Source organism: Daphnia pulex, chromosome 10, assembly GCF_021134715.1.
Source record: "Daphnia pulex isolate KAP4 chromosome 10, ASM2113471v1".
In the NCBI taxonomy this organism is placed as follows: Eukaryota; Metazoa; Arthropoda; class Branchiopoda; order Diplostraca; family Daphniidae; genus Daphnia; species Daphnia pulex.
This window is the reverse complement of record NC_060026.1, coordinates 15,773,549-16,017,341: the sequence shown is the minus strand read 5'-3', so window position 1 is coordinate 16,017,341 and position 243,793 is coordinate 15,773,549. Positions and strand designations below refer to the sequence as shown.

General features: G+C 40.4%; 54 protein-coding genes, 11 long non-coding RNA genes, 1 other non-coding gene and 1 pseudogene across 118 annotated transcripts in view; 36 read left to right on the top strand and 31 right to left on the bottom strand.

Moving 5' to 3' along the window:
* Positions 1-3,772: 3,772 nt before the first annotated feature.
* On the top strand, positions 3,773-8,722 carry LOC124205740 (trace amine-associated receptor 7a-like). Of its 3 annotated transcripts, none has more exons than XM_046603228.1 (3): positions 3,773-5,997; positions 6,387-7,262; positions 7,332-8,722. In XM_046603228.1, exon 3 carries the CDS (start codon positions 7,346-7,348, stop codon positions 8,429-8,431), a length of 1,086 nt encoding a protein of 361 aa, XP_046459184.1. In that variant the 5' UTR covers positions 3,773-5,997; positions 6,387-7,262; positions 7,332-7,345; the 3' UTR covers positions 8,432-8,722. The 3 variants fall into 3 exon arrangements, with proteins under 3 accessions (XP_046459184.1, XP_046459183.1, XP_046459185.1); XM_046603227.1 differs by having other exon boundaries at positions 3,774-5,997; positions 6,387-6,601; XM_046603229.1 differs by having other exon boundaries at positions 3,774-5,997; positions 6,387-8,722.
* Positions 8,723-9,111: 389 nt separating this feature from the next.
* Positions 9,112-11,360, top strand: LOC124205742 (adenosine 5'-monophosphoramidase HINT1-like). Of its 2 annotated transcripts, XR_006879457.1 has the most exons (5): positions 9,137-9,440; positions 9,500-9,572; positions 9,632-9,762; positions 10,500-11,043; positions 11,120-11,360. XR_006879457.1 is itself a non-coding variant. In XM_046603230.1 (3 exons), exons 1-3 carry the CDS (start codon positions 9,219-9,221, stop codon positions 9,721-9,723), a joined length of 387 nt encoding a protein of 128 aa, XP_046459186.1. In that variant the 5' UTR covers positions 9,112-9,218; the 3' UTR covers positions 9,724-9,794. The 2 variants fall into 2 exon arrangements, 1 of the variants encoding a protein (XP_046459186.1); XM_046603230.1 differs by lacking the exons at positions 10,500-11,043; positions 11,120-11,360 and having other exon boundaries at positions 9,112-9,440; positions 9,632-9,794.
* On the bottom strand, positions 10,491-13,995 carry LOC124205739. Its single transcript, XM_046603226.1, has 4 exons — positions 12,007-13,995; positions 11,134-11,942; positions 10,812-11,066; positions 10,491-10,734 (listed from the first exon to the last, which is right to left on the bottom strand). The coding sequence occupies exons 1-4, from the start codon at positions 12,725-12,727 to the stop codon at positions 10,507-10,509; spliced, it is 2,013 nt and encodes a 670-aa protein (XP_046459182.1). The 5' UTR covers positions 12,728-13,995; the 3' UTR covers positions 10,491-10,506.
* A 208-nt stretch (positions 13,996-14,203) lies between these two features.
* LOC124205743 lies at positions 14,204-15,526 on the bottom strand. Its single transcript, XR_006879458.1, has 3 exons — positions 15,434-15,526; positions 15,238-15,361; positions 14,204-14,350 (listed from the first exon to the last, which is right to left on the bottom strand). It is a non-coding gene; the product is annotated as an uncharacterized LOC124205743 (long non-coding RNA).
* A 2,539-nt stretch (positions 15,527-18,065) lies between these two features.
* LOC124205738 lies at positions 18,066-18,916 on the top strand. The gene is made up of 3 exons (XR_006879456.1): positions 18,066-18,555; positions 18,645-18,743; positions 18,841-18,916. It is a non-coding gene; the product is annotated as an uncharacterized LOC124205738 (long non-coding RNA).
* Positions 18,917-18,989: 73 nt separating this feature from the next.
* LOC124205737 lies at positions 18,990-19,633 on the top strand. The gene is made up of 3 exons (XR_006879455.1): positions 18,990-19,171; positions 19,291-19,379; positions 19,449-19,633. It is a non-coding gene; the product is annotated as an uncharacterized LOC124205737 (long non-coding RNA).
* Positions 19,634-20,040: 407 nt separating this feature from the next.
* Positions 20,041-22,269, bottom strand: LOC124205736. Its single transcript, XR_006879454.1, has 4 exons — positions 21,732-22,269; positions 21,424-21,648; positions 21,264-21,361; positions 20,041-20,432 (listed from the first exon to the last, which is right to left on the bottom strand). It is a non-coding gene; the product is annotated as an uncharacterized LOC124205736 (long non-coding RNA).
* Positions 22,270-22,708: 439 nt separating this feature from the next.
* LOC124205735 (protein Churchill-like) lies at positions 22,709-23,399 on the top strand. Its single transcript, XM_046603225.1, has 3 exons — positions 22,709-22,863; positions 22,925-23,057; positions 23,144-23,399. Exons 1-3 carry the CDS (start codon positions 22,825-22,827, stop codon positions 23,308-23,310), a joined length of 339 nt encoding a protein of 112 aa, XP_046459181.1. The 5' UTR covers positions 22,709-22,824; the 3' UTR covers positions 23,311-23,399.
* Positions 23,400-23,796: 397 nt separating this feature from the next.
* Positions 23,797-24,925, bottom strand: LOC124205734. The gene is made up of 3 exons (XM_046603224.1): positions 24,768-24,925; positions 24,530-24,695; positions 23,797-24,467 (listed from the first exon to the last, which is right to left on the bottom strand). The coding sequence occupies exons 1-3, from the start codon at positions 24,776-24,778 to the stop codon at positions 23,916-23,918; spliced, it is 729 nt and encodes a 242-aa protein (XP_046459180.1). The 5' UTR covers positions 24,779-24,925; the 3' UTR covers positions 23,797-23,915.
* A 1,246-nt stretch (positions 24,926-26,171) lies between these two features.
* Positions 26,172-31,734, bottom strand: LOC124205732 (1-phosphatidylinositol 4,5-bisphosphate phosphodiesterase gamma-1-like). Its single transcript, XM_046603221.1, has 19 exons — positions 31,590-31,734; positions 31,180-31,487; positions 30,921-31,076; positions 30,549-30,853; positions 30,157-30,485; positions 29,645-30,096; positions 29,202-29,583; positions 28,982-29,138; positions 28,741-28,922; positions 28,401-28,680; positions 28,124-28,327; positions 27,745-28,061; positions 27,325-27,677; positions 27,106-27,254; positions 26,913-27,045; positions 26,760-26,855; positions 26,654-26,697; positions 26,481-26,591; positions 26,172-26,398 (listed from the first exon to the last, which is right to left on the bottom strand). The coding sequence occupies exons 2-19, from the start codon at positions 31,400-31,402 to the stop codon at positions 26,207-26,209; spliced, it is 4,065 nt and encodes a 1,354-aa protein (XP_046459177.1). The 5' UTR covers positions 31,403-31,487; positions 31,590-31,734; the 3' UTR covers positions 26,172-26,206.
* Positions 31,735-32,209: 475 nt separating this feature from the next.
* Positions 32,210-33,702, top strand: LOC124205733 (longitudinals lacking protein, isoforms H/M/V-like). The gene is made up of 6 exons (XM_046603222.1): positions 32,210-32,350; positions 32,496-32,663; positions 32,729-33,037; positions 33,100-33,301; positions 33,364-33,482; positions 33,544-33,702. Exons 1-6 carry the CDS (start codon positions 32,210-32,212, stop codon positions 33,631-33,633), a joined length of 1,029 nt encoding a protein of 342 aa, XP_046459178.1. The 3' UTR covers positions 33,634-33,702.
* Positions 33,703-33,941: 239 nt separating this feature from the next.
* LOC124205731 (thymidine kinase, cytosolic-like) lies at positions 33,942-37,716 on the top strand. The gene is made up of 6 exons (XM_046603220.1): positions 33,942-34,096; positions 36,488-36,583; positions 36,644-36,796; positions 36,866-36,956; positions 37,017-37,135; positions 37,193-37,716. The coding sequence occupies exons 1-6, from the start codon at positions 34,043-34,045 to the stop codon at positions 37,442-37,444; spliced, it is 765 nt and encodes a 254-aa protein (XP_046459176.1). The 5' UTR covers positions 33,942-34,042; the 3' UTR covers positions 37,445-37,716.
* Positions 34,278-36,424, bottom strand: LOC124205730 (ankyrin repeat domain-containing protein 27-like). Its single transcript, XM_046603219.1, has 3 exons — positions 35,080-36,424; positions 34,936-35,020; positions 34,278-34,871 (listed from the first exon to the last, which is right to left on the bottom strand). Exons 1-3 carry the CDS (start codon positions 36,274-36,276, stop codon positions 34,405-34,407), a joined length of 1,749 nt encoding a protein of 582 aa, XP_046459175.1. The 5' UTR covers positions 36,277-36,424; the 3' UTR covers positions 34,278-34,404.
* Positions 37,717-38,152: 436 nt separating the features above from the next.
* LOC124205729 (protein Star-like) lies at positions 38,153-39,608 on the bottom strand. The gene is made up of 4 exons (XM_046603218.1): positions 39,224-39,608; positions 38,990-39,165; positions 38,521-38,931; positions 38,153-38,458 (listed from the first exon to the last, which is right to left on the bottom strand). The coding sequence occupies exons 1-4, from the start codon at positions 39,507-39,509 to the stop codon at positions 38,315-38,317; spliced, it is 1,017 nt and encodes a 338-aa protein (XP_046459174.1). The 5' UTR covers positions 39,510-39,608; the 3' UTR covers positions 38,153-38,314.
* A 1,439-nt stretch (positions 39,609-41,047) lies between these two features.
* On the top strand, positions 41,048-42,973 carry LOC124205727 (26S proteasome non-ATPase regulatory subunit 11-like). Its single transcript, XM_046603214.1, has 7 exons — positions 41,048-41,225; positions 41,288-41,532; positions 41,618-41,788; positions 41,852-42,135; positions 42,209-42,332; positions 42,393-42,518; positions 42,583-42,973. Exons 1-7 carry the CDS (start codon positions 41,168-41,170, stop codon positions 42,811-42,813), a joined length of 1,239 nt encoding a protein of 412 aa, XP_046459170.1. The 5' UTR covers positions 41,048-41,167; the 3' UTR covers positions 42,814-42,973.
* Positions 42,970-47,356, bottom strand: LOC124205726 (protein phosphatase 1 regulatory subunit 16A-like). Its single transcript, XM_046603213.1, is given in 15 exon segments — positions 42,970-43,620; positions 43,680-44,243; positions 44,404-44,596; positions 44,668-44,850; positions 44,853-44,878; positions 44,942-45,017; positions 45,091-45,273; positions 45,344-45,397; positions 45,460-45,536; positions 45,598-45,638; positions 45,725-45,870; positions 46,029-46,099; positions 46,177-46,220; positions 46,283-46,673; positions 47,101-47,356. Coding segments are annotated over 14 exon segments (2,007 nt in total). The 5' UTR covers positions 46,495-46,673; positions 47,101-47,356; the 3' UTR covers positions 42,970-43,483.
* A 334-nt stretch (positions 47,357-47,690) lies between these two features.
* Positions 47,691-49,998, bottom strand: LOC124205728 (trypsin-like). Of its 2 annotated transcripts, XM_046603216.1 has the most exons (9): positions 49,866-49,998; positions 49,485-49,795; positions 49,360-49,417; positions 49,211-49,281; positions 49,057-49,142; positions 48,853-48,985; positions 48,328-48,769; positions 48,112-48,248; positions 47,691-48,045 (listed from the first exon to the last, which is right to left on the bottom strand). In XM_046603216.1, exons 2-9 carry the CDS (start codon positions 49,503-49,505, stop codon positions 47,878-47,880), a joined length of 1,116 nt encoding a protein of 371 aa, XP_046459172.1. In that variant the 5' UTR covers positions 49,506-49,795; positions 49,866-49,998; the 3' UTR covers positions 47,691-47,877. The 2 variants fall into 2 exon arrangements, with proteins under 2 accessions (XP_046459172.1, XP_046459173.1); XM_046603217.1 differs by having other exon boundaries at positions 49,485-49,998.
* A 733-nt stretch (positions 49,999-50,731) lies between these two features.
* On the top strand, positions 50,732-55,594 carry LOC124205714 (platelet-derived growth factor receptor alpha-like). Of its 2 annotated transcripts, none has more exons than XM_046603195.1 (16): positions 50,732-50,885; positions 51,855-52,045; positions 52,100-52,256; positions 52,325-52,497; positions 52,556-52,709; positions 52,774-52,947; positions 53,011-53,190; positions 53,256-53,401; positions 53,462-53,603; positions 53,673-53,900; positions 53,980-54,124; positions 54,193-54,266; positions 54,329-54,447; positions 54,519-54,641; positions 54,703-54,832; positions 54,894-55,594. In XM_046603195.1, exons 2-16 carry the CDS (start codon positions 51,896-51,898, stop codon positions 55,385-55,387), a joined length of 2,589 nt encoding a protein of 862 aa, XP_046459151.1. In that variant the 5' UTR covers positions 50,732-50,885; positions 51,855-51,895; the 3' UTR covers positions 55,388-55,594. The 2 variants fall into 2 exon arrangements, with proteins under 2 accessions (XP_046459151.1, XP_046459152.1); XM_046603196.1 differs by lacking the exon at positions 50,732-50,885 and adding an exon at positions 51,442-51,542.
* Positions 55,595-55,843: 249 nt separating this feature from the next.
* Positions 55,844-60,699, top strand: LOC124205713 (platelet-derived growth factor receptor alpha-like). Its single transcript, XM_046603194.1, has 15 exons — positions 55,844-56,633; positions 56,708-56,864; positions 56,937-57,109; positions 57,176-57,329; positions 57,389-57,565; positions 57,627-57,806; positions 57,872-58,014; positions 58,080-58,224; positions 58,303-58,530; positions 58,615-58,759; positions 58,822-58,904; positions 58,978-59,141; positions 59,218-59,340; positions 59,408-59,537; positions 59,612-60,699. The coding sequence occupies exons 1-15, from the start codon at positions 56,364-56,366 to the stop codon at positions 59,998-60,000; spliced, it is 2,661 nt and encodes an 886-aa protein (XP_046459150.1). The 5' UTR covers positions 55,844-56,363; the 3' UTR covers positions 60,001-60,699.
* On the top strand, positions 60,588-64,611 carry LOC124205716 (vascular endothelial growth factor receptor 1-like). Of its 4 annotated transcripts, none has more exons than XM_046603199.1 (16): positions 60,588-60,738; positions 60,850-61,097; positions 61,186-61,357; positions 61,441-61,679; positions 61,745-61,898; positions 61,977-62,141; positions 62,242-62,397; positions 62,459-62,559; positions 62,632-62,773; positions 62,852-63,079; positions 63,151-63,301; positions 63,366-63,478; positions 63,588-63,694; positions 63,756-63,878; positions 63,946-64,075; positions 64,131-64,611. In XM_046603199.1, exons 2-16 carry the CDS (start codon positions 60,867-60,869, stop codon positions 64,472-64,474), a joined length of 2,556 nt encoding a protein of 851 aa, XP_046459155.1. In that variant the 5' UTR covers positions 60,588-60,738; positions 60,850-60,866; the 3' UTR covers positions 64,475-64,611. The 4 variants fall into 4 exon arrangements, with proteins under 4 accessions (XP_046459155.1, XP_046459153.1, XP_046459156.1 ...); XM_046603197.1 differs by having other exon boundaries at positions 63,573-63,694; XM_046603200.1 differs by having other exon boundaries at positions 60,590-60,738; positions 60,831-61,097.
* Positions 64,612-68,927: 4,316 nt separating this feature from the next.
* LOC124205717 (fibroblast growth factor receptor 1-like) lies at positions 68,928-71,724 on the top strand. Its single transcript, XM_046603201.1, has 10 exons — positions 68,928-69,187; positions 69,260-69,401; positions 69,463-69,690; positions 69,757-69,916; positions 69,979-70,103; positions 70,263-70,405; positions 70,476-70,598; positions 70,678-70,807; positions 70,884-71,365; positions 71,429-71,724. Exons 2-10 carry the CDS (start codon positions 69,314-69,316, stop codon positions 71,438-71,440), a joined length of 1,491 nt encoding a protein of 496 aa, XP_046459157.1. The 5' UTR covers positions 68,928-69,187; positions 69,260-69,313; the 3' UTR covers positions 71,441-71,724.
* A 5,630-nt stretch (positions 71,725-77,354) lies between these two features.
* On the top strand, positions 77,355-79,720 carry LOC124205718 (quinone oxidoreductase-like). Of its 4 annotated transcripts, XM_046603204.1 has the most exons (9): positions 77,446-77,513; positions 77,756-77,810; positions 78,047-78,145; positions 78,211-78,363; positions 78,543-78,703; positions 78,788-78,876; positions 78,979-79,193; positions 79,262-79,357; positions 79,433-79,720. In XM_046603204.1, the coding sequence occupies exons 3-9, from the start codon at positions 78,056-78,058 to the stop codon at positions 79,601-79,603; spliced, it is 975 nt and encodes a 324-aa protein (XP_046459160.1). In that variant the 5' UTR covers positions 77,446-77,513; positions 77,756-77,810; positions 78,047-78,055; the 3' UTR covers positions 79,604-79,720. The 4 variants fall into 4 exon arrangements, with proteins under 4 accessions (XP_046459159.1, XP_046459160.1, XP_046459161.1 ...); XM_046603203.1 differs by lacking the exon at positions 77,756-77,810 and having other exon boundaries at positions 77,355-77,513; XM_046603205.1 differs by having other exon boundaries at positions 77,460-77,513; positions 77,756-78,145.
* Positions 79,721-80,207: 487 nt separating this feature from the next.
* On the top strand, positions 80,208-81,738 carry LOC124205722. 2 transcript variants are annotated; one of them, XM_046603211.1, is made up of 6 exons: positions 80,208-80,326; positions 80,412-80,595; positions 80,670-80,828; positions 80,895-81,044; positions 81,102-81,233; positions 81,298-81,738. In XM_046603211.1, the coding sequence occupies exons 1-6, from the start codon at positions 80,316-80,318 to the stop codon at positions 81,574-81,576; spliced, it is 915 nt and encodes a 304-aa protein (XP_046459167.1). In that variant the 5' UTR covers positions 80,208-80,315; the 3' UTR covers positions 81,577-81,738. The 2 variants fall into 2 exon arrangements, with proteins under 2 accessions (XP_046459167.1, XP_046459166.1); XM_046603210.1 differs by having other exon boundaries at positions 80,889-81,044.
* A 267-nt stretch (positions 81,739-82,005) lies between these two features.
* On the top strand, positions 82,006-83,767 carry LOC124205721 (trypsin-like). The gene is made up of 8 exons (XM_046603209.1): positions 82,006-82,098; positions 82,177-82,222; positions 82,312-82,385; positions 82,456-82,541; positions 82,613-82,745; positions 82,878-83,151; positions 83,235-83,371; positions 83,453-83,767. Exons 1-8 carry the CDS (start codon positions 82,081-82,083, stop codon positions 83,630-83,632), a joined length of 948 nt encoding a protein of 315 aa, XP_046459165.1. The 5' UTR covers positions 82,006-82,080; the 3' UTR covers positions 83,633-83,767.
* Positions 83,768-84,383: 616 nt separating this feature from the next.
* LOC124205720 (trypsin Blo t 3-like) lies at positions 84,384-87,187 on the top strand. 3 transcript variants are annotated; one of them, XM_046603207.1, is made up of 10 exons: positions 84,384-84,621; positions 84,747-85,198; positions 85,346-85,442; positions 85,568-85,640; positions 85,710-85,777; positions 85,868-85,953; positions 86,033-86,165; positions 86,258-86,588; positions 86,660-86,796; positions 86,865-87,187. In XM_046603207.1, the coding sequence occupies exons 3-10, from the start codon at positions 85,425-85,427 to the stop codon at positions 87,015-87,017; spliced, it is 999 nt and encodes a 332-aa protein (XP_046459163.1). In that variant the 5' UTR covers positions 84,384-84,621; positions 84,747-85,198; positions 85,346-85,424; the 3' UTR covers positions 87,018-87,187. The 3 variants fall into 3 exon arrangements, with proteins under 3 accessions (XP_046459163.1, XP_046459162.1, XP_046459164.1); XM_046603206.1 differs by having other exon boundaries at positions 84,387-84,621; positions 84,747-85,442; XM_046603208.1 differs by lacking the exons at positions 84,384-84,621; positions 84,747-85,198 and having other exon boundaries at positions 85,713-85,777.
* A 189-nt stretch (positions 87,188-87,376) lies between these two features.
* On the top strand, positions 87,377-89,158 carry LOC124205723. Its single transcript, XR_006879451.1, has 4 exons — positions 87,377-87,791; positions 87,904-88,147; positions 88,222-88,994; positions 89,052-89,158. It is a non-coding gene; the product is annotated as an uncharacterized LOC124205723 (long non-coding RNA).
* A 74-nt stretch (positions 89,159-89,232) lies between these two features.
* Positions 89,233-90,960, top strand: LOC124205725. Of its 2 annotated transcripts, XR_006879453.1 has the most exons (4): positions 89,253-89,396; positions 89,458-89,809; positions 90,155-90,834; positions 90,945-90,960. It is a non-coding gene; the product is annotated as an uncharacterized LOC124205725 (long non-coding RNA). The 2 variants fall into 2 exon arrangements; XR_006879452.1 differs by lacking the exon at positions 90,945-90,960 and having other exon boundaries at positions 89,233-89,396; positions 90,155-90,920.
* A 3,658-nt stretch (positions 90,961-94,618) lies between these two features.
* Positions 94,619-96,304, top strand: LOC124205710 (sperm-associated antigen 7 homolog). The gene is made up of 7 exons (XM_046603192.1): positions 94,619-94,830; positions 94,917-95,125; positions 95,223-95,290; positions 95,372-95,460; positions 95,532-95,691; positions 95,750-95,849; positions 95,907-96,304. The coding sequence occupies exons 2-7, from the start codon at positions 95,047-95,049 to the stop codon at positions 96,050-96,052; spliced, it is 642 nt and encodes a 213-aa protein (XP_046459148.1). The 5' UTR covers positions 94,619-94,830; positions 94,917-95,046; the 3' UTR covers positions 96,053-96,304.
* On the bottom strand, positions 96,096-98,089 carry LOC124205708 (cyclin-dependent-like kinase 5). Its single transcript, XM_046603191.1, has 11 exons — positions 97,910-98,089; positions 97,712-97,785; positions 97,623-97,637; positions 97,491-97,553; positions 97,288-97,418; positions 97,138-97,225; positions 96,942-97,028; positions 96,793-96,877; positions 96,656-96,733; positions 96,462-96,595; positions 96,096-96,400 (listed from the first exon to the last, which is right to left on the bottom strand). The coding sequence occupies exons 1-11, from the start codon at positions 97,944-97,946 to the stop codon at positions 96,302-96,304; spliced, it is 891 nt and encodes a 296-aa protein (XP_046459147.1). The 5' UTR covers positions 97,947-98,089; the 3' UTR covers positions 96,096-96,301.
* Positions 98,090-98,146: 57 nt separating this feature from the next.
* Positions 98,147-116,393, top strand: LOC124205706 (E3 ubiquitin-protein ligase Rnf220-like). 3 transcript variants are annotated; one of them, XM_046603188.1, is made up of 16 exons: positions 98,147-98,826; positions 98,886-99,002; positions 99,071-99,232; positions 99,290-99,502; positions 99,639-100,431; positions 100,699-100,764; positions 102,313-102,451; positions 102,952-103,092; positions 103,288-104,035; positions 114,644-114,909; positions 114,984-115,232; positions 115,308-115,428; positions 115,491-115,637; positions 115,712-115,866; positions 115,929-116,003; positions 116,073-116,393. In XM_046603188.1, exons 8-16 carry the CDS (start codon positions 102,952-102,954, stop codon positions 116,142-116,144), a joined length of 1,974 nt encoding a protein of 657 aa, XP_046459144.1. In that variant the 5' UTR covers positions 98,147-98,826; positions 98,886-99,002; positions 99,071-99,232; positions 99,290-99,502; positions 99,639-100,431; positions 100,699-100,764; positions 102,313-102,451; the 3' UTR covers positions 116,145-116,393. The 3 variants fall into 3 exon arrangements, with proteins under 3 accessions (XP_046459144.1, XP_046459145.1, XP_046459143.1); XM_046603189.1 differs by lacking the exons at positions 98,147-98,826; positions 98,886-99,002; positions 99,071-99,232; positions 99,290-99,502; positions 99,639-100,431 and having other exon boundaries at positions 100,653-100,764; XM_046603187.1 differs by lacking the exons at positions 98,147-98,826; positions 98,886-99,002; positions 99,071-99,232; ... (1 more) ...; positions 99,639-100,431; positions 100,699-100,764 and having other exon boundaries at positions 102,445-103,092.
* Positions 100,454-102,265, bottom strand: LOC124205707 (AH receptor-interacting protein-like). The gene is made up of 8 exons (XM_046603190.1): positions 102,143-102,265; positions 101,919-102,080; positions 101,644-101,844; positions 101,399-101,585; positions 101,157-101,343; positions 100,959-101,101; positions 100,820-100,899; positions 100,454-100,755 (listed from the first exon to the last, which is right to left on the bottom strand). Exons 2-8 carry the CDS (start codon positions 101,994-101,996, stop codon positions 100,624-100,626), a joined length of 1,008 nt encoding a protein of 335 aa, XP_046459146.1. The 5' UTR covers positions 101,997-102,080; positions 102,143-102,265; the 3' UTR covers positions 100,454-100,623.
* Positions 116,394-116,430: 37 nt separating the features above from the next.
* LOC124205711 lies at positions 116,431-117,284 on the bottom strand. The gene is made up of 3 exons (XM_046603193.1): positions 117,044-117,284; positions 116,757-116,890; positions 116,431-116,691 (listed from the first exon to the last, which is right to left on the bottom strand). The coding sequence occupies exons 1-3, from the start codon at positions 117,227-117,229 to the stop codon at positions 116,541-116,543; spliced, it is 471 nt and encodes a 156-aa protein (XP_046459149.1). The 5' UTR covers positions 117,230-117,284; the 3' UTR covers positions 116,431-116,540.
* LOC124205712 lies at positions 117,224-119,017 on the top strand. Of its 5 annotated transcripts, none has more exons than XR_006879448.1 (6): positions 117,224-117,420; positions 117,688-117,867; positions 118,090-118,208; positions 118,296-118,387; positions 118,507-118,773; positions 118,836-119,017. It is a non-coding gene; the product is annotated as an uncharacterized LOC124205712 (long non-coding RNA). The 5 variants fall into 5 exon arrangements; XR_006879447.1 differs by adding an exon at positions 117,492-117,610 and having other exon boundaries at positions 117,392-117,420; positions 118,090-118,387; XR_006879445.1 differs by having other exon boundaries at positions 117,688-117,840; positions 118,090-118,387.
* A 774-nt stretch (positions 119,018-119,791) lies between these two features.
* On the bottom strand, positions 119,792-121,309 carry LOC124205704 (annotated as a pseudogene).
* Positions 121,310-121,435: 126 nt separating this feature from the next.
* LOC124205705 lies at positions 121,436-122,625 on the top strand. The gene is made up of 4 exons (XR_006879442.1): positions 121,436-121,483; positions 121,544-121,681; positions 121,910-122,053; positions 122,428-122,625. It is a non-coding gene; the product is annotated as an uncharacterized LOC124205705 (long non-coding RNA).
* Positions 122,626-123,393: 768 nt separating this feature from the next.
* Positions 123,394-125,335, bottom strand: LOC124205703. Of its 2 annotated transcripts, none has more exons than XR_006879440.1 (6): positions 124,983-125,335; positions 124,583-124,906; positions 124,424-124,514; positions 124,024-124,324; positions 123,638-123,904; positions 123,394-123,575 (listed from the first exon to the last, which is right to left on the bottom strand). It is a non-coding gene; the product is annotated as an uncharacterized LOC124205703 (long non-coding RNA). The 2 variants fall into 2 exon arrangements; XR_006879441.1 differs by having other exon boundaries at positions 124,024-124,321; positions 124,983-125,334.
* Positions 125,336-126,000: 665 nt separating this feature from the next.
* Positions 126,001-127,745, top strand: LOC124205689. Of its 2 annotated transcripts, none has more exons than XM_046603164.1 (4): positions 126,001-126,192; positions 126,250-126,480; positions 126,547-126,953; positions 127,057-127,745. In XM_046603164.1, exons 2-4 carry the CDS (start codon positions 126,250-126,252, stop codon positions 127,397-127,399), a joined length of 981 nt encoding a protein of 326 aa, XP_046459120.1. In that variant the 5' UTR covers positions 126,001-126,192; the 3' UTR covers positions 127,400-127,745. The 2 variants fall into 2 exon arrangements, with proteins under 2 accessions (XP_046459120.1, XP_046459119.1); XM_046603163.1 differs by having other exon boundaries at positions 126,126-126,192; positions 126,544-126,953.
* Positions 127,545-130,250, bottom strand: LOC124205694. Of its 2 annotated transcripts, XM_046603176.1 has the most exons (6): positions 129,448-130,250; positions 129,290-129,373; positions 129,181-129,216; positions 128,955-129,094; positions 128,455-128,888; positions 127,545-128,347 (listed from the first exon to the last, which is right to left on the bottom strand). In XM_046603176.1, exons 4-6 carry the CDS (start codon positions 129,084-129,086, stop codon positions 127,966-127,968), a joined length of 948 nt encoding a protein of 315 aa, XP_046459132.1. In that variant the 5' UTR covers positions 129,087-129,094; positions 129,181-129,216; positions 129,290-129,373; positions 129,448-130,250; the 3' UTR covers positions 127,545-127,965. The 2 variants fall into 2 exon arrangements, with proteins under 2 accessions (XP_046459132.1, XP_046459130.1); XM_046603174.1 differs by having other exon boundaries at positions 129,181-129,373.
* Positions 130,251-130,334: 84 nt separating this feature from the next.
* Positions 130,335-131,946, bottom strand: LOC124205701. Of its 2 annotated transcripts, XR_006879437.1 has the most exons (4): positions 131,580-131,946; positions 131,053-131,513; positions 130,807-130,946; positions 130,335-130,735 (listed from the first exon to the last, which is right to left on the bottom strand). It is a non-coding gene; the product is annotated as an uncharacterized LOC124205701 (long non-coding RNA). The 2 variants fall into 2 exon arrangements; XR_006879436.1 differs by having other exon boundaries at positions 130,347-130,735; positions 131,053-131,946.
* A 3,737-nt stretch (positions 131,947-135,683) lies between these two features.
* Positions 135,684-137,022, top strand: LOC124205700 (salivary glue protein Sgs-3-like). Its single transcript, XM_046603185.1, has 3 exons — positions 135,684-135,822; positions 135,915-135,993; positions 136,133-137,022. Exons 1-3 carry the CDS (start codon positions 135,802-135,804, stop codon positions 136,762-136,764), a joined length of 732 nt encoding a protein of 243 aa, XP_046459141.1. The 5' UTR covers positions 135,684-135,801; the 3' UTR covers positions 136,765-137,022.
* Positions 137,023-139,315: 2,293 nt separating this feature from the next.
* Positions 139,316-140,783, top strand: LOC124205698 (salivary glue protein Sgs-3-like). 3 transcript variants are annotated; one of them, XM_046603183.1, is made up of 5 exons: positions 139,316-139,432; positions 139,520-139,598; positions 139,732-139,820; positions 139,881-140,198; positions 140,229-140,783. In XM_046603183.1, the coding sequence occupies exons 1-5, from the start codon at positions 139,412-139,414 to the stop codon at positions 140,418-140,420; spliced, it is 699 nt and encodes a 232-aa protein (XP_046459139.1). In that variant the 5' UTR covers positions 139,316-139,411; the 3' UTR covers positions 140,421-140,783. The 3 variants fall into 3 exon arrangements, with proteins under 3 accessions (XP_046459139.1, XP_046459140.1, XP_046459138.1); XM_046603184.1 differs by having other exon boundaries at positions 139,732-140,198; positions 140,346-140,783; XM_046603182.1 differs by having other exon boundaries at positions 139,732-140,198.
* Positions 140,784-140,868: 85 nt separating this feature from the next.
* LOC124205690 lies at positions 140,869-147,700 on the bottom strand. 2 transcript variants are annotated; one of them, XM_046603166.1, is made up of 8 exons: positions 147,531-147,700; positions 144,119-144,338; positions 143,825-144,046; positions 143,361-143,752; positions 142,197-143,298; positions 141,940-142,134; positions 141,521-141,879; positions 140,869-141,452 (listed from the first exon to the last, which is right to left on the bottom strand). In XM_046603166.1, the coding sequence occupies exons 3-5, from the start codon at positions 144,044-144,046 to the stop codon at positions 142,938-142,940; spliced, it is 975 nt and encodes a 324-aa protein (XP_046459122.1). In that variant the 5' UTR covers positions 144,119-144,338; positions 147,531-147,700; the 3' UTR covers positions 140,869-141,452; positions 141,521-141,879; positions 141,940-142,134; positions 142,197-142,937. The 2 variants fall into 2 exon arrangements, with proteins under 2 accessions (XP_046459122.1, XP_046459121.1); XM_046603165.1 differs by lacking the exon at positions 147,531-147,700 and adding an exon at positions 146,084-146,222.
* On the top strand, positions 145,172-146,997 carry LOC124205688 (alpha-tocopherol transfer protein-like). Its single transcript, XM_046603162.1, has 8 exons — positions 145,172-145,341; positions 145,435-145,628; positions 145,701-145,860; positions 145,939-146,026; positions 146,092-146,262; positions 146,324-146,434; positions 146,497-146,602; positions 146,675-146,997. The coding sequence occupies exons 2-8, from the start codon at positions 145,472-145,474 to the stop codon at positions 146,824-146,826; spliced, it is 945 nt and encodes a 314-aa protein (XP_046459118.1). The 5' UTR covers positions 145,172-145,341; positions 145,435-145,471; the 3' UTR covers positions 146,827-146,997.
* Positions 147,100-152,475, top strand: LOC124205693 (retinaldehyde-binding protein 1-like). Of its 2 annotated transcripts, none has more exons than XM_046603172.1 (8): positions 147,100-147,127; positions 150,890-151,085; positions 151,150-151,309; positions 151,388-151,478; positions 151,559-151,729; positions 151,789-151,899; positions 151,969-152,074; positions 152,149-152,475. In XM_046603172.1, exons 2-8 carry the CDS (start codon positions 150,929-150,931, stop codon positions 152,298-152,300), a joined length of 948 nt encoding a protein of 315 aa, XP_046459128.1. In that variant the 5' UTR covers positions 147,100-147,127; positions 150,890-150,928; the 3' UTR covers positions 152,301-152,475. The 2 variants fall into 2 exon arrangements, with proteins under 2 accessions (XP_046459128.1, XP_046459129.1); XM_046603173.1 differs by lacking the exon at positions 147,100-147,127 and adding an exon at positions 150,340-150,764.
* LOC124205695 (retinol-binding protein pinta-like) lies at positions 147,272-159,129 on the top strand. Of its 3 annotated transcripts, XM_046603177.1 has the most exons (8): positions 157,389-157,500; positions 157,624-157,803; positions 157,880-158,039; positions 158,103-158,190; positions 158,272-158,442; positions 158,508-158,618; positions 158,690-158,795; positions 158,854-159,129. In XM_046603177.1, exons 2-8 carry the CDS (start codon positions 157,647-157,649, stop codon positions 159,003-159,005), a joined length of 945 nt encoding a protein of 314 aa, XP_046459133.1. In that variant the 5' UTR covers positions 157,389-157,500; positions 157,624-157,646; the 3' UTR covers positions 159,006-159,129. The 3 variants fall into 3 exon arrangements, with proteins under 3 accessions (XP_046459135.1, XP_046459133.1, XP_046459134.1); XM_046603179.1 differs by lacking the exons at positions 157,389-157,500; positions 157,624-157,803 and adding an exon at positions 147,272-147,443; XM_046603178.1 differs by lacking the exon at positions 157,389-157,500 and having other exon boundaries at positions 157,607-157,803.
* On the bottom strand, positions 148,177-152,291 carry LOC124205702. 2 transcript variants are annotated; one of them, XR_006879438.1, is made up of 4 exons: positions 152,154-152,291; positions 151,135-151,281; positions 148,368-148,447; positions 148,177-148,306 (listed from the first exon to the last, which is right to left on the bottom strand). It is a non-coding gene; the product is annotated as an uncharacterized LOC124205702 (long non-coding RNA). The 2 variants fall into 2 exon arrangements; XR_006879439.1 differs by lacking the exon at positions 148,368-148,447 and having other exon boundaries at positions 148,220-148,306.
* Positions 148,455-150,187, top strand: LOC124205697 (retinol-binding protein pinta-like). 2 transcript variants are annotated; one of them, XM_046603180.1, is made up of 8 exons: positions 148,455-148,546; positions 148,707-148,885; positions 148,986-149,145; positions 149,231-149,318; positions 149,383-149,553; positions 149,615-149,725; positions 149,796-149,901; positions 149,973-150,187. In XM_046603180.1, the coding sequence occupies exons 2-8, from the start codon at positions 148,729-148,731 to the stop codon at positions 150,122-150,124; spliced, it is 945 nt and encodes a 314-aa protein (XP_046459136.1). In that variant the 5' UTR covers positions 148,455-148,546; positions 148,707-148,728; the 3' UTR covers positions 150,125-150,187. The 2 variants fall into 2 exon arrangements, with proteins under 2 accessions (XP_046459136.1, XP_046459137.1); XM_046603181.1 differs by lacking the exon at positions 148,455-148,546 and having other exon boundaries at positions 148,806-148,885; positions 148,963-149,145.
* Positions 152,508-157,454, top strand: LOC124205691 (retinol-binding protein pinta-like). Of its 5 annotated transcripts, none has more exons than XM_046603169.1 (8): positions 152,508-152,590; positions 152,709-152,898; positions 154,171-154,330; positions 154,401-154,488; positions 154,551-154,721; positions 154,784-154,894; positions 156,833-156,938; positions 157,013-157,454. In XM_046603169.1, the coding sequence occupies exons 2-8, from the start codon at positions 152,742-152,744 to the stop codon at positions 157,162-157,164; spliced, it is 945 nt and encodes a 314-aa protein (XP_046459125.1). In that variant the 5' UTR covers positions 152,508-152,590; positions 152,709-152,741; the 3' UTR covers positions 157,165-157,454. The 5 variants fall into 5 exon arrangements, with proteins under 5 accessions (XP_046459125.1, XP_046459127.1, XP_046459124.1 ...); XM_046603171.1 differs by lacking the exon at positions 156,833-156,938 and adding an exon at positions 154,970-155,075; XM_046603168.1 differs by lacking the exons at positions 156,833-156,938; positions 157,013-157,454 and adding exons at positions 154,970-155,075; positions 155,149-155,430.
* Positions 159,130-160,889: 1,760 nt separating the features above from the next.
* Positions 160,890-162,438, bottom strand: LOC124205686. Its single transcript, XM_046603159.1, has 4 exons — positions 162,301-162,438; positions 162,004-162,234; positions 161,603-161,934; positions 160,890-161,438 (listed from the first exon to the last, which is right to left on the bottom strand). Exons 1-4 carry the CDS (start codon positions 162,421-162,423, stop codon positions 161,132-161,134), a joined length of 993 nt encoding a protein of 330 aa, XP_046459115.1. The 5' UTR covers positions 162,424-162,438; the 3' UTR covers positions 160,890-161,131.
* A 1,075-nt stretch (positions 162,439-163,513) lies between these two features.
* LOC124205687 lies at positions 163,514-164,920 on the bottom strand. The gene is made up of 4 exons (XM_046603160.1): positions 164,860-164,920; positions 164,519-164,794; positions 164,091-164,449; positions 163,514-163,988 (listed from the first exon to the last, which is right to left on the bottom strand). The coding sequence occupies exons 2-4, from the start codon at positions 164,783-164,785 to the stop codon at positions 163,631-163,633; spliced, it is 984 nt and encodes a 327-aa protein (XP_046459116.1). The 5' UTR covers positions 164,786-164,794; positions 164,860-164,920; the 3' UTR covers positions 163,514-163,630.
* A 400-nt stretch (positions 164,921-165,320) lies between these two features.
* On the bottom strand, positions 165,321-166,864 carry LOC124205684. Of its 2 annotated transcripts, none has more exons than XM_046603157.1 (4): positions 166,800-166,864; positions 166,501-166,698; positions 165,982-166,400; positions 165,321-165,880 (listed from the first exon to the last, which is right to left on the bottom strand). In XM_046603157.1, the coding sequence occupies exons 2-4, from the start codon at positions 166,696-166,698 to the stop codon at positions 165,562-165,564; spliced, it is 936 nt and encodes a 311-aa protein (XP_046459113.1). In that variant the 5' UTR covers positions 166,800-166,864; the 3' UTR covers positions 165,321-165,561. The 2 variants fall into 2 exon arrangements, with proteins under 2 accessions (XP_046459113.1, XP_046459114.1); XM_046603158.1 differs by having other exon boundaries at positions 165,325-165,880; positions 166,763-166,864.
* A 2,756-nt stretch (positions 166,865-169,620) lies between these two features.
* LOC124205683 lies at positions 169,621-171,024 on the bottom strand. The gene is made up of 4 exons (XM_046603156.1): positions 170,961-171,024; positions 170,638-170,856; positions 170,224-170,549; positions 169,621-170,149 (listed from the first exon to the last, which is right to left on the bottom strand). Exons 2-4 carry the CDS (start codon positions 170,854-170,856, stop codon positions 169,840-169,842), a joined length of 855 nt encoding a protein of 284 aa, XP_046459112.1. The 5' UTR covers positions 170,961-171,024; the 3' UTR covers positions 169,621-169,839.
* Positions 171,025-171,763: 739 nt separating this feature from the next.
* Positions 171,764-173,152, bottom strand: LOC124205682. The gene is made up of 4 exons (XM_046603155.1): positions 172,973-173,152; positions 172,708-172,893; positions 172,334-172,644; positions 171,764-172,259 (listed from the first exon to the last, which is right to left on the bottom strand). The coding sequence occupies exons 2-4, from the start codon at positions 172,885-172,887 to the stop codon at positions 171,959-171,961; spliced, it is 792 nt and encodes a 263-aa protein (XP_046459111.1). The 5' UTR covers positions 172,888-172,893; positions 172,973-173,152; the 3' UTR covers positions 171,764-171,958.
* Positions 173,153-174,002: 850 nt separating this feature from the next.
* Positions 174,003-175,727, bottom strand: LOC124205681. 3 transcript variants are annotated; one of them, XM_046603154.1, is made up of 5 exons: positions 175,610-175,727; positions 175,220-175,549; positions 175,045-175,154; positions 174,590-174,915; positions 174,003-174,522 (listed from the first exon to the last, which is right to left on the bottom strand). In XM_046603154.1, exons 3-5 carry the CDS (start codon positions 175,150-175,152, stop codon positions 174,228-174,230), a joined length of 729 nt encoding a protein of 242 aa, XP_046459110.1. In that variant the 5' UTR covers positions 175,153-175,154; positions 175,220-175,549; positions 175,610-175,727; the 3' UTR covers positions 174,003-174,227. The 3 variants fall into 3 exon arrangements, with proteins under 3 accessions (XP_046459110.1, XP_046459108.1, XP_046459109.1); XM_046603152.1 differs by having other exon boundaries at positions 174,976-175,154; positions 175,610-175,687; XM_046603153.1 differs by lacking the exons at positions 175,220-175,549; positions 175,610-175,727 and having other exon boundaries at positions 174,976-175,165.
* Positions 175,728-176,079: 352 nt separating this feature from the next.
* Positions 176,080-177,991, top strand: LOC124205680 (cell cycle control protein 50A-like). Its single transcript, XM_046603151.1, has 6 exons — positions 176,080-176,300; positions 176,378-176,515; positions 176,571-176,778; positions 176,839-176,961; positions 177,034-177,255; positions 177,366-177,991. Exons 1-6 carry the CDS (start codon positions 176,169-176,171, stop codon positions 177,704-177,706), a joined length of 1,164 nt encoding a protein of 387 aa, XP_046459107.1. The 5' UTR covers positions 176,080-176,168; the 3' UTR covers positions 177,707-177,991.
* Positions 177,992-178,807: 816 nt separating this feature from the next.
* Positions 178,808-180,109, bottom strand: LOC124205679 (probable methyltransferase-like protein 24). Its single transcript, XM_046603150.1, has 2 exons — positions 179,877-180,109; positions 178,808-179,809 (listed from the first exon to the last, which is right to left on the bottom strand). Exon 2 carries the CDS (start codon positions 179,772-179,774, stop codon positions 178,875-178,877), a length of 900 nt encoding a protein of 299 aa, XP_046459106.1. The 5' UTR covers positions 179,775-179,809; positions 179,877-180,109; the 3' UTR covers positions 178,808-178,874.
* A 540-nt stretch (positions 180,110-180,649) lies between these two features.
* On the bottom strand, positions 180,650-181,827 carry LOC124205676. Its single transcript, XM_046603145.1, has one exon. It carries the CDS (start codon positions 181,825-181,827, stop codon positions 180,673-180,675), a length of 1,155 nt encoding a protein of 384 aa, XP_046459101.1. The 3' UTR covers positions 180,650-180,672.
* An 11-nt stretch (positions 181,828-181,838) lies between these two features.
* Positions 181,839-185,078, bottom strand: LOC124205673. 2 transcript variants are annotated; one of them, XM_046603138.1, is made up of 9 exons: positions 184,747-185,071; positions 184,554-184,688; positions 184,024-184,486; positions 183,109-183,954; positions 182,919-183,046; positions 182,737-182,862; positions 182,529-182,677; positions 182,204-182,465; positions 181,839-182,144 (listed from the first exon to the last, which is right to left on the bottom strand). In XM_046603138.1, the coding sequence occupies exons 1-9, from the start codon at positions 185,036-185,038 to the stop codon at positions 181,978-181,980; spliced, it is 2,568 nt and encodes an 855-aa protein (XP_046459094.1). In that variant the 5' UTR covers positions 185,039-185,071; the 3' UTR covers positions 181,839-181,977. The 2 variants fall into 2 exon arrangements, with proteins under 2 accessions (XP_046459094.1, XP_046459093.1); XM_046603137.1 differs by having other exon boundaries at positions 183,109-184,486; positions 184,747-185,078.
* A 664-nt stretch (positions 185,079-185,742) lies between these two features.
* LOC124205674 (solute carrier family 12 member 8-like) lies at positions 185,743-189,925 on the top strand. Its single transcript, XM_046603139.1, has 13 exons — positions 185,743-186,279; positions 186,367-186,547; positions 186,632-186,777; positions 186,858-187,101; positions 187,316-187,447; positions 187,517-187,586; positions 187,661-187,761; positions 187,840-187,973; positions 188,041-188,240; positions 188,305-188,440; positions 188,506-188,712; positions 188,788-188,966; positions 189,031-189,925. Exons 1-13 carry the CDS (start codon positions 186,103-186,105, stop codon positions 189,215-189,217), a joined length of 2,094 nt encoding a protein of 697 aa, XP_046459095.1. The 5' UTR covers positions 185,743-186,102; the 3' UTR covers positions 189,218-189,925.
* On the top strand, positions 187,133-187,205 carry Trnav-cac. The gene has a single exon. It is a non-coding gene; the product is annotated as a tRNA-Val (tRNA).
* On the bottom strand, positions 189,525-191,291 carry LOC124205678. Of its 2 annotated transcripts, none has more exons than XM_046603147.1 (6): positions 191,170-191,291; positions 190,925-191,102; positions 190,735-190,854; positions 190,524-190,658; positions 190,388-190,435; positions 189,525-190,320 (listed from the first exon to the last, which is right to left on the bottom strand). In XM_046603147.1, the coding sequence occupies exons 1-6, from the start codon at positions 191,231-191,233 to the stop codon at positions 190,188-190,190; spliced, it is 678 nt and encodes a 225-aa protein (XP_046459103.1). In that variant the 5' UTR covers positions 191,234-191,291; the 3' UTR covers positions 189,525-190,187. The 2 variants fall into 2 exon arrangements, with proteins under 2 accessions (XP_046459103.1, XP_046459104.1); XM_046603148.1 differs by having other exon boundaries at positions 190,925-191,084.
* Positions 191,292-191,978: 687 nt separating this feature from the next.
* On the bottom strand, positions 191,979-193,711 carry LOC124205677 (peroxisome biogenesis factor 10-like). The gene is made up of 5 exons (XM_046603146.1): positions 193,108-193,711; positions 192,874-193,031; positions 192,567-192,818; positions 192,353-192,508; positions 191,979-192,281 (listed from the first exon to the last, which is right to left on the bottom strand). The coding sequence occupies exons 1-5, from the start codon at positions 193,220-193,222 to the stop codon at positions 192,060-192,062; spliced, it is 903 nt and encodes a 300-aa protein (XP_046459102.1). The 5' UTR covers positions 193,223-193,711; the 3' UTR covers positions 191,979-192,059.
* A 21,543-nt stretch (positions 193,712-215,254) lies between these two features.
* Positions 215,255-227,701, top strand: LOC124205675 (rab5 GDP/GTP exchange factor-like). Of its 4 annotated transcripts, XM_046603141.1 has the most exons (10): positions 215,255-219,579; positions 224,512-224,563; positions 224,776-224,988; positions 225,052-225,476; positions 225,533-225,760; positions 225,826-226,129; positions 226,202-226,259; positions 226,334-226,465; positions 226,527-226,637; positions 226,712-227,701. In XM_046603141.1, exons 3-10 carry the CDS (start codon positions 224,777-224,779, stop codon positions 227,195-227,197), a joined length of 1,956 nt encoding a protein of 651 aa, XP_046459097.1. In that variant the 5' UTR covers positions 215,255-219,579; positions 224,512-224,563; position 224,776; the 3' UTR covers positions 227,198-227,701. The 4 variants fall into 4 exon arrangements, with proteins under 4 accessions (XP_046459097.1, XP_046459100.1, XP_046459099.1 ...); XM_046603144.1 differs by lacking the exon at positions 215,255-219,579 and having other exon boundaries at positions 224,179-224,563; XM_046603143.1 differs by lacking the exons at positions 215,255-219,579; positions 224,512-224,563 and adding an exon at positions 224,574-224,711 and having other exon boundaries at positions 224,773-224,988.
* A 1,130-nt stretch (positions 227,702-228,831) lies between these two features.
* LOC124205671 (platelet-derived growth factor receptor alpha-like) lies at positions 228,832-232,549 on the bottom strand. The gene is made up of 15 exons (XM_046603136.1): positions 232,168-232,549; positions 231,948-232,104; positions 231,717-231,886; positions 231,480-231,633; positions 231,235-231,408; positions 230,988-231,167; positions 230,789-230,928; positions 230,578-230,719; positions 230,288-230,515; positions 230,074-230,221; positions 229,903-230,006; positions 229,680-229,843; positions 229,499-229,621; positions 229,294-229,423; positions 228,832-229,233 (listed from the first exon to the last, which is right to left on the bottom strand). Exons 1-15 carry the CDS (start codon positions 232,420-232,422, stop codon positions 228,851-228,853), a joined length of 2,652 nt encoding a protein of 883 aa, XP_046459092.1. The 5' UTR covers positions 232,423-232,549; the 3' UTR covers positions 228,832-228,850.
* Positions 232,550-235,236: 2,687 nt separating this feature from the next.
* LOC124203560 (vascular endothelial growth factor receptor 1-like) lies at positions 235,237-239,348 on the bottom strand. The gene is made up of 13 exons (XM_046600232.1): positions 238,878-239,348; positions 238,169-238,766; positions 237,928-238,101; positions 237,676-237,855; positions 237,466-237,608; positions 237,251-237,395; positions 236,953-237,180; positions 236,734-236,884; positions 236,541-236,668; positions 236,324-236,472; positions 236,128-236,250; positions 235,938-236,067; positions 235,237-235,871 (listed from the first exon to the last, which is right to left on the bottom strand). Exons 2-13 carry the CDS (start codon positions 238,251-238,253, stop codon positions 235,474-235,476), a joined length of 2,034 nt encoding a protein of 677 aa, XP_046456188.1. The 5' UTR covers positions 238,254-238,766; positions 238,878-239,348; the 3' UTR covers positions 235,237-235,473.
* A 1,533-nt stretch (positions 239,349-240,881) lies between these two features.
* On the top strand, positions 240,882-243,361 carry LOC124205669 (galactose-3-O-sulfotransferase 2-like). 5 transcript variants are annotated; one of them, XM_046603134.1, is made up of 5 exons: positions 240,895-241,600; positions 241,667-241,729; positions 241,795-242,682; positions 242,771-242,875; positions 243,313-243,361. In XM_046603134.1, exons 1-4 carry the CDS (start codon positions 241,461-241,463, stop codon positions 242,862-242,864), a joined length of 1,185 nt encoding a protein of 394 aa, XP_046459090.1. In that variant the 5' UTR covers positions 240,895-241,460; the 3' UTR covers positions 242,865-242,875; positions 243,313-243,361. The 5 variants fall into 5 exon arrangements, with proteins under 5 accessions (XP_046459091.1, XP_046459090.1, XP_046459089.1 ...); XM_046603133.1 differs by lacking the exon at positions 243,313-243,361 and adding an exon at positions 243,150-243,232; XM_046603132.1 differs by lacking the exon at positions 243,313-243,361 and having other exon boundaries at positions 240,896-241,383; positions 241,444-241,600; positions 242,771-242,889.
* LOC124205668 (galactosylceramide sulfotransferase-like) overlaps positions 243,237-243,793 on the top strand; it is a 1,957-nt gene continuing 1,400 nt past the window's right edge. Inside the window, exons 1-3 of one of the 4 annotated variants that reach the window (XM_046603129.1) lie at positions 243,237-243,371; positions 243,434-243,641; positions 243,720-243,793. The exon at positions 243,720-243,793 is cut by the window's right edge and continues 134 nt beyond it. In XM_046603129.1, coding sequence (XP_046459085.1) covers positions 243,500-243,641; positions 243,720-243,793 — 216 coding nt within the window. In that variant the 5' untranslated portion in view covers positions 243,237-243,371; positions 243,434-243,499. Of the gene's footprint in view, positions 243,372-243,433; positions 243,648-243,694 lie in introns of those variants that run through there. The other 3 variants (XM_046603126.1, XM_046603127.1, XM_046603130.1) reach the window with 3 other exon arrangements.

Below are 243,793 nucleotides of genomic sequence, written 5' to 3'. Positions count from 1 at the left end.
GCTCAGCTATTGTTATTGCTTTGTAATCAATACTACTCATTTCTGTCGTCTGGATTTCACTCAAGATTGAAGCTCTTATTATTATTATATTCATTGAATTTTCGACAACCAGTAAAAATGGGAACCGTTGAAGTTGGACTTGAAATTGTGTCATCCGCCCATCACGTTTGTGATGGATTTGTCATCTATATTTTAAAAAAATGCAAATATGTATATAGTCGGTCGATTTCAAATGCAACCGCATCATTTGTAACAGTTGGACCAACAGACACATTGTGTGCATCCTCCAATGTTCATATGTTATATATAGGGTTGTCATAGTTTATGCAAACATAATTTATAGTCGACGGTGGATATCTCAACTATATGTCAAATGCTATACCGTCATTATAGGGCTGGCCGCCTACATATATCAACGTCCCCCAATCAATCTAGTTATGCATATTTGAATGGGTCTTGATTGAAGTGCATTGGTGTATAGAATATAGACTGGGGATTGTTCTGGCCCAATTATATTTGAATGTTTGATCTTTTTACATCAAGTCTTTTCCGGTCTTTTCTCAATACAGATCCTGTAATGATCAAATGCGTTACGAGTGTAACGACCAAGGGGTCCCCTATGACTAATGCTTTGATTTTTGGAACTATATATGGAATATAATAGCTCTGACTGAAGTACAAAAAAGTTTGACAATCTTGTAACTGCCCAAAATCTCTGACTGTCGTACGAAAAAAACAAACAAACTAAACCACTGTAATATCTACAAATTATCAAGTCGGTGTATACCCTGTATAGGCAAAATAATCATTCCGTGATGCACTATCTATAGTTTTGTATTGATCTTTTTCATCCAGCTCATTGTCATGCTTGACAAAGCAGAAAATCTAATTCCAACAAGTTTCTCCGAAAATACCACCCCCACCCAAGTGGTAGCCTAACGTCAGTTCGTTGGAATATTTCATAACCCATTGCATATTTCCGCGAATAGAAAATTGAACAGTGCCAGACACGAGTCCATTTGGCGCTTACAAGCTTATTTGGTTGGGATCAATTAAACAGATTAGCGGTATACTTGATTGTCTTTGACTAAATTATTACATCGACCACCGGAACCATTTTTCATTCATTTCCTTTAGACTTTTCTCTAGCGCTGGTAAGAGATTCAAAATTTGGTTGCTAGGTGGCAGCAGTCTTCTCTGTCTGGATGAGAATTCCGCATTCCGAATTTCAACCTTTGAAAATATTAGACTAGTCACGAACAGAGACGGAACTTTGCTTCATAAATTCAAATGTAATAGAACTTATATAATCACGACATCATAAAACCTGATAAGACTCAATCACGTGAGGGCCACCAACAGCCTCATCAACTGGCACTTGGACATGTCGACGCCGGTCGATTTGGCCGGTCAAGGATGAGCCCTGCAGTGTTTTTTTTAAAATTCAATATTTGTTTTTGGAAATCTATATTCATTGCCGCAACCAGAGCTATAGTAGCCTATCCTATAGCTCTGGCCGCAACGCATGTTTGTGGATGGCTGAAATTTGAAACTTTTTCTTGTTATAGTTATCCTCCATGATGATTAGAGCACTAGGATAAGGATAGTGAATTGGTGGAAACTGCTAGAAATTATTAACGATGTGAAAAAAATCATTTATATTATGAAAAATATTAACGTTTTTGAAAACTCCTTTGAAAATAATGTAGTACCATTTTCAGTGATGTAGACCTGGCAACATTGTTACTTCATTTTTACTTGATAGGCAATTGACTGATTGTCTGAGATAAAAACGTCTCGTCATCCAAACACAAATTATTTGAAGACGCCGATTATTGATGGGTTTAGTAAATTTCAGAGGCACGTTGCTATTTTCCCGATAGTATTGAATTCGATTGTATTAATTGTACCGAACATCAAGGCTAAATTATTTCCATTTCCCAAATTTTCCAAAGAAATGTAAAACCCTGGCAGGAAACCATGGAGAAACAAGCACGCGCAGCAAGGGATCGGCCTTTATAAATAGCGACCCCCCACAGACCCAGACTCTCTGCTGTTGCTGTTCGGTTGGATCGAGTTCCCAAGTGGATCCAATTTCGTTGTATGAGGCGAGCTGGCTGTGGGCTCCAGTCTAAAACTCTAAGCGTTGGGCTCATTTGGCCGCCACCAGCCACGGGGAATGGACGTGTCGCCCCCAATTTTTCATTTTATCATTTTGACTGATTTTGATGTGAATCCGTTTTTCACATTAAAATCAGGCAAATGTGAATAATGGAAAATTGGGACGACAAAGTTATGTATAATTTTTTGGCACTGTGTGTTTATTTCAAGTTTCGATTTTGGGCGGGAAAACTAGAAATCGGGACAAAAGAAAAAGGGGCGGGTCTCACAGCGTCATGTGAAAATGCAGTGTTGAGAATGACGAAAAATTGATCACAACGATATCCAAAACGAATTAAATTTCAAATCATGTTCGATTTGCTGTTTAATCTATTTTTTTCTATCTGTCTCTCAGCTTCGATTGGGGTGGGTGGGAAAACTATATAGAAACGGGACAAAAGAAAAATGGCGGGTCTCACAGGGTTCGGCCCGAATTCCGCATGCGCGGACCACACCCAACCAACCACAGCGTCAGGGGGAGTTTCCCTTTTCCGTCTGAAATCGATTATTTAGGTTTCTTTTTAAAACGGCAACAGTGTATGGACCGACTGATAACTTTATTGAAATCGCCAATCAACATGCATAACAAATTGAAACTTGGTGTGTGTATTCAATAAGTGTAGTCGCATCCATTGAATAATTTTGGTAAAGAAATTCCCATCCCTAAATGAATGCCCAAAGGGCTTTCTGAAGAATTTTTAAGTGGGGAAATAAAATCTATAAAAAAAAGGGAGTGGAGGTGCTGGTTATGTGACGTCATATGAGAACGTCACGTAAACCCGTGAATTGGGTAAAATGGTTACTGTCGTCATACAAATACGAGAGTAAATTAAAATCTACTGAATCTCCAACCAGGGTTGATCGCCTTTTTTTCAAGTTCAGCGTCGACTGGAAAGTCACCGGAATATATTGATCAACGGGGCTCTTATTCTCGTTAACAAAAGTCCTCTCGATTCTATTTTTGTTCAAAAAAAGAGTAGAAGAAAACATCTTCCAAAATGATGAGATGAAAGTTTCGCCACTGCCCGCGAATGAGAAGAAATTAAATTCCCAGGTCGCGGGAATATCCCCGATGTCAAATTCATGGCATTACCTTCGTTCACCACCGTTAAATCGAACGGAATCTTAGTGTATTGTGTGGAAAAAATTGAGCCTCGTTTTACGTAGAAATAGATTGGCGCCGATGTCGTCGTATCCGATCCATTTCTGTTTGTCTGTAAACAAAAAGGTTTAGACTTTGATAAGGATTATAAAGTCACAGCACAGTAGATCGTTTCTAATTTTGTCGATCCTTTATCCAAAAAAGGAATCATATGTCCCGTTTGCTGCAGATCTGCACATGGGGTTGGCATTCGATCAATGTCAATTATTTCAATCGTTCGGGCTGTTTAATTCAAATTCATACATTTTGAAAATGAATTAGACCTCTCGGATCTCTTTTGAGTTTTTCTTATGCGATTTTTAGATCTTGACGTAATTTGAGAATTTACTACAAGAAAAAATAAAATTTCATTCAATTTATATATTAGGGGACGTTCACATAATACGTCACGGTTCGAGGGGGGGGGGGAGGGGGAAAAAATGTACGTCACTTGGCCTTCGCCACTGCCCTCTAGCAGGAAAATGTTTTATTTTACAAATCAAACTTCTTTTAAAAAAAAGGGGGGGGGGAGTCAAAAATGGGAAATAATTCATTCGTCTCTAATTCATTTGTGAATTAGAATTTTTTCAAAATCTTTTTCAGCGGAATCCCACATCCGTTACGCAACGGCCGTGCTTGGGGGAATCCTTTTTCCAATCACTTTTTCTTCAATACATTCTTCAACACATTCGAATACAAAAAATTCGGGTTGGTACGTTCAAGTTTATTTGACAATTCCCCAACCGTGCTCTTCGATTCTTAAAGAAAATGAGGCGGAATTAAATGTACTCTTTTAAGAGACTTGGTTGCCAGATAGTTGAATCGACATGAGATGATCTGACATGGTGAAATTGACGAGAAATCATCAAAGCGTTGAAGCTGGAGCGCTTGATTATCTTCAATAATTTTTTCGTTTTCGGCGATGAGACGCTGATCGGCTTTGAGGTGTAATTGGGTGATGCCATTTAGATCTTTGCGGGTGAAAATTGGGATATGGAAGACATTGACGTTCTATACGAAGTGCAGAAAACGAGCGTCATGCTCCGTGTATTCCGTGCAATACCGTCCGTATCAAGGGTAATCCTCTGCAAGGATATAGTTAAAGATGTTGGGGGCGTCCACTTTTGGGTGTTGACAAGGTGAAAAGTTGAGTGAAGTAGTTCCGATGGTTTGGTTGGAACTAGAGAACCCTCTAGTTCGAGGGGGCGCTTGAAGAACGGCTCCGCGGCGTCTTGGAAATTTATTAAATGAAAACACTTCGCAACTTTTCTGTTGTAGCTGTGTAAAATCTTGGAATTTTGGAGTAGGAATAACACGTATATCTGGGAAACTGGGGAAGTTCACTGGATGAGGCATGTTGTAAGACTGAGCGTAAAGCGGGGAATACGGAAGATTTAGTTGCATATAAAGTGTGATAAATTCTTTTGCTTTTTATTATTGGGGAGGAATGAGAGCTAGCGATGACAATCGATAGAAAGTCCATACAACTGGTCGAACAATGTTGGATCATCAAGTTACTGTCCACTTATGCGATAACCAGTTTGGCATTAAGTTCAACCGGATTGAAATTATTTAAATCGTTATGCGTATAACGCTTCCGAAATGTTTCAGACGGCAGCAACGAGAACTTGAATTAATTTAAAGGGTTATCGTCATTCAATGATGTAAAGATCAACATCAAAACAACGTCGTCATTTGAATGCAAATTAATGTTCCAGTTTGAACGAAACTTGACAGTTATTTTCATTTGCCAAGTTATCGTCGAGAACTGTTTGATTTCCACAGATTGCCATAGGCTGAACGCCGTCTACTAATCAATTTTGAGATTAGAACGGAGCTGGGACTGTGCGTGTAACTGGGAACGAACCTACGACCGAAAGGCGCGTAATACAACTTTAATCGTCAATTCGACGCCTTGCCGATCTGGCTGAACTGGTGTTATGTCATAACGATTTTCACTTGGTGTAGACATGCGAGAAAGGCGGAAAAGTTTGAAAAAAGAAACTAAACTTGCTGTGAACAAACAACAATTATGCCGGTCTACGTGAGCGGATTACTTTTCTTTTCCTGGGCACTTCCGGGCGACAAAGGAAAATAATTCCATCATTTTTTCCGGTCCTTCCTCATGGCTATATACCAAGACGTGGGTATTAGTTTTACAAGTAGAAAAAAAAAGTACAGTAGAATTAAGAAGTAAGTTAGAATTACATGGTTTCTTCGTGTCCCTGGTACTCACATGTGTGAGTTCCCAGTTAGAGATTAACCACAATCGTTTCATTTGTATTTTAAAATTTCAAGATTTGGCGCGTATAAGTGTCAATCTTCAATTAGTGACGTCATGCAAGAGCAGACGTGAAATTCGGACGTTTGGCTTTTGTTTCAATCTTTCAAAAGGGCTGGTCATGAAATTTGCATTTCTCTAGAATCAGAGCTGGCACGTCTAAAGAATATATTATGTAGGCTAAATTAAGAGCACACTTCAGAAAAGTAATAAAGAAAATGATTTTGCTGTCCACCTGTTATTACCCATATGACACTGACGACCTTCAAAAACAATTGGTCATGCAGGACGAACGTTATCGGCCATTTAACCATTTTCATCAATCTAGAATGTGTCCTTAATCTTATTGTGATTTTCAATCTATCCAGTCCATCGTCAAATGGAGGACAAAGCACAGGTTGATGTTATTCATGAGGTATGTTGATATTTGATAAAAAATATTTATCGCTTTATTTACTGTTTATTTGTTATCTTGGCTGCTAATATGATGTCAGACAATGGCCACCATTCTAATTCGTAAACTGTTGATGTTACTGATTGAACTAAACTGCTAAAATGAAGTATCCAAGAATGAGGTGCAGTATGTTATGATTGCATGAACTAGAATGCCATACTCTATAGTTTCCAACGACTGAATGCAATATCATGCTTTTGAACTAAACTTTTATTGTCATCAACATTCTACATTGTTAAAATGATGTCCTTCATTTTTTATCTGAATTCTGGTGTATAGTTTTAACTGGAAATTGAAAGATAGTTCAGCTAAATGTACCTAGTAACCTTTGTTGCATTTTGTTATCTTAGGACTGAATATCAGAATTTGATGGAGCTGGAAACAATGGATTGGTTGGAGAAGACAGATGTCCTTGTGGAGAAGATGACAGATATTGGCTATCATAGACGTGCTGGACGAAGGACTTTTACACCAGACGAACCCCCCGCCTACGGCTGCATCAAATAGGCCTAATCCGATCTGGTAACAGCCGGAATACGGATTTTACGTATTTTCATTGGACAAGGTAAAATGCCCTTTGGTTCCTCTAGAAAGAATTCCCCCATTTATTATATCTACCTGAAAACAGATAATTTAACATTTGATATTTGATATCTTTCCATATTGTCGTCGTGATCCGTAAATGCCATCGCCATGCAACTGCCACGAAATGTTTAAAATCATTTATGGTTACGTCTAGTTACAGCCAATAACTCAAGATGGCTGCAAAAGGGTTTATCGTTTGAATTCCTAAAAAACCTACCAAACATCAAAACGTTAAATTGCCAATTTTAAGTAAAGTAGCCAGACGTTTGTAAAGAAAAATTGGCGGCGCAGTTAATTAACGCCCTAGATATACTACTACTTTTCATGCCGACGTTTTGGCAATCAAAAAGCCGCAGTCGTATACAAATCAGCTCGACTGAAGAGTCATGAAAAGCCAATCGCAAATCCTTTGATGTTGTTCTGCATATTTGACTGAAGCAAACCCTTGGGTCGATCAAACTTTGAGTCGTCAAACATTATGCTTATTGCTTTTCGTGGGAAATGTATAAAGAGGATAAATTACCAACGAGATCACTTTGATAATGGAATTCCCTTGATGGGAAAGCAAAGGGTAGGAACCTGCAACTTGGATCATTGCTGGAAATCTTTGTCATAGGCTGCGGCTGCGCACCAATTGTATTGTGCGTATACTTGTCCATGTTTTTCTCATCCAGCAATAACAGTTTGTGTTTGCCCATCGTCACTTTTAGATGCTCCTGGATCCATGGCGAATCAACAAGTCACCCAGGAGGAATGGGCCATCATCAACGCAACCGCCAGTGTCAGCCAAGAAATCCAGGACGAAGTGGTTCCGATCGTCTTACCCCTGGAACTGCTCATCATCAGGAGCATTGCCGTCATATTCGGCATCCCCATTCAATTGCTGGTGGCCTTTGTCATTTTAAGATCTCGGCAACTTTACAACCCACGCAACGCCTTTTGGCTGGGCAACATCACCTGTCATTTCGCCATTCTCCTCATGGGCATCTACGAGTACTGGACCGTCATTTTCATCCCCACCATCAGCCGCACTGAAATCTTTTGCCAGATTTACACTCTGTTCGTGGGATCACCTTACACCAGTTTATTGGTGAGTTTGTTATTAGCCACTGCCGACCGCTGGTTCGCCATCAGCAATCCAATCAAACATCGCAAATACGTGACAGTGGCCGGAGTGGCCGGATGTCTCATCACTTCGTGGCTCCTGGTTTTCTTCATTTTAACGAGTCCTTACTGGACTGGAAGTATCCCGTTCCCCGAATGTGCAGCCATCAATTCGTCTTTCTTGAAATGGGTGGCGTTTTTCCATTTTGTCATAGTCGGACTCATCATCGTCGCCCAAACGGCCGTTTACGTCAAAACCCGCCACTATTTACGTTTCCGAGCTCATCACGCAGCGACGGGAGTTCATCAGCAGCCGGTCGACGTGTTATCCTCGGCATCCAATTCGTCGACACTCAAACCGGACAAGTACTTTGTCCATCTGCCCAATAAAACCATTTGCCGACTGGAATTGGAGGCCTCTGTCACTCTGTTTTGCGGAGTGGCTTCATTGTGCGTCTGCACTCTACCGATGGGATTGGTTTGCATCTCGATGGTCTTCTGCAAGTTGAATCCATTTCAATGCACCCACGACGATGTGGTGGCCGTCTACCCGTACGCCAGAGAAATGCGCCTGTTGCATTCCGTCATCAGTCCGCTGCTGTACATTCTGAGAAGTCGGGAATTTGCCAAGGCTTTGAAACGGACCTTTCCGTCGTTGCGATCTTTTATTCAACAGGATCATGTTGCCGTCAGTCCGCCCCTTTGAGCTCAGATATTTATGCGCGAATTCTTTCACGAAATGAGCACACGATGATACAATTCAGCGTCTTGCGTATGTATTACTAATTGAAATTCTAGTCAGAGATGCCGACGTTATCCAACATTCAATTGTTGTTGGTTGATTGATATACCGTCGAAACATGTCGACTACATGACTGTTGCGCCAAATACATTTTATAAGCCATGTTTCAGAGTAACTGATTGTTAATAGAATAATACAATTAAGTTATTTTTTGTTGCAAGTATAAATAAATGTTACGACTTTTCTTTCCCTCAATCAGTTTCTCAATCTCGAACGGAAATGGAACGTCGACAAGGATGTCTGCAAACCTGTCGACGATATCGGTGACAAACCTACATAAAAATCCCATTAATAATATTATTTTGTTTTGACGGATCGGATATTACAATAGACACTTTTATTTCCCGTGAAAGGATAACAATCGTTCAGCGTGTTACATAACATCGTTTGCCACGCCAGAATCGATTTTTGTCGCCGACAAACATTTTCCTCCAGTAGCATAACTCTCTTTGCCAAACCATTTGAAATCGAATGAAAGAGATATACCGCAATCAGGTAAAGTTGTATGGTGCAATTTTCATATTTGCCTCGTTTTATTTATTTCGATCAAGGCCCGCTAGAGGACCTCGTTTAGTATTCGTAGCAGACTACAATGCAATTGTCTACTTCTCGTCAAAATTAATCAAATTCACACGTCACATTCGTAGAGAAAATTAATTCTGGAAATTCTAGTACTATTGATTAGTACGCAATGGATGAAGTAGAACGTGCGAAAGAGGCAGCGGCACAACCAGCCCCGGCCATTACCATTTTTGGCAAAATTATTGACGGTTCCATCACCGCCAAGATTATCTACCGAGATGAGAAATGTCTGGCTTTTCACGATGTCAATCCACAAGCTCCAGTCCATTTCCTTGTCATCCCCATCAAACCCATCACCATGCTAGAGAAAGCGGAGGCTGATGATCTTGAGGTACATCCACGTCACCACTGAGATATATTTAAAACTATTAATCTGAAATGATTCTACAGCTTTTGGGTCACCTCATGCTGACCGCCAAAAAAGTGGCTGCCGACTTGAACTTGAATAAAGGCTACAGGCTAGGTAACATAAATATAGATATCCTTTCAACACATTTGGCTAATACACTTTTTTTGTCACAGTGGTAAACAATGGAGAAGAAGGCTGTCAATCTGTTTTCCATCTCCACATCCACGTTTTGGGTGGCAGGCAATTGGGATGGCCACCTGGTTAAGTTTCTTCTTTCCATCAAATTGAGATTGCTGTAATACCAGTGAGTCTCAAATACATACTCTTATAATATCACTTTTAAGTTTATTGTTGCCATTAATACTCTTGTCCAATAAGCGGTCTAACGAAATAGTCATTTACAGAGTGCAAAACTAGACTGTTGGATTTTAAAAATAGTGACACAACATCCAATTATGGGCAACTTGTTGATACTGCACTTTGGTTACACATGTCTAGGAATTTGACCATGAGAGAATGTGTGTGCTCTTGGGTCACTTGACAATCAACATAAAGAAATTTCAATGGCCTTGCTGGTATTTCAAGTGGGTCCTTGAACATGTAAAACGTACACATCAAATGGCGCTAGATTGTTTCAAGGGTTTCTATACTGCGTATAATTCAAACATGTTGCTTACTTTTGCGTCAAACAAAAACGGGTGATTACAAAAGATTAATTATATCATCCAGAAAATATAAAAAGTGAGGGGCTATTTACTTGTTATTGGTCAACACACACGACTCCATTATTTTAAATATTTTTGCCTATTAAGATTTTCAAATGTCGAGGCTAAATATTTAAAAAAATAAAGAAATTAAAAGATACACGGTACCGTTTAAAAAAATAAGAAAAATGGATACGACGCCAAATGCCTCAAGACCTGAGAAAAACGGGCCAAAAAATTCACACAACACAAACGACACACACACGTACAAAATAATTAAATCTTCAATGTATATAAACGTATAAAAATTTGTTTTGTTTTGTTTAAAAAAAAAAAGAAACATTTTATCGTCTTCTTCTTCCAAGTCTTGGGGGTGGATCGACGTCCGATCCGGGCCGGCTGAGCCACAACCGAGTCGGAACGTATTGGCATCCCATGTAAAGTGATTTCAGTTCGTAGCTGGAATAAGGTGGCACGGCATCACACGGAGCCCCGAATAAATTGTATTTTAACGTCCCATTAGAAGAATCTTCGTACCGACTGGTGGAGAATTTGACAACATCCAACGAATCCTAATTTCAAATGCAAATTCCAATTTTGTAAACTAACAAGTCAATTTTTAGGAGTCTAAATGTGATTTGGAACGAACCTTGAAGGCTTGCGAGAGACACGAGTGGCCGTGAGGATAATTGGCCCAGTGGTACGTGAATTCTCCGACGTGCGACAGCTGATGCGATTGGCCGCTGGTGAACATCAAGACGTTGGCGTGTCGTTTCGATCGTTTCAAACCGTCGGCCAACAGTCCCGAATAATTCTGGTCAACCAACACGACCACCTGGCGGGCCACGCAATCCTGGATGTCGCGAAGGAATTCACGAATGGTATAAACCTCCGTTTCGTCATACTGCCAATCAAATTTAATTAATTTTAATTAACCATTTCTTTTTTAAATTTTAGACAAATGAATTTACCTCTCCATTGTTGTCGGCATCCCACAAAAGAGAAGCGCCATCCGGTCGGGTCGGACTCGACAGGTAAACGACGAGCGAGTCGGCACAATGCGGAGTGGTGCACATGGTGCGGATGTGATTTCGCAGGCCAATTTTCAACGAGGCCGGATACATGGCGGGACGTTCGTTCGGATGGTGGTCGTGATGTCGATGTTGGTTCACTGGTTTCTCCGTACCACCGTTCAACACTTTGGGCGCTGAAAAGGAAAATGGATCGGCCGGAAGTGCTGCTCCCGCAGCCACCGATTCCGCCGGATCGACAATGTGCTCTCCTCCTCTTTTAGCCCTGGCTCCGTTGGCGAAAAAGATTTTAATGCTCTGCTTGTCGAATCCGTTGTGACGCAACATTCGGTACATGGAGAGCAACCGGTTGACTTCCCGCTCTCCGCTCCACTGCCAATTCCATCCGCCGGAAATGAGAACGGCCTGGTCGCAAGTCTCGAACAATCGACACCGGGTCTTGACCACGTCCTGGGTGCTGTCGCATCTTTTATGATTGGAACTGAGCGGATCGCAAATCAATTCCGACGTTTCGTTCCACGTCCGCAGCTGCGGACAAGGAGCCAATCCTTTGACGTCGTTGCTGCACAACAGCCGCTGTTCGCTCTGCAGTGGCGCCTTGTTTTGCAGGTGGACCAGTGGCAGGAAATCGACGTCGCATCGGTGCTGGCCCTTGTGGCGCCAGTGGGTGGCGCCGGCCGTGGCTCTCCTCACCATCATCCGGTTGGGACACCGATTCTTGAACACTTGATTGATGCATTCATCTCCATCTGATGTATTCAGATTTTTAATTTAAAATAATTTCTTTGAATTAAATTTGAATTATTTTATTACCTAGGGGAATTCCGCCAGCGGCGATGCAATTGACGTCGGACGTGTTGAAATCGATGACAAAGACGTACAGAGTGTGGCCCAGGGCGAGATGAGGCGTCGGGTCCAGGACGATCCAGGCGTCGTGAGCGCCAGTTTTAGTCAAGGCGCCGTCAGGTAAAACGGCTTCCAGTTTATGTTTTTGGTGTTTCACGTCCGTTGCCATGGCGACGTAGAGGTTCATGTTGCTGGCCACGGGTCGGTTCAACGTGTTGGCCGTCGTACTTTGTTGTTGCTCCGTTTCATCCGGCGGACACACTCCGTCCGAACTGCAATTAATGTGAAGCGTTTGACTCCGCACGAGTTTGAGGGCGGCATCGACCCAGCGGGTCAACATTGCGGAATCTTTACTGGATCCGGCGTTGGCCGTCATCCTCTGCAGATTGGGAAATTGTTGTTCACTAAAATGAGGTGGTGGCGGAGGCAACAAATCGGAAGTGGCGGGTTGGCACCACGTTCCGATTTCCTTGTCGTACAGAATTTCCCATTCGGGATTCTCCTCCTGTTGTTGTTGTTGTTGTTGTTGCGACCGATGGGGACTAGATAGATTGTCAGTAATGAGCGAACTGTTGTTGTTGGTCGTCACATTGTTGTTGATGACGTTGTTGTTGGTCTCTGACGGATAGATCGGAGTGGCCGAAGCTCGGCACAAGAACAAAACGACAAACAACCAGCACTTTTCCATTTTTTTCCCGTTGTTCAAAGTTTCAATTTCAACTTCAAATTTTTAATTCTCCTGTGGTAGTAGCAGTGGTAGTGGTAGTAGTTCACCTGACGAGTAATGGCACTAGTACTGGGGATGGGGACATTGCTGTTTGTTTCGACTTGTTTCAGCGGGAGCACTGGGCAAACGTTTGGGTGGGAAAGTGGCCGACTGGGCCACTTTTATACTTGTGAAGGAGGAGTAGGAGGGTCTGAACAAACAAAAAGAAGAAGAAGAAGAAGTGGGGAAAAAGCGGTGGTGATGATCGCTCTGTGTATAACTACGCCGAAAAAAAGAAGCCCCAAAAGGTGCCGACTCTTCTGGTCGACACGCCCCGTTCCGCCCTCTTTCCCCCCCCCAACCCCTCCTTTTTCATCCCACCTATACACAATAGACCACACGTCTCTTTTCATCCGGCGCGATTGATACAATTGTTTCCCTTCCAAAGAAAAAAAAAAAATCTCCCGACTCGGAAGGAGAAAAACAAAATTTTCTTCTATCAAAAAAGAAGAGAAGATTTTCTAAATTCCCCCCTCATATGTGTGCGTATAAACTATACACACACAGAGAAAGAAAGAAAAGTGTCGGCGTGCGGCATTGATCAAAGGAAAGCGCCGTCAAAGGGAAAAGCGGCAGGCTGTCTACGTTAAGACTTGGACGCGCTTAAGATCAAAGGAAGCCGCTGCTTGTCAGCTCATCGCACCGACGGGACGACCTTTGAGCCACTCACCGCCGCTGCGCACCCAAAGGCATATCGCCTCGCCCACCTAAAAACCCCCCCACCACCACCACCACCTTTTCTTCTTTTTAAAAAAAACCGCATGTGTGTGTGCAAGCCGTTGATGCCATCAAACTTATTTTTTCTACTTGGCCAGCATTATTATGAAATGTCTACCCCCCGAAAGAAATATAAGTAATCCAACACGGTATTATTATTATTATTAATTCCACTTTTCGCTGTTTGATGGACTTTGAAATTCGATCGCTGCTGGGTGTAACTGATAACTCGTTTTTTTTTTCTTATATTTTCAGATTTATCTCGGATTTTTTAAAAACGCCGTGAGCGATGGGAAATAATTCCTTGAATTGTGCGTCAATGCTCGGTTTGAATTACCGAAAATTTCCGACCAAATGGTTGGAAAATAAATGCTGCGAGGTAATTTTAGATATCTTATTATTTTAGAGAGAGAAAAAGACGCATGTGAATTATCTACCACCACGATGGAACAGCGACGCCATCTAAAGTGACCAAAATGACATTTTTAGTAAAAACAATTTGTCTTTTTAATTATTATTCGGGATAATATTGGACACAATTTATTGTTTGACTTTAATTTGATTATTGCAGTTGATTTTCTAGTGAAAAGAAGAAGAAAAACATAATGGAGATCGATATTCGATACCGATGGCAGAAACTCTGGTACGTGTCTTTTTCAGAGTGTTTGAACGAGCCCCAAACCCCAAATAACTAAATCAGACAAACAAGAATTTTTGGTTTGTGAGTTATGATTTCATTTGCATGGGAATTTTGTTTTACCTTGCGTCATTCACCTTTATTCTCCCGCCCTATCCTATCCTCCTGTTTCCGACCATAGAGTTCCGATACTGGAAGTAAAGCAACCGAAACTATTAACCAAATCTGAATTCAAATTAAGTATTAAATAATACTTAAACCCCTGAAAGTGAATGTGTCTATGTGTTACACATTTCGATCGAAAATTCAAATTTTTACGTAAGAGTCATCTAGCGGTCTTTTCTAAATGTTTAATTTAAACTGAGGATATGCATAAGCGATTTTTCATTCTTTAGTATATTGTCAGCTACCTGCGCTGCGTTTAGCACCCAAAGGGCTGTTAGTTATTTTTTTTCCATAAAAAAAAAATAATAAAGAGAATTTGATCTTTCCTTGTTCCATCCAGGATGACTTATCGCTTCTCATTTCCTTATCAGCCAATACCAGATTCTCAGCGAAAATAATTGGAACATTGGATGTCGGCGATGGGATTCGAACCCGGGACTCCGGCATGCCAGTTGGAGGCTATACCACTAGGCTACAATTGTTGAAATAAAAAAATGATATATTGTTAGATATTCTCAGCCAATACTTTTTTAGGATATGATCTACTTCCGGTAATAGTTCGATCAGGATATGCGACCATGGTATAGTGGTTATAGCATCTAGCGTTGTATCCAAATGTCCCGTGTTCGATTCCCACTTCCGCCACATTGTCCTCCATTGTTGTTCCCCGTATCGCTCTGTATAATATAACCATGCATGTACTAACCCTTACTAAAACCAACTAAACCAACAACTACTAAACCACTACTACTAACTACTGTGCTAAACTAACCATACATGTACTAACCCTTACTAAAAACCAACTTAAACTAACCACTAAAACACTACTACTAACTAACACCAATAACTAATACTACTACTAACCAACACCAACTACTAACATCCTATATGCGCGGCATATATATAAAAACACCTTAGATAAATTCGTTGGGGCAAGTCAGATCGCTTATCATCGTAAGACGTGGGACACTCTTGTACGCAGTAGTACTCGAGGGTTGGCTACTGCTGTAATAGACCGGTATGAGATATGACGAACCCTGAACGAAAAAAACCTTTTTAATATCAATTTTTTTTTTGAACGACATTAATGAAACCTTTAACTAACTTACTCGGTAGTGGAGATGCGCTGAGAAGTTAATTGATGATAACGACGCTAAAGGCTGGCGCCGCTAAAGTCTCTTTATTTTATTTTTGCTTGAATGACCAATTAGCGCTAGATGGCTATAGTTGTAAAGGTCATCTAGTGAGACAATCGACAACTAATCCATCCCACATACCAGCAAAGTGATTATAGAAATCCTTCGGGCATCGGGTAATTTTAGTTTAGCCTTTTTTGGGAAATACAAGGAATAAGAAATAATGGAATAAATTAAATCAACAGTTATTCTTATTTGTCAAAACATTTTATCAAACATTAGCGGCGTTGCAGTCTTGCAGACGACGTTGATGAACGTTCTCACCTAATTCGTCTGCAAAATTCACGTTTGTGGTTAAGAAGACAGTTGAGTGTGGTTTTCAATGAAAGTTTAATCGAATTGTGGTTGCAAGAAAAAAATTCTACAAGAAAGTTGGTTAGCGCGAAGTTTCATTTTCAATGTCGTCAATGTCCTGTGCCTCGTCCATTTCCATGTGGTTGAAAGAAAGGAAACCTTTATCCTGGCCGACCACCATTGCCATTACAACAACAACAAGTATAGGTCTTTCAAATACATAATGTTGTCACTTATGGTGAAGACTCCAATGTCGAAGAACAAGCACCTGATGAAGTGAACTTGATTGTGAAGAGTCAGCAATAGCCACCTCGACCTGCTGGAGCCAAACTCGATGAGAAATTCCAAGCTCCTGTCTCCTGTCTACCCGTGTACAAATGATGACTGCAGTTCAATATCAGGAAACCAAACATCACTACAAGGTAAAGTGCCAGTTTGAGGAAATCTTGTTTTGAAAACTGTCATGCAGGTAAAAAAATTGTATTTCAGTTGGGTTAGTTTTTAGTTTCATGATCATTCTCTTGCAATGTTTTAGATGTTCTCCCCTGTGGTGATTAAATGAGGTCATCATGTACTGGATTTAAAACTGTTAATATTTCAAGACTCGATTGGGTAATCTTAATCTGTTACTTATCAAAACTCTTCTGTAACAAAAAGATTTTTTTAAACATGCAGATACTCTTTAATTTCGTTCGATTTGATTCGATTTTGCTCTGTCCCGCAGTCAAGCCGATGAAATTATGCTAAATAAGCCTTTTTCTTCACCAGAAGTAGGCTATGATGTATCTATGATGTAGACAAGTGCATATCTGGGCTGCCTTTCCCTAACTAACCACTAACCAACGCCCGCGGTGGTCACTCACCCGCTGTGAAACCAGGAGGATGAGGAGGGCTCTGTTCGAATGGGGACTTGGAAGACGCATGATCAACTTTTGGAGGGTTATGAGTCTTAACCCAGAGCTTACTATGACTAATCGCTCCCTAGTAAACTTGCCTCGCACTCTTCTTCCTTGCCCAGGTAATCTCCCTGGGCACAGTCAATCAAGGCAGTCTCCCCCTGTCTTGATTGACTGAACTTTGCAAGGGAAATTGAACATTTCATATCGATAAAATTAATTTAATGGAGGTAAAATATAGATATGAAAGATAAGGGATGATAAACATACATACATAACAGTGGTAATAAGATTGTATATATTTCCTTTGTGAAATCTTTAAAATACAATTGTTAGTCATGTAACTTTAATTGAATTTCCCAACTCATTCTGATCATCTGTTACTTTCTTATTATGTTTTTTTGTTTTTTGTTTTTTGTTTTTTCATTTTCATAACATACTGCACCAACCAGTTAAATTAAACAATTTGACGGCAGGGGTCTGTTGCTTTATCAACCCCATTGAATTGTGACACCAAGGACAACAGTGACAGCAGCAACAGCTTTAAGCACACCTTTCACCATCTCCTTATTAGGCAACATCTCCATTAACAGCGTGAACATCAATGGCCGTCGAAACCTACCGAGATAAAGAAAGATTTATCACAAGTAAGCCAAAGTGCAGAATGACAGGAATAAAGTTAAAAGGGTGATACGTAAACGTAGTAGTATACGATATTTCATCAACAATCTGGAATCACTAACAGATAGACAAGACACATAAACGAATGTAAAGCTGCCTTCTATAGTGCGGCGGTAGCTTTTTGATGAAGACGAGAAACACATTTGGAGGGGAGAATATTACGTGAGTGTCAAAGTTATTTGCCTTTGTTTGTTTATATTATATAAGTGTCAAAGAGCTAGAACGGACATTGTTTTCATGTTACTGTTAAACGTTTCTTTTTTCTGACGCTAGACGGCATAGCCTTTGATCATTTTCCTGCCAGTTTCGTTACGTTTACTTTGCACATCTCTGAAGAAATTTCTCGCTGCTACTGTAAGGAAATTTTAGGTGACAGCTATCAGTTTCTGTTACAGCAACAAAGCTCACTTGTTAGATTTTTATAATAATGTGCTTTAATAGCTACTTCCGGTTTTCTCATTTCAGTCAGTAGTTCAGTAAATATTCATTCGACGCACAAAAAAACCATATATTCGTGATCCTCGGAAAAATTGTGGTAAAGTTCATGTTTTTATTTGTACGTACGCGTACTTCCGGTTTCGAGAATGATCCTGAACTATAGTTCAGGAAAATTCTCGATTTTGACCAAATTCTGGATTTCCTTTAAATTACAGCAAATCGACCCCAAATTTCACGGAGATCACGAATATCTGGTTTATTTGGTCGACAGATCAATGGTTAAGGCGCTATCGCTTACTTCCGGTATACTTCCGGGAAATTTGCATGAAACTAGCAAGTGAGCTTTGTTCTTTGAACTGTTCTCAAGATTTCAAGCTAGGTTTAAGCAAATAAAAGGGCACTGTTCAAGTTATATCAGTATCTAAAGAACTGAATTGCTTAGAGTTACATGGCAGATCCCGTACGATGACCAGTGCGGTAAAAACATTTTCGACACTCTATATATGTATTATTTTGAATGCAAAGCGATAATGATTTTTAAGATCTACAATATCACTATAATTTAAAAATTTAATGTTGCGTCAGAAATGAAATTACGGGCTTTTCCAAGTTTCAGAGGTGTCCAATAGATGGCACGAGTCCTCATTTTTCATGTGATGGCGGATTGTGATGGCGAATTGTCAAAAATTTTCCTATTTTTCCACGAAAACTACCGATAATTCATAGGTAAATTCAAGTTTATTTATGTGCAAATTATTGGTGATTGATTTATAGTGTATGTGCATTGAATCAGCTTTCATATTTCTCACTTGTAGGAAGGAATGCGAAAGAAAACAGTGGCCTACAAGAAGTCCACCATCAACTCTTTCATAAAAAATCGTCATTCTGCTGAATGCATCATCCTATTACTACAGGTAAAACCAATAATAGCTTAGTCACAACTTTTCAAATACTTCTTCACATATTTAGTTAATATTCATCATAATTATTAGTAGTTTCTATTGATCTTAGTAACCCAGCGGCCAGCGTGGACATACATTGTTTTTTCCGAACATGTTTTTCAACAAAAAAAAGCATTTACAGACAAATATTATTCTTTTTTTCAGAAAGTTTTAACTTTTATTTGATGTCATGAATTGTATTTTCTATCATAGGAAAAGCTATGGAAAACGTAATACAGCCATACAGGACATGAGTAATCTTCAGGTTTATTGCAGCTACTTAAAAGAAGTCATGTGAAAAGAAGCAGGGCAGGGCACTTATCAACATATGTTCAAAACTGCTGCTGCTGCCTCCGCCTACAGCGACAAGCAGGCTAATTGCTCTCTTTCTTCAGATAACTGTAAGTTCAATTTTTTGTTATAACAGCTGTAGTTTCTGACAATATTATAGATTTTTATGTTAAAAAAGTTAATGAAAGTCTAAAATAACTAAATAAATAATTTTTATGTTCTGTCATAGGAAAGGCTGCTGCAGTCATCTAGTCTTCATCCTCCCTCGACTCATTTCGTCTTCTGGATCGCTTAGTAAAGCTGACTGGTGTTATCAATGTAATTTCATTTGTCATACGTCAGTGGGATGTAAATTTGGTTATTAATTTGTGTTTCTCCTTGAGTTAGCCATTTAGATAACGACCTAGAGGAGGCCGCCTACAAACTGTCAACATCAGAAGGGATCAGAAGTCAGCATCTCTACGAAATGGCGGTGACGCGGCTTCACGGTGACATCAAACATTTTCTACGTGGATCATCATTTATTTTTGGTATTATGTTTTTGCTAGTTAACCCGTTGGCTGCCACGCCTTTGTTCCCCCATGTTAGCTCCTTAGCACGGGCCGCGCTGTTCGGTCTCGTGGTTTACATGCCGCGGGGTCGGACAGTCGCACCAGCCCCAGATTTGGCCGAAAGGCCCTGTTAGGCAATGCACCATAGGGACTTCCCCCTTTTCGACACGGTGATGGATTCTAGAGGTTGTGCATTCCATCTTCTCCTATCACCGTGTCAGCCCGGACTTGTCAGCAATGGCAAGTCCCACTTGGTCATGGATCCTTCAGACATGGCGCGTAGAGAAGTAGAGAGCAACCTATGGGTTGTATGGCGTGGCAGCCAACGGGTTAATTATGTGTGTGTGTGTGTTAATGCATGTTATGTTGTATGTGTGTTATAACGTGGTGGAATTGTGGGTGGAGGTGGGACAAATATAACACAATTCTATATATCAATTTATGAAGTTTATTTATTACAGTATCATTACCGATTTGACTAATTACTTCATTTAAGAGAACTCACGTGAAAAATAGTACAACAATAACAAGCTTAATCTAGCTCCCGAGTATCATGATTACCTATCCCAACTAATCTAAACACTAGTGTTCTTTGGTCAATATTTTTTTCATTCTACTTTCAGTCTACTTTTCTGTCTCATTTAATCTCAGAAAAATTTCCTTTTTGCTTTTTACTTCACTCACTTTCAATGCACAACATACCATTTCTAGAAAATTAAGCTTATTAAATTGACATTATAATAATTAAAGCATTCTCTCAATGCAATCTTGTTTACTTGTTTGGCTTCACCACTGGAACTCCACCATTCCAGTCAGGAACCTATATAGAATAAAACTTGTTACTGCCAGCTAAAATGAACAATACAACACTTGACTTTACTATTAACGAAAAATACATTCATTAACACTTAAAAGGAAAAAGTGTTGCTCATTCTTCTCTCAATTAGTTTACCCATTTTTACAAATATTCGAAACCAAAAACACGTTGATAAAGTTGTCACAATAAGCTGGAGTCCTGGAGAAAATGGCGACTGGCGAGGTTGGATTTTGACAAATATTTAATTTCCCACGACCACCGTGATTTATGACACTGGAAAATACAGAATTCTAAAATCGAGATTTAAAATCTGAAGGGATTTCTTTGTCCAAGAGAAACGCAGAGCAAAAACAAACTACGGATTTCGTAAGTCGTCAAAAATGTCTCTACTTTCTTTGTCACCGTCAGCAATGTGGTAACACGTTCTCTTGATGTGTCTCTGGTACTTAATAACTGCATGTACCAGGAAGCGCAAATCGGATAAAAATGTTGGTTCCATGATATGACTAGGAACGTGACTACTGGCAACACAAGTCAAAACATTTTAACGAGGTCGATTTCTCCTTTGATCTACTGGGCAAAAAATAAACTGCAGATCCGAGACGAGGACCAACATCGTTACGAGAGTTGTTCTCCTCCTTCATTATCATGAAACAATCGAGTTGGAATGGACAACTTTCTTCAAGACAATTTTAGCTTAGAAACTGCATGCAACAGGAGCTTGTCGAACTGACGAAGGCAATGGCAATACTGAGAGCAAGGCACGTTTGAGCAGTATTTCCTTCTTAAGCAACTGAAATCAATTATTCAAGACACCCTGACTGTTACTGTTACCTTAGCTCATCGAAAGGCCTTCATTGCACGTCCCCGTGCCAGCAGTTGTAATCACATCGATTGTCGAAACAACGACAGCAGAAGCCGTAACAATTTCCCTAATAACAAGAAAAAAAATATAAGTCAAAACAACAAATCTAGTAGAATTCATTTTTCTTACATAAAAGTCGGAGTGACGGCGCCGAGGAAGAGTGAGCAGTTGCGTCACCAACTTCAAGGTCTGACCTTTGAATGTAATTGTTGTTTAGGTTTGTTCAATCATCTTGGTTCTTCTTCCGTTGCTGGCTGCATCAGGTTGACAGCAGCATGCACTCGAGCAAGCTCAAATTAGGCTGTCATTGTGATGAAAGGGTGATTTTTTCATCATTCTCTCCATTTCATCAATCTGTAAAGAATTGACATAAGTAAAGTGATCACACTGAGAGAATAAATTTAATGGTCGCAAAAACTAGTCTGTTGCTAAGTTACCTGGAGTATGATGACAATTTGCCAGGTTTAGGCTATTAATCTGGGCATTGCTCAAGTAAGAACAGGGCATGAACACCACTGCCGTGCCAACTACAATGACTAATGAAAATATTCTTCTTCTTTGTTTTCCCATATCTGTAGAAATCAATAAAATGTTCATTAGTTAGAGAATCAGAATGAGATTTAAATGTTTTTATTATCTAGCGCTTTAGACTTTCAGTGCATTGGCCCATCTCCTCCTCAGAATCTTCCAGTTCTTAGTCCATGGAGTCCTGGGCTAAAATGATTATTTCATTTCAACCACGTGTTGGGGGACGGGAAACTCATGGATACCACAGATCCTAAGATAGAGCAAGAAGTACTGGCGTGAACGGACAAAATGGTAAATTCTCAATGTAGTAAAGCAGTTCAATGTATGAAAATTTTATACAACGTTAGTTTAGTTGGCAGCCTTAACGTCCATGCAATGGTCCAATCCGCCGCTCGAAAAACAAAGGGAGGGATGACTTGCGATTCATGTCCATCAACGAGCAGCTCTGCAGACTTACTGACGTATTTTAACGGAAGCGGAGAAACGGTCATCAGCGTTGCCAATTTATGCAACTCGACCGTCAAATTTTTTTTTTTTTTTTCAAAATAAGAATTCAAAGAATAAAATTGATTTAAGAAGTACAGAGAAAACCCAATGGTTTGTTCTCTCGAAAAAAGTAGGAATATTACAGCCTTACAGGATAAGGATAAACCGGGTAGTCGGGTAGCCTACTCTGAGCTGGATTATTCTTATTCTTTGTCTTGTTACGGCCATTAGCGAGTTATTGAACGTCTTACACAATTTTTTTTAATAAACAAAAATCAAAAACAGCCCTTCGGTTAGCTTTGCTTAACGCAGGTAGTACCAATCCGTTGCATTACGGAACTTTCCAAAACGCAATGCATGTCGTTTTTTTTTCATGAGATAGATGGCGTTGTAGCTGTGTTGTGAGCAGACTAAATGTAGCGATTTTGAAAACAAACAAACCCCAACAAGAAAGGAAGTATTCTTCCTCTGCATTTCCTGTTCTACATTACTATTTCCTCTCTTTTAACTTCAATTATGTGTGAAAGTTGTCTTAAAGAAGAATATCCCAATAGGGTATAATTTAACTATCAATTAAAGTTTAAGAATGGGTCACTAAATTCGGTTTACATTTTAGGATAGAATGTGCTTAGATTCGGGAGCTTACATGGCAAATTTGAAATGTTGCTGCAAATGTCAATCAAACCAAGTGAGTGTGCTAAACAAGACCATTTCAGAAGATGATGGGATCGAAGTAACAGTTTTTGAACGTAAGTTCAGTGTGCATAAAAACATAAATTCAGATTAATATGTTAATTTACCACCCCTTGTAATTATTTATTTCAATAACATTTAGATGCTTGTGGTACTTGCCAGCATATAATTTCCATTCACAATTACAAGTTCTGGGCCGAAGGTGACTACCAAGAATATGAAATGGACTGTGCATTGTGTGGAACTGCTGAGGATTCAATTAGCATTCTTCCTGATGATCCTCAAAAGGCCTCTTTGGATTTTTTCTAAATTTTCCATCATAACCTTTTTTGTAACACTTTTCTAAGATACCGCTTAAATACTGATTATTAATAATACAGTTGTATTTTAAAAATTAATTTTCCTGCTATCACAAATGTGCAATGTTGTGTTGACATTCACATTTGGTCCTAAAACTTGGTAACTCCTAATGAGGAACTGTATCAAACAGAAACATGCATTCATTACCTGCTATACTTTATCCTAAATTGTCATGGAAAATGTGATTAGATTCACCTATGATAGCTTTTCAATTACTGGCTTACTGTTGCAATATGCTGAAATTGTTTTTTAAAAGGGCTACTTTTAACCTATAACTTCTGGTAATGTTAAATTTGTCGTTGTTTCTGATCACGATCATCAAGGTGAAGCTTTAAAACCACAATTGGCGAGGTCCAACAGAACTAAAAAGTGCCACAGTCTGAAGTTTGTAACCAAACATGTTTAAATTTGGAAGGACAGTAACAAGAAAATTGATTCTCTTAAAATTATATCGTGTAATGCATTTGGAGATAAAACATCAGACTGCTTTTTACATAAATTTAAACAGGATATTATGGAACATATTAATGGATCTCATTAGCTCCAGGATGTGATCAGTTGCCATCTTGAGAACAAGACTCGTCAGAACATCCGCGGCTAATCAAACAAGATACAGTGGTGCAAGGCTTCTTGGTCGAACCGTCATCTTGACCAACATTCTCCATATCACCCTCCATGGACTCGCTTCTGGTACCGTTGGAATCCAAACCGGAGAGCTCTTTGTCGGCGCTGTCATCCTCGATGGAATTCTCGGCGGAATCGGCGGAACGCGGAGATTTGGTTGCATTGACAGACTCGGATGAGTTGCGGAGTGACGAGTTTTGCAGAGTCGAATTCAAATCACGGAACAGAGGAAGAACGGCCCATGGATTAGCTGTGGCGTTGTGGGTAGCATTCAAGTTGCTCATGGAAGCGTTGACGGCGCGGGTGCTGACGTTGTCGGCCTTCAACGTTTCGTTGAGCTTGGAAAAGTTTCCAGCCTTTGTAGAATTGCCCAAGTCAAGAACCAATTTCTCGTCTCCGGATTCGCGGGTCTCCAGCTTCATAGTTTCGTTCAGGTGGGTCGAATTTCTAGTTGAATTCATGGACTCGGAGGCATTCAACTTCTACAATTACAAAGGCAAGCATAAGAAACTGTTCCACATAGAATAATTTAAATAGAATTTACCACCAAATCAGCTTCACGAATCTTGAGGGAGATTTCGCTACCGTTCAGCGACTTTGTCGAGTTGTCCAGATTTGTAGCATTCTTGGACAATTCGGTAGAGTTGACGGAGACGCTGGCACCCAACACGGCAGACAGGACACTCATCAAGAATACAGCGACAGATAATCTTAAATAAATAAAACATTAATCACACACTTAAACAAGAGTCAAGAAACAATAAAATCAAAATGAATTATACCTGATAAACATGTTGGAATAGATGAATGGATACTAGTGAAGGGCAGTCTAAAAATGCAAAGCAAAATTCTGATGAGACTAGAACTTTGCTGCTGAATTCTCAGAGACGACTGACGATTTCATTCAATTGCGTGGCGTCTTTTATACTGGCCCTACATCCCCCTTGGCTACTACGAGGATCCCTTGTCAGAAATCGGCGGGAGCCATCAGCATATTCAGGTGTGATTGAGGGGCGTTTTTTCACCTGTTACCTCACCCTTTCCTAATGCAATTATTTTAAATTCCTGAAACGAATTGAATTATACAAAATTGTTCAATTACACAGAGTCCTACAGGCCTATACTTTAAGTTTGAGATAAATTTGCATCTCTATAGACTTCAGTTCTAGGTTCCTCAGGTGTAAAAATGAATAGGGTACATCAGTCAAAATTAAACTGACGAATACTAATTAGATGATGTTCACACCAGCTTATATATTTGAATTCATGATACAAATTACACCTTGAACCACACAAATGTTATGGGAAATAGTAGAATACAGATAAAATATTTGTTTTGGCCACCTGTTGTAGCCAGCTCTTTGATAGAAGATGGAATTGCATTGCTCTTCTAGTAGTCATAGTGATCCCAGCACATACCTTCGGTGTCACATTCGATGTCATAATCATCAGTTGGAAAGTCAACATCTTCCTCAGAAGGAATAGATTTGGGCGGGTATTCCATATCCCTACTAATACTGAGGGGAAGATGGGACAAAGGTGTGGCCGTCACGTTACTGTCCGCATCCCGTTTGGTGGGCTCTGTAATGATGGGATCCAGCGTCTGAAGAGAATAACTATAATTTTAAATCCAATTCATAAATGGAGAAATGAATAAAGAATGTTTACCGTGACTCTTAATTCAGAGTAGAGATAAACCACACCATCGGTAGTGTCGCCATTATTATTGTCATCATTAAAAGAAAGCAAATTCACCGATTTAGCGGAGACCCAGCCCAACAGAAAAATAATAGTGGAAAACCTGTGAATTTGTAAAAACTAAAACTTATGAGAGGGAATTTTTCAAAAATCCTAGCTGATATCTCACCTGAGGAACATTTTGCAAATCAAAAGTTACCGTAGAATAAAATACGCAAATTCTGTTGCTACCACTTGCTAGAGACCAGCTACAGACTTGTTGGATTCCAACAGACAACTGTCTAGTTGCTTCCCAAATTCTCTTTTATTATCGCCCTGCCATCGCTGTTGGCCTTCATCAATAATCACCTGACTAAAACCCATGCTCTACATCAGTAATTAATCATATCCAGTCATTAAGTAACAATCTCGAGGGATACATTAGCTAGAGTCTACTAGGTATACTTTAAGCAAATCTATGAAACAAAGTTGTCCTTGTATTTTCTAAAAAATTGGGAAGCACATGATTTCTTATTTTCACTGGCTAATAATAAGCCATACGATGAAACTCTTCGACCATTTGCGACTCAATTTCCTGGAATTCAGCACGGGCCAACTGTACCGCCGTGTCGTCTTCACGTAATTCAGCCTCGGAGATTTGCGCTTGTAATTCACGGAGCCTATCCGCACGGTCTTTCTGCAGCAGCACTGTATTGCTAACCATGCTGAATGATTCCTGGTTATCCGGAACATTATTTAAAAACAGTGAGAAATAAATATTACAAGTCATAGTTAATCAATAAGAATAAGAATAATACTTTTTTCCGTTTCTGGTGATCCAACAGAATAAGGAGGGATGACATTTCCAGCAGTTCACTGAAGCCATTCTTTAATGGCACGCTTCTATACCCTCGGCGAATGCACGCAAGCTAAATATTTCAAAAAATTAAGTAACACTCATTTTTACTATTTGAATTAAATTGATTGATACCGGATATGTGGCCTGGGCAATAAGACACGATTCTCCGAACATGTCTGCCGTAAAAATAACAAATAAATTATTGTAATCAATTTTTTGATCTATTTCAAAAGTTTACCCGAGTCATAGACGGCGAACCGCAGAATAGCCAAAGAAGGGCGTGCGATGTGTAATTGAAATGATTCGTCCCAAAAAGGATTGAAACCGTTGTCAGCTATAGAGAAATAATTGAATCAATCAAAATGAAACGAACATCAAAACAGTCTCGTACGGATGGTCTTTGTGGTACGTTTGTTGCTAATCGAATCTTGATTGCAGCCAATCACTTCAACCTCGACATAAGGACTAACAATGCCTCGTTTAGATTTCAAATGGCGTGTGGTCAGGTGCCGAGCAGCAATGATCTATAAAAATATTTCAATAAATAGCTTCGTATAAAAAAGAGGAGTTTGATTAATTATTACCTTGACAACGAGTGAAACGGGATCCTCGTCAGACAATGAACAGTAGGACGGATTATAGTCGGATGTCTTCCGCATGTAACTCGGTTTCAAAACATAACCGCTTTTGCCGTTTTGTAAAAATTTCGCTTCGTTGATCTGCATGTTTTTATCTATCAAATTAATTTAAATCATAAATTAATTAATCAAATCAAAGGCGTAAAAATCTTTCAAATGACGAACCGGGTGTCTGGTAATTCAAAGCCACAATCTGACTGCCGACGTTCCAAAAAGGCATTGGGCTGTAATTACTCGAGTCCATTCGTGTGGCTTTCGGGTACAAACGACTCAACATCACCTGGTGGTACCAGAGGAAGAATTTCGGTTCGTAGAGCATCAACTTTTCGGCTTTGATTTCGGAGAAGGACGATATTTCACAGGGATTGCGTCCCTCGCCCACAATTCGCTCCTGATTGAAATGCTTGGCCCGGCAGTACACGACTTGGTCGGAAAGGGCTTTGGAAATTCTGCATCGGATTTCGATTTCGCTGTAATTCTTGGTGTCTTGGGGTTCGAGCGGATCGCCGCTAATGCTCCTGTCAATCCATCAAAATTTAGTATAATTCATTTGCTCAATTTAAAATCAATTGATGATTTAGTTACGTGATAGCTTTGCGCCACTCCAGGGCATCTTCTCTGGTCTCGACACCCAATTCGAGTGTTTCCGTTTTGGATGCCAATTTCACGCGGAGTAGCCACTCGGGTGAGCCACTCGGTTTGTTTTCGGTGCTGGGAGAGGTGGTGTACTCTGGGACGTTGACGCTGACGGAACGTTCGACTTTTTCGACGTTTTCGGATTCGACTTTTGAAACAGACTGGGCCCTGACCAGCGACGCTTGCAATTTCAACAGCTCCACTTCAGCCCCGGCCACATCGTAACTTTCTTTAGTCTGCAGTCCATTGGCAACTCCATCGGCTGACTGTCAAGAGCAAATTAAATTTGTAAAAGCCAAATGAAGTGGATAATAAATTGGATCATTACATTTTCTTCCAGGAATCGTTGAGCTTCTTCGGAATCAATTTCTTGCGTGAGATTGGCCATAAAAAGATACTGCAGTCGTCCTCCGTAGTCTCCCCGCCACCAATGTTGATCGACTTTCTTGACGTTTTTGATGATGGCGTTTTTAGGGAAACTCAGTTCGTCGTCTTCTTGACTTTGGTAACTTTGCAGCGACTTGACCGTAATCTTAAACCAAACAAATTAGTTTAAACGTCATTTCTATAAATGATGTTGATATAAATGATTGTTGTATACACACCCCCATTGGACCCATCAGAGCGTCGGATACCAAATAGAGATCCTGTTTGAGTTCCTTTGCTGATGGATCTGAATTGCAAGTTGGTTCGCCAATAGGAAGGCCTTGCTCAATTTGCGTTAATATATCATCCGTCACCGGAATGCGGAGGTGAACTTGTCCGTAAAGAGGATTCACCTCGTAATAATTGATCAAATCGACGAGACTCTCAAACTGGGCCGATCCAATGATAAACAAACGGCCTTCTTGTTTAATCCGGCAGTGCTTGATTTCTCCTTCCGCCCTGTTTCATTTCTTCCGGTTTAATTGTGAAAGCCAAAATAATATTTAAAGTCATTCAAACCTGAACGAGATGGAAAATGTGCCCGATTCTTTATCACTTGGTCGGACCAGAAAAGCTCCATCGTTTGGAATGCTGCGGAGTAATTCGACGGCTTCCGCTTGCCCTTTTGTTGGGTGGTACCACTTCATCCTCTCGTGAGTGCTAGGTTGAGGAACTGGATTGTTGAAAACGATGCTGAAACTCTAAATTGGAAATAATAAATGATGAAATGCGGTTTTACTAGAAGGAATCAATTACTTACGGGACTTTTAAGTGGATTGATTCTGTAGTTGACAACCAAACTGTACAAACTGTCGAAATAGACGCCGTTTTCCAGCTGATACATTTTCACGGGTTTCCCATCGTTTCCGGTACGAGTTGGCCGACGAATTCGAAGGTGATAAACCTTTCCTTGGCGCCTAAATCCCGTAATTTTTCATTTTTAAAAATAATTACTGACCATAAACATTAATGAAAATTACCAAAACGACAGGGAGAAATCACCAACAAAGTTGTCGCTATTTCGGACAAGAAATGCTCCATCACCTAGACTGGGTCCGTATTGTTTCAAAAGTTCTTCCGACCGGATTCGACCTCCTTCCAATCGACCGTGGAACCAGACCTCGCCGAAATGGAGCTCGTATTCCGGAACGCCTTCCGGCACGGGCTGGTAAGCCATTGAAATGGTGTCATCCTCTTCGTATTCCTCTTCCTCTTCCGTCTGATTGTCCTTGGCGTTGAATTTGGTGTAATACATTTTGGCGTCGCTCAGGACGAAGAAATGAGAAACCCATTCGCCTTTCACTTTGTCTTCCAAGTACAAAATTCCGTTCTTCTCCAAGGGCCCACTGTCGGAATCGGCGACTGCAATCAATTCAAATAATTAGACAATTACACGTAATCCAGGAAATGTTATTATTCTTACTGCAGCATTCCGGTTGCTCAACCGTTTGCGAAGTGGTGTCAGTGGATTTTTCCGGTAATTTCTTGTGCTTGAGGATAATTTTCCCTTTTAATTCGTTGGGAGACGGCAGCATTTCCTGATCCATTTTCTGGTGGGGTATGGGCGTTTTCAGCAACATGGGACCAAGGATTTCTTCGAAAATTGCGGCCATTTTAGTCTGCTGGGTCAGACAGCAGTGATCCTCGAGGGATAGGATGACCGGGTAAGGTGAAGTGACGAACGCGTGATCACGAATTGTTTTCACGACGTCCAGGAAACTGATTTTCGTCGTGATTGTATTTCCGTGGTAGATGACGGGGATACCATCCGGGCCGTCCCAGCAATCCAGCTCGACACATCGACAGCCTAGCATCAGACATCGAGCGTAAGCCTCAACACTGGACATACTTTTCAGCTGGTCGCCAGTCAAATACCTTTAAAATAAAAATAATAATTTTAATAAACCTTTCAAAATTAATTGTTAGGGCACTGACGTGTTGTGAGAGGAAGCGATCCAGTAATGAGACAAGGGCTGGTCCATGTCTTGGTTGACAACTTTGTGTTTAGGATCCAAGAGTTCGTTGTGTTGGGAAAACATATAACTCATAAACTCTTTGGCGGTGAAGAATCCTTCTTCGTAGTCTTGATCGGCCACGGTACTACGTCGTGGATCCCGCACGAAATCTCGCATGAACATGGCCGTCACCAAGTCGCTTTCCTTGAAGGCTTTGCTGTCACCTTGTTCGGCCAGGAACGTCTGGAAATCCGCCAGTGAAATAATCACTCCGTCGGTGGAAAATTTCTGGAAGAACGTGTGGTATATCTACGACGAATAAACTTGATTTTAGAAACTTGAATTAAAGCATAATTAATTGTAAATGCATACAGTTCCGTCGTAGGTGAGGATGTGGCAGAGTGAAGCAAATTCGTCAAATGAAAGTTCACCATTATTTCGATTGTTGACTTCATGGAAAACTTCTTTCAAACGAGTTTTGGGAATTTGACAGTTAATGAGCGGCAGAAAGACTTTGACATCTTTCAGAGTGACGGTGGTCCTGTCTGGAGTCATGTTGTAAAATTCCTTCCATATCCAACGTTCCAGCTGTAGAGGGTAAGATATTGTGTTGCAAGTGTCTCGGGTCAGGTAGTGCAGTCCTTCTATCCATCGGTCGCATTCTTGTTTCGAAATGGCTAAAAGAAATAAATTACAAGTTTATTGTTGTCAAGAATAACTTGATCGATTTGAAGGTGTAAGTACCACAAATGGAAAGTGTTTTCAGACGGAATTCGCGGCCATAGAAAACGGCCAGGCATCGATTATCTTCGAACTTGGCGTATTCCGGTAAGTTGTTCCATCTTTCAAAATCTCTCGAACTTTTGCCAGTTCGAATTTCCTTAACTTCCCTTAAATCAACTGCCAATAGAAGAGAATGTTTTGTTTGTAAGTTTGACCATGGTTTGACGGGAGAGATGCAACGTTGCCGCGTAAATTAAAAAGAATTGAAAAATGCGCTTACTAATTCCTTCGTAGACGTTCCTCTTGCTCATTTCCTTGTACCAGACAATTTGCCGGGATTCTCTCTTGAACAGCAAGTTCCTCTTGTCTGGCTGTTTGTTCTTGAAGAATTTCGTGACCACGGTGCCGATCTCCAGATGGCCAATGATTATTTCCAGCTCTTGGAATGACAATTCATTTGTTGGCGCACCTTCATCGCTGTACGCACTTGGAGACAACATCATGTCACGCCGAGTGATTCACAACTCACGAATAGAGGGTTTGTGTTCGTGCCGGAGTGGTGATCGGGAAATTCCCGACAACCTTGATCTGAACATCCAATCAAAGGTTAAATTTGTGCTATCACTTTTGTAAATCTCTCACAGACTCACAGGTTAATTTAATTAAAATAGAAAATTTTCAAAAACTTACCTAATGTGATCGAATCACGTTGCTAACGAGGGTCGAATTTTTTGACAGCCGTTACTATGTGGAAGTTGAGTCTGAATGGGAAAAGAATAGGAATATACAAAAACAGCTGTGACGGGAGAACGGGCGGTAACTTTTCTTCCCCGTGATTACAAACGACACGAACGTTTCAAGGTTTTGCCCCGCAGCTTTCAAACGGGAAGGTCATCCGCGTGTGAGCACAATTGGGAAACCTGTTTTGAATCTGACATTCAAACGTGCAAGGAAATGGAAATAACCCGGACGATAACGAAATTGTCTTTGCGGCTGTCTTTGCATCTTCATGGAAACATTCAATGGTTGGTGGACGAATAAATCCAGCGGATGCGGTTTACTCTTGACTAGAGTTTTCGTTATCACGAAACCCCAGCGAAACCCCAAATGTCGATTGTTTGTAAACGGGAAAAGAGATTACGATGATCGATTAATTGTTATCGACAAAATCGATAGTTTCAAGAGACATATGGTCGATTTTGGCATCACCTCGCAGACCTTGGTTGTTACCCTTTGAGCAAAGAAAACTTGTTTTGATTGAAATTTGCTAAAGTTGGAACGTTTCTGATTCCCATAGTTACTAGTTAATCATGTCTAATCTTCATCAGTTTCGCCTGAAATGGGAAAACCACTCGAACAACCTGCTCAACGTCTTTGGCAGATTGTTTTCCAACGAAAGTTTCACCGATGTCACTCTGGCGGCACAGGGACGCAGCATTCGAGCACACAAGGTAAAATTTTAAGTAATTAAAATGAAAAACACGGACTTTTCTTTTTTTTCTTTTTTTCTTTTTGAGTTATTTTTATATTAATGCAGACGAAAAACATCGCTGCCACTGTTTTGTTATTTCTTTGGTTGTTTATTTTGAACGCTAGATGGTGCTGTCGGCTTCTAGCAAGTATTTTGAAAAGCTCTTTTTGGAACATCACATGGAATCGACGTGTTCTCCAGGACCGATGATTGTGATTATGCGTGATACCAGTTTCGAAGATTTATCCTGTATCATCGAATTCATGTACAAGGGAGAAATCAACATATCACGAGTATAATTAACTATACAAAATTTGAGCACATTTATGGCACAGAAAATGATTTAAAACGAATGTAGGAACAACTAGGATCGTTGCTGAAGACAGCTGAAAGTCTAGGAGTTAATGGCCTAGCACAAGCGACCCAAGAAAAGAATACCAACGGCGATGCAACAACATCGATGAGGGAAGTGTCTTCATCACCGACCAATCTTCCGTCAGAGCTTCAAAAGTCGCACAACGATCGTGTGAAATCGTCATCCAGAAAACGACTTCGGATTCGACGTAGTATAGAGCCGGAAAACCATGATTCCGGCAGTCCTTATTCAGACCACAGTCAAACTTCGTCCACCAACTTCTCACCTCGCATTGAAAAAGTCGTTTCCATGGTATTTTTGTTTGAATTTAACCTCCGAGCTGAATGCGTTTGAATAAATTTTAATTTGTTCAGGAAACCCCAAGAAAAACGACACCCGTTAACAACGATTCTACTCCGATTCCACCCAATTTCACCAATAAGATTACATCACCAAATTTCGTGGCGTCGTTTGAACCGATTCTGCTGGAATGCGATCCTGTCCTCCAAGATTCGCCAACATTTTCCAACATTGAATGTGATCCGCACCCTCAAGTCAAACAAGAGCAATGCATATGTAATGTTAACTATTTTCTTCTTCATTAATGGAACTGAAATTGTTAATATAATTTCATTTAGGTGATTTCTTCCGAGGATTTATCGTTTATAAATTCAACGACTACATCGCCCAATGCCATGGAAATCGACAACAATACTGGGAAGAACCCTTCACGCAAGCTGTCTTGAAAGGAATACAGGTAATTATAAATTGCACCTTATTAACCATCCAACTCACATTAATTTTTTTACACTTGACAGGATCGCGAACTGGACATGAGGAAAGGAGCTCAGCTTTTGGGTGTGTCATACAGCACACTTTACGGACGATACCGATATATTCAAACTTAATAAGTGAAATACGATTGCTTAATTTGGTTTTCTCGGCTTGGTGATAAAAATAAAGTCAAATTTCTGGCATCTACTTCTCCGTTTGTCGGTTATTGTAGCACACAGAACCTCTAGCCTACTTTGGTTTTAGATTATTTTGTTATTACAACACTATAAACAACCTATACTAATTTATGTAATTTTTTAAAAAGAATTTCAAGTCTTCTATAAGACTATAATTATAAAATACCCCAATATTTATTTTTGTTAGAAATTTTGTTCGTTTTTAAGGTTTAAATACGTTTACTATCGACAACGCTGTTCTGGATTATTATCTAATTGGGCGGGAGAATTCCACGCTGAAGGAAAAATTTCGTAGTGTCGTTGAAAACCACAGATCTGTTAACTACCATTTTATTCAAGCCTAAAAATGTCTGTTTCGTACGGAAATTGCCAACTGAACCACCCAAAAGGACAAATCCAGGTAGAATCCCTCTGTTATTCTTGCATTTACAGTCTATGGAGTGAATTTAAAGTTTCGTGACATGCAATCACATTTTTGTCAACTTTCCACACTATATAAGTTCGAACAAAGATTTACGAAAACCTTGTTTACTTGAAATAGTGTAAAGAAAACATGTTATAAAGCTAAAACTAGCATTCAATTCTGTGGGTAAAGAATATGTTTATTTCGTAGGTTCTGAGGGTAAATCAACATAAAATTAATTTAAAATCGGCATAAGGCAAACATTTAATTATTTGAGAATAACACTATGTTAAAATAAAATATGTTTAGGAATCACTCATTGGATTTAGTGGTATGGGTTTTCGTTTCAGGGAAAGTTGACGAGTGAGGCCAGTCCAGAATCTGCCACTGCCAAATCCTTCCTTAAAGTTTTTCCCTCCAAGCTCACAGAATTTTGATATCATCCTCGAAATTTTGAGGTTTTGTGACACATCGGAAGCCGTTTGCTTGTGCTTGTTGAAAATTCTGCAGTCCACTTCCCATTGCAGCAAAAGTTGAACAATATTGGTGTAACCCCATCTGGCTGCCAAGTGCAATGCTGTGTCCCCGTTTCCATTCATGGCGTCGTAATTAAGTCGAAAATGAGCTTGCTCCGAATAGTATAAAAGGGCCTTGACGCACGGTTCGTGTCCGTTTAAAACCGCCAAATGAAGGGCCGTATTCCCTTGAAGATCTCGACAATTTAAATCACAACCGGACTGGTGGCACAACAACAGTAAACACGTTTGGAAACCTACCAAGAAAAATGATTTAATGTTTAATTTATGCACAAAACTGTTTTTCCTAATATTTTATACCTCTAAAAGCGGCCCAGTGCAAGGCTGTACGTCCTACAGGATCAGGAATTTGAACTTTATCGCGAAAGGATGTTCTCAGTAGAACCTATGAACGATTTTAATCATTCAAACTCTATATTCTGTTAATTATTTCAACCGTTTTACCTGGGTAGCGTCGCTGTGACCGTAATACGTTGCATAGTGGAGAGCTGTCCATCCCCTGGAATCGGTTCCTATTGCGTCGACTACTCTTGGCAATCCGCAGGAATGGCACGAACACAATGGGTGGCACTCGAATTTGGAACTGAACAGGAGCTCTGTTAGCGCTTCCGCATCGCCAAAAGCCGATGCTCTGAATAACGGTGTGTCAGGGACATCTTTGGGTAATGTTTGATTGAAACTGCCCAGTTTCAGGTGATCTATCGCCGCTTCTAATGTTGAGATGAGGTAGCCATCTTCACCTAATAGACTTGATGTGTGAAAGAATTTGATGAACTCCAGTTGGGCTGCCCAATTGGTCACTTGAGATTTCAGAATGAGGTAGCTCAATAGTGCCAGTAAATTGTCAGCATTCAGGTCAGCTGGAACATCTGTTTTGGTTAGAAAATTGACTGTTTTTCGTAGACAATCCAACTTGTCAGTCACCAACTTTTTGTCCGATAACTTTTCCAGTTCTGCAAGTGCCATGGTAATACTTGATGAGAACTCCTCGGGGAGTTCAAGATCTTGAAGTGTAATGTCACAGTTGTTCCTCCTGATTTTGTTGAGGTTCGCATCAATTTTGTTGGCCTCAATTGTGACGAGATCCATCAACTGGCTGTAGAGATTGTGAATAACACAGCTTGAGATTCTTCTGTCGAGGCTTGAAAAGTAGTTTTTAACTTCATCTAGGCATTGTTTCAATTTTTCTGGTGAGACGAAATCTTGATCTGATTTCATGTAGTTGGCCAAAGTGATCTTGACTGTTCTTACAGAGTCTCGAATAGATTTTTTCTGAAGAATGGTGGGGCTTTTGATGTTCTTGGCATTTGGATCATCTCTGACGATACAGAGAGCCCTTACTTTTCCCAATTTTGTGTAGATTGTTTCCTGGAACAGGATGCGAACTGAAGTCGATCCAAATTTCAGCCTGTCGTCACTTATTTGAACTGGCTCATTGGTCAGTGTCCTGGATTCTCCTCCATGTTGCATGATCAAGTGCTTGCGAACATAGAACTCGTCGAACTGATCTTGACAGACACTGTTTGCCGATGGAATGCAAAGGATCCATTGATTCTTGACAGCTTCTTCGTACAAAACTGTACAATTCTCCTGGAAAAACTTCAAAAAGGGATTACTTGAAAGATCTTCGTCGTACTCCATAATTTGGATAAAACTTTAAAATGATCCTTTCCTAACGTTGGAAAGGTCCAGAATGGCAATTTTCTGTGTCAGCTACTATCTTTAAATGACTCACTTCCGACCCGTTTCCGACGTTGTTATTTTTATTTCTTTGTTTACTGACAGTTTGTATTGCCAAAATTTCACCGGTGCGCCTAGTTATTAAAATCCCCCCTACTTTTTGTCTACGCAGATTATCTTTGGGCCCATGTTTTCGGGCAAAACAACCGAATTAATTCGCCGTTTGAAACGCTATGAAGTGGCCAATCACAAATGTTTGATCGTCAAGGTAATTTTTGATTATTTTATTTATTTTACAACTTAATTTTAATACTAATGATGATTTCAGTATGCCAAAGACTTGCGGTATGAATCGAAATGCGGCCAGGGGGTGGCTACTCACGATCATCAACATCGGGCGGCCGTTGCGGCCACCGTCCTGTCATCCATCGCACACCTGGCCGATTCTTGCAGCGTTATCGGGATTGACGAAGGCCAATTCGTAAGCTAAATTAACATTACGATATTCCAATTGGTTTAAGGCAACAAACAATTTTTTCTTGGCTTACAGTTTCCTGATGTAGTCGAGTTTTGTGAAGCGATGGCCAACGCTGGTAAAATTGTCGTAGTGGCCGCACTGGACGGAACTTACCAACGATCAGGTAAAAATTAAATTAAATTAATTGTTATTCTAATTAATTAAAAATATCGAATTATTTCAGGTTTCGGAAATTTCTTGAATTTGGTTCCGTTAGCTGAAAATGTCGTTAAACTGACAGCCGTTTGTATGCGCTGCTACGGGGAGGCGGCCTTCACTCAACGACTTGGCTCCGAAACGGAGGTAGGGAATTAAATTAATTTAGTTTGAACTCGCATTTAAAATCGATCAATAAATAAGGTGGAACTAATTGGCGGAACGGAAAAATACATGGCGGTCTGCCGTGAATGTTACCGAAAATTCAGCGAGTCCAATGTCGAAACTTTGGCGGATGACTGTTGCCATGGCAATCGGATGTCATCGCCTTTCCATCACTTCCAGCAACAACAGCAAGCTAATAAGAAATCACCTCTCAAAATGAACAACAGCCCGACGAAGCCTCTCACGGCCGACGTTAATCGAATCCTTTCCTTCGACAAGGAAAATTTTTAAAAATTGAGAAAAAACCACTTTTCGATTTTACATGTGGCATGACGTAATAGTTTGATTCCCTTCCATTTTACTTCCCTCCGTCATTTTACAGATCGTTTTTCTTCTTTCATTGAGTCTCATGAAAATTGTCATTTCTTTTTAATTATTATCACTTGAGATATCGAGAAACCGGTACAAGACTACAATAGTTACCATTTTTAACCAGCTGTAATAAAGTGTAGTACTAAATTTTACTACAAACCAAATAAAAATTTGCCTACATCACTCCCCCATGCAGGTATTCGATGCTCATGTAGATTTTTGCATATGCCTCATTTGACTACGTAGGAAACAGGGCGAAGACTATCGAATTCGGCTAACATTTGAGATAGTCGACACCGCTGAAGGGCAAAGCGACTTTTAGAAATCAAGGTGTACTTTTTTCGTTATGCTAATCTTCCGCGTGATGTACATTTTTAATGCAAGTGGAGTGGCTGTTGTTTTAGGGGACCGCGCCTTTCGTTATCTCCGCAGTCGCACAGGTAAAAGTATCTGCAGTTCCATAATGTATACGCTAAAACCATTTTTACAATTCGCCATTTCTTTCCTTTATTATTCATCCAGGAAAAAGCCGAGCATTTTCGTGTTTGGCATTCCGCCACGTTCCTTTTTTAAAAGAATGCAAACGTCAACATTTACATAAAGAACACTGTAAAAAAAAACTATTCGTTCCAAGTTTTACCGAGCAGCGTGAATAATTGTACAATTTATTTCCCGTCAACAAGAGCACCACAAGAATGTTTAACCACGTTGTAATAGTTCCGTAAATGCGACCAACAGCCGTAGATTTAAATAAGAAAAACGAAATCGGTGGGTTTTTGATTTTGTGTTTTATCGATGACGTGAATCATTTCTGGCGAAGAAAAGGTCGTTTCCGACATTGACTGTATTCCGACCAAAAACGTAATAACCTTTCGGTCCCATATAGTCGATCAGCGGTTTCTCTCCGACGTGGTCCCATTCCACTGCCAGCGTCTGCAATTCATCCGCATTAAAGGTAATTTTCTATTTAATTTAATCTATTGTTAATTAAATACCTTGATATCCACTTTGTGCCAGGGAATGGTTTTTAGGATCCTCAATTCGTGTCCTTCGACGTCCAGACTGAAGAAATCAACTCGAGTCTGACCAATGGCCAACAGAATGGAATAAATGGGGAAACACTGGAGGGTTAGCATGTTGCTCTCTTTGGATTGCTCCGGAGTCAACGATTCCTGAACTGAGCCGATGGCGTAAGTGACTTTGAAAGTCACTTGTGTCGGGTAAGGCTGGAGACTGAGGCAGACGGGCAAGGCGTAGGATTTGCGTCTGCGGGACAACAATTTGCCGAACGACGTCTGATCGGCCTCGACCAGAACTCCACCCCATTGCATCGTCCGCTCCATGTAGAGCGTGTTGCTTAAATGTTCACCGTCAAGTGCTCCGCATTCGATAAAGAATCCTTTCGTCTGCAACGAGGATCATTTGATTTTATCTTTTATTTGTTAAGTTAAATGTTTATCTTACTTGATTGCCGAGATAATTCAATATGCTGGACGCTTGTCCGACTGATGTATCCGCTTTGTTGGGTGCGACTAAATTGTAAGGGACGTCTAAATCGGCCGGTGGATGCAAATAACGTCGCCGGATGGTTTCAATGACACACGGATGATCCTGCTGCAATCGATCCGCATTCATCCACTCTAGATATTACCGGTACAGTAATTAATTTGAATAACCCAAATTTTATTTGATTTTTACCTATTGTGCATTTCTCCGCAGCCAATTCCGCCAGCCTCGGATCCGTTTCCTCGAGATCCAGCAAGTTGTACTCGGATGAAATGGGTGAAACTCTTCCTCTGAGCCGAATGTTGATGGACTCGAGGGCTTGATCAACCGCATCCCGAATGGATCCCGATGAAGGTCCCGACGTCTGCGTATAAGTCATGTGCTGGATGACAAAGATGAAGGCAAACACCAAAGCAATGGTGCTTACAATCAACGTGCCTTGGCGATAATAAATCTGACTAACAATTGGAAATCTCATTCTTTTCAACTATAGAGTTTCGTTCAGCAACTTTTTCACGTCGTGTCCGGCAGCGGATCAACCTCCAGCTCGTACAGTACGGACCAAAGTGAGGCTTTGAATTCGTACCGAGCCTCCTCAGCACGCATTATAGGAGGTGCACATCCCTGGGGCATTCTTAGATGCGTGAGTTACGAGGATGACGCGAAACTTATTCAGCGGTAACTAAAAGAATATCCGCTGGCATTTTCGTTTTTGTCTATTCCAACCGATTATATCGGTGTTTGTTTGTGTCGCAACAATGGCATTCTTTTAGCAAAGCCAAGTTCAAACATTTCCGTATTTTCACGGAGAATTAGACGATTCGAGGTTCTTCGTGGGGGAACGTTTCTTGTCATTGAACTTGGCAAATTTGGCTACGGATCATCATTATGCTGTATTTTTACCGTATTTGGTATAAATTTTTTTGTTGGTAATGTGGCGTTTGACCGCTATGCCATCACAAGCAAACAATAAGAAAAATGAGCGAGATGTGCAATAATTCTCGTCAAATTGTACCACTTTCGCTATTATGCACGGTTCATGCTAATTGCGACTACTGGCAATTTCAAATGTAGAAAGACACGATTGTTCTTCAGTCATTAAAGAATGACCACCAGGTTTGAAGCGTGCTGTAATTTCAGCACGTTTATTTTCGAAAGAAACTAGGATATGAGTAGACGACTTTAAATATGAAGGTAAAACATCGCACGTGATTTACTACAGCGTTTAGCAAAAATGTCCAGCGGTTCATAACGCAGCGATGGCATCCATTTTTTGAATTTTTCGTGACTGTCTCCGGGTGAGTTCGCTGGCACCAGTGAATCTAACACTTTCCAGGCGAAACATTTCCAGGAGATAAAAGCTAAAGAAAAATTTTTTTTCTAAAAAATTGTCCCTTCACTTTTGATAAATGCATCGCTCATTTTCCCGCCATCCCTAATTACATATTCCCATTCTGGTCGTCATCCACCTGTATGGTCCTTTTGTCCACGCATCTGTTCATTCGCACGCCAAATTATTTACCGGCCCATGAAACCTTAAAATAGTTTTAGATTTTTCCAAGGATCCCACTACGTTTCCCTTTTGATGGACTTGAAACATGAACATTACCGCCCATCGTCAGAGTTCTCTTTGCAATCGTAATCACTTTTTTTCATCGTCTTCACCAATGGGGGTTCCTATAAATAACGCTTTCACTACTCAAAATGGTCTTTTCTTCAGGGGAATGAACGCTCCTTCCAGTAAGCGTCTAATTTCTTTCAAGTGTCGTTTCCAAAGGTATTCGACGCCCCCCATCGTCACAATTTTCTTCATACTCACATTCTGTATAGTCTGCTCAGAAACCGACCAAAGTCCCAAACCAATAATACTCTTGGGGAAATATGAGAAACTATTTTATGAAAAAAAACCTGTTGAACTTCGTTATACAAAGAAAAACAATGCCGCTAATTGCGTATTTTAAAAAAGGAGGTTCTCCACATACTACAACGACATCTAGTAATAGTTGGAAACAACTTGCAAATGAAATTTGGATGCTGTTCATTTCAACCTTCGAACCAGTCGCCGGTTCTCAGGAGTTTTTGGCTCGTCATTGTCATTTCTAGACTTGTTTGTCTCGTTATCAATTGACAATTGCAATGGCAGTTTTGCAAACAATGGCTACGACTCGAGAAGTTTTCGAGAATATTGCCATCGGTAAGTTTGATCAATGCAGACTGTAATACCGAATTATCATGCTGAATTTTATACATGTTTAGATCCGATGGAAAGTGGAGACATCAACGATGAAGAAGCCATCCGCAATAAAGAGTTGGAGATCATGGAATTGGGAGAAAAATACAAGAAAGAGAAAAAGGCTGCAGAATTGGCTCAACTAATCCGAGATGTCAGACCTTTTCTTGCCATGATCAGCAAAGCGAAAGCTGCCAAACTTGTTCGTGGTCTTGTTGATCTCTTCCTTGACATGGAAGCCCAAACAGGAACTGAAGTCCAGCTCTGCAAAGTAAATATGAACAAATCATTGTCAGATCTGGGATTCAATAGTTTTCTAACCAAATCTTATTCTCTTATTTCATTTTCAATTGTAGGAATGCATTAACTGGGCTGTTGAACAGAAGGGAACATTCCTTCGTCAGAGTTTAGAAGCCAGGTTGATTGCCCTCTACTTCGACACCAAACAGTATAATGAAGCATTACTATTAGGGGCAACTTTACTGAAAGAGTTGAAGAAACTGGATGACAAGTATCTCCTTGTTGAAGTAGGGTGATAAATTTTATTTTATTTTCCCTTACTCATCCAGTTGTTTGATTGATTTCTTCAGGTTCAGCTATTGGAATCGAAAACCTACCATGCCCTCTGCAATTTGCCCAAATCCCGTGCTGCATTAACTTCTGCTAGGACCACAGCAAATGCTATCTATTGCCCTCCAAAACTTCAAGCTGCACTAGACCTCCAATCTGGAATTCTACATGCTGCCGATGAACGTGATTTCAAAACAGCCTACTCTTACTTTTACGAAGCTTTTGAGGGTTATGACAGCATCGATTCCCCAAGGGCTGTTACGGGTCTTAAGTACATGCTTCTGTCAAAAATCATTTTGAACACGTGAGTAATTGGTGATCAATTCAAATTCAAGAAATTTTTAATTATCTTTCCATTTCTTCCATTTTATTAATAGGCCAGATGATGTGCAGAATATTCTGAGTGGAAAATTAGCCTTGCGTTATGCCGGTCGGGAAGCCGAAGCCTTGAAAGCCATTGCACAATCAGCAATTAAGCGATCGCTAGCCCAGTTTCAACAGGTATGTTCAAACTTTTAGCAATAAATGGTTCTAGTTTAACATAAAATATAATGATTTCAGGCCCTGGAAGACTATCGCGCCGAATTAGTAGAAGACCCCATCATCAAGGCACATTTGGAGTCGCTTTACGATACCATGTTGGAGCAGAATTTATGTCGAATCATCGAGCCTTATTCTCGTGTCCAGGTATTTAATTCATTCAATAAAGCGTTAGTTTTTTAAATGTATAAATCCACATTGAATTTTAAAGGTATCACACGTCGCCCGAATTATTGCCCTGCCGGTTGATCAAGTGGAAAAGAAGCTGTCGCAGATGATTTTGGATCGCAAGCTGTCTGGCATTCTCGATCAGGGTGATGGTGTTTTGATCATCTTCGAGCCTACCCACACCGACTCCACTTACGAGGCGGCGTTAGACACAATCCAGAACCTCGGCAAAGTGGTGGACACATTGTATCAGAAAGCCAAGAAACTGACATAACTTGTATACATAATCTGCGAGAATCATCAGATAAAAGTGTCGGGGAGGTAATTTTTAAATATTATTTCCATCACTTGTATGTTCCAGTAAAACATCAAACCTCGAATTGGGACTTGGGACTACCAAGAGAAAATAAAAATAATTCTTTTTCCTACATTAAGTTAAGATTACATTTTATTCAAATTTGTTCTCTTACTTTAAACCAACAAAACAGGCACTGTTAATGGGGAAAATTCATCACACAACATGGCATCATTATGCTGATACTAATTAAAACAATATTTGATCTACATTTCCGACTAAAAAAAAATCGCAATTAATTCATTATTGCTCGAATAGATATGTCACAAATGTGTGTGTGTGTGGGGGAATGTATCACTGTACAAGTATAATATTAATTAGTCGTATATAACTATTGGCTTTCAAAGATAAATCAGTGGTGGGTAACGCTTTCAAATGCAACAAACAAATTATTTTACGTCCCCACAAATTCTAATGGAAGGATGTGTGTCGACTAAATTAAATATCAAATTGTCACAATTGCGATTTCCTAGAAACATATTGCAAAACGGGGGGAGAAAAACAACTGTCGCGAAGGTTGTTGTAAATATTATTTGGTCAATTTTGTTATCAATGTTCATCACGCTACGATATGGACGTCGTTGGTTAATTAAGATAAGGTGCAACAGGATGAAGAAGCATTCTTTTTACCCCCTACTAGTTCAGTCGTTTCACCTTGGTACTTGGGTAAAGTTGCAGCTTGACTGGCATTTGTCGTGAAACTCGTGTTGACGTCATCGATTGGATCTAAAAGTTAAAAAAATTGACGTAATATGCAAATGAGAATCACAGCCAGTAGTATTTACCTCTTTTGGTAGTCGATGACCACGTGTTGGAAGCCGATCCATTGCTTCCGTTGCCAGACGACGGTGACGTTGTGGAGTTAAGCTCTGCGTCAGGAGTGAAAATGAAGGCATTTGAAATGGCATTGTTTTGAGATTTGACAGATCTGAGAGTTGAATTCGTGTGGGGCGAATCGACAGAGTCAAAGACTCCACCCCCACTGCTAACACGGAAGAGCGAACGCTGTTTCTTTAAGTCAGCTAACGTGCACGCCCCGCCAGACAAGGAAGGCACCGGATAAAGAACTGCGGGCATGGGTGAAGAGGACAACACCGGGTGGTGGACGGGCGGTAAGAGTTGAGGTAACAAAACAGACGACGACGATGAAGAAGCCGAGGACGACAACATGCTGGTTGTGTGGGCGGCGGTTAGAGGTGGAGGTGGCGGAGCACATCGAGTATTACCCCCAAGCCCAGGACTCTTTGTGTTAATGGTAACCGAAACGTGAATGTCGATCGTGCTGTCGTTAACAGCTGACGTCGTCAGGATAGGTGACGAAATAAACTGCGGCTGCATTAACTCGCAACCTATAAACACACACACACAAAACGAACATGCCGAAAACATAAAACACGTGACATACCAAAACAAATCGTGCTGCAGACACGTCAAACAATAACATTCCACCACAAGCACATCTAACACATCAAAACTGATAATATCTAAGGTGTAATTGTTTGGACTTACTCGCTGACGTATTGTTGTCGGGGTTATACGTGGAGGAAGGCGGCGGAGGTGGAGGGGCGTGTCTTTTGTTGCTATTAATCAAACGACTGGAAAAGGAGGCGGTCGTGTGCGCATCGCCATCAGCGGCTTTAGTTTTGGGATCCTCTGACTTGATTTTCTCGGTTGAGCCTTGATGATTCGTACGTCTCTCATCCTGGAAATTAAAAAAGAAGAAATATTTGAATTTGAATAGAAATTGCAGTAGCCTATTAAAGAAATCCTTACATCTTGATGGATGACGAATATGGCTTCATTCTTAATCTGCCTTTTGGATATTTGGCCTTTGTCGCGGGTAGAGTTGCGGCGGATCGAATGAGTTCGAGTGTTGGTCGACGTCGATTGAGACCGGCGGGTCTTTTGGTTACCAGCGCGGGCTCGACTTTCTTGCTCACTCCGCAATGCGTCCTCGCTTTCATTTCAGGATCTTCGCAAATGTCTAGAATTGAAATTCCGATTATATTCTGGTTCTACTTAGAAAATTTGATCATTTAAACCACACCGTAAGGGGTTTCATGATTTTTAGTCTGGGCATTGAGATCAGATCCATTCTGAACGAGAAGCTCAACAATTTCCAACTGAAATTTTAAAAAAATTTGTTAAACCCACGATTTTTTTTCAATCAAATGCGAATCGGAAATGTTATCGTACATGTCCCCAGCAAGCAGCGGCATGAATCGGTTGCCATCCGTCATTGTCACTGCTGTCAGTGGTGACGTGCTGATCCAGCAAGAATTCTACAACTGATAAATAACCATTGGCGGCAGCAATGTGCAAAGGTCTTGCTCCTACGGAGTCTTCGCATTCAAGACTTTCCCCCTGTGCAGCCAAATTCTAAAGATAGGAACATGTTTGTTTTTTAAACGACATGTCAGTATACAATTTTACAGAGATAAAAAGTTACCTTCAGATCCAATAGCATTCGCTTTTCTGTTGAAGCTCGAGTTTGGTCGATTAGCTACAACAAATATAAGAAACTTTTATTAGTCCATCATTTCAAACTTGATCAATGCAATTCACCTCTTGGGTAACACCTTCTCGAGCCATTTCCGATTCAATGTAATCCAAAGTAGGCTCATCCTCGCAAATGTCATAGGCTAATCCAATTCCAAAATTAGAAACGTGCAAATAAAAACGTTATTGCTTAACGGAACTTACGCATATTGCCATCAGCATTCACAGCTAACATATAAGCTCCCCTATTTGGAAGAAATAAAAATGAACGGTAAATTTATTCGGATAAACAGTAACAAAATAAATAAATAAAGCCTTTATGAATTCGTACTGGCTGATAAGGTATTTGACCAGGTGTAAGTGTCCACAGGTAGCGGCTGCATGAAGTGGGGTCCATTTTTCCGAATCCTCCGCGTTTACGTTGGCTCCAAATTCGAGCAATAGCTTCATCATGCTTTCACTATCATCTATGCAACACTTGAAGGAGGAAAAAAAGTAAATGTCACCCACGTCACATAGATTGTAAAGTAGATTCAAATAACAAAATCGACCGTTGGAGTCGTAAGCAATAGATAACTGCTGCATTCCCAGATAACCCGAAGGAATAGGTTAGTTTAGATTCTAGGGGAAATTACCTGATGCAGGGCCGTTAATCCATCTTCGTTTTGAGAATCAGGACATACTCCTTGCATCAAAAGTCTTCTCACTATTAGAATTTGAAAATAAATTTTAAAAAATGTCGATGAAATAAAAAATTACAGAAAATTGAAATGAAAATGTTACCTTCTTCTATATCATTTCGAGCAGCGGCTTCCAATAGAATGACACTATGTACAGACGAAATATTAGAATTTGCTTCAACTTCATCATTTAAAAGTTAAATATATACCTGTGAACAAAATGTACACCGCGATTTGGAACTGTTCGTTTGTTGTTGCGAGACAAGAACTTATCCTTCTTGGTCGGAATCGGACATTCTCTGTCGAATTGTTCGTGTCTCAGGATTTGATTCACTCGACGATCACGGGCTATTTTAAGTCTTTCAGCAGCTGTCAACTTTTCGATACGCGGAAGCTCCGCCACCAAATCACTGTGATCCATTGTTACGCCCAACTCGAGCTATTATTTAAGTACTTGCCCAATAAGTTGAGAATCCAATCCAAGCCAACTAGATTGGAAAAAGTTTGAAAATCAAGCTAACACAACTGTTGTTGTGTCAAAAGCAGATTTCGATTCATCCTGACATCCATTTCTTTTTTTAATGTTCCTATTACACAAAACTGAAATAAAAAATTTATGAGCACTGTGAATAAAAACAGAAGTTCACATCTTTAGTAGAATACTTTGTGTACCCTCAAGACATCATATCATATAATTTTTTTTCGCTGCTATCTGAACTGATAAACACTAAAGGAAAATTGTAATACAACTAAGCTAAATTATTTTATGGTCAATTGACAGAGATTAACTTACAGCGATAATTAAACTCTAACTCAATTACATGTTCTTAAATGCAGGGGAGCAGGTTGATTAAACAACTACACTCAACACTAAATCCGGTTTTGTAACACTGACGTGGTCAGGAAATTAACTTATTTGGGGGAAATGCTACAAACAAATGTTGGATTTGAGGAGATCAACTGATACAAGATTTTGTTACAAAATATTAAATGAGCTCTACAAAATCCTGCAGATAAGAGACTTTACCTTGATTCAATTTTTGAGTCGGTTATGTTTCACAATCAGGTTCGATTTTGAAGCATGTTTCTTCCATTCCGCCGCATACACAACCAATTGAAATCTGAGGGAGTCACAGTTATTGAGAATTCATCACGTTCGAACGGGAAAGGGGGAAGAACTGGAATCCCAATATCTCAATTAAAAATCTCCCGACTGTCTTTGAAACCCTCGTCTTTCAGACTGATCTCACGGCACGTAGAGTTAACTCAGAGTTAACTCTTAACTGACTGTGTTGTCAATAAAACGTTGCTATGCAACACTATCTGTGTACACGGAGACGCCACCTGTCGACGTCACCAAAAAGCTTGGGCATTCAATTGAAAAGGTTTTTGCCCTCACAACATTTCACGTCTCGTCTTGTTTGTTTCGAATAATATGCGGTTTGCGTTGAGGAATGCCCGCAATGAATGAGGAAGCACAAAAAGAATAATACTTTCTTTAATATAGTTTGAGGCGAGTATAAAAATTTTAACTTTTCAGTTTTCACTTGAAAGGTTTTGATCATTTTCGCCATGTAGAACTGTATAAAGCTTCGATAGATATTATCTTTTATATAATTATTTGCAGAATTTCTATTAATGTCCTTTCATGTAAAAATAAACACAGCACTGCACACTTCTATAAACCCTATAATAAATCAAATAGAGGACATTCTTAATTAAAGACCAATTGAATTTTGCTACGTTAGGATGGGTCTGAATGGATGACAGCAGGTGAGAAACGGAACTGGAATAAAACTTAATTTTAGCCAACTGTTGGGGCTGGGTTGTTGGTCATTGTTGTCGATATCCAGCCAAGATAGGTAGTGACGCGGGTGTATACACCGGCATAATTGGGATCAGCGCAGCCACTGCCAAAGGAGGTGATACCCACTTGAACTCCGCTAACGAAAATAGGACCACCGCTGTCACCCTATTTACAAACGAATTTTCACACGTTTAAACTTTAATTCATTAATTATTTATTTGAGGTACCGACCTGGCAAGTGTCTGTGCCCGGTGCGGATGCACACATCATGTCGTTTCCGATGAAGCCGCTTCCATATTGGCTGGTACAAACGGAATTGTCTTGGATGGTGACGTCAGCTTTGAGCAGTACATTCGAAACGCTTCCTCCTTTGAATTGAAATTTAAAAAATCAACGAAAATTATTATTGAAAATGTATCCTTGGCTGTGATGGATGGAAATAAATACCTGAAGAAGTTGTTCCCCATCCGGCAATGATGGCCGGGCTGTTTGAATAAGTGCTAAAAGCTCTCACTGCTGCTGGTGAAGTTGGTTGCGGGCAAGTACACGCACACGGCTTGGCAGTGGTGCTGGTCAATTTCACTGATGTAGTCGATTTAGCAGTCGTCTTAGTCGTCGGTTTTGTAGTTGTTGTTGTCGTTGGTTTGGTTGTTGTTTTGGTTGTCGTCGTAGTTGGCTTGGTTGTTGTTGTCGGTTTCGTGGTTGTCGTAGTGGGTTTGGTTGTTGTAGTTGTCGGTTTTGTTGTTGTTGGTTTGGTTGTCGTTGTCAGCTTGGTGGTAGTGGTGGTTGTCTTGACGGTTGTTGTTGTTAGGGACGAATCGGAAGGAAGTTTAACAAGCGGGACAGTGGTTACTGGCGAACTCAACACCAACATGGCGATGTCATTGTCCTGAATAATTAATTGAAATTAAACATAAAAAAATAAATAAATGCACCATGAATCAATTCGGTCATAAGTGTGGAAATGTTTACTTGAGTATTCGGGTTGTAGAGTTGGTGAATGATGAATTTGCTCACTCCCCTGGTGACCGAACCGGTTCCACCACCATTAATTGACAACGTGTTTACGTAAACAGTGAATAAACCCACTTCCGTGGCTGCGTGACTATGCAGACAAAAATTGAATTACATTTACAAACAATTCAAGAATAATTTTAAAATTTAGAGTCAACTTACTCTGCCAAGCAGTGAGCCGCTGTCAAGATGTGGGACGGTCCGACTAAGGTTCCACCGCATAAGAAACCGTTCAACAGCAAAACAGTCTGAAAAAGGAAATTTAATTTTTTTAAATTAAGTTTTAACGATGGTTAAACAAGTATTCAGCGTTTACCATGTACGGAAATTCACCGGCGGAAGCTGGAATTCCGTTTACAATTTTGGAAGGATCGGAGCGGTCCATCACTATGTCAAAATTAAAAACAAATGGATTCAATATGATAACAAAATATTTCACGAAAATGTTTAGCTCTCAAAATTTACCTTGCTTAAAGGAAGGATGGGAATGCACAAACCCGATGAGACCAATCACGCTTAAAGCCTTACAATATTGAACGCAAACGAAAAGTGAGTGGACATTTTAAAACATTAAAATTAATTCGAGTTACCCAAACAGTGGTGAGATGCATGATGAACGACTAGAAGGAGTCGACGGTGACCACTGCCGATCAGACGTGGCCCTTTTTATTCAAAATTCGGCCGGTGTGGCTTTACTGGCTAATAAATGCAGCAGTTCTTTTTATTGCCGTATGTTGTTTACTATAGGTTATTCAATGGATGTTTTGATTGGTGAAATAAAAATGGGTTTATGAAAGACATTGATAGCTTTGAGGCAGACTGGACAAAGGATAGTGACGCAAAAGAACCCAGGATTTTATGGGCAGATTGTGTATAAGTTCCGTTTGAGATCCGGTTCAGTCTTATAATAACAAGGGTGCGAATTAAACGATTTCATTCACATAAATGACAACAAAAAAGAAATTATTTACTGTCCACATGTGTGCATGTGGTCCATATGTTGCATACATTTCCATATGTCTGCCTTGTGTCTGTAGCCTGTAGTTTCGCCACCCACGTTTCTGTCTAGACGAGAGGATGACAAATGCTCACCAGAGAAACCGGATAAAAAATGGCGATGTCGAGAAAGATCGAGAAAGCAATAGCTGCGGTTGCAATTAAAGGGAATGGGTATTTGATTTGATTGCACCCCGTAAAAAAATCAAAATGTATAAAATATAATAAAATATAAAACATAACAAAAAGTGGTGAAAATTTTGAAATAAAAAATTATTTCTTCAATTTAATCATATGTTGCAATGTCGCATCTCCCACTTTGTAATTTGCATATTGCAACCCCTTCTCCACCCTCGCTTTTACAACCCCATCCTTTTAATTCTTTTGCCACGAGGCAGTCTGGTGTCTAACAAGAGCAGAGAAGGTCAACTCTAGACCTGTCTGCTGTCTCCATTTTTGCAATCTCGTTCATCCTTTTACCAAATTATGTCTCAGTAAAGCCAGAATTATCGTCAGAATGTTCAAATTTTATAAGTCAAAGGTTCTCTCTTTCTCCATGTTTCAACTTGGTTCCATTAAAATAGCTGCGTATATTGAACACTAAAAAACCACGTGTGTCTGAAAATTAACGAACGAATATGCAGCCCAGTGGACACTTGAATGAATCCTCTCGACTCGAAGCATTTCTGTTGGCCGTGAGATTTAAACAACTTTTCTAAACAACTTGCAAGGAAATGGACGCCAACAAGTTCTGGTTTATTCTGTAGGTAATATCTCTGCCGGCACATTTACAAATTGAAGATATTTTGAAGTTGAAGTTGTAATAGGGAACAACAGAACGTGGTGTTGAAAATGGCATCGTCTCATCTGTGTGCTGGGATGTCCAACAGCAATTGCTTTTGAGAAAAAGCCAAATTTCTCTCCTTATGTTAGCAGTAATCACCGAAAATGACTCATTTTAACCGAACTACAAGTCACGACACGTCCATCAAATCGTAAGTAACGACTCGCCATATTTTCGCGGTTTATTCTTTTGGTATTATTCCCTGTTTTTTGTTATCCTTGGGAGAAGTTGAGGCTGTAAAATGATCAAACATTCAAAGCCTAGAGAAAGAGAGAAAATTAGAAAAGACAGTTTTCTTTTCTCCAATTAAGTTCAAGTAAAAGTTTTGTTCAGGCGGCCTTGAGTAATGACCTTGAAAATGGCGGGAAAGGTGAAAACGACAATGGCTACGTTTAATCAGTTGCTAATGTTTAATTTGTTATTGTTGATGGCGACTGTGTTGGTGACACAAGTGGCAATTTTTCTGTCTGCCATTCATTATTAAGTCGTCATTAGTGTGTGGTGTTCGTGACGAGAACACACGTACAACAGTCGGCAGAGTATAATGACAACCAGTGAAAAGAAAAAATGAATTTCTCACAGTTGGAGATGGGTGGTAAGTAGCCAGTACTGCAGCCCTCGACAAATGTGTTGCTCATTAAGGAGATGAAAGTAAAGATTGTATTTCGGGGATTTTCTCACAGCTAGAAAAAGTTATTATTGTAAGTGTTGTTAATCACATAGTAGAAAGAAAGAAAATGACGTATGAAATGTGTGACCCTGCCAAGATTAGCTTACAAGTCTCTAGCAAGTTTACAATGGAAATGAGGTATTCCTTTTATGTTAATGTGTGCTTTGTTAATTATGTTTTGAAGGTTTATTGCTATGTCAATTTGGCCGCCGGTGTTGACTGTCCTCTATAGCTCAGACGCATATACCACGTGTTATTCTCCTTGAAAATAATTACCTAGTCATTTAGAGTGAAAAAAAGGTTGTGTCTTTGCATTTTGGAACTTCATGTTGCGCTAAACATTCAGACGAGTCTAACGTTTTCGCCAAAATCTCTTAAATTCAACTTTTATCATGTCAAGTTTAATGTTTGAAACTTCTACTACAGTGCTTCTATTCTCTATTTTTATAGTGATCAGCAGACAAAGTGAAGAAACGAAAAATGTTTGGCGGATGATTCCGGACGATCCCCACCGGGTCGTTGAAGAAAATTCCGTCCTGTCAATAACTTGCACCTACGCTTTTCGTGACGATGACAGCACCCAGCATCAGAATGTTGTTTGGAAATGGGAGCTGCCCGACTTTCTCACCAAATATCCACAAGTAAACATTTAAAAAAATACCTTAACCACTTTTAGTCAGTATATTTATTTACAGTTGATCCAAGTCGACGAGAGATTATACAAAACATTCGACACCAACGTCACTCACATGTCATCGACTTTGACTCTTAACAACGTCACTGCGATGGATACGGGCTATTTCCGATTTATTTACGGTGACGTGGAATTGAAACAATACGTCTACATTTTCGGTTGGTAACCGTGTTATATGTCTAACTATGCGAAATTTGTTAACGATTAATATTCCTGGCTCTTGCAGATGGAAAGAATTTGGTCATTATCAGCGACAAGAGTTACTATCCGAATTACTATTTATTCTTCTTCCATCAAGGTGAATTGGGCATCCACATTCCGTGTAAGCCGACCCACCCCAATGTTACCGTTTCACTCCTCCACCGGGAACGGCTCAACGTCATTGAACTTCACAAGGAGGTGATATAGAAAATTTTATTATGGAAGAAAGTTAACACAAATGTGAAATTATTAACAGGATTTGTTGGCGGAAACTGATTCAAATTGGTTGTTTGAGCCAGAACGTGGACTGACGTTGAAACATGTGATGATAAATAACACTGGTAATCACGTTTGTGTTGGCAAAATGAACAATGTCACCATCGAGAAGTACTTTACAATCAGCGTCAAAGGTATTTGAAATCATAGCGTCCTAAACTAGAAAATAATATTTAGTAATGTCATTGGGGAAAATAGGAATGGAGTTGGAAAGAGTTGGTGGTCATGGAGATCCGGTAGTTGGAAATAATGTCACTCTTATTTGTCGTGTTATTTTCCCCGAAGTCAAATACGCCGCCCCACCGGAATGGGCCTATCAGATCAAAAATACTGCAAAAATGCAAGTTATTGATGAAGCAAATCTACCTGAAGGTTTGAAAACAAATTACAAAAAATCATCTTCTAATATTCATCTAACTTTAAATCTTTAATCAGGCATTGAGATAAGCACTGAGGGAGAAAAACAGAAACATAATACAAGCGGATTCAAACTGAATTATTACGTGAGTACATTGCATCTGTTTAATATAACCCAAGAAACTCATACAACATTCCAGTGCAAAGCCAACAAGTACAAAGACGCAGTTACTAAGACCATTTCTTTTCGAATTAAAGGTAACGTCTTCTAGATTTTTTTAATTATTGAAAATTACCTAACGAGAATTTTATTGAATTCTCAGATCAATTTTACAGCGATTCAGTTTCTGATTTCGTCCAGTTGGACGATAAAGGATCGGAAACCAATATCGTCATCGCCTTTTCTGTAACTCTGGTAATCCTGGTAGGACTTGGAATTGGCTTAGGCGTCAAACTTCATTACGACAAGGTGAGCAGAGCTATTAAGTGGGAAAATATCCTGTTCTTATCATTTATTTCAACGTTACAGAAACATCAAATGTCACCAGCAGTCAGAAAATTGCTCGAAGGAAACAAGAAAGAACTTAATCGCCAGTTGTCAATAGAAGAACAAACTGAATATTTACCTTACGACAAGCGGTGGGAATTTCCCAGATATCGCCTCAAACTTGGTAAATAAATATGGTCACGAGATTTATAAATACACCTTTATTAAATCCCATGTTGTTTAACTATCATAGGAGTGCAACTGGGAGTTGGATGCTTCGGACGAGTTGTCAAAGCCGAAGCCGTCGGAGTCAAAGATTCGGAAGAGACGGTGAAAACAGTGGCTGTCAAAATGGTCAAGTCTCAGATCAACGCTGCAGCAATGGAAGCCCTTGTGAGCGAATTAAAAATACTCATTTACTTGGGGTCACACCTCAACGTCGTTAATTTGTTGGGAGCCTGCACCAAGAACATCCATAAAGGTAGCAAGTCAAATATTGACATCAGTTTTCTAGCTCGCGTTTATCTAGTAATGAAATTTTTTGACGAATTGTATACTAGGTGAGTTGTTGGTCATCGTCGAGTATTGTAGATACGGCAGCTTGCAGACCTACTTAACCAACCACCGAAAAGGCTTCGTTAACATGGTAGATGAGTTTGGTAATATGAAATCTGATAACGACGAGGAAATTGATTACAACGCCAGGTAAATTGAGACAAAGCAAAACGTGACGTTTACTGTCAATTATTACCTAATGTTTCTCGACGGCCCAGTGCGCTAGATTTTGGAGAAAAGAATTTGGAAAATGACGACGAAAATTTAGCCTCAAACAATAAAGAAAGTCCAGGTCACTTTCTCTAATTGTAAATCTTATTGTGCTAGTCCTTGATTTGTTTCATTCATTGATAGTATTCGAACTGAATCAACAAGATTGGGATTCAGCTTTAAATCGACCCGTTTCTACCCGTGATTTGATTTCATGGTCCTTTCAAATAGCCCGTGGGATGGGTTACTTGGTCAGCAAAAATGTTCGTGAGCTGCCAATTATTTTATTACGTTATTCTTCATCTCTTTTATCCGTTTAAATTGAATTTCTCAGGTTCTTCATGGCGATCTGGCTGCCCGAAATGTTTTGCTAGCCGACGACGGAGTGGCCAAAGTGGCCGATTTCGGGATGGCCAAGAAAATGTATTACGAAGATAATTACGAGAAAACCACCCAAGTAATATGCAAGTTTAAACGTTTACAAAATTTATTGTCATTATATGCCTTTTTTTCTACAGGGGCTTATGCCGGTCAAGTGGATGGCCATCGAGTCCTTAACGGATCACGTATTTTCCAGCCACTCGGACGTCTGGTCTTATGGTGTACTCCTCTGGGAACTTTTTACAATGGGTAAAGTTCCGTACCCAGGTAAGAAGAAAAGAACTACGAATTCTTCTATTATTAAGTAACAAAAAATTTTGATATTAAGGAATGGATGTCGGCCATCTCCTCATCAAAGAAATTCTAAACGGCTACCGTATGGAGAAACCGGAGAAAGCGCCAAATTTCATCGGTGATATTATGGCGGAATGCTGGAAGGCGGACCCGAAAGAGAGGCCAACATTCACCCAACTGGAGGAGATCATCGTCGAACAACTGGAGTCATCCGTCACCTCCAGCTACTTGAACATGAATGACGAGTACGCGAAATTAAACGAAGAAGTGGAAAACGCAGCTCCGACGGACCTCTTTGGATTGGCAAAATTGTTGACTGAAAAGTCGCAAAAGATCGAGAAACCGTCGTCTCACCACACAGAAAACGCCCGTTACTCTTTCCTTCCCAAGAGGTTTTCCAAGAAAATTAGGAGCACCAACGACTATGCGCCAAATAACCTTCAATCCATGGAGAACATCAAGCGGCAGGCATTCGAAACGATGGAGATTTCGGACTTGCACAGAGAAATAGAACCTTTTGTAGCCTAAAATCATTTCTTTGCGGAAAAAGGTACGCTTGCATGCCCTCTAATTGGCCAATAATTCCATTAATTATTTCAGTAAATTATCTATACATTTATTTTAATTATTATCCCATAAAGTTTTCGCTTCAAATCCGTATCGCTAGTGCGTCAATATTTTTGTTGGTTGTATCAGACAAAAGACAACGCAATAGAATTCGAAATAGCCTTCCAACTACTGAACTAGGAACTTTTTATGTTCTCAGCGATCATTCTCTTCCGTACCTTATTGGATTTTATGTAAAAAAAAAGTCGTAACGTATTCAGATTTGATTACTGTATCGATCGCGATAAACTTTAGTTTTTAGTTGTGTGATTGTAAGCCCAGAAGTGCCTTATAATGTCAGTCCACTTGCCGTTGACCTTACTACCCATTAATTACTGAATGGTTGATTCCGCGTATAGAGTATCTAAAACTTGAATGCTAATCAATTAGAATTAAGGTTAAATTACAATTTGGCGTTGTATAGTACATTTTAACAACACCTCTGGGAAAAGTAGATGTCGTTAATGCTTATTAATGTCATTTTTCGCATTGTGAATTTCTTTGTGGCGACAAGTTTATGGCCAATGTTTATTGTCGCTTTGGTGTTCTTGTTGCATGCTATTGATTTCACACTGATCCAGGCAATCAACAGGACGACTAGTTTTCCCAAATGACCGATTCTCTTTTCGAGGTCTAATCACTTAGCCATTCCTTCAATTATAAAGAAAAGGTGACAATCGATAGACAAAAGACTTCCTTTTAGAAATATGAGCTGCGCGCGTGTCCCTGCCAAAAACCACTGTCTTCGGTCGTAGCAAAACCCGCACGCGAGATCCTCGCCTTTTCATTCCGAAACTTTGTGTCTCCGATAGCATTTGGAATTTGATAGTATTCTCGGACGTAGATTCTGTAGACTGAATTTGTAGTCGATGTAAAATCCTTTATGCCGTGAGGTTCAATGGGACTTTTGGCTAGTAATGGGTTACGTTTGTCATCGATGTCCATGCAGTTGGGGTTGGTTCTATTTAACACCTTTCTAGTGGCCAGCTGCAGAGGAAGTGATGGGCAAGGAGTCTGGCTGATGACTCCGAATGACACGCATCGGGTGATGGAAGCAAATTCAACTTTGACCATAACCTGCACCTACATTTTTCAAGATGGTGTTGAAAGTAAGAACAATCTTTCTTGGCGATGGGAATTGCCTACCTTTCTCGCTAATTATCCGCAAGTATGTAAACTAAATTTTTAGAAAATAATTTCATATTTCCAATGCTAAATTTAATTTTTCAACGTGATTGGCAGGTAATGAAAATCGACGAGCGCTTCAGTAACACGTTTGATGCTAACGACACTCACATTTCCTCATCAATGACCCTGAAAAATATCACCAACCAAGACACTGGCTATTTCCGGTTTTATTACGGTGAAGCGGAAATGAGTCAATACGTTTACGTATTCGGTTTGTCCTTACTTCCTTTTAAACAACTGTAAAACCCTTTTGATTATTAACAATTCAATTTTCTTATTTCAGATAAGAAGAACCTCGTCACAATCACCGACAAGAGTTACTATCCGAATTATTATTTATTCTTCTTCCATCAAGGTGAATTGGGGGTCCAAATTCCATGCAAGCCGACCCACCCCAATGTTACCGTTTCTCTCGTTCACGTCGATCAACTCAACGTGGAAGACACATGTGTCGACGTAATGAAACAAAAATTTAGCAATATTCATTTTTATTAAAACGACTTGCTTTGTAACACCAAACAGGATGTGCTATCTGAACCGAATACTAAATGGTTGTTCGATCCCGAACGTGGTATGACTCTAAAAAGCGTGAGAATTAATAACACAGGAAATTACCGATGTGTTGGCACGATGGAAAACGTCACCACCGAGAAATATTTCACAATCAGCGTCAAAGGTAAAATTCTTGACATTATTTACTAATTTAAAATGGGGTATTCATTATGTCAAAATCAGGAATTGAGCTGGAAAGAGTTGATGATGATACGGGTGATCCGCCGGAAGGAAGTAACGTTACCTTAATTTGCCGCTCTATGTTCGCGGAGGTCAAATTTCCATCGCCCCCGGAATGGGCCTATCAGATAAACAATATCGGGAGAATGCACATCATAAACGAGTTAAATCCACCAAAAGGTTTATTTTATCCAATAATTATTTTCGCGATGTTTATTATGGCCTTCTTGTAAAATCTAAGGTATCCAAATAACTACTCGAGATTACAGCAATCAAAGAAACAGCGGGGGATTCAAACTAAATTATTTCGAAAGCCGTTTGGAACTGTTTGAGATATCTCAAAATTCTTATACCACTTTTCAGTGTAAAGTCAACAGAGATAAGGACACGGTAACCAAAATTATTTCTTTTCAAATTAAAGGTAACTTTCTTTGAAAATGTACAGAAGAGCGTAACGAATTAGTGAGGTCTATTTTCTTTTTCTAGATAAAAGCAACCACCCGATATCTAATTTTGTCTTGTTCCGTGAAGTAGGAACAGAAATGATTTCCATAATTGCGTTCATTTTATCTCTAATAGTATTGTGCTTGCTTGGGATCGGCATCAGCATCAAACTCCATTTTAATAAGGTAAGCGAAGGCATCTGGCAAGTTATAACTGTTTACGTTCCAATTGTTATTTCCGTGTTGCACAGAAACGCAAAAAAGTATTTCCCGGAGCAAAGAAACTGCTTGAAGGGAATCCGAAAGAAATCAATAACAAATTACCAATGGACGAACAAACTGAACTGTTACCATACGACAAGCGATGGGAATTCCCAAGAAATCGACTAACACTCGGTACGTTTCTTCAGTGTCACATATAAAATATAAACCTCTTATTCGACCGCTCGTAAGCTATAATATTAAATTGTTTAGGGATTCAACTGGGAGCTGGATGCTTTGGCCGAGTTGTCAAGGGAGAAGCTGTGGGAATCAAAGGCTCCGGTAAAACTGTGAAAACGGTGGCCGTCAAAATGGTCAAGTCACAAACTAACGTCGCTGCAATGGAAGCCCTCATGAGCGAATTGAAAATCCTTATCCATTTGGGATCTCATCTGAATGTCGTCAATTTACTTGGCGCTTGCACCAAAAAGATATCACAAGGAATGTCTCAAAGAATTGTTTATATCACTTTGGTAAATCTTAAGCCTTTTATTTATCGTGGTTTATTATTTTCTTATTTTACAGGTGAATTATTGATTATTGTCGAGTATTGTCGGTTCGGGAATTTGCAAGCTTACTTGATCAGCCACCGAAATGGTTTCATTAATCTTGTAGACCAGTTTGGAAACATGCGATCACATAATGAAATGGACTACGACTATACTTCAAGGTATTCTTTCTAAATTATATTTATTATCTCAAAAAAGTTAACTTTAATTGTTTCAAGTACAGTAGCGACTATTTCGGCTATGGCCTAAAACTCGAAGATAACCAACAACTTCAGCCTCAAAATTCAGTTGAAAACCAGTGTCAAGGTAGAGGTTGAAAAATGTTAAAATTTACAGGTGCCAACAAATTAACGGTTGAAACTTCTTTCCTTGTATAAAGGTTTAACACCTGTAGAACCGACAGATATTCAGCAGGAACAGCAATCTTATTGGCAATATCAACAAGATCCAGATGCCATTTTAAACCGGCCTATTTCTACACGCGATTTGATCTCTTGGGCTTACCAAATAGCTAGAGGAATGGACTACTTGGCCAGCAGAAAGGTGCACCTATCTTATTAATTATCTATGTTAAGCCACACACTCTTAGCTGATAACTAATTTGAATTTTCTTCGATAGGTCCTTCACGGTGATTTAGCGGCTCGAAATGTTTTGCTGGCCGACGATGGAGTGGCCAAAGTTGCAGATTTCGGGATGGCCAAGAAAATGTACTACGAGGGCAATTACGAGAAAACAGGACAGGTGTGTATTAATTCAATCGAATAAATTACTAATATTTGCATCATGAATTAAACTCTTGTTTTGACAGGGATTGATGCCAGTCAAATGGATGGCCATCGAATCCTTGACGGATCACATTTTCTCCAGCCAATCAGATGTCTGGTCCTATGGTGTTCTTCTATGGGAACTCTTTTCCTTGGGTAAAATTCCTTATCCAGGTGAGAAATCAACCTTTCCTTTCCCTTCATTTTACTGATTCGATTGTTTGTTACCATCGCCATTAATGTTGAAGGGATGGATGTTGCTCATCTACTCATCAAAACAATTCAAAAGGGATACCGTATGGAAAAACCGGACAACGCCCCAAATTTCTTCGGGGAAATTTTGACTAATTGTTGGAAAGTGGACCCGAAAGAGAGACCCACGTTCAGCCAATTAGAAGAGACAATCTCTTGTCACATGGAATCGACAGTCAGTTCGAATTATTTGAATTTGAACGAAGTGTATGCAAAATTCAACGAAGAGAAAGACACGGCAACTCCAACCGACCTTTTCGGACTGGCGAAATTGTTGACCGAAAAATCGCAAATGAACCAGAATAAGTTGCAATTTAACGACCCATTGCATTGTCAGTCTACCGAAAAGGAGATTCGATATTCTCTGTTTCCTCAGCGATCTTAGAAAGGACGGAAAATGTGAACATGACAGATATGTTTTATCCGAACCGTTATTCCAAGCCGATACTATTAGGCACCATCTTACTCTTTTTCTTATAAGACTAAATATTAATTTAGCGGGACTACCATAATATCGAATTGTATTCTTCCTAATTATATGCTTTCTTTATAGCTTGCAACAGTTTCAGATTACCTAAATAAAGCTATGCATCTTATTTTACGTGAAGCAAGACCTCACGGATTTCAAGGATAACAAAGTTCTGCGTTTTCCTGCATCCGGCGACACATTGGTTAAAACGTACATGTTAAATTGTGAAATAATTACTCAATAAGCTTTGCGGCCAAGCTACTTCCCGGAAAGAACAAGGAATTAATTGAACTAGTGTCATTGGAAATTACTGTTGCTAAACACTAATTTATTTTTCATTTATTCAATTTTAAGTCAGATTTTAAAAGTAATTCGAGAACATTTTTGCGTGAAATATGTCAGGCAAAAGAGAAAGTCACGCCTTAGGCTTTAGATGCCTTAGGCAACCTGAATCCCAAGGTTTGAATGCGTGTTATTTCTTTTCCCGGGTCGCAGGCTTCAGTGTTGTTGTTTATTCCGAGAGTGAAAGTCTGGACGTGTCGGCTGTGAAGTTTACAGAAAACTATCCATATTTAAACTTCATCTTTTAGGTGATTGCTGCAAAACAAACAAAGGAAGACAACGGAAATAATTCAACTGCAGATCGCATGTAGAGTATGTGGTTTTGTTTTCTAAATATTTTCAGTCCTACTATTTTTACTCTTACTATATTTGTACATCAATGGATAACATTGTGATTTTTTTAGCTTTTTCTGGTTTTTTTAGCTTTCAGGGTCTACAAGATGGTCTCAACCGCCATACAGACTGCTATTTTGTTTGTTCTCGTATCAGTGGTCAAAGAAAATCATGCTCAAGCATTCTATAGGGGAAAGATAGAAATGATTCCGGATGTAACGCAACAAGTGATCCAGTCCGGATCCAACATAACATTGACATGCATAGCTGATAGTTATTTGGATCGTGCTGGGGTTAATAGAATCTCCTGGCTATTCGACAATATCGTCAAATATCCGGTAAGAAACTTCTTACTTTCAGTCCCTCGCTGTGCTTTATTTTTACTTTGTGATTTTTTTCGGTGGAATTACGGTTGCAAATATATAGTCTGCTGACATTGACAACCGTCTTCACAAGGCTTATGCAAGAAACGACACGAAAGTCTCTTCGACGTTGACTCTTACAAACGCCACGCCCAGAGAAACGGGGTATTTTAATTGTGCCTTCGGTGGCGAAAATAACAGAGACGTTAATGTCAAACAATACGTCTACATCAAAAGTTCGTTTGATTACTTCAAACATTATTACATATCAAAGTTGGCATTTTTATTAATGAATTGGAAATATCCATTACATACCTAGGTGATACAGAACTTATTTTCATCGATGCCCATGAAGTACCAAATTTACGTCGACAGGAGTTCTTTGTTCGAAAAGACGGATTTCTCTCTATCCCTTGCAAACCCACCAGTCCTGACGTCACCGTCTACCTTGTTCACGAGTCTCTTTATCACGGAGTAGGTCTTGCTGACCTTGGGGATTACCTCTACCAAAAAGAATCGTGGTTAACCGACGAAAGATTCATCAAAGAGCCCACTAACGTAAGTATATAGCTAAGTAAACCAATGCGAGCTATTGAGTACGATAATATTTTATTTATCAATAGATTTCTTTGACTGATGCGACTTCGAATTGGTCGTTCGATCCAAAACAAGGACCGATCCTAAAGGAAGCAAAACTTAGCGACACAGGAAGATATCATTGCGTCGGTTCAATGAAAAATGTCACACAAGAAGACGAATTTCATATTATCGTCTCAGGTACCATTGAATACTTGTCGAATGGTTCTCTGCGACTAAATTCCCTAATCATTAATTTTAAAAAAATATATATAATAGGAATGGAACTGGAAAGAGTTGACGGTCTTGACGATCCGGTGGAAGGAAGTAACGTTTCTTTCATCTGTCGCACCGTCGACGTGGACCAAAGCTCATTAAAATGGTTCTTTCAAATTAAAGATACTGGAGAAATGCAAATGATAAATGAGACGAATCCACCTCAAGGTCTGAAAAGCCTTAAAATTTATTTACAGTATTTTAGTAATTAAGTCAAAATGAACTAAAAATTAAAACCCCGCTAATTTCTCTACCCACTATGCATAAGGCATTCAAGTAACGACGAACGACCTACTTTCTTTTGGGCAAAGCCGACTGGACCTGATCGAAATCACTCGAGATACCCCCACAACTTTTCGATGCGATGCTCGTAGGGCTAGAGACCGACAGACAATATCCCAGACAATTTCTTTCCAATTCAAAGGTATTTTCCAACATAGATTTCAATACAATAAAATTTACTTGAATTTTGGATTGCTTGGCAGAAATCAACGGCCCAATGCTAGTACCAATCATCGTTGTTGTGATACTGTCAGCTTTAATTATCATTGGAATAGGTGTCGGCGTTAAATTCTACCTAGATCAGGTGAGCGCAACTATTCAAATAATGATTTATTATCTATATAAAAAAGACAATATTTTTTTTCCACTGGAGTAGAAGCGAAAAGCTTTTACAGGCGCAAACAAATTACTGAGTGGAAACCCTAACGGCATTGATGATCAAATACCGATGGAGGACCAGATTGAATATCTGCCCTACGACAGGCGATGGGAATTTCCAAGACACCGTCTGAAACTAGGTGTGTTCCAATCTCTTATTTAATGAGCAAATATATTTTACAGCTTCAAACGCATAATCTAACAAATATAATGTATAGGCTCACAGTTGGGAACAGGATGTTTTGGTCGAGTCGTTAGAGCCGAAGCCGTCGGGATCAAGGACTCTGAGGAAACCGTCAAAACGGTGGCCGTCAAAATGATCAAATCGGCAACCAACGTCGCAGCCCTGGAAGCCCTGGTTAGTGAACTGAAAATCCTTATCTACTTGGGGTCACACCTTAACGTCGTCAATTTATTGGGGGCCTGCACCAAACAAATATCCAGAGGTTTGGAATGATAATTTGAAATGAAAAATTATGCGTGTTAATCTCCAACTTTCCTTCTTTTTTTAAAATAGGAGAACTTTTTATCATCGTGGAATACTGTCGATTCGGAAATTTACAAACGTTTCTGACCAGCAACAGGAACAACTTCATAAATCAGGTGGACGAATTTGGTGAGCTGAAAGCAGAAAACGATAACGAATTAACAGACGGCGTCATTCACAGGTAGTGAACTAACTCACCGTTTGATAACTTTTTTTTTAAATAATATTTTTTCTCTGGATCTTAGTTCTGCATCCATGCCAAAGTGTTCAGTAGTAGACGGAAATCAAGAAGGGAACCTGGATGCTGATCTGTCACACACGAATGAAGCATTTGAAATGTCGACTATTGATATTCCAAGTAAGTCAACAAATCCGATTACCTTTTAGTTCGTGACGTTTTAATTCTATTGTAATTAATGACGTAATATCTCCCCTGCGATCCTTATGTAATCAAACGACAACCCAAGATTCGCCTCAACTGGAAAACACTTTCAATCCACCCATCTCAACCCGAGATTTAATTTCTTGGTCCTTTCAGATTGCTCGAGGAATGGACTACTTGACTGAAAAAAAGGTATTTAACACAGGAATTTGATCACATTTGATTTAATGCATCGTCGTTTGCGCATTTATAGGTCCTCCACGGTGATTTGGCGGCCCGAAATATTTTGCTGGCCGACGACGGAGTGGCCAAAGTGGCCGATTTCGGCATGGCCAAGAAAATGTACTACGAGGGCAATTACGAGAGAACAGGACTAGTAATATTTAACTTAATGTATACCAAATGGGCCGATTAAGTTTTATATGTATTTTTGTTATCAATAGGGATTGATGCCAGTCAAGTGGATGGCCATCGAATCCCTGACGGATCGCATCTTTTCGACAGAATCGGACGTCTGGTCCTATGGTGTTCTTCTATGGGAAATATTTACGCTCGGAAAAATTCCATACCCAGGTAAAATAATGATTTCAAAGCAAAAATGTTTACCAAAGAATATTTTCTTTTAAAGGAATGGATGTTGGTCACGAAATCGTCAGAGAAATTCAAAAGGGATATCGCATGGAGAAACCCGAATTTGCACCCAATTTGTTTGGGGAAATTATGGCCAACTGTTGGAAAAAGGACCCGAAGGATAGACCCACGTTCAGGCAATTAGAAGAGACCATCGTCGTCCAACTGGAATCATCGGTCACCTCAAATTACTTGAACATGAACGAACCTTACGCCAAACTCAATGAAGAAATGGAAAATGCGACTCCAGCGGACAGTTTCGGCCTGGCAAAGTTATTGAAAAGAAAGGCTTCCAGTCGTCCCTCAGTACACCTTTTTCGTTTTTCTAAAAATACGTTTTAGTTTAGACTTTTTCACAATTTCCCCTCCTATCATTTTACTGTTATATTTCTTAATCACGACAAATTTTCTCCTAGGATTTGTTCTGTTTTTATTATTAAAGACACAATTTCATTTAATAAAAGATTTTATTATTTAAAGCACCTGTGCTGATGAATTATAACTTCTCCGACGTTGGTGAACGTCACAATTTCGATTGAAGGGGCCCATAGGTAACTCATGAACATAGAACGTATTTAGTGCTGCTTGATTCCAGTTGTCGACGATAGCAAACCATAACATCGAGTAACGTGGACGTCGTAATAATTGGAATTTCGTGGCAGTTCTTAATTGCAATTTCGTGAAATATCCGAAAATAAGTAGTTATTTCTTATTATTTCCTTCATTTTTTTCGAATTTTACTAATGGAATTACATTTTCACAGTTGAGCAGATCTACGTCGACATCCGGTGGAAACATCAGAAGGCAGGAATCGCCTCCTTTCCTCTCCTGCGTAGCCTTGAATTTTTGCTGGAATGTCGGTAAGATCTGAGGCCACAGATGAAAAACTATTGTGCCACTTTCACTACAATTTCATTACGTAGGTTTTTTGGGGGTGGGTGTTTAGTAGAGACTAGTGAGACTGCAACAATCGGCAGACAACTTTTCAAAGCGTGATAGTGTTCGAACGTGTTTTTAGTTTGCAACTCAAAACGGAATTTCTTTTAACGTTAGTGGTGTTATGCTGTATGTATATAAATTGATAATTTATCGCATTTCCGGATATTTGAGATTAATACTGCCATCAGTTTGATTTCCCTACTTCTAATATCTATAGTACTTAATTCATATCATGTCCCCCTGCATGAGAAATGTTGGAGTAACGAACTCTGGATGGAAAGACCATGATGTAGGAATAACTTTTAATCCCCGACAAGTGTCGCAGTCGATAGACCAGAGGTTGTGGACGTTGCACTACTTTTCCAAGAATCGTAAAATAAGGCATTCAGCTTCGTTGTTCCCCCATAGGCTACATTAAAAACAGGATTGACTTGGCAATTCATTTCCCATAACCTTGCGATGCGCATACATTTTATATCTGAAATTTGTTGACAAAGATTTTCACGATCGTATTTTTTTAAAATCTGCGTGAGTTGCACCGTTATTGCCATAATTTCTTCCATTCGATGCCTTCTAAGTTCTAACACGCCGGGAAAGAGTCAACGAACGAAGAAACATTATATTTTAATCGTAACAAAGTCTGTGGTCGTTGTTGAAGATATTAACTGAATCATTGAATCCTTTTCACAAATACGGTCTTCGATGACTGTTGATTGAAATGAGGAAATTGGTATTGGGAAACTGGTTATTTACTTTCTTGGGCTGTCTGCACAACTGCCAAGCAACTTGATGCGCTTTAAACATTAACTAGTAGCTATAGCTATCGACTTCTGACTTTATTCATTTGAAAATAACCTGTCTGAACATATCTTGATTCCGTCTTTACTTGTAACGACACGTGTGTATCTGATGCGTCCGGGTAATCGGGAATACCCTTTTCCCTGACTCCTTCTCTTTTCGAGCTGCTGTGTGAACTTGTATGGAGTTTTGGTCCTTTTATAGTTAGCGCGATTCGCTTTGCATACATAACTAGTTAGTCATCTCGAGCTTTCTCAATCATTCACATACTTTTGACTGCTTTTCCTGTGCCTGTAATTGCTCCACTGTCAATCACTAGTCCAGAACTTTTAAATTTTTAATAGTGTTGACAATATTTTGTTCACCTGTAAATTTTTCGTATTAGACTCTTCTAGACTCATCTAGAATCCTCTTATTTATGTCTCGTCCTTGGACTATCCACGTTGCGTGAAAAAACCAAGTCTCAAGGGCGGAACTTGGAACCAGAATTTGAGAGTCCCCTTTATGGAACTTATTTCCAAAGGAACACTACGACGCCGTGTATTTTTATTTTCAACCAAATGTTTAAAAATCCAGATAAGCGGCGAGTCAAGCGGAGTAAAAAAATCAGATGACAGTCTCTGTGGTCTTACTTAATCGCCCACAGGTTTGTTTGCCCGATTTGTACAAATTACTGTGCCAAATAGCCATCCTTGCTTTGAAAATCTTAAACTGTTTTAATTTAATTTTTTTGTTGTGCAGTGTCGACCCCGCGTTCGTAACTTTGCCAGGGCGTCGCAGATAGAGTTTTTGTCGTTTTTATTTGGTTATTCCTCCTTGACTATAATGCATGAAATTCCTTATAAGATGGAAGGTGAACATAATACGTTTCCATTGATCGCGCTTGACTTCTGGTTATGTGTAAAGGAAAATCAAATATTCACGACTAATTTAGTTCAATATGTAACCGGTTCCAGCAACACTCTTGTCCTAGGAAATGGGATGGGTTAAAACCAGAAGACGGATAAGGCAAAAGATACGGCTGCCGGTGTTCTTCGATCCATAAATAAAATCACAACCAGGATTTTGCCTTATTGAAGCTATTCCTCTATAAATTTTCACCTAACCCACAGTTGGAGTCGGTCGTGGTCTCAGTGACTAGTTGGCTGTTGACTCTCGTCGACTTTTTGCGTTGGCTCTCGTTTTTCAAAAGTGATTCTAGCGCGTCCGCAATGACCATTAATCTCGAATTCCGTGGTGCCATTGGTATCCTTCAACTGGGAAAAATGTGTCCGGTGCTTAAGGTGTTGACCATGGTGGTGTTAACTTTTGGCAGACAAAGCCATGCCATCGAGTTGAACAAAAATCAAGGGATTATGATTCCCAATCAACAACAGCAACTCGTCAACGCTACCAACAACCTCACAATCACTTGCGTGTTTATCCATACGGCCGAAATTGTGTGGACTTTACCCAAACTCTCTTCAGATGTGGCGGTAGGGAATAAGACAACCATTCGACCGAAGACACGGATATCGTTTTTCTAACTGTTTCTCATATTTGAATATTTCTAGATTGAAAGACGAAACAACCGTACAACTTACACGATTTTCACGAACGAGACGGAGGGACAGACGTATACCTATTCTACGTTGACGATAACAAATGCTAGGTTCGCAGACACTGGATCATACAAATGTTACATCAAACTCATCATCATGGACTTAAAACAGAGCAGTACGTTTATGTTCATGGTTACGGTAAGTTTAAAAGAAGAACCGAGAAGAAGAACCGTTTGAGATAACGTTAACGTATATAATGTTTAACACGATTAATTTTTGGTTTTTGGTTTGAATAGGCAAAAAAAATCTTGTGTTTAACAGCGAAGGTGATGACAAATTCACTGTGAATCATGGCCGAAGGGCTGACATTCCTTGCAAACCGACCCATCCGGATGTTCGTGTCACACTGACACGCAGGGTGGGGTCCCCCGGCGAAAATGTAACCAAGGTCCGTTCAAACAAATAATACACTCGTATTAGCCTACTGCTAACACATCCCGATTTTCTGTATAGGACGAACTACAACAGGATTTATTAACTGTTCCAAACACAAAATGGGAATTTGATGAGAAAAAGGGACTGGCGCTGAGCAAGGCGATGTTAAGCGACCACGGGATTTACGAGTGCCGTGGGAGACTCGGGAACGCCACCTCAAAAATATTATTCAACATCTTTGTTAAAGGTTATAATTACTATAATTACTGTCTTTTCCGCTGATCTGACATCTGAATTTGCCGTTAACTTGATTTGATTTTGCTTGAATCGGACAGACGGAATCGAATTGACAAGGGATGACCACAAAAAAGATGATGGTCTAGTGTTGGAAGGAAGTAACGTCACGTTAATCTGCCGCGCTCACTTGATTTCACCACCCAAATGGGCCTATTACCTCAAGGATAACGACACCCAGCACCCAATCTACATCGATGAAACAAACCCACCACGCGAGCTCTGTAAGTAATTTATCTAGCGAAGAAGAAACAGTCAGATAAACTTACGTAGTATTCACAGTTTTTGACCTTGTACTGGCAGGTGGTATGAAAATAGTGACGGAAAACTCGACTCTTAAAGGAGAATTTCAAAAATATTACAAGAGCTTTTTGGAATTAAGGAACGTGAGCAAGAATTCCCCAACAAAATTCCAATGCATGGATGGAGAGATTAATAATGCCACTCGCACTTGGACATCAGATGAAGTAGCGCAGATATTTTCCTTCAATGTTTTAGGTAGGCCTATACTAATTAAGAAGGACAGCTAATCACACTTCAACTTTGGCGGCTTTGAATGACAGGAAAAAGTATAGCTTTTAACTATCTTAAATTTATCCCACAGCGTCTCAGACGCCATTTATTGACAACCCAAACAATTCAACAATATTTCTGGTCAAGGACCAAGAGGCGAGTTTGAGGTGCGAAGGATACGGCCTACCCCAGCCCACATTTCAATGGATGAAGGTAAATTTTGATTTTAGAAAAAGTAAAATAAGATTGCCATCAATAAAATCAAAACGTTTGGAAGGATGGCATCATTATTCCCGGGGATAACGTCACGCTATCGGGCGGCAATAAGTCCTCATTAAATCTGCATGGAAGACCCGGCGAAAACGGCACATACGCCTGCCGGTTGAGCAACAGTCGACACGAAACCTTCAAATATTTCACAGTCAAATTCGCTGAAGAGTCTCAACTGTCGACTATTATTATCAGCGTGGTCATCGTTTTAGCAGTTGTTCTCGTCGCTGCAATTGGCCTCAGCATCAAATTGTATCGCGACAAGGTTTTTACTGAAATCAACGTTTTCGTTATAATTTCGTTTTTAAAATTCAATTGGACACGTCCATTTTAACAGAAACTGAACTTGTTTCCCGGGGCGGAAGCTCTGCTCAGAGGAAACCCCAACGAAATGAACGACGATTTGAGTTTGGACGACCAGATTGAAATCTTACCGTACGACAGACGATGGGAATTCCCAAGGAATCGACTGAAACTCGGTATGTCAAGTCAATAAAATATCTCACTGATTTCTTATCTTTATCCACTTACAAAATGCAGGTGTACAGCTGGGAGCTGGATGTTTTGGTCGAGTCGTCAAAGCAGAGGCGGTCGGAGTCAAAGACTCTGAGGGAAATGTTGAATCGGTGGCCGTCAAAATGGTTCGCTCCCAAACCAATGCCGCTGCTCTCGAGGCTTTGGTCAGTGAGTTGAAAATTCTTATCCACTTGGGAGCGCATTTGAATGTAGTCAATTTACTGGGGGCCTGCACCAAAACCCTAATAAGAGGTACATCTTTTTTTTACGATATTGGTTCAAAAAGAATATGAATAAGTTGATATACCGCTGTTGCAGGAGAACTGTTTGTGATAGTCGAGTACTGCCGATTTGGCAATTTGCAAAGTTACTTGATTAACCACCGAAATAATTTTGTCAACCAAGTCGACAAACTTGGCAATCTCTTGTCGGATGCGGCAATGCAGGAAATCAACACAGCAGCTGCAGGCATGAAAAGGTTCTGTCATTCCCACAACTTTCCCTATATAGCTTTTGTGATAACTTCGAATTGACATTTAGGAAGGAGTGCCCCATTGATAAGGCAGTAGATCCAGAAAAACCCGAAACAGTGCGATATGTAATACAGAAAACAAGATCTGGATTTGCTCATGCCAACTCAACAGTCGACGATGTTAACTTAGCAGGTAAAATTAAACGTTATCGCTGTCGAAAAAAAATTAAAACTTCCTATAGGGATCCATTATCGTCTTTTTGTTAATGTAAATTAGTCCGAACAGATCAATTTTTAGCTTAATTATTAATGCATTTGACGGGCATTTGTTGACCGTTTTATTTATTGACAGATGAATATGAGCCGCCTGTGTCGTTCGGGGTTTGCCAAAAAGATCCTGATAGCAATTTTTATGGAATGACCGTGTCCACAGCGGATTTAATCTCTTGGTCTTTCCAAATTGCCAGGGGAATGGATTATTTGGCCAGCAAGAAAGTGAGTTTATTTGTGTAGTACTTAACTAATTTGAAAAAAAGTGCTATTACAAGTTTTTCGTTTTACGAAGGTTCTTCATGGCGATTTAGCTGCGCGTAATGTTCTCCTGGCTGACGACGGGGTGGCCAAAGTTGCCGATTTTGGTATGGCCCGTAAAATGTATTACGAAGGCAACTACCAACAAACAGGGCAGGTAAATCAGATATAGAACTTATGAGATACTTGTATGAAGCATCTAGTTTAACGATGTGGCTCAAATTATTTCAACACAGAAATTGATGCCAATCAAATGGATGGCCATTGAATCCTTGACGGATCGAATCTTTTCCACCCAATCTGACGTTTGGTCGTACGGTGTCCTCCTCTGGGAAATCTTTACCCTGGGAAAAGTCCCCTATCCAGGTGAGCTGGATGTTTGAAAAACCTTTTAACTGAATTTAATTTTTCGCTCTTTTTAAATCGTTTTTTTTTTTTTTAGGATTGGAAGGTAATCAACTCGTCCGCCAACTAGAAAAAGGATACCGGATGGAGAAACCTGATTTCGCACCCACTTGCATGGGCGAAATCATGTCCAGCTGCTGGAAAGCGGATCCAAAAGAGAGACCAACCTTCAGTGAAATGGAGGAAATGATCAGCAGCCAAATGGAGTCAACAGTCAGCGATCACTATTTGAATTTAAATAGTTCATACGAAAATCTCAACGAAGAGAAAGTCAACGCCTCTCCCACCGAACCTTTGGGGCTTGCTAAAGCGCTGGATTCTAAAGATAAAGTCGGAAAAAGGTGCTCGATACTTCCAGCACGCAACGATACCCAAACAAAAATTGAGCTCAATAAACTTAGCCGACAAGTGGAATCGAATCAAGAATTGAAAAAGGTGTCGTGCAGCAACCGTAGAATTGAGAGTCTTATCAATCGACTAAAACGCCAAGGATTTAGTATACATCAAGACTTTGCTGAGGTGAGTTGAAGTTAACTGCTTTTAATCTCTCTTTCAATCTTTTGAAAATGTTGTTTCTTTCAGATATTTGTTTAGTTGACCACAACCATTGTATCGTTTTCCAGGAAGGAAATGAAAAGGAATAGCGGATAGCCAGTGCTATTTAGACCATTGCATCTCTGTATGAAATTTGTAAGCCACTTAGGTCAAGACTCTATTCTGTTTTATCTTGACGTTTCCAAATGTTGTTATAGTTGGGAAAACGTCGATTTGTTACCAATCCGCTCTGGTTTTATCTCTATCGTACATATAGAACTTCAAACATGGTGTGTATGTCTCAGGGGATGATATTTTAAATAATAACAACCAAATTAGCTTTATAGCAATGTAGTTGTTAAAAGGTTTCCATGGTAATTACAAAAACGAGAGGTCAATTATGTATATTGTCCAGCCAGTCAAGTGTAGTCCTGCGTCGATTTCTTGTAAATTGGCTAGTCTTAGTTTAACTTGTTCTAAACGTGAACTCTGCCCACTTTCTCCGTCATCCAGTCGGATAACGCATCCGTTTCGTCGTAAGGCCTATTGCAATTGCCAATCCGCTTACCAGGGAAAAGAGGTAAAACAATCCTTATCCTATTCATATCAAATCTTATTAATGTCAACACGAAATTCTTACTAAACTTTACTTTCTTTTATTTTGATGAATTATCTAGACGGTGCAGTTTAAGAGATTTTTTAAGTTCATAGTTGAATTTCAAGACCGAAAACGATCGTGTGTTTGTCTCAAATAAGGAGCTTCAAAGAGTTCTAGATGCCTCAAGCTCTTCTTGGATGTTTAACCGTAGGAAAATCGAAATATTTTTAACTAAAGGCCAAATTTTCGGACTCAGGTATGTTTCACTTTCTCTTTCATCTCTCTTCAACATGCTCCACAGCATTGCTGTTTTATTTCAAAAATGAAACTGTCTAAACGAGTTGGCTGTAAAATGTGTATGAACGAAAATCTCTCTGAACGTTACATTTTCATGTGAATCCGCAACGACCGATTAATTGGATAAGGCAACCGGAAAGACAGTCGACGTGAATAAAAGTATTTCGTGGCAGTTCCACAAGTAAGTTGATTTTTATTTTCGTATTTCTTTTTAGGGGAAAGTGGGGTCTACTTTTTTCTGATTTTTTTATTTTTCATGGGAATAGATTTTTAAAATTAAGCTATACTATATGTTAACAACCGGTAGTTTAATTGAAACGATATTAATAGGAAGCGTTCGTCCTTATTCACTCCCCGTCTTATATGGCGTAGGCGTGGCTATATAGCGCTTTTAGATTAACAAATTTACATATTTTGGACTGTACACCGTCTCGCTCCCATAGGCGTTGGTCTTCTTTAAAAAAATTATTTTCTTTTTTCGCAACAACAACGAAAGGATTTTTATTGTTTTTTAAAAGCCCACTCGAACCTGGACATCATCGTATGGTAAGACATGCAGTCGCTTCACCACTACACCACATATCACGTATTACATCTAGATATAAATAGCCGGTGTACGCGGAGCATTTAACAGTGTTGTACACCAAAATGTGCCTCTTTTATTTTTCCCATTCACCTGTCTTTTTTTTCCCCTTCCGCCCTCGGGGGCTGTTAAGATATGGAGGTTAGTCTTTAATTTGACCGGCAGAGTATTGAGATGTCGCCTGGGCTGAAATGATCGATGACATTTCGATTGACGTATAGGAATTGGGTCCGGTTTCGTTAAGTCCCAATAACAACCATCACCCCCCCCCCCTTTTTTATTTGCTGTTTCGTAATCAACGGATTCGTGACATTTACTCTCCCCCTCCTCCGTGTTTTTGTTGCGGCTATTCCTCATCAATTTCAGACACATGCCGTTCGATCCGGTTCGATCAGCAATCGATCGCGGCGACACCAATTCTAAACCGATAGACATTTACTGATAACGTCGATCGACGCAAAAGTTGAAAAAAGGAGATCAACTCTGGGTGGAGATGATCGAAAATTTTGGTAAGGTATTACCCATGGCTGACTACAGTGACCACCACTACGGCCATAGATTCCATAGATTGGGGGGGGGAGGTTACCTATTGAAAGAGGAAACTGTGGCGTCCCTTTTACGTGATAACTAACATAACATTTTTGGTTTAATTTAGGTAACGTACCCATGACTGACTACAGTGACCGCCACTACAGCCAAACCGATAGACATTTACTGATAATAGTTGACGTGCTTGGCGAGCGCCATTGCCCATTGGCCAAGTTTTTTTCCCCCGACAAGTGCATAGTCATAACATCCCCCCACCCTTTTTGCCTCAGTCAACCACATTTCATTCCGAATCTGACGTGGATCGTCAGATCTCAAAAGCATTTAATGGTCGAACGTGACCGATTTGATCTTCGTCAATGTCAACAATCCATCGGTTGACGTTGACATCAACATTGTGTAATTATTTTTTTTTTTTTATGAAATAAATTCATTACATTATATTTCACAACAAATCATGTCATCAAGTCATCATTGAATATTTGGATTCCCTTTTTTCGGGGATTATTTGTCCAATAATCGACAAGGTTTTTTTTAAAACAGTCTTGTTAAAATATTCTTTATTTCTGTTAATCTTTATTTTTCTTGCTTCCGTCTAACCCTTTGTATCAATAGGCTCCCTTTTTCAATTCTTGATAGTGGCGATCTTGTCAGAAAAACCCAATCATCCTCATCCTCTGACACATAATACGCAGCAGCAGCTCGCGAACACCAGCAACCACTGACCGATTCGTGATCAACGACGTGAATTTTGTTTCTGACCGAAAAGATCGGCTTCGAATTTGGATTCATTTTCTAAAGAAATGAAAGAACTCTCCCCATTCAGCAATTGCTCATGCTAAATCTTTAACCGATGCACTTTCAAATTTCCAATCCTTTACTGGATTGAATAAAACAGGTATATTTTCATTGCTTCTACATGAAGCTTCTACATTTAGCATGTCACATTGTGGTCCGCATTGTAACATTTAGCATTTCCCCGCTCGAACGCACCCACCACCCTCGTCACCCACCCACCCAACCCTCGTCGTACGCAGCAGCAGCTCGCGAACACCAGCAACCACTGACCGATTCGTGATCAACGACGTGAATTTTGTTTCTGACCGAAAAGATCGGCTTCGAATTTGGATTAACTCTCCCAATTCGGGCAATTTCTCATGCTGCATCTTTAACTGATGCAATTTCGGATTTCCAATCCTTAACCGGATTGAATAAAACAGGTATATTGTCGAACACCAACTCCCGACAGCGATCATTATCGAATCAGCAATCAGGTATTTAAATCTCTCTCTTTTCTATATTGTAAGGAATGCACTAGCTTACTCTTCTTGGAAAAATATCCTCCCCCTCTTTCTGGAAACAAGTCATTTTCCTTTCCATCCTTTCATTACGTTCACCTTGCGTTGGTGATCGCGTTGACTTTGTTTGTCGTATAAAACCCCATCAATTGTAGTTCTTTCTTTAGTCAACGCTGGGCTGTTCACCCAGTCTAGTGTTGATTCACCCTTTCGCGAGTCAAGTGTCAGGCCGTTAATTCGACCTGCTACTGGCCTGCTCGTTCCCCGTTTTTAACTTGTCGTATTTGTGTCTTTCTTGTGCTTGACGCTGGCTATACGGCTACTGCTGTGTGAATGCCTCCAACCTTTTGAGGCATGTATCGACTGTTGTTTAAATTATGTTGACGTTGTACGGGAATATACCATCGAACGAAAGACTGCAGCTTCCCTGTGAGAAAAAGGTCTCACAATATATATGTATGTATATATATAAACTCGGATTTGTGTGCTGGCTGGGTGCAGCATCTACTAAATTACCACTAGTCACTTAGTCAGAGCCACTGCCGGCCGCTGCGCTCTTATCTGATGGCCGCGCGACTGCGCAACGCCAACACAAGTTATTTCCCCCGCATGGTGACGACGAACCCACCCACCCAACCTCGTCACCCACCCTTCGAGATAAAGTATAGTGAAAATCATCTCTGATGGTTGCCGCAATGACAAAGATTTAGCCAACCAACGCCTCCCTCAAAAAAAAAAGATGACATGACATGTCATAACTTTGCCAGCCCAATTTTCCATTTTACCACATTTGCCTGATTTTAATGTGAAAAACGGATTCACATCAAAATCAGGCAAAAGTTTCAAATGGAAAATTGGGGCGACACGTCCGCTCCCCGTGGCTAGTAGTGGCCAAATGAGCCAGCGCTGAGCGTTTTCTGGAGCCCAAGCTCGCCTGTGTCTCGAAAGTCGAAAGATAAGATAAGAGGTCCCCGTTCAGACTTCAGAGAGCAAACAACGAAATCGGATTCCCCTTCTTTAAAGAATGAAACTCGATCCGAGCCGAGAGATAAGAAGAAGAGTCGGGTCCGTGGTTCTGTCCGTCTCGACGATAGGGATCCACCATTTCATTCAAACTGCAAAATTCCAATTCAGTAAATGTTATTAAATGATGACACTAAACATTAACACCAAATTCACGCAAATTGTTGTATGTAGTAGATCCAACAAAGAAATCTCTTTTAAAAATGGACCACATTTTACGAAGATATAATTAGCTGTATTTTTTACACTGCGATACTGCGAGTCTGCGATACTAGGTGCAATTAACGGGGCTCACTTTCGAAACGCCGACGCTGCAGTTCAAACTGCATAATTCAAATTGAGAAAACGACAGTTGCGAACGATGCCCATCATTTGTTCGCCAATCAATATATTTTCGTCTCTGGTACTGTAAGTATAATTTAAAAAAATTAACATGAATCAGCTTCTTCAATTAAATTTTCTAATATTCATTAGTAGATGCGTCTGCATTGTTATTTTTTCCCCGCTAAACTTGTCTGCTATTCGAATTCGAATGCCATTCGACTTTTCTTTCTAAAAGTCGCTGTTATTTAATAATTCAAAGTAAAATCAATCAAGTAACCCTTTTTGAAATCCTGAAAACTGAAATTTTGAAGATGCAGAGAATTTGCTTTTGCCGATCGATAAATCCTTCATATTCTTGTTCAACGAGACACAAAGGGCAGTCTTCCGTCTTCCGTGTCGCCTACTCATCCCGAGCCCGACGTCTTAGTTTCCCTTAAAATAGAAGGGACATCCGGTCGTGGCAAGGAAAATATTGTAAGAATTTAGACTGTTTTATTGAGAATTATGTTTATTGTGTATCATTCCTAATTAAATAACACTTCATATTTAGACACTGTACCCATTGGAGACTTGCAACAATTTTCAGGGCTTCCGAACAAAACAGAATGCCAGCAAGACCTCTGCAGGTCAAAATTACCTATGCAGAGTAGTCGTCCCTCCCTACACCTTTTCCCTTTTTCTAACGACACATTTTAGTTTAGCATTTTGTCAAACATGCCTTATAAGATTTATTTTAAGCCTTACTTCTAGCGGGCTACTTTTATCCCAACAAGTTTTCTCCTAGTATTTGTTTCATGTTTACTACGTACTAATTACACATACATTAATTTTAAAATAAAGCTTTTTATTAAGCATTCTAACCTTTGAACTATCATTTCCCCGACGTTGAGTTTTCAAACCCCAGAATTCACAAGTAACTCAAGTAAATTTTTTAAAAAACTTGAATTCAGTGCCTCTGATTCCACAGCTGAAACGAACAGTCGTCCTAGTACTTTATTTTTCTCTCAATTGTTCCGTTCGTCCCAAGCAATATTTTCATTTCAATAGGTAATACGTTTGTTGCCTCCGGGTATTTCTCACATACGTGAAAAGAAAAAAAATAGAAAATTATGATTTCGGATGACATTGGAACGGATTGAAGCTGTCGCTAGGTGGGGTCCCCCCATTAACGGAATCTGGATCACCTTGGCTGTGTACTGTGTTGTATACCCTACGTGCGTCCTACTTGGATTGTTGTCCGAGCTAAATGTGTTGTCCTCCACCACCACCAAATGGCAAAGCCTACCCCCCTCTCTCTCTCCAAACAATTTATAATCTAGATTCCTCTTTTTCTCATTTCGTTCGTGATATAGGAGCCATCTAGGAAAAAGAAAAAGTATAAAAAGGGAAGACGACTAGACGCCTCACCTTCAGTCCATTCTCGTGAGTGTCTTGGATAACACGCACACAGCCAACCTCCATCCCGTAAGCCTCGTTATGTATATTTGTAGATTGTACTCGTGGAAAAAGTGGTTCGTTTTGAAATTTTGTTTTGCGGTTGACAATTTAGTCAAAAGGAGGAAATGAGCAAAAAAAGGAAACCGCAAAACATAACCGACAAACCAACGCTGATTACAACTCAGACTTTTTGTATTTCCCGTAACGGAAAAACAATTCTGTATGTTTCAGAGAGTTACAAAAGTATAGTCACATTATTTTCTTTTCAGTCCAACAAGGGTCGTTCGCCCAACAAGTTTCACTAGTTATTCCCCGCAAAAACCCGTAAGGCAATTTTATTTATTTCTAGATCCAGGACTAGAGCCAACAACTTTCACCTTTTTCCCAATACTTTTTTATTTTAAGTATCGTTAAGAATCACGACCCAAATATGTTTAAGACGAGTTCCATTTCGAAACTTCATTCCATTGATGAAGTGAATTTTTCAATTATTTCTTAATTGCATTGAAATTGATTTATTTTGGGTTGTCTGATTATTTGACGTTGATTGGTTGTTTCAGGGACTAACAATGAAAGCGGTACGAGTTCACTCATTCGGAGGTCCAGAGGTCTTGAAAGTCGAATCAGATGTCCCCATTCCCATCCACAGCGAGACCCAGGTAAATATTGACCATTGTCTTACAAAATTACTACCTTAATTTTTAATCGATTTTAAAATGTATAGGTTCTGGTTCGAGTCGGATCGGCCGGAGTCAATCCGGTGGACACTTACATCCGAATGGGATTATTCGCCCAGTTGCCAACTCTGCCGTACATCCCGGGACGTGACGGGTCGGGAACAATCGAAAAAGTCGGTTCCCAAGTGGAAACGCTCAAGGTTTGTCAAATAGTGTTAACCCCATTTAAAAGTTGGTTTTCCCAAGGACAGACAAGACATAATAGAGTCAGCAGGTCATTTTGATTTTTTAAAAATAAACCGGTTGCTCTCATTTGTCTTTTAGGGTTTCAAACTGAAAAATGTTTCATTTTTATTTTTTCATTTGATTTTTATTTCAGGTAGGAGATCGCGTGTTTTTCTCCGGGGCAAGCGGCTCTTACGCCGAGTACGTTGCTTGTGAATCGCACTCGGTTTACCACCTGCCAGAACGTCTCTCGTTCGCCCAAGGGGCAGCTCTCGGCGTCCCTTACTTCACCGCTTATCGCGCAATCTTTCTCAAGTACAACAACCATCGAAAACTCGTTTATTCTCTTTAATGGACCGTGTATGATTTGCTTTCCTTTTATTTTATTTTTTTTATCAGAGGAAAGGCCAGGCCCGGCGACCGAGTGTTGGTGCACGGAGCCAGCGGAGCCGTGGGTTTGGCGGCCTGTCAACTGGCCAAAGCGCACGGTAATTAGATTGACGTTTAAATTTGGTGTCAAATTTTAAAATGCAGTTTAGCGATATCAAGGCCAACATTCTATTTGTTTCGGTTTTGGCGCATGTATGTAGGAATGACGGTGTGCGGGACGGCCGGCTCCGAGTCAGGATTGGAACTGGTGAAGAAGAACGGGGCTCACCTTGTGTTCAATCACAAAGAGAAGGGCTACCTGGAGGAAGCGGCCAAAGCCGTCGGCGGCCAAGGCTTTGACGTCATCATCGAAAACGCATCTGACATCAATCTCGACAAGGATCTGACAGTCGTCGCTCCCAACGCTCGCATTGTGGTAATACGATCGAATCCGATTAACCTGATTTGATTGTTTGCGATTAACCTTTAACTTTTCCCTAACAGGTTGTTGGCAATCGAGGCAGCGTTGAAATTAGTCCTCGATACCTGATGGCAGAAGAGGCTTCCATCATTGGCTGCGCTTTATTTCGATCGACTCCGGTTTGTAATTTTATAATTTTTTTTTTTTATGGAAATTTGATGAATTTGAATTGATTCATTTTTTTATTTGTGCAGGAAGAATGGGTAGAGACGGCGGCAGCGGTGGTTTCCGGCTTGGATGTCGGTTTCCTATCGCCGTTCGTCGACAAGGAATATCCGATGGAAAATGTACAGGATTCTCACGCCGACGTCCTCAGTCACGAGGGTGGATCCCGCGGCAAACTCGTCCTGACCATCACGAAATAAAATTTTGTTATTTAAAAAAACTTTATTTGCTGGGAGATGGCGAAAAAATGTTTACTTTTTGCTATTAAATGGCGGTTTTAATTTGTTTACGGAATAATAAACAATGGATGTGGAAAAGTATGTTTAAAAAAAATCTGAATTGAATTATCTAGAAACCACGACGGTTATAAATTTGAAGGTTGTCAAACTTTTCCCTGTCCAACATCCGTTTTTCGGGTTGCCATGGCATTAGAAATATCTCACCATACCACCACATTTTCTATGGGGCATTACGTAACTGATGAAACCGCAGTAAATCTAAAATCTGATCAGTATAAACTAAAATTGTATTAGCTTGTTCCATGAAATTTGGTCCAAAGTCTTTTGAGCAAAATTTTTAAATTTGATTGCAAGGTCATTGCAACGAGGATAGGCGAGAAAAAATCGTTCAAGCAAAACGTTATGCAATTGTTTCCTGTCCCAGACAGTCTGGCACGCCCTAAATTGCACCTGAAAAAATACCTTTAATCGTCTGGCGCCCAAAATGAACAAAAGCTAGGTACAGAAAAAGAAGGATCGGGTAGCCAGCGGGGGATCTCTACCGGGGTATAAAAGGACTCCACCCCGATCATCTCATCGTCAGTTGTTTGGAAGCCTCTGTATCTTACGTAGTTACTTCCCTGGATTTTAATTTTAATTTTAAATTCAGTTTTAATCATCAGTCAACTTCAAAATGTTTCTCAGGTAAGTTCTCACTTCTTTTAATTGTTTAAAGTGTTTTAAGTGATTTTCTGGTAAATGTGAAAATTTAATTGTGGTTTATTGATAGATTGTGTCTCACTATTCTCCTGCTGAGTGTCGTCTCCGGTGTTCTTGGTGCCAGTGTGGCTGTGGACGTTCTCAATCCATTGGCGGCCATTGACAACGTTACCCTTTCCGATAATTCGACCAAGGCTCTGAACGTGAGCGACTCCAGTGCCCTTAAGATCCGAGATGTCGACGTTCAACTCAGAGTAATTATAGCTCAATTTCTATGTTTTTATTAGTTCCTCGGTATTAATGTTTAATTTTATTGTTTTAATAACAGGAAGCGGTGCCGATGTGTCAATGTACCTGTACAAATGTGACTGACATCGCTGGTGCCATCAAGAACGCGGCCAGTCTGGATATTTCGACAGACAAGGCCCAGGATGGAAGCGATGGCCGTTTTTTGAAGGTCCGCGATGTTGGCGCATTACAACCAAATGTAATTAGTTTTAAATCGTGTAGATTGCGACTGTGAATGTTGATTTTCATATCTGTTTAGTCACAGGGTTTCAATCTGTCTGTCAAGTTGACGGTTGGTAATGGAACCAGCTTGAATAACTCGACGGACAAGGCCGGCAATGGAAGCAGCAACTTCACTGTCCGCGCTAGCCTTCCGCCTTCCGTTGTGGCTCGAGATGTCGACGTTCAACTCAAGGTAATTTTCCCTTATGCCAAATTGAAACAATTATTTCAAATATACTCTTGAATTTAGAGTCTGGAAGCAAATGTCTCTGACGACTTGTCGGCTGTGAACTCTACTGTCAACTCCACTTCCGATTTGTCGATGGAAAATGCTTCCGCCATGGAGGAGCGTGGGATCGAAGATATTGTTCCATTTGACGATGTATAATGCAGTGGAAATTCTTTTAATTGTATTTTAAAATTTTAATCCGCTTTTAATTTGATAGGCGCTGTTTGGCGATGTTGCCAACATCTCGGAAATCGCCAGCGTCATTTTCGACTTTGACACGAAGACGAACGTCTCCCAGCCGAGCAACATTTCGTCGTTGATCGTGGAACGTGAAACTGATGTCGACATGACAGATTTGGAGGAATCCAACATGGATCTCGAGGGATTGCTTTCTTTGAGGGATAATAATTCTACTGAAAAGGTGAGCAACTCTTCATCCGAGTTGGAGAAATCTGAAGTCAAGAGCGGTCGAGGTGTGGTCGTCGTTGTGACATAAAAGATTGAGCTTATACTCTCTGCCATGTAAATATCTTCAGTTTGCTGATTAGTCAGTCGTATGGAGTTCATTAACCGCCTTGTATAAAGCATGTCTAGTTTTAAATAATGTACAGGAATGTAATGATTTATCCAAATGTAGTACACGATATTTTTAACTCTCGCTAGATTTCCATAGTATATCGTACGGGATCCTAAGTTGATAGGGCCTACTCCCATTTTTTCCGCGTATGCATTTTGGTAAGATATGGATTTTATTTGAATGGCCATTCGTTCGTCAGGACAGTTTGGTGTCCTCATAGAAATGGAGCTCAACATACGAACATTAGAAAGAACGAACGACACACTTGTCGTTGGGAAACGTTCCGCTGTTGAAACACTTGCGACTTAACATGCCAACTGTTTAGAGAAAAATCCGAATAAAAAAGCGACGATATTGTACCGACAAATCAGTTGAGCTCCAGACAGCATTTCCGTCTGCCCTTTTATTTCGTCGCTCATCAAAATGCGTCTCATCTTATGGGTATATTTCCATTTTCCATCTCTAAACTCTTAATTCATTTCGCTAACTGTTGACCTGATTTATTTTGAACGAGAATAGGCGATGGGTTTGTTCTCCCTCGTCGGGTTGGCAACTTCGAAAAATGGTAAATTATTTTTGTCATTTCTTTTTGGGGTGATTATAGTATAAATGTTTTGAATTTGCATATAATGTTACACGATGACGTGATGGCAGTGGCGGGTGGTAACGTGCCAAGCGTTTCAGTCGTCGGCGGAACGCCAGCTGCCGCTGGTGAATTTCCCTATTTGGTAAATTGTTGAAACCAAATTCAAATAATGCTAATTGTGTTCTCAATCACCACGAAAATGTTTCTTTCAGGCTGGTTTGAAATTGGGTTCGAGTTTTTGTGGCGGGATTTTAATTAGTCCAGTTCATGTCCTGACTGCTGGACATTGTTTGTACGGGTAAGAACTACTGAATGATTTTCCAGCAGCTCTATTTCAACTGACTTATTACTCTTGTTCTGTTTTGGCAGTAAAAGTCAAACAAGCGCCAGCACATTCACCGTGCGCCTAAACACGTTGGCGTATGACGGATCAACTGCCGGGATTGTTACCACAGGAGTCAAGAAATTCATCATTCATCCCAATTATAATCCCAACACCTTCGTAAGCATTCCATCATCCAGCTGACAACTCCTATACGATTTTCTATCAAATCTCTTGGCAATCATGAAGTCATTGACAGGATTTCGGTTGAGCGCGAAATTCAAATAACACGAGTCTCAATCAATTGTGTAGGAAAACGACCTCGGTTTGCTGGTCTTGAATCAAGCGGTCACGAATGTGAGCACCATCTCCTTCCCGTCATTAGCAACAGCCACCACGACGACGACGAAACCAGCCACAACCAAAGTGACCACGCCTTTTTGTTCGTGTACGTGCGCACCACCAACTACTAAATCCAAAGTGTCCCAGCAGGTCAAGACCACCAAAAAACCCAGCACAGTCCAAGCTCTGAGTGGTTACGCCAATATGAGTGCCGTCATCGCTGGATGGGGCTCAACATATTCAGGTACATAGAAACTTTCCGTTTGCGTTTGATTTGAATTCTTGATGGCATCAATTGTTTTTTAAATAATATAATCCACTTTGAAGGTGGACGGGTTTCACAGAAGCTGCTGAAAGCCAACGTCACCATCCAAGACAATTCGGTTTGCACTCGCCAATACGGCAGCGAGTTCAACGGAAACGCCATGTTGTGCGCATCCGCACCGGGCAAAGACACCTGTCAGGTGAGGTTGTTTTGTTTTTTTAGCAGAATACTGCTCCTCTGGGATTTCTGTTTTGAATCTGACAATCAATTCTATCAACAGGGTGACAGCGGAGGTCCGATTATTGTCAACGGAATTCTGGTGGGCACCACCAGCTGGGGTTATGGCTGTGCCAATCCTAATTATGCCGGAATCTATACCCGAATCACCACTTATGTCGACTGGATTCAAACAACCCAGGCCAACAATCCAGGATCAAAACAATTCAAACCCTATTTTTAAAAACAAATTGATGTCTATTTTGATTTGGACGTCATTCGTGAGTTTCATTTGCAAATGGATGACTTGTTATTGGTTATTAAACGCATACATGTTTGTCATGAAGTGCGCAATATAAATATTTGATTGGTCGAGTAATGACGGAATTATTGTGAAATTCCAACGTCAAATCAATATCGCCGCTAAATTTTGTCTGTGGTCGCCATAAGGAATCCTAATTATGGTAGCCGCAGATATTTAGTTTGATTCTATTATTTCATATCAATTAAAATTGATTAAAATTAAAAAAATAATTAATATAAAAAATATATTTTTTTATTTGATTATATATATAAATCTTCAGTTAACGCCCACCTCTTCCCACTTGTATACGTCCCCCGCTATTATTCCCTTGGTTCAAACTGAACGCTGTGGTTTGCACAGCTGGTTCGTGTTCGTTCATGCGGCAGAGGTAATCGGCCGGTATGAATTCAGTGCGTCAGCTCTACGCGCTACAATCACTCCAGACTATAGCGTGTATTACGCATTTCTCATTTAGAAAAGAACGAAGGCCAAGTGCCCAAGTTAAAGCGACAAAATTAAAAAAAAAAAGGGGGAACTTTATTAAAAATTTGTCGTTTTCGGGTTTTTTCACCTTTGGTTTTGTTAGGTCACCCATTCCTTTTGTTTTGCCCACCTTATTGCCTTTGGCAAGGACAAAACAAAAATGAACCGCGGTACCCATTGTCTGATGCAGCGACGCAAATTTTCATTCGTTAGTTACGGCTGAACTGTTGTCGAGTGTGTGCCAAGAGTCGCGTCTCAAATAATGATTTTATTTTGATAATTTATTCCCGAAAGAATAATGATAGATTCATTCTGAACAATTTACAATTATTGATTGGAAAAGTCGAATCGAATTCCAGGGTCATCAAAGTGACGCCATGTTTTGAAAACAGTGGCCGAAACACCAAGCCCCTTTATTACGCCCATTATACATACTTGCAGATGATGTAAGAAACTGATTGCTTTTATATTATTGCATTAGACTAATCTGAATGACGATAGTATATGTTTTAGAATGACAACGTTTCTTCAAGTGAACCAAAAGACCAATTTATTTTCTTGCATCTTGTAGGTATATCTTGCCGTATCTTGCATCAGGTCGTACTCACACCCAAATAGGATAGCGGCTGCACGGGAAATGCCAACGACTATTCAAATAACGCACAGCGCCAACGAGTACCTTATACGAGGACGAATAACAAGTGTTGTTATAGAAAGAATCTTACCAGCTACACACCTGCGACGCACCTGTTTCATTGGAGTGATGGTCCTTTGCAACCACCTCTTTTTTATTTGGTTACTACTTGTTTTTTCGATAACCCCCCACCCCACTTTTTGGTCAATTTCTATGTGCAATTGTGAAGTGAAGTTCTGTTCCAAACCGGATGTTTTTCATTTCGGAACTGCTCTTGCCACATGTTTTTTATTGGGAATGTGCGTCAACGACGAAGTTGAAGGACCCCGACGAGCGTCATCACAATAACCCCTCTCCCATTGGAAAACGATGGCTTAGCTACTGCGTTGGTTAGTTGAAATTTATTGGAGCGTTCGTAATTTCAAACAACTGCTCTATATAGAACTACATGCTAATGGAAATATAAGTGGAACATTTTATTTCAATGCTTCTATCGCCCCGTCATTACCACCTGTTGATGAAATTCCGAATAAAAGTGGCCCAATCTGACCCAAGTTTCAACAGTAGCTGACAGCAGGTCCTCTCCAGCCACATCTACCTACAACGTCGGTCACGATGCATTTCGCTTTATCGGTAATCTATAAACAAATTTATTTCACATTTCCACTGGGTTTTTAATTTTGTCATTTGAGAATCTTCTGTCATTATTAGTTTATTTATTAACGTTGTTTTGCGTCTGCTTTAAACGTGTAATTTAGATTATAGCTTCGCTTTGCCTTATCGGATTGGCCCATTCCAAATCCGTGGCTCAATTCAGCACTGACGGCAAAGGTAAATGAGCGTTTGAAGAACCAAAAAATGATATTCGATTATCTATAATTTATTTGAATTTGATCGAAGGGGGCAAAATACCAACCATTTCAATCGTCGGCGGAACACCAGCTGCCCAAGGCGAATTTCCTTATGTGGTAACTCAAATTGCTTTTTGTTTTTTTTAAAATTGAGAATTGTGTCCGTTTGTGTTATGATTTACTAATGAAATTGTGTGGCCGCTGCAGACTGTCTTGCGCCTAAAAAATTACCTATGCGGTGGCTCTTTGATTGGACCTTCCCACGTCCTGACGGCGGCGCATTGTTTAGAAGCGTAAGAGAATTCTAGATTTGGTATTTAATCCTATTCAAATGCATTATAAACGACTTTCTGTTTCTGGCTGTTTGATCAGATTTACTCAGGCAAACGTGACTAGCTTTAACGTGCTGATCAACACGTTGTCGGTGAACGGTGGCGGACCCAACTCCGTCACCAAAGGAGTGAAGAAATTCATCATTCACGAAGCCTACAACCCTAGAAACAACGTGAGTATAAAAAATATATTTGTTGGTTACTTATTAGTAAAGCTAATCCACGCACAATTGCTAATTATTCTACAACGAATAATCATCTACAGGACAACGACGTCGCTCTGTTGGTTCTGAGTTCCCCAGTTGCTGCCAACAGCTCTTTCCTGAATCTTCCAACTGATCAAGCAGCAACCACATTAAAACCAACAACTGGCAAACCCACTACGATGACCACTACTAAACCAATTACAACTAAAGCTCCAGCGTGTTCGTGCACGTGTCCAACCACCACCACCAAAAAACCCGTTACCACCAAAACCACCAAAAAACCCGTTGCCGTTACCGTCAAAACCACCAAGAAACCTGCCGTTCTCCGAGCTTTCAGCACTTACACTAACGTGTCGGCCATCATTGCTGGATGGGGAACAACGTCATTCGGTACAAATTCTTATTCGCCTATGTTTCATGGGAAATGAAATCATCATCTTTGTTTGACCCAAATGAAATAGGTGGCAGCATTTCGTCGACGTTGCTCAAAGCTAACGTCACCATCCTGGACAATTCGATATGCTCTGGTCAATATGGGTCGACATTCGTCCCGGCTAACCAGTTGTGCGCTGCTGCTCCGGGTAAGGACACTTGCCAGGTGAGTCTTTCTCGTGATTATTTTTAAAGATAGGCCAATTTTACTAAAAATTTTAAAATTGCCTACAGGGTGATAGCGGTGGACCCGTTATTGTTAATGGAGTTGTCGTTGGCATCACCTCCTATGGCAATGGTTGCGCTGATCCTGATTTCGCTGGCGTCTACACCCGTGTCTCGTCTTACGTTGGCTGGATTCAAACAACCCGAGCCAACAACCCATGATAATCATCGTAGAGTACACCAATCAATTTCATCCAGTTGAGGTGACAGATGAACTATGCACTTATCGTAGCATTTTGGGTATATTTACAGTTTTACACAGATTTCCAGTTTTACTTTGTGCAATTTTTAATGGTGTTGGGTGCATATGAAAAGTCCTAATACAATATTTTTCCAATGTCTTATTAGAGTTTCATTTATCCACAGAATAAGTCGAATATCATCGTTAAAATTTGCTGATTTTAAAATATATTTAATGGTTTCTGTCTTTTATTTACAAAATAATCTTTCGTCGCAAATGTCAATACCTGTAATTAGCGCAACGAAAGATTTCGTTTGCAATAGTCATTAGTCAATATCAATAATTAGTTGCTTAGCGCAATGCGCAAATAAAGATTTCGTCGCAATAGCCAAAATGGATACAGCTTATTGTTACATCTTAGAGTTGGTTCGACGCATGTGGTGCGTGGAGCGTGGTCCAGCAAAAGTTTTAGTTTCAATAGACTTTACCTGAAAGTTGAAACTATACCAACGCTAAAAAACCACTCGTTACACCGCCAGTTCAAGAGTGTTTGTCTGGTGACATTGTTTAGGGTTTCTCCAGCTCGAGCTGTCTTCCTAATCATTTTGTGTGCAGCGTCATGCTTTTGCTTTCATTAATAATTTGATTTGAACACTCTGTTTGGTGTGGTTTGTGGGTGTGTGTGTTTTTACTTTTCAGTATAGTGTGAGTACGAGTTGAGTATGACTGTAACACATTGCTGGGTATTATTTCAGGTAACATTTTTAATTCAATGTACCTATAGTCAATTCAAAAGATTGTTTGCCGTAAAATTATTGTAAAAATTAATATTCATCAATTAAAATCTATATCCTATACCAATTCTAGGCATTGGCATGACAAAAATGGACACAAAGCATGACGCTGCCCACAAAGTGATGCTTCAGAAAAGGAAGACAGCTCGAACTGGAGAAATACTAAACAATGTCACCAGACAAACTGGCATCAAAATGTCCACCATCCTGTTAAAATCAACCCAAAAAACTTGCCTTCAATCTCAGAGCCTTATTAAACAGCACTTACACTACCATGTGGGACACAATTGAGGCTGGATGGGAAACAACCTTGTTAGGTATACAACTTCTTTTTCGCCTGTATTTTTTTATGGAAAATTATTTCTTAATGTTGTTTTACTAATATCAAAAGGTGACAGCATTTCGTCCAAGTTGCTGAAAGCTAATGTTACAATCTTTGGACAATTTGATGCTGCACGTATCCAGCAATTTGTGCCTACACAAGTTTCCAGTTTTATTTTGTGAAATTTTGTATGGTGTGTTGTGTGCACATGGGAAGTCCTAATACAATGTTTCATTGGACCCATTAAATTATTTGAAACCAAATTATTAATGTGGCAGAATGTCAAGTTGTAAAGTCAAGCTGCAGGCTCTTCTGATCGAGGGCCCATTCCCCGTAAAGTAACACTAGCTGGGGGTTTCACTGTGCCAATTTTATTGTTTCAGTGTGTAAACCCTATTCCTTGCTTTCCTTGTCTAGGTTGCAAACACTCAGACCAAGAATCCTGTGCTCCAGTACCCTTCAGTCTCCACTTTGAATACCTAAGTGGATTACACGTGGAAGTGGAAACCATTAAGTGGATAACATCAAGAACGCGGCCAGTCTCGATATTTCGACAGACAAGGCCCAGGATGGAAGCGATGGGCGTTTTTTGAAGGTCCGCGATGTTGGCGCATTACAACCAAATGTAATTAGTTTTAAATCGCGTAGATTACGACTGTAAATGTTGATTATTTTTATTGTCTAAGTCACATGGTTTTAATCTCTCTGTCAAGCTGACGGTTGGTAATAGAACCAGCTTGAATAATTCGATGGACAAGGCCGGCAATGGAAGCAGCAACTTCACCGTCCGCGCTAGCCTTCCGCCTTCCGTCGCCGCTCGAGATGTCAAAGTTCAACTCAAGGTAATTTTCCCTTATGCCAAATTGAAATATTTATTTCAAATGTATACTTGAATTTAGAGTCTGGAAGCAAATGTCTCTGACGACATGTCGACTGTTTACTCTACTGTCAACTCCACTTCCGATTTGTCGATGGAAAATGCTTCCGCCATGGAGGAACGTGGGATTCCAGACATTGTGTCATTCGACGATGTATAAAATTCAGTTATTTCTTTTTATATAAACTTAATTAAATATTGCTATTCGATTAAATTTGACAGGCGCTGTTCGCAGCCAAGATTTCCGTCTGCCCGCTTCATTTCGTCGCTCATCAAAATGCGTCTCATCTTGCGAGCCGGTCCAGTGTGTCGTCACGTTGGCGCAGATTTAAATCTGTTGTGCCGCGAAGCCCTCTATCTTTCATTGGTAACATTTTAATAATCATTTACTCCAGACGAAGCTGATGTTCAATTCATTTTAGGGACAGGATCGATGCCAATTGACACTCAAAGAATGGAAGGCAGCTATTGGTCGTGTTAGGCCATCCGCTATGCGAGAAAGTACCGGAAGTGGCGAGGTAACAACTTTGACGTTTATCCCCCGAAAAAAAAACTATTTCAAAATTAAATGTCATCATGGAGGACGTGACATTGTTCTCATAGGCACACGAAACCCATCGCGAGGTGATCAATATACATCATGGTGCGCTGTCGTTTCGAATCAAAAGTTGCTAGGCAGAGTTGGTGTGTATAAATATAAACTTGGACGAGAAAATCGGACGCAAAAATATGCCCAGCAAAGAACTTGGAGTACGTGAATGAAATGACTTTCCGTCCCATGTATGTATATATATATTATTCCAACCGTAGAGTTTAGTAGTAGACGTACTATTTGTACTACACCACATTCTTTTTCCTTCTCCCGAGCCGTTGATTTTGTTGTTATTGGAAAAAAAGGAACTGATGGGTTTTCAGCCTCAAGTGTGGAGGAGAGAAAACAAACAAAATGGAGAGTCTATTTGTATTATTTTTAGTCTAATTGCTTTCACAAGCTGTAAGACGTCAAGCGCATTATCGGCCTATTAGTAGCCCGATGATTACTCGACTGGAAAACGCTCCTTTGAAACGATCGATAAATAATCATCTTTTTTATTATTATTATTATTATATGATTCCTTTTTCCAGATAGTGATGATAATTGGCATTATGAGCGTCTACACTTTCCAGCCCGGATGGTCGTCAACTTTGACAGCCTTTTACGCCGCAGGGGAAGCGGAAGAATCCTACAATGAGGTCGTCACATATCCGATCATTTCACCTTCTCTTCCAGAAAGCTACACGCTGGTTGATGACGACCGACCGTATTTTTTACGTTCCTACCCAACGACTTGAGCTGTTTTACGACCGGGACGGATTTGATGAAAAGCAGCAGCTCTCCCCCGGGTTCCAGTTGCACCTGTTTGGTGGGTTTTTACGGACGTGATTGTGGCATACCGGGCCCAGTCTGGCACTCTTGTCAGACTTAAAACAATTGTTCCGATTTGAAAGTATACGGAAGACGCCACGTCGTCTCATCCACGGACTAAACATCAACCACGAGCTCGAATTCTTTCAAGTTCGACTCGAAGAAGTGGGTGATGTGTTGGATGTTGTTATCGTTGGCGAATCTAATCTGACGGCTGGAGGGGATGCGAGCCCATTGTACCTACTGCCGGAACTTCGCAAGGGATTCATGAGCGGCTTCCAGCACAAAATTATCCACATCTTCATCGATCACTTCCCACCTGAGGGACTGACAGACGGGTGGTTTGCAGAAACATTTATACGTGACTACATGGGCCAGGAAGGCCTTAAACGCATCAAAGGTTCGTTTCCTGTCAGTTTTTATTCCAGCCTATTCGATATCTATTCTAAAAAATTTTAACTTTGACGGACGGATATTTTTTTGTTCTTGTTGTTGCTGGGGCGGTTTCAGGTATTCGAGATGACGATCTATCTTTGTTGCTGGATGCTGCCGACGAGATTCCCGATAGGAACGTCTTGCTCTTTTTGAAGCTTTACGATGGTTATCCGGAACCGATTGCCTTGACTTTGCGTTGGTCCATCTATGGTTTCTTCTGGAAACGATCCGTCAGTGATTCGCCGCACGTTGAAGACGTCACTCGTATCGTGGCCATTTCTACAATGCGGATGATTCGTCAAATCTACGACGGCAAGGTAATGAGCATCCGCCGTAATTACCTCACGACCGAACCACTGCTAAGCCGAGTGGAGACTTACAAGAAGAGCGGCCATCCTGTCAAGGAGTGGAACATTGACGAGGTTGGCGCTTACGCCGGATTCCATTGTTCCTGGTGCTACAGTCCGGAAGGAATCAAGCTCAAATTAACGTTGGCCCAAAAGGACGATAAACCGCGATGGGGTGACTTTCCTGATAAATTAGATCTCGGATACATTTCTGGATTGATCCAAAATGGACGCTGGTTCGACAATTCACAACCATTCTTCCTAGTCAAGCCGGAACAGGATCCCCTCTATGCGCCTGCTTACATTCTAAAGCACAAAAATAGTTTTCATTACTTGTTGGATCCACCATCTTCAAACAAGACGACCAGTTCAACTTGACTTGTGTCAAGAGTCCCTGGGCAAGAGGAGTTTTTTTTGCCATGTTATCGATTTTTGCGTCGTTTTTTGCTCCGTACTACCTGCAGGTAATTTTATACATAGAAAATCTTACGCCCATTAGAAATTTCATCATTTCCCCTATTCTCCCAATTTTCCCGATTTCCCAAGTTCCCATAGCCTCATTCTCAAGGATCATTCGTATGGCTCCGAGAAGTCCACCCCCGCCCACCCCCAACTCGTCGTCAACCAGATTTTCTTCACTCTAGATTTTCCAGCTCTAGTTATTCTAGCCAATGTTCTCTAAAACAACTAACCAAAAAACATGGAAGCCAAGATATTTGTCAAACAAAAAAACCAAATCAATTTTATTCAAGTGAACCAAGGGAAAACATTTTCGCCGATTTTTCCCCTTATATTTCCCCCATTTTCCCCCGATTTCCCATCGACTGAACCAGGGGAAAAAGAGTCATCGGCATCCCTTTTATTGGGGTTTTAAAATTTTTTTACATGATATGGGTCGTGGAAGCGATCCAATTCCCAAAACTTCCAATTCATCCAATTCCTAACATGCTTTGAATACAGCTGAACCAAACCGTTCATCAACTTTATGTCGTCTTTAGACGACGTGTTTTTTTCTGTTTATCTTCATTCGCATTTTATTTAGTATTTAAGCATTGTTGAGACATCCAGAGATGGCCAGCAGCAAGCCCGGCTGGGCGGCGGACTCTTTTTTTCAATTGAACCCTGATTTTCCCCAAACATTTCCCTGTTTTCTTCAATTTTCCCTTTTTCCCTATTTTCCAAAAGATTTTCTAGCCCTAGTTCTTAAAAACAACTTACAAAAATATGGAAGCGAAGGTAAGTCATTTGTGATTTGTAAAACAATGATTTGTGATGTAAAATAATTTAAATTTCGTTTTTAGAAATTTTGTTGCTTCCTTATTGCATTTATCAAATACCAATCTGCATCCAGCCAGCCAACAGTCGAATTGGAAAAATTGGAAAGCAAATTCTCTTCTTCGAGATCCAGGAGCCCGAAAAACCTATGTATCCGAGCAATATTTGTCCGCGATCTGATCGCTACGGACAGCAAAGAAAACAACCAACTCCTCCTGATTGACTCCCGTGGTTGCCCAACCAACCTAGAAAGAATGGGACCCATCAACTCCGAGGACGGAACTTCAATCACCCTCCTTGCGAATATTAAAGCCTTCAGGTATTCCCCAATTTCTTTTTTCATTAGCACTATTTCTGCTAACCATTTCAATCTCCTCCCAAAACCCTCCCTCAAAATTTCACGGCACGCGTCACGACCTGCTGCCTCACCTTGCGAGGCCGTCCATCATGTGACCAAGCCGACTCTTTGTTCAAGTGCCGTCACCCACCCACCCAACCCTCGTCACCCAACCACCCACCCACCAAAGTGGGGTGGGTGCTAACATGTATGGATGAGATGTTTAATTGCCAATGACAATAGTAAAAAAAAGATGTGGCCAACGCCCCTCCCTCAGAAAAAAAAAGATGACATGACATCATAACTTTGCCAGCCCAATTTTCAATTTTATCATCAATTTTTGCTAAGTTAAGACAGTCGCTTCACCACTACACCACATTTCACGTATTACATCTAGATATAAATAGCCGGTGTACGCGGAGCATTTAACAGTGTTGTACACCAAAATGTGCCTCTTTTATTTTTCCCATTCACCTGTCTTTTTTTTTCCCTTCCGCCCTCGGGGGCTGTTAAGATATGGAGGTCAGTCTTTAATTTGACTGGCAGAGTATTCACATGTCTCCTGGGCTGAAATGATCGATGACATTTCGATTGACGTAATAGGAATTGGGTCCGGTTTCGTTAAGTCCCAATGACGACCATCTCCCCCCCCCCCCTTTTTTTATTTGCAGTTTCGTAAACGACGGATTCGTGACATACTCTCCCCCTCCTCCGTGTTTTTGTTGCGGCTATTCCTCATTAATTTCAGACACATGCCGTTCGATCCGGTTCGATCAGCAATCGATCACGGCGACACCAATTCCAAACCGATAGCCATTTGCGTACGTCGACGCAAAAGTTGAAACAGCCGATCAACTCTGGGTGGAGATGATCGGAAATTTTGGTAAGGTATTACCCATGGCTGACTACAGTGACCACCACTACTTTATAGTGAAAAAAATCCAAAGCCAACAGTAGAATTGGTAAATTGGAAAACAAATCTCATAACGGAGTCAACAAGAAATGATGAAATACACCCGTATAAACGTTCAAGCTTGGCGACCCGCTCAGTCTCTTCTTCGAGATCCAGGAGCCCGAAAAACCGGGGGGAAATCGGGGCAATATTTCCCTTTGGTTTGGTAATTGGTTCACTTGAAAAGATATTCCTTGATTCTGTAACCCCCTTTTTTCTTCAATTTTCCCTTCTATTTTTGTTTTCATTAGCACTATTTCTGCTAACCTTTTCCATCTTCTCCCAAAACCCTCCCTCAAAATTTCACGGCACGCGTCACGACCTGCTGCCTCCTCACTTGCGAGCCCGTCCATCATGTGACCAAGCCGACTCTTTTTTCAAGCGCCGTCACCCACCCACCCAACCCTCGTCACCCAACCACCCACCCACCAAAGTGGGGTGGGTGCTAACATCTATGGATGAGATGTTTAATTGCCAATGACAATAGTAAAAAAGATGTGGCCAACGCCCCTCCCTCAGAAAAAAAAGATGACATGACATGTCATAACTTTGCCAGCCCAATTTTCAATTTTACCACATTTGCCTGATTTTGATTTGAAAAACGGATTCACATCAAAATCAGTCAAAAATGTTTCAAATGGAAAATTGGGGCGACACATCCGCTCCCCGTGGCTGGTGGTGGCCAAATGAGCCCAACGCTGAGAGTTTTCTGGAGCCCGGCTTCGCCTAATACAACGAAATCGCAATCGGATCCACTTCGAAATTCGATCCGAGCCAACCGAACAATAGAGTCGGGTCCGTGCCTCCGTGCCCCTATAGTCGAGACTCGAGACAGACGCCAATAAATCTGTGTGGACAAGCCAAAAAACAAACAAAACGTGTTTTTTTGGCTTGTTTAGGGATATGTTTTGAAAACATATCCGGAAGTAATGGAAAGAGAAAATGGAAACGTTAACCAGGGTTAAATTGCCGGAAAAAAACACGAAAAAACACGGAGAGCTTTAACTCAAAATTTCCTAAGTGCATGATCAAATTTCTTCCTAGCTTAAGGTTTGTTGTATTTTAAACTATTCATAATAACTTATTTATAAATATTAAATATGTGAAAAAGCAACCTGCTCAAACAATTTTTACAGAAAAAGTAGTGTTCAGCAACACCCCAGTTTCGTCTGATCTTCTGGACTTATGTTTTTTTCTCAGGAATTTTTAGAGCATTGTTTGTTGTAAATCAAAGCCAAATTATTTAATTTTTATTTAAACATTAAAATGGATTTACTTGGATCGATTTTAAATAAAATGACTAAGCCTCCGACTGTAGGTGAACAGCAAAAGAAAGCTATTCAAAGTAAGTTTTTTCTTCATCCTTTTATGTTTTATTGATAGGAATACTTGTGCAGTTCTTGTGTTTCATTCATTCATTTACACTTTGTTTTCGTTAACAGAGCAACGAGAAGATATACTCAAAAGACAAGAACAAGAAAGGGTGCAGCTTAAAAATTTTCAGAAAAAAGTGAGTCAAAGTTTTTTGCGTAATTATAAATTCCTGTTTTTAGAATCAAGTTCTCGTTTAACTCCACATTTGTATTGACAGATAGAGGCTAATATAGACAGTTTTGCTAAAGATAATACTCTGGAGAAATTAACTTTGCAGCCCATGAACAAAATGCAGCGCAGCATAGTGTATGTGTAGAAACGTTTTGTGCCAACATTATTTCGATGATGCTTAATTTTTTATGTTTACCAAAACACAGCCATGAAATTGCTGAGACTGCAGGCCTTTCTGCATTTTCATTTGGGGAAGAAGATGTTGACAGACATGTGGTTGTCTATAAAAAAGAATTTACTCCAGGCCCAGATGAATTAAATGCTTACAGAAAGGGTATACCATGGAATCCAGATTCAGTCAAACAGGTATATTTCAAAGCTATTATTATTCTGAGTGAACTAATAAGGAATTGATCTTTTGTAGAATCCCGAACCTGAAGATGAGGAGGACGAGCAACCAGCTTCAAAAAGTGACAGTACAGTATCGTCAGCTCAATATGTTAACAAATACGATCGGTTAATCGGTAATTTAAATTAAGCACAACAAAACGCCCTACGTACTAAATTTTGACATCTACTAGGTAAAGAAGCAGTAAAAGATGCTGTTAAAGTTACTCAGGTAAATCGAAAATACGGTTTTGTTTCATCCGAGAACAAAAAAGATCAACGCTCCATCGAGCAAACATTGGCCGACATTCGTGCCAAAAAAAGGCAGAAGACGGAGTAACTTCACCAAGAGGATTTCTCCAACATCCGCATGTGAATATTAGTTTACCATTCGAATTATGTATTGTATTGGACTGCAATTCAATTTGACTAACCACAATCCTCTAAAATGTACGCGCAAGTACAATGTGTTCACGGTAAAGAAAAAAAGAATCGATAAAAAAGGAATTTGCTCGATATAAAAAATATTCTAGAATCATTTTGTTTGGGGATACAAAATTTAAGTCTTACAATTAAAAATCAAAATAACTTATAGATGTTTTATACTTGAAGGTAAATCGGTAAAATAGTAATGCGCCATCGCGTCATCTGCAGAAATCCGAAGAGCAGGATTGCACAGTAATAATTTCTATGGAATTCAAAAGGGAAGTCAGAAAAAAGTTGAGAAATATCAAAATTATAGTCAATACCTGAAGTAAATCTCTGCCTTTGGGACTCATTTTTGGAACAACTTGCGCGAAGCTACTTGTTGGTTGATAGATGGGTAATGGCTTGTAGTCTGGCAGTTGAGATATACCAGGCCAAACTTCTTCGTTTGGAGTTCCTATCGATTAATTTAATTATTAAATAATTGCCCTCCGTAAACCACTTTAGAATTCCGTACCAAGTAACTTGAATATCCGTTTGAGTTGGTCATCAATATCGCTTCCAGGAAAAAGGGGTCGCCCCGCGTTGGCAAGTTCTAAAAAGAATGAGAGATGTAATACTGATCACGAAATTGAATAGGACAGCAAACGTTACCAGCAAATATGCAGCCCGCAGACCACATATCAATGGAAGTAGTATACAGCTTGGCACCAAATAAAACATCGGGAGGTCTATACCACTGATTTTTACAAATTGTTAGATATGTTTGTAATTTTTAGAATTCAAATTATTATGTATATTACCAGTGTAACAACCTCAGCCGAATAACAACGGACAGGAATACCAAATGCTCTTGCTAAGCCGAAATCTGCAAGCTTCAGCTCACCGTTCTAAAAATAAATTGATTGTAAGTGAACGCAAATTTTTAAATACTCATCCTAAAAAAAAGGGTTAATATCATCTGGGTAAGCTAAAAATGCCCCAAAACTTAAACATTACCTTATTAATCAACAAGTTTTGAGGTTTGAGATCTCTGTGCAAAACATTTTTACTGTGGCAGAATGCAAGACCTCTTAAAAGTTGATACCTTCAGACAAAGGAGAAAATTAATTAACAGCAAATTTTTTGTGCACAAAATGGATGTCTTACATCAGTGATTGGACTTGCTCACTGTCTATCTCCCCATTCAAGCTATCAAAGTATTTCTTCAAATCCTGGTCACAGTGCTCAAATACTAGGGTTAACTTTGTATCACTGTGGAGGACATCATGTAATCGAACCTGTTGGTTATTTAGAAATGTGCTTAGTATAGAAAGTGTACAGAATTGTGCTAATGAAAGAAAAACTCTCACTATATTACGGTGCTTAAGTTCTTTCAATAAGCATATTTCTCTTAAGGCACTTGATGGAACCCCCTATGCCAGAAAAATGAAATAAAATGAAAAGTGCTTGGTGTGATTGATCAATAATATAAAGTGACATACCTCATCATCATCATCCTATTATTGAATTTTTCAAATAAAAATGGTTAGTTTAAAATAATCATATATAAAGAAATGTGTTATATACTTACAAGCCTGACACGTTTCAGAGCCACAATTTCCTGATTTTCTCTATTTTTGGCCTTAAACACAGTACCATATGTTCCTATTGAAATGTAAGAAAGTGATGGAGATTAATTCCTTGCTAATTTCACTACACACATGTGAAACGTCTGTATGCTTTTAATCCTCAGTGTCGGTTGGAAAACAAACATGTACGGGAAAATTACCTTCGCCAATTTTTTCTAATTTTTCATACTTCTGCATTATAGAACAATAAATCCCGTTGATTCTCGGGAAACTCTTAATCAACTTAAAACAAAATTAAAACACTCTCGCAGTCGCACTCACAAAGCGTTTTTGTTTTTGTTTTTTTATTGTTATGGCAGACGCCGGCAGGATCAATCTTGACAGTTTCTATTGAGACTTGCAATTTCCAACGCTAGATGGCGAAAGATTTTCGTCTGCAATATTACGTCTGCTCATGTTGTCACTTTTTCTTTTCAAGTGGTCAGTTCAAATTTGTTCTCAGTTTCGTTACTTTTGCACTAATTAAATAAAAAAGTTACAAAAGTTCAATTAAAATTCTTCTAAATCTAATGTTTATGAACTGTGTTGGACGATTGGCATCCTTAAGCCGTTTTTTCTTCTTCAAGGATTTTAAATTTTACATTTTGCAAAATCAATGTGTGCGATGGGTGAAGTAGCTGAAATAGCTAGGAAAGTTCTCCTTCCCCCCGTCAAAGTTATCAACGAACGAAGCCACTTCGAAAAAGGATTTCAACGTGAATGGTCAAGTAAAGTCGATGACGCCGTATGTGAATTACAAAAGCTAGTTCTGAATGGTACCTCCGTAACAAAAGAAGAGTGGACCAAAAACAATCTAGCTTTATTGTCATTACTCATCCTGTGCGGTGAGCACAGTATTTGTTCTGAATGGAGTACTCAGAAATCAGTTGATAATGTGAAAGATCTCCTTAACCTTTTGCTCTCCAAGCTTCACCTCCAAAATATTCAGGATATATTTGCCATGGACGGTGTTGCTTATTCCACTCTTCAACAGCTTAAACCGAAGCTAGGGAAAAACCAAATCAAAGAAAACCCTGCAGCAGTCAGTTGTTTTGTTTGGATTATCAGCAATACTATGGTATCAAAAATTCAAATGAAAGTTATTAAACCTTAAACTTTCACAATTCATTTTTTTAGCTGCCTTCTATTGATGAATCGGTAGATTTTGCTGTGCCTGTTTCTTTAGTGTTATTCGATGATTGGGAACCAGATTACCAGAAGAAAGGCCTAGAGTGTCTTCATCATATATTAAGTGTATGGATAAAAGAAATGTCTTCCAATTTCGGCTAGTGTTGCTAATAATGCCCTTGTCATTTGCACAGCTCAACCCAAAATCTCTGCTCCAACGAGGATGGTTTGCAGTCATATTTAGTGCTTTAAAGAAAAACGTTGAATTCGATGACAAGTTAAATTTGTACAAGTGCCTCGACATCTGCCTCAAAGCTCAGAACTTGGATCCAGATGATCCGTCTCAGTGGAATCAAGTTAGCTATTTTCTCGAGTTATTTAAAGTGGCAAAAGATTTATAACCAATTTTTTAGGATGACCAATACGATTCACTCGCCAGCGATGTGTTAAAATCCATGATAATTCAAGATTCACCATCTGCCACGTCCTGCAATCTAAATATTTTAATATTAATTTTCCATTCTATGAAAATCAAAATGGCAAAGTTTCTTCCGTCAATAATTTCTGTATTGGACAACTACGTCACTGTTGGTGTTTCGCCCGAAATTCACGTTTTATCAGCTGAGGTACACAATTTTAGTTTCATCGTTTATGTCATCGAGGAATTTGAGAAATTCCTTAATTTTAAGTTATCGTTGATCTATTTTAATAACGTTGAAAACAAAAATTTCTAACTTTTTATGCAAATTTATTGTCTGTTAGGTCATGGAGCAAATTGTTGAATATTGCTGGGTCTGCCTGGAACCGCAATTTACTAGACAGTTATCATGGATTTTATTTAAGCTTGCCAAAGAAAACGTAATTGACGAAGTGACGAAACTGAAAATCGTTAACTTGCAAGAATTGCTTAAACAAGTATCTCTTTAAACATGCAGCAAAATCTTAATTTTTAACATAAATGAAGCTTAAAATTGTTTTGTAAATTTTGCTGTGATATGATTAATTATGCTTGAAAGTACATATCATGATATCATTTCCAATTTTCTAAAAATGACGAGCAATTCAGTTAGCAACTTTGCATTTACCTTTTCTAGCCAACTTCTTCAAAGCCACGCCTACCGGTTTGAAAATTCGCGCCTAGTTGTCCTGACAACAAGCAGACGACAAAAGCCTAATAGCTCAAAATCGACAACAAACGTGTGTTTTTGAAGTTAAAGTACCGAGAATATTATCTTTAAATATCACCAATGTTTCTTCTTTATTGGAACCATAGCTCAGTAAAATATTGAAATGGAAAAGAATTGGTTTACTTTATCGTCGAGATTCAGTTGAATCTACATTTATTTTTTCTTCCACGCGTTTATTATTTCGTGTCACTATTACTCAAGTTGCTACGTGTGATGCAAATCGGCACTAACATTCAACAGTGATTTATCAGTCGTGTGTTTTATTGGACATCGACAACAGCCTCTGTGCTTGAAATTGGCTGGCTAATCCAGTAATTGTTAAATCAGATTTAGTTTATGCACTGGTGTTTATTTGTTTCCTGTGCAAGGTAATACTAAAGCATCAGCTGATGTTTTTTTTTTGTTATTTTATTTGATCATTAACACAGAATAACAAGACTTGTGACATAAAGAAAGACACGTGATATAATTTATGATTGCTAGATATGTCATGGCTTTTTCCCAGTCAAATGTTTATTGATTAACAATTAAGTTTTTGAATGGTTGATTTGACTGATTTATTATGTTTTACTTCCAAATGCTTGACTTAGCCAGGCTTTATCTGACTTGTTTTTCTCTTTTATCATTTCTTCTAGCTTGCTGAGTTGTTGCTGGACGGTTTTGGCCAGTGAAGGGTCGATAAGAGCTGCTTTCTGCAAAAGGTAAGATTTTTAAAATTAGTCTGACTAGGTTATCTTCCAACTAAGTGTAGGGTACCTCGAAATCATTTTTAGCTTCTGTCGGGTTCCAGGCGTTTAAGTGTGCCATGCCCCTCCTAAAGATTGCTTTGACATTGTCTGAATGTAAAACAAGTTAAATTGGATTCCATTTAAACATTTAGTAGATAAAGTCATACTAGGCTGCTGAATCAAAACTTGGGAACATTGTTCGATGACTTCGTAGTAATTCCCCATCAATAATTGGCACTGAGAGTAGTTGAGTAGGAAAGGTATCTTCATATCAGCCAAAGCTTGCCATTCTTGTTCTCCTGGTTTTTCCCTACAAAACAATCGGTTGCTCATCTTGACAAGGTGAATTAGTTAACTGAAATTACTTGAGCTGCAGTTGTTCAATGATGCCTATTGCCTGAGCGTAAATCTTGGATGCCTCAGCATTCTTTTTGTTCTGGTACAACTCATTTCCCTCTAGTCTCAATCTGGGTAAAGCTTTTATTCTCTCGTTTTCGTCCATCTGCCACGTCTCCTTTTGGTACGATTGCGGTAGATCAACACCGAGCAACTCTGTAGAGCCGGAAAGTAAGGCTCAAGTTATGATTTGAAATTGAAGAGAACTTGCCTATCCTGAAGAGATAGTCAGAAGGTTTCTCCATGAGCTGGTTCAGGTCATCGTAGCCCAACTTTGGACCGTTCACTAAAGCCATGGCTCCACAACAGTGAGGAGATGTGTGTTCATGGGTTTTGGGCTTGTCTTTGGAGTAGGCATCTCGTAATGTTTTAGCAACCAAAGGGTAGGTCAAGCAGAGCTGTAGAAAATATAACTGGTCACTTTTAAATATCACGGGGAATTAATGTAGAGCTTACAGTCTTGTCAACAAAAAACTCTGCCACTTCGTTGACAGCCATTGCCTGGACCATCGTTTCCCACACTTCAAGTTTGAATTTCTTGCCAATCAATATTTCAATGGGCTGGGTGTAATTGCGACTGTCATCAATGACTTTTCCCAGTACAATTTCTCCATCAGGATTTCTGGTTATGAGTTGTGCGACAAAATGAAACCTCACCTAAAAGTGTTTACACATTCAGTTCTTTCTTTTTCAGTTTTCCAATGTTATTGACAGTTAAAAGATAATAATACTTTGGTGTCGGCTGGGAATTCAGAAGCGTTGGCCGTGCCGGCGTGAAGAATTTTCTTCTGTATAAGTGGGTCGTTCATCTTGGCTGTTGTTTCTTGTTCTTGAATTGCAAAATCAATGTGCACATGAGTGCCACAACAGGTATACAATTTCCAGTGATGAGCCTATGATGAGCAGGATCAATAAACTGTTTTCATCCGTTTGTTATGACAGCAGAAAGACGAACCTGATAGAGGAGTTGCCGTCGGCAACGTTGCTCAACCACAATCTAATTTTGCTGAATCATTTATCAATAGAAATGCGATAGGATCTATCACGATTGAATTTTGATAAGCCAATTTCGAGCTTCAATTTACAAATTAAAAAAAACAGCCAAAAAATTTGATTTGATTTCAGATTGATCATTTTGGAGCAAGCAGCGCTTTCCATCTAGCGGTGAGATTGGCAACTACGAGTCGATGGCAACTGGCCGAGTGGGCGGAGCCGAAAATCAGAGCTCGTCGCATGTGCTGCCGGATCAACACGAACGTCTAAGGTGAGTTTGCTCTTCAGTTTTCTTTCAGGCGCTGTAGCGCCCAGTATCTCTCTCTGTCAATCCTGTGCTCGTTCAATACTAAAAACGGATCATCTCGCAATTCGCGTCTCTCCTAAATCGATTAGCCCACCGAATTTGATCGAGTGTTTCCGCCGGATCTAGCCCTCCTCCTTTTACGAAAATAGTGTCACCCAGATCAATTGTTTTTTCACCAAATTCAAACCATTTCGCAAATAGTTTGATCCCACCCAAATCTTTGCCGTGTGTGTCGTTAAATTTTAGTAAATTTAAAATTTCCAAATGCAAGTCAAATTAAGTGTTTAAAAATTCGGGTGTGGTTTGCAACTAAGTTTAAAAGGACAAAATAATTTGATAGAAATTTGTAGAAAAATAAAAACAAACCCCCGCCGCCATAAATAAAAAAGAAGAAGTTGAGTTTTTTTCCTGTTGAAATGTCTTCATCTTCGGGTTTTTGTGAGCCGTTGCTAAATTATAATCAGATGGAAAATAGCTCGGCTTACCACGGTCATGGCCCGTCTCCGATCCCGACTCATCAGTCTCATCCAGCGGCGGCTCTGGTGGCCTTTTCGCAGGCCAGTAGTCTGAGCGAAGCCCTCCGATTGTCGCGACCCTTTCCCCAGGTGAACAACAACAACCCGCCCGTCGCCAAAAAAATATATTTATCAAAAATCATTTATTTTTATTATTTTTGCTGTGTCTCTATACATCCCCCCCCACCCTTTTAGTTTGACCTTTTTCTTATCAGCGCCGGAATCTTTAGACTTGTAGACTTTTTTCTAAAAAAATAATACTGATTGATTTATATTTGTGCACAGGGTTCGGATGGCAAGGATTTAAACAATCCATTTTCGACTGTTTCGCTTGGCGGATTGCGTCCGTCTGAGGTCGGAGCCGCCGCCGCTGCAGCCGCCGCCGCCGCAGCTGCCGCTCACCACCACGGATTGACTTGGCCGTTTCTCAATCTGCACAATCCGTTTTTCCATCACGTTCCGTCGCTCGACCCGAGATTGCCGTTTGGTTCCGGCGCCTTCCGGCCACTCACCCCTGGCGAGGAACTTCAAACTTTGAAATCTTCGTCCTCTTCATCGTCTTTCCATCCAGGCGCCTTTGCCGCCGGATTGACTTCTCCGCATCACCAACAACAGCAACAACAACAACAACAAAAGGGTCACCACCACAACAACCACCAGGGCGGTGGTGGGGGTAATGGTGGCGGTAAAATTGAAAGTTTGCCGTTCAATTTGAGCCGCTACAATCCGTTCAGTTCGGCCATGGAATCATCAATGGCCGCCGCCGGACGGCTCGTCTTCAACTCGAATGGCCAGCGCGTCATTCAAGGCCAGCCGGAATCGCCTTCCAACAACAATAACAACGGAGCCGCCAATGCTGCTGCCGCCGGATCGGCCATGTCGCCGTCGGCTGGATGTGCGGATTCGTCATCTCATCCATCGTCGGCGGCTTCTTCGTCCAACAACAACAACGATGGCCGCGACGCTGCCGGAACGCCCCTTTCGGATGCAGCGACGGAACGATCGACTCCGGACGACATCCGCACCTCTCGACGTGAGTCCCACAATTTTTTTCCTTCTAGACGTAAGAGAAAAAAGAGACGACGGCGGCGTCTGATTGGCTGCGTCGATTTAGCGGGAGGGGGCGATAGACTGGCAAAGGGACGCCGACAGAGACGGGCTAAGCTCCGCCTCCTTCCACTCCCTCTAGACCTTTTGACTGTGGCCGAGTCCGTCCAATGGGCGACGAGTCTCTCGGTCATAAAGGAAAGTCGCGGTGGCAGACGCATGCGCGTCGCAGCCATTTCATCTTTTTCATCTTTTCTCTGTCGACTTGTGAAATTTGGGCGAAATCAGAAACGACCAAGGGATGCGCGTGTAATCCATGCGGAACTGGTTGGAAGGGGGAAATATTAAAAATAGATACCACCAGGACATTTAAAGAGATGAATCATTTTGGAAAAAGTGTCAGAACTGTAGGAGCAACTCGTTAAAAATCGTAACACGGTCACGTCTCTCTCTTTTAACTCAACTACCGAAAATTTCATCTTTTTTATTGGCCACGAATTTCTTTTGAAAAGGAACAACCAAACAAAAATTTTGTCTCCAACTTGTCGTTTTTTTTCTTCTTTTTTTGATAAATGGCGACAACTTTTCCCTCGAAAAAATATTTTTTTTTTTGGCGATCGTTAAAATAAAATGGAGGAAAAAAAAATTATTTGACGTGAAATAAAAAGTGACGCGTGACCCGCGCGCGCGCATCTTTTCTGTCGCGTGATATATTACCGACCGTTTATTTAAATTTTTGTTGTCACTAAAAAAAAATTGGCAGAAAAAATAACTTGGAAATTCTTTTTTTTTGTTTGCTGGACACTTTTTTTTTGGCAGTTCCAACTATTTTATGATGTCCACCTTCTTTTTCGGGTTGTTGTTATCGTCGGTTTATATTTTTTTCGGGGCTCTCGGCCGCGCCCTTTTGTCGGCAACAAGTTTTGTGCGGGGTGCGGACAGTCGGCGCCATCTTTTTATGCACTAGATATCCAAGTCGGCTAAGAACAAGAAAAAAGGAACCAAACTTCTGATCGTTTTGTCTCATTTGAACGACATCATAAAAATTAAAAATTCTTCTCTTTGAGGGTTGGCGATGAATCGGCGCATCGACGTTTCTCGCCGGAAAACGACAAAAGTAAAAAAAGAGTTTCTGGGCCGTCCGTCCATCGCCGTTAATAACAGTGTCAAATGACAAGTGGGTGTCAATAGATGGGAAAAGGGAGGATTGTTATCCTCTATTTTATACCACTACTGGGTAAAACGACGACGCAAGTTGTTTCTTTCTTTCTTCCAGACTTGGAGAAATTCGCCTTATTTGGTGGTAGGAGCCGGCCAAACAAATGGACTCTGCATTTTTCCTTTTTCGGTTTAGTTTTTTGGGGGAAGGCAAAAAGATATCATAATAAAAAGGAGTGGGGGGGAGAATCATTTTCTTGTTTTCTTCTTTTGCCGCAAAAGTTTTTTCTTTCTTTTTTTTTCACTGGGGCGGCGACTTTGTGTTGTGTGTCGCGCGCGCGCGGAATCTTTTCGGGCTCCTCTCTCTGTGGACAGTTGTAATCCGGCTGGTCGATTCCGCCTCACGCGCAGCCGCAACCGAGAGAGAGTCCCTTCGACAACAACAATGGGTCCAACTTGTGATTCACCCAGGAGAAGAAGAAGGAGAAATGCACCGACAAATTGACAGGCGATTAATAAGATTGGCTTGGCACCGCAGGGAATGACTAGAAGAAGAAGAAGCTTTATAACTGTTTTTTCCTTATCTTTCTCTTCTCCCAATGCGCTTTGCTGGGCAGCTACCGGTGCCGTTTTCTCTTTGGGGTCGGCACGGTACACACACGGACACATTTCGGATGCGCATAACCCCCCCTCACGGCACCTGCTGTCAACCAGAGTCAACCAAAGAAAAGGAAGAGAGTCTCTTTTTTCTGTTTGTTTGTTTGTGTATCTTTTCACGCTGTGGGCCGGCCGGCGAGTGTGCGAGCGGTAGCCGGGCAACTCTTTTTTCCTACCCCCAAAAACGGCGGTCAAAGGCGGGCGCCCACCAACACGGAAAACCTTTCACTTGACATCAGCCCCGTCATTTATCTTCCCCCCGACCCGACCGACGACAGCAGCCGGGCCAGTGAAAGAGGAAAAAAACTTCTTCTTCTTCTTTTGTTTCTCTCTTTCGGCAACTGTCGAATCAAATCAAATGAGATTCAATTAACGGAGAAAAAGGAAACCACCGCAGCAGCTAACCCCTCCATAAATGGAACTTTCTTCCATTTGAATTTGACCAGCCACCGTTTTTCCTTTTTTCATTTTCTTATGAAAAATTGGGCAATGATGAATGATCAACTCATTTTTTATTTATTTTTTTTATTTAAAAGCGGAGATCCGGTTTTTATTTTCTTTCAAGACTATTTTTCATTTTTCTAGAAAATGTGTCGTCTGTCGACTTTTTCTTTTTATTCTCCCCCCTTTTTTTTACCTTTTCGACCAAAAAATAAAATAAAAAAATATTTTTTTTTTATTTTTACGATGTCCCAAAAGTCTTTGGGTCCTCTAGAGGCTCCCAGAAGTTAAAAAAGAAATGTTTTTTTGAAAAATATTTTTTTGCATAATGCCATTGGGACTAGAGTCAGGGTTCAGGTGCAGTAGGAACACACCTGTGTGTGTATTGGTCGCCAATTGATTTCCAGCGAAAAATTCTTTTCTCTCAGTTTTGGGTTAAACAGGTGCACAAGTTGACTCTTGGGTGTGTCCAGCAGGATCGAACTAGACAATCGACCATCCAGCTGGTTTTATTCTTTCTAGGCCTCTCACGTTATTGTGTGGGTGGCAAGTGGCCAAGGATCATGTCCTCTTTTCTTCATGGGGTGTTGAGTGGGTGGTGATGGGGTGAGGGGGGGGATAATGTTGTGTGCAAGAGATGAAACGGGATTTTGATGGCCGACTATCGAGAAAGTCATAACCCCTCACGGACGACGTGACAAAAAGATCAGGGAGCGTGACTCTCGGACCCCTCCCACCCCTCCTCGACAACAACTACAACTACCACCGGCTAGTTGTTGTTGTTTAGAGGCTTGTAGGGGGAGTGGGAGGACAACCGCCGAACATGACCGAACGACTTTTCAAAACGACCAAAAAAAGAAGAAAACAAAAAAGTTTCCAGTTTGGTTAGGGGGGAGATTTGCGCAGGGAGTTTATCCCTGGTCGACTCTTGTGAATGGAAATGGCCGACGGGGATTTACTAGTCCAACACAAATATAACACACTACACAAGGATCTAATCTTTTTGGTAAATGATCTAAGCGGGTCAGAAAAAGAAAAAAGGACAATCTGTCCGGGTGGGTTTTTCCCCCCCATCAGATTTATCGTCCCGCGTTCCGACTTTGTTGCGGATTATTATTAGGCCCTCCCCTACCCTCCCTCCCTACCCACCACCCACACAATCTCCTCCTACTCCGTCGGCTGTACAAATGATGACGAGGTGGTAATAATAATAATAATAATAACGGAACTACATTCTCACTTCTCTCACCAGTCGCTGCCTGTGTGTGTGTGATTCTAATCACAAGTCATCCATCTCTCCTACACACACAGCAGATTGCTCCCCCTCCTTGTTGCAATAAAGAAAAAAAACGGGCGATGACGTCATCCGCACCGGAATCGATCCGCACAGTCTCTCGACGTCGAAATGAAAAAATTCCAACGTCAAGTGGAGTGAGATGGGGTAGGGGATATGCGTTTGTTCACGCGGGAGCGAAATGAAATTGACCCGAGCTCTGCTATTTTCTTCTTCTTTACCCGCCGGAATGCACACACATATAACCCTGGAGGCTGTGTGCTGTACGCAAGGATTGATGTTCCGGCAGCTGCTTTGATTTTTCTTCCTTTTTATTTTATTTTCAAAAAAACCGCTCGATTGAACGGGGAGGGAAGATGATTACACACACACGCCACCTTTTAATATCAATTCGGATACACACGCACAATTCTGCGGGATTGTGTGCGACGGGCGCGATGATTGCGTTAGACATTTTCGTCACCTGCCTGTAGGGGGGAGGGGATTTTCTTTTCATTTATTCGTGAAATGTGTCACCACACCCAAAAATGAACGCAATATCTCAACTAGATTGACGCTCAAGTGTCGAGCAGAGCGTTCAATTCCGGTTGAACGGAATGAAATTGAAGTGGCGCAGCTTCGATTTTCTTTTCCCCCCTTCCATTTCCCTCATTTCGCCCCTTTAAACCTTCCACCACCTCAAACTGTCAAACGTGTGAGCAGAGCGGAAAACGTAAATTTCCTCCACCACCCCACCTAAACGTAATCCCGCCGACCGGGTGGTGGGGGGGTGGAGACCAACCTGATCCTCCTTTTAACTTTGGGGATTTTCTTATCTGATGTCCAGCCATCGCCTCCCCATGTAATTCCACGAGTAAAGAAAGAAGAAAAAATCCCGGTCTATATCCCTCGTTGATTGGCTGGGGGCTTATTGTCTCACGCAACTTACTCCTTATCTCTACTTGACACATACTTTGAGAGTGGGGAGATCCCCCCCACCACCACCCTACGGGGAAAAAACGATCCTCTTTTGAGAGAGATGGCGGGGCCTATATGTAAGTGGGTGCTGGCCATAACACTGTCGACCATCACCACCATCACTAGACGATGAAAGTGAGGTCATGTTTTATTGATGCGCTCCTTACAACAACAACAACTACAACAACTAGGATCAGAAAAAAAATGTTGTAGTGGGCGGTGCCGTCCATTGGCTATCCGCCCCCTCCATCCTGTCATGATGGGGATGACCGAATCTACATATATCATAAGAATGTGAAGCTGTGACACAACTTTTTTAAAAAACTAAAAATATGATTATTCTGCACCGGGTGATAATATCAACATATTTTTCCTATCCTCGGGGTGTTGCGTTTCTTTTTTATCTGATTTTATTTTTCTTTCGAGAGTTTGAGTTGGTGCAGGGGTAGAGAAATGTCGGCTACCTTGTTTATTATATGATGAGTCGGGAAGAAAAGAATCTTTTACGAGTCCCGTGTGCTGTCGATAGACGTCAGGAAAATGAGCCTAGCCCCTTCTCTCTTGTATCTTTTGTTCAAATGGCTCGTCTTGTTTTCTTTTTATGACGGGATGGATAGAAGAAGAGGAAGAGAAAACGAGTCGATGATTTTCCGAAAGGATAAAACGTTCAAAAAATATTATATACAAGGAGGAGGAAGGGAATATTATATAAATGTAGTCACGCGTGTTGTTGTTGTTGTTGCTCAATCACCTCGTTGTCATCCTAATTCCAACACAAGACGACGACGAAATATAAAGAAAATGGTGGTAAAATGTTTCCCTTTTTTTCTTATTGTCTTTTTTTATTTATTTATTCCCCCCCCCCCTACCCACCAACCACCCGCGCCCAGTTGACGTTATATGACGACTTGCGTGGCATCGGCAGCAGCGGAAATGGTCGCGGCAATTTCACGCGCTGTCATCGTTTTTCTTTTCTCTCCCCAACAACAGCAGCAACAGCAACAACCAAACGGGTGTGTTGTTATTGTTATACGACTTGTACACCCAAAACTGAAGAGACGACTAGGAGTGATAAGTGGTTATCATATCTGCTGGCATGTCTTTCTTCTTCTTCCCAACTCGCAGACGATTTTATGATTTTATTTATTCCCCCCCGACTGTGGAAGGAGATGCAACGAGTTGTGCATGTTTGGAATAAGGAAAACCAAAATTTGACTATTTGTCGGATGGAGGGGGGAAAAAGAGATGAGTTTCAATAAACGGGAGCGCGCGTGGTCGTGTAAATCGCATCAGGTAACGCTCGGATGCATCCAGCTGCCTCCCCCTCCTATCCCTATCCCTGGCAGCACTTGCGTACGTAATAATAATATCAACGACGTTTTTTGGGGGGATATTTCATCTCGTCCTTCTTGTTCCAACCCCTTTAGGCCTTTTTTTAGAAAAAGAAATAAGAAGACGTGATTATTATATAACTGAAAGGAACTGAAAAAGAGATTCATTTCCGGCTGTTGGCGTTTTGACTCGGGTTTTTTACTGTCAAAGTTTTTTTTTACCGAACGCTGGTGCTCGTACGGTAGCTGAAATCACAGGTGGCTCGGTACTGTGTCCGACATTGTCGCACCTGTTGGTGCGTGAATTAATGACGACCAGTAGCAGCTCACCACGAAAATATCTAAAAATGTTTCTCTATTTTTCCGCCTCGTTTGATTTGAACCGAAAAAAAAAACAGTTTGAATCGTAAACAACAAACTTTTGTCTCTTATTCTCTCTGCGGCCGGGCACACGCGACGACAAATGGCCGAGAAATAGAAAAGTCAATTTCTCACATGCAAGCGCCCAGCAGTTGCTGCTGCTGCCTCTTACGCGCCTAATTGATTTCAAAAAGAATCTCTCCTAAAATATCTAGAAAGAAAAGGTGACTCTTTTTCTTCTTCTTCCTTTGGGCCATTTGTCATCAGGAGAGACGGCCGTAAAGAAGAAGATTTAGTCTAGCGGACGGACGGATTGCTGTGGCCCCTTTTAAAAAATGGGAAGGCGTATTATTACTACTACTCTTTTTTTTTCGAGTAGTTAAGTTACTATCAACTTCTTCTTCTTTTCTTTTCAAATGATTTTCTATCCAACTCGATGGACTGAAGGGGGGGAATAACATTAGAGACACCTGTGTCCTCTCTCCTATTTTTATTGAGATGGTTTTCCTTCGGCCAGCAGCTCTAGTAGAAGAAAAAGTTGTGTCCGTTTTTTCCCTTCTGGTTTTTTGTCCGGCGGATGACGACCTGTCGCCGACGATATGAAGATGAATGTCCGTCCCATTCTAATACCCACGACCATTTTTGATCCGTTTGGGCCGGCACACACAAGACATCAAAAGCACAAAAAGAAGAAGTTTATTCCCCTTCTTCTTTTTCCTCGTTTCTTCTTTCTCTGTATGAAAAAGTTGTTTCATTCACCAACGGCACTCGAGACTTTCCTCCTCTCCAAGTTTTTTTTTAAAAAGACCTAAAATGGCGGCCGTCGTCTACCACCAAAAAAGGCGAGAGATTCATGTCTTGTATTATTATTAATAAATCCCCCTCTCCACTCTCCACCACCACCACCCTTTTCTATCCCTCCTTGTTGGAATATATACAAGTGAGATGCATCCATTCAGCTGGATATCCTGTCTCACCGCACACACTATCAAAATTCTGGCGAGAATTTCTGTCGACTCAAAATGAGCATCTGCTGCTGGCTGCATTTGGGCTTATCACTGGGCTAAACGATTTCAACCCTCCCAACCGGGTGGTAGTGGTGGTGGTGGGGTCGACTCTTTTTGGCACCCCGTGTTACTACTACTACTACTACAAGTCTGCTGACATGTGTATTATTATTATATCTCCTCTCGGATATACTATTTTATTAAAAACTGTTCACCCCTCAGCCCAGCAGCCCAGCCCAGGCTCAGCCCAGGCGGCATGAAAAATCGTTTTCCGTTTTGTGGTTCCAGGGCCCAGGGCGCGTTATCGCCGCCGATGTTTGTCAATTAGAGAGCGGCTAATTGGCGTTGGGCCCGAAACGAAAGGAGAGAGGAGGCGCAGCACAATCTGTTTTATGATCCAATTTGCCACACATACACACAACTCCTCCTAGTAGCAGCTGCTACACAGCCAAAAGCGGAGCTGTAGTAGAGTTTTGTTTGATGTCGTCGCTGGCGTTTCTCTCTCTTCAATCATTTCAAATTGTGCGCGTGCTGCTCCCTCGTTGTTCGCTAGCAGCGGCCACTCTTTTTTCTTTAACCCCTTTGATGATTTCTCAATCCTTTTTGGCCGCTGCGCCGTTTTTGATGAAAACATTCCGTCCGTCCATCCATCCGTCTGCTACTCACAAAGGACAATATCTGCGAGGCCTATTAAACGGAATGATAATTAGATCGCCCCCCGCGGGGTTTGAAACTGATACAATTTCATCGATCAAATCTCTGGTTGTAGTTATTATTCCACTCGAGTCCGTTTTTGGTATTTTAATTTGACATTTCCAGGCCGCCCTTTTTTCATTCAAATCTTTTTTTAAAAGAGAAAAAGAGAACAAAGACGCTGTGGGTGGTTTACCCGACGGAAGAATTTTCCAATAAATTTCTTTCTGTTCCCGATCCGGTTGGAATATTGAAAAATGTACACTGGCCAAAGGAATTCCTCCTCTTTTTTTTTTGATTTTACGATTTCTATGACTAGTTGAGCCAATAATCATAATCGTCTTATTTATTCGACACAAGAAATAAGTAGCGAAAACAAATTCACTTTGGTGGGGGGTCTCTCCTACTCTCCAATCAAAACTCTCCCGCTGGGCCGCTATACGGCCGCAAATTTACGATCTAGAAAATCTGGGCAGGGTTTTCTTTTGTTTGTTTCGGTTTCGGCTTCGTGATTGGGAAAATTCTCCGCTTGTCAAATAAACATTCCATTTGCCACAGCACACAGCACACACACCAACATGTTAAGAATCGATATAATCCTAATCAGCTAACTTAAATGATGGCCGATGAATCAGCCCGGAAAAGATTCTTCTTTTTGATGAAGTCGAATCACTTCCAGAATTTAAAAAAAAGAACCGGATGGAAGAAAACGGTTTTCATTGAATTATTCAGGTGTGATGGGCCGCCTTTTATCTGTCACCAAGCCCCAGTCCAGGCCAACTCTCTCTCAACGGTCGATTGAATCGATAATTTGACGTGATGGATGACTCTACTCTTCCCCCCTGAGTAAAAAAAGGTGTGTTTTGTGTGTGCGGTGCCAGTTTAAAAGTCAGGAGAGCTTCCGCTTTTTTCTTTTTCTCTTTTGTTATCAAGAGGAGAGAGGGGGGTCTATATCAAATCGTCAGTGATTCTTTTGTGTATGCCCAGCCAGTTCCACCTTTTCATCAGTTTGACTTTTTGACTGGGCCTGGATGGATCCAGTCAGTCAGAGAGAGAATCGGTGTCGCTTATTTGTTAAAAAGGGCACCGTGCAATTGTTTGACACTCTACAAAAGACTCTCTCCCCTCTCCACTTCTTTAGCCCCCCATCCATCGACTCCGTCTGTATCTAAAAAGCTTTTTCCAACTTTTTCTCTGTGTAATATAGAAGGGCGAATCATATGTATAGACACCCTACCGTGTTGTTGTTTGTTCCTCCCAAAAAATAGTCGCAGACTTTTCCAACAGATCCCCTCGGATGACTTTCAATGCATCCACCCCATTATCCTTCATTTTGATACTAAACGGCCATTGAATATCAAAAGGTCTCCCCTGCCCGGCTGCTGGATGGGGGGAGAGACACGCGCAGCGAGTCCTTCCTCATTTGATATCCGATTGGCTTCTTCTTCTTGTCATCTCTCGCCGACTTGCGCCTTCACCTGGAACACGCACATAAAGATAAAATGTACTTTTTTTGGGTGGGTTTGAGATTTAAATATGTAACCCCCCGTGAGAGAGAGAGAGACGACGACACGTTATTTGATCCGGTGGCAACTGAAATTTCCCACCATGAAAATGTTTGTCCTTGTTGTCCTTGTCGTCTGTAATCCAAACGAGATGTGCGTCGTCCACCCTTTAGCGTCGGTAACGGATACCCTGGTCGGTCGGTAGTTGGTTGCTAGTTGTTTCAAGGGGGTGCACCGTAAAAGAGCCAATGGGTTTACCACACACAAGTCAGATGATACTCTTCTTCTTCTTCGTACACCTTGTGGCAATGCCGAAAGTTGAAACAACAGAAAAATATGAGAGACACACTGTTTTTTCTAGCTTCTATTTTTTGGGTTGGTGGGAGCATTTTGATACCCACCAAACGGTGAAAATGATGTCTGATGAGGACGACTCACGAATCTCCTCTTTCACCTTTTTTTCATTCTCTTCTCCCTGGCCTATCTCTCGTGTCCAGGAATTTTCCCTGGAAACCCAAATAGAATAAAAGGAAAAGCGGAAACGGCCATTTTCACTGGGATCGTTACAATTGTAACAATTTACTGCAATTGTTGTCTATCCTCCGCCTTCTTCCGGCGGAATCACCAAGAGAAGAATGTCGGCGCGGGCCTAACACACACACACACATACTTGACGGCTGTGTGTTAGATCGGTAGGGGCCCACCAGACCAAATGGTATTAGTTCAAAAGTGGACGGCCGTGTGTTTGTGTGTGTTGTTTTTGGTTCTCCCTTGTCTCGCGCTGTGCCGGCCCGGTTGGCGGTCTCTTCTCCTTTTTTCCCTTCAGATCCAAAACCCAATAGAAATCGACTTTTTATGATCTTTAAGGGGAGTCCGTCTCTCTTCCTATGGGGGCCGTGGCCCAGCCGCCGCCAGGACTTTTCTGGACTGGACTCTCGGATATGATTATAGTATAGTAGTCTAGTAGTTGGTACTCCATGCTGTGATTTGAACCGGCGGCGGGAATATTTAAAAGACTATAAATCTATATACTACACGGTAAAGATATTTTTATTTATTAGAATATTATCTGTGTGCTCTCGGCTTCGATTGGGAATTTTTTGTTTCAATTTTTTCAAATTTTTGTGTTTTGTGGCCATCTAGCGGTGAATATTTTCATGACTGAAATTGTTTTGATTTATTTGATCTTAGGCCGGAAGAAGTCTCCACTGGATCCGTCGTGCTGTCCCGTTTGCGGCATCACTCTGCGATCTTCCGATTTGGAAGTTCATTTTGTACAGGAACTGGAACGACTGGAACGCGTTTCGCGCACTTTCCGCTCATCTTCGCATCATCATCATCATCACCATGGATCGAGCGGCGGCAGCAGCATCAGTCCGTCGGGCTCGTCCGGCGCCATGTCGGCCCCCGCCGCCACATCGCAAGTCCAAAAACGTGAACAAGATACTCGTTGGGAGGTAATAAAACTAATTTTAAAATTCCAGTGAAATTAACAGGAAATTTAATTAACATGAAATTTGATTATTTTTAGACTTTCCATCGCATTCGAATTAATCGAACGAATCGAGTCAGAGCTAAAGCTCGAAAGCGTCGAGCCGACGAACGTGAAGACACTCCCGAAAACGGCCATCACCATCCGCATCTCCACCACGGCGCAATGGGCGGAGGCAATGCCGGAAGTAGCTCTGGAAGTTCCAGCACTCCGTGCCCCATTTGCGGCCAGCGAATGTACGGATCGGCCGAGGAATTGAATCAGCACGTTGTCCAGTGTCTCAGACGGGCAAGTTTTTAAAAATTCCTCAAATTTCCATTTTTGTACAATTTCTTATAATTCATTTTAATTTGATTTAATTAGAATGGAGAAGACGCTGATGAAGATGAACCGTTGGATGTCGAAGGTGACAGTTACGAAGAATATGAATGGGCTGGACAACGACGTATCAGGGCCAGCACCATGTTAGAAGGAGGTTTTGGAGGTATGTTAAACATTTAAAATTTAATCACTTCAATTTATTAATTGTTTTTTTAAATGTCAAAGGTGTCGGTATGCATATTTGCAAAGCCGGTGATGAAGAGACTGAAGACGTGGTGGTGGACGGTGACGACACGGCCGCATTCGGCCAGCCGCAGTTCAACGAACACGACATCCAGACAGCCGCAGCTGATCACACCTCCCAAGAAGAAGGTACAATATAAATTAAAATTTTGATCAAAAACCCATTCAAACAAATAACACACAATTTTGCTACTTATCAACAGGCATAATAAAATGCGAGCGAGATGCTCAGATGTCGTCGGCTTACAAGGAAACGGATTCCAAAGATCACATCATCAACGCGTTGAAGAATCGTGTTTGTGATTTAGAAGAAATGAACAAAGAAGCCAAGCAGAAAAATCGCTGTCTCATCTGTCTGGTAAATTCAGAAGAAATTAATTAAACCTTTAAACATTTTTCTAATTCATTTCATTATTGCAGGGCGATTATCGACAGCCTGTAGTATCCACTTCGTGTTGGCACGTTCACTGTGAAGAGTGTTGGCTTCAGGCATTGGTAAATTTCGATTGTCTTTAGTGTCACCAACTGATTTTTTTTAATTGGAAAATTTTATTAATTCAACAGGGCAACAAGAAACTCTGCCCTCAATGCAATTTGATTACCTCGCCGACTCACCTCAGACGGATTTACATGTGAATTTCTTAATGTGATGGTGTCAAAACAAATTATTTTGGGTTCTCATAAGTCACTGAAGAATTTTTTTTCAAATTCAACATTTAAACTCTTTAATTATGATTTTTTTTTGGCCAACATTGTTTTCCCCCGAAACTTTTTCTTCCATCATTTTTCTCTCTCTCTCAACATTGTTTCCTTTATTTTGATTGGGTGTGCGTATGTACGCGTGTTCTCTGTTGTTCATGTGTAAATATAGTAGGCTTTCTCGCAGTGCTTTCCTCCAATCATTTGGTTTTTCTCCTTTGTCTCCATTTCAATGCCAGGTAGAACTTGTTTCAGTCTACCCTTTGGTTGGTTTATTTGTATACACAAAGCATCCTCTACAATTTGTCTTGTTTCACGTTTTTAAATCAACTTTTAAATGATGATCTCGTAATCACCCAAATCTTCTTCTGATGGCAGCACAACGGTGGATTCATCAACGTAGTTGGGGTCAAGCAGAGGTAGTCCCTTGGCCTCCCTTTCTCGAACAAGCAGGTAGGCTTCTCGCTGGGACCAGTCCCTCAAACTGAAACAATGTCAATGTTGTGTTAATCATAAACAGTGAGAAATATTTTCAGTGTGATGACTTACGCGTGGTCAGGCCCATACATGTAGGCCAGTGAACCGATGACAATGCATAGTGTTATACCGAATAATGAAAAAAGGTGGGCTAGTGCAACATCCTCAGTCTCGTCCTGGGTGGTGAATCCATAGGTCATCCATTTCTGAAAGAATAAGTCACAAATTACATGAGAATTCCTGAAACTGAGCAAATCGAAACCATCTGAGGACAGCCCTTCAACTAATCTCTTACGTATTGTAGGCTGCTACTCTGCATTTCTATTCAAGGAATTATACGAGAAAATTATTGCTAGTACCTTTCTTGCCGAAGCAGCAGCGACGTCGATGTCGTGGGTAACTTTGTGTGACGGGATTTTTTCTGTGACTACAGCTGTTTCATCCTTCTTTTTGGACGTGGAAATACAACGATTGCCGAGTGCGATAGGTCGAAGATAATTCCTCAAAGGGCCTGCCAATCTTCCAGATCGAACAACGAACGCCATTTTTACCAGAAAATTTCTCACGAACACGAAAAATTTCTGCTGCAGACGACAACAGTGTTCGCCACCTTACGACGAAAATTGTAAGTAATATTGCTGCCACCTAGCGCCAAAATTGAGTAACACTTTCCTCAAAGTCTCAAAGTGGGGCAGTTTAGTCTGCAACTCTGCATAGTGAACAACGCTTGAAAATGGTAATTTCTACTTGTATTCTTTAAGAATATAAAAAGTGTAAATTTTTTGTGTTGTGCATTAACAAATAAAGAAGCCAACTATTTCCATCTGATCATGTGGCCTGAAACTGCTGTTTCCCAAAATGTCGTCTATTGCTGTGCTTTCGTCACATCACATGTAGAAATACTTCTCAACAGTAAAAATGATCATGTTGGTGTAACCTTAAGGTTAAACATTTGATGACCTTGTTTCTGATATTAATGGAGATTTTATTTTTCTATTAACAGCATGGTGAAGTCTGAGCTTCTTCATTGCAGTCCAATGTGCTGTGCAGTGTGATTTGTTGCAGCCAGCTGGTGAAAGGTGTTCCTCTTGCAGACTTGCTACCTGTAACGCTTGTAGCTTTCGTCACATACAGAAACACTTATAAACAATCTAAAGTAATTAAGTTGATCAACTTTTTTACGGTAAGACTACACATTTACTTTGTTGATGACTAGCTCTTTGCTTTATATCTTTTGACTTTTCAGTTAAGACTGTTCAAAAAGCTTGCCAACTGTTGATTCCTTTGTAATGTTTTTAAAAGAAATTCTTAGAGATTTCTTAGTTTAACTATGCTTCTGTTATTTTCTTATGTTACATGTCAATTTGTTTTCTTGTAGTAATTGAGTTGTTTTCCCTCCAAGTAGGATTAGCAGCTTCTTAAAAGGTCTGAGCCTCTTTGTTGCAGTCCGATGTGTACATGAATTCTGTGCAACCAGCTAGTGAACAATGTGGTGAGCTGTTGCATGCAGACTGCAGTGTTCTGGTATCGTTCGTTCATTGAACTATAGACCGTTCAGTCGTTCCTTTATCGTAAGAAATCTGACACGGTGTGTAAAATTGTTTCCACTAGGTGGCAAAGAAGGTTAGAATTTCGTTCTTGATGTCGAAGACTAGTGACATCTCATTTTGTGCTTCTAAATAAGTGCTTAAAAATTGTGTAAGGTACTTGTAATCTTTATTTGTTTTTCTCTAGTTTAGCGTACATTTCAAGTAAATCCTTTTTGGTATCTCTTTTACATTTCAAATTTGTATTGGTTCATTTATGTTCTTTTACTTTGTAGATTTCCATGGTCAGTTTGTTGTTTGAGCTGTTTATGGTGTTGCTGTTTGGGGTACAGTGGTTTTGCTGTCATTTTCCAGTTGAAAAATGCACTGAAATGGAGCTTGTGCAGACTTGCAGTTCAACATCACACTTAAATGTGTCATTTTTCTATGTTGGTGTCCGTGCAGTGTTGATTAGTTGGGTGAAATAGTCAAATGTTGCCTGATGGCTGTCGGGCTTATTTTGTCGGTATGTCGTCTCTTGCTACCTGTACCGCGGCGTTGAGGTAATGCGTGATGTGATCGTTCACTTATTGACTTTTAATTAAAAGCTCTATTCTTTATTCAGTTTAATCGTTTGTCTGCCGTTCCATAGACTTGACCCATTGGTAAAACTGAGGAACCGAGGTTGCTGAAATTCAAGACTCGTCAATAAATTATGTAGATGTAGACAAATTACAAGTGCATAATCTGGGCTCCCTTCTTTTCTGTGGCCCCGTTTCCCTAACTAACCACTAACCAACGCCCGCCGGTGGTCACTCACCCGCTGTGAAACCAGGAGGAGGGGAGGGCTCTGGTCGAACGGGGACTTGGAAGGCGCATGATCCGATGAAAACTTTTGGAGGGTCATGTGTCTAACCCGGAAGCCTAGTATGACTACATCTCCCCGGAAAAACTTGCCTCGTACTTCTCTCTTCTTCTCGGTCCAGATAAATATCTCTGGGGGCCGTAGACATATCCTATAACAGCATGTGCGAGTTAAAACAATGCATCCACTACCCAATGAAACAAATGGCCATGGTTTATTTTTTGTGGAAATCTCCGTCAGTCAAGTTACAAAGACGTTGCAGATTTCCGCAAAACTAAACCATCGCTTTTTGTCTCATTGCCGCAGCGGTGGTGGCGGGTTGCGTTCTAACTCGTGCAGTAGTAAACCGTCTTGAACCGGACGCCCTGTTTAATGAATTTTTTGAACATTTTAAAAATAAAATAAAATTAGTTCATACAGTGTGTTTATTTTATTTATTACATTACATGGTTTCAGGTTAAATATTGGTTTATAGGGTTAAAGGTATAGATTTAAGGGTTGGTAGGTGTATGTTTTCGCGGTTTGAAGGATTGGAACGTATATGTTTGTGGGGTTTGGAGATTAATTGGTAGGGATACATTTGTAGGGTTATAGATTAACTGCATTTTTATCCAAACTTGAAATATCCTCCCTCCAACATCCACCACCACCACTTTACTTTCCCAACCCCAAAAACATGTTTATTATTTGTTTGACATGAACATCCCATATTTGTTTTTGTTGCTTCTGAACTTATAAACGGTAAACTGCAATAGTCACGATGACAATTTAACAAAATATGATGCAGCTTCGGTAATTCAAAATCAGCAACAAGGAACGGCCAATTGAACTTGATGTAGAAAAATCTTTCACCAGCATAGGCTTCAACAACGTGCCACATCGGACAGCAACTACGCGAACAATGAACACTAAACCAATAACCAAAATGAAATGAATTAATCTAGAGGAATAAATGTCACTTTACGTTATTTACATGAGTTAAAGCGCTCAGCTGGCTGCATCAAATCTATGTGTAGCCTACGTTGGGCAGCAACAAAGAAGCTCATTCTTTTACTAGACTGATAATCCTATTTATAAAAAAAAAACTCAATTACTATAAGTATCAAGGAAACAATGTCTTAAATTACAAAAACAAAAATGACATAAGTTATACTAAACTATGCAAACACAATCCTTCAGATTAAAAGTTGCAAAAGAACCTATCAGCTAGCAAGCATTTACAAGGTAGACAACTGAAAATTCTACAACAAATAAGTTAAGAGATAGTCACCGACTAACTAAGTCTGTAGTCTCACAGTTAGAAAGTTGAACATATTTACCTGAATAGTTCTGAAGTGTTTCTTACAAAACGTACAGATGGTACAGGAAAAAGAGGAATTTATCCTTGGCATGGTTGTGGTAAAGAGCTCAATTTCACCTACATGAGGGGAGAAAAGAGTTACTTTTATAACAGGAAATCAAATGCGGTTATGTTTTTCTTCTATTCAGACCTGGAGTGTTACAATTCTGGCTCAGGCATCACTCAATGAGGGGAAAGAATTGAGGTGAACACTAGTTGTGATTGAATGATTTTCAATCTTTTTGTTGATATTCAACTCTTACAGCACTCTGTGCAGAACTCTACAAACAAATAATGATTAAAGCTTTATTAATTAAAACATCTATTATACTGCAGGGTTCTCACTTTTCAATGCTTGGCATTGTCTCTCAATAGTGGGTGGTGTCAAGTGAAGAAAGTTGGGGATCTTCATCAACTCTGCATTGGCAAATTTACCGGGTGGTGTTGCCCCCGGAACAACCCAGCCCTGATGCAAGGGCAGCAGGACACTAGCTGGATGGAAAGACCTGGCAATTGGCCTGACTGAGGGCCAGTCTTGATCAAAAGCGTGTTTGTTGGAACATGAACTGCTGCTCTCTTGTATACTTTACGTCCGTAAGATCTCATATTCAACGACTTGTTTGCACTCAGATCCAGCGAACGGAATTCGTCATCTCCTAATAAATTTTAACAGAAAGCAGGTTACAGCACATTCACGTGTAAATAATCTAATTATACTAAGCGTCTAAGCCCCAGTTTAAAAAGATGAAAGTTACCTTTCACATTTTGAATTTCTTCATTTTTACGAAATGATGTGGGATAATTAGAAATGGGTCTAATTGACACAAACTGCTGAAAATTACGGAAAACGCGAACAACAATTGTAGACATTTTATTCGACTTTTTTTTTACTCTCTTTTTTAGCCAGCAGACTAAATTACAAGTTTCATCGCCATCTATGTTTCACATTTAAAACTGATAGTCTTCGCTACGCAAGACCACCGCCATTTTTTTCGAGCACTGATTGAAAGCGTTAGATAATCCTTGCTATTTTCTTTCCTGATCATTTTCTAATTTTCTTCCAAAAATGGTAATTCCTGTTTGGATTGTTAGATTTGACTGAATCTTAATTCTTTGTGCGTGAATTTAGTTATTTGTGTGGTAACCTAGCCTATAATTTCTACTTGGAAATTTCAGCTGATCATGTGGCCAACAATTTGCCAAGATGTCTCTTTTTCCGGTACGTACCGGCTGTACGTTCTGTAAGAAACACTTCAGAACAAATCAGGTAAACATGTTCAACTTTCTAACTATGAGACTTAGTTAGTTGGTGACTATGTCTTAACTTACCTGTTGTAGAACTATAGTTGTCTACCTTGGGAAAGCTTAATCGCTAGCTGTAGGATCCTTTGCAACATTTATTTCAAAGGATTGTGTAGTTAATGTTTTTTTTTGTTTTTGTCATTTGATCTGCTGTGTCCTTGATAGTAATTGAGTTTTTTTTTGTGATAAACAGTCTGGTAAAGTTTGAGCTTCGTTGTTGCTGCCCAATGTACATATGGATTTGATGCAGCCAGCTGATAAAGGGTGTTCCTCTTGCTACCTGTAGGCTACTCCACTGCTGTGTGTTTTGTCAAATGGAGAAACATTAGAAACTGAAGTAATTATTTCAATCAACTTTCTAATTGTCTGGCTGATTCAAAAAGCTTGCTAACTGACACTGAGAGGTTTCATAGTTTAGCTATACTTGTTTCATTTTTTTTTATTATCGCGTGAGAATTTACTGCTAGATAGTAATTGATTTTTTTAAAGCAGGGTTCACATCCAGTTAAAGTCTTAGCTTCTCTTTCTTCTTTGTTGTAGTTTAAATCACACATTTTGTTTTTGTTTCAACAATACTACAAAAGCTATCAGATATTGTTTTCAGAATATTTGGTTTAACTAAAACCACAAAGTGTCATTAATTCTGTCTTTTCAGATGGAATTTCCATTGATGCTGAAGCTTAATTCATTTCATTTTGGTTATTGGTTTAGTGTTCATTGTTCGCGTAGTTGCTGTCCGATGTGGCACGTTGTTGAAGCCTATGCTGGTGAAAGATTTTTCTACATCAAGTTCAATTGGCCGTTCCTTGTTGCTGATTTTGAATTACCGAAGCTGCATCATATTTTGTTAAATTGTCATCGTGACTATTGCAGTTTACCGTTTATAAGTTCAGAAGCAACAAAAACAAATATGGGATGTTCATGTCAAACAAATAATAAACATGTTTTTGGGGTTGGGAAAGTAAAGTGGTGGTGGTGGATGTTGGAGGGAGGATATTTCAAGTTTGGATAAAAATGCAGTTAATCTATAACCCTACAAATGTATCCCTACCAATTAATCTCCAAACCCCACAAACATATACGTTCCAATCCTTCAAACCGCGAAAACATACACCTACCAACCCTTAAATCTATACCTTTAACCCTATAAACCAATATTTAACCTGAAACCATGTAATGTAATAAATAAAATAAACACACTGTATGAACTAATTTTATTTTCTTTTTAAAATGTTCAAAAAATTCATTAAACAGGGCGTCCGGTTCAAGACGGTTTACTACTGCACGAGTTAGAACGCAACCCGCCACCACCGCTGCGGCAATGAGACAAAAAGCGATGGTTTAGTTTTGCGGAAATCTGCAACGTCTTTGTAACTTGACTGACGGAGATTTCCACAAAAAATAAACCATGGCCATTTGTTTCATTGGGTAGTGGATGCATTGTTTTAACTCGCACATGCTGTTATAGGATATGTCTACGGCCCCCAGAGATATTTATCTGGACCGAGAAGAAGAGAGAAGTACGAGGCAAGTTTTTCCGGGGAGATGTAGTCATACTAGGCTTCCGGGTTAGACACATGACCCTCCAAAAGTTTTCATCGGATCATGCGCCTTCCAAGTCCCCGTTCGACCAGAGCCCTCCCCTCCTCCTGGTTTCACAGCGGGTGAGTGACCACCGGCGGGCGTTGGTTAGTGGTTAGTTAGGGAAACGGGGCCACAGAAAAGAAGGGAGCCCAGATTATGCACTTGTAATTTGTCTACATCTACATAATTTATTGACGAGTCTTGAATTTCAGCAACCTCGGTTCCTCAGTTTTACCAATGGGTCAAGTCTATGGAACGGCAGACAAACGATTAAACTGAATAAAGAATAGAGCTTTTAATTAAAAGTCAATAAGTGAACGATCACATCACGCATTACCTCAACGCCGCGGTACAGGTAGCAAGAGACGACATATCGACAAAATAAGCCCGACAGCCATCAGGCAACATTTGACTATTTTACCCAACTAATCAACACTGCACGGACACCAACATAGAAAAATGACACATTTAAGTGTGATGTTGAACTGCAAGTCTGCACAAGCTTCATTTCAGTGCATTTTTCAACTGGAAAATGACAGCAAAACCACTGCACCCCAAACAGCAACACCATAAACAGCTCAAACAACAAACTGGCCATGGAAATCTACAAAGCAAAAGAACATAAATGAACCAATACAGATTTAAAATGTAAAATAGATACCAAAAAGGATTTACTTGAAATGTACGCTAAACTAGAGAAAAACAAATAAAGATTACAAGTACCTTACACAATTTTTAAGCACTTATTTAGAAGCACAAAATAAGATGTCACTAGTCTTCGACATCAAGAACGAAATGCTGACCTTCTTTGCCACCTAGTGGAAACAATTTTACACACCGTGTCAGATTTCTTACGATAAAGGAACGACTGAACGGTCTATAGTTCAATGAACGAACGACACCAGAACACTGCAGTCTGCATGCAACAGCTCACCGCATCGTTCACTAGCTGGTTGCACAGAATTCATGTACACATCGGACTGCAACAAAGAGGCTCAGACCTTTTAAGAAGCTTTTAATCCTACTTTGGAAAAAATAAATAAATTACAATGAGAAAAACAGGCATGTGTGACATAAAAAAATGACTGAACTATAGTTAAACTAGGCAATATCTAAGAATTACTTCAGACAAGTTCTCATCAGGCACTGGTCTCCTTTCTTAACTTTGACGAATGACGACCGATTTCTTCGTCAAGTTCCAGACATCGTCGTTGCTAAAAAATAAAAAAATTATTATTAAGGTCTTCTACGACAAAAATAAGGTAGTTTAGATTGTTTACACCTTAATGATCATTTGTTAACTGTTCATGGGAACCTTCTACTTCAGATTGGATATAGCTCTCTTGATAAAGCCTTTTCATGCTCCATCAAGCCAAACCTACAAGCAGCTACATCCTCCAAAGCATTAGTTTGTTTACAGCTTGTACTTTCTTTTAAAGGTAATTGCGATCCACATTGGAATTCTTGCCTTTTCAGTCGAAACATTTGTCTGGCCATTTACTAAGGTAGATGTGGCTGGCACTCTGTTTGCTTCATCAGGTACAGGTACTTTTTCTTCATTGTGGCAAATATCTTCATAAGCAGAGATAACTTCGACAGTGGACTGCTGTTTAATTCGAGTAATGTGATGGTTAAACATTTTTCAATAAAGGTACAGAACACAACTTTCTTCACATACTCACTAGGTTTTCAGCATGCAGGCCAAACAATGGCTCATTTCTTGTACTGTTAATGACGAGGGAAGTTCTGGGTGGTTTCTAACATTTGGATCATTGACTTCTTTGTTTCAACCTGGGTGACGGGACGCTCAAGTATGCCATAGATCCTACGATTGGGCAATCGAAAGACAAAAGAAGACTTGGAGTGAACAGACATAATTGGTAAATATTCGCCATAGTAAAGCACAGTTTAATGGACGAAACTTTAATGCAACGCTATGCTGAGTTGGCATCTTTACAGTCTATGCAACGCTCTAATGCACAATAACTCTTTTAAGCTGACGGAACTGCGGTACTTCCTGGCTGCTCGAAGAAGAAGTGATCACTGATCAGCAAGCAGACGCACTTTGGCGAAAACGGTGAAACAGCGTTGCCAATTCATGCAACTCGACCGCCAAATAAAATATTTTTTTCAAAATCATTGGCGAAATCTGAAACACGAATTCAAAGTTAAAGGCACTGATTAAATAAAGCCATGGTCATCTGTCGTACGAATAATTGATCGAAGGTGCCATAGCAAAATTTTTGTTTTAATTCCACCTCACTCTCCCCTCACAGCACTAAGATTGTTTGTTATTGAATGTCACTGGCTCACTGCTGTTCTTTATAGTATCACCCAGTCTGTTGAATGCGGTTAAAAATAGCATAGAGTTGGAAGACCTTAAAAATATGTTGAAAAACACAGCATATCGCTCATTATTAGCCAATTAAGCTTTCAGGTTGTGCAGTTGTGCGAGATAATATACGAGGTGAAAGAACATTGGTCGTTCCGTACTTTTTCACTTCGCAAAGACTATGAAACGCATAAATAATCAGGGTATATACTAATACTTTTCGCTAAAAATAGCTGGATGGAGACAGGAGAGACGTCGACCTCCGCAACACCAGGTGTGGCATCCGCATTCTCCTCTGCATACCAACAGGTGGACGAAAGTGGGTCTCCCTTATTATAAACACACGCTCAACTGTGGACTGTGAATTAATAAATTATTGTCAATTCATTACTCCTGCTTGGGTGTCGTGTGTCTGCGACTGTTGACTCGGAAATTATACATATTTCATCCCAATTTGAAAAAGGCCACCGAGTATAAAACCGATCACATATTCCTCGATCTCCTTGTAATTCGCCAACCTCCGCGGTAAAAGGACCGGCTCTTCCACACATCATTTTAAGGTAATACAGTTGAATTGATTAACTTTTGTTAGCATAATTTTCTCATATGTTTTACAGATGAAAATCGTTGTGATTGTTCTGTCGGTCTTGGTGGTTTTCACACACCAGCAATTCTACCAGCCATCGACGACGGCAGAGAGACTCTTTTGGTTGTCGCGTTATTACTCACCACGGCCTGCCTTCGATTATTACAATCGCCAGCCCGTTAACTACGCTGATGATAATCAAGGCGACGATGACGACTCGTTCCATCCATTTATGCCACCAAGTCCCTCCGCATTTCCACAAGTAAAATTCAAGTTTGAAAATATTTATAATTTCGTTTGCACCTTATAATCAATGAATTTCTAGAAGGCCAGGCCTTATTTGAATGCTGTGGAAAATCCAAATGACGAAGAAGGAGAGGATCAGTTTCCTGTTCAAGTTCAAGGGAGAAGGAAGACGATGAATAGTTTCCCGACTCGTTTCCGGCCGTCATTTTTGCAACCCAAACCGCAAAAGGACGACCCGCGATTTCTCATCAACTTGGCCAGTCCCAATTTGATAACCAGGAAAGTGAAAACGATTACCTTCACGTTGACGTCGTCGTTGACGTTTACTAGCGTCCAGTCGTGCATTCCCAGTGCCCAATTTTACACCGGGGCGGCTGACATCGCATGTCGCCGGAAGAGACGCGGCGGAATCGTCGCACCTCTGGACGCTCTGGACATCAGCAAACCGGAAGACACTGAATTCGCCATCACTCCAACAGATGTGCAGCCGTAAGTGCAACATCGACACAAAACTGACCTATTCTTACACCGGGAGAATTTTTATAAAAAGAGGTAATCGACAAAATGATTTGGTTGCTTCTCATTTGTGTAGGGTGGAGCCGACGGAACTTACGTCACTGGATCTGTCGAATGAGCATCACCAATGGGCAAAAAACCAGACGTTGAATCACGGACTCGTTTCTTCTATGAACGAAGATTTGAATGCGGATGCGACGGCGGAATCGTTGGTGTCGACACCGGCCGTGCGTTCGAGAGGACAACGATTCTTCGTCCACTTGGTGACGACAACTACTGTGACCAGTTACTCGTTTCTCTCGACGACCGTTACAAAGACCGTCAGCCTTTTAAACACTTTGTTAAATCCCGGGGGAGGACTGATTTGCCTCCCTTATGGCTATTCCGTCTGTCCTTACACCAGCCTTTTTCCTGGCTAATGCTGTACAAAAAAAAATGAATAATATTACGCTATTCCGTCTGCCATTTTTACACAGCTACAGCTTTTCATCGCTATTAATGCTTTACTCTTGTGATTAGAAGAAAAAAATCGCTTCCGCTATCGACAAGTTTTCTGGGACCTTATCATTTTTCGTACTAGGAATCAGCTTTTATTTATTTATCGAGACACATTTTGAATTCTGGTGGTGGAAGTCAATTTGGTTTCAATATTTGTATCGCTCATTATATTACCCACATTCATACTTTTTAAAAATACATCAAATGTAGGTAGCAGTCGATACGTATTAAAAATAAACGAGAAAACAAATTGTAATGCAAATTAAATTGAAATTACTTTAATCAAATAAGAACTCAACAAAATTCAGCAGGATACCAGGATAGTGCTGCATAAATGGAGTAGATTATCGTAATGTGTTCTATTGGTACAAAAGATGCGCCTCAACTTAAAAGTATATGTTTTCATAAAAGAAACCACAGTCGTGAATTAAATACATTTCGTCTTTCAATCCATTCACATGTGAAACGAACTATCGCCGTTTTCGGTTTAGCCAGCAGCGACAGGGCAAACAATGAAGCCCGTTGGTAAACAGGGTACACAAATTACTGCCGGGGTAGTAACAGCCAAAGTAGTAGGATCAATAACTGCGGCAGCGGGGACACAAGGAACTGGAGCACCTGCTGCTGGTAATGGGCTCAACAGATTGACAGTTGCCGTTATAGTCTGATTGACAAACGCGTATGTGGTAACGACTGAAGTGACAATAAATTGGTTTCTGTTGATGAAAAATCGTTTCTCTCTTGAATTGCTCTTGTCACCTGGGCCTATTTCCATTTCACTTTGACTAAAATCGTCTTTGGATGACAAAAGAAGATCCAAGCTTTGATCATTTGCCGAGGAATCAGATTCTGTGGCTGTTGTAATGACTCTGTAGATATTTAAAAGAAATGAATAACGAATTTTAGTAAAAGAAAAAGCTACGAAACAAATCTCGTTTTAGGCAGACAAAAAATGATTAAATTGTTAAATATTTACTTGATAGTTTCTGAAGGATGGATTTCAAATTGACGGTCTGCCACCGGATTTTCACGGGTATCTTCTCGCTTGCGACGACAAGCAGGGGGCGCGTCAATGACTTGGTCGATTGGAACACAAGACACGACAGAGACGAGGGTCAAAGTTTGCGTCGAGGTAAACGTCGCTGTTTTGAAAAGAGGAATGCTGTTGAATATTGAAAAGAGGCCGTTGTTGTTGCTGTTAGCGTTGTTGCCCGTGTTGGCCCAGTTGAAAAAAAATCGCGCGTTCTGCTGCTGATCGTTGAGTGAGGGCTTGAGCCGGTAGCGGCTCAAGCCGTTGAAATTATTGCTGAAGCCTTTGATCCTTGACTGAGTAGTATCTGCAAATCTTTCTTCTTGATCGATGCCATTGCGACTGCTGTATCCTATTAGGCCTGGGTATATCTCCTCGTTCTATGGAAATGCAATAAAATAAAATAAATGAAACAATGGAATAAATAACTGAAGCAACAATATTACATAATCATTTTCGGCTACGGGTTGTTGAGAAAACGGTGACATCCAAGGGAACCCGAACATCATCCGGGGATGGAAATATTGCTGATGAGAGATGGCCACAAAAATGGACAGGAAGATCAAGGCCAACTTCATTTCAAGTACTATATATAGAAATCAGAAAAAAGTTAATATAATTGTGACCATTAATTTTTAAATTATGAGCTGTTCTGCAAGCAGACTTTTATACCTTTAAGTTAAAGGACTTAGCTGCTGATGTGTTTGGCTGCAAGTTATAGGGTTGAACAAGAATCTCTAAGCACCGACTGGAGTCAAATGAAGAGAGAACTGATACTCACCTAGACGTACGGCCTAGCTTTTATATTCGGTGGAGCTACATGCTTGATACAACCTATGTTACACGATTGACGCTTAGGCTGGACCTTTAGTTTGCAAAGATGAGTCAGGGAAATTTCATAACTTTTATTTGCTTTATGCTAGGTTATTGACAGCTTACTGTTTCTTCGCTTCCTTTATCAACATCCAGGCGATACTTTCGTATTGCCCCACACGATGACGTGTACGCTACGTGCGGTAGCGTTCCGTATTTGCTAGTCACATTATTTGATACCACCTAACGGATTTGAAAATGTATAGTTAATAAAATGTTTAGTATCATATTCTGAGGGAATCTTGCATGTCCCACAGCATACGACTTTCTCCCTAAAGTTCCAACTAAAAAGAGTGAAGATTCTTGCAGTATATTTGCAGTATACTTGTAAACGAAATTTTATACAAGTAAGTAGCACATATCTAAATAAGACGAAATAAGGATAGTTATATGATCCTGTAGAAATTAATCAAACAATAACAAAGTAGGGTATCGAAATAAATATTTCATTTTGTGTTTCTGAATGTGTAAGCATACTACATTGTGATACTTCACTTCGCCCAGTAAACTTAAATCATTTTAAGTCCAATCTTTATGATTTTTCTAAATACTTAACCCGCAGCTGGAGCAGGGCACACGATGAAGCCTGCCGGCAAACATGCAACACACTGTGGCACAGCAGCCGCAGCTACAGCTGAACATTGAACAGCTGGTGGTGGATTGATTAGATTAACAGTTACCGTGACAGTTGTGTTAACGAATGCGTATGAGGTTATAGTTGTAGAAACTACAAATAGGTTTTTGTTGGCGTAGAAGAATCGTTTCTCTCTTAAATGATCTGTCGTCGACAATTCATCAGAGACGTCATCTCTAGAAGACAAAAGTGTATTAACGCTGCGATCCTGTGGTGACGAAAGAGCCGTGGGCATCAATCTGGGAACGGAATTCGAGACCTTTGTTATTAAAAATAGTGTTTATCAAAGTATAGTTCTGTATATAATAGTTGCCTTAGGGTTTCCGATGGGGTGATTGGAAATTGCTCTGCGGTGTTATCTTCGATTTCACTTCTCTTGCGACGACAAGCAGGAGCAGCAGGTGTCACCTGAAATGATGGGACGCAAGTCTGGATGGAAGCCAAGGTCAGCGTCGAAGTGAGAGTGAACGTCGCTGTTTTGAAAAACGGATTGTAATTGTTGAAGTTGTTGTTGTTAGCGTTGTTGCCCGTGTTGGCCCAGTTGAAAAAAAATCGCGCGCTCTGTTGGTCATTGAGAGAGGGACTCGGTCGGTAGCGGCTCAAGCCGTTAAAGTTGCTGCTAAAGCCCTTGATTCTTGATTGGATATCGTTAAATTCGTCATCTTGACCGATGTCATTGCGACTGCTCAATCCCATCGGCTCAGGGTATACCTCCTCATTCTATAGAAATGCGATAAAAGAATAGAGATGATGTAATGGAATTGGAACAAATAATCGGAGCAACACTATACGTAATTGTAGATGGGCATGGGTTGTTGAGCAAACGGTGACATCCAAGGGAACCCGAACATCATCCGCGGATGAAAATATTGCTGATGGGAAATGGCCACAAATATGGACAGGAAGATCATTGCCAACTTCATTTTCAGTTCTACATAATCAGTAAAAATTTGAATATGTAAAAGTAATCGTCCTAGAATTATCACAATTAAGTTGAGCTGTTTTGACAGCTCACTTGCAATAGTTAACGTTTTTACCTTAAAATAAAACGGCGCTTCTTTGTGTTTGGCTTTAAGTTACCGGGTTGGTAAAGGATCTCTATGCACCAACTGGAGTCAAATGAAGAGAGAACTGATACTCCATAGACGTGCAGCCGAGCTTTTATATTCAGTGAAGCTATGCTCGATAACCGATACATGATTGACGCTTAAGCTAGACCGGTAGTGTGCTCAGATAAATCAGGGAAATATGATTATTTTCATTTGCTGAGTGGTAGGTTCATTCACCGTATCGTTTCCTCGTTCCCTTATCAACATCCAAACGATTTCTATTGTCAACACGAGCCGACACGCGCGTTTCAAGTGATTTCTGTTTGTGTTAGTAGGCTATAAGTCAATATAATGAGCACTTGAACGTTAGCAAATATTAACTCTTGTCAGGCAGTATATGGTATGGCGTCAATATCACCGGTCACATTTCGCTGGCTGGACAAAGTCACCTAATCAATTGTTTAATGACCCGACGTTCGAAGCAATTCACATTTGACCGCCGTCGTTAGGCCTACCTTCGATGTTCAAACACATCTCGAACTAGGATGTAGAGGATCGATGACTTCAGCAATTCTTCTCTGGTATTTCACTATTTCACCACTTGACTTAATAAGACATTCGACTGGAATTTGAGGTGGGTCGTACCAGATGCCTCTTGACTTTTATTTGATTTATGTTTACCCACAGACAAAGTTGGACAAAACCGTGCCTGATCTCTAGTCGTTCTAACAAAAATGAGATTTTTAATGAACCCTGACTGAGAAAACCAAAAAAACGGCAACAGAAAATAGTTTCAGTTAACCGCATAGCTCAGGAACGATTTATAATCAACGCCACAGCCGCCACCAAATAGTCAAAAAGGAAGAACACAGAGATAAATTATTCCTACCTTTAAACCTGGGAAATACGGCAAAGGATCCACAATGTTTCACCCGGTCACTGAAGAGTTGAACACCCCAGGCCCAGGCGGGATAGGAAAAAGGGCTTCAGACTCGTGAATACCCCCACACTCACATGGGTGTACACGATAACGAAAGGCGAAGAAGAAATCCGTAACTTTGCCGACATCGGTAATCTCTAATTAAAAGGGATAAATGAAAAAATAAAAAATGGGTTACGAAAAGTATTGACAGAAACAAAGTAAGGAAAGTTGAAACGAGACAGTGGGTAATCCCAAATTTTTGGTAAATTAGCATGTGCACTGCATTTGTGCAAGTCATTTAAATATCTAGCTGCTTGCAGAAATAACAGTAACATAAATAAGTCATCATCCTATTGATGAGTAGATGACAGGTCAATACCAGAACAAGGAAAACTTGCATCATGTTGTTACGATGGCTGCTGGCTCAGGATTCAAATCTGCACTGCCAGTGCAAACAAACTGCCATACATCAACAGGAGGCAGCTTAAATGATAATTGCTAGTTCAACTTTTCTATTTAAGCTCCCATAATTATTCTATTTGTATTAGCTTAGTTTTATTTACCTGACAAACAGTATGGAGTGGAGAGCTGCGACACCAGAGTTCACACGAAGATCACATTTTTATAATTTTATTTGCTCTGCTATCTTTCGTGCAGCCATGTATCTATGTACGTTTCCAAAAAGTGATGATTCCGTTTCTTTATCATGATATTAAACTTTGTCTCTTTTTCGAAACTTTTTAAAAAAGAAGACTGAAAAGAAAAAGAACTGCACAAAGCAGACGACACTAATTAGCCTGTATTAAGATATCGATAGAAATTCAAAATCGATCCTCGCCTAAATTCAAACTGCTCAAAAACGATTAAAAAAAAAAAAAAAAAACAGCGATTTTCTCACCAGTGATGGACATCCGCTGAACGGTTCAACATTATTTTAGTATAATTATTATCCAAAGAGGATCAGCGTGGATTTCATCTGCATAAAAATCGAGAAGATCAAAATGGTTTTTTAGTCTAAACTTTGAAGCAAGAGATGGAGAAGGTCAGTTTACCTTATAATGAGCGGTCTCCCAACGAAGGTTGATTCACTACAAGAAGTCCCTATGGAGAAAAATGTTGCCTTATACACGTAAATGTTACAACGAAGATTGTCCGTCCGTACTGTGGCAGTGAATCGACTACTTAGAAACTCAGTCAAGCATGTTTACTACTAACAGCACTGCGACACTAATAAAAGAAAACACTCGGCGCTTGAAATGGTGGGATCTAAATTTAGTTTCTAACTCTCCGAATACAAGGTGCAATAAGCTACTTTTATTTATGACTTTATACCCGTCGACCCTGTTATGTTTCCTTGTGACGTTCTCAATCCTTGAAAATTTAACACCGAACGTATTCATCTCTCATTTCGTGTACGAGAAATCAAATGGCCATCAACCCCGGGTAGTCCACAGTCCCGTTGTCCTGATGGGTCCACCATGTCGTCGTATAGGAAGAATATTGCACCTGACGACAAAAAAGGTTGCATATAGCGCTCGACACGTATACGCCAACACGGCCAACACCTTAAATCAAAAGACTAAATACCTTTAGAAATTCTTTTACTTCAAGATCGGAGCTTATAGTCTGCGATGAATACACAGCGCCTTTGACGTTATATGTGTGTTCCTCTCTCGCATGGTTACATAACTTACGTGTTATTGGGATTAATGTCAGATGGACATTGTGGACGAGTTCAATTCTGACAGCTAAAAGATGAATAATGTTTATTTGAAACACGAGGCTTAATTAGTTATAAGTAAGGACTCTGAACTTGTAGCCTCGACTTATCTACCGTCGAGTTGTCCTGATTTGAATAGAAGTTTCGATTATAACAACGCTTGAATGATAATTGAATCTTCTTTGAAAGAGGTGGGTCATTTATTTGTTCACACATTCGAGCACTGAATCATTTGGACGCGGCGAACCTATTTCGTTTGTCATTTGTGTAAAGCAAAAGGCGGACTGGGAACTCTTTGTGTGTGTATAACAATTCCTGTGTTCTGTGTGGGCGTTTTCCTTTTAAGGCCTTGTCAATTACGTTCTCTCACCCTTTAGTTAGTGAGCATACGACTACTTTTGCCCTCCATTCCTTCTTCTTCCTGGTTTTATTTTCTATAAACTAAAATGCTGTATAGCTCTTTGTATACTTGAATAAGATAACCGCAGGATAACAAAGTTATTGATGGGTAAAAGTGGGCGAAAAAAAATACTTAAAAATTTTTTAAAACACATATCATATGATTTCAACAAAAGTGAAAACAATAAGAAAAACGTCCACGTATGCCGCCGGACAGCAAAAAAGCTATTAAAACCAAGATGGTTGCACTCATTTAACCGCATTTCACCTGAATTTTGATTTTGTGTCATTGATATTCAAATTTATTCTTTTATAAAAAAAAATCTGATAAGGTGGTCGGATTGCGGATTCGTTCAATTTACGTATATGCTGCCTGTACGTACGTTACGTAATACTTGAAAACCTCCTTCTATACATACGCGATTGTCATTCTTTTTCGTGTCAAACAGACCGCGCTCTGTAGACGGTGGACAAACAAGCTCTTGGATGACGAAGCTGGATTCGACCAGTGATGAAGCGGTTCCGAAGAATCTGCACGACAAATAAACAAAGAGTAAAATATCCGAAACTTGATCGGTAATGTGTAAATTCCCCTGACCGGAAACCCCCTATCAAGGTTTTTCAACACGATTTTCAGATTCGTGTGAATGACAACATAGATAGTTAAGCCTAAGTTCAAACCTGCATTCAGCTTTATAGCTTCATGTTCTATATCGTTAAACGGCATATGACGACTATAACATACATGTCACGAATCATCATTGCACCCGCTTATCAAATCAAAAGTATAAAGAATCGGAATGAACACATAATTTCATTAAAACATTATCTTTCTTATTTTGCTAATGAGCTATTAATCATCAATTTTACATCATAAAACAGTTATTGCTTTATATTTTACCATCAGTTAGGGACTCCATCCAACCTGGGACGAGTGTGCCACAGCAACTGAAGGCACCCCAATATTCGTGCAATTAACTTTCGCCTGGAAAAATTTGAACGACCCTCCCCCTTGGTCTAACTCGTCCAATAGAATTGTTACATGCAGGCAAAGAGAAAAATGTGCGCAACTCGTCTATGGAAACCTTTTGGGACACGTCAGCACACATCATTCCCTCGTCTCCCCACCGAATTTTCACATATGTGTTGACAGCCTGTCTTTCAAACTTTTCATATCAATGTCTGTTATCGTCGCTTTAATCTGAAACCCTTTTTTTCTTTTGGAAGTGAAATGCAGGTGTGGAGAATCTGCTACATGCCAACACGTCACACAAATTCGGGCGAGAAATGAAATGCGTCTAGCACTCACAGGTAGTCATCTAGGACGCACTTGGATATTCTTGTTTTTTCTGGTTTCAAACCGGATTTGATATTCGTATATCGCAACTAGCAACGTTGAAACGGTTGAAACATATGCACAAGGGAAGGGACGTGCGTCATACATCTTGCACACATTTCTTCAACATTAGCACTTTCAGCTAACCCATTCTCTTCGTCCAGGCTCATCAGAGCGTGTACGCCAAATGTTTTGGAATATGCTGTCGAATCCCAACTGCGCATTTCTCTATAATGTATAACTGAATTAAAACGCAATAAAAAGCGAGATGAGCAATACGAGTTATCACCATTCGTCGGCGGCCAGCGTTACCCTATACTTAAGGTTTCTCCGCGAAAATCGACTGCTCTGCACTTCACGATGCGTCCCACTCAATTTTTGGTAATTCGAAAATTATTTTAAATTTTTTTACTTTGGATTGAATCGAATTTTGAATCTGAATTTGTTTTTTCGTTTCTGTTGAACTATTACAGACAATCTGCTTCATTTGTCTCTTCAGTCGTGCCCACTCGTATTCTCTAGAGTCCCTTGGGTTGAGCCAACTCAGCAATGGTAATTATCGTTTCGATTAGAATTTTTAGGCCAGAAATATAAGTGATTTGGCATTCATTATAAACTAACCGTTATTATTTCGACTGTGATGTGAATTTATAAATATTTTTTACTTTGGGCTGACTGAATTTCGTTGAAGTTTTTCGCGGCGGTTATGGAGGTTCGAAAGTGGCTGATGACATGGAATTGAGACAAGAGTTAACCGACGCTCCTATTACCGACGCTCCCATCACCGACGCTCCTATAACTGACGCTCCCATCACCGACGCTCCTATAACTGACGCTCCTATAACTGACGCTCCCATCACCGACGCTCCCATCACAGACGCTCCTATTACCGATGCTCCCATTACCGACGCTCCCATCACCGATTCTCCCATTACCGATGCCCCAATTACTGATGCTCCTATTACCGATGCTCCCATCACTGATGCTCCTATCACTGACGCTCCTATTACTGATGCCCCGACGGACCCACCAACTACAACTAAACCTACCACAAAAAAGCCAACCACAAAAAAACCAACAACTAAAAAACCAACAACTAAAAAGCCAACAACTAAAAAACCCACAACTAAAAAACCCACCACTAAGAAACCTACCACAAAGAAACCCACAACCAAAAAACCCACAACCAAAAAACCTACCACAAAGAAACCTACTACCAAGAAACCCACCACAAAGAAACCCACAACCAAAAAACCCACCACTAAAAAACCTACCACCAAGAAGCCAACAACAAAGAAACCTACGAAAAAACCGGTTGGTTAGAGTTGGAGTCAGATCGATCCTCGATCAACCCATTCTCCGCTTCCGAATTTCGTGACAGTTAAGGCTTCTGCATCCGAAAATTGATCGCCCAAATTCCTATACCAAATATTCGTATCTTCAAAATGAAATTGGCTTATGTTGTTCCTACGTATTTAGTCACCATCAGCATTACTTATATATGTTTAATTTGAGTGTTGTTTTTGTGCTACAAATCGCATGTTGATGAATAAGGGCAAAATAAAATTCTTTGATCAGCAACAATTTTTATGCACTAGTTTTTTCGCCGTTTAAAAATTTGGTTATACAGCACTGCTGCCAAAAGTGTATAATTTCTAGTTGCCATTAGCTTGAAGTTTCAAAACTTAAAATATTTTCGAATTTGATTGTTCCACAGACAAAGTTGTGAAGTTCAGAACCGGGCCTGATCTGCAATCGTTCACAATTGAGTTATTTCAAAAGGAACCCCTATACTGACTAGAGAAAAACGCCAAGAGAAAACAGTCCTAGACAACGGCATAGCTCAAGAATAATCGAATTCCATAACGATTTAGAATTGTTTATAAAAACACTCGTAAAAACAGTCAAACAGGAAGAATAGTATAAATGTGTCCTACCTTTAAACCTGGGAAATACGGCCAGGCATATACACAAGAGATCCATCCGCGGATGAAAAGATGAACACACCAGACTCGTGAATACACCCACACACACATGTGTGTACACGAGGACAAGAAGGGATTCAAAGAAATGGGGAAGAAGAGGTACGTAACTCGGCCGACATCGGTAGTTTTCTCCAATCATGAGGGATAGGCTACTGTGTATCTAAAAAATAAAAATAAAAATGGGTTACGAAAACATTTACAGAAATAACCTTAATTATTAATAAATGAGAGAATTTAAAGTTTCCATGTGTTGTTTCACTGCACTTTTTCAAGTCGTGCATCATTAAAATGTCTAGCAGGTGCCAGGAATAGAAGTAATATACAAATAATTATAACCTAACGATGATTCTGATGAAGAGGCCAACAAAAGCAAAACTTGATGTTACGATGGCTGGCGCTGGCTCAGGCCTCAAATCTGCACAAAGAAAAAGGTTAATCAAACAAACTGCCATGCATTGACAGGGGGCTTACATGATAAAAGATAGTCAGGCACAAACATTTCACAAATCTGGAACAAGATTAACTCTTCTATTTATAAGCTTCAAAAATTATTCTATTTATATTCCTAGTTTTGTTTACCAGCTAAACAGTATGGAGTGGAGAACATTGAGAGCCACCACAGAGTTTACATGACGAACACATTCAATAATTTTCTTTGTTCTGATATTTTTCGTGCATCCACGTGTACGTTTCCAAAAAAGGAATCGCTTCTTTGTTATCTCAAACTTCGTCCATTTTTCGAAACTTGTGAACAAAAAACAAAATCAAAGCAGACGACACCATTTTTTTTTTATTAGCCGTGCTTAAGTATCGATTGAAATTTAAAAAATCGACTTCCCCACTAAATTCAAATCGCTCAAAAGCGATCAAAGTGGCTTTCTCACCAGCGCTCGACATCTGCAGATTGGAAATATTTAAAATATCAAATAGTTCGTCCCATCAGTTACCCTTATAATATTGTTGGGCTCATTATTTAAATTTAAATCATATCCAAGTTGAACTTTAGCTATTCTATTTCTATTAGACCGATAAGTTCTATATAGATCATCATGAAATTAGAAATTCGCATAAATCATTTCTCAAGTCTAGTACTATTTTATATGGTTGTTTTATTGACAATTATTCTTTTAGAGTCCATTTCTAGGAATGAACCGTAAAACCCGAGTGTGACAAAGCAACTGAACAGAGCCCAGTTTTTTATGATACTGCGCTATTAAATTTCAACTGAGAACTTTGGAAACTCCCAGCGACGTCCCCTTTCTCCTATTGTCCAATAGTATCGTTACATGCAGGCAAGAGAAACAAAGTGCGCCACTTGTCACTAGAAACCTAGCACCTTATGGGACACGTCATTTGTTTGCGTCTTTCCACCGAGCTGAAAAGCTGTCATCACTCAACTCTATAAAACATTTTCTATATGTTTTTTTTTCGTCGTATCTAGCTACCCTGTGTATTAGCCTTTAGCTATACATTTTTCACACACACATGCAATGCGTGTGCGTTTGTCCAAAACGACATGCGTGTCCGTGTCCCATGTGACACGTAGACGTACTTAACGAACAAATCTTGATGGCATCTGGATTTCTGTTAGAAACAGTTTCTATTTTTCGTGTCCAAATTCTATACACCACTTTGTTGGGGAGGGGGGGGGGGTATAGTCACACAGCCCATAAAACTTCGATTTTGGCCATGCAAATGCTGGATATATGTATCAGCGTCACCATCACTTGTCACCGATTGTCACTCGAAATATTACCCCGTCGTTCAGCAGGTTCATTAGAGCGTATTTGAAACGTTCTGGGTTACACCAGACAATGCAACAAGCCCAAAGAATTTCTGGATAATACTAGTGGTCGATGTTGAATTTATATATAAAAAGGAAGCAAATCTACGGCATGATCATTCTACGGCAGCTAGTGAAAACCATCGTATCATTTGTATAGACTCATTCGCAGAAATCTACTGCAGTTAATTTCGCTCTCGCGATGCGTCTCACTCATTTCCTGGTAATTCGAAATTTATTTTTGCTTTAAGTTGTTATGGAAATTAATCAGGTTAAATAACAATGCGTTGGCATTCTTTTTAATTATCAGGCAATTTGCTGCATTTGTCTGGTCGGTCGTGTCCACCCGTATTCCCTTGGATCCCTCGGAAAGAGCCTTCTCAGCAATGGTTAGTGTTTGTTTAGATCAAATGACACCCAAAACGTAGAAAAAAGAAATGATAGAGAAATAATTTGAAATTATCATTGCATTTTAATTTAATATTAATTTTGTGTTTGACTTTGTTGATGTTGATCCGATAGTCGCTTATGATATGCAATTGAGAGAGGATCCTGTTACTGAAGCCTCTACAGAGATTCCTACTGAACCCTCTACTGAGGCCTCAACAGAAGCTCCTACTGAACCCTCTACTGAAGCCTCTACAGAGGCTCCTACTGAACCCTCAACAGAGGCTCCTACTGAACCCTCAACTGAACCCTCTACAGAGGCTCCTACTGAACCCTCTACAGAGGCTCCTACTGAACCCTCTACTGAACCTCCTACCGAAGCCTCTACAGGGGCTCCTACTGAAGCCTCCACAGAGGTTCCCACAAAAGCACCTACAGCCGCCACTACAAACGCACCAACTACAAAACCATCGACCCAAAAGCCAGCAACCACAGTAAAACCTACTACAAAAATGCCTACTACAGTTAAACCGACCACAGCTAAACCCACCACTATAAAACCGACTACAGCTAAGCCTACCACCAAGAAACCTACTACAGTAAAACCTACCACAGTTAAACCTACCACTAAGAAACCTACCACTAAGAAGCCGACTACAGTTAAACCTACCACTAAGAAGCCTATTACAATGAAACCTACTTCTAAGAAACCGACTACAGCTAAGGCTACCACTAAGAAACCTACAGTGAAACCTACCACTAAGAAGCCTACTACAAGGAAACCTACAACTAAGAAACCAACGACGAAAAAACCAGTTGGTTAGATTTAGAGCCGGTCCTCGACCAACTAGGCCTAGTTCTCCGCTTCAGAATACCATGACTGAGTGACATCCCTGCATCCGAGAATTGACCAACCGAACCTCTTTTTAAAAAAAGGAATTGGTTTCTAAATACGTCACCCATATATAGTCAAACGTCAGCCTTATGCCTATATTACTTTGTGTGTTGCTGTGTTACGAAATGCATATGCTGATGAATAAGGGGATCGTTTAAATTTTGATGTTGTTTAAGGCCTACCAAACAGTTATTTAAGTGTTGGGCTATAATTTCAAGCGTGTTGGTAAATAACTATAATACCCAACTGTAATAGGTTTTAATGTTTTCAAATAAATTCATTGTTACAGTTATTTGGACTATAACGGATGACTGATGAACTGATCAATCTCTCTAGTTGCACCCCATTGCGGAAATAAACATGGCAAAGCACTCAAATCATTGAATTCCTTATATGTATTGAATAATTAGCGTATAGTAAACGTGGGAGTAAATAAACCCTTAAAAACAGAAAAGGTTTTTGTCATAACAAATAATAGCATAATACCGGTGACACCCTATTCTACGTATGTGAATTTCATAATTCAACTGCAAAACAAACTTTAGTTGGATCTTCTAGTTGGTTAAACAGCTGGGTTTGGAAAAGGCACACATAAGTAATCTGTCAGTAAACTTTAATTTGGGCTTTTTCTATACTTTAACCCGCAGCTGCAGGGCACACGATGAAGCCTGCCGGCAAACAGGCAACACACTGTTGTTTACCAGTTTCAGCTACAGCTACACATTGAGCAGCTGGTGCAGGGGCAATTAAATTAACGGTCTTTAAAACAGTTGTAGAAGAAAATAAATATGATGTCAGAGTAGATGAAAATACAAATTGATTTTTGTTTATAAAGAAAAATCTCTTCTCTCTTAAGTGTTGACCAGTTGTCGACATTTCCATGTGAGTATCATCGTCTTTAGACGACGAAATTTGTTCTAATTCTTGAAGCGGTGTTGACGCAAGTTCTGTTGGAATCAATCTAGGAAAAAATAAATAAATAATAAATGCCAAAATGTTTTCAGGTATCAATGACAACAGCCGATATACTTAAGAGTTTCCGAGGGAACAATGGAAAACGACTCGGCGACAAAATCTTGAATTTTGTTTCTCTTGCGGCGACAAGCAACTGGCGCAGCTGCCACTTGGAGTGATGGAACGCAAGATTGAATGGATGCTAGGGTAATAGTGGAAGTAAGAGTAAAAGTCGCCGTTTTAAAAAATGGGTTGTAGAAGCTAGCGCTGGCAAAATTGTAGAGAAATCGCGGATGCGCCTGTTTATTGTAAAACGAATCCTGCAGGAAACGATTTGACGATTTTATCCTGGACTGGGCGCCCGGAAAGCCATCGTTAAAAACATCATTGGGCTCGTTAATCAACTCAGTCAGGTCAGAATTGTAATCCACATTCTATAATACAAATAATTAGGTCGAAATAGTCATAGACCTTTTCTTAGTCTAGTCTTATACTTGAGAAAAGTAAAGTGGAGGAGGTCTTGAAGGGCGCCTCACCAACTGACGAGAAAACGGTATGTTTTCTTCACGATCGACCGGAAGTGGTTCGTAATACGGCGACCACCATAGTAGACTTCTTGGCCGTTGTTGGAATTGTTGCTGAGAGATGGCCACAACATAGGCCGACAGGAATATTAAAACGAACTTCATCTGTGACAGTTTTAAAAATTAATAAATGAATTAATCAGAAATTCGCGTTAAATTTTGCTTACAGTAACAGGAGTGCGTGTTGGCTTCTTGGTCGTTACACTGTAGATAAGTCGATGGATGCCGAGGTGTAAGAGTTGTTTATATACCTATTTTTTCCGGACACCTGTCGCTTTGATGCAGCTACTTTTTGTGTGAAAAGTTTCTACTGCGTCATTTCAATGATCAATTTTTGGATTTTAAGCAGTGCTAATATTAATGAAGGTCTCTGGGGGAGGGGTTGACATATAGATTAACAACATACTGTTCGCTACATTTCTAGCTATTATGACGAATGCTTAACGCAGCTATAGATAATAATAAAAAAATACAATTGACCTCGCACCATTCCTAGTCATTTTTAAATCTTTCATTAGATAGAGATGTTTCTTCAAGTGCTACCATTATTTGGTTGTCGTAAAAACATACTTCTTAATTTGTTCTTAGCTTGAGGACGTTTTCAAACGACATGACTTGACGGTTATTTCCGAGGTTATTTCCAATCAAGATTTCCTATAAACGACATTAAAACCAGTGGTAATGTTATTACATAGCCGCCTCCGTATCAATCCACCTTTTGCCACCTGTACGAACACTAAAAATCCAATTACGTTTGCTTTAGTTATAATGTATTTTTTAAAATATGATCCTTCCGCATGCGAACCAACATTATTTCGATAATATAGTAAATGTATGCATATTGCATATGCTATAAAGATGAGTAAACTTAAATAAATTGAGTTTGAGAATCTGTTGGTCCATCTCAATCAACAAACAAAATAGCCTGCTGGTAAACATTTAAGAACGCCTGGCACGGCTGGTACGGCTGGAACGGCGGGGGGCCCTACAACAGCAGGGACGGCAGCGGTTCCTGGACCAAGCGTAACAGTTTGGGTGATGATTGTCGAAATAAAGGAATAACTGGTGAGTGTTGTCGACGTAAAAAAGCTGTTCCTGTTCAAGAAGAATCGCTTATCTCTCAAATTGGCCATGAATTGATCCGCTTTAGACATTTGGGAAACCGAGGGAACTTCATTCTGAGAAGAGATTAAGCTTTCAGAATTAGTCTGGTCTATAATTTGGCGTGTTTCTCGAGCCTGGCGACCAGGTAGAGCTGTTGGTGTCAACCTATATAAAATCATTTATGTTTCAGCATCATAGGAAATTGCATCAAAGAATTTAAATTTTACTCGAGAATTTCCGATGGAGCGATGACAAACTGATCGTCTTCAGAATCGTCCATCACATTTCTCTTGCGGCGACAAGAAGGTGGTGGACTGACGGCGAATTGGATTGAAGGAACGCAGCGAGTGATAGTGGTAAGAGTCAAAGTTGACGTCAGCTGGAATGTTGCCGTTTTTATCAAGCGATTTGCATTGCTGTTGCCAACATTGAAGAAGAATTTTCCATCTGGACGGATGTTATAAAATGAGGGCCGCCGGTAGGAACTGAAGCCGCCAAAACTACTGCTGACTCTTGGGAATCCTCCATTCCTGGATTGGATGTCCGCATATTCATTTTGTCCATCGTCTTCGACGTAATCTTGACCCTCGTCAGTTTCGCCATTCAATAATTCTCCATTCTGAATTAAATTTCCCGAAATTTCCCAACTGTAGCCGAAAAATCAATATTTAAAAGTAGAATTTTGACTTGCCTGCAAATAGTTGACGGATCCAGTTGGTGACGTCAACTGACGCTGGAATGGAAGCTCATCTTGTTGGAGATGGTCGTTGTACAGCGGTTGCTGGTAACTGTTGAGAAGGCGCTGAGGCGAATAAGGCAACCACCACAGCATTCCTCTGGCCGGGCGTTGCTGATAAAATTGTTGGTGGGAGATGACCACAAGGGCCGACAAGAAGATCAACGCCAATTTCATCTGTGTGGAAATTTCAAATTAAGAATGTAATTATTAAAAATCTCTGCTAAATATTTACACTTTATTGCTTACGTTGTTTAAGGTACTAATTGTGGTAGATGATTGTTGTCCGGTCGCTGAGGCTCCAGTGGTTTGGCACAAGGAAAAATTCTTCTTATATATGCTCACATGATTTTCATTCCTTTGTTACTGAAATCAAGTTCTATTCTGTGAAAATTCTTCTTTGACTTATTCTTGGTGGGCCTAATGCTTTCCATTGAAATAAGGCTGGCTGCGTAGTTGGCGATAGACCCTATAATAGAATCAGTGAAAAAGTAACGCCTACTTGTATTATATGCATTTTGGTGCCAGATTCGTATCTATAAAGTTATATTCAACAAAGGTAACATTTTTAGTAAGTCATGGTGTTCATTTGAATTTTTCTCTGCACGGGACAATCAATGCCCATTTTCAGATTTCGAAATAGCTTATTAGTATACTGGCCTCCCCTTTATTATTACATAAAATGTAGAATTGTACTCTATGTAAATGAGGGAGGCATTCAGCGAAAAAAAGACGGGCTTTCAACAAAATATTTACTCCAAAGAAATAAGGAAGACGCATTTTGTTAAAACATAGAGATTTTACACTACGATATCGCTGCATGGGACGATGATTCGAATTATTAGTGGTGACACTGTTACCGGGCCTTCCTTTTGACAGTCGGCAGCCATTGAAATTTAAACAAAATCCTATTGTGTGTAATTCGACCTTTAATGACGTTGCATAATTTTATCAAGGTCTTTGACCCGCGTCCCTTGGTGACTATAGAGGCTATTATTATATCATAGAAATCGACTCACGTGCGCAGCATGCCGACACGGCCTAACTCTTGAACAACATTTCGGTGATGCTACAGCTTTAAAATATTTTTAAAAAAAAGAAAATGACCGATCCATTCGCCAAGTCTGTCACGTAGAAGTGGATAGCTTCTAAATCTGAATCAATATCTCCGATAAGAAAATGTTATTGTCGTGTTTGTTTATTTTCTTGACGGAATAATCAAAGCGAGCACCAAAAATAAAAACCAATGACTGTGCATGTGCAAGAGCCGTACGGGTGGCGAGACAGATCAGCTGCGGGAGCAAAGTCGACGCTTATCGTCATATTGCACAAAGTGTCAAACTTAAACTTATCTCGACAATAAGTACAGTCTACCTTCTTATCGGTTGGAAAAAATGAAATTGAGACCCGTAACTCGTGTGCACGATAAAACTTTTAGTGTTCAAAAATAAATTAGTCGGTGTGAGTTTATGGTAAGAGAAACATTGTCCAGATTTAATTTTCTAATTTTACTAGCGCTAGATGTGCGCTAGTGTAAAATGACCGCATCACATTAATTATTACAGGATATTTTAGACGGAGAAAAATAAATCAGCACTGAGAATGCCTGAAAAATTGGACTACGTTACGACCCTAACACCTGAAATCATCGAGCGAGCCGAAAAAGAACTTGGAGAAGATGAGCATCGGCGAACTGAAAGTGTTTTGGCCCTACGCGAATGGGCTAAAAAGCAACCTCATTTACAGGCAATGCCTTTAGGTACGTTTTACAGGTTCTTAATAATCTTTGACTACGATCACGAGCTCAAAATCAAGTCACAAATTTTTGTAGATGCCAAATTCCTGCTGAGATTTTTGCGCGGCTGCAAATACAGCGTGGAGACCGTGAAAAAGAAGTTGGACTTGACATTGACATTGCGCACGGCTCTTCCGGAATTTTTCGACGGATGGGATCCAATGTCACCTCAAAACCAAGCGATTCTTAGCTTAGGGTAATTTCTTTTCTTGTTACATTCCAATTACATTTTACGTTTTCATGCAAACTCACGATTTTGTTTTTTTTTAAACAGAGGAACTTTTCCTCTTCCGGGGTATGACCATTTAGGTCGTAAAGTGTTATTTGGTCGACCCGGGGTTGCTGATCCAAATAAGTTTAAGGTATCTTTCTTAGGACTGCATATTTTTTTTTGTCAAAATAAACCTAGCTAATTTTACCTTAACAGTTTGAGGATATCCAACGAGTTGGTCTCATGATTTCAGAGCTGTTGTGTGATGAGGATGAGCAGCTGTTCATCACTGGAATGGTCGTTCTCGTCGACTTGGAAGGCTTCACCATGAGCCACGTCACTTCGACTCCAATTGCCATGATGAAAAAATTAATGCCTTGTTTTGAGGTACCATTTCATTGCAGTTTACTCTGTTACCAATAATTTGTTGAAATTAATTGTTTGTCAGGATGCAGCACCCATCCGTCCAAAGAGTATGAACTACATTCATAATGCGTCCATCTTCACCGTGATTAACAATCTCTTTTCGGGCCTCATGAAAGAGAAAATGAGAAAAAGAGTAAGCCTTACGAAAATAACTCTTCCGAATTCTTTCTGTTAATAATTTAATTGGCGTAAAAGTTGCACATGCACGGAGACGACATGGAATCGCTCTACAAAGAAATACCCAAAGAAATTCTCCCCAAAGACTATGGAGGTGAAAACTCGTCAATTGCAGAGCTCACTGGTGGGTCCATAACAAACTGACTCTGCTTAAACAATCACTGATTCTCTAAATATTTGAATGCTTGCAACGCAGCTGTTTGGAAAAAGAAATGCGAGGATCGTCGAGAATTTCTGATTGCTTCATCCAAAATGAGGTCGGATGAATCCAAACGTCCCGGTAAACCAAAAACGTCCGACGAACTTTTTGGGATTGAAGGATCCTTCCGGAAACTTAACGTCGATTGAAAATGACACTTTCACCACCCCCCTTTGACTTAGACTTGAAATAAATCTAATAATTTTTCAATAATCTAAATATTTTTCAAACTGAAATGAATAACATGTTTTTGTTTTTGAATTCTTTACGCCGACGATAATAATTTCAAATAAATATTAACGGATGAGTTTGTCATAGGATATCGTCCTGTTACAAAGTCCAAAAATCGCGATAAGCCCAAAAATCGATACTTTTTAAATCGGTCACAACTCCCTTCCGTTCGGCCGAGTTTAGATCAGTGTCAGTCCTTTCTTGAGTTGGGATTCTGTGGCAAGAAAAACGTCTCCAGACTCTATTTTGTTAATTTCCCTCTAGTTAATACATTTTAAAAAAATTATTTAAAAGTTTGTCGTTTAATTTCATGAATTCAATTGCAATAACTAATCAAAACGAAAAAACGTCTTCCGGTCGTCAACATCAACCAACAGCATGCCTGAAAAATTCGACTACGAAACAACCCTGACACCCGAAATTATTGAAAAAGCTGAGAAAGAACTCGGCGAAGATGAGCATCGACGAACCGAAAGTGTTTTGACCCTACGCGAATGGGCCAAGAAACAACCCCATTTACAGGCAATGCCCTTAGGTATGTAGAAAAAGCACTCTTCTCAAGTCATACATAATTCCAAGTGGGAAAAATGTTTTGAGTTAAACAAAGAAATGGTTCACTTACCCCACATATTGTTAGACGCCAAATTCCTGTTGAGATATTTACGCGGATGCAAGTAAAGCGTGGAGAAAGTGAAAAAGAAGCTGGACTTGACATTGACGTTGCGCACGGCTCTTCCGGAATTCTTCGACGGTTGGGATCCCTTATCACCTAAAAATCAAGCAATTCTTAGCTTTGGGTAATTCTCGTTGTTTGTTGTCGTTGCCCTTTTATTATCAGACTACATTTCACGTTTTTATGCAAACTTGAAATTTTGTTTTTCAAACAGAGGATCTCTTCCCCTTCCTGGGTATGACCATTTAGGTCGTAAGGTGATATTTTCTCGACCCGGGATTTTTGATCCAAATAAGTTTAAGGTATTATTACGATGACACAGTATTAGACTGCATCATTTCGTTTTTTAGTCAAAATAAATCTCTGATTTTACCTTAACAGTTGGAGACACGCATGGAGACGACATGGAGTCTCTCTACAAGGAAATACCAAAAGAAATGCTGCCCAAAGACTATGGCGGTGAAAACTCTTCAATTGCAGAGCTCACTGGTGAGTTGATGACAAATGGGATTGACTTTTGAATTAAAATACTCACTGATTGAATTATTGTAAAATGCAGCTTACTGGAAGAAGAAATGCGAGGATAGACGAGAGTTTCTGATTGCTACATCCAAAGTGAGGTCGGATGAATCCAAACGTCCCGGTCGACCCAAAACGTCCGACGAACTATTTGGAATTGAAGGATCTTTCCGAAAACTTAATGTCGATAGAATTAATCTATCAATCTATCAAAGAATAATAATAATAATTTTTAAAAATGTCGTTAGTTTTGTTTAGTGTAAATACCTAGTGGAAGCGAGGCTTGTTATTATCATTCGAAAAATGGCCTGGTTATTTTGATAAGCGCCGCCTACTCTCTTATCGCTCTGAAATGATCGATGGAGTTGAGAACATAACTAGCAACACGATAACAGGTTTCAGCTGGCGTCTAGTGCTTAACCTGGGTTGTTATTTCTTATTATAGGGTAAGCAAAAATATGTCTGAATTCTAGTTTGTCAATTTTTCTAACGCATAATAGTCTAATACAAGCACGAACGCATACGCATAAAAATGTAACCGTTTTATAGTTGATCTATTGAGAGAGGAAAAAACCAAAATTAATAGACAAGTTGTGGGCCGTTTAGAATCAGAACTCAAAACTACAGAATGATAGATAAGTTGGATTACGTTTCGACCCTGTCCCCGGAAATTATTGAAAAGGCAGAAAAAGAACTGGGAGAAGATGAGCATCGACGAACTGAAAGTATTTTGGCTCTTCGCGAATGGGCCAAGAAGCAACCTCATTTACATGCAATGCCCTTGGGTATGTAAAGTTATTTCTTATCTTTTAATCTCGAGCACACAACAGAAAAAGTGACTTGAATTTTTAGCTGATGGAAGGCTCTAAATTCATTTACATCTAGACGCAAATTTTCTGCTGAGATATTTACGCGGATGCAAGTACAGCATGGAGAAAGCGAAAAAGAAGTTGGACTTGACAATGACCTTGCGCACGGCTCTTCCGGAATTCTTTGACGAATGGGACCCGCTATCACCTGAAAATCAAGCCGCTCTTAACTTGGGGTATTTTTCAAAAATTCTTCTTTTTAATTTAGACTATTAATTTTACATTTTCCTGCAAACTAATCATTTTTTGTTTTCCACTAAGGGGAACTCTTCCTCTACCTGGACATGATTTTCTCGGTCGTAAAGTGATATTGGCCCGCCCCGGCTGCACTGATCCATACAAATTTAAGGTCCTTTCAGCAAATGCAATACAAAAAATATCTATTCTTTACACCCGATTTTGAACCCAAACAGTTCGAGCAAGTCCACAAAGCAAATTTCATGATCTCGGAGGTGATGTGTGACGAGGATGAACAGCTGTTTATTACTGGTATGGCCGTACTGATCGATTTGGAAGGCTTCACCTTGAGTCACATCACTGCGACTCCGCTTGCCATGATGAAAAAATTGGGGCCTTGCTTTCAGGTACCATTCATTGCAATTGAATGTTTTTTTAACTTGTAAATCGTAATAAAACATCCTTCAGGATGCTGCACCCATCCGCCCTAAAACTATGAACTACATCCATTCTCCGTCCGTCTTCAACATGTTCAACAATCTTGTGCAAAGCTTCATGAAAGACAAAATGAAACAGAGAGTATAATCCTATTCTAAATTCGTCGTGATTTTTCCTAAATATCTCTTTAAATAATCGTTTGGTGTAATAGGTGCATATGCATGGAGATGACATGGAATCGCTCTACAAGGAAATACCCAAAGAAATTCTGCCCAAAGACTATGGAGGTGATAACATGTCTATTGCTGAGCTCACTGGTGAGTTAATGACGAACGGGATTAACTCTATTTTAACTTAATTCTATTAAAATTGAATGATTGCAACGCAGCTTATTGGAAAAAGAAATGTGAAGATCGTCGAGATTTTCTCATTGCTAATTCCAAAATGAGGTCGGATGAATCTAAACGTCCCGGTAAACCCAAAACGTCCGACGAACTTTTTGGAATTGAAGGATCTTTCCGGAAACTTAACGTCGATTGAAAATGACACTTCCACCCCTCTTTGACTTCGACTTGAAATAAATCGATTTTTCTTCTTCAAATATTTAGACTTGATATGAATAAAAAAATTTTAAAATTCTCTACGCCGACGATAATAATTTCAAATAAATATTAACGGATGAGTTTGTCATAGGATATCGTCCTGTTACAAAGTCCAATAATCGCGATGAGCAAAATAATCGATACTTCTCGGTCAGAACTAGTTTATATCAGTGTCAGTCCTTTCTTGAGTTGGGATTATGTGGTAAGAAAAACAATCTCCATTCTATTTTGTTTAATTCCCTAGATCTCCGCTGTAGTTAATGACTTTCAAAAATGTACATTAAAAGTTTGTCGTTTAATTTTAATATGATTAATTCATTTTTTGCCTTTGATTTTTGTAGTCGTTTTGCCAAAAATGTTAACTCTAGATGAATAGTCTGTTTTGTTTTAAACCCTTTACGCCGACGGAGATCATTTCAAATAAATATTGACGAATGAGCTTGTCTGGTAGTTTATCGCTTTGTTAGACAGGCCGATAATCGCGATAAGCACGATAATCTTATTTCTTATCGATTGAAGTCTCATCCGATCGGTCGAGTTTGATTCAGTGTCTGTGTCCTGTCTTTTGGGATTCTGTGGTAAGAAAAACAATCTCCAGACTCTAATTTTTTAAATTTCCCCATGTCCGGTCTAATTAATGGCTTTTTTTTAATGTATAAAAGAAGTTGTCGTTTCATTTCATGAATTCAATTGCAATAACTAGTGTAAATACGTTGCTGGCCCCGTCAACATCACCAACAGAATGTCTCCAAAACTGGATTACGAAACAACCCTGACACCCGAAATTATTGAAAAAGCTGAAAAGGAACTCGGAGAAGATGAGCATCGACGAACCGAAAGTGTTTTGGCCCTACGCGAATGGGCCAAGAAGCAACCTCATTTACAGGCAATGTCACTAGGTACAGAGTCGCAAACATTTTGAGTTTAACAAAGAAATGGTTCACTTACCTCACACATTTTAAGACGCCAAATTCCTGTTGAGATATTTACGCGGCTGCAAATTCAGCATGGAGAAAGCGAAGAAGAAGCTGGACCTGACACTAACGATGCGTACGGCTCTTCCGGAATTCTTCGATGGATGGGATCCGCTCTCACCTGAAAATCAAGCGATTCTTAGTATTGGGTAATTCTCGTTGTTTTCTCTGTCAAGTATTTCAAATATTCACTGTACAAACAATAACATTATTTTTTAATCGGACAGAGGTGGATCTCTTCCACTTCCTGGATATGACCATTTAGGTCGTAAGGTGATACTCATCCGACCCGCCGTGGTCGATCTTGTCAAGTTCAAGGTGTGAGATATTTAAAACAAAATTGCTTTCAATTCACACGTGAACAGCACAATAACGATCCTGCAATTGGTACAATACAGTTCGAACAGGTCCAACGCGCAGGTTTCATGGTCTCGGAAGTGTTGGGAGACGAAGACGAGCAGCTTTTCATCACTGGAATGGTCGCACTGGTCGATTTTTCAGGCTATACTATGAATCACGTCACTGGTACTCCAGTCTCTTCGGTCAAAAAGTTGATGGTTTGCTTCCAGGTAATTCAATAGCTTAGTTTTCTGTTTGTTCGTTTAATTTACCTAAATTTCTACGCCAGGATGCAGCACCTATGAGCCCTAAAAGCATGAATTACATTCACACACCAGCAGTTTTCAATATATTGAACAATCTCGTAAACGGTCTCATGAAAGAGAAAATTAAGAAAAGAGTAGGTCTATAATATTTGTTGTGAAATTCTCTAGATAAATGTTTAACCAATAATTCGCTTTCACCACAGTTGCATATGCATGGAGAAGACTTGGAATCCCTCTACAAGGAAATACCCCAAAAAATGCTGCCCAAAGAGTATGGCGGTGAAAATTCGTCCGTTGCAGAACTCAGTGGTGAGTCCATGACAAATTGACAGAGTTTGACTTTGAATTACAATACTCACTGATTGAATTATTGTAAAATGCAGCTTACTGGAAGAAAAAGTGTGAGGATCGTCGAGATTTTCTGATTGCGACGTCCAAAATGAGGTCGGATGAATCCAAACGTCCTGGTCGACCCAAAACGTCCGACGAACTATTTGGGATTGAAGGATCCTTCCGGAAACTCAACGTGGATTAGAGACCAACTGAAATTGAAATAAATAAAATAATTGTAGTAAATTAGGGGTTTCTTTCTCTGTGAACTTTCCTCTCGTCAAATATTTGATTAATTTATGTTTTGGTGTTTGCCATGGGCAAAGTTGATGCTCAATGTATCTCCTAGTTTTACCAAAATACACTCGATATTATCTGGACAAGCACAATCTACTTTCTTATCAGTTTAAAAGGATCCATCAGTTAAGGCCACAACTGACACACATAGCACTTGCCAACCAGCTTTTAGTGCTTTACTTGGATTGTGATAACATGGTAAGACATTGAGATTTTATTCTGTTAAATTGTTACTCTAAGACACCGACTTCAAAGTAATAAAATATTGGTCCTATTCCATACTTTACGAACTTAATTCTTCATAAATAACTCACAGATATAGTGTTGGGAGATCTAAACAAAACCTGAAATGCCTGAAAAATTGGATTACGTGACGACCCTATCACCTGAAATTCTCGAACGAGCCGAAAAGGAACTGGGGGAAGATGAACATCTCCGAACTCAAAGTGTTTTAGCTCTTCGCGAATGGGCCAAGAAGCAACCTCATTTACAGGCGATGCCTTTAGGTACACTTGACTTACTTAAATTAAATCTCGTAAATTTATGAAACGGAGAACTTACTCAAAATGGGGGCCGTTCACATATGACGTCACGGACTTTTTGACGATTTTACACCCCCCCTCCCCCCTTTGTCACAATTCATCACAGTAGGTATACCCCCCCTCTAATATGACGTCACAAAGTCAGATACCCCCCTCCCTTTTTAAAAATTGTTTGAGCCCCTAAAAATTCTTTATTTTCTGTATTTTCCGTAGTTTTTAATACAGAACACAATGTTGTTCATTATTTTCTTAATTGGTCAAGCAAACGAGGTGCTTTGCTCTAACGATCCAAAAAACTAAAAAAAATTTAGGAAGTTGCCAACATATCCCACTTGGTGGCGCTTGTGTAGTGCCTTGTGACGTCCCACTGTGAATACCCCCCCTACCCCCCCTCGTCACAATTCGTCATACAAGGTGCACCCCCCTCCCCCCCCTCGGCCCGTGACGTCATATGTGAACGGCCCCATGGGCGAAAAGTTTTCGAACGATGTTCATCACCAAGTGAGTAAAAAAAACCGCGAAAATGGAAAAATGGAAAAATACACAACCTGCTGGTAGACGAATAATACTGATGACGAATGATACTTGATCAGACCTGGGCTGTGTTGCAATTTCTATAATGATTTTTTTTTTCGAAGATGAACACCACAAATGTTTAAAAATTAAATTCTTTAACTTAATGACTATACTTTCATAATTCTGATTCAATTATAAATAAATTCTACTTATCGTGTTCTTTGAAAACGTGGGTCGGTGGGGGAGTGGGGCTGAAAACTGGGGGAGGGGGGGTGAGTAAAGTTCGAGAAAATAGTAGGATGGGAAGTGAAAACCACGATGCATTGAATTTTAAAAATATTCATAATTGAATCCGTAAATTTAAAAATTTTTAATACATTTTGCTGTATTATTAATCTTCGAAAAAAAAAAATTTCATCATTTTTGGAATTGCAACAAAGCTTCGGTCAAACCGGGCGGGACTGCGTGAGACCCTTTGTCAGTATTATTCGTCGATGAAGAGGGTGCAGGTTGGTTTTGTTCACTCTGTTTTATTCTTTACTTTACTGTACAGTGTACACTACTGCTTTTGGGTATTTTTAAATTTTTACTTCTCTTATTCCTTTTTTTCTGTTTTATTGTATTTCATGTTATTCTTAATTCTTAGTCAAGTAAATTGGCTAACAGGACACTTTTACCTGTTCACTTGGCAATTAACTGCATGTGCAATTCTTGTTATAGACGCCATATTTCTGTTGAAATTTTTGCGAGGATGCAAATACAGTTTGGAGAAGGCGAAGAAGAAAATGGACCTGACATTGACGTTGCGTTCCGCTTTGCCGGAATTTTTTAGTGGATGGGATCCAATGTCACCCGAAAATCAGGAAGCCCTTAGCCTTGGGTATAATCCAGCAATATATCATTTTCAAAAAAATTAATTAATTACTTTTTTTTTCTTTTTTATCAAACAGAGGTACTCTCCCTCTACCTGGATATGATCACCAAGGGCGTAGGGTTGTGCTTATCCGCCCTGCTGCATACGATCCGGCTAAAACGAAGGTAAAATTACATGAAACATTTGATTAAACAGCCGGTAATATGACACGAATTTATCGAAACAGATCGAGATCGTCCAACGGGCCAGTTTTATGGTTTTTGAGATTATGGGATCCGAGGAAGAGCAAATGTTTATCACCGGAATGCTTCTCCTTTTCGATCTGTCCAATTTCGGAATGAATCACTTCACCGCGATGCCACTGTCGACGGCCAAAAAGCTAATGCCTTGTTGGGAGGTATATTCTCGATAGAATTTGCATCATTCTTACGTTTTCATTAATCACCATTTTAACATTAGGATGCCAATCCGATCCGTCCTAAAAGTATGAACTACATCCACACGCCATCCATCTTTAATTTGCTGACTAATTTTATGAACACCATCATGAAGGACAAAATGAAACAGAGGGTAAAATAATCCTTTTTCAATTGTCCCTACATGTTACGTCACCTGATGTTTCTGTTGTGACGTCATGCGTTACAGATGCGCGTACACGGAGAGGACATGGAATCGCTTTACAAGGAAATCTCCAAGGACGTCCTGCCCAAAGATTACGGTGGTGAAAATTCGTCCATTGCAGAGCTAACCGGTGAGTTTTAATAATTTAATTAAATCGAAACATTTGTATTATTCGAAAACGCTAATCATGCATTTCACGACAGCTTATTGGAAGAAGAAATGCGAGGATAATCGCGATTTCCTTATTGCGCAATCCAAAATGAGGTCGGATGAATCCAAACGTCCCGGCCGCCCCAAAACCTCGGACGAATTATTCGGGATCGAAGGATCATTCCGAAAACTCAACGTCGATTAAAAAAGATATAAAAGCATTTAACATATTTGGCAATTAATGAAATTTTAAATGGTCTGTCTTGGGGTTAATACGAGGGGTTGAATGATGTGGCCATGCTGCCAAAATCGTCCAATAAAACTTTGTGTGGTAACAGCCGTCGCTCACTGATCTAAACGGACAACGGTTATGTTTACCGTTCTTATATAATTAAGCCTTATCTAGTACTGTTAACTGCACTCGTTTCACCTGCTTATCGGCCTGAGACGATAGTTAAGAGTGAGTTAAGACCGAAACAACGGGACAATGCATCGGTGTGGAGCGGCTCATTCGGCCTTCAGTCCTTTCAGACTTCGGTGGTGAATTTTAGGTAAGAGCCAATTTTGTTTCCTATTTTAATGTTACTTGTTGAATTGTTTGTATGACTGTAAATTCTGAACAAACGTGTGACATTATTTTTAGAGACTCTCAATCCACGGAAAACGAAAGTATTTGTCGAAAAATGCCGGAAAAATTGGATTACGTAACGACCCTATCCCCAGAGATGATTGAAAAGGCCGAGAAAGAACTGGGAGAAGATGAGCACCGTCGAGCCGAAAGTGTTTTGGCTCTTCGTGAGTGGGTCAAGAAACAACCCCATTTGCGTGCTATGCCCCTAGGTACTGTATTAACGGTTATTATACAACCTATTAGATTACTGGGATTAGGGCCAAGGTTATAAGTTGTTAAAATTCTACTCTCCATATTGTTAGATGCCAAATTCCTGTTGAGATATTTACGCGGATGCAAGTACAGTATGGAGAAAACCAAGACGAAGCTGGACCTGACCTTGACGTTGCGCAGTGCTCTACCGGAATTCTTCAGCGGATGGGATCCGCTATCAGCTGAAAATCAAGCCGCTCTTAGTCATGGGTAATAGTTTTCGACACATAATTTCGTTATCTTTAGGACACAAATAATTCAATTGCTAATAAAATAGAGGGACTCTTCCTTTACCGGGACATGACCATCTAGGACGTAAGGTGGTCCTGATTCGACCCGGAGTATTCGATCCGGCTAAAATGAAGGTTGGATTTAAAAAGCAATGAATATTTCAGATTGCACAAAATATTAATCAGTTTTGACTTAAATGGAAACAGATTGAGAACATCCAGAGGGCAAGTTTCATGGTCTGGGACATCATGAGTGACGAGGACGAGCAAATGTTTGTCACCGGAATGCTTTTGCTGTTCGACTTTTCCGACTACGGAATGAATCACTTCACCGCAATGCCGCTGTCTATGATTAAAAAGCTGATGCCTTGCTGGGAGGTAAACATAATTTTGGTTTTAAAATTTAATTGCAATCAAAAACTACATTTATTACTTTTTCTTTTAAATCAGGAAGCCTCGCCGCTCCGGCCCAAAAGTATGAATTACATCCACACGCCATCCATCTTTAATCTGATCAACAATCTGATCAATACCGTCATGAAGGATAACAAGATGAAACAGAGGGTAATTTCAATTATTATTTAGAAAGCTATCAAATTTTGTTTAAAGAACTTTTTAAAATAGTTGCGCGTGCATGGGGAGGACAGGGAGTCGCTCTACAAGGAAATATCCAAGGACGTTCTGCCCAAAGAGTACGGCGGAGATAACATGTCTCTTGCCGAGCTTACCAGTGAGTTAAATTTAATTCTTTGTAAATCATTAAAAAACATGAAACTTAAACTGAAAACGAACTAACCACAACAGATTACTGGAAGAAGAAATGTGAGGATCGACGTGATTTCCTGATTGGACAATCGCAAATGAAGTCGGACGAAGCCAAACGCCCTGGTCGACCCAAAACAACCGACGAACTATTCGGAATCGAGGGATCCTTCCGCAAGCTCAACGTTGACTGAGAGGCACAAAACATTTTTGTACAAAAATTAGTAAATTGGGCCATTATATTGAATAGGTTTATTTTGAGTTTTGCTTTATTCCCTGCTTATTTTTTTTATTTTTCGGTAAATTTGTTTGGTCGAAACTAAAAAAAAAAGGATCAGCATGATTGGCAAAGTTGAAGCTTATCTCTGTATAATCTCGACAGCTTTACAGCAAATAGAGCCCAAACTTTGTGTTATCAGTCTGAACCGATTTAGCCAAGGCTGTGTGTAACACGATAAAATGATTACACGACACTTTTCAACCACCTTCGTTTAAGTCCTTTACTTTTTCGTGAGTCTGTGTAGTAAGAGGTAAGAGAGATATTTTCTGAATTTGTCTAAATTAATTACTTCACAAAATAATTTTTAAAAATATTACTGTTTTATTGCGTCGTAATTTACTGCATATAATCAGCCCGTAAATTTAAATTGCAGAGTGCACAAAAATCTGTACGGAAATGCCTGAAAAATTGGATTACGTAACGACCCTTTCCCCTGAAATTCTAGAAAAAGTTGAAAAAGAACTCGGAGAAGATGAGCATCGACGAACTGAAAGCGTTTTGGCACTCCGCGAATGGGCTAAGAAACAACCTCATTTACAGTCGATGCCATTAGGTATTATATCGTTATCTTTAATTTTGTCGGCTGGCCTTTGGTTCACTAAAAAATGAAATTTGTTCAATTATTTTAGACGCCAAATTCCTGTTGAGATATTTACGCGGATGCAAGTACAGCATGGAGAAAGCGAAGAAGAAGTTGGACCTGACTTTGACTTTCCGCACGGCTCTTCCGGAATTCTTCGACGGATGGGATCCGCTTTCACCCGAAAATCAAGCCGCTCTTAGTTCAGGGTAAGATTGCGTAATAATTGATTGAATAATCCATACAATATACAATTATTGTGTCTCGAATAGAGGATCCCTCCCTTTGCCGGGCTATGACCACCAAGGGCGTAGGGTGGTGCTGCTCCGACCCGCCTCGCACGACCCCGCCAAGATTAAGGTTTGTCATTATTAGAGCCCCATATAGCAGAGTGTTATTATAGTTTCCTATCACGAAATGTATCATCGTTGACTTCTGTAGATCGAAGTTGTCCAACGCGTTAGTTTTATGGTGTGGGAGATCATGGCTGACGAGGACGAGCAAATGTTCATCACTGGCATCACGTTGCTCATGGACTTGACCAATTTTGGAATGAATCACTTCACAGCGATGCCGCTTTCCGTGGTCAAAAAGCTGATGCCTTGCTGGGAGGTATATTCAGTCATTATTCATTATTGCAACCGAAAAATATGATTTGTGTTTGATCTGATATAAAGGATGCTAATCCGCTCCGCCCCAAAAGTATGAACTACATCCACACACCATCCATCTTCAACTTGATCAACAATCTTGTCAATACCGTCATGAAGGAAAAAATGAAACAGAGGGTATAAACATTATTTAAAAGAAATCAATTGTTACGTCATCTCACTGTTATACTGTTCTGATGGCCAATCAGTTGCGCGTACACGGTGAAGACATGGAGTCGCTCTACAAGGAAATCAACAAAGACATTTTGCCCAAAGATTACGGTGGTGAAAATTTGTCCGTTGATGAGCTAACCGGTGAGTTATTAATTACTATGAACATTAGACTTTGGTTAACCTAAATTTTGTTGCTCAGCTCTTTGGAAGAAGAAATGTGAAGATCGTCGAGACTATTTGATTGCGACGTCCAAAATGAAATCAGACGAAGCCAAACGTCCCGGCCGACCCAAAACATCCGACGAATTGTTCGGAATCGAGGGATCCTTCCGGAAACTCAACGTCGATTAAGGAAACACCTTGACATCATAGATGATAGGCTATGCAACGCATTTATTGGGGTTTCCTTTCATTCCATTTAATTAATTTGTACTTTTGTCTCTGTACCGCAGAATGCAACTTTTATTTTGGGTCATTTTATTTTTATTCATAAAATAAGTTGAGATTAACTTGAGCGTATACATATATAGAGAATGTATTGGCTCAGTCATCGTTCAAAGTTACGCAACACAATCAACAATTTACCTGGTACTACCTGGTACTACCCAATGTGTAATATAGCTGCGGCGATGCGACGTCAAATATCCGGGGATGGGTTCTTTTTTCTTATTCCCAATGTCAAGTTGACGCGTTTGTTTAAGGTTTGCCAAGTCATGCACTAGGGTCATTGGCAGAAAGGGCAAGCCTATAGGTTGCGTCATATTTTTTCCATCGTCACTGCGCGCTCCCACTGCATTTAACTATGCACTAAGAAAATTCGTGGTGTAGGTTACACGTACGCCCTTTCATTCTTTGAAAATTCTTTTGCCAGTCGAGAATCATTTGACTTGCGGTGCATTAAAGAATATTTCCAAAAATTATGGCCATCTCAGTTTTATCGGTTGCTATCCCGTCCCTAATGGAAAGGTACAGTTGAACTATTATTAGAATGAATAAAAAGGCCCCCAACTGAAACGCGTTCCGCCAGCCGAGAGTCGTAAAGATGAGGAGGATTTGTTGTTGTTGGTTTATTGACTGGATTTTATATTTCCGCCGAGTTGTCTGATCACAGGTGGTCGGATTGAGGAATTTCGCAAGAGCAGTGTCCGTAATAATAAATTTTGTTTGGCCAGCGATTCGCCACGGTCAAAGAAATTCAACAGAGCGCCCATATCAACGCAGATATCGGACCGAGACTAATATTTCGAGCTGCTGGGGGATTCCTGGCCGGTTGTTCATTAACAAACCAATAGTCGATGCATAATTTTATTGACAGTCACTTCGAGGCTATAAAACTAGCCGAAGGAAAATGTGCATCATCGGATTATTGGCGCAAAAATATTCTCACGGTGAGCGAACAAATAATTCCGAGCGCATTTCGAATATTATTCCTGTATAAAAAGAATTTCTTGGCCGCTTTCTACTTTTTTAAAATTTTCAGTATTCTGGAGATAATGGAAACCTTCACGCTGGGTGTGGTCTCTGTGAGTTATTGACCTGTCGGTCGTCTGGTGGAATGAAGGTCGCACTTGGAAAGAAAATCGACATAATAGAGATAAAGAACAAGAGCCTCGTCATTGTGTCACCTCTCCGTAAGTGAGTCCGTAAGACAAGAGCTATTCCGATGGAAAAATTCAAACACTTTTATAATTCAAATCGCCTATAGCTTGCAGAATGAGTTAACGAAAAGAAGTTAACCAACAGCTGGTGTTTCAATGGTTATTATCACTATAACGTGTCAAGAGTGTGGAAATTGGTAGCGCGACTGGATGAGTCGACAATTTCATTGAATTTTACCAACAGAGAAAAAATGTCTCATCTCTCCCGATGTGTTAATTGAGGTCGTTCGGAGGATATAATAAGACTGAAGTAGCTAAATGTAAATTTGTTACACAACGCCCTTCCATCTCCCGCAGACAGAAATATTTGGTTTTCTCATTACATTCATTTCTGCTAGTCACACCTCTTTTTGGCTGCTGCAATCAGTTGTTGAGACACAGCACCAATAGGACTATTCAAAGTCGCTTTGTCAAGAGCATCGATTGAACAGGCAGGTGTATATAAGGGATGGCGATAGACAGGAGGGAGCGGAATGGCTTGTCAAACCTCAACCGGAATTCGCCAGCATTTACCTGCGTTTCCCATCTTTTCACTTTGCATAAAAATGTGTAAAAATCAGACACAAACTTCGATAAATGATGCTTCTAAAATTCTATTTGAGCCGACACGATTAAAGTTCCCCACATATTACAATCACCGAATTATTGAATAACATAACAACACAAGAATCAAAATTAAGTTTAAACGAATCAGCAAAACAAATTCTTTGCCAGTTGGCACATCAATTACTCGCAGCTTTCGAACCCGAACTGTCATGTGATCGATAGAAATCTAACCAGATCATTCATAATCATAATAGGCCTTTTTTTTCTTAAAATTTATGCGCAGACGACGTAGCCGGCCGGTAAGCACGGAGCCACGTTTGCTCCCGTCGGGTCCAGGATCACCGTACTGGTGACAGTCGCCCCGATAAACGAATAGGATGTCACCGTGGTGGACGCCACAATACCACCGCCAAAGAAGCGCTTGTCTCTGTTGGCTTGGTCTTTCTCGGCCAGTGATGCGACTGGGCCAGCACCAGCAACATCTTTGGAGGAAATCAAATTGTCCAGACTCTGCTGGACTGATGGCGCTTGACGGGCTTCTCGGACCCCATCCAACGATGGAAGAGCCGTCGGCACCAATCTGGACAAAATAAAAAACAAAACAAATTGGAATGAATCGATACAATGAATATAAAATTTAAAACAATTAAATTAATAAAATATTATTCTGAATTACAGTAATCATTTTAAAAATTTAAGTTAAAGTGAAAAAGAGAAATTAGCTGAGTAATAATTTTGATTTACTTGAGCGTTTCCGATGGAGCGATGATGGGGAACTGATTGTCTTCCGAATCTTCGATTTCGCGTTTCTTGCGGCCGGCGCAGGTTGGCGACGGGACGGCCACTAAATTATTGGACGGGACGCAAAGGACGATGGAGGCCAGAGTGGTCACGGTCGACGTCAGAGTGAAGGTGGCTGTTTTGAAGAAGGGATTGTTGACTGTGCTGCTGTAGAAGAATCGGCCGCCATTCTTGAAGGCCTTGATAGCGCTGATCCTCGACTGGGTGTCTGGATACTCGACATGTTCATTTTCATCCGCAGGAACGAAATCGGCCTGGCCGTTGACTTCCTCATTCTGATATTAATCATTGAATAATATTATATTAAGTCTAGATGCAAAATAGATTTGAAAGTATAGACTTGCCTGTGGCACATAGACGACGGGTCTGGACGGTCTAAACTGCTGGCGACGGAATGCGTACGAAGGTTTGCTGGCCGGAATTTCTTCCGGTTGGAAATCGTCGTACGGATGTGACAGCTGATGGTAATTATCCATCGGCGACCACCAGACCAATCCTCTGGGCCTGGCCCGCAGGAATTGCTGCTGGGACACGACGACGAGAGCCGACACCAGAAAAATCAATGCCAATTTCATCTATATAAAGAACATCAAATTTAATTAAATTAGAATTAAATATTGTTTGAAAATTTTTTGATATACCTTGTTGAATGGTGGATGTAAGAAAAGAGACTTGTTTCTCGCTGGACAGACGGATGCTGGATGCTGGAAATCGAGTCGATTGGCCGTTCTTATATACACCGGAGACTCTCCTGTGAAAAACATTCCGAATTTGATTTAGTGGTGAAGCTGCAGGAGTCGGTTGTACTACACGCAAGTTCGTGCAGCGCGCGTTTCCTTTAAAAAAAAATAAAAATGCTAATTGAAATCAATTTGGGACCCCCCTGAAAAAAAAAAACAAAACGCAGAGGGAGGCGTATAGGTGGGTACGAATGCCAGGAAGGTTAATTTTGGCCTGGAGGTTAATATCCGTATCTAGGTAAAATACCACCGAGCGGAGTCAATTTAAAAGTCAATTTACCGGCGTATTTCATTAACGCCCCAGAGTACGTGCGCCAAAAAAAAATCAGCGTCGACACCCGGTAGAATTTGGTATATATCAGAAATATACTTCAGGTACACAAGTTCGGAAAAAAAATCTGAAAACGGAATAAACGCCTCTGGGCAGGAGGCGAGGTTGTATTCCTTCCATTCGACTGGGTGAGTGATACGACAGTAATTGTTAAGACTGATAAGTATAGAGGATGACCAAAGAAAACAAAGAGTCGGTCTGTATATCTATTTGAATGGGCCGGCCACACGGCCTTGCCCAGCATTTGAACATGTTGTCGGACGGGCGAAATCGTAAACATGTCCGATTGTGTTTCAATGTGTACACACAGAAACAGCGCGTAGATATACTTGGATCGTGTAATTTACAGCATCCTGGATCGTCCATCGTCGTTCCGGGTGGTGAAACAACATCCTCTGGCAGGGAAACAAATGACCTTTTTACAACAAAATAAATTCGAATATCAGCAGATGATGTACGCAACAGCAAGAAAAGTTTGTGTGTACTCATCGTTGCGCATCTAAATGTTGTGTTTAACCCGGCAAACAAAGAAAAGTCGTAAATCAAATAGACGATCCCAGCAGCACCCAGGATCCATTAAAATAATAATACCAGTATAGAATGGATGTACATAGTAAAGGAGGCGGATGAACTCAGATGGATACGACGCACTAACGAATGTGTCGGTGGCCGTTTGGGTGATGACACGATGTTAGTCGACACGAAATAACTGTGACTGCTGTCGTTATAAGACCGGTTAAGACTCAAACGGAAACAATAAGAAACGCTCTAATGCGCTTTTGATTACGAATGGATAATGCCGTTTAATACTGTTGATATTATTGCAAAATGTTTATAACCACCGGAATTATGTTTAAAAAAGTGACACAGCACATTAATATGTGATAAAGGAATAAATGATTAACAGACAACGTAGCCGGATGGCAAACAGACAGCCACATTCATTCCTGTCGGGTCCAGTAGAACTGTGCTCGTCACAGTTGCTCCTATAAACGAATAGGACGTCAAAGTGGTGGACGCCGCGTAACCACCGCCAAACAATCGCTCCTCTCTCGGTGCTAATGGCTGCTGTTGACTCTCCTTGGACGGAATGGCCGGCTCAGAAGTTTGAATCACTTCTTCCAAGGACGAAACTAATTTGAGCAAATCATTTGGCTTATTATTCCTTTTGATGGTGTGGCTGGCTAATGACATCACGCGGGATTCACGCGTCGGCTGGAGCGCGTCCGCCGACACTGGCAGGATCGTCGGGATTACTCTGAAAATTAAGTTGAAGTGAAATCATAGAATTGGCGATTAAAATTGATATTCATTTGAAAAAAATTTAAAAAATATGATGCAAGTATAATACGATTTATACTTGAGCGTTTCCGATGGAGCGATGGGGAATTGATTGATGTCTGCCGAATCTTCGATTTCACGTTTCTTGCGGCCGGCGCAAGCTGGCGCCGGAACGGCCGCTAAATTATTAGCCGGGACGCAGAGGATGACAGAGCCGAGGGTGGTGACGGTCGACGTGACGGTAAAAGTGGCCGTTTTGTAGAAAGGGTTGTTGATGGTGCTGCTGTAGATGAATCGGCCGCCGTTGTTCTTGTTGAAGCCTTTGAACCACTTGATCCTCGACTGGATGTCGGAGTATTCATCCAGGTACTCGCCATCGTCCTCTTCGCTGTTGTTTTGTATGTCGTCCTCCTCTGCAGTGAATGTCAGGTCCTCATTCTGAACGAATATTTCACCAATGAAATTTATAATTAAAGAAAATCGAAAATTAAAAACTTATCCAATTACTAGAGGCAAATAAGTGACTGAGACGGATGGTCGATTCTTCCGGCGGAAGGAATGCGGAGTTATTTTCGAAGGGATTTCGTGGATTTCGTCTTGGTGCTGATTGTCGAAGATGGGCTGGTAATTGGCAAGGACGGGCTTGTTGTAGGGCGAGTAGGGCGTCAACCAGACGAGGCCCCTCGTCGGCCTCGGTGGTGACATCCGGTGGAATTGCTGGTGGGAAATGGCGACGGCGATAGTCGCCACCAGGAAGATGAAAACGGACTTCATCTCTTATGTCTGGTCAACATTAAATACGGTTGTTGCAGCGAATTCAATAGGAAATTACTAGATTAAAGTCATACCTTGGCAATGTCGAGTTTTGCGCGGAGAATGTTTGTTGCGCCACTGCAAACTGCTGGATGAGGAGAAACACGGAATGATGGGTCTTATATACACATTTTTTTGTCAATTTTATATTACGACCTCACATAATTAGATCTATAACTGAGTATTTACTATTGTCACTAATGTAACGTTACATTAGTTGTATGTAATTATGACTATTATTGCTATATGTGTTATCGATTCGGAGTGCGTCGTTGGTTAATGTTAACGACCAACATAACGGGAGTTATGTATAAAAACTTGGAGACACTTAGACTGGCAATATAAGGAACATGAAAGTCGGTGCAATAACTAAATGATGTTGTACATAATGAAAACTTTATTTACTTTTCGTTTTACCGTTTGATGAACTTATAATTGCCATCATGATCGCCCACCGTTTTAATGGTATAGAAACAAATTAACCAGTACAGATCTCATCATTCTTGCTTGAATAACATATTGTATTTAAAATTGAATCCAATAACCCAAAGCATTTACTACTGAAAGTAGGATAGCATACACGAATACTGCCAACATTTGAAATAGAATCGAAAGCCTAGACTGTCCTGTGACAGTATAGTAGACTCTCGCTCAATATAAGAATCGTTATTTAAAAAATGGTGCCGGTGGTAGATGGTCGCAACAGGTATTAGGCCAAATAGATTTTCGTGCGTCGCTTATCCAGTGGCAGGGCAAACAACGTAGCCAGCCGGCAAACAGGCAACGCACTGTGGCACATTAGCCATAGCTACAGCTTGACACTGAGCAGCTGGTGGAGGATTTAGAAGATTACGCGTGACTGTAGAAACCGCGGTAAAAAACGAAAATGTGGTAATAGTCGATTTGACGACAAACTGATCCCTATTGGCGAACAGAAATCGTTTCTCCCTTGGATGCTGCCCCATCATTGTCGACATGTCACTGAAGGTTAACTCTTCGTCGTCTTTTGATGAAGAAAGTTGTTCGTAGCTCGGTTCAATCAAGGTTGGAATCAATCTAGAATTAAAAGACAGCATACAAGTGAATTATATAGCAGTCACATTTGATTAGGTATCACGCGGGGATTTATTATAAATATGTGTGTTTTAAATTTATACTTTTCGGGTGTTGAAGGAAAAATCCAGGATTGGTTGTTGTTTTTTAAAAAGGTAGGCATGCTGGCATCAGCAGGTATATCGCCTTCACTCCTCTTGCGACGGCAAGCTACTCCAGCCGCATTATTCGCCAATTGAAGTGACGGAACACAATTGACAATGGAAGTGAGGGACACGGATGACGTCACGGTGAACGTGGCCGTTTTGAAAAAAGGATTGGTATACGTCCCGCTAGTGGCGAATAAATTGTACAAAAAACGGGCGTTATTCGCCTGCTCGTTCGAATCTCCTTTCGAAGATGACAGATTCGTCCAACTTGAACTTTTGACCCTTGACTCGGTGTCTGGAAAGATCTGCTGCTGTGTGTCCGTGATTTGTTCATCGTTGGGCGATGCAATCAAATCACGATAAATATTTTCATTCTGAACGAAAGAATATCAATAAATGTTTATGATGGCATAAATGTATAGGCCGATGTTCTATAATCAAATGAATGGCAATAATAATGAACCATTATCCTACTTGCGACGAGTAGATTTCCGGAGTGAATCGTGGCTTGGAGTAGTAAATAACCAATGGTTGACGGTATTTGTTAATGATGCTGGGGTGCTGAGGTGAGTACGGCCCCATCCAATAAGTCATTTCTCTTGGCTGGTTTTGGAAATACTGGTGACTGGCGACGATGAAAATCGACCCGAACAAAAATATCACGAATTTCATCTGCATCAACAAGAAACACATTTTTTAAGTCCCAATGTAAAATATATCGAGGATTCTCAAATACCTTAATTTAAGTGAGTACAAGCTGAACGAAAATTTACCTTCAGCTCGCACAGAATTGTCCGACAGTTGCGTTATTCGGATGTTACTGATCGACAGATATACCAACCCTCAGCAAAAGCGAGACTATATATACCCAATGCCCACGTGCCTAATGTTATCCAATTTCGGCTTTGGGTACAATGTTTCTTTAGAATTGATTTACTATAGTTTGACAGCGTGGCCAGTAGAAAACCTTATTTCAGATGAATAATAACGTAAAAAAAATCAATGACGTGAACGAATCCAATAAAATTTTCAAATAGCTACAAACTGCACAAATTAAATGCAACATTGTGAAGCAGCGGGTTTTACGCTGCATCCTTGGCGTATTCGGAATTTTCCCCAACTACAGTTCAACCCCCTTAACACAGTAAGAAGGTTTATGCGGGGGTTTTTTTACATGACGAAGAGAAAAATATGTTTCTATATTTAGAAATGAAAACAGCACTTAGATATGCATGATAGTGTGCGCGCGTCCATAAAGCATGAATCTATCAACACGCTTCAATAACATTGTACTTCAATAATAAAAATGTCTGTTATGAAAACATCACCAAAACTTGATGTAGGATGCAAAATACTGCGAATCTATCAGGAATTTATTTGGTTAATTTTTAACATTTCGTATGTTTTGTATTTGATTTTTTTTTTTAGTTGAAATTAATCAGCAAGCAAGAAGCTTTGAATCTTTCGATTAATATTACAATTTATATGCCGGATGCCGGATCTAAGATCAGCACAGTGCTCGCCGGAATAGCGGGTCACTGTTATGTAGACACCGCTATTCGGCTGCCAACAAATTGCTTCTACCTATAATTATTCGTCTGATCCTGCTGAGGTGACATTTTAACAGTGGCAACAGCTTCTTTTTCTTCTCTAGAGCCAAGTAAATTGATATTGATGGTTGTCAGCGAGAAGTTGATGGTGGTCATTATCCGACAACCAAAGAACCTTCGGAACCAATCTATAGCCTAACAATAATTTCCAAGAGATTTTGAGGAAATTAAGATCAAACCAAGTAACCAACAAATTTTTGTTGCGCCAGCACTGTGTTGGATGGCGAGAAAAACGGAAATGACGGGTCTTATACTATGTATAAAAATATTTTTCTTTCTGTTATTACTATAGTTCAAAATTTTATATCTCTGTTTATGTTTAGTTTATGTCTGTAGTTACTATAGTAATAACAAAAATTAATTGTATTTATTATCCGTTTGATAATGCGAATTGTATCCTGCAAACAATTTTTAATTGTCAGCTAGCTCTAATAATGAAAAGACCCATCACAATAAGATTATCAAGCCAAGACTCAAGGCTTGATCCAAGAAAGGGGCCTGGGGGTTTTTATTTCGGCGTATTGTTTTCGGTTTAAAACTAATTTTCTGCGAGTTTCGTGCAAATTTTTATTTGATCGTGTCTGTGGTAGGGGGGGGGGCGCATGTGTAACTTGATGAGACAAATATTAGATATTAAAATTATTCCCGAATTATTCTGATCCGTTCATCCGTTTCGCGGCTTTGAGGGAGGTCGATTTTTAATCATTTCTATCGATATCTTAAGCTAATTAGAATATTAGTGTCGTCTGCTTGACTGCTTTGTGCTTTCGTTTTATTCACCAGTTTCGAAAAAAAAATAATACAAAATGTGGTCGTCATGTTGGGTTTATGGAACAGGTGAAAACACACTCCATCTTGGGCTCTTGGCAAATTGGCAGGTAAATTAAACTGAGAATACGAATCGAATGATTGTGGGAGCTTAAATAGAAGAGTGAACCTTTTCCAAATTGGTGAAATGTTAGTTTCTGACTGGCATTCATCATGTAAGTCCCTTGTCGATGGATGGCAGTAACGTTTGCACTAAATGTAACCTTTTCATTCATGTGCAGATCTGAGGCCAGAGCCAGCCATCATAACAACAAGTTATGCAAGTTTTGCTCGTGCTGGACCTGTCATCACTCATCAGCAACAACTTCATGGTCATCACTTGGGTAATGATTTTTGTAATTTTTATAAACCAGTTCCCTGCTTGATATTTTAATGATGCAGGTCTTGCACAATTAGAGTGTGATACATGGAAACCTTAAACCCTGTTTATTAGCAATTAGGATTATACCCATTGTCTCATTTTAACTTGCATTTTAAACTTTTCTTTTTACTGTCAATATTTTTCGTAAAAGCCATTTTTCATTTTTTATTTAGATAAACAGCATCACTCTTGATTGGAGAAAACTACTGATGCCGGCCGGGTTACGTACGTCTTCTTCCCCCTTCTTCAAATGTCCTCGTGTACACTTCATGTGAGTGTGGGTGTATTCACGAGGACCCCCTTTCTCCTATCCCGCCTGGTGTAGTCAACTAATCGGATCTCTGCGGATGGAGCACCTGTGGTTACCTGGCCATATTCCCTAGGCTTAAAGGTAGGAAAAACATTGATCTCTATTCTTCCATTTGGACAATTTTGGGGGAGTTGATTATAAATCTTTGGTACGGAGTGCCATTATTCCTGAGCTAGGTGGTTGACTGGGAACTGTTTCTCTTGGCGTTTTTGTTCATACAGTCAGGGTTTATTCAAAATCTAAATTTGTCGAACGACTGCAGATCAGGCTTGTTTTGTACCTCAAAATAATTGAATTCAAAATTATTTGAACTTGAACATTTTTATGATAAAGAGGATCCTGCCGCCACACCGGCACTTCCTCGTTGATATTTATTTTTTTGTTGTGCATACTTTGCTCTGCATTTCTTTGTCTATTTACTTGGTTGATATTTTCTATTTTAATTTTTCCAATAGAAATCATAAAACACTTTTGAGCTCAAACTAATGCTGGGATAACTTGTATTTAAGCAGAAATTCAATCCATTTGTGGACCAAGGAGACCATCACCCAAGTAAATTTGCATAACAGGAATTCAAATTAATAACAGAGAATCAGCTTGCTGGCGTACAGCTTGGTAATTGTCTTGCAGAATTTTTCGGATCGCTGTGTGTAAAAACCTTGACATGTTTCTTGCCAGCAGCCAATTAAATATAGGCTAAGATATTAAGCGCAGACAATATAACCGGCTGGCAAACAGACGGCTACATTTTTCGATGTCGGGTCTAAGATGACGGTGCTCGTCAGAGTTGCTCCGACAAAAGAGTAGAGAGTCAATGTCGTAGAGGCCGCTATACCGGTGCCAAACAACCTCTTCTCCCTATAATTATTTGGCTGCTGCTGATCCTCTGCTTGAAATGGCAGTGCTTGAACAGCTGTAATGCCTTCATCTTTTGAGCTAAGCAAATCGTGTGGGTTCTCGGTGGGTAGTTGCTGGTGGCCATTATCCGACGACCAAAGGACCGTCGGTGCCAATCTATAACAATATCATTTACAACCAGGTTTAACATATAAGAGCTTTAAGGATATTTTGAAGGAAAATCATTTTACTTGAGTGTTTCCGACGGAGCGATGGGGAATTGCTGATGCTGGTCTTCTGGGTCCTCGCTATCACGTTTCCTGCGTCCGTTGCAAGTTGGTGCTGGATTGGCCGCTAAATTGTTGGCCGGCACGCAACGGACGATGGAGCCGACGGTGGTGACGGTGGAACTAACCGTGAACGTGGCCGTTTTATAGAAAGGATTGTTGAGCGTGGTGCCGTAAAAGAATCGCCCTTGAGCGTCGTTGAAGCCAGCATTGATTCTTCCCATAGTGTCTTGATATTCATCGCTCGTCTCGACGGCGTTCTCTCGACTGCCTTCTGACAAGTCTCCGTTCTGAAAGAAATTCAAGTCAATTGAACAGCGCAGCAGCAGGTGCTAATTTGCCAAGTTAGATCCTGTGGAAAACGAAGCTTAAGAATACCTGCAACGAGTAGAGGAACGAAGGTGTTGGCCGGATGGGTCTTGAGAAGCGGAAGAAAGGGACGTCGTGACGGACAACGTCCGAGTCGTAATAGAGCGGTTGGTATTTGTTGACGAAGGACGAGTAGGACGTCATCCAAGGCATCAATCTCGTCTTCTGCAATTGCTGACAGTGAGAGACGACCACGAAAGCGAACACGAAAACTAGAGCGAACCTCATCTGTAGATGCGCCAAATTTGAAATGAAATTCAGACACAATTATTTCCTATTTGATCTTATACTATTTAGAATATCGGGTTGAAATGTTTTGACGTTGATAATACCTTGGAATAAGAAGAACAGATATGCTTGCTTGTTGCCTCGACGATTGATGGGGATGACTATACTTTTAAACCTACGGAACGGGCTGCTTATATAGTCCTAGCTGCTTCCCTTTCAACCCAGCACATTCTTTAGTTATTGAAATTCAGTTCAATTCCGAAAGTGCAATGAGTCTTGAAATCTAATATTTTTCAGTGGCTTAATCTGACGGCTGAAAATTCATTTCAAGTGCAGACAATTTGTGTTTTAGACTTAACAAACGAACTGTAGACCTCGTATAGGCTACACCGCAAGACGAACTTTTTGGGCTGTCCATTAAAGTCGATAATAGGTGCGGATGGGTTTTCTCATTCAACAGCAATAAAAGTTCCGAGAAGTTGAGCTTCATTTGGCATCTGTCGATTTTCCCTTGCCTGAATAATCGCGCAGGTAAAAAAGTCCACATCAAGTTGGGCAACTCAAAATAAATAAATTTCCAGCAGGGACGTCCGTTGCGTCATTAATGAGGCGTGAGACTATCCCATCTTTTCTATTAGCCTCGCTAGACTATTCCCGTTTGGTGCTTTCATTGTCCTGGCCCTTCCCTTGTATTTTGTGAGTTAGTAATTCTATAAGCGTCATGGTCGAATTCTTGTTAAATGGTCGTGTTATATATAGAAGGTCGGACAGGCAGTATGCAAACAACATAGAGCGGAAAATCTATGAATAGAAATGGTTCCAGTTGTATTAGATGGGAATACATTTCATGGACTTTATTTTTTTTTTGTGAACTGTTCACGGTCGCATAACACCAGAAATCGTGGGAACGGCGGCATTTATTGTTATTGGATAAACACTCGATATGCAAAGACACTTAAATAGGCTAGACACCGATATTTATATGGTAAGAGAATCCAATTTTCTATAATCGAATGAAAGAAATTCGCATTTTCTTCATGACGTAAGGAATTAAATCAATCTACACATCACCTAGCTATACAAAACCATATTTGCTGTTAATTCATGTTGAGCAAACGACGAATTCGCTTGGGCGACAATACAAAGCACGAAAGTAGGCCAGCAAAATTGCTTTAGTAACCACCAAGCTGTTTAGCACAACGGAATACACTGTTTTGGTGGCCACAAACGGATAGTAAAATCGCTCCTGCATTTTCGGATAGTCTTCATTCCCTGGCGTCGAATCATCTCTCCCAATAATGACGTCGTCCTTAGACGAAGAAATAAAGTCAGGATCGTCCAACAGGTGGCGAGATCCTCGCTCCAGATGACCAACATCTGCAGGGAGGATCGTCATCAACGGTCTGTGATTGGAAATGAATCAGATTTTTTGTTCAAATTTCTATCAATCAAAATGGAAAACACTGGATCGACTGACTGTTGAGGATCGGTGGGTTCGATGGGATTCTCTCGGGACGATTGTTCAGAAAAATCCTGCAGGATTTCTCTTTTTTTCCTGCGTTTGCAAATGACCGAGATCGAGGCCAAGTTGACAAATCTGTCGACATTGAGGCAAGTCTGGACACTTATGACGTCCTGCGTCGTCGTGATGGTTATCGTGGCCGTCTTAAAGAAATGATTGTGCTGATAGCCATAGAACAAGAACCGGAGATTCGATCGGTTGATTATTCGCTCATCTTCCATCCCGTCGTTGATGCCAATGTGGCGAATTTCCGAACCAACGAGGCCCTGTTCAAATTATCCCAAATTAATAACTTGGCATTATTATTACACAATATTAAATGCATATACTGTAATCTGTTGTCTCGGTGTTGCAGCCTTGTCGTTAATAAAATCGTAGGGATTTGGACGGGGGGCGTGCTGGTGATGCTGCGATGGATTTGGAAGCCAAAACGGCTGTCGCCGATCCTGCTGGAATTGCTGATGAGAAACAATGGCGAAAGCGGACACGAATACAAGCCAGACAAACATAACGATCTACAAATTTGTTGCAAATAAATAAGGATTTTTGTGGCTAATAAATATTCAAATGCAATAAATAGGACTGAAAAAATACTGGGAAATAAAAGTTGTTGTTCAGCCGCTGGATGGATTCCGTCTAGTGATGGCGACAGCAGGTTCTCGGTTATTTATATACTGGAACTTTTCAATGCACACTTGAATTGAGTTAATTGAGACACTTAGATGAGGTTGCAGTATGTTTCCTATATACTTGAAATGCTTTCCGCTTTTGTCATTTCACGACACACTCCAGCGAATACAACCAGACACAATTATACGTACGAGGAAAAATGAGACATTTTGAATTTCAGCTCAAATAGGAGGAACTGTACGTCCTTATACACAATTAACACCGATGTTTGTGTATTATTGTTATCGTTAACAGTAACGTATTACATAAAACTGGACTCAGCATCATATAACAGCTTTTGGTGTCGGCCAATATACGAGACTTGCAAGTATCAACCCTAATTTTATTTCAGATTGTTATAATGTTTCAATACATTTTCATGTTATAAATGTTTTAATACATTTCCCGGCGTCGATGCGCTTCCGGCTAAAGCACAGCAGTGACATTTCGAAAGGATTCTTATTTGGCAATCGGTTTGGAGTAATATAATTCCGCGAATTAAAAACTGAATGAGTTGGAATCGTGAATTTTGTTTTTCGGTTGTTTGTTGCGCCACTGCAAACTATTGAATGGCGAGACCCGCGTGAAAAAGAGTCCTATATGTGTGCCCGTTTTATTGTTTAATTTTTTGTCGGTTTTGTTTGCGTCTAGAGCTCTTCTTAATATTAGTAGAGTATTTACTATCGGATATACCCCGTATAACGGTTAAAAATAGCATTAATAGGTTATCGATTCGGAGTACGCCGGTTATTGTTCACGACCATGACGCAGGGAACTCATTCTGAGAATTTGGAGACGTTAAAGCTATGGCGACAGGGAAAACGAAAAGTTCAGTTCTTCGAGACATTTAATCATTGCTCCTTTTATACTGTGTATACTGTATATAGTCTTTACACTTTGTGGCAGCTTTTTTATTGATGTAAAGATTAGAATGAGGAGTCCTTATGGGCGTGCATGCATGAGTGGAATTATTATGTGCCGAATAACAAGATACATATAACAAGTGCGACCCCAAGTTTAAATTGAGGGGGAAATATAAGTTGTTTAAAAATCGCGCCATTTTTTGGCTCATTCAAATCTTTTGATGAAACGAATTCCGACTTAAACTTTTTTAAAAATCCAGACTGAATTATAACAATAATACATTTACATTTCTTCACCCGAACAGCGACGAATTCTTTTACTCCATGCAAACGGGTATTTCGCTGGGGCGACAGACGAGGTTATATCCATATGCAAGTGAAATTTTCTTTAGGGTAGTGAAGGTGTTGACCAGAAACGTCACAACTGTTGTGGTCGCCACTAAATAATACAATCGTTTCTCCCTTTTCGGATACTCTTCTAAGCCTGGCTCATCTTGGTCCATCACAATGACGTCATCTTTAGAGGAAGAAATGAATAAGTCGGGATCGTACAGGAGGTGGCGATTCCTCCGTTCCATCTGCACGTCACCAGGAAGAGTTGTCATCACCACTCTGTTAAATAGAATTCAATCATGCATCACGATAGATATTTTTTATAAAATATTAATTGACTTATTACTGTTCAGGATCGGAGGGTTCGATGGAAATTGGATCTTCAACTGCTGACGACTCCTGGAGGACTCCTCGTTTCTTTCTTGGTGAATGGGTGCAAACATTTGACATGGACCAGCCAAAATTGGCAAACTGCGTCGCCGGGATGCAACTCTGCGATGTTGTTACGTTGATTGTCGTTGTGACGACTAACGTCACCGTCTTCTGATGAGGATTGTAGTACTGTGGGTATTGTTGGTATTGTTTGAATTGGCCAAACAGGTATCCAACATCCAGCGCGTTTTTCAGCTTCCATTTGTTATTTAGTCGACCTTGCGGATCACCGCCGAGCTCCTAATTAAATGACATTTTAACGCTAAATTATTCTCAAATGACTCAAAGTGTTGGGTGTACTGGCAACGGCTGGGTCGGCTGTGTAAATATGTTGCCATCACGAAACCGATTGGCTTCATACGGAATCACCTGGTGCCGGAGATAATCTGGTGACGGATAAGGAAGCCAATGCATCGGCCTCTGAAACTTTTGATGAGACGCAATAGCCAAGGCAGGTAGGAAAATCAATGCCAACATAACTGCAGATTAACTTTGACAAAATTAGTGACAAACAAACTTAATTCAATAGTAACTGAAATCAGACCGAGAAGTTGTTGCTCCGGCCGTCAAATGACGAGAAGCGACACAGGCTCTTCTTTATATGTGTAAGTTGGGTGCTCTGTTATTTCTTTGGTAGGATGTTTACACACGGAAATAGCAGGTAAAAGTTGCAAACGAGGATAATAGCGAATAATTGAAATTCAGTTGGTTGAATTTCAAAGCTTGTTATAAGGGTCTTTAAGCTCAATCATCGATACATGACGAGCAGTTTATTTACTCGTACGACTCAACGGTTTCTACTCAAATTAGGGTTTCTCCATGGAAGAGTTGACAACCAAATTGCTGGGATTCAAATAGATTTCTGATTGCCAGTCTGGAACATTTTTATTTTAAGGACAAAATTACTTGAGAAGAAATTCAGTTTGATGCTTACCTGATATATGTCCACAGTGATGTTATAAAATTTAGCCTTAATTTTAATTAATTAGTTTCTTATTATTTATAAACGTGTTAAAAAACCATGTTTTTTTTTTCTTTTTTTCTAGGAAGAGTTGCTGAAACCAATTCCCCACCCTCGTTTTTGTTTTTGTTACCAGGGTGACACGATTTTCCTTTTTGCAAGTTTGTTAGGAAGTTTAACAAGCGTGCACGCTTGTTAATAAGATTTAATTTAATAAGACGTCTTTATCTGTGACGAGAGAATGGCATGAACTCCCTCGGGATCGGGAATCGTGATTCGTGAACAATTTTAACAAAAATATTTCGTGCCCAAATTATTTACATGTTGCAATGCTGTACCCCCTCGTTTCGCAACCCTCTCTCCACACACACTCACCCCCTTGTTTCAAATCTTCTCCCTCTTTGTTCTAGAGTTCTAGAATTCTAGAAAACTGTACTTGGCTGTTGCTGTTGACTACTTCGCGCCATATTGATATTGTCAGTTTCTCTCCTACCCTCTCATCTTACAGACGTCGAACATCAAGGGCAAAGCAATGCCGGCATCATTTCAGAAAAATTCAGGAAGTGCTTTTAAGCAACAGCCATCACCAACAAAACTTCAATTATTCTTCGTTATTGGAGCAATTATGATTTTAATTAGAATCTATTTACACGTTTCAAACAGTGTAAGTTATTTCTTTTGATCTGGTGTTTGTTCCTTCCGTGAACTGAAAATTTTTACATTTCACTTTTGTCTATATAGGTGAAAGAGTTTGTCTATGACTACACAGACTGTATCAGCCAAGAGAATCCTTCCTTCTCATGTGCGGAAATCTTGGAAATGGATACAACCAAAGCTTGCACTTGTGTCATTCCATTACAATTGCCGGAAGCTTTTGAAGTAAATTTCAGTATTCATCTAACTTAATCAGATCTAAAATTATATCTGTTTTCAGGGTGATGTGGACATCTTTTATGGCTTGAGTAATTTTTACCAAAACCACCATCAATATGTCAAGTCAAGGGACGATCAACAGTTGCTGGGAGCTCTTGGTCCTGTCTCAAATACATGTGAGCCCTTTGCCCGTTATCCTGATCAGAACAACATGGGTATGACTAAACAAGTAGTGCCCTGTGGTGCCATAGCCAACAGTTTTTTCGATGGTATTTCCTGTTTATTTTGTACTCCAAGACATGGATGTAATGTACGAATCTCCTTCATAGATATCCTGAATCTATTGAAGAAAGATGGTAACCCTGTTCCTGTTCTCAACACTGGGATTGCTTCCCCATCTGAGAAAAAGAAATTTAGGAACCCACCGAACAGCCAGACCAACCTCAGTGAAGGTAACATTCAATTTTAAGTGTGGCGATATTTGGTATCTTCAACATTGTTTTCACCCATTTATTTTTAAATAGTGTACAAGGATTATGTCAAGCCACCAAACTGGAGAAAGAACATTTGGGAGCTCGACCCTAGTAATCCTGATAACAATGGTCTGCAAAACGAAGATTTGATTGTTTGGATGACGACTGCTGCTCTCCCGAACTTCCGCAAGTTGTACCGCCGCCTAAACCGTACTACCGAAGGCTACAATTTTGGACTGCAAGCCGGAAATTATACTCTTCACGTGGAATACAGTAAGCACAATTATGTCAAAACTTGATTAGACTTTGAAGATAGTTAGCTCGCCATTTTAGGGCTGATTAGTTCCCGCTATTTTTAACGACGTCTTCCTTTTCTGCAATAGATTACCCTGTTCATTCGTTCGGCGGCAGGAAGAGTTTCATCATTTTGACGACGTCATTCATGGGTGGCAAAAATCGTTTCCACGGCATCAATTTGATCGTTGTGTGCTGCATTGGTATCGTTGTGGGCTGCATTGGTATCGTTGTGGGCTGCATTGGTATTCTCCTAGACGTAATTGATTTACTAATTCGTTTCCTCGGCATCAGTTTTATCGTTGGTGGCTGCATTGGTATTCTCCTAGACGTAGTTTTTGATTTACTAATCAAACGTTATGCTCTGTTGAATCGCAGCAATAAGGAAATGGCCAACGTGACTCCTCGTTCACCTATCCAGTGCGTCTAAACAAAATTGTCTTGGTCGGCTATCTGCCTGAGATGGGAACTCAAACTTGGGTGTCCGTGGTTTCGTTTTCGTTAGTTCGGCCGGCGTTTTCCCTTCTTTTCTCTATCTCTATTTCCTTTTGCCTGAATGTCTTTTCTATGTTACTTTTCATTCTCTAACTGTAACTTCATTTTTAAAATTGATTCACTTTAAAAAACACAGAAACACAGCAATTTTGACTGTCTTAATTTACATTCACTAATGTATTGAATTGAGGCATCAATAGATTGCGCGCATTTTAACTTGCATGTGGTTTTCATTGATTTTCGTCTGCATTTATGTATGTTCATTCAATATTGAAATACCATTTTGTTATTTCCATATTTAAAAATTTTTATGGGCGAATTGGAATATTATTGAAGGCGAAATTTAACCTTGGATGCTGTTGCTTAATTCTTAGCCAAAATGTTATAACTCGGAAAATCCACTTTTGGGGGGATTTTGGTCAATTTGTTGTCATTTGCGAATTTTGCCCATTTGTGCGGTAGGTTGATAATGAAATCCACAGTGAGTTCGTCTGCTTGGAATTTATTCATTGTTTTTTTTTTTGCAGGCATGACGACCACCTGATGAAATCAAAAGTAAATTTGGAGTTTTGGACCTCGTTTCTGGATTCCGTTCACTCATTTTCCGGTAAGATAAACATGTTAATTATTTCCTCTCCTGTAAATAGTAATTTCACACGTCATTAGCAATTTTCGAAACAAGTGCATTGCCATCCGAACCTCTTTCAGGCTCTCTTTTGAAACTGGTGTCGAATGACCTGACTTAATTATTTAAATGCAATGACCAAAACAAGTAAAAGTTCAAAATGTTAGATAAATATTATTTGTATCGGTACCTGAGGGGGCATCCCATTTCATGGGATCATTAGATGCACCCATTTGGGTATTACGTTTCACTGAAAAATAATTAACAATACAGCAGGTTATTAGCAGGACTCCTGATAAACGTGCCAGGCCGTTCGTGTCGTTGATCCATTTACTTCTCACGTATTATATGACTCATAGCAATAGCACCGTATAAGCTTGTAACTTCCACGTCGTAAGCTCATATTTTTTTAGAGTACGAAATTTTAAAAGCAATCTGCATTTGTGTATTTTTTGTCCTTTCAGATTTAAGAGCCAGATTAAAGGTTATCGTTATACCATGCAATCTCGTAAGCAAAAGGTACAGAAAATAACCCCAATTTAGTAAAATGTGTCATTGACCAAGGGTTGTATTTGGAATCGAATCGGACGAATCCCATTTTCTCAATTGTTCTCAGTATTTTGACATACTCGCGATTTTTTTCGATCGTTTCTGATTCATTCAGATGAATCTCGAGACCCAATTGACGGACTTTGGACAACATGCCGGACTTGATCATCTGTGGCAACGCGATCCATTCTGCGAATTCGACGTCAATTTTCAAATAATCGATTACCTTTTCACCGTGACGGGCTGTCAAATTTTTGTAAATGGACGATAGTGAACGAAGGGTCCATTTTTTGTCAACTGTCACCTCGTCCCGATCGCCCAATCCCCAGTTGTAAAAGTGAATAGCTGGACTGTGATCGTGATGGCCCCTCATCATTGAAGGATCGAAGGCAAAGACTTGGCATCCGTATTTTTCCATTTGCTCGTCGAATGACCACTCGTCGTTGATGCCAAAGGAATAGACGAGGCAATTTTTCTTATCGGGAGCCACTCGAGCATCGATGCAAATGGCTTTCTGCCCATCAATTCCGGCTGGATGCCAATCTTGGTGTATGATCCCTCCGAAATCGTGAATTAACTGACAAGACGAGCGGTTGGTCCATTTAACGTATTGCAGTAGTTGATTTCCTGTCAAGGATTCCGAGTCCAGCAGAGCGTCCCAGTACGACGACGAACAACAGTTGCCCGTTTCTCGCTGGATGGTAATTCCGGTTGTTTGTAAATGGGGGTATGTTTTAATGATTGTGATAAATGCAAATCCGAACATGAGTGTACCCAACACGATGGTACACTTCCTGACGTCCAAGCGCTTCCACCATAGCAGTGACATAGTGAATCAAACACTTTTTCGCATAGATTCACACGCTAATTTAAATTTAAAGAAATGTGTTAATAATTATTCTTTTCAAATTCTACTTAATTAAGCACTAACCTTGGTTTTCTGAAATTGTTCATTGGCTATTACAGAGTGCCGCAGACAAATTTGGCGAGAAATGGACGGATAGAAGAAATTGCTGTTGGGTCGAACCTGTTGTAGTTGCTAGCTGCGACTGCACGTAGCTGGGTCTTACAGGACGTAGACGATCGACGTCATTTTAAGTGGTGTCATTTTCTCTCGTGACACCTGTTTGCCCATATGTGGTTGAATTGTAAGAGTTAAACTATACCTGCAACACGCAACAATAGCTCTACATATGGTCAGTAAAGAAAATATTCAGTTTATTCATCACCTTTACAATTGTAGTTCCCCATTCTAAAATAATGTGATTACAGAGGAAGATTGCCTGCTGAAAGCAGTTTTCAAACGACATTTCCCTCTTTTGAAGGAAGTCAGGCAACTAAAATGGTAATTCCCCCCTCAAAAGTGAATTGACGACAAGTGATTCTTAATTTCTTATTGACAGACAAACTCCATTAGAGCATCACATTCAAAAACAGACTCTACTCCTGAATCATGCCTACGTGGCTTTATAGACGATTATGTCGGAGACGGTATAAAAATGAGGCAGAGGTACAGCTGTCATCAGTTGCAACAGCCTGGAGTTCTTGGCAAGACACTGGAAAGCAGAGCAGAAGACCAACTACACCGATTTGAAACTTGGCGCCAAATTTCAGCAGTCAGCTGTTTCTCAGGACATTGCTGCTCTAAGGTAAGAAAATGACCACGACATTTCAATTTGCTAAGAAATCACAAGCCGCTTAGACTAAAGGTACAACAATTCTGTTTATTATAATGCGCTTGACATGTTATTATACAACAGTTTGCTGTTATACCACGCGATTTCTATGCCGTAAGGTCCGGTTAATTTTAATCTCTCGAAATTCCCTTTATACCAGGGGTTATGTTTAGCGTCAAAGCGGACCATGCCCGAGTTTTCTAAACTTCTCAACAATTTGGCAGATAGGCGAAATTGATCGATAGACTTGCCACCGTCGAGGTGAATTTCTATGCCGAGTTGGCGAACTTGAGACAACACGCCGACCTCCAACATGTGACGTAGAATTCTCCATTCAGATCCCTCCGTGTCTATTTTCAAATAGTCGATTGTCTTGTTGACGTGTCCCAATTTCTCGTAGATGGTCGACAGTGAATGGAAAGTCAAATTGTTTGAGATTTCATCCCGATCGCTGAGTCCCCAGTCGTAAAAATGGATGCCAGGGGTGTGGTCGTGTTGTTTCACCTTCATATTCGAGTCGAAGGCAAACACTTGACATCCGTATTTTTCCATTTGCTCTTCGAACGACCAGTCGTCGTTGATGCCGAAAGAGTACACCAGACATTCTTCCGGTTTAGGAGCCACTTGAGGATCGATGCAAACAGCCAACTGCCCATCGATTCCCGATGGATTGCGCAGCATTTTGCCTCCGATATCGTGAGACAATTGGCACGACGTTCGATTAGTCCACATTAAATATTTCATGAGTTGGTTCCCAGTCAAGAATTCCGAGTCGAGCAGAGCGTCCCAATAGGAGCCGGAGCAACACTTTTCCTTTTTTCCTTGTTGATTGCAGGCGCTCATTTTGATGGAGAGTAGCATTTGAAAATAGGGGGCGATTATTAACATGACAAAACCCATTAGTACAATGTTTCGGCACTTTTCATTTCGCCTCCAAGCGCTGCAGCAATTCGACATTTTGAATTCTTGACTAACCTTCAGTAGTTGGCAGTTATTTTCCAGTGTAAAATAAAGCGAATGTTGTTGCTTAAATGGTTGTGGCAGCCACGAATGCATAGACTCGTGTGAGCTGGGCCATTTCCATTCGTTCCGTACACCTGTCGGGTCTGTTTTCCATATTTCGTATATAAAATTCAAACTACCTGCGGCAACTGTTTGAGAAAAAATGTGGGACGATTTCATTGGCTTGATAAAGACCTGTGTCATTTTCCCATTACTTAACAGAAAAACCAAAAATGCAGTTGTTTTATTAAATAAAAGATGGCGTATCAAATTGATATTAAACAAAAGATGACGATTATAAAATTTTAGTAACCACGTGAAGCGCCCTCCCCCTCAATTTTTATTAACATGAAATTAATTGTATTCGGCCAATTGAGAATAGTAATTCTTCTCATCCAAAATGAGCGGTAGGTTTTTATTCATTTCTTGATTGTATTGCAAGCAAAATCCGTTGTTGGCCACATCTACCGGAAGCTCGTTCATGTTGGTCGTGTAGTGAAATTGAAACGGTTTGATGTCGGCTGTAAAATAATCAAGAAATTAAATAACAATTTGAGTCGAAATTTTGAATTGACATTACAGCAAATAGTGGTCGATCCAGCAGCGATTTGGTCTACGTGATTGGCCGTGACATTTCCGTTAGGATTGAATATAGTGCCGCAGAATCTGTCGTTCCTTTGGCCCTTGTTGAATTTGTCGTAACCGTTGGCGATGAGTAAAAAGTCCTCATTGCAATCGGTTACGCCCACTCCCGCACGGAATGGACCCCGAAGAGCATTTTGGCTTATACTGAACGCCAATCCAGTCGTTTTACAAGGGGTGTAGCAAATTGATTTGGCCATCTGCGCATTTCATTTTTCAAATTAATTTAATTCAAGTTTAAATTTTTTTCTAATCGTATTTACGGAATCTGCTTTGAAGCAAATGTTGTACTGTTGATTGGCCAATTGCCTCGGGTGGTTTGACGCTTTGTTTACGGATGGTGAATCGATCCAGTTAAAAGATTTGACAATCCCTCGGTAATCGTTGAAGTATTGCAGGCAATCAATAGGCGCTGTTTGTTGTGTAAAACTTAATTTAATTCAATTATAATGACGATTGAAAAATACTAACCCAAGAGATGATCGGCACAGCAGGGAACTAGAGTGACGTGCATGTTCCAAAATCGTCTAATTGGAGATTGGCCGAATTTGAAAACCAATTGGACTTCTTTCGCGCGGTTTCTTGGCTTTAAATACACTAGGATTTAAATTAAATTTATTTTAATGCTAGTGTTGAAGGAATCAAATGATTACAGTGTTGGCCTGGGTTGTCGCCGCATATCGTTGGGATATGATTTTCAGCGTTGAAAGCTTTGAAATTGTCGGTGACGCAGTTGCTCTGTCGGTTGGGCTGAGCGATGGAAAATTGGTTGAAATCGAGTCTGAAAATAATGGACACATTTTTTATTACTTGATAACATTTAATTGCTTGAATTTATTCAACCGTATTTGGCAGATGGGTTCTTGTTCAACTTTGTCGCTCTCGCTGGAATTCAATCGGATGGTCAACACGCAAATGTCGGGCATTGATTCCAAGTTGAATAAGTTGGACGATTCCCATGTCGCATTTTGATAGATGATTGTCTCGCCACAGTCGACGACAACTGGTTCCGTAGGAGGCGGTTTTTTTGTTGTTGTTGTTGTGGTGGGAGTCGTAGTTGTTGTTGTGGTGGGCTCTTCGGTTGTTTCGGTTGATGCGTCTGTTTGTGTAGTTGGCACAGGTGTCGTTGTTGGCGCATTTGTTGATTCAGTGGTGGTTGTTTCTTCTGGTGTTGTCGTGGTGGTGACCTCGTCCGTCGTCATTTCTTCTTCTTTTGTCGTGAAATCAGTTGGTTCCGGTGTCATATTTGTTGTTGTTTCATGGGTTGTTGCTTCGTCTGTTGTTGATCCAGGGGAGGTAACAGACGTTGTCATTGCATCCGTCACTTCAGTTTGCTCAGTTGTTGGTGTGGTTGGGGTCGCTTCATCGGTTGTTGTTGTTGTTATTAGTCCTTCTGTTGTTGACTCTTCTGTTGTTGTTGTTGGCTCTCCCTCGTCGGTGCTCGTTTGGCCCTCTGTGGTTGGATCAGTGTTTGTTGTTTCTGTTGTTGGTGGCAGAGCTTCTGTTGTTGTTGGCGGAACTTCTGTTGTTGCTGCTGTTGGCAGAACCTCAGTCGTTGGCGGAACTTCTGTTGTTGGCAGCGCGTCCGTTGTTGTTGGCAAAACTTCTGTTGTTGTTTCTAATGTTGTTGGCATAACTTCAGTTGTTGGTGGAACTTCTGTTGTCGTTAGCGGAACTTCTGTTGTTGTTTCTATTGTTGTTGGCGGAATTTCTGTTGTTGGCGGAACTTTTGTTGTTGGCAGCGCGTCCGTTGTTGTTGGCAGAACTTCTGTTGTTGTTTCTGTTGTCGTTAGTGGAACTTCTGTTGTTGTTTCTGTTCCTGTTGTTGTTTCTGCTGTTTCTGTTGTTGTTGGCGGCACTTCTGTTGTTGAAGGACTGGTGGTTGGGCACTCGGTAGTTGCCGGCGTCGTGATTACTTCCTGGCAAGTGCAGTCGCCTCTTTCTCCCTTTTCTCCTTTCTCACCTTTCAGCCACTCAGGTGGTAATATCTGTGGCCCCTGTACCCATCCACCTGTTTCACCCTTTTCGCCACCATTCGCTCCCAATGTTGGAAAACCTTCCGGAAGTTGCCCAACCCACCCGGATCCTGACGATCCTGGCGATCCTTGCGGTCCAGGCGGTCCCGGTGGTCCGATGACTCCCGGTAGATGATTTGCCACTAATTCAGCGATCCGTTGCAGTCCCTCTACTCCCATAGCGGCTATCAAGTTATTTGCCAACTCTGCGTGTTCCAAACAGACTCGTCTAATTTTCTTACGGGAATATCACAAATGGTAGTTAGTATATACCTGTCCCTGTCCCCATTCCATTGAGCGTTTGTGCTATCGGAAGGACGGACGGTCGAAACACGTTGCCTTTCCTGAAGCTATTCATTAATTTCGACCACAACTTTCGCCCTTCATTCGGCCTCGTTCCATACAAATCTGATGGAACCAGCTGTGAAAATTTATTACGTCTTAAACAAATTTGTTGCATTATTACCTCGAAAAGTAGATGGACGATAATTGGGTTGAAATACCGGACCGACCCAGGGATAAATCACGAATTCTTCTATCAAAGGATTTCCCTCGTGGTATAATCGTTGCCTGGCTTCTCCATCCTCGACTAAATGGACGATCCATATAACCAAGCAAAAGATTGTCCGCTGAGACGAAATGAACATCTTTGACAAGTGCCGAAGCGTCCACTTTGCGTCGCTCCTTTTTAAAGATTTCAGACGACAAGGTCGTGAGAAAAGCAAAGCATTGCGTAGTACTTTTGCACGTCTCATCATCCCCCGGCCGTCAATGTAAAATCAATAACGCAAGTTTCTTGAACTTAAAAAAAACGGCCATCATACGTCCACTTCGTGAGTGTTTGTGTATTAAACGCTCGCTAAGTTAAAACGCATGCATTGCGGCATATCCCGGGAAAAAATTCAGTTTAGTCAACAATCCATTAAACAGTCGAAAAGCATACAAAAGACTGCCCATTAAAGTTGAGGGTTAACAAGTTTCGAAATGATTTTGTCCGTTTGACGTGTCGTTGCGAATATCCGCACTAGTTTCTTTGTGTTTCTTTGACTAGCAATTTCGAGTTGATCGTGACATTTGGCATCCTTTCACTACGTCTTTTTTCGAATGTCATTAGGATCGAAGCATCAAGAGAGTTGAGAACAAAAACAAAAGTCGTTTGTCACGCTATTTCAAGTACAAAAGGAAGTGAACTGACTCATCACATTTTTATTGGAAAACAGTTGGCGGCGACCGGTGGAAAAAAAGGACTTTCTTTGTTTGCGTGAGCTCGAATAGACATTTACAGAGCCAAGGTATTTTATTGATTTTTATAAAATGCCATTTTACCTGAAAAAAAAATTATATGGCAATTATAAAATTCCGTGGAATTTCTTATGTAAATATAAGTAAAATATGTGTGGGAAACTTCCTTGTTCCTGGTGACACGCACAGTTGCGCCCAGAAGATTGTAGAAGGTGAAAAATGAGTCGTCTAGCCTAGAGAGACATAAGTTGTTGACGTCAGCAGTGAAAATAAAATATCCTGCGATATTGTAACAGACATAATAATGTAATCTTTTTGTTGTGTGTTCAATTGATGCTGGGGCTTGGGTAAATGCGCAACCGATAACTCAGCGACGTTGTTATCGTTCGTTATCTGGCAGCAGCGCGTTGGAGCTGTCACTATCTCTCAGCTGTGTCGTGTTGAATGTTGATTGAGAAATAATAGAAATTTTGCATACACCTCTGGAATATAGGTATAACAGCAAGAAGGGTTTGCCCATACTCCTCGTGCTTTGAATTCGTTCTGCAAGTGATTGTTGGCTCGTTCGAGTGCGGACTAAATGGCCAACGAAGCCCGTACCGATCGTCGGCCTGTCGACTGGGCTAGATTTGGATTGTCGTCAGAGCAAAACAGTGCATTTAGTGAAGTCCAGTTTGCTAATAAACCTTCAGTTCTTGATGAATCCAGCTACGGAGGACAAGCCATCAGAGATAATGAGCTGTACACTGAAGAACAGGTGAGCCTTTTTTACGTTTCAATTTTGAAATTGCTGTGAAGTGGAACTGTAAGCGCCCAACTAATCTGCAACTTTCTTTTGATACAGGGTGAGAAACCGTGGTGGAAGTCAAATTTCTTTATTTCCCAACCAGTTTTGTTTGGAACGTGGGATGGGGTCTTCACGTCTGTCATGGTCAACATATTTGGTGTCATCATCTTTCTGCGATCAGGATGGGTTGTAGCTCAAGCAGGAATTGGCCTGTCCATCTTGTTGGTCTTTTGTACAGGTACTTTTAGATTCCAACTCTGACACAAAGCATGCACACTATTCCAGTGGCAAGATTAATGAAACATTATTTCGTGTTTTGCAGTTGGCATAATTCTTGTCTCTGTGCTCTCTGCAATCGGTATTATTGAGAGATGTAAAGTTGAGAGTGGAGGAGTGTATTTTCTACTTAGTTACGTCCTCGGTTCGCGAATAGCAGCTGCTGTAGGTCTTCTCTACTGTTTTGGACAGGTAATAAGACTTGCACAAATATTTGCTTTCTTCCATCATTAGTCCTCCAATGCCAATTACTCTTGTTTTATTGATTTTAGGCTGTAGGTGGGGCTCTATGTCTTATGGGATTTGCCGAGTCAATAGCTGGTTTGATCGAAGTCGATGCACAATATATACCATGGGTCCAAAGAGGATTAGCAACGGTCGTCGTCTTTATCCTGGCGTCGTTCAATATTGCCGGCGTAAAGTGGGTTATTAAACTCCAATTCCTTCTCCTCTTTGCCATGCTACTTGCAGCTGTGGACTTCATCATTGGCAGCTTTGTGAACAAGCCCGATCTCGGTTAGTCCAACCAATATTCAATTCTTTACAAGCTCTCGTAGTGTAGTGGTTATCACGGCTGTCTCACACACAGCAGGTCCTCAGTTCGATCCTGGGCGAGAGCATCCGTTTTTTCTTCTAAAAAAGAAATAGAATTTTCTTTTCTTTTTAACTAATCTCTGTTTTTACATTTAAACTGTTTTCTAATTTTTTTTTAACGCTCTCTTTTTATTAGAAAACGGTTTTATTGGGTGGAGCACCGAATTAATGGCCAATAACACGGGACCGGCCTTTACTGAAGGCGAGAACTGGTTCACTGTGCTTGGTGTATACTTTCCTACAGTGACTGGTGTCATGGCCGGCATTAGTAAGCTGAATGGATTCATAAATTTGGTTTATTTTTCTGACGTTTATTTATTTTAAATTATTATTTTAGACATGTCTGGTGATCTCAGAAATCCGTCACGTGATATTCCGAATGGAACACTATCCGCCATTGGCTTGAGGTATTATATTTCAAAAGACACGACGGCTATCTCTTTCAATTTTTAAACCACATTTTGTTTAAATTTTATTTTAGCTGCTTTCTCTATACGTCATTTATTTTGATTTTGGGTTCCACGTGTGTCCGTGATCTCCTGTACACCAACTACTTAATCGCCGCTAAAGTGTCAGCTCTCGGTGTGTATAATTTCGCAGTACATAATATCTTCTAGTTCTAAACATATGACTGAACCTTGTTATTCTGCTTATTCACAGAGGTCCTGTTCTTTGCTGGACTCTACATTTCATCGCTATCGAGCAGTTTGGGCACTTTTTACGGTACTCCTCGCGTTCTGCAATCCATCGCCAGTCAGAAAGTCATTCCCTTTATCCGCGTTTTAGCCAACGGGGTGAGTGGACCTGTCAAAATCATACACCTGAATTCATTCAGATTGTATAATCTTAATTTGATTTTAGAGAGGACCCAATCGTGTTCCAGTCTACGCTCTAATGGTTGCAGCCTCTGTGACTTTGCTTTTCATCTGGGTGGGCCAACTAAACACCCTTGCGCCTATCGTCACCATGCCTTTCTTACTGACTTACGCCACCATCGACTACGCTTATTTCGCTTTGGCCCAGTCATTCAACATTCAACAGGCTCGCGAAGAACGTTTCCGGTCAGATTTATTATTATTTCATTTTGAATAGAAAATTAATACATATGAAATTTGAATTCATTAGACAACAATCATCAACCAAGACACTGACAGCTGGCGGCCCTTCTACTTCTTACGGATCAACCACGGGTCCCAGTCGATTTGACTCCGGTGATTTGGATGAACTGTTTCCTGAACGGGTCCATCATCGATCACCATCAGTAAAATGCAATTCATTTGTCTTTGTTACCATTTCGAGTGTAATTAATTAATTGATTCATTACAGAGAGAATTAAGTCTTTCACCCACTAGTCCCGTGCCTGGCGAAGACCTTCCTACAGCTCCAGCCAGTCAAGTTGGGTCAGCTGTGACTTCGCCGGCCAGCGCCAGTAACAAATCCATTAGTGAACAACAACAAAAGAAGATTAATATTGGTCGTAAATCGACCAGTTGGTATTCCTTGTTCCTTAATCGATGGGTCTCATTCTTCGGGGTAAAATTGATTTTTACATTTTCTCGGTTATTTTTTCGTTTATTAACAATTTCATTTGGGTTTTGGGGTTCACAGTTTTTAGTCAAGATCGCCATGATGTTCTTTGTTCACTGGGTGTACGCCCTGGTTAATTTGGCCGTCGTTTTCCTCGTTTGGTTTTACATTGGTCGGGCCAATCCTGGTGTAGCACCTGGTGTCACTGCAGATTTCCGTTTCTTTACTTGGTTCCAACAAGGAATTGCGGCCATGTGCGGGTACGTAGACAACTTTCCATTAATTGTGCCACATTTATTTCTAAACGTCAATTTGATCCATTAGGCGAAAAGCAAAGGGCTACGAAGAGATTGTAGTCACTTCAGTCGATCCCCATATGGACACTGAAGCCTCCCAGCTGACCGAAGAGAATGAAGATTTCGCTTCCCGCAGTCGCTATCACCAAACTTCGACCGTCCGTGGACGCAACTTGGATGACAGACCTGAAGATGAATTAGCTCTGGTCCCTTAGACAACACAACACACACCCAAACTATCGCAACCTCTTCCGACAACCGACATTCTAAATATTCAGAGGATTTACTGAAAGTGCCGTTAGCGAAATTTGACTTATTCTAGAGTTTAGCTCATCCACCACTACTAACGCCACACAAAGCAAAGCCTTTATTTACCATTTAGAAATTTTTTTTTCCCGTTGAAAAAAAAAAACTTATCAATTATTTTTAATCTGACGTTTGCACGCTCCTCGAACGGGAAACGACGAAAACGTTTGCAGCTAAAATTGTATTCAACAAGAAACTATTTTTTTACTTCAATCACCTTAAATCCAATCAATCAAGGAAGAAAAATCAAATGACTCTCTGATCGTTGCGAAGCACACAGCAGCACCTTGATAACATTAGAAGCAGCTTGCACCCCTTATATTCCTGATACAGATCGCCAGAGAATTGTACAGTAATTTAAAAACTAACCAATCAAGCGAAACAACAGCTAAATTAGTAAATTATGAAATTTACCATTTAGAAATTGAGAGTAATTCTTTAATGATTGAACTACGGCAGCTAGAAAATTGGAAAACTAAAATTACCATGAATACGGCAAAGTATTAATGTTTCGTTGATTGTTTTTTTTTTTCCTTTTTCCTCTCACCCACGATTCGTCATTTTTGATCATGTTTGTATACAATCCTAACCGCCAGCACGCTACATGCCTGTACATATTAAAAAATAATAATACCAAAGCATTTGTAAAAGAATGGCTGCGCCGATGCTGCTGCTGCTGCACTATTATCCCAATTTATCAAAAAGGATATCGAAATACTATTTGTTTCGATTGATTATATTCCCGCGTGATTTATTTTTTCATTTATTTTTTTTCTTGTTTGTAAAACCGTGGTAAAACATCGTACTTTTTTTTTTTAACCATCACCGTAATAATTGAAGAAAGAAAAAAAATAAACATCATTATAATCACGCCCATTTTTAAAAGTAAACGAAATTTTCGACGAAACAAGAACAGGATGAAGGCAGCGGGAGCAGATCGACAAAGGGTCCGCCGCTCAGTTGCGCTGGATCGATGACTATCATGTGTTTGTGAGTATATCTTTGCTGACACCTTTTGAATTTAATTAGAACTTGTAATAATTATTAACTTTTGTGTGTAGATCAATTCGGTATTTTACCTCGATCGGTAACAGGGTGGCAAGAACTCGCAATGTTTACCAGCGTACCTGAAAAGTGAAAATGTGTGCAAATGTCCGTGTAAATCTTTTTCACTTGGGCCATTTTTCGCAGTTGACATGAGATGCGGTTATATACCTGCACGTTTCCAGACGGTGAATCTGTGGGTAACGAGGCGTGTTGACTACCAAGAGGTTCCGGCCTGTGACGTCGTGAGCCCAGCCCAGTTTTAACCAAACTACATCCGACTCGCACGCAAAATTACCTTTAACCCTTTTTATTTTCACATGAAAAAAAAAGAAAGTGAGATTGCCATCCCGCTAATAATTTTTTTAAAGAATTAATTTACCTATAAGAATCTGTAGCATTTTCTAATAGAATTAATTTCTCCGCAGGATAACGGTACAGCATGGAATGGAGTTGTTCCATCAGCGCCAGATTGTTGGCCACCACAGACGAGACAAAATCTCTATCGATTCATCGATTGACATTTCGAATTTAAATCTTTCAAGAGGAGAAATTATGTTTAAAATATTTACATGGGGTACGAATCGTCGACCGGACAGGCGACGTCAAAACACGGCGGTCGATATAATGATTGATATTCTTTGTAGATTTTGCTTGGGTAACGATTGGGTTTTCGGTTGAGAATTCTCGTTTGCATTTCGTCACCTTCAATATCCATCGCAGAGGTTTCTTCTGATAAATTGTTGGGAGCTTTTTACGTAACCAAATCAGGAATCAAGCGAAAGTGTAATTTATTCAGTCTAGAGTCTAGATCTACCTGTGGAATTCTGGAACGAATTTGGGACGATGACCAGAATGACAAACCATAGCGAGCGTCGCATATTTCCAGTAAAATAACTGACGTGGTTAGAGCTGCAATAATAACAATCAGAGAGATGATTCGTTTGGCCACGAAGATGAGACACTGAACTTAACACTTGTAGGGTTCTCAGTTACATACTCAAAAAACACTGAAAGAGAAAGAAGCTCTAAACTTTCTCCCCATCTGATGTCGAACTTCCTCCCGTCGTTTCGGAACGATATTAAACAGGAGACGCCCTAATGTTCAGTCGTTTGAAACGTTCTCATCCGTTTTTTCTTTCTTTTTCCAGGTCAAAATGCTACCGCGTACTGGAATGGTAAAAGGAGACACGAGTCATTATGATGTTTTCTTTTCGACACGATCTCCGTTCCGGCGAAAGTAGATTTATTTCGTTGATTTGCTGCCCATCTTGTTTTAAAAATTTCCCATGAAGTAATGTTTTAGTTGGCCGCTAGGTGTCGAGTGCTGTCAGTTGAAGCCATATTTTAATACAAAATAGTTGTGGACTAGTGCGTACTCGATACCCTGGGTCTGACTGTGTCCTCTTTAGGGAAAAAGCACGTGACAATTCAAGAAAATGCTTCCGACGAACGAGACAGCCTGTTTGTCTAGATGACGATATTACAATCTTCTGATAAATTCAGGTTAGACTTTTTGACTAATCTCTTCTTTGTGTCTCGTAAAATGTCTCCTCTGGTTAAGATCTAAGACGCGATTCCCTTTTAAATCGAACGAATGTGGATTTTTGAATGAAGAAGGCTGGCTCGTCAAAAACATAGCGAGTTTTATTTCAACACATTGTGCAAAACATTTTCACAAAATAGCTGTTTGGACTCTGACATAGATTATTCATAATTCAATAATGGCACAATTCTTGAAGGTTGCACACTTTCTCTGCAAAGAGGACACTCATGCTTGGTTTGCAACCATTGCAAAATACATTGCCAGCAGAACAGGTGGCCACATGGGGTGCAGGCTGTGTTTTTTCTTGAATCCCAACAAAGGGAACATTTCGCTGTTGTCGAGGGTGATGTGCCAGCACATTTTTCACTAGAACTGTCCACCACCTGTGTTTAGCATTTGCTTAGCTTTAATGAGGGTTTCAAAATGGAAAGGAATTTTGTTGAGAAATACTTACCGAAATTGCACTGGAATTGTTTTTGGAACTGCCATTTTTCCATTTGGTAATGGAATTTGTAAGTAAAAGTAGAACAAGGTGTGTAAGGGCCATTTGCCCAATGAACTTGAATGTTGGGTTGTAATTTTCTGTTTTCAAGTAGTCTGTAGCGAATACCTAGAAATAGAATATTGGATTAATTTGCTTGGGTATTTGTAATCTAATGCAGTCTTACGTAATGGATCTTGGCCATTCTCTGAGATAGCCTGTAGTATTTCCCGTACATGTAGAATAAAACCAAGTTGAGTCGCCCCACCCAAAAACTGCTGCTGTGAATCAGCTCTGTCAGCAATAAAATGTAATCTCTGGCTTTGGGTGTTAAATCAGGGATATTTTCTGGATTTCGTAGCCAGGTGTCCAGCTTTTTCATGACTTGACTGAACAGCCGTGGTCCTAATACTTGCAGAGTGATGGCAGTAAGCCTTGTCTAAATAGAAACTTTGTTAATGTCAGGTACTAGTGCTTGTTATATTGTTATTTACCAATTTAGAGGGAAGAGCCCTTAATGTTGGATTGACTTGTATGAGCCCTACATATTCCTCTCCGAGGGTTTGATTGTCCAACAAGGTGGTCAAGGTGTAATATAGGAAGACACAGGTGAGGTCCGATAGCCACTGGACCTTCAGCCATGTCTGATTTCCTGTGTGTACAGCAAGATGGTAAACAATGAGAAGGTCACTGCTAGAAAAAATTTCCACTTAAAAACAGTTGTTTACCGAAAAGACGTTGTACAATGTCAGCCAGTTCGTTCTTGATGGTGTTGATATAAGACTCATCCTTTTGGGAGGCTCGAAGGATCTCGGGTGGATTGGCTTCCACGAACACGGCCATATTTTTTAAGAAAAAAAGAAAACAATCGAAAAAACTTGTCTATACTCTCACGGAGAGCCTGTTGTAAAGGACGGACAAATGGTGGCGACCATCCACTGGTTTAGACGTCCGGGGAATGAATAAATATGGTGATCATTCCAACGAAAGCGAGACTCGAGAGAGTGACCTTTGAAGCTCCCGTGTGTAGATGATGACACAATCGGGTCAAGGCCATTTGTTATTTTCTATGGTAAACCACAACGGCGCAGACCCGGCCCGACGTCGTACGTCGATGTGTTACAAGAAGTGAAAATGTAGGTCTTTCCCATAGACACACACAAACGTTTTTATTGCTTCTGTGTACTCTTATTTTTTAAATAGCAACTTTCTTTCGACTTGGTTTTTGGCCTCGAGCAAGATTATTACGGTTATCAGTATATTATTTTACACGACTTTCTTTTGATTAGCTTCTTTATTTAATTGCGTTGACGGCCACTATGGCGTAAAACTATTTTGACGTGTAGCCGTCGAGAAGTGGCAATGTTGAGCGTTAGATGGCGTGCGAGTAGCTGTCGACTGCTTGTAAAATACACAGAGAGGGTGGTGTTGGGGGGGAAGGAAGAAGCCCCTGTGGACAACTAGGAGGAAATAGACTAGAGGAGCTCAACTACTACTACAGAGGCGTTAGCAATGGCTGCCCTCAGTGTGTAAAGTGCCCTCGCGCGTTGCAGAAACAGGCCGGAGGAGTTCATCTCCGGTAGTTTTTTTAGTTGTTCAGTGTAGGAATCAGTCAGTCGAGCTGTAATCATTAAAAAAATTAATCTTTAAACAAGCAGAGAGTTTTGATCAGCAGTTTTAATTCATTAATATATATTATCCATCCCCTCTACTTTTGAGATTTTTTCAAAAAAATCATTCACCCCAAGCGAAAAAGTGTGTGTGTTTGAGTGAGTGTGTGCGAGTGTGTATACAAGTCAATCCCCCCACACATATATTTCTCTCTTCTTCTTCTCCAAAAACTCGCCGTCGTCGTCGTTCTTCTTCTTTTTACACACACACACACACACCAAATAACAAAACAATCCCCTTCGACTTCCGTTTTGCTTTGGCTGCTCTTCTTGTCCTAATCGAAACTGTAGAAGAAGTGAACTCGTCTCTCCACTTCTTCATTCAATTTCCTTCTCTTGATTTTTCTTCCTCCCGGCGTCTCCCCTATCTCTCTCTCTCGGCTGTAATCCAAGACACACACACACAGACAGACAAGTCAGAAGAGAGAAAATTTTAATAATTCCGACTGGAACATTTTCAACCTTCCAAAAAACTCCCGAGGTATTGATTCTCTTTTTTGGAAAAAATATTTTAGACTCGCCTAAAAAATATGTAGGGTTCTAGACCCACTATTTTTGTGTAATCTGATTATAAATGTATCATTGTGGAATGTCGATCGATCGACTTTTTATCTTTTTTTCCCCCCTTAAAAAACTTAACTTTTTTTATTTTCTGTTTGTTGCAGTCATCCGAGCCCTTGTGTAACTTTTTGGGAACCCGGGCACAGGTGCCGTGGATAGGAATCTAATCAATTAATCAACCAACGTGGCGAGGCTATTTCGGCTGGAATCAAATAGAAAAAAGTTTTATTTTTGACAAGTGAGTTTTTGTTTCATTAACTAAGCGATTGACAAAATTTTTAATTTTCTTATTCTCTTGATTTTTAAGGTTTCCAAAGTTTGTGAAAGAAGATGGACAACATGGATGCTCACTCGCAGTCGCAGCATGGCGACAACACCACCGAAGTACCCAACGATCCTGGGTAAGAGAACAAAACATTTCTTTTTGATTCATTTCCCTGATATTATAGCGCCTGTATAATAATTATTATCATCACCACCACCACCGTCGTGGTGGTATCCATCACTCGCGGGCTTCAAGGCTGAAAAACTTGCGTCTTTTTTTTCTTCTTATACCAGACTGACCACTTTTTCCATAGAGCCTCAGGTTCTTTTTTAAGGTTCTCTTTAGGGGAGAAGAAATAGGAAAAAAATCACATTCTAGGAAAAAGAAGAAAAAAAGATTATCAGACTCGAGAAAGAAGGGGGTTTTATTTTTGTGATGGATGGAAAGAAGATGATGATGGCGGCCTGTCCTGGGGGTACTTCTGTCCCCAAGTTAAATAGAGAAAAAAAACCGAAACTCCACCCTGATATCTATTCTCTAAAAAGGAGGGTTCAAAGAGTGTAGCGAAATCAGCTGCTCTAGAATTTCTATCCCCCCTTGTAGGAAAAAAAAGTTTCGAATTTCTTCTAGAATTTTTCTCTTTTTTCTTGATTGTCTTCCAGCGACATACACACGTGTTCTATAGGATAGGAGAACTGGAACACACCGTCAGGTCAGCAATGCTGCCAGGGCGGGGTTTCTTGTACATTTTTTTGCGCCAGACACACACATTTTATGTGTAAAATGAGAGCTGCTGAAGGAAAGAAAGAAAACCTGCTTTTTTTCTTATATCATCCGACACTCTGGTGTACATATAAAAAGGAGAAGAAACGAACAGAAGGCGCCGTGAAGAAAAATTTTAAATCTGTTCAAGAACCGCCGGCGGGATTCTCTTAAAAGAAGAAACTTGTATAGTAGATTAATAACGAAAAAGGCCTAAGAGAAAGAAGGCCGGTTAGAATGTTTTAAGAGGCACGTGACCCGGCCACCACCATCCATACCCTGACTAGGACAAATAAAAGGGGGGCTCCTTTTCATTTCGACAAAAAGAATAAGAAAACTTGTTCCTTTTTTGGATAAGTTTAGAGAAGAAGAAAGAAAAAAAAGATTGACAGATCGAGATAAGATGGTGAGGAGGGATGACTTTGCTTTCAATATTCCTTCTCCCATAGTTGTTTTTTTGAAAATTTCGTGTGTGTGTGTAGTTGAGAAGGGGCCACCATTATCAGTCGGCCAGGTCCTTGGACTTTTGGAATCTCCCAGTTTGTGTGTGTGTGTAGGGCTTGTTTGTCTGGTGGTCAAACAGCTGAGAGAGAGAGAGTAGTGTGTGTGCGATGATAGCAGCAGCACATAATAATTATATGACTGTCGGGGGAGTCGTGAAGGGAGAAAGAAGATGACGGTTAATGAAAGAAATCTGTTGTTGTTATTGTTCATTATCGCTCAATTGGGTTGTGTATTGGCTGTCGTCTAGTTCGAGTCGGTACTGTAGTAGTCGCCCCCCTTCCGGCTGGAATTTCTGATTAGCCATAAGGGGATTGGAATAGAAAAAAACTATGGGGGGAAGGAAAAAACTGGATTGAACCTCTTCTTTTAGATCCTTCCGGCCCCTTCCGAGACCAGTTTTATCCCCCCTCTCTCTTTTAATATACAGAAAACCTATCTACTGTATTTTTCTTTTTTTCTTAGCTTCAACTTAATTGAGTTGGTCAAGATAACGAAAATAAAATAAAAAAACCTTTGGAAGAAAAATAACCAAAGGGGACAATGATGATTATTGATTTAGACTACTTAGTGTCTATAATAAAATTCGTGGAAAAACTTGTTCATCTTTTTTCACAGTCGTGACTCTGATGTTTGATTCTTTTTCTTATTTATTTTTATTTAATTCCCACAGGAAAATGTTTATCGGAGGTCTCAGTTGGCAGACGAGTGCCGAAGGCTTGCGAGAATATTTCAGCAAATTCGGCGACGTGACGGAAGTGATGGTCATGAAAGATCCCACCACCCGTCGATCCAGGTAAAAATAAAAAAGTCCTAATATCACAATTCGTCATAGACTTGCAACGGAACAAATGTTATCGATTTCGGATGGGGGGAGAGAGAGCCGTTGTGGGTCTCTAATAATATCGTGACTTTTGTTGTTGTGTGTGCGAGCCGGACGGGGATGGATGATGGCCAATTGCATCATAACCTGTGTGTCGTGTCGTGTCCGTGACATGTTTTTCTTCTGTGAATTGGACTGGAGGGCGACGACTGTCGAGAGAAAGAGCTGATTATAATATGACATTACTTTTTTTCTCTTCTCTTTTCTCGGAACAACAACAACATCGACGACGTATAGGGGGTTCGGGTTCGTGACGTTCGCCGACGCCGCCTCGGTCGACAAAGTGCTGGCCTCAGCCCCGCACGAGCTCGACGGCAAGAAGATCGACCCCAAAGTTGCATTCCCTCGCCGGGCTCACCCCAAGGTTCGAAAATAAAACACAAAAATTTTTCTTTTTCTTTTTCTCCATCGATCCTGGTGAGTGTGAGAGAGAGACTGAACACAATGGAAGAGCTTTTGGACGACACATGTGGGGGCCGTGACAAGAGAAGAGATCCTTCCGGCTCTTCTATCTCTTTACTCCTTCTACTTGCCCAACTTCCCGTCTCTCTCTCTACTCTGATTAAGTTGTGTGCGGTCCAGCAAGACTTTGACTTGTCTCTCTCACTGGCCAGAGTTAAACCTGATTTTATGTGTTCTCCTCCGCCCCACCCGTTTATAATGATGATGTCGATTGAGACAGACGGTGGTGTCGGTGGTGGTTATTGATGTGTTTATTCTGATGATGTTGGCAGATGGTGACCCGGACGAAGAAGATCTTCGTGGGCGGACTTTCGGCTCCATCGACGGTCGACGACGTTAAAGGCTACTTTGAGCAATTTGGACGGGTGAGCTTGACACTTTTGTCTTTCTTTTTGTTCTTTTTGTCTTTTAATTTGGGCAAGAAGTTGGGCCTCTCTGACGTCAAATGAGTTGGCACACGACGGACGACCGACTGACTTTCTGTGGGCGCTGGACAAGCCGCCCAGTCAGCCCCTTAATATTATGATTGTCGCCCCAAAGTTATTCAACTTGGAAGGAGGACAAGAAAAAGTTGTTCCTCTTCTTGTAACTCATCGCCAATGGCATTTTAATGACTTTTTCTCTTTCTCTCTTCGCTTTTTGTGTGTGTGTGTTTTGTTTGTGTGCCTTTTTAGGTGGAAGACGCCATGTTGATGTTCGACAAGCAAACCAACCGACACAGGGGTGAGCACACATAACTCTTTTTAATATTTTCGTTATTTTTAAGCGATTGTTTTTTTCTTTCTGACACAAAACTAAAGTCTTAACCCTCTAGTAGGAGGAATAGTATTACCGAGCTAGGGTTTCTCCCACCACCCCTACATTTCAGGTGCATACGCAGTAGTAGTAGTGGGTTAGGTCAATAATGAACGGAAACGAGGTGGAAGCCTTTTCAAAAAAGTCTATTCGACCATTCGTCCGATCCGTTGCGCATCTTTTTTGACTATTTTACTATTTGGTGGACTTGAAAAGGGACCCCAAGTCGACTGCGTGTAACCCTCCACAAATCGATAGGCTCTTTATTTATTTTCTAGGGGTACAACAGACGGAGGGGGTAGAATAAAAAAAGAGGGTTGATTTTTTTTGGGTTGTTGACGTAATACCCATGCACCTCCTGGTGTGTGCAGCTAACCATTATGAGGGTCTTTTTATACGACAGGGGGTGAATGGGTGATTCGGCCACCCCACCACTACCACCGTCAGAAGAATATTGAGCTGAAACCCCAACGACACTCCCTCAACGGAAATGAGATTCTTTATTTTTCAAGGGTTGGGCATCGATGCCCGAGAATCTTTAATGTATGTGAGAGAATCACCCGTGTTATTTCGGTAACAATATCCGCCTTGAAGTTGTACAGACAGGTTCTCCCCATTTTTTTGATATTTCGTGACTGTGTAGGATTTTTTAGTTTTTTCCCAGGTCTGATCCTTTTGACTTGAAAGGGAAATGGTTTTCGAGCTACTGCGGAACAGAGGAATGATTATTCCTGTTTGTGTCGTATGTGTTTTTTTGTTTCCCCAACAACTTTATCTCTTTCGGGGTTGTTGCAATTGTGTGTGCGCCGCTGACGTCAGGGACATGGTGCGCTCCTGTGACTCCTGGCCCAACTCGAAATAGAAGCTCCTCATTCTCTTTTCTTTTCTGCTGCATCTGCAACTGACGTTGAATTCTTTCTCTCTGTGTGTGGCTCTTTTTCATTCGCCAAGAGAAGAAGGCGGAGAAGTTGTGAACCTGCCGAATTGTTTTTGATTGCAAGAGAAGAAAAAGACAATTTCTTTTTGGGCCCTTTTTTCTCGTGATCGATGAATGGAATGGAATGGCGAAAGGAGCTGCTGCTGCTGCTGCTTCATTTCCTCCTTTTTTTCATCTTTTACCGACTCGGTCGTCTATTTTTTTTTATTTCGTTTTTTTATTTATTCCCCCTCCTCGTGCAACGTGAAAAGTCACGGGTCTCTACACACACACAGAGTCGACGGTTACGGGACTCATTAGCGACCGACCGGCGGAGACGCTGTCGGAATGGCTAAACGGAAAGAGGCTCTCCCCCCCTTCTCTCTCTCTCTACTCACGAACCAACAAAAAAGAACATTTTTTTTTCTTATTTTATTTTTCTTCTTTTAGCAGGTTGATACCAGTCTTATCTTTTTTCTCATCTCTTGTGACTTTATTTATTTTTATTTTTTAATTATTAGAATTTTTGTTAGAAATTTTTTTTAAAAATAGCGGTGGCGTTGTGAGTCGATTGTAAAAGCTGGAGCACGTTTGTTCCTGTTGTCGGTCAATTCTGGTTGTAAGATAATCTCAGGTTACCTCGTCGTTTCTCTCCATTGTATTCCCAGCCACCCCTACGACGACGACGTCGAGTCCTGTTGTGTGTAGCGGCAAACCACAAATTCAATGGGGTCTCGTCTATCAATGCATCCGCACGTACTGCACGTTGGCCTAACGTGGGCGACTGCACCTGCAGCTGTTGGCACTGAACAGTTCGTCAATCAGTTGCTCCGTTGGTGTGCTCGATTGAGAAACACACGCACATAATAAGAAGATGAACAACAAGAAGAAGTAGAAAAACGTGAGCGATAGAAAAGGAAAAAATAGTCGAGTGCCACCACACACCGGATTGAATCAGTTGCATCCGCATTAACGACATAATAGTGGAGTAGCAAAAGAAAGAATAAAAAGAAATAATCATAATTAAATCAAAGTGATGGAATGAAGGGAGAAAAGGAGAATCTTTACTATTCACATTATTCGGATTCTGTTTTTCTTTCCTTCTTTTTTTTTCTCGTTCGTTTCGGTTAACAAGGAAGCCGTGTTGCCATGAATATATAAATAACTTGCGGGACCCGTTTTTCCTTTTTTTTTTATTTTTAAATAAAAATTTTTGAAAAATAAAAAAAGGAGAAAACGAGTTGGAAAAGGGGATCGCGATGGTGGCAGCAGCAGCAGCCACTGCATTCAATGCACAGAGGCACCTGCCCTCGAGCTAAAATAAAAGGAAGGGATGGGTGTGGTTCAAGTTTTATTAGACGATTTTGATTTTTACGAATTCGTTCAATCAAAAAAAATATTTTTCGACAGATTTTTCTTTTTCTGTTCAGTTTTCCTTCAACACCGGCGGTAGACCAAAAGTTTGTCGGGTCGTTTTCTTCTTTTTGGGGTTTTGGTTTTTTACCCGGTGGTGTAGACGATCATCATCATCATCACGGGCGAGCTTGCTTTGCTTTGCTCGGGTGAGGGTAAGGCAAACATTTTTCTTGGGACAAAGTTAACGAGGCCCACCCCTGACGTCATTTTTCTTTTCTCTCTCTCCTGTAACGACACCCCGAAAATGTTGTACCGCGTGACTAGAGAGAGAGACCACACGAAAGATCTAAAATTGACTTTTTTTCTTCTTCATTTTCTCCTGGTAAAATAAGAAAAGAAGAAATGAAGAAAAGGGAGGAGTTTTTGAAATAGTTGGACGTTTGGTGGGGTGATTCTCTTTTGCCTTGGCGTAGGCAACGCCGCCGCCGTCGTCTCGACGCCCCTCAAAAAACCTGTCCAGGGTTATTGTACCACCACCAAACGTAGAACCCAAAACTTTTTGAGTTTGTTTCTTCCGCCGACAACGAGAGACTTGATGATTCCCTGCGACTTTTGGGTCATCAAGGAGAGAGCAATGTTTCCTCCCATCTCCCAGTCTAGTCGTTATCCAATTAATGAGAGTCTCAAGCGGAGAATCTTCTCTTTGAGCATCGATAAAGAATCTCGACAGTTGCGACGAATTCAAATCGGATTGAGCCGTTCCCCTTTACTCCGTGTGTGTCGTCGACGGTGGTCTCGTTCAAATATTTGAATATTTATTTTTCTTCTTTTTCTTTTTGATTTGTTGCTAAACAGGTTTCGCCTTTGTGACGTTCGAGAGCGAGGACGTTGTGGACAAGGTCTGCGAGATTCACTTCCACGAGATCAACAACAAGATGGTAAGAGTTCAGCATGGAACGCACGGGGACCCTACCACCACCACACCCTTTTGTTCTCCTTTTTTTCTATCTTAAACGCAGTGGGCCATCAATAAGAAGAAGAAGAAAGGGGGAGAGAGAATCGATATACTCGTCGTCGTTCATGTTTGATTGTGTCTCTCTGTGCTGTTTGCTCCGCTGGCAATGAAAAGCGGAGCCAATGGCGATAGGGGGGGGGGTTAGTGCGGGTGGGTGTCTTGTACAGTCGGCGGGACAATGGCACAAATGTTCCATCTCTCTATTCTCTTCTTCTTCTCTATTGTCCGTCTGTTTTATACATGTGTACGTGCTCATCTAAAAATCTAAATCTTCTTCTACTTTTGGGGCTTTTTTCTTTCCTTTTTTCACGATTTTGATTCTGCACTGTCGTCCATTTTGTGTTTGCTCTTCTTTCTCCCTTTTGTGCCTTGTGTCTGTCCAGGAGTGAAAGGGAACGGGGGGGGGGGGGGGATTAGAATCCCCTCCTCAGTTGTATAGTCCCTTTTCTTCCTCGTGAGCCAAGAGGTTAATTGTTAAGCACAAGAGAATAGAGAATGGCGGACAAGGGATTTTCATGGGAGTGGGTGCAATCTGGCCGTCAGTTCCCGGCTGTTCATCATCTCACCCACACTTGTATTATAAAAAGGCTGGGGTGGGGGTGGAGTGGGAATAGGCGGGAATTTTAAATTTTGGATTTTTGAATGATTGAAAATGTTTTGCGAGTCGTTGATGATTATTGTCTTGATTTGTTTTTGTCGTTTGATAATTGTTGCAGGTGGAGTGCAAGAAGGCGCAACCCAAGGAGGTGATGCTGCCCGTCAACGCGGCCCGCGGACGTGCCGCCACCCTGCGAGCCGGCTACGGTGAGTTGCTTCTCTTAAGCGCCGCGGCCGCTTGCTCCGCTTCCGCCGCCGGCAATCCGGCTATGCAATCGGGTCTGACGGCCGCCGCTGCTGCTGCCGTCTCGTCGGTGGGCAATAGTGGTGGTGGTGGTGGTAGCGGAGGTGGTGGCGGTGGCGGGCTGGGCCAGCTCGTTGTGCCCGGCCTCTCGTCACCCCACGCCGCCCTCCATCCGCACAGTCACAATCACTCGGCCGCTTCCGCCGCCGCCGCCGCCATGTTGAACTCGCACATAATGAACAATCCCAATGCGGCGGCCCTTTCGTCGGCCGCTCTTCAGCTGCAGCATCATCAGGCCAGTCAGTCGTCCACCTCCAACCATCACAGCCACCACCACAGCCACCACCACCACCATCGAGGGGTGGCTGGACAGGGTGGAGGAGCTGGAGGTGGGCAGAGTCCAGGCAAAGCGGCCGGTCTCTCGGCCGCTGCCGCCGCTCTTTTAGGCAACGGACTCGTCTCTTATCGTTACGCCCCTTACCCCATGCCGGCCAGCTCGGCCGCCGCCGCTCACAATTCCAATTCGCTTAGCAACGCCCAGGCACAGGTCCAGGCTCAGGTCCAGGCTGCTGCTGCCGCTCAGCAGCAGCAACAACAGCAGCAAGCCCAGGCGGTGGCCGCTCAAGCGGCCGCCAACGAAGCCCTAGCGGCCTCGATGGCCGGTTTGGCGGGCCACCACCACCTCCCCGCCCTCCATCCGCACAGCCATTTTTCCGGCCTGTACGCTCATCCGCTTTTCGCTGCGGCGGCCGCCGCCGGCCACAGTCACCAGGCCACTATGCAAGACATGATGGCCGCCCACCACCAGCACCACCAACACGCCGCGGCCGTTCAGGCCGCCGTCAACAAGCAAAGAGTTGCCCAGCAACAACACCAGGTGGCTCACGGCTTTCTCAACAACAATAACAACAACAACAACAATCCGACGGGCGTCGTCGTGAACGGCACCGGTGCAGGAGGTGTTGGTGCTGGCGGGGCTGGATCGGTCGGCGGAGGTGCGGCCGGTTTGGCCGAGCTCAATTTGTCGTCGTTTGCCGGCCTCGAGGGCTTTTATCCCGTCCCAGTTGGTCTTTAAACAAACCAAAATCACGTCAATTTTTTTGCCCTTCTTGCGCAATGATCTCCCGCACTCCGTACACACACACACAGCACAAACCAAATCCGCAGGAAGAGAAAAATGACACGCCAAGTGATTGTCTTTTTTAAAAATCAGTCGAGTCAGTCAGGATCGGGAATAACTTTCATTTTGACATTTTTTGCGCTCGTCGAAATATCGGGAGTGAACGTTTGAAAATGGTTTGGTATCTAGTCGGACCGAGTGCCAAAAAATGTCCAGGGATCTAAGAAGAAGAAAAGAGTTTTGACGTTAATTGTGTGTGGCCGTTTGGGCCCGTTTGACGTCAGCAGAAAAATACCGCATCACACCGATACCTTTTTATCCTTTTCTTTCTTTATTATTATCTATTTTAATATTATGAAAAGAATCTCTCCTCCCCCCCAGACTCTGGTCAACAACTTCTAATAGGATAACGAAAAGCTCCGAGTCTCTTTTTTGATATAATTATTATATACATAAACACATATAAATATTTTTGATTTTTCTTTTTTAATAGAATCTCTCAATGTCACAAAATTTTTGAAAAAGAACGAAAAAAAAAATGGTTGGAATTTGTCGTAGGGCCCGAGACCAAACTGGTGATCACTTCAAAACTTTGTTGTTTGTCGTGTCTTGTTCTCAATCGACTTTTTTTTAATTTTTAGAAAAATTTTTTCGGTCAATGTTTCTTATATCTGGGGGGAGTTATTTCAAATTTTCTTCTAAAAACTTTCAAACTAAACGAAAACATCGAACGCAACAAATCAAATTGCCAAATGTGTCGCTTTCTCTCCTTTTTCTCTCTTTTTAATAGCCAGGTGATCAAATAGCTGCTAAATTCACATCATTTCGTGTCGTCAAATGATCGGACCAGACTTACTTAAAGAAAAAGATAATGTAATAATAAGAATAAGAATAATGTAGGACCAGTTGGATTGCCTTAGGAGCTTTAGTCTCTTCTCGTTTTGATTTGGATTATTTTGGCGCTTCGGAAGAAGTAGAGGCGGAAGAAGCTCGTCGTCTTCTCTCTTCCGCTCTATTCTCATCTTCTCCCTTTTGTTTTGTCAGTCAGGAAAAAGAAAAGAAATAATGTCTATGCAATAACATGAGGGATGGCAGGTTCAGAGGAAAAAATTTTCGTTGCGTGTTTGCTTTTTTCGGAAGCCATTCGACAGAGTTAGGAGAGAATCACCTCAGTTGTGACTGGGCCGGCAAGGGGTGGGTGGGGCGCCCGCTCTTGTGCGAGTTCTATTTTCGTCCAGACACAAAGAGACGGCCAGTATGTGTGTGTGAAAATTATTTAGGATGGAAAGAGTAGAGAGAAAGGATCTTTCTGGTTTTGTTGTTGGGGTTGACGGTGGGTGTAGTAGTCGGTCGGCCGTGTATTTTTTTAGTATTTTCATTTTTGAATATTTGTCTCGGCTTTTACGTAATGGATTGTAGTTGTACTTAATCTATTTTTTAGGACAGTATAGTAGGACTCGATTAACATGCAGATCTGATATATCTATCTATTCATATAACTTAGTGATTTGTTGTCGGTTGAGATTTGACACACAGACACAGACCAAAAAATGAATTGAAATGCCAATTTTTCTTCTATTTTTATTATTTCCACCAGAAAAAATTAGTCTTCCAACAAAAAACGAACATTTTTTTAAGTCAAAAACCCTCCTCTATCTTCTTCACTTCCCTACTGTATTGAATTGATAGTCGACAAATTAATTTAGTCATTTTTCCTCCTTCCTAGTCGTGTCATTTTAGATGATAGTGTGATACATCTATTTTTAGTGTTCTCTCTAACCGCAGAACAAAACGTTTGAACTTAATTCAAAAAAGGTGTTTTTCTTTTTTAAAAAAATAGTTTGGTAACACAAAATTAATTGAGAATCTTCCTCCTCTCCCTTATTGCTTCTCCCTAGCCGCAGAGAGATCATGTAATGATTTTTTAAAAAACATGCAAAATTGACAGTCAGTGTGTGTTTTTGTTGTTGTGTGCATATATATATATTTGTAGAGAGACACATGATGATTTATTAACGGACTCGTGTATACTTAAATCATTTTAGGCCTTAGAGCAACAACCCACAAAAATACCAATTCTTTTGCCGTGTTGTCGTCAGGTTTTTATTTAGGCTAATTTACTTAGGCGAGCGAGCAAAAGTCGGAAAGTTTAGTTGAACAAAATTTAAATTAAAAAAAAGGTGATACATAAAACGTGAATTGCTGCTGCTGCTGTAGGATTCGTTGTGTCTCTTGTTGTGGTGTATGTCGAGTGTTTTATTGAATGCGACTCTTTTTAGACATTTAAAGCAGAAACAAAACAAACACCAAAAAATTCAGAGAGAGTTGAAATAACGCGATGTTGGCTTGCACCAAAAAATCCCCCATTTTCTTTTTTAAAATTTCTAGAAATTATTAAAAATTTCCCATTTTTCTGCTGTCCCCCCTCTATAAAACAACTAGTCAAAATTCCAGATCGTAGTCAATCGTGGCCAAAATCAATTTTTTCCCCTTTTCTTCCTCCCGACCTTGTAACGAGAACAAATTGACCTACCAACTAATTCAATTGGTCCAGCCACACCAGCTCTCTCTCTCTCTCTCTCTCCCTACAAATGCAACAACTTTATGCAGACAGTTTCTCTACAAAAACAAAAAAAAAACAAAACCTCTAGTCCGAAAATAGTTGCTCAGAATTTAGAGTCGAACAAAAAAAAATTGCATATTAATTTTTAATTAAAAAAACGGACAGAAAATGGAAGATTAAAAAAAAATTCTTTTTCACGTAAAAATTTCGATGGATTACCGCCAAATAATAATAATAATAACTAAATAAAAAAAGATGGAATTTCATTTTCTGTTTGTTGGATCGTAGTAGTTGACCGAGAGACTTTAGTCCGAGTCGGTTGTGGGGTCGTGGTCGCGATTGATATGGGCGGAATCTTCCGCCTTTTGTCATTCCGGTTCAACTCCGCCGAACTCAATCTCTCATTCTGTACTGATGCAGACTTCTTCAGATAGTTTAATAAACTGTGCCTCTCTGTACGCAACTCTTTGACTACACTCACTGTAGAATAGCAAATAGTCCTCTCTCTTTCTATCTCTATCTCTCTCCCCTTTTCAAATTCCCTCCCACACACTCTCTCCCTCCGGAACTTTATTGACACGGATCGGATGAAAAACGGAATCAAAAAAAAGAAGAAGAAAATCGCCGATCAAAAAATCAAAGATGGGGATTAGCCCTTCGTCAAATAGACCCCAAAAGATTCTCTTAGAGATTCTTATGTGTGTTGTAACCGAACCGAATCGTGTGACTGTGTTTCCCAACTCCCCTCAACAAAAATGTTGAAATTTTTTTTTAAATTTTTATTTAAATTTTTTTAATTATTTTTGAAAAAAAAAAATTGTGTTCATTTAAATTTTTTGGTTTTAATTTGTTTTGGAATGTTTGATAACCAAATCGTTATTCTTTTTTGCATCCATTTTTTTTTCTTCTCTTTATTACAGATTTGGTCTGGTCCTTGGGCGCACTGCAAGAAGGTAAGGGACGGGGGTCAATCTGATTGATTATGCAAATTTCTGTCAATTGTATTTCATCCCGATGGGAAAATGGAGAGAGTGGGCCGAAATTCTAACCGAATCTTTTCTTCTTTTTCTATTCATGAAACATTGACGTCATCCAGGACTACCAGCTGCCTACGCCGCTGCTTACGCTGGACGTGGTTACCCGGGCTACGCCAGTTTTGGACTGCCTTATCCAGCCGGTAAGTCTCGATATTAAACGACCTTGCTTTTTTGATTGATTTAGAAATTATTGGATAAGCTTTTTAAGATAAATATTTTTCGAAAAATTGTCGTCAATAAGAAAAACATTTTGAATTTCCCGCCGTGTCAGTTTCACACCCAAAATTAAGATTGAAGTTGTTTGTATTCGGGAGGGAGGGTAGGCTGGGTAGGATTTGGGATTGGTGTTTTTTTTCTCATTCCGGCGTGCGTCAACCGCTAGTGAAGAGTGAAAGGGGGTTTTTCTTCCGGTGGTGGGGTATTTTATTATTTTTATTTTTGCCCCGGTCGTGTGAAATCCTCAATCGGAATCGAAAAAAAAAGGATTCCCGTGGAAGAGAAATGAAAAGAGACTGGGCCTCACGGGGGTTGATACACACAGACACATTTGGGTGGGGGGAGTTGGCATGAATAACGTGGAATTGATTTTTCTTCTTCTTCTCTTGCCCGTCATTGATCCTCTTTTGCTTTGCGAATGCCGCGGGGGATTTTTCTTCTTTTATTTATTTTTATTTTTGGAATTTTTCTGTGGCTTCTTCTTTTATCCCATTCCCGAAATAATTGATTATTTTATTGGTGAATTTTCGGTTGCAATTTTTCTCATGTGTGTTTTTTTTTCTTCTTTTTTTTCCCGCGTTCGTTTTTTTTTTTTTTAATTTTTTTGTTGCCCTCGAAAAAAAAATCCTTTGCACAACGAACAAAATAAAAAACAAAATTGCAATCGATCGAAAAATAAAACACAAAAAAAGGTTTGATCGGTTTGCTTTCATCGGCCGGCGTCGGCGACGCAGCCGGTCCGCATCATCACGGGCACCCGCGCCATCATTTGCCGCCATTGGGCGACCTGGTCAGCTTGGGACTGGTCAATCCAACCTCTGGATGATTTTCTCTTTCTTTTTTCTTTTTTACTTTTTAAACGTCCCACCAAAAAATGCCTTTCCTTCTTTTATTTTTCTCTCTCTCTCCCCCAACAAAAATCTTTCCATGATATCAATGTCTTGTTCTGACCGGAAGAGATAAAAGGTGAACGATGGTCGGATGTTGTAGGAACGTGATTGTATCGAAATCCATCATCACATCCGTCGATTATTTTCTCTCTCTCTCTCCACATTCTTTCCATCTGATTTTGATTTCTTCTTCTCTTTTTTGATTGGTGATTGTGTTTTTTCTCTCTCTCCCCACTCTTCTTCTCTCTTTCCTCCTCATTCGCACTGCAACAATCACAACAACAACAACAATTAGGTTTGACTCTGGTGTCTCGTGCTGCTCCGCCTGCGACGGGACCGGCCATCCGACTCCAACGACGATCCTAAACCAAATAAAATCAAAGCCCAAAACTTCTTTCAATTTCTGCTGTTGTATAACACACACAACCCAAAACTACTGCCCCCCATCCGCTGGATTTAAAAAAACAAAAAATCCTGCAAACTTTGTTCCCGTTGACACATTTTTTTCACGCGACGGATGGATCTAGTTCCTTCCTGCTTCCTTCCCCTTCTAAAAAACTGATCATCATGTTTCCTTCTTTTCGATTTTCAGTTCCCTCTCCTTTTTTTCAAAATGGCCATTTCTCAGAAACCGTCGGGATTTTAGCGTCTTTTTTTTTTAAACAAAAGTTGTGTGTGTGTCTCTTAACACATATATAGTCTCTCGTAGTCGATCGAATTTAGATCCTAGTCCAAATGTTCATTTTGGATTCTTCTTTTTAATTTTACAATCAAGTTATAGTCGAGCTGTTAGAACAACAATTTAATCGTTCAGTGTGTGTCTCCCCCCCCCTCCTTTTTGAGCTTCTTTCGACTAATAATTACTTAATTAGACATTATTTCTACCGAATTCATCACACCCAATCGCAATCTCTTGAAACAAAACAAAATTTACTACCAAGGAAATGACGACAGATTAATTTGACAGTTGAGAGAAAAACAAAAAAGACTCACCGCCAAACCGTATTGATATCGGTTAGCCGTGTCTCATCAATTTTTTTTTTGTCTAATATATCTTTAATAATTCTAATTGAATCACGTATATATATTATATATATATATAATCAAATCCATCCGATCATTTTGAAATCAACTCCCTGGATTGTAGTAGGAAAAATAGAAACTTTTGTTTGGGTCCATTGGGGGGGTTTGTAAAATAATCAAATAAAAACGAATCGAGTTGTCATTTAAATTTGAAAAAATTGGAAACAGAACATTTCAGTGAAGGAGTCGAAACAAAATTAAAAACCGGTGAAAATGGCGTGCAATTATTTTTGAATTTCATTTTGAAATGGAAAAATATATTTTTAATGTTGCTCAAGAAAAATTGAAAAAATTAAACACAAAAAAAGGGTTTCCCACACACTTACACACACAACTTCAAAAACTAAAATAATTTTTTTTTTACAAGATTACGCGGACCCCAAAGAATTTTTACTGGGGGTCACGCTTCACTTTTGTGTGTTACACAGTTGGCACAAAAGCCACTATCATCTTTTTTTGATTTTGTGTGTGTGGGGTGTGTAAGAAATAATGGAAATGCGGCAGGGGCAAGTGTGTGTGTGTGTTGTGAGGTCGGCCGATGGATAAGATAAAACACACACACACAGAGGACGACGACGACGACGACACTGTTATCTGCATTGCGGCGTTGTCGTCTGCGAGAAAGAAAAGGCGTACAGACAGATACACAAACACGGGCAAGGAAGTTGTGCCGGGGGGGAGAGGAAAACAACAGCAACTTAAAGACACAAAAAAGTTTTTTAATTGATTTTTTTTCTTAAATTCAATTGGATCGACGGGGTGGAAATAAATGCGATTTTTTTTGGCTGGCCAATCCCCCCCTACCATTTTTTTTGCACGTCGAAATAATAATATCACTTACAAATTTCACATCACGAACCTTTTTATCTTTAAAAATTCTTTTTATCTTTAAAACAAATTTCATCATCTTTTATCCTTTTTCTCTTCTTATCTCAAAAATTGTTGCTGATGATTTTAGTCATTGTTTAGTCTTGGAGTCTTTATATGGAGTCCTCCCCCACATTTCTAGAAAAGATATAGATTCCCCCACCCCCAATCTCCCAACCCCCCAAAAACGAACTGTGACAATTTTTTTCTGCCAACACAAAAAAAAAGAAAATTTGAAAATGAGGAAAAAAAATTTAATTCTATAATCAATACATTTTGATTTGTCTAAAAAAAAATAAAAATCCCAAAATTTTTGTAATTATTAACTGGTTTTAAAAAATAAGAGGCGGGAATTTCGATTGTAATGCACAGCGAACAACTGATGCGATTCCGGGCGCCAATAAAATGTTGGAAACATCTGGACGCCTTTTTGACAAGTCAAATTTCCCTCCACCAAAAACCAAAAAACAAAAACAAAAGAGACGCCAGAGAGGAACGACCGTGAAATTTTTGCATAAGTATAAAAATCATTTCCCGCTACTCAGAACAGCAGACACATCCCAACCAGTTTTTCTATTTTTCTTGAATAATTATTTTTGTGTTTTGTGTCTGTCGTGTCTGTTTTATTTGATAGAGAACAGGTTTTATTGTTTTTTTACTCGAATTTGTTGAATAACACTGACCCCCCTCCCTGTACAGTTTTTAGAGCTGTCGGGGGGTAAAAAATAGTTGTTGATAGAACAACGAAATCTAATTGCAATCTAGTCTGCGAATGCTTTAACACTCTTTTTTTGATACATCTTTCACCCCTGATTCCTCCAAGATATAATAATAATGGCGAGGTGTTAGTTGTGTTTCTCCCTCGATCGATTTGCCTCTAGAAGGCGCTTGTTGTTGTTGTTGTCGTCTTGTTGTTGTTGCGTGACGTCTAGAAATCATCACCGTCCGAGTGATCTAACAACTTGCTACCAACTTTTTAACACACCCACCAAGAAAAACTCTTTTTCTTTTTCATTTGGCTTATTTTTTGGATGATGATGATTGGACCACCCACCCACCCTTCACTCTCAACTCCCTTTTCTCTTTCCGTGTCTGGGCGGTTGTTGGCGCGTGTGTTGTTGTGCAGGAAGTGCGGAAGGGCCTTCCGTTTCCCCATTTCTTTTCCTCTTCTTTATTATTATGATTTTTTTTCGGGGGCCTCTCTGCTGCTCCTGCTGCTCCTTTTTGTAGAAAATGTAGACCAAATGGACTGTGTCGAATGAGAAACGGGGATGGGGGGATTTATTTATTTCATCTCTGGAGAGTCAAACATTTTCGAGCACTTGGCGATTTGAATTTGATGGAAAAAAGATTTTCCGATGATCCCCGAATAGAAGAAGAAAAAAGTTGGGCCAATACTTTTTTCTTCTTTCTTTGCCTCAGTTCGATTTCCGATGCGGCTCGTGTTGACACGTACACAAGGAGCCAGGAGCCGCCGCCTCTGTGTGCTTTGCCTCCTTACATTTATATATATACTCTCCCCCCCATAGAAATGTGTTTAATCGATACGTACAGTCGAGAGTCAAAGGTGGGGGTGTGTGGGAGAGAAGGAAGCAGGATATAGGGGGGTGGTGGGGTGGCCAAGAAAGTTCCCCACCCAACTCTCCATCCCCAACCCTGACACGTCAATAATATTTGATCCACTGCCGGTCTATCTCTCTATAGTTTCTCTTTCACTTTAATTTCACACCAAAAACTAATTTTTCCATTCCAAAAAATGTGCTAAACTTACTTAACATTCGGCTGTGCCACTCTTATTAGTCCTATTACAATTAGTTTCGATCCTGATTGACGACATTTGGATGTGTCTGTGTGTATGTCTGTCTGTGTCCGGTTTGTGTCTTTTTCTAGTGATGGTTTGTGTGGAATGGATAGGTGATTGTGGCATCTAGCGAGAGATGAGGAAGCACGAGCTGAATTTTTATTTTTATTTTATGTTGTTATTAGTTGTGTTGTTTGTTTTGTTTTTGTTTGGTTTGGTTTAGTTTTGTTTAGTTTGATTCCTTCTTATTATGATTTGAATTTTTGATTTTTGTTTTCTTTTTGCATCAAAGGTTATCCAAGTTATGGATACTTTCCGGCCGCCGCTGCCGGAGCTGGTGGTCCAGCTAATGGAATGGCCGGCGGCGGAGGCGTCGGCGGTCCTGGAGGTGGTGGTGGCGGAGGAGGTGGTGGCGGAGGCGGTGGCGGTGGCGCAGGCGGAAGCAACACTAGCGGAGGCCTCGGCGGAGGCGAAGTTTCTGTGTCGCAGCACCGCAATGGTCCAGCCAGTGCCGGCCAGCCGACGGGAGCCGGCGGAGCCACGTATTACGATTACACGGGCGCTCACGGGCACCACAACGGCGGCGTCGGGGCCGGTCCGGCCGCCTTCCATCCGCGCGGCCACCACCACCACCTCGACCACCAGCACAATCCTCATCAGGCCGCTAACATGGGCAATTCGCCTTTACTCCGCGACGCCTACACAGGCCGTTCAGGTCAGCCCCTCATTCATCTACGTCGTCAGTCGTCGTCACCCGCCAAATTCAAAAAATTCAAAAATTCAAAAACTAAAAAATTCCCGGGGAGATGAGACAATGGCCGTCGATTGATCCGCTCCTGTCCATGCGAGTGGGAGGGTGGGGGGATGATTTTCCAGTCATCATCAGAGTTTCGATTCACGCTCTCCATTGTTCTTCTTCTTCTTCTTCATCTTCTATTCCCATCCAGAAAAGAAGAAGAGACGAGAAGAGTTCGTGATTTATCAGCTGAATCTTTCTCACGATCCTCTTTTGGATTTTTGCTTCACGACTAAAAGTTTTCCCTCCGAGTTTCTTTCTTTTTTGTTTTGTCTTGGAAGGGGATCCATCACACAACTTTTCTTCTTCTTCTCCCCTTTTTTCTTCTGAGAGATGGATGCGGAATCAAGTCCTCTCCTTTTATGTGCAACATTAAGGATCTATGAAGTGGATGGATGGATGGATGAAGTGTGGTGAAAGACGTGCTGCTGCTTTGCTTTTTTTCTTTTCTTTTCTTCTTTCGTGCTTGAAGCTGCTCTTGTGTTTTATTTTTTCCTCTCGGCGTCCGATGGCGGATGGGGCCCCCGCCATGGTCTTGTCTTGTTCCGCCCGACGCGCCACTTCACCACCGCACCGTCCCATTTTCTTAATTTCTCCTTTTGGCACGTTCTTCTTCTTCTTTCCACTTAAGCGGGCAATCGAATTTTCTCTCATCCCAAGTCGTTTGATTTCATCTTACTTTTTTGTTTCTTTCGATTCTTTGCTTGTCATCGAGTTTGTTGTTTGGCTGGGAAATAGTTTTCGAGTCTAGTCGTTTCTGCGCTATTTATTAACAAAAGAGTCGAGTGGTTGGTTGGTTGGTTGGTTGATGGGGGGGATGCGCATTGATTTATCGTTTGTTTCTTCCTCTTTTAAAAATTACATGTCGCGTGTGTGTGTGTCGGCAATGTAACAAACGTCCATTTATATTTATTCCCCTATCCTCTACCCGGTCGAGAATATATATCCTACTCCTGAGGAGAGTGAACATGACGACGAGGGGGATCTCTGTTTAACACGCGGATCGATTATCTATCGATACCGTTGGGGGGCGTGGCCTATTGGGTAGGACTAGCGGCGCTGATGCCATTCATCATTTTCTCCCTCTTTTGGCGATGGCTGGCGCTGGATATGTTTCAATTACGCTGGGCCAGAAATCGCTTCGTCATGTCGATAGAGAGCTCTTAAATAATTTTTAAATGTCGATTAAGTCTGAACTATTTAGACAAATAATTTGTTTAATTTTTATTTCAGTTTATTTATTTTTCTAAATTGATTTGTGAATTTAATTTGTTTTATTTTGGGTGAATTACAGCGATGATTAGCAGTTACCCGCAGAGTTACGTCCAGCAGTCGCAAGTGGGCGGCCGCTCTTTCCCGCCTTCGCTGGCCGCTGGACTCGGCGGCCACGGTCACGGCGGCCATCACAACCCCAACGCTTCGCCAGGACCGGCCGGCGACGGCGGACTTTACGACGGATCGCTGCCCGGATACACGGCGGCGGCCGTTGCAGCCGCCGCTGCAGCCGCCGGATCACATCAGACGGCCCTCGCCAGGGTGAGTCCCACTATAAAACCCCAAAAAACATTTTTTCTGTCCCGAATTTCCCAAGGTTTTGGATGGATGGACATTGCCGGGCGGGATCGATCCAGTCGACAGAGAGAACAAAAGGGGCGACGTGGGTGGATGAGGGGGTCGGTTGAATAGTCTTTTGCCTGATCAGCACACACACACGCACGCAGGGGTAAAGGATAGGGGGGAGGTGGATGGCTGTGCGGATTGGTTCACGCTCGAGCGGCTCGAAAGTCGAGCGGATGGAAGGAGAAAAGGGGAAGGAAGAAATGATATGTGTGCAAGGCATCCAGGAAGAGAAAAAAAAGGGAAGGACGATGGATCGAATGACGGAATGGATTATCGCTAATCAAATCGGACTCGGCTCACGGGCTAAAAAGAAATTCTGAATAGATATCGCCCCTCCTTCTCTTCTCTCTGGGCCGTCTATTATGTAGCCAAAGGCACTGGACCTTTTTTCCTTCCTTCTCTTCCAGTCGGATGACTAGTTTCTTTTTATTTTTATCTCTTTTGTCCTTTCTATTCCTTCGTTCTTTCGCCTCTATATCGTTTTCGGGTCATTGATCCGGTCAAGCTTCTTCTTCTTCTTCCGCCAACGTCGCCGACGTCGTATAATCTCTAAAGCTGGCCAGGATCCGTCCCCCCTATCTTCGTTTTTGTTTGGGAGACTAAAAAAAAGGTTTTTTTATTTTTTGGGTTTTGTTTGAGCGCACAGGGGGCTGGTCGATTTCTTCTCGATCATCGATCGTTGATTGTTTCTCTCACTCAATTGTGTTTAGTCGATGTTTTTAAAGTTGATGCTGCAAGGCGAGAGACGCTGGACATTTAATTTATTCTCCCTTTTTTAATTGGAGTTGTTGTCAAATTCATTCACGCAGGGTACCCTGATTCCGACCCACTACACCAACGGCTACCATTAACAACAAAGACGATGAACGGCCAGGAGAATCGCCCCGGATGACGGCCGGACAAGAGATTGCGTCACAAATAAAAAGATAAAGAAATGGGATTCGTCTGAGGAAGCGAAAGAAGGAAGAAGAAATTGCAGACACAACTTTCAACAAAAATTACAAAACGAAAAAGGAAATTTAAAAAATAAGGTCGGAAAAAACATTTTTTTTTGTTACACCCCCTCCGTTTATTTGCCAATGTTATAACCCTCCTCACCAGAAAGCCACACACACACACACATATACCATTTTTTGATTATTTTTCTAATCTTATCTGAAACTTGTGGATAAGACGGAAAGGATAACAAGCGATCTCTCCAATTTCCCTTGTTAACTCTCGAATTAATTTTTTCGCTATTTTGACAAATATCCTCCTCCTCCGCAAATGACACGGTAGTTTCTCTCCTTCTTCTTGACTTTTTCCTCTTCGTAGTCGTAGCGAAAAAAACAAACAAAAAAATGGTAGAGGCGAAATTGAAAAAACATTTTTTTGAAATTATTTTTTTCGAATTTGGCGCGCAGCTCGTAGTCGATGACGGTAGACAAACTTACACAACTTAATCTTTACGTAGTCTTTATTTAGATAATACCCACCCCCTACCCCCTGAAAAACATTTATTATTGGACATTTTTTTTTCGACTATTTACCGAAAAAAGGGAGGGAATTTATTTCGTGTAAAAATTTGATCCATACTCAATTATCGACAACAACAAAAAAAGAGGAAAAGAAAAATCCCAAAAAAATTATCTATTTGGAATTTTTTGGGGCCTCTTTGACAATGGCCATATTATATAATATTTGCTGCTCCCACAAATTTAAACTGAACTAAAAAAAAAAATCCCATCGTGTTCGTGTGTGTATGTGTGTGTCATTTACCTGTTCAATTTCTCTGATCGTGTGTTGATTTTCCCTCTCCAATCTTTTTTTTGGATTATTTCCCAAATTGTTTCTGTTATATTCCCCCCCGCCCAATTTGTATCACGTAATCAGATGTTTTCTTTATTCCTTTTTCGGCCTTGATCCCAAAATATTCTCCAATTGAATCGCTCCGATAGACTCGGCCGATTCGAATGAATAATCCACACACACACACACAACACAGCCAAAAAAAAATTGCGAAAGAAAAGAATCAGAAGAAAAAAACGGCAGCTAAAATCAATAAATCGAGTAATAATAATAATTAAAATTTAGCTGGAACGACAAAAGGTGTGGTTTTCCCTCCCCCAAAAATTTTAGTAAAATTTTTTTTTTTTTTTTTTAATTTGTTTCGGTAGTGCCAATTTTTTTGTCAAAAAACTCAGCCGATCATTTTTGTTTGAAAATTCCTTCCTCTTGTAAACAAAATGAAATTCTCTTGGCGGCGACGACGACGACGAGACGGAAAGAAAGAAGAAAAATGTTGTTTTTTCAGGTGTGTCACAAAGGTCACGTGACGTTTACTACCGACTGTGATAGGCGGAACCAACGCCTTCTCTCTAGTAAAAACTAGCAGCTAGAGTTGAGTAAAAACAGTAATAGTAGTCTACGAGGTTTTGTTTGCTCTTATTTTATCCGCCTTCCGCCTTTTTCTCCGTCACCTCCTGGTGGGGTTCCAACAAAAATGAAAAGATTTTTACTCCTCAACTCGTTTGTTTCAATCAAAACTAAACGGATATACAACGACACACGCGCATTTTTTTACGTTTCAACTTTTTGTAGGAGGGACGGACGGTGGCGGGAAATTTGAAAAATGGAAGCGGAAATAAAGGGAAAGAAAACCCGTGGAAGTAAAAAGCAGAGAAACTTTTTTAAAAACTTACACAGAAATTAACCAGAAATAAATAACTTTTTTTTTTTTCGTTTTTTGGCTCCTCCCGAGAGATCAAACAGGAAAAAAAAAAATTTAAAAATGTTTTTAGCCAAAAAATCGATTTTAAAATAAATAAAAAGACCCAACCGAGAAAAATGTTAATGAAATCTTTTTTTGAGAGCCCGTTAGGATGTTGTTGGTAGCCGTTTCTCGCTGTAGAGCAGAGTAGTAGACACAGAGGACACAGAGAATTTTACGAAAACAAAACAAAAAAAAATCATTTTTTTATTCAACCCAATTTTTGTGTTTTTATCTCCCCCACCACCAAATTCATTTACAGCCTGAACAAAAAAAAAAGTTTAAAATTTTTTCGATGACTCGCGCCAAACACAAAAAATTTAAATCATCTCTCAGCAATTCATTTGATATGAATTTTTGATACATTTTATTCATTTGGGGTGAGAACTTAATTATTCAGCGCAGAGAGAGAGAGAGGGAAATTAAGAAAGAGAGTTTTTAAAGTGAATTACGAGCTATGCAAAATAACAAAATTTTTATTTCGAGATTACAAAAAAGTTTAGTTTTTTAGTCTTTTAATTATTTTTCGGGGGAATATGTGGCGTCGATATCAAAAGATTCTTTTTTTTTTTAAATTGTTATCCCCCACACCGCCTTTTTTTTATTTTTGAAATTTTTCATCAGGAAATTTGAAATTTTTTTTCGCGCCATTTTATCAATTTCAATTTTTTAAAAAATCGTCGATCTCGTCAAGAAGACACGCGTGTGTGTGAATGAGTTAACACTAAAAAAAAGGGAATTATATTTTTTGGATTATTTTCTTCCCCTCTCTCTCCACTCTTCTCACTCTCTCTCTCTCTCACGCTCTTTCGTTAGATGAACCTTTGCGTTTAGTGTGGCCGCATCAAGTCAAATGAAAAATAAAATAAAAAAATTAAATCACCGATTAATGACACAGGAAAAATGAATATCGATTGGATGAAAATATACGAATTTTAAAACGATGAAACACACATAACCAATCAAATACCCCTCGGCCCTTTTTTCTTCATATTCTGACATTTTCATTTGCCAAATTGTGTTTTTTTTCGACTTTTAAATTTAATTTGTTTCAAAGGGTGGAAGGGTTTTTGATTCTTTTATGTGTGCGTCGAGACGATTTTTTTTTTATAAATTGATTACAAAAAAAAAGTAGTTGGAAATTTGCGGCCGGTAGCTATTCTCCTCCTCCAAATGTGTTTTCTTTTTAATTTACCTTTCTTCAATGGCAATAATGCATTCAATTTGATGACATAACCATTCTGTTTTTCTCTTTCTCCTCCCATTATCATTATCTCTCTCTCTCCCCCCAAAACGGTTGAAAATTGTTGATCAATTGTTTCTCGTGTTGAAATTTTTTCGCCCATTTTGCCACTTTTCAATATTTTCCACCTCCTCCTCCCATATCTCTCCCCCCTTTCAAAATTGTTTTATTGTGTCTCTTTCAAATGGAGCCGCCAAGGTGTGGGAGGGGGTGGGGCTCATTTGCATGAATTCTTGCCCTACATAATAATAATATGCCACCACCAACTGACACGACAACTACAACAAAACACACAATCTCCTGAACCGAATCGCGAAAAAAAAAATAATACGAAAAAAACTCCCACCCCCTCCCCTTTTCCCCCACCCCCTGTATAACCTCAGGATTTTTCATCCCAAAACATTTTTAATTTGACAAAATGTTTGTGTGCGTTTGTTTGTTTGTTTGTTTTTGTGAGTGTGTGTGTGTGTGTGTGTTTCACATTTGTTAAAAAACACGATTTGATGATGATGATGATGATGACATAACATTTGTTTGGGTGTATCTTTATTACCACCCACCTCTCTCCCCTCCCTCAGCCCCCAACGATTTTTCAAGATGCAAAAAATTAAAAAAAAAAAAAAAAATTAATTTTCATTTTTTCAGTTTGCCAAAAAAAAAATGTTTTTGAAATTTACAAAAAATTTGAATTTTTTTTTTCTTTGAACCTTTTGCCTTTTTCCTCCCACATTTTTTTGTTTTTCTGTTTGGTGGTCAAATTAATTTTTTTTTTCTGTTTCCTCCTCCCTTCCTCCTCCATGCCGTTTGTTGAAAATGAATGGGCAATAAAATTGACAGCAATAAGCACCTTTTGTTTTTGTCCACCATTTCTTTCTAGACGTTTAGTGTCGTCACAACACAGGGTCCGACACCTCTTTTTAACTTTTCATAATTCATCGAGTGGAACAGTTTTTGTTTCGTGATTTTTCCAGGGGTGTTTACACGTGTGTGGGTGACAAGTTTCGGATGTGCTTAGAACGTTTGATGGTGGGGGTGAATAAGTAAGTCGATTCCCGTGGGATTTATTTACGACCGTGCTCTCCCGGTGGACAACTTTCTGGTTTTTATTGTATTTTGTGTCGGTAAGTTAAAAGACCGGAACCCCGAATAAACCTGCCGATAAATCTGTACCGGGAAACCGTGCAACGTGTAAGTATCTTTTTATATCTATTAAATTCTTAATCATTTCCAATAATAATTGAGTGAGCTGTGTGTCAACTCTATATTTATCTATGACGCAATCTATATCCTAGAAAACATGAATATTTCGTTCTATAAAAGAGAGAGAAAAAAGATTCTTTTGTCGACTATATCTGTGCAACTTCCGGATCAGTGGAGCGTGTAAGACCACACAACTGTGCGTTCACTATACTTTTATCTCTTTACATACATACATATCCAACATTTCCATTTGTATACTAGACAGTCTAGTATATCCAGCAGCTCTTTCTTGTCGATTGAACAACTTTTCTTCTTCTTTTTTTCTTCTGTACATTTGTTAATCTCCCCAGCAGGTACATGTATAAATAAAATCGAATGTAAAGAGTTGAACAAGTTTTGAGGGGGAAAAACGAGTCTATTGTGCGCTGCGCAATGATGAACCGATAGAAAAATGTTCAAGTTGAAGTCGAGTCTCGGGGTTAAAAAGAAGATAAGGTCAGGTTGGATCGAGTCCAAAAAGTGCTGCGAGTGGGGGAAGAAGAAGAAGAATGGGCATCAAAAGACAGACAACCTCCTCCTCCCTCTTCAAGTTCCATCCACCCACATCCAGCAGGAGGAGGAGGATCCCCCATAAAGACTCGATTCTTTTCTATCGGTTCTGTGCTGCTGATGTCAGCACAGGGGCCATTCTCTTTTCTAGTCGATGGCCAACTTCTTTTTTCTCCCCCCAAACAGATAGACGTCTATACACTTAATGTAGTACCCCCTGGCACAGTAGGACGATCCTGTGTTCCTTTGACTCTTGGCTGCATGATGATGTGGATTTATCGATGGGATGTGTGTAGTGCACAAAAACCCTTGGGCGAGGTGCCAATCGCTCAGTGTGCCACCCTCCTACTCTCTTCTACCAGTTAACCACACAGACTCCCTCGACACTCGTTGTAAAAGTTAAAGCGATCCCACTGCTGCTGCTGCTGGTTAGAAACCTAATGAAGGCAGATTGGCTTTGCCTAATATCATGGGGGGAAGGAGGAATTGAATATCATCGGCGGATGTGGCAGCTGGCCTGCAAATCCTGATGAATTCAGTTATATAGTCAACGAGCAGAGAGAGGGTTGTCTATCAATGGGCGTATAGAATTGATCCCTCCTGTTTGCTGTCTATAATCAAACTCCCCCCTTCTAGTCAGATAAGGCGGTTGCCCACATGAGCAGAAATAATCTCAATTTAGGGATTCAATTTCAGTTTTTTTTATTGTTATTCAATTACAAGTTGTGACTTTCTTTTTTCCGGCTGATGGACGAATCGACAAAAACCGGCCCGGGGGGTTGAAATCAATCAAACCCGTGACGACGGAAACATTTTTACCATAGAAGGCCTTAAAAGAAGAAGAAAGAGCTGATCGATGTGTGTCTTGATTCGATTATACACAGACAGAGCGACTGCTGGAGCTGCTGGATCGATTGCAGGAAAATCAGAATCCGATCCTGAACCCCTTTGAGTATTGTTACATTTAAAATTGGTATAGTATGTATACCAGTGTATCGTGCATTAGAGTATATTGAGTGGGAGAGAGTAGCTGGCAGGACAATGGATGCTGGATGTGTGTAGTGATGTGTCAGCGATTGACGGTCGTTGATCATCTCGGATGTGTGTACAGGGAGGGGTGGGGGATCGGTGATTTTTACACCACCAGGAGGGATTGTCTGTCAGTCTCTTCCGCTAATGAAAACAAATGAGGCGAAAAGATGTTTTGGCTCAAAGAGTCCCCCCTCTCCACTTTTTGTTGTTGTTGTTGTCCGCTTCCGGATGGATGTGTGTAAAAACAAACATCTGAGACGGTGAATGATCCGTCATATACGAAGGAGTTGTACACTATACCGGAAACATGATTATACCACGAAATGAATCAAAGTTTTCTACACACGTAACACAAAAATCGGAGGCGAAATAGATATCCATCCAGCGGCCGGATGGCGAGAGAGAGAGCCAAAATAGAAAATGAGTGATAAGGATGGCGATAGTTTGACACATTGAAGTGTGTGTGCAGGAGAAGAAGGAAGGGGATGTTATTTTTCTTGAAGGGGAAAAACATTCCCGACCTTTTAAAAAGAAGAAGGGCGGAATGCCACCACATTTAAAAAAGAATGCACGCCGAGGGGCTGCTGCTGCTGCTGTTTCGTTCCACTTGTGTGTTGCAAGGTGGAATAACAAGATGTATAGTTACTAGATTTATTTATAAAACACACACAAGTCCAGGTCCGCTTCCCCCCAACCCAAAACGTGCCAGAGACCAACCCGACCGCAGCCCAGCAGCTTTGACGTACAGTAAGGAAGAAAAACCGAAAAAATGTTTTGACAGAATATCGTTCAGGCTCATTTTCCACTTTTTCTTGAATTTTTGATTTGACGATATTATATAGTACGAGTTTAAGTGACATCAAACTAAACACACAATCATCTATCCATGGCCCTTGTGCTCTTATTCTCCCACTCATTCCATCCATCAATTTCGTCTTGTGGGTTTTTACACTTTTTTGGCTCGTCCACTTGTCCAATAACTCCGCCCACCGTTCCGCTTACGCACGCAAAAACAACAACTCTTGACGTCTTTTGTTGATTTGCCAATTTTCTTTTTCGTTTTAATTTAACACAACTTCAATTATAGATTTTTGCTATTTTATAGGCCTCCTATTTTTAATAGTTTTACCATTTTTATTTGGACAATAAAAATTTGATACTAAAGAGCGGGCGGGACTGTTTCCCGACCGATATCATACTTAAAAGTTATTCTTTGAAAAAAAAAAGAAGAAAATGATTTTCGATCCATCCGGATGCTTGTGTGTGTGTGCGGGTGCTGCAAGTGAAGGATGATGGCGTTAGGGGTTCGCCCTCTTTTCACTATAAAAAGAGAAGCCGATAGGGGGGAAAAGAGAGAGAAAGATCATAACATGTCGGCTCCACATAACATCCAGCAGCTCATAATTCTTCCGCAGCCGCTGCTACCGTCGGTCCCTCTCTAAGTGGGGGGTGTTTACTCCCATCTGCGCGATACTCCCTCCCTCCCATCCATCGGCCATTTGTATATGATATACAATAAATATATTCGTCAGACTATTTTATAGTATAGGTTGATGTCATCAAATCCAATGTGATACAATTTTTTTCTTGGGGGGTATACCTTTTTTTTTTGTCTCGGCGGATGAGTGCCTCCGGGGCAATAAACAAAACACAATCGAACTAGAGGGGGAACACAACCAACCAACAATCTTGTGTGACGATGTCTGTGTATAGTTTCTTGGACGACAGCCATTTTGGCAGCAGCTAGACCCATTGCGTTTCCGTCCACTGCTGTTCTCATCACATCGTAATCAAATGTTATTTAACGAACATCTTTTATTATTAGCGACTTATTGATTTCTTCCATCATGTCAGTCAGATCGATCATTCCGGCGTATAAATGCAAATAGTATCAGAATAAAAATCGTCGTCATAGATTTATTCTTTTCAAATTTTCGCGGGCTAAAAGAAATAGTTGCCGGAGGGGGGAGGAGGATTACTGTTATGGATGATGATGTCGTTTTCAATCGGCGATCATCATCCGCCATGCAAATGATCGGTTCCCCCCAGATCCGAAAGGAATAAAAAAAAAAAGAAAAAGTTTTATAGTCGCTGGTTGAGGCTGAAAAAGAAAATGGGGGAAAAACCATCAATTCACGTTTGCCGGACGATTGGCCACGACGAAAAGAGAAGCTCAGTACCGAACGAACGCAACGACTTTTCTTTAATGGAACGAAGCCCCCAGGCCGTTCTCACACTGGAAAATAAAAGTTGCCTCGTAAACTTTGGTGCAACATTCAATTCAGACTTGGAAAGATGTAGACATTTTTCTCTATCGAAATGGAAGATGGCATTAAATTATACCTGATAGTCCAGGGCTATATGTGTGTGTGTAGTGCAATCATCTGGGGCGGGATCTTCGCTGGGCACAGCACTAAGCATTCTTCATCCACTTTACGGTAATTTCCTTTTTTTCTATTTCGAGAGAGAGAAAAAGGGATTCCTGACGGATTAATGAGGAAGCAAATCATGTCTCTGCCGAGGAGGTTACATAGGCGCAGCTCTAGACGTCATAGAGAAAGAAGCTATGAGATGTGGCAGTTGACAGTGGAATGGCATCCGGACGACTTGGCATATCCTCAAACCAGCAGCAGAGCTCCTTTCTCTCTCGACCTCGTGTTTTCCTGTCGAGCATAGTATACGAACGAAAATTCCACTTCTGATTTATAATAATTGATTCATTCTTTGGGGTTGGTAGGAGGGTTTTAAAAGAAACCAGAAAATTGTATTTTTGAAAACAGGAAAAACCTGGAAAGCATCATGCACACAATATACTCGAAATTGTGAGAAAATAAACTCTTTCCAGACGCGCTAGTAGAATAACCTTAACCAACTCGTGAAATAGCAAACTGATTCGACGCACGTGATGGTTCAGGGGGAATATCTTTACACAGCGGAATGCTCGCTGCATGTCAAATAAAACAACCAAAATTAGACACAAACTTTTCCTTTCCGGGTAGAACCGGTAGCACCAAAAACAATATGGAAGTAAAGAAGCCACACATTTTCTTTCGATATTACATTGTCTGGTTGTGGCGACCAATTTTTTCACATAAATCAACCAACATTTTGTGCGATTTCAATATCTGCTTTTTTTAATAAATTATATATCGACTACGGCAACATTTTTGACAAGACTAATTGGAATGGGGATTTCTGGGTGAAAAAACGACGCCATCTCATTCCGTCGCTCGGCTTGTTTTGAACAACTTCCAGATCTTTTTTCCTTACCCTTCTGTTGTGTGTCTGTTTTGACCGTGTTTATGAATAATAAAATTCCCGAGACTTTTTTTTTTACAGAGTTAACGAGCTAATACAAACCGAGCTAGGAGAAACGAGCGACGCGTTACGGGTGAGTAGATGCTTCAAAATTAAAACCAGAAAAAAGACTAATTTTTTGGTCCCCCCTTTTATGTTACTCTCCTTTCTGTATTAAAAACGTCAACATACTCTCATGCTTGCATAATTTTCGTCCTTCTTTATTAGTCACAGACAACAAAGTATGTGATTTCAGACTTGATTTTTTGCTTTGGATAATAACGTCATTATTTCCGTCTCAAGTAGAATGGAGTCGGGAGGGAGTCGCTCGTCTCGTTCAGGACATGGCCCTAAACTTCACATTCCTCAGTCTGATTTAATATGTAAAACTGGTTGTGGGTTTTTTGGGAATATCGCGTGGCAAGGCTACTGCTCAAAGTGCTACAAAGAGTATTTCCTGCAAAGGCAGCAGCATCAGGCGGCTTTTGTCCCCTCACCGTCAAGTTCTCTTGGGCGCAAGTATGTTGTCGAACCAATTTAAAATTCTTTTCCGGGATGTAACAGCATTTTTGTCAATTGCAGAGTTGAGAGATCGCAGAGTGATGCAAGCACATTCTTCAACAAACCAGAGAGCCATTCTTCGACACTTCCCCGCCATGGATTTTCCAGGTTTGAAGAGAAAAAGAGGCATAATCAAGAGATGAGGACAACAGCCGTCAAGTCACTCTTCAGGAAGACACCCACCAAGGGTTTGGGGAGCCCGAAATCAAAAGACAAGAGAGCCCTCAGTCCGGAATCCCATTCAGCCATTATAGAATTGGATCAATTTCTGCAAACACTACCACAAAACGCTGCCCATCACGCCTACAGTTTCTTGAGAATGCAAGCCCAAAAACTGGACGGTCTAGTATCATCTGGGGTCCTCACTCCTTTGGAGATATCTGACAGGGTTCACAACATTTATCAAGTCTTTGACGAAAAGCTGAAAACTCATTCAGGTTTCTTGGGTAATCTTAACATATTTTCATCATTTTCATCACTTGAAACATCTTTTTTTCTACAGACATGACCAACAGCTCGATGGAATCCTTGTTAGATCACAGTGAACGTTACCTGACTCGACTGTTGTACAAAAAATTGTTTTGCCCTCACACCTGCGATGACGAAGAACGTGATTTGGCCGTTCAGAAACGTATCCGTAGTTTGAATTGGATTTCGGCCCCACTTCTCGACTGTCGAATCAACGAACTTGATTCTAAAGTTCGAGATATCCTCGAGAAGGCCATCACGCGTACGTTCCGTCATACATTACGTCTCGGTTCATCTAAAATACCTAAAATACCTCTATAAATTTAGATCTCATTGAAATGGACGGCCAGAGAGCACCTCAGGACAAGCTGGCATCGATTATAAATTGTAGCAAGTTGGTGTTTGAAATGTTGGGATTGTCCCACAATTCAAATGCCGATCAATCACGAACTCGTGCGGAAGAAGAATCCGGCGAAGGTCAGACGAAAGAAATGACCGAAGGTGATGCGGTAGAGCCAACTGTTTACAGTTCGCACCCAGTGAGTGCCGATGATTTCCTGCCGGCGCTCATTTACGTAGTGTTGCGTGCCAATCCACCACGCATTCATTCCAATCTCAATTTCATCACGAGGTATTATAATAATAATAGTTATGACTTTTTTTTGTTGTTGCCGCTATTTGACGTTGGGTAATTTCCATTTAGATTTGCGGCCCCTGGTCGATTGCTCCAGGGCGAGGGTGGATACTACTTCACCAACTTGGTATTTGCATAATCATTTTCACCTTAATTATGTGCGAGTAACGACGTTGGTTCTTTTGTTTTCTCTCTGGCCAGTGTTGTGCCGTTTCTTTTTTAGAAAACTTGACGAGCGATTCGTTGGGATTGTCGAGCGAGGAATTTGACCGTTACATGAGTGGCAAGTCCATTCCATTTGCGTCGCTTCAAGCCGGTGTGATGGTGTCGGAGGTATATTTACATTTCGGTTGTTTTTAAAGAATTGCAATCATTTCTCGTTTTATATTTTCAGGGTTTACGTCTCATGTACCAAAACATGTCGACCCTGTCGGAGCTGAAACACAAGCAGACAAACCTCCAGCAGCAAATCCTCGAGCTGAAAAGCGACATGGAAATCTTCAACGTAAAATGACCCTCATACTTTTGTTGTCACTACTTTTACGTTCGTTATCGTTTCTTCTTCTCTTCGTCATTCAGGAATGTGTGGGCAAGGAAGTGGTGGAGTGTTTGCAACAGTTTCCCGTCCAGATTCGGGGCAAACGAGCTCCAATCAAACCTGATGAGGTGCAGCCCAATGAGAGTGATACTCTCAAGCTGCTGCCTCCTCCGTTGCTTCCGCATAAAATCAGCGCAGAGTCTGCCCTTCCGCCCTTGGTGGATTCGATATCATCCAATTTGGAGCATCTCGTGCCGGACGTAGCCGCAGCTGCACCCGTGGGACGCAGGGTGGCGGCCACCGACAATCTACTGGACGGATCGATCCAGGAACTTGATCTGCTGGCTCTTAATGAACTGTCGATAAGTTGCTCGTCCTCTGGAGAGCCAAACACTCTGCTGCTGGAGACGACTACAGACGACGACCCGTTTAGTTCACTTTCTCTGACCGTTCAAGGCCGGATCATTCCGTGTATTCCTTGCGAAAACATTTCACCCACTGGCCAACAACTCCCTCCCTCCAACTAAAAACTCCCACCTCAATAGTTTTTGTTTTAATGATTTGATTTCGTTTTTCCCAATCGAAATGAAAATAACAAACAAAAAACAATTGAAAAAGAACAACTACTAGACAGGGAATGTAATATCCCGTTACCCTTTGCGAGTTCAACTCTATTGTGTAATTTAAATCACCTTAACGAATTTGCATGATGTGCTTTTTTCCATAATATTTCCCGGGCAGCATTAGAGTGAAACGCGATGACTGCTAACGTTTTTAACAAACACATTTTTCTCCCCTTCTCTTCCTATTCTAGTCTCTCTTATCTCAATGCTATTCCTCTGCCCTTGGTCATCCGCAAATAATTATCTTTGTTTTCCAAAGAGTCGTTTGAGTATTTTTCCAGTTCAAAGCGAAAACAGTGAAACTGTTGGGATTGCGGATGATTCTTTTGCATGATTCGTCTTGCAGGATGAATGTCTGTGGGCAATGTGAACATCGTGAAAGAGATTCAATAGAATTTTACTCGTGTATACATTGCAATTTTCTATTGATTTGTACGTGGGGTGGAGAGCCAGTCTACTGGGAATTCTCGCAGGTAATGGTGTTGGCGTATTTTCTTTTTTAGACAATTTAATTGTTGTTTTTGTTTTGCAAATTAACTCAATTTCGTCTAGGAACTGACAGTGAGGAACGCGATCGGTCTTCGGGGAAACACCTGCTGTCGCTGGTGAATTTATGGTAAAGAATTGATTCACGATTTATATTCCTTGTCAAAGCAAATGTTTCTATAGGCTCTTTTGCGCTCCAATGGCAGTTTTGGGGTACGACATTGATTTCTTCCCTTACGTAATGAAATCGGATCGTTGCAGGTAAAAGATTGTGCCATAATATTAACAAAGATTGAAAATGAATGGCCATTTCATGAATCTTCGTCTTAGCTTTCAAGTTAAATGATGAATCGATCCTATGGAGTAAACCGCAGCTGGCTGTCAACACCTTCCTGGCAAACGTCCGAACTGGTTACAAAAATATCAACTCCTCAACGAAAGTAAACTCTGATAAAAATGTGTCCTATTTATCAATGATAATTCACAACCTCTTAAATATTTGCAGTAACACGACAAGGAAAAAAAGTTCGTCGACAGTCAGCTGTCAAATTCCTTCGGATATTGGATGTCATTCGTCGCCGTAATCCAACGGACCGTCATCGCAGGATAAGGGACAGCATCTCTACCGGTAGGAACTCATTTCCATTTTTTTTAACGAATGGATGTAAATTCGAATTTTTGAAACGTGTCCAGTGCTTTGTGGGAAGTTAATGTAGGCCCCTAGTACATTCATATATTTTTTCAGCAGCGAATTTTGCAAAACTGAAATTATGTGTTCCGCAGCAGTGACATTTTGCCAGGCATTTTAAAGCTTTCTTCCATTTGACGATATCTCAGAAATGTCAGTTTTCTTAGACTGTAATTTCTTTTCTTTATCTGCAAAATACTCGGCTCAATTTTTGAATTTAACGCGGTTTATTTTAAATAGACACCAAACACGAGAATTGAGATCAGATATATAAGTTATTACGATGTAGACATAATTATATAGAAATTTCCATTGAAGAAATGTATGTGGTTGGACAGCAGCTCGAGTACGGAACGTACAACCCTTTTTTCCGTGTTTCTTCATCAGGCTCTTTGAGGAAAAGGAGAGTAGCTATTCTCGTTTTTTGGTGAACGAAAATTGTCATTCAATTGCAACTTATTTTCAGTCATCTGCGATTTTTCGGTCAACAATTTCGCTAGTCCGAATAGGTCTGTTGCTGTCGCCGTGTCGTTCTCTTCGTTGAATTTGACATACAAAGCGTTCAAATTCAAGTAATTAGAGTTGACTGTCGATTCCATATGGCCACAGATTGTCTCTTCTAATTGGCTGAACGTGGGCCTCTCCTTCGGGTCCGTTTTCCAGCAATTGGTCATTAATTCTCCAAATAAATTCGGCGCGTTGTTTGGTTTCTCCATCCGGTATCCGTTTTGAATTGCTTGGATTAATTGATGACCAGCACCAAATCCTTTGATTGAAAAAAATGTCATCTACACGTTTTTTTAGACATTTTCGTTTATGATCTCACCTGGATAAGGAACTTTACCCAGCGTGAAGAGTTCCCAGAGGACGACACCATAAGACCACACGTCTGATTGGGTCGAAAAGACGCGATCAGTTAGAGATTCAATGGCCATCCATTTGACTGGCATCAACCCCTATGAGTACAAAATTAAAAATGCATTCATTTTTTTTATACGAGCGGTGTTGCGTCATTATATCAAAATGCCTGCCTGGCTTGTCTTTTCGTAATTGTCTTCGTAGTACATTTTCTTGGCCATTCCAAAATCGGCCACTTTGGCCACTCCATCGTCGGCCAGCAAAACATTCCGAGCGGCCAAATCGCCATGGAGAACCTTAAAGTGTTGATATCGTGATGGCAGATTACAAACCTTTTTGAAATATCACGTATACCTTTTTGCTAGCTAAATAATCCATCCCTCGAGCAATCTGATAAGACCAGGAAATTAAATCGCGTGTGGAAATGGATCGAGTCAAAGTAACATCCGGATCTTGTTGGTATTGCCAGAAGGATTGTGACTCTGACGGATCACTTGACATTGAAGTTTCTGGCGATCCTTGAAAACCCCAAAAAATGTGTATCAAATGGATTGAAGAATTTTCAAACAATACTTACTTTCACATTCGTTATTTTCAAAATTCCCGTAACATGGATTAATCAAAAGACGAGGCTCAATTTGGTTTTCTTTGAAATTTGATCCATTCAAACAGTTTTCATACCTGCACATTGCATTAACGCGTATTATTGGGAATTCTTAAATATGAACAAGTTTTTATTCTTTCATACTTGGGCATGAGACAAATGTCCTCCATCTCATTTTCCGCTTGAATGTTGCCGAATTCATCCACCAAGTTAATGAAACTGTCGCGGTGGTTCATTAAATAAGTCCGCAAGTTTCCATACCGACAATATTCGACGATGACCAAAAGTTCACCTGCACGAATATCGTTTGGATTAAACACATCACCCTAAATATGATCCAACGTAATGTGGCACAGACCTTGTGATATCTTTTTGGTGCAGGCCCCCAGTAGATTGACGACGTTCATATGCGATCCCAAGTGGATCAGAATTTTCAATTCGCTCACGAGAGCTTCTAGGGCAGCGACGTTTGTTACAGATCTGACCATTTTGACGGCCACCGTTTTGACAGTTTCACCGGAACCTTTAATCCCCACAGCTTCTCCTTTGACAACCCGACCGAAACATCCCACTCCCAATTGTATTCCTGAACACGAAGAACAGGTGAAATAAGTCGAAAATGTGATTGAATCAACGCGATTGACCAACCGAGTTTGAGTCGATATCTGGGAAATTCCCACCGTTTGTCGTAGGGGACTAGTTCACTTTGCTCTTCCATTAACAATTCTGGGATGATTTCTTTTTGATTTCCTTCGAGTATTCTTTTTAAACCCGGGTATAATTTTTTCTTCTGTTAAATGTAATTTGCGAAAGGGTTTTAATTCAACGGCAAGACTTGGTGTACTGCTACTCTTTTTACCTTTTGAGAATTGAGTCTAATTCCAATTCCGATTCCGAGTAAAAGCAAAATAGTTAACGAACAGACGACAATTAAAATTGTTTTTGTTCTTTTGTTGTCCAATAAGATGGAATCGAACATTGTCTCTGTCGATTTTCTCTCTGCGATAGAAATCCGTTCAGCTAGTCAGTAACTGAATCATTACGAAATTAAATTTTACCTTTAATTTGAAAAGAAATGGCTTTAGCCACTGCGTCTTGGAATTTATTGGCTTTGCATTGAAAAGTGGTGTATGTATTTTTGCTAATGTTAAACAGTTCCAGTCTGCTCACGTAAAAATTTAGTTTGAATCCAGCGGATTCGTGCTTCTTTTTTTCGCCCTCGGTTTCTATCCGGATGCCTGCGGATGAAAACAAGAAAGACGGTGACGAATCGATATCCTCCATAGTTTCCAATCGGTTTATCACCTGCTGGGGGATTTGTGATATTAATAGTTTGCATCACTGCGGTGTTGTTGATTTGATATTCCCATTCCGGTGGCCCAGGGAATTTGATTCCGGGGAAAAGGATGCGACAGATTAAGGTCACGTTACTTCCTTCCGTCGGATCCTCAGGATCACCAACTCTTTCCAACTCTATTCCTGTTTTTTTAATTTTTTGTTATTGAGGAAGATTAGTCTTGTTGCTATACGCATTGGTTCAGAGTAAATACCTTTGACACTGACGGTAAAATTCTTCTCGTCGGTGATGTTGTTCATTGTGCCAATGCAAAGGAAAACTCCGGTGTCATTGATCATTGCGTGATTGAGTGCTAGTCCGTGTTCCGGCTCGAAAGACCATTTCGGATTCGGATAGGATAGCACATTCTGTTGATGATAATGTTTTTTAATGAAAGGAATATTTTAATTCTATCTAAAAAAATGAAATCTTTTAAATTTCCTCTTTTTACGTCGTAATTTGATTTTTGGTTGAGTCGTTCCCGGTGGATGAGGGTCACTGTCACGTTCGGATGGGTGGATTTGCATGGAATATGAACACCCAACTCGCCTTGGTGGAAGCAGAATAAGTAGTAATCCGGATAGAAACCTTTGTCAACGATAGTCACCAAATTTCTTCCATCTAACGGATTATTTATACAATAAGGGTCCAGTAGTATTAAAATTCATGGCCGAGAACTAACCAAAAACATAGATGTATCGTTTAATTTGCTCATCGCCGTAGACAAATCGGTAAAGGCCCGTGTCTCTTGCTGTTGCGTTCGCAAGGGTCATGGTCGATGACATGTGCGTTTCGTTCGTAGTGAAAGTTACACGGAACCGCTCCTCAACCCCCGTTAGCTGTGATCACATTATAATAGGAATTAATTGAAATAAGCCAAACAAATTTATTTTGAAATGTACTTGCGGATTTTTGACGAGGAATTCGGGCAACTCCCATCTCAAGGAGAAATTCCGATCGATAAAACCTTCTTGATATGCGTAAGTGCAAGTTAATGTGAGCACTGAATTTTCTTCTGCAATCTCGTCACCCGGAGTCATCCGCCAGACACCTTTGTCGTGAGCATTACTCTCTCTGCAGGCTATTACCCAAAAGACTAAAAGTACCAGCGATTTGTGCACAGACATTGCGGACCTATCGAATCCACTGTTTAACATAGCATTCAGATTATCGGGAATGCGCGATTTTACGACGATATGCTGAAAATTTCACGATTTAAACTGCGAATTTTACAAGATGTTTTCCAGTTTCAACGTACAGGTATCGACTGTTGTCTAGACGGGAACGAAGCCCAAACCTAATGCCCTTATATATATGTGCGGGTTGGGCTGTTTACTTCGTCCTGCGTAGCTCTTTTCTGGCACGGGCAAGCGCAGACGAGTTGACACGTCCGTAATTTTGTATGTGGGATTACTTTATTCGTATGTAAATATGCTTGGTTTATACCGTACTGAACTTGGCATTTTCGTGTTTGATAGAATAATCAGTTAATGTATCAGAGCATTTAATGCTGAAAGAGCATCGTTGAACCCCAGCGCACCCCTCGCTATACGAGCTATTTCTATCTCGGTTGAATTCGGTCATTATTATTATGTTGCATAACTTTTCTTTCGACACACCCTCCACTTTCATAACAAGTTCAGTAAAAACAAAAAGATCTAATAAGTTCCTAAATAATTTGTGTCAAGTAAAGTTATTTATGGTTGTCAATTTCTTCACAATAGTTAAAGAGTTTGTGAATTTCAGAGCTATGCGTGATAGTAAGTGGGGTTCCGAAATAGCCCGTTTATATTGGATTATACTATTATAGTGATTTTGTCGAATTTACTATACGAGCTGTTTACCGAATATACCCTATTTTTTTAATGTCAAGGTAAAAAATTGGCATGAAGTGTGCATGTACAGATTCCTACGTATATAAAAAATTTCACGAGCACAATGGAACCTTTTCCTAGGAGAAACTCGTACATAAAAAGTCTTTTTCATCACGAATGCATCGTGATTAAGGGGGCTACTCCGCAGCTACACGAATTTATGTAAGCAATTGTCGAACTCGTGCTGTGCTATGGTATTACATGGACCTAATAACCGTCGATAGCCCTGCGTAGAACGACAGCAATATCACAATGTGTACATAATACGACAGCTTTATTGTAAAGGAGATGCAAGGATCGTACTCTGCGCCACTAGAAACCGATTGGTTGAATAAGAAGGGCAATTTTTTTTTTCAAATAACAAATTGAAATTGATAAACGAGTGGAAAGGTAAAATAAAATAGCGATTGAAATATTGATGCGTAAGCAAAGGGGATCTCAGCACTCACGTATAGTAAAATAAAGTGCCGTTTTCTTTCAGTAGAAATTGTTTATTTTGCGTGAAATGGGTTTTCTGAATAGCTAGTAACTAATATTGGAATAACTCAAAGTAGGTCACCAATGCTTCATACTTTTCAGCTAAAAAGTTGGTCTCTCTTTCAGCCCGATCTTTTCTCCGAAAGTTTTTGAAAACTTCCTCTATAATATTGGGATTGCATTGTCGTCGATTGTCGTCAAGTTAAATGTAATGAACTCACGATGTTTAATGTATCCAGGGTCTTTGAGTACGTCGGCGAGTAACCCTATCGCCGACGATTTAGTACGACTGTTTCTGGGCAATGTTTACATCATTAACGGGTTTCAATAGGGTTGTGGACACTTGGCAGTATTTTGTGTTATTTTTACATGTTGTAGGAGTCGCGGGAACAATGGTAATAGGGATGGAATTGATTTCTTTTAAAATGTTATAACTGGGCCCAACAAACGATAAAAGCCCTTTTCATAAACATACAGTCAAACAGAGCGTGTAAAAGGACCGACTTCCATTTCCATCCATTTTCGTATATTTCACGGGTGGAAGGATCTCTGACGGGGAAAGAGAGTCAAGGCCACGCAGCCTTATAATACAAGTTGAAGGACAAAATTCGTGAGCGATCGTCTGATTCAATAGTGCTGTGATTGCGCAGTTTCCTTCCATGCGTTTTGTGTTGGTTGCTCGATGTGAGTTACATTAGAATCAAAGTTTCACATCACGTCGTCGCCTATCTTAATACGTGCAAACACCAGCGACGAATTTTGTATACCTATTTTTTTGTAATCAATCTCTTTTTCCCGTGTCGTGCAGTACACTTGCCACTTCTACGAGTAGATTGACATCAGCGACTTGTCAGCCAGCGGCGGAACTGGAGCGAAAAATGTCAACGAATGAATTACGTGTTTCTACAACTCCGCAACGAAGGTAATTTTAAAAAAAGTCTTCAAAATTGTGTTCCATTTATCGATGATCAAATATAACCTCGTAAATATTTTCAGTAACATCGTCCAAGTTCGCCGACAGTCCTCCAAGTTCAACTGCCATTTATTTCTCCGATATTGGACGTACGAAATCTAGCCGTCATCTGGGGGACAGGATCTGCAAGACAGCATTTTTACCGGTAGGAACCCGTTTCTGTATTATTTTTTTTAAAAGAAGGGATGCACATTTGAAGGAGAACAAGTGTGACCAGTACTTTAATTTAAGCTAAGGTCAATGTTGCTAGGCAACATGGTGTGCTGAAATCCTTATCGGCGCGTCTCTTCTATAGGCTCTCTTTGAGGAAAGGAGAATAGCGAATTTCATTTCTTTTTTCGGACAGACTTTTTTTTTATTATTAAATTCCAATTTATTTTCCGTCATCTGCCATTTTTCGGTCAACGATTTCGCTAGACCCAATTGGTCTGTTGCTACCGCCGTGTTGAAGTTGACTGTCGGTATATGACCACACTTCTCTTGTAATTGGCTCACCTCCAGCTTTCGGGTCCGTTTTCCAGCAGTTGGTCTAAAAAATTTGGAGCTTTGTTTGGTTTCTCTATGCGCTTTTTATAAAGTATTGGTTAGTTCGTGACCGACATTAACGACAACGAGAAGGTTTAATATATTTCCGAAACGATGCGATCTGTTTTCCATGCCATATCATCACCAATAAAGGCGGCAAATTTTTTAACATTGATCAATATAGGTTTTTATTATAAATATCTCATAATATTTTACCGGTACGTAATAGATATATGTTTTTAATGAGAGAAAGGGCTCACACAGTGTATAGGGGGTTAAGCAGGATTTTTCCAATATTTTGGCAAGCACTTTTTGACTCGTATATTTCCAGGAAACGTGGTTCTCTCCCACCGCCTTGTTCAGAATCGCTGAGGAAACAGGGAGTAACGAACCTCGTTTTCTTTTGTTTGAGAGTTGCATTGCAATTTGCCATTCAGTTGCGACTTTTCGTTCAACAATTCCGCAAGTCCGAATAGATGCGTAGTAATCGCCGTGTCATTCTTCTCTTCGTTGAATTTGACGTACGAAGGTTTGATTGTTTCGTACGGGTTGTTAAAATTGAGATAATTTGTGCCAACAGACGATTCCAACTCGGAGCAGATTGTGCCCACCAGCTGATTGAAAGTGGGTCTCGTTTTGGGGTCGGTTTTCCAACAGTCCGTCATGATTTCTCCGAATGCATTGGGGGCATAATTTGGTTTCTCCATTCGGTATCCGTTTTGAATGGCTTTGGTGAGTTGATGGCCAACGTCTATTCCTGAAATAATTGAGAGACTTATTGTAAGGAGTGATCTTCAATTTCCAAAAGTGTTTTTATTCTTACCTGGGTACGGGACTTTGCCCAGCGTAAAGAGTTCCCACAGGAGGACACCGTAGGACCAGACGTCCGATTGGCTGGAAAAGACGCGATCCGTCAAGGATTCGATGGCCATCCATTTGACTGGCATCAATCCCTACCGAAATTTGTTTAAAATTTTTGTGTCGAATTTTTTTTAAAAGTTACTTAGACACACCTGGCCCGTTTTTTCGTATTTTCCTTCGTAGTACATTTTCTTGGCCATGCCGAAATCGGCCACTTTTGCCACTCCGTCGTCGGCCAGCAAAACATTTCGGGCAGCCAAATCGCCATGGAGGACCTGTTGTCGAGTTAATTGAATGATAACGTATTACATTTATATCAGGAAATGTTGTATGAAACATGGCGTGTACCTTTTTGCTAGCCAAGTAGTCCATCCCTCGAGCTATCTGATACGACCAGGAAATTAAATCGCGTGTGGAAATGGTTCGATTAAGAGTAGCGTCCGGATCGGTTTGGTATTTCCAAAAAGACTGCGGCTCAGATGGATCGCTGTTCGATTCTGTTACTAAACCAAAACGATTTTCACATTTTATTTAGTCTATCGCCTATAATTATTAGATTTTTTACCGGAGAGTTTGTAACCAAGGGCTTGGCAATCGTCGGTAAAATTTCCATCAGCAGTTAACGTCTCCGATACACAGGATTTGTATTGGTTGCCTTGGAGTTTCAAATCCTTGACAAAATTTTCATTTCTGCTAGAAAATTCAAAGAGAAACGGTCAATTGGTACAATCATCTCTCATGTGGTAAACCTCATATACCTAGCAGCTACAATGTCAACATACTCCATCTCATTTTCCGCTCGAATGTTGCCGAATTCGTCCACCAGGTTAATGAAACTGCTGCGGTGATTGATTAAGTAGGTCTGCAAATTTCCGAACCGACAATATTCGACGATGACCAAAAGTTCACCTGTATGAATATCGTTTGGATTAAACACGCCGCTTATTAATTATAATCCAGCTTAATATGTGACAGACCTTGTGATATCTTTTTGGTGCAAGCGCCCAGTAGATTGACGACGTTCAAATGCGATCCCAAATGGATCAGAATTTTCAATTCACTTGCAAGGGCTTCCAGAGCAGCGACATTAGTCTGTGATCGGACCATTTTGACTGCCACTGTCTTAATAGGTTCACCGGAACCTTTGATCCCCACAGCTTCGGCTTTGACAACTCGTCCGAAGCATCCAGCTCCTAGTTGTATTCCTAAATGTGGAAACGCAATCGATAGCACTACTAATTTAATTTAGTTCTAGAGAGAAACGTTTTAACTAACCGAGTTTAAGTCGATTTCTTGGGAATTCCCACCGTTTGTCGTAGGGCAACAGTTCAATTTGTTCTTCGATTAACAATTCAGGATTGATTTCTTTTGAATTTCCTTTCAGGAGTTTCTTCACTCCGGGTATTTCTATCGCACTTTTCTGTGATATTGAGAAAATACCAAGAATTGGCGATCGTTGCAATGAATTGTTTCGCTCACGTCGTGTGTACCTTATCGTAATGTTGTTTGACGCCGACGATGGTGATTCCAAATAAGAAGAAGATGGCTAGAGTAACAGAAATGGCGACAAAGGAAGTCATTTCCGTTCCTTTTTCGTCCAACTGGCGAGACGGCGGTTTGCTGTGAAGTTTATCTGTACACATCGAGTCAGTCTCACGCTTGCACGTCATAGAAACTAAATGCCAAACCAGAGGTTTTACCTTTAATCCGAAAAGAAATGGATTTAGTGACTGCGTCTTTGTATTTGTTGGCTTTGCACTGGAACGTTGTGTGGGTGTCGTGGGTTATTTCAAAGAGATCCAATCGACTTTCGTAGTAATTCAGTTTGAATCCGCTGGTATTGTGATTTTTATTTTCCCCTTCTGTTTTTATCTGAATGCCTGGCCTCAACGAAAGTTTACTTTTCAATTGATTTTTATTGTAAGAAGATCATACAGTACTCCATATCAGACCTTGAGGTAGATTTGCCTCATCAATCACTTGCATTCTTGCATTATTGTCAATTTGATAGGCCCATTCCGGTGGGGCGGCGTATTTGACTTCGGGGAATATCGCGCGACAAATTAAAGTGACATTGCTTCCTTCGACCGGATCCTCGGGATCCCCCACTCTTTCCAACTCCATTCCTATTTGTTTTCGATCAAAAGTTCAGCTTGGGTTATGTAACGACAGAAACTTAAAACAATAATATACCTTTGACACTGATGGTGAAGTTTTTGACGGTGCTAATGTTATTCATTGTGCCAACGCAGATGTAGTTCCCAGTGTTATTGATCATCACCTGTTTTAACGTCAGTCCGCGTTCGGGTTCGAACAACCAAGGCGAATTGGGGTTGGCTAGCACATCCTGTTTTCAAATTAGGACAACTTACTTTTACGGATTAAACAAATTTAATTTTGATTACGTCGAAATTCGGTTCCTTGTTGAGTGGTTCTATATGGATGAGAGTGACTGTCACGTTAGGATGGGTGGATTTGCAAGGGATGTGAACACCCAATTCCGCTTGGTGGAGAAAGTACAGGTAATAATCCGGAAAGAAACTCTTGTCGCTGAGGACGATGAGAATTCTATTGTCTGGCGGAAGAGAATCAAATTAATCCCAGCATATAAATCGCAGTGCGCATGAAACAAACCGAAAACGTAAACGTATTGATTCATTTCCATGTCCTCGAGGAAAAACCGGAAATAGCCCGTGTCAAGTGGTGTGACGTTCGCTAGTGTCAGCGTTACCGAAATGTGAGTGCTGTTCACATGGACCGTCTTGCTGCAACGCTCAGTCGTATTCGTTAACTGTAAATCAAAGTGTTTCAAAACCGATATTTAAAAAATTGGATTTCAGTCAAAAATGATTTACTCTTTTCACCCGCCTCAGAATAGTTCTTAGTCAATTATGTTACGTACTTTTGGATATTTGGTGAGGAAGCTGGGCAACTCCCATCTCCAAGAAATGTTTTGATGGTCAAGACTCTCGTTGTCGTTTTGAAATGCGTAGGTGCAAGTTATTGTCAGGTTTGAATTTGCTTCAACGACCCGGTGGCTGTCAGCCGGAGTCATCCGCATACGATTTCCAATAACCTTTGAGAGTCCAATTTCTCTGCTGCTGGTACCTCGAGAGAATAAGAGAAATAGCAAGAGCACCGACCGCGCTATGATTGAAGACATCGTCCTGGTCAGGGTTGGGCGACTTGAAAAATAATCACTTGTTTCCACGAAAGCGCTCAGACACCGAATGGTATCTAAGAATGAAAAACCAAGCGATTCATTTCCTTCGTGGTATGCTTTGGCTCTTTTGGGCTGTCACGGACACGCGCGGAAGGCGGAGGCAATCTCTAGCCGTATCCATCGCCATAGTGACCTGTCAGTCTAGCCTCGTCGGTATTATTTTATCGCTAAACTATGAAGACCTTCTATTGGCATTTAAAACAGTTGGCTATGAGTTTGGTGTACAAATACAATTACTACCTTGATTGGATATTGATTCGACACAAGCAATGCAAAAGATTGAGGTGCATTTGAAACCTTTGTAGAGGCGTAGGTCCTAATTGAATATCGACACCAGTTGTGTTGATAATTTAATCAAGAGAGGTTTGCTTTGCAAGATTTCGCGATGAAAAGTATGTCACTTTTTATGTGTCAAGGGAAACTATTTTGACACCTCCGTGATTCACTTTCAAAAATCAATTAATTTCTGTCCGGTATCCTTTTCGGCTTTTCCTCACTGATATCCCCTGCTGATCAAAGGCGTTCTTTTCCTCCTGAAAAATGTCTGATTAAACTCTGCCTTTGTCCGTCAGATTTTCGAAGAAACTATTTTTTTCCCTTTTTTAATTAAATGGCGAACTGTGTAACCGCTTGATGTTGTTTGGTAACAAACAGCATCGTACGAGCTCCAAAATTTTCCAATTCCGCTCTTCCTAAGGAAAACTGAAAAAGACAAAACACTGGAAACATCACGTAGGCCATGACAATGCGGTCGATAAGCGCTTCGTGACTAGATGCTGTCAGAATTTCGTTCAGGAGATTGGCAGTGACCTTTAGACCAACAGGCAACAAATAGCCATCAACAGGGCGTCGAGCAGTGCCATAATAACACGTGGACATCTGTAATCTAGTATAAGCTTTAGATTTTGTGTTTCATAACCAGCAGGGCATAAGCCAACTGCCAACTAATATAAAGTTAAATTTATTATTATATCATTTTATTCTAAACAGGGGGAAACATAAAACAACCAAGAATTTTAATTGTATTCCCACTGATTGATTCAGAAATCAAGGACACCATTCATTCCTATTTCTTTTTTAGCAAAACTTAGATCATCTTTCTTACCCTTCCTTGATTTTCTCATTGAGCAACAGATCTAACGAACCGACAAGACGGTGAGCTATTGCGCCTTCAGTTTCATTCAGGTAAAAGTGGGCGTATTCGTTCAGATTTTCAGAATTTTACGTCGAAATTTATTCAGTTACTTTAGAGGAAAACTGGAGAAAGGAGAGCGTGACATCGGTCTGTCTTGGCGTGTACCTAGTGACCGACTATCGATCGAAACAATTGTAGTTTTGTAGCGTCTATATTTTCGTTTCCAAAAACAACCTTTGTGAATTTTTTGGCGTGTCAAATATCAAAGCGTTAAGTCGTTCATCACCATTAAAATTGTCCCATCTCTGACAAAATGGTAGTCAAAGTGGACTTGTATTTCCCCAAATCTCCACAGTTTGATATCGTTTCTTTATAATTCATTGTAATATCAGCTCTTCTTGAACTTGTATCAAGTCTTTATTTTCCCAAGTATTATAGCCTTTCTCATCATTTGTTTCGCCGGATATTCAAATTAATTTTATGTGTTTCGTCGTTTCAGCGAGCGTTTCAGATTATTTGCCCTATCCGACGATTGCCATGTCAATTATTGCACCCACCAATTTCAAAAATTGGTTTTTGGTTTCCATACGGTAATCAACAATTTATAACACTCACACCTAGTTATTTTCATGAAATATTTAAATGGCGAGAAAGGTTTCAGTGACAGCATTGCAGCACACATTCTACTTCAAACAATGGAGGTATTATATGCCCGTCTGTCATTACTCTTTACGCAGGTGTTTGGCACGCGCATCAAATGATAATATTTACTTGAGATTGGCTAACCAGTTTGTCGACTTAGCAAGCCAGTTATCCACATGTGCTTGTTTGTTATTAGAATGGTTGCCTGACATTGACCACTCCCTCTCACCCTTACGACGAGGTGACTGAGCACACAGAACAGTCACATCCTTGTTAATGTATCCGGGAGGCAAAGCCCAAGCGAACGTGATTTACTAAGCTGCTACTTACGACAAACAGGTTATATTGCGACCTTGCGAAACTCGTTGCGACTAGTCGTCAGTTTTCCTCTGTCGTTACCAGGCAATTGTAAGTCAAGAGACATAAAGCAAACTAACGTATCTGTAAACGATTGTTGGGCACTTCCAGAATCCAAATTGCACGCTATGCACAACCATCCGTCTCTAAGCAAACGTTGTTTCTCCAAATGGTTTGTTGCAGTGTTGTCTATCAGTTGTTTCCTGGTTGTTTTAACGATCCATCAGAACTCGGAGCAACTCCAAATATCAACACCCCAAGAATTGAGGTATACTTCTACTTTCATTTTATTGAGATATTTTTCTTTAAATGTATTTTATGTTTAAAATTATAGGAAGTTTGCGTTTATGAGAAACCACAAATGCGCAAGTACTACGGTTGAAAACACTATTTTCAGGTATTACCATTTCCATCAATATGTAAGATATTTCAATAATTATTGTATGCAAAACTATTTTACAGATTCGCACACAAAAACAACTTGAACCTTGTGTTGCCAAACGGCGGGAACTACCTTTCCACAACTGAGCTTTTCAACCACTCTTCACTCGATGCCACAAAGTGGAAAAATGTCGAATTTGATATTTTCTCTTTGCATAACCGCTGGAATAAGAAGGAAGTCATGACTCTGCTACGTGAAGAAGTTCCCGCCTTCACCATCGTGCGAGATCCTGTCCAAGTCTTTGAATCCATGTTTCACTTTCTAGATCCAAAGCTTCACAAGTTTTATGGCGTGAAAGATATTCACGATATGATTCGCATCATCCAGAGTAGGTCACCGGTAACTCACCAAGCGCTCAGTAGAAGAATGAATGGAATGATAGGCCGAAACCAAATGGCCTGGGACATGGGGCTGTCACCCGAAATATTTGACGATGACATCGCCATCACGGAAGAAATTGAGCGACTGGATCGCGAGTTCGATCTGGTCATGGTTGCCAATAGGATGGAAGAATCGTTGGTCCTCTTGAAACATCTCCTCAACTGGCCTCTCGAAAATGTCGTCCACCTCAACCTGAACCGAAGAAAACCGGAGAAGTCGTCCGTTCTGAGTGTTGAAGAGAGGAAGGTGCTGTCTGATTGGCTGGCCGCTGACGGTCGGATCTATGAACATTTCTCCCGTCGATTCGAAGAAAGAGTAGCGGAATTCAATCGGAAACATTCGACTATGCCAGCGTTTCTTGCTGGCCTTTTTGGGTTGGATAGTGCCATGGAGAGGGAGAAGCAATTGCTGGAAGAAGCCAATAAGAAACTTTACGGCACGTGTGTTGTTCAAGAGTTGGGCAATGAAAAACTGAGTGGGGTATTCAAGGAGTACAATAACAATATTATGGGGTTCGACGTCAACCAGTAAGTTTAGAATTTTTTGCTTTTTTATTGTTAATCAATTAGCTAATCTGTTCGTGTCTTTAATCAATTATTTTGCTTTCCGTTGCAGAAACCATGAATGGTGTGCCTTTTACGCGATGAGTGAACCCGCTTATTTAAAAATATTCCAAGATTTACTTCTTTCCAGAGCAATGAACCAGTAAGAAAATAAACGGTATGAATTTCAAAGTTTTTTTATTCGTTGATGCAAGGAATAACTGAGAAGGTTGATTATTGCATAATTTTCCGCTGAAAGTATAGTTTAATTCAATTGTTTAAGCATTTTAAGTAATGACTTTGCATTTATAATGGTAATTTATCTTCAATGTGCATCTTATTAAAGATAAGTTCTTCACTCAAATATTAGATAAGGTCCTTTCATTATTTATCGAATGGCAAATTTTTTACAAAATTAAGAGGTAAATTTCTAGTATTCTAATCTTGCACAGAGCTGCTCAAAAAATTATCCCCCTCCCCTTTAGACGAGTGGTTTACTATTCAGCATTGGTAAATCTAAAAACATGTGGCACCCACCTGTTAGTTCGTACCTTGTAGCTGTATATTTGATATACAACCGACACACTTAAATTGAAAAGATAGGATTGAAATTAGGAACTCCGATGTCTGCAATTTCCAAAAATTTCTTCATTAATGGCCGGCTTCTATTTAAGGTAACTTATAAAATGGATAAAATACGTACTAAAGCTAGTCTTGATCAAATTTTAAAATTGAGACAAAGGTACTATGAGTAATAGCAGAAAACCAGTCCTTGTATTGCAACGCTCATACGACAGTCAAAATGCCACTCAGTCAGTTGCATTCACCGGCTTCGGTAGTCTCACTCAGAAAATGCACATGTGCCACTCGTTTGGCAACCATACGTGAATGTGTTCAAGAAGGCAGAACAGTCACATCCGGCCCCCGTCAGCTTTATCCGAGAGGTACAGGTGATAGCAATATAATAGTTGGCATTTTCGAAAATCGTTTCCACTAGTCGTTTACTTTTCTGCTGTGTACAGGAAATTTCGAGTCGGCCTCCGAGAACACCTTAATGCAGTCCAATAACTTTTTAAACGTTTTGGTGCGATCCAGA

What these genes read in the sequence shown, in the direction of transcription:
- LOC124205740 (XM_046603228.1), top strand. Translation starts at nt 7,346, where the DNA reads ATGGCGAATCAACAAGTCACCCAGGAGGAATGGGCCATCATCAACGCA.
- LOC124205742 (XM_046603230.1), top strand. Translation starts at nt 9,219, where the DNA reads ATGGATGAAGTAGAACGTGCGAAAGAGGCAGCGGCACAACCAGCCCCG. An exon ending in CGGAGGCTGATGATCTTGAG is followed by an intron (nt 9,441 to 9,499) that starts GTACATCCACGT and finishes ATGATTCTACAG; the next exon opens with CTTTTGGGTCACCTCATGCT. An exon ending in GAATAAAGGCTACAGGCTAG is followed by an intron (nt 9,573 to 9,631) that starts GTAACATAAATA and finishes TTTTTGTCACAG; the next exon opens with TGGTAAACAATGGAGAAGAA.
- LOC124205739 (XM_046603226.1), bottom strand. Translation starts at nt 12,727, where the DNA reads ATGGAAAAGTGCTGGTTGTTTGTCGTTTTGTTCTTGTGCCGAGCTTCG. An exon ending in CGCTGGCGGAATTCCCCTAG is followed by an intron (nt 11,943 to 12,006) that starts GTAATAAAATAA and finishes TGAATACATCAG; the next exon opens with ATGGAGATGAATGCATCAAT. An exon ending in GTCTCTCGCAAGCCTTCAAG is followed by an intron (nt 10,735 to 10,811) that starts GTTCGTTCCAAA and finishes ATTTGAAATTAG; the next exon opens with GATTCGTTGGATGTTGTCAA.
- LOC124205735 (XM_046603225.1), top strand. Translation starts at nt 22,825, where the DNA reads ATGTGTGAAAGTTGTCTTAAAGAAGAATATCCCAATAGG. An exon ending in AAGAAGAATATCCCAATAGG is followed by an intron (nt 22,864 to 22,924) that starts GTATAATTTAAC and finishes TTTACATTTTAG; the next exon opens with GATAGAATGTGCTTAGATTC. An exon ending in CGAAGTAACAGTTTTTGAAC is followed by an intron (nt 23,058 to 23,143) that starts GTAAGTTCAGTG and finishes AATAACATTTAG; the next exon opens with ATGCTTGTGGTACTTGCCAG.
- LOC124205734 (XM_046603224.1), bottom strand. An exon ending in TTCGTGAAGCTGATTTGGTG is followed by an intron (nt 24,468 to 24,529) that starts GTAAATTCTATT and finishes TTGTAATTGTAG; the next exon opens with AAGTTGAATGCCTCCGAGTC.
- LOC124205732 (XM_046603221.1), bottom strand. Translation starts at nt 31,402, where the DNA reads ATGATGTTGTCTCCAAGTGCGTACAGCGATGAAGGTGCGCCAACAAAT. An exon ending in AACGATTCCTGGAAGAAAAT is followed by an intron (nt 28,062 to 28,123) that starts GTAATGATCCAA and finishes TGCTCTTGACAG; the next exon opens with TCAGCCGATGGAGTTGCCAA. An exon ending in TTTGAATTACCAGACACCCG is followed by an intron (nt 27,255 to 27,324) that starts GTTCGTCATTTG and finishes TTAATTTGATAG; the next exon opens with ATAAAAACATGCAGATCAAC.
- LOC124205733 (XM_046603222.1), top strand. Translation starts at nt 32,210, where the DNA reads ATGTCTAATCTTCATCAGTTTCGCCTGAAATGGGAAAACCACTCGAAC. An exon ending in GCAGCATTCGAGCACACAAG is followed by an intron (nt 32,351 to 32,495) that starts GTAAAATTTTAA and finishes TTTGAACGCTAG; the next exon opens with ATGGTGCTGTCGGCTTCTAG. An exon ending in CTGTCTTGAAAGGAATACAG is followed by an intron (nt 33,483 to 33,543) that starts GTAATTATAAAT and finishes TACACTTGACAG; the next exon opens with GATCGCGAACTGGACATGAG.
- LOC124205731 (XM_046603220.1), top strand. Translation starts at nt 34,043, where the DNA reads ATGTCTGTTTCGTACGGAAATTGCCAACTGAACCACCCAAAAGGACAA. An exon ending in CGGAACTTACCAACGATCAG is followed by an intron (nt 36,957 to 37,016) that starts GTAAAAATTAAA and finishes GAATTATTTCAG; the next exon opens with GTTTCGGAAATTTCTTGAAT. An exon ending in GACTTGGCTCCGAAACGGAG is followed by an intron (nt 37,136 to 37,192) that starts GTAGGGAATTAA and finishes TCAATAAATAAG; the next exon opens with GTGGAACTAATTGGCGGAAC.
- LOC124205730 (XM_046603219.1), bottom strand. Translation starts at nt 36,276, where the DNA reads ATGGAGTACGACGAAGATCTTTCAAGTAATCCCTTTTTGAAGTTTTTC. An exon ending in GTCACAGCGACGCTACCCAG is followed by an intron (nt 35,021 to 35,079) that starts GTAAAACGGTTG and finishes AATCGTTCATAG; the next exon opens with GTTCTACTGAGAACATCCTT. An exon ending in GCACTGGGCCGCTTTTAGAG is followed by an intron (nt 34,872 to 34,935) that starts GTATAAAATATT and finishes TTTTCTTGGTAG; the next exon opens with GTTTCCAAACGTGTTTACTG.
- LOC124205729 (XM_046603218.1), bottom strand. Translation starts at nt 39,509, where the DNA reads ATGAGATTTCCAATTGTTAGTCAGATTTATTATCGCCAAGGCACGTTG. An exon ending in TGCGGAGAAATGCACAATAG is followed by an intron (nt 39,166 to 39,223) that starts GTAAAAATCAAA and finishes GGTAATATCTAG; the next exon opens with AGTGGATGAATGCGGATCGA. An exon ending in GGCACAAAGTGGATATCAAG is followed by an intron (nt 38,459 to 38,520) that starts GTATTTAATTAA and finishes GATGAATTGCAG; the next exon opens with ACGCTGGCAGTGGAATGGGA.
- LOC124205727 (XM_046603214.1), top strand. Translation starts at nt 41,168, where the DNA reads ATGGCAGTTTTGCAAACAATGGCTACGACTCGAGAAGTTTTCGAGAAT. An exon ending in TTTCGAGAATATTGCCATCG is followed by an intron (nt 41,226 to 41,287) that starts GTAAGTTTGATC and finishes ATACATGTTTAG; the next exon opens with ATCCGATGGAAAGTGGAGAC. An exon ending in AGCCTTATTCTCGTGTCCAG is followed by an intron (nt 42,519 to 42,582) that starts GTATTTAATTCA and finishes TGAATTTTAAAG; the next exon opens with GTATCACACGTCGCCCGAAT.
- LOC124205728 (XM_046603217.1), bottom strand. Translation starts at nt 49,505, where the DNA reads ATGCATCTCACCACTGTTTGG. An exon ending in CCATCCTTCCTTTAAGCAAG is followed by an intron (nt 49,282 to 49,359) that starts GTAAATTTTGAG and finishes ATTTTGACATAG; the next exon opens with TGATGGACCGCTCCGATCCT. An exon ending in ATGGGGAACAACTTCTTCAG is followed by an intron (nt 48,249 to 48,327) that starts GTATTTATTTCC and finishes TTCAATTCAAAG; the next exon opens with GAGGAAGCGTTTCGAATGTA.
- LOC124205714 (XM_046603195.1), top strand. Translation starts at nt 51,896, where the DNA reads ATGATTCCGGACGATCCCCACCGGGTCGTTGAAGAAAATTCCGTCCTG. An exon ending in TCATTGAACTTCACAAGGAG is followed by an intron (nt 52,498 to 52,555) that starts GTGATATAGAAA and finishes AATTATTAACAG; the next exon opens with GATTTGTTGGCGGAAACTGA. An exon ending in CATTTCTTTTCGAATTAAAG is followed by an intron (nt 53,191 to 53,255) that starts GTAACGTCTTCT and finishes TTGAATTCTCAG; the next exon opens with ATCAATTTTACAGCGATTCA.
- LOC124205713 (XM_046603194.1), top strand. Translation starts at nt 56,364, where the DNA reads ATGGGACTTTTGGCTAGTAATGGGTTACGTTTGTCATCGATGTCCATG. An exon ending in TTTCACAATCAGCGTCAAAG is followed by an intron (nt 57,330 to 57,388) that starts GTAAAATTCTTG and finishes TGTCAAAATCAG; the next exon opens with GAATTGAGCTGGAAAGAGTT. An exon ending in ACTACTTGGCCAGCAGAAAG is followed by an intron (nt 59,142 to 59,217) that starts GTGCACCTATCT and finishes TTTCTTCGATAG; the next exon opens with GTCCTTCACGGTGATTTAGC.
- LOC124205716 (XM_046603197.1), top strand. Translation starts at nt 60,867, where the DNA reads ATGGTCTCAACCGCCATACAGACTGCTATTTTGTTTGTTCTCGTATCA. An exon ending in AATTTCTTTCCAATTCAAAG is followed by an intron (nt 62,398 to 62,458) that starts GTATTTTCCAAC and finishes ATTGCTTGGCAG; the next exon opens with AAATCAACGGCCCAATGCTA. An exon ending in CGGAAAAATTCCATACCCAG is followed by an intron (nt 64,076 to 64,130) that starts GTAAAATAATGA and finishes TTTCTTTTAAAG; the next exon opens with GAATGGATGTTGGTCACGAA.
- LOC124205717 (XM_046603201.1), top strand. Translation starts at nt 69,314, where the DNA reads ATGAACGACGATTTGAGTTTGGACGACCAGATTGAAATCTTACCGTAC. An exon ending in CGACGATGTTAACTTAGCAG is followed by an intron (nt 70,104 to 70,262) that starts GTAAAATTAAAC and finishes ATTTATTGACAG; the next exon opens with ATGAATATGAGCCGCCTGTG. An exon ending in ACTACCAACAAACAGGGCAG is followed by an intron (nt 70,599 to 70,677) that starts GTAAATCAGATA and finishes ATTTCAACACAG; the next exon opens with AAATTGATGCCAATCAAATG.
- LOC124205718 (XM_046603202.1), top strand. Translation starts at nt 77,917, where the DNA reads ATGTTTAAGACGAGTTCCATTTCGAAACTTCATTCCATTGATGAA. An exon ending in AACTTCATTCCATTGATGAA is followed by an intron (nt 77,962 to 78,046) that starts GTGAATTTTTCA and finishes TGGTTGTTTCAG; the next exon opens with GGACTAACAATGAAAGCGGT. An exon ending in CTTTATTTCGATCGACTCCG is followed by an intron (nt 79,358 to 79,432) that starts GTTTGTAATTTT and finishes TTATTTGTGCAG; the next exon opens with GAAGAATGGGTAGAGACGGC.
- LOC124205722 (XM_046603210.1), top strand. An exon ending in ATGTCGACGTTCAACTCAAG is followed by an intron (nt 81,045 to 81,101) that starts GTAATTTTCCCT and finishes TCTTGAATTTAG; the next exon opens with AGTCTGGAAGCAAATGTCTC. An exon ending in ATATTGTTCCATTTGACGAT is followed by an intron (nt 81,234 to 81,297) that starts GTATAATGCAGT and finishes TTAATTTGATAG; the next exon opens with GCGCTGTTTGGCGATGTTGC.
- LOC124205721 (XM_046603209.1), top strand. An exon ending in ATTATAATCCCAACACCTTC is followed by an intron (nt 82,746 to 82,877) that starts GTAAGCATTCCA and finishes TCAATTGTGTAG; the next exon opens with GAAAACGACCTCGGTTTGCT. An exon ending in CGGGCAAAGACACCTGTCAG is followed by an intron (nt 83,372 to 83,452) that starts GTGAGGTTGTTT and finishes TTCTATCAACAG; the next exon opens with GGTGACAGCGGAGGTCCGAT.
- LOC124205720 (XM_046603207.1), top strand. An exon ending in ATTCAGCACTGACGGCAAAG is followed by an intron (nt 85,641 to 85,709) that starts GTAAATGAGCGT and finishes ATTTGATCGAAG; the next exon opens with GGGGCAAAATACCAACCATT. An exon ending in GCGGCGCATTGTTTAGAAGC is followed by an intron (nt 85,954 to 86,032) that starts GTAAGAGAATTC and finishes CTGTTTGATCAG; the next exon opens with ATTTACTCAGGCAAACGTGA.
- LOC124205710 (XM_046603192.1), top strand. Translation starts at nt 95,047, where the DNA reads ATGGATTTACTTGGATCGATTTTAAATAAAATGACTAAGCCTCCGACT. An exon ending in ATCCAGATTCAGTCAAACAG is followed by an intron (nt 95,692 to 95,749) that starts GTATATTTCAAA and finishes GATCTTTTGTAG; the next exon opens with AATCCCGAACCTGAAGATGA. An exon ending in CAAATACGATCGGTTAATCG is followed by an intron (nt 95,850 to 95,906) that starts GTAATTTAAATT and finishes GACATCTACTAG; the next exon opens with GTAAAGAAGCAGTAAAAGAT.
- LOC124205708 (XM_046603191.1), bottom strand. Translation starts at nt 97,946, where the DNA reads ATGCAGAAGTATGAAAAATTAGAAAAAATTGGCGAAG. An exon ending in AACTTAAGCACCGTAATATA is followed by an intron (nt 97,419 to 97,490) that starts GTGAGAGTTTTT and finishes AATAACCAACAG; the next exon opens with GTTCGATTACATGATGTCCT. An exon ending in AAGGCAGAGATTTACTTCAG is followed by an intron (nt 96,401 to 96,461) that starts GTATTGACTATA and finishes TGAATTCCATAG; the next exon opens with AAATTATTACTGTGCAATCC.
- LOC124205707 (XM_046603190.1), bottom strand. Translation starts at nt 101,996, where the DNA reads ATGAACGACCCACTTATACAGAAGAAAATTCTTCACGCCGGCACGGCC. An exon ending in TGACTATCTCTTCAGGATAG is followed by an intron (nt 101,344 to 101,398) that starts GCAAGTTCTCTT and finishes CCGGCTCTACAG; the next exon opens with AGTTGCTCGGTGTTGATCTA. An exon ending in AGTTTTGATTCAGCAGCCTA is followed by an intron (nt 100,900 to 100,958) that starts GTATGACTTTAT and finishes TTTTACATTCAG; the next exon opens with ACAATGTCAAAGCAATCTTT.
- LOC124205706 (XM_046603187.1), top strand. Translation starts at nt 102,904, where the DNA reads ATGTCTTCATCTTCGGGTTTTTGTGAGCCGTTGCTAAATTATAATCAG. An exon ending in TCACACCTCCCAAGAAGAAG is followed by an intron (nt 115,638 to 115,711) that starts GTACAATATAAA and finishes ACTTATCAACAG; the next exon opens with GCATAATAAAATGCGAGCGA. An exon ending in ATCGCTGTCTCATCTGTCTG is followed by an intron (nt 115,867 to 115,928) that starts GTAAATTCAGAA and finishes TCATTATTGCAG; the next exon opens with GGCGATTATCGACAGCCTGT.
- LOC124205711 (XM_046603193.1), bottom strand. Translation starts at nt 117,229, where the DNA reads ATGGCGTTCGTTGTTCGATCTGGAAGATTGGCAGGCCCTTTGAGGAAT. An exon ending in CTGCTGCTTCGGCAAGAAAG is followed by an intron (nt 116,891 to 117,043) that starts GTACTAGCAATA and finishes TTATTCTTTCAG; the next exon opens with AAATGGATGACCTATGGATT. An exon ending in ATGTATGGGCCTGACCACGC is followed by an intron (nt 116,692 to 116,756) that starts GTAAGTCATCAC and finishes ACATTGTTTCAG; the next exon opens with TTTGAGGGACTGGTCCCAGC.
- LOC124205689 (XM_046603163.1), top strand. Translation starts at nt 126,250, where the DNA reads ATGAAAATCGTTGTGATTGTTCTGTCGGTCTTGGTGGTTTTCACACAC. An exon ending in GTCCCTCCGCATTTCCACAA is followed by an intron (nt 126,481 to 126,543) that starts GTAAAATTCAAG and finishes ATGAATTTCTAG; the next exon opens with AAGGCCAGGCCTTATTTGAA. An exon ending in ACTCCAACAGATGTGCAGCC is followed by an intron (nt 126,954 to 127,056) that starts GTAAGTGCAACA and finishes TCATTTGTGTAG; the next exon opens with GGTGGAGCCGACGGAACTTA.
- LOC124205694 (XM_046603174.1), bottom strand. Translation starts at nt 129,086, where the DNA reads ATGAAGTTGGCCTTGATCTTCCTGTCCATTTTTGTGGCCATCTCTCAT. An exon ending in CCGTAGCCGAAAATGATTAT is followed by an intron (nt 128,889 to 128,954) that starts GTAATATTGTTG and finishes GCATTTCCATAG; the next exon opens with AACGAGGAGATATACCCAGG. An exon ending in CATCCTTCAGAAACTATCAA is followed by an intron (nt 128,348 to 128,454) that starts GTAAATATTTAA and finishes AAATATCTACAG; the next exon opens with AGTCATTACAACAGCCACAG.
- LOC124205700 (XM_046603185.1), top strand. Translation starts at nt 135,802, where the DNA reads ATGCGTCCCACTCAATTTTTG. An exon ending in TGCGTCCCACTCAATTTTTG is followed by an intron (nt 135,823 to 135,914) that starts GTAATTCGAAAA and finishes GAACTATTACAG; the next exon opens with ACAATCTGCTTCATTTGTCT. An exon ending in GTTGAGCCAACTCAGCAATG is followed by an intron (nt 135,994 to 136,132) that starts GTAATTATCGTT and finishes ATTTCGTTGAAG; the next exon opens with TTTTTCGCGGCGGTTATGGA.
- LOC124205698 (XM_046603182.1), top strand. Translation starts at nt 139,412, where the DNA reads ATGCGTCTCACTCATTTCCTG. An exon ending in TGCGTCTCACTCATTTCCTG is followed by an intron (nt 139,433 to 139,519) that starts GTAATTCGAAAT and finishes TTTAATTATCAG; the next exon opens with GCAATTTGCTGCATTTGTCT. An exon ending in AAAGAGCCTTCTCAGCAATG is followed by an intron (nt 139,599 to 139,731) that starts GTTAGTGTTTGT and finishes TTGATCCGATAG; the next exon opens with TCGCTTATGATATGCAATTG.
- LOC124205690 (XM_046603166.1), bottom strand. Translation starts at nt 144,046, where the DNA reads ATGAAATTGGCGTTGATCTTCTTGTCGGCCCTTGTGGTCATCTCCCAC. An exon ending in GATCCGTCAACTATTTGCAG is followed by an intron (nt 143,753 to 143,824) that starts GCAAGTCAAAAT and finishes AATTTAATTCAG; the next exon opens with AATGGAGAATTATTGAATGG. An exon ending in GCTCCATCGGAAATTCTCGA is followed by an intron (nt 143,299 to 143,360) that starts GTAAAATTTAAA and finishes GATTTTATATAG; the next exon opens with GTTGACACCAACAGCTCTAC.
- LOC124205688 (XM_046603162.1), top strand. Translation starts at nt 145,472, where the DNA reads ATGCCTGAAAAATTGGACTACGTTACGACCCTAACACCTGAAATCATC. An exon ending in AATTAATGCCTTGTTTTGAG is followed by an intron (nt 146,263 to 146,323) that starts GTACCATTTCAT and finishes ATTGTTTGTCAG; the next exon opens with GATGCAGCACCCATCCGTCC. An exon ending in GTCAATTGCAGAGCTCACTG is followed by an intron (nt 146,603 to 146,674) that starts GTGGGTCCATAA and finishes CTTGCAACGCAG; the next exon opens with CTGTTTGGAAAAAGAAATGC.
- LOC124205695 (XM_046603179.1), top strand. Translation starts at nt 147,287, where the DNA reads ATGCCTGAAAAATTCGACTACGAAACAACCCTGACACCCGAAATTATT. An exon ending in TTTACAGGCAATGCCCTTAG is followed by an intron (nt 147,444 to 157,879) that starts GTATGTAGAAAA and finishes CAATTATTTTAG; the next exon opens with ACGCCAAATTCCTGTTGAGA. An exon ending in ACGACCCCGCCAAGATTAAG is followed by an intron (nt 158,191 to 158,271) that starts GTTTGTCATTAT and finishes TGACTTCTGTAG; the next exon opens with ATCGAAGTTGTCCAACGCGT.
- LOC124205697 (XM_046603180.1), top strand. Translation starts at nt 148,729, where the DNA reads ATGATAGATAAGTTGGATTACGTTTCGACCCTGTCCCCGGAAATTATT. An exon ending in TTTACATGCAATGCCCTTGG is followed by an intron (nt 148,886 to 148,985) that starts GTATGTAAAGTT and finishes ATTTACATCTAG; the next exon opens with ACGCAAATTTTCTGCTGAGA. An exon ending in CTGATCCATACAAATTTAAG is followed by an intron (nt 149,319 to 149,382) that starts GTCCTTTCAGCA and finishes GAACCCAAACAG; the next exon opens with TTCGAGCAAGTCCACAAAGC.
- LOC124205693 (XM_046603172.1), top strand. Translation starts at nt 150,929, where the DNA reads ATGTCTCCAAAACTGGATTACGAAACAACCCTGACACCCGAAATTATT. An exon ending in TTTACAGGCAATGTCACTAG is followed by an intron (nt 151,086 to 151,149) that starts GTACAGAGTCGC and finishes ACACATTTTAAG; the next exon opens with ACGCCAAATTCCTGTTGAGA. An exon ending in CAAGCGATTCTTAGTATTGG is followed by an intron (nt 151,310 to 151,387) that starts GTAATTCTCGTT and finishes TTAATCGGACAG; the next exon opens with AGGTGGATCTCTTCCACTTC.
- LOC124205691 (XM_046603167.1), top strand. Translation starts at nt 155,779, where the DNA reads ATGCCGGAAAAATTGGATTACGTAACGACCCTATCCCCAGAGATGATT. An exon ending in ATAACAAGATGAAACAGAGG is followed by an intron (nt 156,773 to 156,832) that starts GTAATTTCAATT and finishes TTTTTAAAATAG; the next exon opens with TTGCGCGTGCATGGGGAGGA. An exon ending in GTCTCTTGCCGAGCTTACCA is followed by an intron (nt 156,939 to 157,012) that starts GTGAGTTAAATT and finishes TAACCACAACAG; the next exon opens with ATTACTGGAAGAAGAAATGT.
- LOC124205686 (XM_046603159.1), bottom strand. Translation starts at nt 162,423, where the DNA reads ATGTTTTTCACAGGAGAGTCTCCGGTGTATATAAGAACGGCCAATCGA. An exon ending in TACATCCACCATTCAACAAG is followed by an intron (nt 162,235 to 162,300) that starts GTATATCAAAAA and finishes TTCTTTATATAG; the next exon opens with ATGAAATTGGCATTGATTTT. An exon ending in GCTCCATCGGAAACGCTCAA is followed by an intron (nt 161,439 to 161,602) that starts GTAAATCAAAAT and finishes TATTTTGTCCAG; the next exon opens with ATTGGTGCCGACGGCTCTTC.
- LOC124205687 (XM_046603160.1), bottom strand. Translation starts at nt 164,785, where the DNA reads ATGAAGTCCGTTTTCATCTTCCTGGTGGCGACTATCGCCGTCGCCATT. An exon ending in CAGTCACTTATTTGCCTCTA is followed by an intron (nt 164,450 to 164,518) that starts GTAATTGGATAA and finishes ATATTCGTTCAG; the next exon opens with AATGAGGACCTGACATTCAC. An exon ending in GCTCCATCGGAAACGCTCAA is followed by an intron (nt 163,989 to 164,090) that starts GTATAAATCGTA and finishes CTTAATTTTCAG; the next exon opens with AGTAATCCCGACGATCCTGC.
- LOC124205684 (XM_046603157.1), bottom strand. Translation starts at nt 166,698, where the DNA reads ATGAAATTCGTGATATTTTTGTTCGGGTCGATTTTCATCGTCGCCAGT. An exon ending in CGGAAATCTACTCGTCGCAA is followed by an intron (nt 166,401 to 166,500) that starts GTAGGATAATGG and finishes TCTTTCGTTCAG; the next exon opens with AATGAAAATATTTATCGTGA. An exon ending in TTTCCTTCAACACCCGAAAA is followed by an intron (nt 165,881 to 165,981) that starts GTATAAATTTAA and finishes TTTTAATTCTAG; the next exon opens with ATTGATTCCAACCTTGATTG.
- LOC124205683 (XM_046603156.1), bottom strand. Translation starts at nt 170,856, where the DNA reads ATGAGGTTCGCTCTAGTTTTCGTGTTCGCTTTCGTGGTCGTCTCTCAC. An exon ending in CGTTCCTCTACTCGTTGCAG is followed by an intron (nt 170,550 to 170,637) that starts GTATTCTTAAGC and finishes AATTTCTTTCAG; the next exon opens with AACGGAGACTTGTCAGAAGG. An exon ending in GCTCCGTCGGAAACACTCAA is followed by an intron (nt 170,150 to 170,223) that starts GTAAAATGATTT and finishes ATATTGTTATAG; the next exon opens with ATTGGCACCGACGGTCCTTT.
- LOC124205682 (XM_046603155.1), bottom strand. Translation starts at nt 172,887, where the DNA reads ATGTTTGTCTGGCTTGTATTCGTGTCCGCTTTCGCCATTGTTTCTCAT. An exon ending in CACCGAGACAACAGATTACA is followed by an intron (nt 172,645 to 172,707) that starts GTATATGCATTT and finishes TAATTTGAACAG; the next exon opens with GGCCTCGTTGGTTCGGAAAT. An exon ending in GAACCCACCGATCCTCAACA is followed by an intron (nt 172,260 to 172,333) that starts GTCAGTCGATCC and finishes TTCCAATCACAG; the next exon opens with ACCGTTGATGACGATCCTCC.
- LOC124205681 (XM_046603152.1), bottom strand. Translation starts at nt 175,152, where the DNA reads ATGTTGGCATTGATTTTCCTACCTGCCTTGGCTATTGCGTCTCATCAA. An exon ending in AGCCGACCCAGCCGTTGCCA is followed by an intron (nt 174,916 to 174,975) that starts GTACACCCAACA and finishes TCATTTAATTAG; the next exon opens with GAGCTCGGCGGTGATCCGCA. An exon ending in GAACCCTCCGATCCTGAACA is followed by an intron (nt 174,523 to 174,589) that starts GTAATAAGTCAA and finishes TCTATTTAACAG; the next exon opens with AGTGGTGATGACAACTCTTC.
- LOC124205680 (XM_046603151.1), top strand. Translation starts at nt 176,169, where the DNA reads ATGCCGGCATCATTTCAGAAAAATTCAGGAAGTGCTTTTAAGCAACAG. An exon ending in AGCCAACAGTTTTTTCGATG is followed by an intron (nt 176,779 to 176,838) that starts GTATTTCCTGTT and finishes TCTCCTTCATAG; the next exon opens with ATATCCTGAATCTATTGAAG. An exon ending in CCAGACCAACCTCAGTGAAG is followed by an intron (nt 176,962 to 177,033) that starts GTAACATTCAAT and finishes ATTTTTAAATAG; the next exon opens with TGTACAAGGATTATGTCAAG.
- LOC124205679 (XM_046603150.1), bottom strand. Translation starts at nt 179,774, where the DNA reads ATGTCACTGCTATGGTGGAAGCGCTTGGACGTCAGGAAGTGTACCATC.
- LOC124205676 (XM_046603145.1), bottom strand. Translation starts at nt 181,827, where the DNA reads ATGACACAGGTCTTTATCAAGCCAATGAAATCGTCCCACATTTTTTCT.
- LOC124205673 (XM_046603137.1), bottom strand. Translation starts at nt 185,038, where the DNA reads ATGATGAGACGTGCAAAAGTACTACGCAATGCTTTGCTTTTCTCACGA. An exon ending in CTGTGCCGATCATCTCTTGG is followed by an intron (nt 182,678 to 182,736) that starts GTTAGTATTTTT and finishes CACAACAAACAG; the next exon opens with CGCCTATTGATTGCCTGCAA. An exon ending in TGGATCGACCACTATTTGCT is followed by an intron (nt 182,145 to 182,203) that starts GTAATGTCAATT and finishes ATTATTTTACAG; the next exon opens with CCGACATCAAACCGTTTCAA.
- LOC124205674 (XM_046603139.1), top strand. Translation starts at nt 186,103, where the DNA reads ATGGCCAACGAAGCCCGTACCGATCGTCGGCCTGTCGACTGGGCTAGA. An exon ending in AGCTGTACACTGAAGAACAG is followed by an intron (nt 186,280 to 186,366) that starts GTGAGCCTTTTT and finishes CTTTTGATACAG; the next exon opens with GGTGAGAAACCGTGGTGGAA. An exon ending in GCTCGCGAAGAACGTTTCCG is followed by an intron (nt 188,241 to 188,304) that starts GTCAGATTTATT and finishes TGAATTCATTAG; the next exon opens with ACAACAATCATCAACCAAGA.
- LOC124205678 (XM_046603147.1), bottom strand. Translation starts at nt 191,233, where the DNA reads ATGCGACGCTCGCTATGGTTTGTCATTCTGGTCATCGTCCCAAATTCG. An exon ending in TTCGTTCCAGAATTCCACAG is followed by an intron (nt 191,103 to 191,169) that starts GTAGATCTAGAC and finishes TTACGTAAAAAG; the next exon opens with CTCCCAACAATTTATCAGAA. An exon ending in GTCGACGATTCGTACCCCAT is followed by an intron (nt 190,855 to 190,924) that starts GTAAATATTTTA and finishes ATGAATCGATAG; the next exon opens with AGATTTTGTCTCGTCTGTGG.
- LOC124205677 (XM_046603146.1), bottom strand. Translation starts at nt 193,222, where the DNA reads ATGGCCGTGTTCGTGGAAGCCAATCCACCCGAGATCCTTCGAGCCTCC. An exon ending in GAATGGCCAAGATCCATTAC is followed by an intron (nt 192,509 to 192,566) that starts GTAAGACTGCAT and finishes TTCTATTTCTAG; the next exon opens with GTATTCGCTACAGACTACTT. An exon ending in ACAATTCCAGTGCAATTTCG is followed by an intron (nt 192,282 to 192,352) that starts GTAAGTATTTCT and finishes TGCTAAACACAG; the next exon opens with GTGGTGGACAGTTCTAGTGA.
- LOC124205675 (XM_046603141.1), top strand. Translation starts at nt 224,777, where the DNA reads ATGGAGTCGGGAGGGAGTCGCTCGTCTCGTTCAGGACATGGCCCTAAA. An exon ending in TCAAGTTCTCTTGGGCGCAA is followed by an intron (nt 224,989 to 225,051) that starts GTATGTTGTCGA and finishes TGTCAATTGCAG; the next exon opens with AGTTGAGAGATCGCAGAGTG. An exon ending in AATCTCAATTTCATCACGAG is followed by an intron (nt 226,130 to 226,201) that starts GTATTATAATAA and finishes ATTTCCATTTAG; the next exon opens with ATTTGCGGCCCCTGGTCGAT.
- LOC124205671 (XM_046603136.1), bottom strand. Translation starts at nt 232,422, where the DNA reads ATGTTAAACAGTGGATTCGATAGGTCCGCAATGTCTGTGCACAAATCG. An exon ending in GACATTTGTCTCATGCCCAA is followed by an intron (nt 230,007 to 230,073) that starts GTATGAAAGAAT and finishes TGCAATGTGCAG; the next exon opens with GTATGAAAACTGTTTGAATG. An exon ending in ATTATTTAGCTAGCAAAAAG is followed by an intron (nt 229,622 to 229,679) that starts GTATACGTGATA and finishes CAACACTTTAAG; the next exon opens with GTTCTCCATGGCGATTTGGC.
- LOC124203560 (XM_046600232.1), bottom strand. Translation starts at nt 238,253, where the DNA reads ATGATCAATAACACTGGGAACTACATCTGCGTTGGCACAATGAATAAC. An exon ending in CTTCACCATCAGTGTCAAAG is followed by an intron (nt 238,102 to 238,168) that starts GTATATTATTGT and finishes GAAAACAAATAG; the next exon opens with GAATGGAGTTGGAAAGAGTG. An exon ending in CCTTGGTTACAAACTCTCCG is followed by an intron (nt 236,473 to 236,540) that starts GTAAAAAATCTA and finishes GTTTAGTAACAG; the next exon opens with AATCGAACAGCGATCCATCT.
- LOC124205669 (XM_046603134.1), top strand. Translation starts at nt 241,461, where the DNA reads ATGCACAACCATCCGTCTCTAAGCAAACGTTGTTTCTCCAAATGGTTT. An exon ending in GTTGAAAACACTATTTTCAG is followed by an intron (nt 241,730 to 241,794) that starts GTATTACCATTT and finishes ACTATTTTACAG; the next exon opens with ATTCGCACACAAAAACAACT. An exon ending in ATGGGGTTCGACGTCAACCA is followed by an intron (nt 242,683 to 242,770) that starts GTAAGTTTAGAA and finishes TTTCCGTTGCAG; the next exon opens with AAACCATGAATGGTGTGCCT.